The sequence below is a fragment of the Diabrotica undecimpunctata genome, chromosome 9 (assembly GCF_040954645.1).
Source record: "Diabrotica undecimpunctata isolate CICGRU chromosome 9, icDiaUnde3, whole genome shotgun sequence".
NCBI lineage: Eukaryota > Metazoa > Arthropoda > Insecta > Coleoptera > Chrysomelidae > Diabrotica > Diabrotica undecimpunctata.
In genome coordinates, this window is record NC_092811.1 from 34,147,327 (window position 1) to 34,435,684 (window position 288,358).

A 288,358-nucleotide genomic window follows, 5' to 3' on the forward strand; every position below is an offset into this window, starting at 1 on the left:
TCAGTAAAAAATGACCAAGTCACTTTTTTGACAAAAGAAAAGAACAATTACTATTTTTTACTTTATTTAATGGTTAAATTAAAAGATCAAATTATAAAACAAATAACAGTCTAAATTAAACTTGTATTAAACAAACATATTTGTGGTAATTATAATTTATTAATTTTCGGGTCAGCTTAAAAGTGCATTTACTGAAAATTGATATTTTAGACTTAGTCAGTTTTAGCTTTAAGCCCACGATATATTGTTTACAGTGTATACAGATAAGTTTTTGGTTATATTACAAATGTAAAATAAAAAAATTCACATAATTTCAACTATGACTAAATGACATGTTTTTCTCAATTTTCTCAAAACTATACATGTGCACGTGGACGGTTATTGCACCAAGCCCTTCAATTGGGTCTCATTCTTAGTTTGAAACAAATCAAAGAAGGTAGAAAATAACTGATTATCAGCTCGTATAAATGAATACATACTTTGATATATATTTTTTAATGACATCGAATAAGCATATTTTTATAATACAAAAACAAAATATTGGTATAATTTATTTTAAAAATATGTACAGTTGCATTACTTCAGTGGCTGGTATATAATAATTCACCACATTACGTCAAGATGGCTACCTAAAAGTAAAAATATTATGTAAGTCTCTGAATATTCCAGATGATTTAAAAGTTACAGTACTCATTTTGTACTCGAGAGTTGGATGTAGTGAAGTTGGATGGATAAGTATTAGACGAATATAGACTGAGAACACGTAATGAGAGGAAAAGCTAGTCCAGTTTTGCAAAAACTGGACACATGGTACAAACTAGCACTCCAAAGAATATACACGTGGAAACCCCATAGAGGTGACGGTGAGACCATAGTAAGGAACCAGATTGATTACATCATTATAAACCAGATTCCATAACGCCATAATATTGACTAAAGCTTACCCATGTGCAGATTTAGCAAGTGACCACAATCTAGTTTTACCAGATATGATACTCAAACTAAAGAAAATAAAAACAGCCACCACAACACCTAGAATTAATCTGAGAAGACTGAAAGAAGCTGATCTCTGCCAACAGATAAAAGAACAAATACACAAGGAAGTTCGAGAAATAGAAAAGACAAAGACAACTCAATGCAACAGAAAAATGGAGATAGAGGATACCCAGAGAAACATAATATCAAGAAACAAGAACTGCAGAGCGATACATCCCCTAAAATCAAACAATGGATAATACAAAAATTAAAGGCATTGATATCAAAAAGGAGGAAACATGTGTAGAAGACATATGCGGTAGAACCGAGGGCAAATGCAGTAGGAACAGATTACTTAGATCGTCAGAAATGAGGGCATTGAAACCAATTTCTGGTAAAGACACAGAATAATACTAAATAACAGTAAGACCTATTAAAAGATGGTGAGGTAGCTGACAGCTAACGTCACAAATACAACAGCCTAAAATCGGACAAGTACATGCCTAATATAGGAAAAAAAAAGATATATAATACCAATGTATGTACATTTACTTACCTTTTATTGTTGATCTTTACTTTTTTCTGGTTCCTTTTCAGATGAAACTAAGGATTTCACGGATTCCCAGGCCTCGTCTAAGCTAGTTGGCAGTTTAGGCAGAGAAGGAAGTTCTAATGGTGGATCTTCTTTTTTCACTGAAATTAAATGAAACAAATGTCATAATTTATCGAATAATAGCAAGATGTACAATATCACAGAGAATAGGTAAAAGTAATAAGAATAAGACTTATAATTTATTTATTCTACCACCAACGACCGGTTTTGCATACTATAATTTGCTATGCATCTTCAGGTCTAAGGTGGAATGGTAAACAAAATGATGCCAATACAAGGATTATTATTTAGTGATTTAGAAAACATAGTTCAAACTATCCTGGTCAATTGGTGATGGGTGATCACCATCTCTTTCCCTTCAAGAACTTTCCCTCTATTTGTTAAAATAGTTACAATAAAACACTGATGATCACCCATCACCAATTGACCGGGATAGTGTGAACTATGTATTCTAAATCACTAAATAATAATCCTTGTATCAGCATCATCTAGTTTACCATGTACCTTAGATCTGAAGATGCATAGCAAATTATAGTATGCGAAACCAGTCGTTGGTGGTAGAATAAGTAGATTGTGAGTAAGTCTTATTCTTACTTCTTTTACTTATTTGAAATCGACTCATATAGTCAACATATTCAAGATCACAGAGTAACTTTAAAATAATTAAAAGAGGAGCTAAAGTTTAGGTGTTGAAAGAGAACTAATAATCAACAAGCTTACCTCCATGAACAAAATTATATGCTACTACTGCATATTTTTTGCCTTCAGTTAGTGCCATTTGGGAATACTCGGATGCTTCTTTGGGATAACAGACAGCTGATATACCTAGAGCACCTACAGCAGCATAAACAGTTTTCTTGATAAAACCACCCCTGAGACCAAATATAAGACCCGTTAAACCACCAATCCCTATGGCACCTATTTTTGGCAGTGTGTTGTCTTCTTGTCTTAAGTAATTTACAACCCCTGTGAAAAGAATTCGCAATAATTAAGTAAATATTTGAATTATTTATATAAACAGTTTCACAATAAAAACTATCATTAACGACAATGAGCACAAAAACATTGTTTGTAAATCGACCACTCAAGAAGTCACCTATGCCAACAAAACAGCTGGTCAAGGGTAAGGTCAGATGCAAGCTTATATAAACAAATAACAGTTGACAAATAAAAATAAAAACAATGAAGAACCTAAGAGTACCTCTACACAAAATAGAATTAATTCCCAAGAAATAATATGTGCAATATACAATGCAGTTGCACACAATAAAATGGCTGAAATGCAATAACTTAGTGAACAGCTAAATAATACAGAGGAACATTGTTAGAAACCTGAATTGATACATAGAGGATTCAATGAACTTTTGAATATGCAAGAATTTCCAGATAAACTGAAGTTGGCGACACTCTTCCGGAACACACAAAACCGGAAAGAATTCAGACAAAACCAACTCATTCAGACCACTATGCTTACTAGATTGTACAGGAAAATTCTATGAGGGCCTTATAAATAAAGAAACGCATTGAAGAAGAACTTGAAGTACTGGGAATAATTTTAGATAGACAGTACAATTTTAGAAAAGCCAGATCAGCTATAGATGCAGTGAAGAAGATCTCTTACACTGTAAAAAGAACAAGAAAAAGATGGCCCATTGCTGTGTTATGTGATGTGAAGAATGCCTTTAATTCTGCAAATTGGCATCACATACTAACGAAGCTCGAAGTAGCAGGAGTGTCAGACTACATCATAAAAATCATATGTTAATTTAATTTTAAACCAATTCAAAACTAAGATCTATAAGAACTGGTAAAAATTTATTGGATATTATTAAATTATCAGTAATTTAAGATTATCCTCAACTGTTACTTGTTCTTACATTATTAATTGTACTATATAGTTCAGATATAATATTGTTATTATTATGCTGCAATACATAGAAAGCAAACACAGTTCTACTTTTGGTTTTGGTACAAGTATTGAGATAACTAAAGTATTACAAATTAAAGTACTTACAATCTAATTCATCTTTTCCTTTCTCAAACTGTTCAACTCCTACCCTCTTATAAGCTTCGACTTCTTTGTTAATCTCAACTAATTTCAACCTGGTAGCCCTTATTGCTTCTTCAAGTTGATTGGTCTCACTATTTTCAATTTGTTTAACATTATGAATAGGATCTGGAGTGTATAATGGTAGTTCACTTGGCCTACATAGATTTGATTCATTTTTATTGTGGGATCCATCTTTCTCTTTTGTATCTGTGGCTACTGCTGCCAGAACGGTGGGTACAAGACATCTTTTGAATATCTAGAATACATCTCAGCCAAAAATGAAGAAAATACTTACAAATTGATAATATATTGTTCAATATAGAGTTTAAGATTATAACAAAATATAGAAATTTATTCATGTAAAATAAATACAATAAAATTTAAGTACAGACCTGTTGCTTTAACATTTTTACTTCAAATTTTTTTTACAGAAAAAATGTATGACTTGAAGATTACATAAACAAGAAAACAACTGTATTCCAATATTCCCACTCACAGGATTGAAGATTGAAGTATTCAATGTGATTTGACAGTGACAATTCTTGAAATTAACCTAACATTTTAACTACTTGTTAAATGTCTTCTTTGCTATTTTATGAATTGCAATGACAGCTTTTTATTCATTTGAATCTAATTAATGTATAATAAATATCCAGCAATTATTTTTTTATATAAAATATTTCAGTTGTCCAGTCACTTTATAATGAAATCGAGTTTTAGACAGGATTATTTACAATTCCTCCTATATGTCATTTTAAGAAAGTAGTTCATTTGTCCCATCTTCAATAGCAATGTAAACTCTAGTTATTTTTCGGTTTTGAACCTACGGCTCCAATCCTATAACTAAACTATAATTTATTATAATTACATTGGACATCCATTCACATTTAATTTGGTTTACATATGTACATTCTCAAATTTTTCACAGATCTTTATGTATTAATAAAAGATAAGTTACTCAGATTGTCATCAGTCATCATCTGTGACTCTTCCAAACAATTTTGAAAGTCAAATGAAATAATTAATTCAATCCGACTCACCGAAACTCACCAAATCCGTTCCACCCATCACGAGAATTCAACTGACGACATGACCTTGCAAAATTGCAACTTGACACAGCTGCCATCTGTAAGACATTTTGGATAACAAATCGAAAATATCCTAACCCCAAATACTAAATTTATTTATTGAATGATATTTTGCAAACATCAAAATGGTTGTTGATAAAAGCCCAATATCTGGCACTGTCTTAGAGCAGTTTGTCCTATTAGCAAAAAGTGCGAAAGGTGCTGCATGTACAGAATTAGTGAAACAAGTTCTAGAAGCTCCTGGTGTATATGTTTTTGGTGAACTATTGGATATGCCCAACATTTCAGAATTAGCCACAACTGATAGAAAGTACTTTAACACGCTTGAATTATTCGCTTTCGGTACCTATAAAGATTATATAGCTAATAAAAATGAAGTTCTAGAATTGTCACCAGCTCAGACAAAAAAATTGCAACATCTTACCATAGTCACTCTAGCTACAAAATCTAAGTGTATACCATATAACACATTGTTAATTGAGCTGGATATCAAAAACGTTAGGGATTTAGAAGATCTTATTATTGAAGCAATATATGCGGATATCATACATGGAAAACTTGATCAGAAAAATAGTCAACTTGAAGTAGATTATGCTATTGGTAGAGATATTCGTAATGATGATATTAATATTATTGTTAATTGTTTGCAAGATTGGTGTTCAGCTTGTGAAGGTTTGTTTATTTATATTATTGTATTATGGCATGTGTAATGAGGTAAATGCAATTAGTTGTTATGTCAATGTCTTAAATTATCTAGATATCTTCTGTATAGCTTACGAAGTTTATGTGTCTTCTCCAAAAATCACATATTTTTAGACCAAGTTTAAAGTATTTTGTAGAGTCAAACTAAGGCTATCAATTGGGCTTTATAAAATAAATAAAGATTAACTGTAATTAAAATGTGGGTACTAATGTAATGTATATCAATGGATTTTGCTTCAGTTAGTGATTCATTATATGCGATTTCTCTGTTTATAGCCAATAGGAAAATTTGTGTTATTAGTGTTTATCGTTCGCTATTAGAAGCACATTTACACATTGAAAAAAATTTTTATCAAATAAGTTTCAACGGATTTATGCTTTTAGGTTAAACTTAAAGAACTAAATGTGATCTAGTTTTTCTCTATAAACTACTTGACCATACCACTGACTGTTTTATTAAGTCTTATCAACTTTAGATGTAGTACTAGAATTCTTATGAGACATGCCCTCATTTTCTATAAAACACTATCACGCTAACTATTCTCTCCTATTAACAGAATTCAGATACTGGGAAATGACTTTAGTCAATCTTATGATCTGGTGAATATAAAATCTATAAGATTTAAGCACTGTATGACTGAGTATGTTATAGATCGAGGATGAGTGACCTTTAACTTGAAGTATTTATTTCGTTTTAATAAGATTTTCAGGAAAATTTAATTCATTTTAATTTAATCATTTGTTTAACAATATTTAATAATTATTTAATCAATATTTAATATTTAGTTTTAGTATTTTTGTTATATGTATATAAACTTAACAAGTCTCTTTGCTTGCTTACTACTAATCACTTGGTTTCCTCAATGTTCAACCTGAGCCCCTCCCTCTATTCTTATTTGTAACGCAGTTTAGCAGTTCTTGCAAGGCTTCTAGTGTTTGCTAGAAGTACAGTATTATTTGTGTATCTAATATTTGTAATTGTAGTAATATATTGTCTTTCATCAGAGTACAAGTTGAACAAGAGAGCAATAGCACACAGCCTTGTTGAACTTCATACATAGTATTTCTTATAACATATCTCTGTCTACTGTTACTTTTGATTTCTAATGCCAGTAAAGATTTATTATTATTTATATGTATCATTCACTAAAATTTTGTTTCCTTATCAACTTTTCCGTGTTGGGCAGTATCAAAAGCCTTCTCATAACCTGTAAAACATGCAAACATATCTACAGTTACATCCAGCACTGTATACCAATACTTGCATGCTGAACAAAGTTTCACATGTACCCATCCCATTTCTGAAAATGTATTGCCTGTATGTATAGTATGTATTGCCTGTGTTTCTTTTGCATTTGCTTTAAATACTTGCATAATATATTGGGAACAATCCCTGAGACTGAAGTAACCAGTAACCCTCTAAAGTTGTCACTCCATCTTCTGCGCGGTCATCTGATACTTCTTTTGACTATTGGTGACTTATCTCTTGCTCTGCTTATGTGGATATTCCATTCTTTTTTTCTATTTTGTGTCCATTCATTTTGGACACAATCCAAGACATTACAAGAAAATGTAACTGTATGTCTTCACTTCTCTTTCAATCTCTCAGCATATTTCCTGTAATTCTTCTCAGTATACTCTCATTTCTACCGTTTCCAGTAGCCTTTGTGTTGCAGCTGTGTCGGATCTTGTTTCTGATGCATATGTCATTATTGGTCTTACACTGGCTTTATAAATAATTCTTGACTTCATCTCAGTGTTAATGTGTCTGTGTTAATGTGCCATATAGTGTTATTAAGGCATCCTGCCAGGCTATTTACTTTTTGTACTTGATCTCTCACTTCTTTGTCCAGGTCTCCATAGCTGGATAGTGTAATTCCCAGCGAAATTACTGTCACAAGGGTGATCAACCAATCTTTGGTAATTTTATCTTTTAAATCGATTGAATTAGAACAGCCACACCACAACATTGACAGGTTATTCTTCTAAAACTAGTTTTAGCAATACATAATGTATTTCTTCTAGTCCTGGTGCCTTATTAAGTTTTTGTATGGCATATTGCTTCTGCCTCTAATTGGGTTATATGAAATATTTCTCCTGAAAGTTTACCGGCTCATCCCTAATATCTCAAAAATGTCTTTAATATACTAATTACAAAGTTCAAATTCTATTGTCAATCTGCAGATTGTGAGCTTTGATATCCCATGCATCATATCTCATATTGTTTAGAAATATCTTCTAGCTTTTACATATTGAATGTTATCGCATTTTGTTTTATACCATGTATATTAATAAGTGTTTTGCTTTGAAGGTGTGCTAAGCTGTGTGGAGAACCAAATCCATAGAGCCAACACAGAGAAAAATCGCTGCATGCAACGCAAAACTGAGGTGGAAAACGAAATAGTCAATATAAAAAAGACATTGAAGACTCAGCTTCAAGAACGATCTGATGGAACCGACGAAGTAATGGCTACCGATAGTCGAGAATCGGGATCATCTGGGGAGAAAGGCAAGAAATCACAGAAAATGAAAGGTCTTAAGATTCTTCGTTAACATGAACTTTTCTCAAAGGTGATACATGAAAAATGGTCTAGGCGCGATTCGTAAAACTTGTTGCAGGTCTTTTAAGAATTATAAAAACCAAAGTATGTATAATTGGTTTTTAATAGATAATTAAAATACAGAACTTATGGTCAGAACAAATTGAAATGAGTTCAAAGTTAAATGATTAACTGGAAGATTTTTATAATTCTTGAAATTTGAGTGAATGGGGAAACATTTTCATGTATCATTTTTGAATTGTCTTAGGTTATCACTTAATAAAACTACAATTATAATTGCAAAAATGTATTAAATAATAAAAAAACATAGTATTTCTTTATTTACTCTAGAAAAAATTAAAAGGATAAAACTATCGAATTCTTTACAACCCATTCTATTACATATAATTGAGACACCTTGTCATTCTAGTACTATGAGCGCAAAAGTTAAGTGCCTAGCGCATACAGGGAGTGCTAGAACTAACATTACTGTACTATTACGATGTACTTGCTGTATAAATAAAAAACCATGTTTCTTCACGCCATTAGAGCTTTTATTTTCTGAATTAAATATTTATTTGAAGATAAAATAGGCAAAATGTGTATTTTTAATAGTGATGTTTTTATTAAAATTAATTGATTACAAACTGCCATGTATTACACTAATTTGACGGTGACATTGGAATAATACAAATAAGTAAAACGTGAAAAACCCTATTAATACTAAATTTGAACATTGTGTTTTTGCCAATCATCCTTGCCAATTGTCATGCTTGTCCCAGATTAGTTTATTACCTACGGTGACGCCTAGATGTTTGTTACCAAGATCTCGGTACTGATGAAAAGCAAATAATAGCATGCGGCAGTTTCCGTTCAAGGATACACATTGTAGAAAAATGCTCTGGCTTGTCCACATTTGAGATACGGGCAATTATTTTGCAGAAACGTCTACTTATGTACTTTTGTGCTAGCTGTCGTGATGCGTTTAAGAGTGTTCCTTTGTTTGTGCGAAGATTTGCCAAGTTAGAAGAAAAGATCACCAGTCTCAAAGAGAAGATCACATTAATGAAAAATACCAATTCAAAAATCTTATGATTTATAAAATTCCTGAATATAACCCTAATGTATTAGCTGATTGCATTAGCTATGATAAATCTCAGGTGTGCGAGGTCTTTCGTTTACTTGGCTTACAATAAGAGAAATCCACCATATCACATGTTATCCTAATTGGCAAAGTGTCCAGTTACAATCAATCGAGATCAGTCAAAGTTATATGTAATGCTAACACGGTGAAATTGGCTCTTAAGTTATAAGCTTTGAGATACTGTTTATAGAATCTCTAAGGATAAAACTAAGATGGAACAAGGCAGCTAAAAAGGAACTAGAGGAAAGAAAATCTGCTGGCGATGAAAATCTATGCATTAGATACCGTAGTGGTGTTCCTACAGTTTGTGAAGTTAAACAACAAAAAAACGGGTGTGGCAGTCCAGTGGGACTACCGGTAGAAGTTATACTTCTATACACGCGTTCGCCGTTAAAAAGGAACATTTTTATTCTCGAGAGAGGAAGAGAGAGAAAATATATCTTCTGTCTCTCTCTTACTCATTATCTTACATATGTAATGGTTTCACAGATTCACTCTCATGCAAATTTCCAACGCCGACCGTGCGTATAGAAGTATAACCAGAGAACAACCCAACACAGAGAAGCGACAGTCCTTTGAAGTTACGTGGCCAAGCCGCCAATGACAGCTAACAACCAGAAAATTAATAGTCAGTGGGCATATCACACAATATAAATTCTTAAGAACGTAGGCGCAAAATTTCGGGCCAATGTTTTTTAAATGCATTCATTTTTTTCGAATCCTGAAAAAACTAATAAGTATTTTTGAAAAATTTAAACGCAGAGTGGAAGACTACATTATTACTGAGGGCCGAAAGTCCCTGAAAACTTCTATAATGTTTATTTTAATAAGTTACAGGGGTGAAAAAAAAAGAGAAAATTTAGTGTGATTTTTAATTTGAAATATCTCATTCAAAAAAACTTTTTGTTTATTCTAAGGGACTTTCGGCCCTCGGTAATAATGTAATCTTTCATTCTGTATTTAAATTTTTCAAAAATATTTGTTAGTTTTCTCAGGATTCGAAAAAAAAATGATTGCATTTAAAAAGAATTGGCCCGAAATTTTGCGCCTGCGCTCTTAAGCGAAACAAAGAAATTACTAAAAATCTTAAAATTACAAAAGAACAAGACTTCAAAATTTCAAAAACATGGTTGCAAATAAACAAACACATTAAATTATAAAAAAACTAAATAGGTACTCATCTACTTTTTGCTATATACAAAAGTTGTCTGCCAATTTTTAATTCGTTAAATATAAATAACAAAGATCATTGAAGGTACTGCGTCATGCGCCAATGTTTTTCTTCTATTTCCTTTTACAATAACATTATCTTCAAAATGCAGTTCACAAATCCTATAATTATTATAAAGTGAATCCATTTTGAATAACAAATCTTCTCGTCTGCAAGCTTCTATCCACACTTTGGCACTACAAATTTTTAACAGAACAAATTTTAAACAAAGAACTTTTTCTGTATTTATAAATAATACTTTATTACTTACAATTATAAGAGTATTAGCACTGTTATTCTATGGTATTAGTATATTCTAAGTATATTGTAAGTAATGAAATATTTAACTTTTGTCAATATCTAATCTTAATAAATTTTCAGTTTTCTCCTGATGAAGTCACAAAAGTGTCACTAAATATTGAGATATACAACAAATAAAGTTTTAATATTTTTTATTTGTAATTCCCATCTAAAACTCCTAAATATTTTATGTATTTCGATCCATATATCTGATCTTTTTTATTTATATTTAACGAATAAAAAATTGGCAGACAACTTTTGTATATAGCAAAAAGTAGATGAGTACCTATTTAGTTTTTTCATAATTTAATGTAAGTTTGTTTATTTGCAACCATGTTTTTGCAATTTTGAAGTCTTCTTCTGTTGGAATTTTAAGATTTTCCCAATTATCGGTCTAATTATGTTTCCAACAATTTTTAGTTTGAGCATTTTAGTAATTTCTTTGTTTCGTTTAAGAGCGTAGACGCAAAATTTCGGGCCAATGCTTTTTAACATTTTTTTGGAATCCTGAGAAAACTAACAAATATTTTTGTAAAATTTAAACACAGAATGAAAGATTACATTATTACCGAGGGTCGAAAGTCCCTTAGAATAAACAAAAAGTTTTTTTGAATGAGATATTTGAAATTAAAAGTCACACTAAATTTTCTCTTTTTTTTTCACCCCTGTAACTTATTAAAATAAACATTATAAAAGTTTTCGGGGACTTTTGGCCCTCAGTAATAATGTGGTCTTTCATTCTGCGTTTAAATTTTTCAAAAATACTTATTAGTTTTTTCAGGATTCGAAAAAAATGAATACATTTAAAAAACATTTGCCCCAAATTTTGCGCCTACGCTCTTAAATCAAATATTCTCGTGTATAAAACCCTCTATATATTTTTATTTCTTAAAAATACTATATTCGTATTGTTGTCTTCGAGCGCGCCGACATTTGGCCACCATCTGTTGATTTTTTGACCTGAGCCTTCGGAGACTTGCGTCTTTCAATAAAAGAAATAGCACTGACACCAAATTTAATGTTTTCATTTTGAACTAGGTATCCCTTGGCAGACCAAAGTTTATTTTTTTATAGCTCGGACAGACACGTCGGCGTCGGCTTACTGTTCGAAAGTCAAACCAATACTATTATGTAATTAGTAATAACTAATAATAATTACAAAGCAATAGTAATTACCTGTTATTATTCTTAGGAAATCTAAATAAACTTATTCCTTTTCCTGTCACAGATGAACATCCGCGAATCGCACAAATATATCCAGACATTTTAAATATAAATTAAACTTTTAACTATAAACTATAACTATAAACTTATATATTTAACTATAAACTATAACTATAACCTTTTAACTATAAATAAATTATATAAATGGTCAAATGCACTTGTTGTGTCGAGTATTTACCATAGACGCCTACGGACTATCGAAAACAACCAGAATTAAAGAATAAGCACGTGTTTTTGACAGTTATACAACCAGAATCGGGCATGCGTATACAAAAATGGTACCCGCTTTTGGACCGCTATGTCGCTTCTATGTGTCTCTGTTATTCTAGGGTATAACTTCAAAAACTAGTATCCTTCCCATTAACAGTTTTTTATCAAATTGTTGGAGGCATTCGTACAAAGATTTCCGAGATCCTGAAAAGTATTTCCTGTTGGTTACAATATAATTGGTGGGTGTATGAGGACAGGGATATATGTCGAAAAATGCACAAAATGAGCTAAGTACACCATACCTTCCAAAAATGGATATTACACCTCGAGGTTTAAAACCAAACGAACCAGATCCCAACGACAATTATAGCGAGATTCATAACTTCTTAGAAGTCCCGACTTAACGATTAAAAACTTCACGCTTACCGAAATGAGAAATACAATTATGAAAAATATAAAACCAAAAAAAGCCCCAGGGTTTGATCTGATACCAGGCAAGTTATTGCAAGAATGAAAGGGTACAAATATCTGCAGCGCATTTTCAATGCCATCATCAGAACAGGCTACTTTCTGAGTCAATGAAAAGTTTTACAGATTATCCTGACACCAAAACCAGAAGACTTAAAATCATATAGACCTATAAGTTTTTTGCCGATTCTATCAAAGGTATTTAAAAAGCTTCTATTGATAAGATTGATTCCACTCTTAAACAAAAAATAAACTTACTCCGGACCACCAATTCGGCTTTAGGTTAAAGCGTGGGACAATCGAATAGGTCCACAGAATAGTAAAAAAATCTCCTACACGCTGGAAAGTAAATCCTACCTCTGAGCAGCCTTCCTAGACGTCAGTCAAGCCTTCGATAAGGTTTGCCATGAAGGCCTACTGTATTTATAAGATAAAGAAACAATTGCCATATCCTTTCTTTCCACTCCTAAAATCCTAACTATCAGATATATACTTACTGGTAAAGCAGACCTATTTTATTCCTGATGTTCACTGCAGACCTTCCATCTAGCACTACCACAGAAGTTGCTACTTTTGCAATAACACCGCAACACTGGCCATAAACTCTAATCCCACAAAAGCATCAGAAAATTTACAAAAAAAAAACTAAATAAAATAGAAACTTGGGTAAAAAAATGGCGAATTAGAGTAAATGAGACCAAGTCAACACATGTAACCTTCACAATGAAACAAGGTCAATGTTCTCTGGTCACACTCAATGGCAAGCAATTAAGTAAGGCGAACGACATAAAATACTTAGGTATCCATCTTGACAAACGACTAACCTGACAGAAGCACATCTTTACCAAAAGAAAACAACTGGGCATTCGATTTAGACATATGTACTGTTCATTGGTTCATTGGTCGAAACTCTAAATTAACATTGGATAACAAACTGCTTATATACAAGGCGATCCTCAAGCCCATATGGTATTCAGCTATGGGGCAGCGCTAGCAATTCTAATCTTGCAATCCTCCAACGCTTCCAGAATAAAGTGTTAAGGTCCATAGTAAATGCTCCATGGTATGTTACATCCTCCTCTATAGAAAAAGATCTGGATTTGCCTTCGGTAAAAGAAGTTGTAATAAGTTACAATGTCAAATATGGTGAACGGATAAAAGTGCACCCCAATGTACTCGCGAAGCGGTTATTCGATGAGAATAATGAAATGCTTAGGCTGAAACGTTTTAAACCAAATGATCTACCAAACAGATTTAATGTTTAAGCAAAACCAACTGCATTTTAAATTCTACCTTAGTTATGTGATATGTAGTTGTGATTGTGTTTTGCTTTTAACTTACATACTTTTTAATTAAACTATTCATAATAAATTAGTAACATTTATAGTTGCTAAATAAAGAAAAGAAACTCTCCACTGTAAGAGGCTCCTACACGCTATGCAAACAAATAAATTACTTATTATTCTTTATTTTTGGATAAATTGCAGTTTTAATTGGAGTTAATAAAAAAATTGTATTTAGAGAACGATTACCGAAGTGAAAATCGAAACGTCAAAATAAACATCTTCTTCTCATTGCGCCGTCTCCTTTCGAAGGTTGGCGATCCAAATGGCAATTGTAGTTCTGGAAACTGCTGCGCGAAAGATCTCTGCGGATGAGCGGTCGAACCATCTCCTCAGGTCTTTCAGCCACGAGTTCTGGCGTCTTCCTACTGATCTTTTGCCCTGTACTTTTCCTTCCAGTATAACTTGAAGTAATTCATATCTTTCGCCTCTCAGCACATGACCCAAGTATTGCATTTTCCTCTCTTTGATTATTCTTAGTAATTCTTTTTGTTTACACATGCGACGAAGTACCTTAACATTAGTAACTCTTTGTACCCATGGAATCCTCAACATTCGTCTGTATATATACATCTCAAAGGCATCTATTCTTTTTTCTACTTCGGAGTCCATTGTCCAACTTTCACAGCCATACAGTAAGACAGAAAAAACGTAACATCTGATCATTCGGATTCTAAGCTGTAGACTAAGGTCTGATCTTGTAAAAAATGTTTTAATGCTCATGAATGTTTTCCTTGCTTGTTCGATTCTTGACAGGATTTCTTTTTTTGGATTACACTGACTATTGATATTTGTTCCCAAATATTTTATGGAATTTAATAAACATATTTTAAATTAAAATTGTGGTTAATTGTCAGCAAAAATAATAAATTTTTAGGTAGTTTATCAATGCTACTCTTTTGACTAGAAGACTAAGACTTTTGACTTAAGAAACTAGAATGGAACAACAAGGGTATCAACGTCGACGGATCATACTTAAACCACTCGAGATTCGCACTAAGATGACATAGTTTTAATAGCCGATAATATCCAGGAACTAAATGAAAAGTTACAACAATTGAATGCAGTTTCAGGAGCGGTAGGCTTAAAAATGAACTCCAACAAAACAAAAATACTGAGCCGAGACCAGACAAATATAACAATACAAAATCATACCATAGAAAATGTTGAACATTATGTATATCTAGGTCATGTCATCAAACTGGGAAAACCAAATCAAGATGCTGAAATTAAAAGAAGAACACAACTGGCATGGAGCGCTTTTGGCAAACTAGCATATATCTTGAAAAACACCTCCATTCCTGTAAACTTAAAGAAAAAGGTGTATAACACATGCATACTACTAGTTTGTACCTAGAACCTAAAAAATTAGAAACAACGCAAAGAGCAATAGAACGAATCATGCTTGGAATATCACTGAGAGACAAGATTAGAAACACCGAGATAAGACGTAGAACGAAGATTAGGGATATTGTGGAAGAAATTACAAAAATAAAATGGCGCTGGGTAAGTCACGTAGCCCGATATAATGACAACAGGTGGATACGGAGAATTCTAGAATGGAGACCAAGAACGACAACAAGAAGGATGGGAAAACCTCAAAAAAGATGAATAGATGACATAAGAGCAGTGGCAGGCTAACAGTGGATTAAATTGGCGCAAGATAGAGAAAAATGGAAGCAATTGGGAGAGACCTACATTCAGGAGTGGATGGAAAATGATTGACAAAGAGAGAGAGACTCTTTTGACGGGTTCTAGTTCTATTTGCTGCTTCAGTAGCAATTCTTTAATTTTTCCTTATGAGTTGATCAGCTTACATTTTTCCTTTCTCTCGTCTCAATTTTTATTTTCTCCAATTTACTGAGATTTTAATTTTACTTCTCACTATTCTGTGATCGCTGCCTGTGGAGAATTGGTTCAGGACTTCAACTTCTTCAAATATATACTTTTGTTAGTTAGTAAAGAAGTCTATCTCATTTTTAGTTCGGCTATTTAGGACTGATGTCTATTTGAAGTCCGTTTGTTGCTAGGTTTTTTCTTATAAAATTTATAGTCCAAGATCCCAGAGCGATCAGACATAACTTATTTTCACACAGATGAAACCTTAGAGTCTCAGTAGCCTCTGGTGTGCTTTGAATACCTGCTTATTTATGAAACTTGCTGAGTGACACCTGGGCAGGTACCAGGTGAGAAAGGTAACTAAAAATAAGAGCTATTTAACTTAAATTTACATAACTGATTTTTATACATATTTTGTAGAATATTATTTTGAAAATACTGTAATACGTGTCAGACACTTGTCATGGACCAGAACTTTTGTCAGACGCTTTAAAGCTGCACTAAAATTAAATTAACTTTACTTACTTTTACATGTCTGATTTTTAAATATGTTATTAATGGTACTATAATAAAGTTATATTTAATCAGTCAGACAAATTAGAATGACCAAACATCCCTCAAGCACAAAAATTAGTTAACTAGAAGTATGAGCGCGAGAGTGCTGTGCGCATGAGCCTCAGAGTAAAAAATTCAAATTCATTAAGAATACTTACTGTTTTCGATCCGATTAAATATTTTTGCATCTCTATTTTAATATGATGAACTCTAGCCTTAAGATAAATAATAAAGTATATTAATGTATTGATATTTGGGATAATTAATTAATTCGGAGCAATTTGGTTTCATAAGAAATTATATTTACTTTATTGTAAAAAAGATACTAGTTGGGATAATTAAACAAAAATAATTTTTGTAAAAAATCTTAAACTGGGATTGATTGAAACAAACATTTTTCTATATTTTAATCATCATATTCATTGTCGCAATTATTACAATTTTCATCATTCAACTAATTATGATGCTGCTCATCCGAGTCATCATCTTCATCATTATCAGTTATGTTGTTGTTGGCTGGTTGTTCTGCAAAAAATAGTTTAAAGAATTAAAAAGCAATAAATCACAAACATAATAAATTCTAAACCTGAAATCAAAGTATAATACCTAAAGTTTGAAGGAATTCACTAACGTTTGCTGGTAATTGGTCACCATCAAACCAATGAAAGTGATATTGGTTTTCTTCTAATCTCTACCCATTGTGTTCAGGAGTTAAAATGGTTGGTTGTTTTGCATTTGCATTATTCCATATGCTAAAAATGTAATTAGCACGGCGGAATTGTTGGAATAACTCACTTTAGCATGGTGGTAAACTGCTAGCATCAAATTTTTTTAAATTTTTGCGATCGAATTCTTTGTTAATATTAGATACGCTGTAATTATTTAAAAACAATTGAAGCCGGGCAGCATTAATGTTGCACGTATCAGGAAAACTATAAATTTCGCAGATAAATTTTTGGATTATTTTGAAAATATTTTTTTGGATGCGCTCATCGATAAACAATTCTGATTCTCCAAACTGCATGAAAGCTCGCTGATATTCATGTTTCTTCTGTAATTATATTGAATGGTCTTTGTTTACCCTTTTTAAAAAAGGCGGGATTAAAGTCACATCCAGTTAGAGCGTGAAAACCTGGCAAACTTCTACATAAGGATGGTCCCAAGTACTCGAAAACCATTGTTAAATTAATGAATCTCTGGTTATTTCCGGTGCCTGCGTTTAACCATACATTAGAATCATCATTATTTAAATTATGCATATATCGTAACATAATTATCGCAATGTCTCACTCACTCTGAAATGCAAGCACAGCACTCTCGCGCTCATACTTCTGGTTAACTAATTTATGTGTTTGAGGGATGTTTGGTCATTCTAATTTGTCTGACTGATTAAATATAACTTTATTATAGTTCCATTAATAACATATTTAAAAATCAGACATGTAAAAGTAAGTAAAGTTCATTTAATTTTAGTGGAGCTTTAAAGCGTCTGACAAAAGTTCTGGTCCATGACAAGTGTCTGACACTTATTACAGTATTTTCAAAATAATATTCTACAAAATATGTATAAAAATCAGTTATGTAAATTTAAGTTAAATAGCTCTTATTTTTAGTTACCTTTCTCACCTGGTACCTGCCCAGGTGTCACTCAGCAAGTTTCATAAATACGCAGGTATTCAAAGCACGCGAGACGCTACTGAGATTCTAAGGTTTCATCTGTGTGAAAATAAGTTATGTCTGATTGCTCTGGGATCTTACTCTATTATTTATTATATACAGTCGTTTGCTATGAACTTCGTTTGCATATCAGCTCTTTCGTTTATGGTACATAATCTATACTTTCCTATATGTGATTTAACTTTTTTTCCTATAAATTGATTTAACCGGCTGTGATACTGCGAACACTCACCAACCCGTCTGGCAGGCGTGGTGTTTTAAATGCCAATATACCCTTAAAACCACGATGTCACATTTTAAAACAAATACAGATTTAACTCCAAAATATCACAGTGGTTTATCAGTCTGTCCCAAGGATTCTGGGGGGACAAAAAGCTGACTATACGGAAACCCAAAAACCCCATAACTCTTTACATTAGTACATACAATGCCAGAAGTATATTGTCCGAGGAGAGATTCACAGAAATGGAAACTGAAATGAATAAAATTAAATGGGACGTCATAGGTATCAGCAAAATTAGAAAGAGAGGTGAAACTTTAAAAACACTGAAATTAGGGCATATATTCTATCAGACTGGCCCTGACACTACGTCAGTTGGAGGCATCGATCTTTGTCCATAAAAACCACGCGAACAAGATAATACACATCCAAAGTATATCATCTAGAGTGGCATATCTTATTCTGAAGTTGAACAGTAGATATCAACTCAAAATTATTCAAGTATACGCTCCAACAACAGACCATACAGACGAAGAAATCGAAATATTTTATGACAATATATCTACTGTGCTTAATGATTCTCGTACTCAATTTACAATTTTGTGTAGTAATTTCAAAGCAAAAATAGGTGTAAAAGAAGCAGAGCTAGAAACATCCTTGGGAAAATTCGGTTCCCCAGGAAGAAATGACAGAGGAGAAACGCTACTAGGATTCCTACTCCAGAATAATTTATTCAACACGAACAGCTTCTATTACAAAAAAATGCGCAGAAGCAGGACCTGGGAAAGTCCAAACGGTAGAACAAGAAACGAAATCGACTACATCATAAGTGACAAAAAACAAATAATTAAAGATGTAACAGTACTCAACAAGTTCACTACAAGCAGTGACCACAGAATGATATGAGCGAAAGTCAAAATCAACACAAAAAGAGAAAGAAACCTCGTGATTAAAACTAAATCTCATGGTATCTGGACACCCCCAGATATCAGGCACATATCAATAATAAGCTACTACTTCATGAAACCTCCTAGAACGATTTTAACGACTTAAATAATTGCATCACAAACGCCTTACAAGAAAGTCACCGAGTGCACTGTCCCAAAAGAAAATCAGATAGTAAAATAAGTCCATATACTGAAACGCTGCTAGATCAAAGAAGACAAATAAGAAGCGATGAGAATGCAGACTGCCACACTACAAGAGAAACGAATAAAACTGTTTCGAAGGTAATCAGGAGAGATTTAAGAAAATTTAAAACCAATAATATTAAACGTACTATACCGGAAAATAACAGCTTCAAAGTTCTACGTAGAAAGCTAACGAATGGGAAATGCGAAATTCATAAATTAAGAAACAAGCAATATGAAATATCACGTAGAGACGAGTTAGTACAGGTCGTCGAAGAGTTCTACGAGGAATTATATGGAATTAGAAGCTATCGTAAATGGAGGAGATATGCTATTAAATCAATTAAAGAAATTGTTTAATCTATGTTTGCAGCAAAGAGAGGTGCCCAAAGAATGGAACAATGCTATAACCATCCTTTTACATAAAAAAGTAGATAGAACGGACCTAGAGAATTATAGACCTATTAGCCTGTTGAACCACATATATAAGCTCTTCACTAGGTTAGCGACATCAAGATTGGAGAGAAAATTAGATTTCTACCAACCGAGAGAGCAGGCAGGATTCCGATCAAATTATGGTAACAATGATCACCTCCATACAGTAAAGACGCTCATTGAAAAATCTATAGAATACAACAAACCTCTTGTCCCCACTTTCATAGATTTTCATAAAGCGTTCGACACGATCGAAATAGACAGCCTTATAGAAGCAATGAATGACAGCAGGATTAACCATAGGTATAGTGAACTTATTTACAATATTTACAAAAATGCCTCTATGACGGTTAAGATATACGATAAAACCCGACCAATAAAAATAAAACGTGGGATAAGGCAAGGAGATACATTGTCACCGAAATTATTCATAACGGCATTAGAGTATGCCTTTAAGATGGTCAATTGGGACCACAGAGGAGTAACAATAGACGAAGAAAAAGTTAACCATCTCCGTTTCGCAGGTGACATTGTCCTTATCACAGATGATTAAGGAGAAGCCACAGATATGTTAAAAAATTGGACTTTGCATGTTCGAAGGTGGGATTCAGAATGAACTTGTCCAAAACTAAGTTTATGACAAATATGGTCCCCAATAACCATTTAACTATTCAAATCAAAGTGCTAGAACTGGTGGAGAAATATACGTATTTGGGTCACGAAATAAGAATCAGCAGGGATAACCAAACATGCGAAATCCAAAGACGAATTATTTTAGCGTGGGCAGCCTTTGGAAAACTGCGAGACACACTTAGGGCCAACATACCACTACTACTATCGGTTTACAGCGTTCTCCGACGCCTTCCGACTCCTAACCGCCATTCTTCTCTAGTTAACCATAGGCCTGGAGGGATTTCTCTTTTTTCTAGTTCTTTTTCAATTCCCTCTCTCCAGCTTCTTCTCGGCCTTCCTCTTTTTCTTCTTCCTTGTGGTGTCCACGTCAAAATCTGTTTCGGAATCCTGTCATCTGGCATTCTTTGTACATGGCCGTACCATATTAACTGTTTTGTTTGCCAACATACCAATTAGCCTCAAAAGAAAAGTATTTGGAAAATGCGTATTACCGGTTATGAACTATCTCTCTATCTATCTAATTAGCCTTCTTCGGTCCATCTTTGGACATAGGCCTCCCCAATCCTTTTGAATTCTTCTCTGTCTGTCGCTGTAGTCATCCACTTAGAGCCCACGTGCTTCTTGATATCATCTGCCCATCTCATTTGGGGCCTTCCTCTGCTTCGTTTATATTCCCACGGTCTCCAACTTATAAGAATTTTGTTCCATCGGTCTTCTTTTTGTCTTATATTGTATCCGGCAAATCTCCATTTCAATTTTGCAACTTCTTGTCTAACATTCCTCACTTTTGTTTTCTCTCTTATCCACTCGTTTCTCTTTTTATCCATTAGTCTTATGTGCAACATTTGTCTTTCCATTGCTCTTTAGGTTTTTATCATTTTGTCCATGTTTGCTTTTGTAAATGTCCACGTTTGGGAACCATAAGTGAGAACAGGGAGTACGCATTGATTTTATACTTTGGTCTTAAGATGCTGTGGTCAGTCAGGTGTGTTTCCGCCCCATAGGTCATGACCTATGGGGCGGAAACTATGACTCTAACCAAGACTACGGCTTCGAAATTGAGAGTGACACAGAGACGAATGGAACGATCTATGTTGAGAGTGACCTTGCGGGACCGAATAAGAAATGAAAATCTGCGAAGAAGGATGAGTATTGCTGATGTGGAACGCATAGCGGAACTTAAATAGAATTGGAACATGTAGTCAGAATGCATGACTTACGATGGACGAGTAAAATTACACATTGGAGGCCAAGAGTAGACAAACGTAGTAGAAGAAGACCATCACACGTTGGGCTGACGACATCAGGCGTATCACGAAAAATTAGCAACGAAGAGCACAAAATCGCAAAAAATGGAGGAGTTTAAGGGAGGCCTATATCCAGCAGTGGACGTGATAAATGAAGGCTGGATATATAATAATAATGGTGAAACACTAGCATATGGTACGAATCGACGTTGGCCCCTCTGTGAGATCTGTTGTCATTTATCGATTCTTTTTGTGTCTTTTTAATCAGTACATGGTCTATGTTTTTGTGTTTATATCTCGTACTACTTATGTCCATGTTTAATGCCACTGCTAAATTACATAGTCTTTCTCCATTATTGTTTGTTGTATCATGTATTGAGTTTGCAACTGCAACCTCTCTGAAGCAATTTTCTTTGCTTATTTGGGCGTTGAAATCTTCTATAAGGATTAATATATCTTCTCCCGGGATTTTCTCCGCGTTTTCTTTTAGTGTTTCATAGAACTACTGTTTTGTCAAATCATTACTGTTTTCTGTGGGTGCATAAAAATTTATTATGGAAAACTTGTTCGGTTTGCTGTTTACTCTTCTGCATGATATTCTTTCACCTATGGGTTTAAATTCCATAACTTATGTCTAATTTCTCCTATCACCATTTGCCGTTCCTCCATATCCCTGTTTTTCTTCGCCTGCATACCATACTGTATAATTTTCTTTTTCGATTTTTCCATGCCCCCCCCCCCATCTGGTTTCCTGTAATATCTATCTTGTAGTGTTACTGTGTCGCTAGTACTTCCATTTTTCCTGTTTCCAACAGGGTCATCACGTTACAATGTTTTTTGTCATTTTCTTAATTATTTTTCTTTTTTGTATTTTTATTATTCTGAATATACCTTGACTCATTTTCCTCTTCGTTTGCATTGTCTGTTTCCTTTTCATCCGCTCATTCTTCTTTTCCTAGTTTTTTGAAGCATTTTCAATATCTGTGAGTTTATTTTCTTTTGCCTTCCATGTCAGCACCTTGTCATCTATTTCTAATTTCTGGTATCTGATTTTTAATTTTGCTCTTTTTCTTCTTTCTTGTTTTCCTATGTCTCTGATTTCTTTTTGTATCTTTGCTTCCGTGGACGTTAGCGCTGCACTAAGTTGTAATGCCTAGTTATAAATTCTTCAAATATCGTGGTTATCCAAACATTTCAAAGCCAGGTTAAGAATTATAGTTAATGCAGCATGGTAAAGGTCCCGTCATTTCGGAAGGCATCTAATTTGCATATTACGAGGCATGTCGAAATTGTATAAGAACCGCCTTTGAAGTTGGTGATTGGTTATTGAAATTTTAACTAAATGACAGTGGCGCACACTATTTAGTAGATATAGCTAAAACATCTTATACTAAATAAAGGCGATTTTTTAGTTTTCAATAATTTTGAACATATAGCCAACATTTGAAAAATTATCAGTAAGATATTTGATGGGACAAAAACAATAATACCTTCGTAATACGTTTTACCTGAACAAACAAACTATTTTTATTGTACAAAATAATTATTAAGTTATGAATATTGATAAAATATTAAAAAGTGAGGATAATTATATGCTAATGAATGGTCCCAATTACATGTACCTAGAACTTCTACCTGATTTAATTATTTTCTTGGAAGCCTTTTAGTGATATAATAAAGTCATGTAAACATAAATATTCCTGTCTTTGGGAAAGGCCTAATTTCATGGACCTACCCGATTTAAGACTGGGTAGGACGAAAGACGATCTTTAAATATATATTAACGATATAATAAAGACTACCGTCAATATTGCTGCCCTTCTAAAATATATGCACATCTAAATTTGTAAATGAAAACTTTAAAGATATAAAATTAACTCCATGTACATACTCTTTAAAAATTCATATAACTAATGTGAATGTTTCAAAGAAGAACAACAAAATAGGGGCACAGGACCGACAAACATGGAAGGCATTAGTAAACGCGGCAAATACTCACGACGAGTTGTAACGCCATTGATAATGATGATGATGACGTAAATAATAATTCAAAATGATTGGTATGTTGCAGGAATAATTCTTTAAATTTTAAACAGACAACATAAAGAAACAAAAAAGTACATTGAGAAGTAACTCAAAGCGATAGTAGAAAATTAAAAAATGAATAAATAAGAGCTTTCTACGAAAACAAGAGCCTATGAACTCTTTCTCCATATATGAAAAATGATGACGATCTATTACTAAATGAACTAGATAGGGGAATAATGATAATTTGGTAAAAATATTTTACAGTAAATGTGGTTATTATTTTAAAAAAAATATGGTAAATAAAAATGAAGTAGTAATGGAAACACACCATGGAATTGTAGATGATCACATAGTAATAGAACTATCTACAGACCAAGAAGTAGTAAACAAAGAACGAAGTAAACGTAATAATAGCTAAAAATAACGACTGTAACGAAAGTACAGAGAATACGATATTTAGGAAACATCGAAGGAATGAAAAAAGAAATATGTCGAAAATGGTATTCTCCACATACCCAATACAAAAGAGAAGCGAAGGTAGGCAAAATGGGGTACAAGAGGGTAGTATAAAATATTGACAAATAAGTAACATCGAGAACTAAAAGTAAAAAGTGTTGAAACATTGAATTTGAATATCAAAAATTAATACTAAATGCATTGAAACTCCTTACCTATTGCTTCAGCAGTCTTATTTTTTACCATAAGCAGAGTGTCCATTTCACTTTTCATATTATCAAAATAATTATACACATTAAATATTACTTGACGACCCTGCTCTAACTGCACTGCTGCGCTACTGAGTATTAAAATGATTTACTGCTAAGGCGTGGCTTAGGTAGAAATTTCAAATTTTGATCTATGCCCAGTGTGATAATATGCAAATTAGATGCCTTCCGAAATGACGGGACCTTTATATGCGTAACTATCATCTGCATCATCCGATTTATGTGTTCCAATGATAAAGGATAATATCCGAAGAATATCAAACCACTTGATTTATGGGCATATTCAATAGCATATCTTGTGAAAAGCATTCTAGCTTTCTTTGTTATCATAATAATCCATTATTGAGGTATAAAAATAATAACAAAAACTACGTGTAAGCGTACTCAAATAAATATATTTGTAACTAATCTAAAAGTTATAATAAACAATACATAGATGAAAGCGTTTTTGGCATACCTTTGATAAAAGTTTCTTTCAAATGATATAAAATAAATACACCTTAACAAAAAACAATAAATTACATATTATAAAGAAGTTGTTAATGGGTAAAATAAAAAAATGTCTTTTATTCGAAAGTTGAACAATTAATACACGTATTTATTTTTTGAATCTAAAATATTTCGGTTCGAAGTGCCACCAATAACCAAACACTACCAAATGCTTTGTATTTTATTATTAATCGGGAAATGGCATTTATTAAAAAATTTAAAAATAAACAAATTAAAGATAAGTTATCACAGAGTTATATTATCAATATAATTTTATTTTTTAAATGATATACAAAACGGTTCTGATTTTTTTAAATGTCATTTCAATCCAATATGCCATGTTTTGACATATTTGCCCTATACGCATGGAGCCTCTATTGATTAACAGCAAAACTACTAATTTCAAATTAATAATTAATGTCAAATAATGTATTTTATAACCATAAATTAAACATAATCGAAAATTCTAACTTAAAAATGTGAAAAAAGTACAATCTTACAACATGCATCTACTCGTTTAATTTTCTACCTAACTCCACTATGTAACTTACGTTGTCCATTGTATCGATAACCTATAAAATGTGTTTTTCCGATATTAAAATTCTTAGGCTTGGTTTGTTTTGAGCTTCTAATTGTTCATATGTGTGGCGCCCCGCGTACAGAGCAGTTACATGGCTACAAAATTTGAATGCATTTTTCTTACATTAAAAAAATTAATTAGGGGTATCTTTTCCGTAGAACTTTAGCTGTGATGACAATCAAATTACGCAGCGTATATCTCACTGTAAAACGGCAAATACAGCGATTTTTGTATCAGATTGTATTTGATTTTGTATCAAAATTTCATGACTTCAAAAAGCTCCATCATTAGGTAAAAAATACAATTTCTATTGATTACTTCAATTAAGTGCAAAAAAATTGACCATTTCCTGATTACTAACAATGACAAAGAATTGTATAGATATTCTATATTAATTTGCACGTCTAAAGCCGCCCCCAACTATTTTTTGAACCATAAAACTTAAATTATTACATTTTTAGATAACTGAAATAAGCTACCTGTACATTATCTTTATAATGTCCTCGTGACATAATCATTGATAATAACGGAAGTGAGCTATTTTGTCAAATTGTTTTAGTGAGATCATATGGCAAGCAATAGTACAGTTAAACCTTTTGTGTTACTCAATACGTTCTTAGATTCTGCTATGGCGATTGTTCAATATTGAATGTCGACTGTATAAAAAACCTATGTACAAACCCTAATAATTTGGTAGTCTTTAACTTTTATGGAAAACGCTCAAATAGGTCAATTTATTTTTCAAGTTTCACCCATTCTGATAGGATTACTTGTTTTTTTGCTTTTTTTTATTGACATCTGTCAAAAACATGACGTCATCGATATTTTTCTTAAACGATAATATGTGGCATGTCATACAAATCATATGAAAGCTTTTGTCTTACTCAGTGTTTTTCTAGAAACAAGAAAGGGTTATTATTTCACTGGAAGATTATTTTCACAATTTAATGGTCGCCATGGACTGCCGGAGTGATGACGTAGATTTTATTGACATCTGTCAGTTTCAATTTCCAAACAAACTTTGTTTAGTGTGGATAATTTGTATTTTTCGTTATTTTTTCATTTTTTTTACAGAATCTTTCCGCTTTTTGCAATACGTAAGTATTCTAATAGTTACTACAACAATTTTACAAGGTTGTATAAATATTAAAGCATGTTGTTTTATAAAAATAGCAATAAAATGCATGTATCAATAAAATAAGGTTAGAATTTGTTTAATTTAAACTTTTAAACTATATTTCATAGAAATAGAACACTGAATTATGATGGTATTATCGTAAAAAACACTATACTTAAAAGAAAAAACAGCAGAGGGAGCAAAATCTTAACTCTATTGAAATTAAAAAGTCTTGAGATTGGGCATTTCAACTTTTGTTTGGAAAGTGTAATAATAACAATATGGCCGCCGTGACGTCACACTCCGGCTGTCCATTTTGAACGGAGTGACAGATTATAAATTAGAAGTACTTTGACTAGTGACTTTCACATTATTGTAGCAACTGCCACATAAATTTGTTTGAGATGTCACAAAACATACATACATAAAGATATATTAAAAATGTGAGAAAATTCTTCTTCTTCTTCTGTTTATGTAGACAGGACTCTGTCTGTTTTTTAATGTGCCTCCAGTAAGTTGAGGTTGTAACCGTATCTTACCGTCTTCACTAATCTATTTGTTGTCATTCGGCTTATATGATAGTTCCATTCTACTCTTCTATTTCTTACCCAGTGCTTGTTGTTTTCCATCTTGCACCTACGTCGTATATCGTACTTCTTGTTCTGTCCCATAGTGTCTTACCATCAATTTTCATCTCTGCTGTTTCTAGACATCCTTTTGGTCCTCTCTGTGTCAGGTCGTGTTTCTGCCGCGTATGTCATTATTGGTTTGATGATTGTTTTGTAAATTCTGCCTTTCATTTCTTTCCCGATATTTTTATTTCTCCATATTGTTTCATTTAGGCAGCCTGCGGCTCTGTTTGCTCTATTCACTTGATCTTCCACTTCAGTTTTGAGCTTTCCGTAGCTAGATAATGTGATGCTTAGATACTTAAACTACATCACTTATTCTATTATCTGAGCCTCCAGGGTCTTAGTAAATTTGCCGTTGTAACCATGCATTTTGTCTTTTTTGGGGAAATTGCCATGTTGAATTTTCTGGCGGTTATATTAAATTGGTGAAGCATACGTTGTAACTCATCTTCACTTTGAGAGTGTTGTAGTATTGCGTCGTCTGCATAGCAGATTACTTTAATTTGTTTTTCTCCCATTTGGTATCCTTCTTTAGTTCTTACCTTTTTGATTATTTCATCCATAATAAGGTTGAACTATTGTTCTCAGAACTCAGGGAATCTCCCTGTCTTATCCCATTGCCAGCTTCAATAGGGTCGGTTAATTCTACTTGTACTTTTATTGTGTTGTTTTGGTAGATATTTTCGATCGTTTTGATTATTCCTAGAGGTATCTCTCTTGCGTACAATAAGTGGATAACGTCCTTTAATTTGACCCGGTCAAATGCCTTCTTAAGGTCGACGAATCATAGATATGCCGGTTTGTTGTATTCTAATGATTTATCTTGCACTTGCCTCATTATAAATATAGCGTTGGTACATGATCTTCCCGACCTAAAACCTTGTTGATCTTCTGCTTTTAATTTCCTTAATGCTTCCTTTACCTATTCCTCCTTAATATTTATTTCTTCGTTTGCTGTCACATCTGGTGTTGGTGGTTCATTATCGTCACCTCTGGTGTTGGTGGTTCATTATCGTCATCTTTAGCAAATAGGGATTGAAAGTAGTCTACCCATGTTTCCTTCTGAATGTGTTTCGTTTTTATTAGTTCGTTCATATATTTTCTCTGCCCTCTGATCATTCTCCATTTTTCTTTTTGTGTTCCGTAGTCATGTTCCATCTATTTTGAGAAGCTCTGCCAGTGTTCTCTTTTTATTTGGCTAACTAAAGTATTCGTTTCATTTCTGATTCGTTTATAGTGGTTGTATGCCTGTTGTGTTTATTGTGTTCTGTATTGTAAAAAGGCTTTCTTGTTTTCTTCAAATTTTGTCTTCACTTCCTCTCTAAACCATGGTGTTTTCTTTTTTGATATGTTGTGTTCGTTACTTTCCTCTCTCCAAGTGATTCTGTTGCTGCGTTAATTATGTTATTTTTGAGTTTTTCCCAGCTTTTCTCGATGTTATCGTTTTTTAATATTTCATTCTCAGCGATCTTCTCTGATATTCTTTTTATGTATAAGTATTTCTGTATAAGTGAGAAAATTAAATTATTAAATTGATTTGATCGAGAGTTTACCTTAAAAAGTGATAATTAAGGTTAGTTCATATTTTTCCCACACTGTCGTCAATGAAAATTGGACGATCTCCATTTTTAAACTTCGATACGAGATCGCAAAAAACTACAGATTATCAATACGATTGGAATGATCAAACGATTTCTATCAGAACGTGAGTATAGAGAAAAAATGGATTTATTTGTTCTCAGAGTGTTGAAGTTACCCTGCAAGTTGAAGACCACCAAATTCTTAGAAGTAGTACTGTCGCCTTTTTACATTGTACAAAAATTTAGTTATTATTTGGTATATGAATCCATTTACAATAATTTTACAATGTTTAAACTTAAGTCATTCAAATCACATAAATACAATGTAAAGACGCTTTAGTTGTTATCCAAAAATTCATTTTATATGGTTAAAAAAATCGATGAGAAGGGCGGATTTTAGATTTGCGCTGCATAATGTTGTTGTTGGCAGTTGCTCTTGCAGACTTTATGATTTATTCAATATAATCTAAGAGATTCTATTACAAGAGCAATCATATACTGTTAATTTCGTATCAAATGGTAACTGGACGATATATTTATCTCAATTTTAAACATTAGAACAATATTAGTATACACAAAGAGGGTAGTAAAAATTCTACTGTGAGAAAGTATCGTAATTCTAATAAATGTATCACCACACGAGTTGTGTACTACATTTTTTTTTTGAACAAATTTGAAAATATGTTGGCTAACATTTCATAATTTTTTCAGTACTTTAATAATTAGTTTATTTTTCTTTTTAAACCAAGCAGAAGCAACTAGTTTGCTTCTGCAAACTGCATTTGCTTATGCAAGAAATAAATACATAGCGTTTCATACTGTTTTTCATTGCGCAGTGTATAAAAAGTACTTCAGAGCGTACAGCTAAACATATTGGTCCTTCGAGCCGAATTTGAACCACGTGGTACGTTAACATTTCAAAATATTTCACTTTGTTGATTAAACTAATTTTTAACATTAAGTTTCTAGTTTTTGCAATAGTGTTTGCAAAACCGCAACACTTTTGGTATGAATTTTAACCAAACTTGGTCTATGATAGAAAATACTGTTAATATTATTTTTTTTTTAGATTTAGCAACATCAATTGTAACGAATAATCGCAGTAATTTTCGAAAGTGCTTTCGATACAACATGTAAGTCGGTTATCCTTAAAAAAAAACTGGTAGAAAATAATCTTACGGGCAACATATTATGCTTTATAAACAACTTTTTAAATACTAGAAATTTCAGAATCACAGTTAAAGGAATATTATTCGACAACTATATCACTGAAAATGGTGTTCACCAAGGTTCTACTTTGAGTTATACTCTTTTTCTACTAGCCATCAATGATATTTGCTCACATATACAATCTCCCGTTAAATTTGCCCTATACGCAGACGACCTCATTGTATACTGCCAAGGAAAATCAACAGCTGTAACCTCATCTTTATTACAAAATTCTGTCGAGTCCCTTACTACACGGTCCGAGAAAACTGGCTACAGGTTTTCTTCCAATAAATTCAAAATAATTAAATTCACCAGGAGATACAACAGCGCAGAAATACCCAAAATAACACTAAACGGAGGACTAACTGTCGATAACAAACTCACCTGGTGTCGTCATATCGATGAAATAAAAGGCAACTGTTTAAGCAGAATGCATTTGTTAAAGACATTGTCCCACCATCAATGGGGTGCCGATGAAACTGTACTACTCAAAATATATCGAGCTATAATCCGATCCAAATTAGACTATGGCTGTATAGTTTACTTGTCCGCTTCCAATAATTTATTACAATCGTTAAACTCTGTTCACAACACTGCTCTCCGAATATGCTTAGGAGCATTTCGATCCAATCCCGCTGAAAGTCTCTATTGCGAATCTCATGAACTCCCCTTTTACCTTCGGAGGCAGGAACTATTCCTATCTTATGCTAGCAGAATTTTATTGAATCCGACAATCCCACAGCTCCTACAACCCTTGTGCCAAGACACGAAATTATCTCAAACACTCGCATCTATAAAATCAGAATCCCCGCCTTGGTCTAGAATATCTTCTTTTATAAACACTACCCTCTGTAAATTTAATAAGCAACAAACAAATAATACTATCATTTTTCGACAATCTTTCAATGATTTTGTGAATACATCCCACTATTGTAAGGTGCTTTATACCGATGTATCCCGAAACTCAGATGGAGTTGGCTGTTCTGTCACTACAGTTAATACAGTATTAGAACAATTCAGAACTCTTCAGTATTTCAAAAGTTCTCGAGTTCCCTTTTGACGATCATCAAAGTGTATCTCTGCGCACCGATTCCTTACCTGTAATTCATTCGTTAGAAAATATTTTCAATCAACATCACCTAGTGCAAAAAATACTAGAATCGATCCATCTCCACACTTCCCGAGGGACTTCAATAACAATAATATGGGTGCCTTCTCATATCGGCATCTAAGGAAATGAGATGGCTGACAGCGCTGCAAAAGAAGCATCCACATCCAACTTATCCGTCTACAACATACAGCTCCAAGAAGATATAAAATCAAAATTCAAAAGGAATATCCAAGACAAGTGACAGGAACTTTGGATCACTAAAAACACAAGCTCAGAGAAATACAACCTAATGTTAACAGCTATTTATCCCTATTACCTCCTTCCTAGCTTATTCTTTACGTTGTTCTAGAACAACAAAAGTATTAACAGTTAATGCTGAATCCCCATTTTCATCATAGACAATCAAAAAATTATTAAAAATAATTTAAAAACAATTTACGGCACTTTTTCTTTTCTTTGTGTTCAATCACAAATTAATCCCTTAATTTGTAATCTCACATTATTCCTAACTTCTTAATATTTTATAGTTTCATTGTGTATAATTGAAACATTGTAAAAACATATCGTGTAATATTTTAATAATTAGTTCATTTGCCTATAACGTAATAAATTGCCGAATAATATATTTTCCAATTGAACTTCCTAAATGTTGCAATTACGGCCGAGATTAAATTGTATTGTAAGCTCATAGTTCAAAGTTTGTTAGTATGATAGAAGCATTAACCTCTGTGCTGAGGTATACATTATTTGTGAAATTATAAATTGGGGATTTGAGCTCATTTGACCGCAGTCTATTATAGAAAGTTATCTAACTAACAACTAGAGTGTAATTATTAGTAGCTGTCAATAAAACTATAATTTTTACTCCACGACTTCAACATTTTATTGTATTTACCATCGTCGATCGAGAAGAATCGGACAAAGGGCATTAGAAAACAATTCGATCCTGATATTTACATCGAATCTGTCCATTGGTCCTTCGACAAAATAACAACCAAAGGGCGTTAATTCGTTAATTCGATTGGAGCTTCGAAGAAGGCGACCCTTAGCGACCTGAATAGCTGTTTCCCGATCGACGATCGAATTCGAAGTGTGGAGAAAAAAAAAAAAATAAAACAAAGACCAGAAAGCATCGAAATTAGGAGTAAGAGCCTTACGAGAGCCTGTGAGCACCAGAGAACCTGAATAGCAGTCCTTAAGTGTTCCAGCAGTTTGGAGGTGAAAAATCTAGCTGCATCCAGAGATCCAGCTCACCAGTTCCAGTTGCAGTCTATTGTAGAAAGTTCTGACAAGAATCTGACAAAGGGGCGTTAGAAAACAATTCGAGCCTGATATTTATATAGAATCTGTCCACTTTGAATTAGAATTTTTTACTGCAGTATGGTAAATTATTTTAAATTTTGTTGTTCACATTTAGTTCATTTTTCCCTATATTTCCAACAGCATCTCTAAACAGAAAAGAGAAGATAACAATACTAAGATTGAGGATAGGACACATGGTCATCTTATGTTCTCTACAGACCAACAGTTATGCTCCCACCGCAAGGAAATTCCTATTACCGTCAAGCACATCCTCACAGAATGTCAACACTACCAGGCCACTGTCATCGCCAACAACCAACAATATAACCCACAGTCTAGAAGAACTTCTGAACTGTTCAAGCCGACTCAAGAGCCTAATAGACTTTTTAAAGACTATACAATTGTTTGTAACAATGGGACTACTGTTTGTAACAGGGAAACATAGTACTGGAAATAGAGCATAAAAGAGATATTTGGATTAAATACGTGGAAAAAACTTTTGAAGATATACGAAGTAACACTGGTATTACAACAAACACCAATTGCGAATCTGGACCACCATTTACAGTCGAAGAAGTAAAATATGCCATCAAAAGCACCAAAGATGGTAAAGCAGTAGGCCCTGATAATTTTCACTCAGAATTCTTAAAACTTATGGACTATGATGGCATAAAATGGTTGACAAATATATTTAACAGTATATATGATACGGGCGTGGTTCCCCAAGAGTGGTTAGTGTCAACTGTTATAAATCTTCCAAAAAAACCCAATGCGAGAAAGTGCGAAGACTATAGAATTATAAGCCTTATGAGCCATTTACTTAAAACATTTCTAAAGGTCATCCACAAAAGAATATATACAAAATGTGAGGAACAACTAACAAGAACAAAATTCGGATTTCGTGATGCTCTGGGAACACGGGAGGCCCTTTTTGCTGTACAGGTGCTATTTCAGGTAGGTCTTCTGACCATACCCTCTTCAATCTTCTTCGGCAAGTGGTTGGGTGAATAAGTTATTTATCAGTTCATTGTTGTGATCAGTGGTGCGATTTTTATATTTTATTGAGCGTTTCTTTATCCTAGATGCAGGGATGTGAATTGTGACATATACGTATGCTTTATAGATTACCAGAAGGCATTTGACAGAGTAAAACATGACAAATTAATGACTCTAATGCAAGAAATTGGAATTGACAACAAAGATCTTAGAATTATCAGAAACATTTACTACAATCAAACGGCCAAAATCAAAATAGAAGACCAGTTAACTGATAAAATTGCAATAGAACGTGGAGTACGACAGGGCTGTATTTTGTCTCCATTGTTGTTCAATATTTATTCTGAATGGGTATTTAAGGAAGCTTTAGACGGTTGTGCGAAAGGAATACTAATAAACGGTGAATGGTTGAATAACATTAGATATGCAGATGACACTATAGTTTTTGCCGATAATCTGAATGACTTACAGATATTAACAAATCGCATAACAGAAGTCAGCAACAGATACGGACTAGCTCTTAACATAAAGAAAACCAAATTTATGACAATTAGTAAAAAACCAATACTAAACGCTCAACTTACAATCAACCAACAGAATATCGAAAGAGTCGAGCAATATACATATCTAGGCACCAATTTAAATAGCCAAAGGGACCACTCAACAGAAATTAAACAGCGAATAATAAAAGCAAAAGCAGCATTCGTTAGAATGAGAACCATTTTCAACAGTCGAGACATATCATTACAAACAAAATGCCGTCTATTGAACTGCTACATATTCACAGTTCTGCTCTACGGAATGGAAGCATGGACACTGACTGTTGCATCTATGAATCGGCTCGAAGCTTTCGAAATGTGGTGTTATAGGCGCATCTTACGTATATCCTGCGTTGACAGAGTTACTAATGTGGAGGTCCTGCGTAGAATGGGGAAAGAATGTGAAATTCTCATGACCGTCAAAACTAAAAAGTTGGAATATCTAGGACATGTAATGAGAAATCAAGAACGTTACGGCCTTCTCCAGCTGATTCTCCAAGGGAAAGTAAATGGTAAGAGAGGACCGAGAAGAAGACGCATTTCCTGGCTTCAAAATTTACGAAAGTGGTATAACACGACTACCACTGAACTGTTCCGCGCTGCAATAAACAAAGTAAAGATAGCCGTGATGATCGCCAACATCCGGAACGGATAGGCACTTTAAGAAGAAGAAGAAGAAGAAGAAGATACAATTGTTTAACAAAATATAATTTACATAATAGTGATATTCTTTACTATTGTGAATTCTGTATCATAACTCTGTAGGTATTATTGTAAACATTTGCTCTTGTGTCAATGACCAAAGATGTCGAGACACGTTAATTCGAAATAAAAAAAAATACTAACGAAATTATTTAATTACAGAAATTGATTAAAAACCTGAATCTTTGTGTCAAAAAATATTTAAAAAATTAAGGTTAAGGTCAATTTACCATTTTATTCGAAATAAACAGTGCCTCAAAAACATATTCGCTTTTTTAAAACATGATCAATATATCCAACTTTCAAAAAACCGGTTAGTTCGATAAAAATTAAAAACTATTTGATTTGAAGACTTTGTTCTTGACCACGCCAGTTGAAATAAACGTTAGAGAGGTGGATAGAGAGGTAACGTGTGTTTTTAATGATATATACAACTATTAAAAATTAGTGGAGCTAAAACATCTTTTTATATTCTTAGGGTACAACTGCGTCAAATTAAAAACGTCTCATAAAAATGGATTATTCGAGTTCATACCGTTTGTTCCTCCAACCTGCAACATAAGAGTGAATTAATAATTTGTTTATTAAACCATTAATATTTATGATAACAAATTAACATTATTTTTGTATAAATAACCGCTAATGTTAAAATATGCGTTGTACAAAATGTCTCCTTGTTTGTCCTATATAAACTTGAATAAATATTTTGTGTTAATATCACCTTTGGCAATATAAAAAACATACCTTAAAAGGATTTTGGGTCCATCCGTTGGTTCCGTTAACGGCAAAAGGCACAGCTTGAGGCGGAAAGGCTCCTACTGGATGGAAATCCTGCATGTAGCCATTTGTTTTCATTATATCTCTAAATGGATTAACTAGTTTTTGTTGTAACGGTGGATTTAGGTTGGGCCAATTGATGTCACTTGTTAAATCGTTATTGTTAAATGGATTTGAGACTAAATTGGATGTATTGTCTTGGTGCAAAGGGAAAGTACCCATAAACTGACCTAAAAGAGAAAAACATTGTTATATTATATGTTCGGTGTGTAACGGGAAACCACCTGATTATCTTCCCAGAGAGCGTTATGAAATGACGACTAAAGCAAGAAAATTCTGTGCTCTGCAATCAGGCTAGCAATCGGCGCCATATCGATTCCGGGTCGAATGGTGTGAAATGGGCGACCGAGCAGATGATTATAGGCGACCGGGCAGATGATTGTGGACGACCGGGCAATATTTGCGAAATGGGATACTGGAAGATCAAACTTAACATTACGTAAAAAACACATCATCGCAACATGGAATGTAAGGTGTCTGTTACAGCCAGGTAAATTGTATACAGAGTGGTCCAACAGTCTGGAAACGGCCAATTATCTCGTAAATTGCTAGTCATAATTGTACAAAATTTGAAGTACACCTATTTTGGGATACGGAGATTCCATATTTGATATTTGCAATGTTGCCAGATTTGCCGTTTCTCTTATATTATTAGTAACATTGCAAATATCAAATATGGAATCTCCGTATTCCAAGATAGGTGTACCGCAAATTTTGTACAATTATGACTAGCAATTTACGGCCGTTTCCAGACTTTTAGGCTACTCTGTATATTATAAAATGAACTAATCAAGGAGAAGATAGATATCTGTGGGATATTTGAGACAGATTGCCAAGGACATTGGGAGGCCACTCACTTCAAAGTTTTCATGTCAGGAGCTAAAAAATCAGGACAAAAAGGCGTAGCAATATTAATTCGAAAACGTTGGGCAAAATATGTACATGAATACCTTTCAGTAAATGATCGAATAATCAAAATAACTCCAAACGCTAAACCAGCCAAAATGCATATTACACAGGTATACATGCCAACACCCGAAGTGGCAGAAGGTATAGTAGAAGAAACATACCACCTGATACATGAAACCATGTCTAACATTTCTAAAAAAAGAACCGATGATGATAATAGGAGATTCCAATGCAAAAATTGGAAAAACTAAAATAGATGACCATTTGAAAGGAACGATAGAGCATTGCTTAGGCGAGCGAAATGAATGATGTGAACGGCTCCTTCAATTTGCCACCGATATGGATCTTAGTATAGTAAACACAATGTTTAAATATTATCCGCAGAGATTATCAACATGGTCTTCGCCTGGAGGACGATACAAGAACCAAATAGATTATATTCTTGTCACTAAACGATGGAGGAGCTCAATAATCAACGTGAAGACAAAACCTGCTGCAGACTGTGGTTCCGACCACAAAATGTTACAAGCAGAATTTTGAATTAAGTTCTACAGTAAAACAATCACAACTCTGCCTACATTGCTCACTAGGTGGATCGAGTAGCTTGGTGGGTGATGTTGCCGGTCCCAAGCCCGGATAAAGGAGGAGGGTTGTAGGGTTAGGTTAGCAGCCTGCCAGATACAAAAATGAAAAAAAAAAGCTCAAAGAACCGGTGACGAGCCTCGGACTAGGATAGAAAATATGGTAACGACAAAGGCGAGAAAAAGGAAGACGAACTGGAAAACGAAAAATATAATGAGAGTGGCGACGAGGAACATAAAAGGCGTAAATAACCGAGATCAGGAAATAGAAAGAGAGTTGAGAGAATATCAAATAGATATCTGCGCCCTACAGGAAACAAAGAGGAAAGGTAAAGGACAGACGCGGCTTGGAGAATATTTACTAATATATAGTGGGGTTCCGAAACAAGAAAGAGCAAAGCAAGGTGTAGCAATAATGATCGAAAAAAAATATAAAGATCAAATTAAAGAGTGCCAGTACATATCTCAGAGTAAACTTTTAGTAAAAATTAGGGCGAACAGCAAAATTATTAACATAATAGGGATATATGCACCAGAAGACTGCAAACCTGACAGCGATAAAGAAGAATTCTATGATGAGCTACAAACATTAGTGGAAAGAGAAGTGAAGCAAAATGAATTACTTATATTATTGGGAGATTTCAATGCCAGAATAGGAGACGAAGTAATACCAGGAATAAAACAGAAAGAGTTATCAATGAAAACGGAAAGAATAGTGGAATTCTGCACATCAAACGAACTAAGGATAACCAACACATTTTTTGATCATAAAATTCAACACAAATACACATCAAGCTACGGAAAAGTGGAAGAAGAAGTACAAAAACAAGTGAACATGGCAAACAGAGTAGCAGGATATCTCAACAACACAATCTGGAGAAACAAATACCTCACAACGGAAACGAAAACCAGGATATATAAATCAACAATAAGACCGATAATGACTTATACAGCGGAAACAAGAGCAGATACGGTGAAAACACAAAGACTACTGGAAACAACAGAAATGAAAATCTTACGAAAAATAACAAATCAAACTCTAAGAGACAGAGTAAGAAGTGAGGAAATACGAGCGAGATGTGGTATAGAGGAAATAAACGCGTTTATCAAAAGAAGAAAAGTGGAATGAAATCAACACATCGAAAGAATGACAGAAAATAGAATAGTACGAATAGCAAGAGACAAATCGCCAAATGGAAGAAGATCATTGGGACGACCGAGGAAAAGATGGTCAGACAACGTCAATTGAGGCTAATAACCGAAGTAAAACAGGCATTTTGTCTATTTATAAAGTAGGAAGAAGAAGAAGAAGTAAAACAATCACAAATAAAAGACAAAACACCCGAAAAGGTTTAGAGAACCATTAGCAGAAGCTGACCTACCAGTGACTACCGGAGACCCTGCCAAACGTGGGAATACACAAAGAAATGGATCCCTGAAGCCATCAACAATACTAATTCCAAAGATAAAACAGCTAGGAAAAAAACATTGGATGATTGAAGAGATTCTCAATCTTATACAAGAAAGACGAAAACTTAGAAACGGCACATCAAATTAAAAACAAAAAGAAATAGAGATACGCAACATAAATACAACTATAAAACACTTGTGCAGAAGGGGCAAAAATAATTATACTCGTATTAAAAACATATGTGTACGACTAGAGGAACATGCTGACCGCCAAGAATCTAGAAAACTTTTCTCAAAAGTCAAGTATCTAGCGAGAGGATTCAAAATGCAAACACAGATCATCATAGATAATAGTGGAAATACCATAACAAATCCAGACGGTATCGCAGAGGTGTGTAAACAATATTGCGAAATACTATTCTCTAACAACGACCCAGACAATAATACAGAGAAAAGAAGTCACGAAAAAGAATCTCTAATATTCAAATCAGAAATTGAGGCGGCAATTAAAAAGGTGGAATTCAAAAAAGCAGAAGATGATATAACAGCTGAAACATTCCAAAAAATGGGAGAATTAGGGACGTAAGTAATGCTTAGAATTTTCAATGAGATCTGGAATACCGGAAAGTAGCCAAATGACTGGGGTAAACTCACGTTTATTCCCATATATAAAAAAAGTTCACCGACAGATTGCAGTAATTACCGTATAGTAGCATTGATATCACACGCGAGCAAAGTACTTCTAATCATCATCAATGAAAGACTAAAATCAATTCTCTTACCACAAATTCCCCAAGAACAACGCGGATTCGTCCCAGGTAGAGGAACAAGAAAACATATTCTTACTATTATAATTATCGAAAAATCTCGAGAGTTTAACATAGAAACATATTTATGCTTTGTTGACTATACCAAGGTCTTCGATACCGTAAAATGGGATAAAATGTGGCATATACTTAGAGAAATGGGTACGCCAGAAAATGTAATCTATTTATTACAAAAACTATATGTAAATAATACTGCTAATGTAAAAGTTAATAATGTCCAAATTAAAATCTGGTGTTCGACAGGGATGCATAATAACCCCTATTCTATTCAATATATATATATATATATATATATATATATATATATATATATATATATATATATATATATATATAGTGACCATATTATGCGACAAATTTTTGAGGAATGGCAAGGTGGAGCAACGATAGGAAGAAAAATCAAAAGTCTACGTTTTGCTGATGACACTGTTATATTGGCGTCATCACCAGAAGAACTGGAACAAATTATGAATAGGCTAGGTACGGGGAGTACGGAATATGGTTTGAAAATAAACATGCAGAAAACCAAAGTGATGATCATCGATAGAATCAGAAACAACCAAGCAGAGATAAGAAACATGGCAGGTTACGAAGAGGTCAGGCAATTTAATTACTTAGGCTCCATTATTACTAACAGTGGAGGATACGAAGACGAGATTCATCGACGCATCACAATGACCAGATCAACAAATAAGGGTACTGGATATGATGGAGAAAAAAGCCAGAACAAAATTCGCTGAGCTAGATCACCCAAATCAGGAACCCTTAAAAAAACACAAAGAACGGCTTCGGTCAATAAAAAAAATTAATAAAACACTAACAAAAGGCACAAGCCACAAAAAAGTACTAACAAAACCTAAAAAACGGACAAGAGGGACCCACCCAAGCAATAAAGGTCGATGAAGTCACTAGAGATAGCGGGAATAGAGCGCCTCACGCTGACCTGCATGGTTCGGGGTAGGATTTCGTGTGTGTGAGTCCTTGTATCCAGGACTGCCATATGATAAGCACTTTGGTGATAGAGCCAAGAAAGATAGAGGCCTTAGTAGAGCATCAGAATACTATCGGAGGGAAGTGGATGGTCTGTAGCATTGGGGCGGGTTGAAGTGATTCCTGTTTTCACGAGTTAATCCTCCTCGCCCCAATGAATTGTATCACCCGAATGTCATTCGTAAGAGGTGTGCAAGTATCTCAGGCTGATTAAATACTATTGCTTGCTTGCGTGAGAACTAAGTTCGAAAGTAGATCAACTAGAAATCACACATCCTGGAAAAGATTACCTTAAATATCACATAGAAGAGAGAAAATAATAATAAAAGAGATATTAAATATCAAAAAGGAAAAATTATGAGGAAACAAGATAGAATATGTAATGAACAAGGTATCAAAAACGAAGTATCTAAATATACAATAAACAAATGTAAACCTGTCCAGAAACTTCTTGATTTTGTTTGGATTCCTGTCAAATACTTCACATTTTGCCTTAGTTAAATTTTTGTATGTCAAATGTTTTGTACTTTTCGTTTTGTTTTTAATTCATTTTTAAATGATAAGAATTATGACGTATCGGAGATGGGCTATCGGAATGGTCCCAATTTTAATTGACATTCGTATTAAGGTAGGTGTATGTTCTCACTCTTTATATCGATTGACCATTCACGCTGATTCTTTCAATTTGCTGTTCCTTCTTAGAGATCATCATACATTTTGTATGATGAACAGACAAACTCACTAAAATTTGGAAGAACACTGACATCACAAAAACACAAAATTACGCCTTGTTCGAGCATTGATAGTTCCCATCGCCACCTATGCTTCAGAAACTTGGACAATAAAAAAACCCGATTCAAAGCGTATAATGGCATTTGAAATGTGGGTCTACCGTAGAATCTTACGCATACCATGGGCCGCCCATCGCACAAATAACTCAATTCTAGCAGAACTTGACATAAAAACTAGACTAATCACAACTATCAACCAAAATATACTGAGATATTTTGGACATATAACTAAAAGAAGAGAAAAAGTAAAAGATCCAGAGGAAGATCTCCAGTACGACAGTCGGACAAAGTAAACAATATATTGTAGCTTTTAAATTAAGTTTAATTGAAATCATAGACAAAAATTTGTATACAGGGTGAATTACAAAAAAATAACGATTCTTCAGATATGAAGTTTGAATATGTAACGGAGGCTACACCATAATTGGTAGAATATAGCAAAATTAATTTACAAACTTACCTGGGTTGTGGGATCCAAACACGGAAGGCTGAGGCGAAGGTGAACTGTTTACTGAGCCTGTAGGTATCGAAGACCCAGTCGAGCTGTTACTCCAATCCAAGCTACCGTTCTTTTGAGACTTAAATTCGTTATCTAAATCTTTGAGAGCGGCGTATCTGTCTTCTGATGGAACTGACAGTGTAGTGTTCAGAGAATTGTTCGGTGGGGCAACGGGGGTAGGCTGGTTCCAACTGTTATTCATGTAGTTGAATGGAGCTGGAGTTTGCAGATCTACGAAACCAAAAGAATTAATTGGAGCAGCTATTAGTAACACGAACATTGATCAGTTGTTTATTTTTTATTGTAATAACCCCACAAGGTAGCGAAATGTTGAAAATATTTTGTGGGTGTCGAACATTTTAAAAATTATGAACCTGAGAAGTTTTTTTATACACTGCGCATTTAAAGTCCCAACAAACTATTTTCTGATTCATAAAACTCGGATTAATATAATCCAAAATTCCACTTTCATCTTTTAACCCATCAGTAAAGATGTACTGATAATTTGTCCATTTTTCTTTTATCGCAAAATCAGTTCGGCTTTTTGTCTAATAAATGTACCAGTGATGCTATGTTTTCTGTATTCTATCAAGCACTAAACAATAATCTTTACACTGCCACTGTTTTCTGCGACTATTCCAAAGCCTTTGACTGCGTAAATCACGACATTCTATTAAAAAAATTAACTTTCTATGGAATTCGGGGTGTGTCTTTGAATTGGTTCAAAACTTACTTGGTAGGTAGGAAACAATTGGTTAGAATAAAAGACACCGACTCTAGTTGTAAAGACATTGAGTGTGGAGTACCGCAAGGTTCAGTATTAGGTCCCATTCTTTTTTTACTTTTCATTAATGACATCACTTACTTGAAAATTAAAGGGAAAATTTTTCTATTCGCTGATGATACCAGTATTACTTGGAGCAGCCATAATATTTCAACGCTTCATTCAATTATAACCGCTGATTTGCTTATAATCAAGGCTTGGTCAGACTCCAACTTACTTAGCTTTAACGTGGATAAGACAGTAGCATTATCTTATAAAGGAGTCATTCAACCCTTGCTTTTGAATGAGAGCCAAATCAGTATCGTTAATTCCGTGAAATTTCTAGGTATTCTTGTCGACAGCGATCTTAAATGGTCCTTGCATACTGACTCCTTAAGGAAGAAACTAGCCTCAGCTTGCTTTGCAATAAGATCTGTTTCGAAGGAACTAAATTTATCTTCTGTCAAAATGGCACATTTCTCATTGTTCGAGTCCTATCTTCGATATGGGCTTCCATTTTGGGGTTCTAGTACAGCGGCCCAATTTGATACTATTTTTAAGTTGCAAAAAGAGCAATTCGTTATCTATTTGGTCTCAAACAAACAACTCATTGCAAGACTTACTTCAAAAATCACGGAATTTTGACGCTTCCCTCTTTATTTATTTTGGAAACGGTTTGTTTGATTCGCAAGCATCTAAACATTTTTCCCGATAGACCTGATCATGGCTACTCCATTAGAAATTCGGATTGTAACGTTTATTTACCGATCCCGTCCACTCAGCTAGTAACGAACTCTATTCTATATAGTACAAAAAAACTTTATAATCACCTTCCAAGAGAAATCAAATCCGCAACATCTTTCATTAAGTTTCGTAAGATGACAAAAATCTATCTCTCTGAAAGACCATATTATTCAGTTGACGAGTTTCTTAATGTATAACAAAGAAACAAAATTAATATTGTTTATAATTACATTTGGGTGTCTCAAGCAGTGGCTACAATTTGTCTCATTTGTTGTTGTCTGTACAAATTATGTAAGTGATACAATAATTTTACTAATTTAATATTGTATTGTTCTGTTTTTTATTATATTTGTTTTTGTTTTATACTTTTTGACTGATTTTTTTTTAGCTTTGTCCATAAAATTGTTCAATAATTTTCAGTGACAATAAAGCATATTTCTATGTCTATGTCTAACATATTTGGGAGTAAATATGAGTTTAAGTAACATATTTTAACCGCTTTAGAAAATAAGTGTTTTTGCCATTTCACCGTAGTAGGGCGGAATTTGGCTTTTATAGAGAATATCGTTATATTTTACCGTACTTAGATGTACGGTACGGTATGTGTAAAAAATCCATACCTTCTACCAAAGGTATGGATTTTTTAGTTTTCCAGTACCTATGGGTGAAGTCTAACTGGTAACTTATTAGGATCTTGAAGGTATTTACAATTTTTGGACATAATTCGGATTGTAAATTTGTCGCTAAGGAATTGGCAGCGTAAATCCAATGGAGGTTCCATCGCTTCATTTTCCATTATTTGGACCGGAGTGGATTTTAAATAACCTAGGCATAATCTCAGGTATTTATTTTTTTGAACTTCAAGTTTGTTTAGATGTGTATTGGCCGCTGATCCAACCGTGGAATTTTGAATATTAAACTGGTCTTCAATGGTCCGAGAACTTATTCTAGGATTTTCTACAACTGCTGTTAATACATTTATTTCATTTTGATTTTCTAAATTTCTTGGTACCTCAGTAATATTGTTTGTACAGGTATAATTAGAAATCACGGTTCCAGTATTTTCAAAATATTTTGTAAAATCCTTTGAATTGTTGAATGACTTGGAATTGGTCTATTGGGATATTTTACGCTCAATAAAGAACTTACAATTCGCGCACTATTACCTGAATATAACATTTTTATTATTGCTACTTTCTCCTCAACCGAGTACATTTTTTAATCAACTGAATTGTTTTTTAAACAATAAATCACAAAATAAAAATTTTGGCAATTCAAATATTGTCAAATATCAGAAACATTAATATGACCAAACGCAACATGTCATACACATTCTTGCACTGCGTGTGATTGACTTTAAGGGGTAGCCTGAAAAGCGTATTATATTCTTGCAAAGTTTTGGAATACGTTTCATTCGTAGAACAATTTTAACATTTGTTTTCGACACAGATTTCACTCCTCTACAAATAGTTTTTCTTGACTTTGGGTGTAAAATAATTAGGGAAGCAGGAATTCAACAATTTAGATTCCGATTGAGTTTCCTATGACACGTTGACGATTCACCCTCCTATATATATATATATATATATATATATATATATATATATATATATATATATATATATATATATATATATATATATATATATATATATATATATATATATATATATATATATATATATATATATATATATATATATATATATATACAGGGTGTCCCGGAAAATAGTGCGTTCCCTAAAGGTATGGGCTGAGCGTAGCATTTAAAACAAAAAAGTCTTATAACATTTTTTTATAAAGTCAACCGTTTTCAAAAAAAATATATATTAAATTTAATCCATTTGATTAGTGTCCACAGAAAAGCAAATACATCCGGCAACGTTGCGCTCCAAAAGGTATGGGCAGAATGCGATAGTTTAATTTATTTTGATACAGAAAAGGTACATTATTTGTAAACAGTTGTAATTACCCGTAGCTCAAGAATAAATAGTATTGTCATGTTTTCGATTCGCGAGTATCACGATGTTAATTACGTACGGTGAAGCCCACTGTGACAGTAATAGGGCTGTTAGACTTTATGTTGAACGCTATCCCGAACGACGATATCCTAATGCCCGAAGTTTTGTGAACGTGTCCCAAAGGTTATTAGAGACGGGTTGTGTAATACCTAAAAAAACTAGCGGTAGAACACGAAGTAACCCTAGACTAAATGCAGAAGATGTGATTTTGGATATAGTCAGTAATAATCCAAGAGTAAGTACTCGATCTGTGGCTAGAATGGTTGGCATTTCAAAAAACATTGTTCACAAGACATTTACGGAACAACTGTTACATCCTTACCATTACCAACGAGTGCCAGATTTACACCAAGGCGATTTACCTCGAAGATTAAGATTTTGTAGATGGTTTCAAAACAAAATCGCCAGAGAACCCGAATTTCCGTACAAAGTGTTGTGTGCAGATGAAGCTTGTTTTACGAGAAATGGTGTGTTTAATTTTCACAATTGTCACGTGTGGAGTGATGAAAACCCGTATGCTATACGTAGGACAAATTTTCAAAAACAATTTAGTATAAATTTATGGGCTGGGATTATTGGTAATCGTCTGATTGGACCGTAAGAACTTCCCAGAAGATTGAATGGAGAATCCTATTTAAATTTTTTGCAGCATGTTCTACCGATACTTCTTGAAGACGTTCCGTTACAAATACGCTCTGAAATGTGGCTTCTTCATGACGGGGCTCCAGCACATTTTACGAGACATATTAAAGATTTCCTCGACATCACTTTTCCTCGTCGTTGGATCGGTAGAAATGGACACGTTCTGTGGCCACCCAGAACACCAGAATGCAATGTTATGGACTTTTATTTTTGGGGACATCTAAAATCATTAGTATACGACAACCAGGATGAAATTAAAACAGAAGCTCAATTGCGACAACGAATTTTTGATGCTGCTGAAATAATCAGACATAATTTACATACTTATAATATTAAGAATAATTCGATTTGTCGAATAAACGCGTGTATCTGTGCAAATGGTGGTCATTTCGAACATTTATTGTAATAATAATTTTCCATGTAAGTAAAAACAGTATTCAAACTTTAATTATTAAATATTTAATAAAAACAAATACATGCTTTTTCTCTATCACTGTTATCAGTATCAATACATATTATGCCTAACGATCGATGATTCATGATAGCTGATTTACAGTATTTAACGAAGAATAACAAGGAACGCAACGTTGCCGGCTGTATTTCCTTTTCTGCGAACAATAATCAAATGGATTAAAATTAATAATTTTTTTTTTGAAAACGGTTAACTTCATAAAAAAATGTTATAAGACTTTTTTGTTTTAAATGCTGCAATCTGCACATATCGTTAAGGAACGCACTATTTTCCGGGACACCCTATACAACATATATACAACCCTATATATATATATATATATATATATATATATATATATATATATATATATATATATATATTGTTCTGATAAATTTTCGCGGTCATGTAAATGAAAATTAAAACAACCGCGTTGAGAATATTGAAAACTCGACGTTTCGGCACCCATTTTCGAGCCATTATCACGAGGGGTACGGTTTCGTTCGAGTTCGGGGTCTCAATCTGCCTACTCCTCTCACTATATATATACTATGTCTACACCAATAATTTCAGACAAAAAATAAATAAATATTGAGAATACCGACGAATTAAATAACTAAGTAGTTAAACACCTAAAGTGGATTAGGGAGAATCGCTTTGTTTATAAAAAAAATCGTGGTAATATAATGAGTAATAATTCACAAAATACCAACAAACTATTTAAATTAAAGTGATATGTACTTCAATTATCCTTACTAGCTACTAGAGTGTGCTAATGTGATGTCGGTATTTTTTTAAAATTACATTTTTGTATATTATTTTTCTTCTTCATTTATTTAACGTTCGTCTAATGAGACTTATTCCACGGCACATGTATTTATAGCAAATTATAACAAATAAGGTAGTTTATTATTACATATTTTAATGTATCTATTGTCCCTAGTAAAACGAACAAAGCGTTACATTGTACTTTAAAACAAGGATAAAAATAAGTACAACTATTAAACCATATAAAAATAATCTAATTATAGATTATAATGGTTAGACGCAATGTCCAAACAATAATTTAATTCAGCCATATATGTGTGAATACTATTTAGATTCTAATGATGTAATATAAATTGTAGATGGGCGGGAAGAAGTAAAAACCGGATTAAACTGCTTATATCATTATATCACTATATGCTTACCTATATCGATACAACTTTTCATTCAATTCGTATTTTATTTATTCATTTTACAATTACGAGGGCAGCTAAATTGATGGCAACACCGGTGCATACTTGTCAGAGAAAACTATATTATATCTAAATTAATATGACTCTTTCCAATGTATTCCTGTCGTTACATCCGTTCAAACGTGAAGCATGTGTTCAAAATACTACAATAAATAATATTTCTTACCTGTTGACGAGTTTGCTAAAACATTTAGATTGTTAAACACTGGATTATTATCGAAATTGGCAAAACTGTTCTGTGGTGGCTGTAATCTGGTTGTAGGGCCATTTAAGCTAGTGGAACTACCATTTAATGTCGTGGTACTGCCGCCAATGAAGATGTCTGCTTTGTCGAAATCGGCTACAAATCCGTTCATATTGGAGCTATTATTATTATTAATGTTATTTATTAGATTATTGTTGTCCACTGAGCTGTTCCTGCTGATCTCTGAGCGTTGTTTCTGTTTAGGCTGAATTTGAATTCCGTTGACTTTTGGTGTTTTTGATTCTTCAGTTGGCTTGATATTTACAGATACGTTTACCGGATCTAGGTAATACCTGAAAACAAAAAAGAAGAAAATTGAATATACTACCTACTATTTACTGAACAATAAAATTTTAAAAAAGGTAAAAGAAATAATAAATTAGACTTACTCACAATCAATTTAATTTAACTATCCAGACGACCGGTTTCGCTTTCTACAATATGAAAAGCATCTTCAGGTCTCGATACAAAGTTAAATAAATGCTGAAATAATAAACCCATATTAGGGTGTTGTCTAATAAAGATAAACAAAGATAGAAGATATAAATTACAGTAATTATGCCAATATTACATGTCCGTGGTTTTTCAAAATGAATAAAATGTTTAAGCAGGCAAGGTAAGACCAACAAATTGGTAAAATATTCTATTAAACTGTAATAAATTAATAAATGAACAAATAAATAAAACATTACTTACATGCCGGTACTCTATTAATTGATGGTTGAAAGAACATGGTTCAAACTATCCTGTATTGTTGATAGGAGAACTTAAGTCTGCTATTGTAATTGTTTGACAGTAAACGGGGAAGTTCTTGAGAAGACAGATTTTATCCAATGAAGTAGAGATAGGTGTAATGTAATTGTTTGTTTGATGAAAATAATGTTCTATACCATTGAGTTATTTAAGATATTTATATTTATTCTAGAGATATATTTATGAAATGTGTGTTATTTATTGAGATTTTATTTTATGAAGATGACAGTTGTAAGACAATGAATGAGATTAGATGTACAAATTGTGTGGGCGTGCAATTCTTTCAACTTGTAATTATCAAATTTCTTTGATAAAGTTCTATTGCAATATATGGCAAATGATTGTAAAGTCAAGTATTTAAAGTTAAAAATTAAAAATTAAAGACAATTTAAGACACACAGAAATCACTTAAAAGTGGGACGAAACAGACATTAAATTTAAAAAGGGGGAGGACTTGAATGCACTACATCTCTTACTTGGAGACAATGAGTTTTTATGTTATCTATTAGATTTTAGAGGTAAATTTGACAAATGTAGAAATAACTCAATGGTATAGAACATTACTTTCATGAAACAAACAATTACATTACACCTATCTCTACTTCATTGGATAAAATCTGTCTCCTCAAGAACTTCCCCGTTTACTGTCAAACAATTACAATAACAGACTTAAGTTCTCCAATCAACAATACAGGATAGTTTGAACCATGTTCTTTCAACCATCAATTAATAGAATACCGGCATGTAAGTAATGTTTTATTTATTTGTTCATTTATTAATTCATTACAGTTTATTAGACTATTTTACCAATTTGTGGGTCTTACCTAGTCTGCTAAAACATTTTATTCATTTTGAAAAACCACAGACATGTAATATTGGCATAATTACTGTAATTTATATCTTCTATCTTTGTTTATCTTTATTAGACAACACCCTAATATGGGTTTATTATTTCAGCATTTATTTAACTTTGTATCGAGACCTGAAGATGCTTTGCATATTGTAGAAAGCGAAACCGGTCGTCTGGATAGTTAAATTAAATTGATTGTGAGTAAGTCTAATTTATTTCTTTTACCTTTTGAAATGGACTCACACAAGCAACACATTCATGATTTGAATAAAAATTTAATAACAGCCAAGTTGGCCAGACGGACGAATCGCACTCACTTCGCAATTTTTTCCAAAAAAATGTTTTTTCCCGTATTTTATTACCTTTTTTTGCATAACGGGATCTAGATGATCAAAAATTTACAAAAATACATTTTCCAATGTACAATTTTCCGCTGAACACGATCCCGCTATTAAAATTAACCTAACTGTCAAGTAAAATTCCGAAATTTCGAAAAACCCCCTTTCTCTTAAAAAATTAGTATCTCAAAAACACATCTTTTTTTTCTTTCAAAAATTTAGGAAAAGTTGTTAAAAAGTATTTAAGGTAAAAATAAACAGCTCTGGAAAAAGCTCTGTGTTACTTCAGAGATATTAAAATAAAAATAGTGGTACAGCAGATGGTACTGAAGACTAGCGTGAAGCTTTATCCTGTTTTCTAAATTTTTAAAATATAAATAATATTTTTAAAATTGTATAAAGTAATTTATTTATTTATTTATTATTATATTTTAACACTCTAAACGTTACGACTGTCTGTAGACGGTGTTCACTTTTTTCTAGTTAAATCCAGAATTAAATTACTGAGAACGCGCTTCGAAAGAAATGGAATATGGTAAAAGAAATAAAATTAGACTTACAATAAATTTAATTTTACTACCAAACGACCGGTTTCGCTTTCTACACTTTGCAAAGCATCTTCAGGTCAAACGGTACAAAGTAAATTAAACGCTGAAATTATAAAAAGCCCATATTAGGGTGCTGTCTTATAAAGATAAAGATCAAAAAAAGGTTATAGTAATTATGCCAATATTACATGTTGTCTGTATTTATTAATATGCATAAAACTGATTTAGCAGACAAAGTGAAAACCCACAAATTGGTAAGAGATAATCTATTGAATTGTAATAAATTAGAAACAAATAAAATACTACTTACATTCCGGTACAAGAATTTTTAAATAATGATTCGTAATACATAGTTCAAACTATCCTGTAATTGCTGATAATGGGTGATCTTCGGTTAATGTTGTAACTCTCTGGCAATTAACGAGAAAGTTTCTTGAGGGGAGAGATGTTAACAAATGAAATAGGAGTAAGGTATATGTGATTGTTTGTTAAATGAAAGTGATGTTTTATATTATTTAAATTATTAAAGTTATTTATATTTATTCAAGATATATTTTAGATAGAAATGTGTATTAATTTATTACAATTTTTTACAGTATTTTACAGTACTCCCATCTCTCCCCTCAAGAAACTTCCTTGTTAATTGTCAGACAGTTACAACATTAACCGAAGATCACCCATCATCAGCAATTACAGGATAGTTTGAACTATGTATCACGAATCATCGTTTAAAAATTCTTGTACCGGAATGTAAGTAGTATTTTGTTTGTTTCTAATTCATTACAATTCAATAGATTATCTCTTACCAATTTGTGGATTTTTACTTTGTCTGATAAATCAATTTTATGCATATTAATAAACACAGACAGGTAATATTGGCATAATTACTATAACCTTTTTTTGATCTTTATCTTTATAAGACAGCACCCTAATATGGGCTTTTTATAATTTCAGCGTTTAATTTACTTTGTACCGTTTGACCTGAAGATGCTTTGCAAAGTGTAGAAAGCGAAACCGGTCGTTTGGTAGTAAAATTAAATTGATTGTAAGTAAGTCTAATTTTATTTCTTTTACCTATTTGAAATGGACTCACACAAGCAACACTTTCATGAAACGCAATATGATTTTTATGGTCTGCAAAAGGAAATATGGCGCTTTATAAGAGGTCAAAGAACGGAGGTAAAGGATCTAATAGAACCAAAACACATAGAAAAGCACGCTTGGATTGTCTACCTAAAAAAGCTCTATGCAGAGGAAGGATAGACGACGCTAGAACCGGAAACACAAGAAATTACCACAAATGAAGAACTTAATATAAATGTACAGGAAGTTCGGAAAATACTTAAAAAAAAGCAGCAGGTAAAGATGGGATACCAAACGAATTACTGAAATATTGTGGAGCAGGAATGATAGAACAGTTAATAACATTAATTAATAAAATTATAAAACACAATAAAATACCAGATGAATAGAGAACGAGCGAACTAATTCTATTATTCAAAAAAGGAGATAAAAAATAGCCAGAAAACTATAGAAGTATAAACTTGTTAAATACTACCCTAAAACTTACAAGTTTTCCGAATACTAGACTCACCCTATCTTCTTCTAGCCGACGGGTCTGGAACCGCTTTTAGCGAGCATGTCTGACCCGTCGACCTTACTCATAGCTCCTCCTAACACCCCTAGCGTGAATTCCATGGATTGGTCAGCCTCACGGACGCCCCCCCCCTCACAGGCCCCGCACAGCGAATCGACCGAGGACGGAAAAGGAGACGGCCGGGAAGCTCCCCAACCCAACATGGAACCAACCATAAGATGTCAGTCGGCAGTTACGAATAACTCCAGTCGTTCATACCTTCATCTATTCACTCTTTCTCATCCACCCATTCATACTTCCTCTGATTCAACTCCAGTCATTCCTTACTTTCATCTAAACACACCTGCCCATCCACCCATTTATTCTAAAATTTAGATGGGACAGTCTGTGTACGTCGGATGTAAAAGGTCCTTCGCCACTGACTGTCCCAAGACGATACATAACATACAGAAAAGAAATAGACTAAAAAAAGAAATGATAAGAAATAGCAAAGATAGGATTACAGAAGAGAGAAAAGAGGAAGGATGAAATGAAAGATAGGAAAGAAGCCAAAGAAAGAAGAAAGAAAAGATAGAGAACATAAACAGGAAAAGGAAATTGAAAATAAAATTGTTCAACGAACAATAACAGACAAGTAAAATCAAATAAAAAATAAAACTACAATAAAGTAAATAAATAAATAAGACTATGATAAAATAAATAAATAAATAAGTAAAACCGTGTAAAAATAAAATAGGATAAATTAAATTAGGCAGTCAGTGTGGTTTGGGTGTAAAGGGTCCTCTTCCACTGGCTGCCTTTTACGACACAAGGCACGTTAAAAATAAATATACGGTCATCCTGTCTGCAGTCGCCTCTCTTTTTCTTCTTTATGCTTTATTGTCTGTGTGACAAAAGTAATGATCAGCTCGAAGTCATGCTTGCTGTCGATAGCTTTATCAATTAGCTCGCGAGGCTCGCCTAGAAGAGATCCCAGGCCCAGCTGCAGCTCGGTACGCCCCGCGTAATATGCGGGGCATACGAATACGACATGCCGCGCGTCATCAACCACCCCGCACTCAGGACATAGATCTTTCTCGGTTTTCCCTATATGATGGGTATATTTCCTGAATGATCCATGCCCTGTCAAAAACTGCGTGAAGTAATAGTTGACGCGCCGATGTCGACACCCGTACCACCTCACTACGTCCGGGATCAGGGATCTCGTCCAGTCAGCCTTCCCGACTTCGGCTGCCCATTCCCTCTGCCACGTCTCTAGTCTTTTCTGTGACCCGGAACCTATCGCTCCGTTGCCCCTTTGGTACATTCGGGCTCTCTCCCAAGATGTGCACCGGTACAGAACCAGCCACCACCTGTAAGGCAATGGTTGATACAGTCCTGTACGCACTGCACACCCTGATCAGGGGTTTCCTCTGAGCCCTAATAAGCATGTCTTTATATTTTTTCATCCGAAGGACCGAATACTAGACTAAAACTTTGCTAAAACATTCTGTAATTTATTGACTTCTATCATTTTATCCTTGTCAAAATAGGATTTTTAAAATTTTTCTTAACACGTTTAGACAATTTAAATTATTATCGCTAATAACATAAATTTTCAATTGAAATTAGATTAATTATACAAGTTTTTTTTTTATTTTTCCGACACAATATTTGCAAAAAATATTCATGAAATAATAAAAGGGAAAATCCCAGTGGTTGGCTGTATACCGTAGTTTAAAAAAACCTACAATGATGTAAAAACTTCTGACGTAACATGGTATTATATTTAGTATGAAAGTTAAATTATCCAAAAGTATCAACAATTTCTGAACTTTTCCAGTCTTATCTAAAATTTTACAAGAATGAATGAATCAAAAGCTAAGTTTAGCAGATGAACAACAGGGTTTTCGTAGTGGAAGGTCGTGTACAGATGCAATATTCGCCATAAAACAAAATACTAAGAAATCACTAGAGTATAATAAACCAGCATTTCTGTGTCTGACTGACTTCAAAAGAATTTAATATGACAATATCATCTCAGAAAACTAAAACAATAGTAATCAGCAAATAATCAACCAGATGTAAAATAGGAATTAATGGCATCAGTATTGAACAAGTAATGAAAATAAAATACCTTAGAATTACACTGTCCTGCTTTGGAGACCTGGACAAAGAAGTGAGAAATTAAGTACAAAACGCAAATATACTGGGAAATTGTTTAATTTTTCTAAGATAATCTAGTCTTAATTTTCGTATTTCATGTTTTTTCATTAAAATATGTCGATTATTTTTTGTTTTTCTCCAACGAAAAATCCTAAATTATGAATCTCTTTTCGAAGAGTTTCTCTGCTTCCGGTGTATTGCTATTCTTTCACAATTTTTTGATACAATCTTTAAATTGTCGGCAGCATTTTCTCCTGAATATGGAAGTTTATTATAAATCGACGTAACAAGCCTTCGTCAACTACATCCATTTTTAGTTTGGAAACTCTGTGCTTTTTTGTAGATGGAGAACTGAACAGATTTCTGCTCGTGCAAGCTTTATCTGTTATCCGACCTTCCCTGACTATTCCTTGAACTGATCTTAAGCTTATGCCTGAAAGAAAGCAATTTTTTATTGGATCAGAAACAAGCTGAAAATAATACAAATATATTCCGTTTATTTTAGTTTTTATAAAACTAAAATTTTTGTTGTTTAACTATATACCTTGTGGCAACTAAAAGATAAAAAATGCTCTATACAGCAAGTTATGAAATAAAAAATCTACTTTATGGAAGGGATATTTGTAATATAAGATCACGGTACTTTCATACATTAGTTACATTTTAACACGTAGTATATAAGTCTAATAAAAATGTACATGCAAGATTTGCATTTCATCTAGCCTCAAAAGCTTACAATTTATTACGCCTTACTATTAGGAAGGTTTGGGAACTCTCAAACCTCTAAGTATCGACGATCATAATAAATTAATTACAGACTCGGTTAGAAACGCACAACTCAAATTCTGCAAGAAAAATTACACCAAAAGTGAAAAGATTAGCAAAGACACAAAAGCTCTCATGGAAATACGACGAAACCTAAGCGAGAAAGAAAAGGGAAACAAAGAAGAATATAGAAAACTAAATAAAAGAATTTCAGCGGATATTAGAAGAGATATAAGAAGATATAATACTAATGTAATTACTCAAACAGTAGAAAAGAACAAAGGTTTAAAGATAATGAAAAGAGAACTCACACAAAGTAAAAAAGAAATATACAAGCTAGAAGATAAAGACGGAAAGGCAACAACAGATAAACAAAACATTCTGAAAATAACTAGAGAGTTTTATAAAGACCTCTATACCAGCCAAAGATCACAAGAAAATTTACCGACACGAGTAAAGACTCTCATAAATCAGGGATCGGAAATACTTTTACCCATTACTGTGTCAGAAGTAAGATCAGCTTTAAAGGAAATGAAGAACCATCGATCGCCTGGTGACGATGGACTCGTTATTGAGGCAATAAAAGCAGGAGGAGAAATTCTATTAAAATCAGTAAGCGAACTGTTTAATAAATGCTTACATGCGGGTACGATTCCTAAAGACTGGAACAATGCAGTGATAGTCTTGTTACACAAAGAAGGTGATATTACTAAATTAGAAAATTATAGACCCATCAGCCTCTTGACACATATGTATAAACTCTTTATGAAAATCTTAACAAAGAGACTAACACCTAAACTAGATTTCTATCAGCCCAAAGAACGGGCAGGCTTTAGGAGAGGATATGGCACAAATGACCATTTGCACACCATAAAGATCTTAATTGAAAAATGCATCGAGTACAACATACCACTGGTTCTTGCATTTGTCGATTACGAGAAGGCTTTTGATACTGTAGAGTTTGAAACCGTACTGGAAGCCCTAAATCAAAGCCGAATAGATTACAGGTACACGTCACTAATCAAAAACATCTACGAGAACGCTACATCAAGTATACGACTACACGAAGACACAGAAAAATTCAGCTTAGGTCGAGGAGTAAGACAAGGAGACAATATTTCACCAAAATTGTTCACGGCAGCTCTAGAGTCAATATTTAAGAACACCCAATGGCAAGATATGGGCATCAATATAGATGGAGAAAGATTAAATCATCTGAGGTTTGCAGATGATGTCGTATTAATCGCAGATAACTTACAGGATACGGTTTCTATGCTACATTCGCTTAAAAGTCTGTCTGAAAGGGCAGGATTAAAGATAAACTTTGAGAAAACTAAACTTATGACAAATCTCGTAATGAGTGGAAATATAACTATCGACAATAATACCATACAACAAACAGACACTTACAAATATCTGGGACACGAGATCAAAATAAACAGAGACAATCAAACAAATGAAATACAGAGGCGAATAGGCCTGACATGGGCAGCATTTGGCAAACTAAGCCATATTCTAAAAAGTTCAATTCCCATGTGTCTCAAGCGAAAAGTTTATAACCAATGTGTTTTGCCTGTACAAACTTATGGAGCAGAGACTTTAACACTCACGCAGAAATCTGCGAATAAACTAAGAGTTACACAACGAGCCATGGAACGTGCAATGCTGAATGTGAGCCTCCGAGACCACATAACAAACCGACAAATCAGGCAAAGATCAGGAGTTCAAGACGTCATCGAAAGAACCACGAGACTTAAGTGGAACTGGGCAGGACACTTAGCCAGAACACAAGATGGACGATGGACAAGACGAATTATGGAATGGAGGCCCAGAAATTATAAAAGAAGCCGAGGACGACCACCGACTAGATGGACCGACGACATAAAAAGAGTAGCGGGAAACTGGCTACAAGCGGCCCAGTGTAGAGAACACTGGAAAGAACTGAGGGAGGCCTATGTCCAGCAGTGGACGGGATTGGCTGATTGATGATGATGACTATTAGGAAGATTAAACACTATAAAATCTTTTCACTTCAATCTAAACTATTCATAAATGATAACTATAACTCGATTATAAAAATTTTGAATTGATGATTTGACTTTTATTTAAAACTAAAAAATCAATCATTTATGTATTAAAGTATAACCCAAAGGTTTGCCTTTTAATACACTTGCCATTTTAATAAATATAAATAATAGTTTATAATATAGGGCCACTCCAAATAAAAATGTAAATACTCGACAACACTGTCAGAAATCTAGCACTAATCCCACGATGTGAACTCGTAGCTGACAGCAATAGAAATGAGAAATCCCTTCCACTTTTCAATTTGTTCTACGCGCAACCCGCCAGGTCTCGCTTGTCGGATAGTATAGAAGGTGATAGAAGTAAATGTTTATTGATCATAGAAGTTCTCCGTGGTCTTGTAAAATCTCAGGAATTAACAAAGAAAATGTAATTATTATTTTGCATGAATCATTTGCATTCCTTGCAGAAAGTTCGTAAAACCTTCTCATTTCAGAGCAAAAGGAATTGGAAATGATTGAATTACCAACCGTATTCGGCCGAACAGGTCCCAAACGACTTTTTTATTTCCTAATGTAAAAGACCTACAAAAAGGACGAAGTATTAAGAAGAGCACACAAAATAAAGCTTAATAATTATTGAATGTGAAGTGAATACTATACTGTATAAATATCATAAAATTGTACAAACATTATCGAACGATTGCATTTCCCCCTTTTGAGATAATCATTTTGTACACTGTCACCGACATCACGCAGAAAATAAAAATAAGATTAGAATGTCAACATTCCGAATAAAAATATACACAGATTTTTATACCAAGTCGATTTATTTTTATCTCGGCGACTTCATTATGATAAAGATTTTTATATATTTATCTTTGTATATACAATTAAATACTATAAACAGTGATTCAATCAAAATAAATTATGATGCAAAATTCAGTTTTCCGAATACTAGACTAAAACATTCTGTAATTTATTGACTTCTATCATTTTATCCTTGTCAAAATAAGATTTTTAAAATTTTTCTTAACACGTTTAGACAATTTAAATTATTATCGCTAATAACATAAATTTTCAATTGAAATTAGATTAATTATACAAGTTTTTTTTTATTTTTCCGACATAATATGTGCAAAAAATATTCATGAAATAATAAAAGGGAAAATCCCAGTGGTTGGCTGTATCCCACAGTTTAAAAAAACTTAAATGATGTAAAAACTTCTGACGTCACATGGTTTTATATTTATTATGAAATTTAAATTATCCAAAAGGATCAACAATTTCTGAACTTTTTCAGTCTTATAAGACTATTATTAATGAAAAAATCTTAGAATGTAGAATAGAATAGAAATATGAAAAGAAAAAGCAGATTTGATTTCACGTACAGTGCGTTTGTGTATCCGCTTATACGTATTTTACCCTAAAAGGGATCTTCGGAGCGGCTATTCACAACCGCTCTGAACGTGAAAATAATCTTTCCTGTCATATTAGAAGCAACTATAAAATGGCTTCGATCTGGACGCAATAGCGATATCTGATAAATAAATCCATAAACTATAGTTTATGGATTATATTGATAGCACATTATGTATGCAAATCCCTAAACTGTTGATACGGGTGACTCAATGAAAAATTGATATTTGTCAACAAGTTACAGAAGTATATAGGAAAACAATTTTAAACTGAGTATGACCACAAGGTATAAAGGTTGAAGCAGAATAGAATACAATAGTTTTGAGGGTTACTAATCCCTAAATAAAGTTGCCAGTGTCGGAGTGATGGAGATTAACAAGTACTAATGAATTTGCAAGAAATGTAAGATGTTTATTTTATTGGTTATATATAAAATAATTTGTGGCCGTAACAGGGGCCGATTTGTAAAAAAATGAATATTATTTTAATCAAATTCCATTTCAGATTCACTGCTTTCTTCAGAATCTAAGGAATCTCCAATGTTAATTAGGTATTACCGGTTCCAGCATTGCGTCAGTCATATTATCCAAATTCCACATTTTATTTTCTTCCTTGTGAGCATGACTAACAGCATTTTTCTAATTTTCTGGAGTTACTCTTGATAAGGAATGTTCTAATAATTGTTGTAAGTCTTCTAATTTAAAAGTTTTGTTGTTGCGTCCGACTTCACCCTTTACTTGAGACCATATATTTTCTATCGGATTCAGATCACAGTGGTATGGGGGTAAACGTAAAATAATTACATCACGGTTTAATGCCATTTCATCAATTATATATTTTTTATAAGCTGCTTTATGTTGCCTTACAATAGGTAATAATTCCTTTTTTGTCGAATTCTCCTTGTACTCAATTGCGTGTTTATCTAACCATTCGATTATCTCTCCTTTTTTCCATGCCGTTGTTGGCAATTTTTCTGCTAGTCTTGAATGGTAACTAGCATTATCCATGACTATGACAGAATGACATATTGTTGCTTATGATTGGTAACTCTTCGTTTTTTTTCTAAAAAAAAAAAAAAAAAAAAAAAAAAAAAAAAAAAAAAAAAAAAATGAGTGGACGCTGCGTCTTATCATGTTTTTATGTATTTCTTCAATTTAAAAGGGTTTACTCCCTCCACTCTTCTTGGGAGATGAACCAGTTCCTCCTTTTCTTTCTTTTAGGAATCTATAAATTGTTGCTTCTCCAACCTCTGTCATATTTGAACACATGTTAACGATTTCACGAACATTACTTAAAGGGCGTTGATGTACAAGTGCATCGTGTACATTTAATATTATATTTTTCTCTTAGACTGAAGGCACCTTTAAAACTACACTTAACCGGGATAAAACCTGTTGTCGACGTCATTTTTAAATGCAAATAACAAAATATCGACACCAAAAACGTAGGTAGGTAAGACATGAACAATGTACATCTACAAACTAAAAAGAAGATGGAACAATTTCTAATTTATATTATTGGCATAAGCTGTAATGTGGCATAAAAACTACTTAAACTATCATTAGTGAAGCCTTATCAGTAATTCCAGGTAATCGTTCAAAGAAGGTATTCTTTTTGTGTCAGGCGATAACTTGTATAGAAAACAATAATCACCTTTAAATTACTGTTTACATTAATTTATTTCGTGAAACATTGAATTCTCTCGTTAATCACCCGTGTATAATTAACAATAATCGTGTGGCATATATACCGACGTTTTTTACGCACAAAAAAGGTATAGTGAGATTAGTGGACACTTATTTTACAGAAGATTTTTTAAAAGATAATGAATTGTTGACGGCATCTTAAAAAATTATTTTTTTTTTATTTATTTCAAAACAAGTATAGGGTGACGCCTATGGTTTTTTGACCTGTTGAGGATTTGCATACATAATGTGCTATCAATATGATGGAAAAGGACTATAATTTTCGAAACCAAGTTCAGATTTCTATATCTCCTCAACTAAGCAAAAGTCATTAGCGAATTGGTTTCTCGTACTCATAAAGAGCCAATCGGAATAAAAATAAAAGACAGTTAAGATTTGATTTCACGCACAGTGTGTTTGTGTATCCGCTTATACGTATTTTACCCTAAAAGGGAGTGAAATTTCCTGATCAGATAGTCCTGTATTAATAATTGTAGAGCGTACATCAAGGGATGAGAAATCTGAGACAATATAATCAATTATGTTGTTTTAGTAATTCTTGTAGGATCATTACCGTCCATTGTAAAACCATACGATTAGAATATATTCCAAGATAGATCAAGGATAATTGGGTAGCACAAGTAAGAGTGTAATTCATATTTAAGTAACCACATAGAATTTTTCTGCTTTTATTGGGCCGGCCGTCTAACAAGTTTAGCAGGTTCTGAAAAAATAGTTTCGTAGAAGAATCAGGTGATCTATAAATGCAAAGAATGTATAGATTAGGATTCTTGTTATAAACCAATGAAAACTCAAAAAAGGCTTCATTCAACAGAAAGTCATATTTTGTTACAGGAGAGAAATCATTAATTGTAGAAAGAATTAGGGTGCCACCATGAGCTGAACTTAGACGATCATAACTAGCAATTGTGGTATATTTTCCTACAAAAAAGGCTCGTTGCAGACGAGGCCGAGCGACCCTGAACGCAGATGTACATTGTGGCTTATCCCAATCATAGGAAATGGATTCATCTAACGTCAACTGATCTCTTTCGAAGTGCAGTGAATAAAATAAGACTGGTCAATGTGGACGTCAGCATACTAAGAAGATAGATACCTTTAGAAGATGTTCTCAAATTCTATTGTAAAAATTATTTTATTAATAGTCCTATGGTCGTAGACAAGATTTTTCTTAGTAGTTAGAGATTAAGCTCCGAAATTAGCTGCTTTTTAGAGTGTTGGATTACGTTTATAATAACGTATTTACAATTATTTTCTTAACTAGTTTCTTAATCCCATTATTTTTAGCCGACATGATAAGCAGAAACGCCCATGTTTAGTATAAATGTGCGAAAAAAAAAAACAAACAATAATAAATGAGAACGCCCTTTCAACATCATATTATTTTACGTAGATATTATTGAACGATATATGAGGTTTTTACACCATTGTTTTGTCTCATTGCCGTGTAAACAAGCCAATTGTTGGAACACAAACAAAAATTTGCAATTACGTCCAGGATATGATTGATGAAAATATTTTCGACTTCATTTTTGAACTCTTGGGTATTATTCACATGTCCCTGATGATCAATATAATTTTTTATATATGTACCAGATATAATACAAATATATCTATGACGGCGTCGAATACACACTAGTCTGGATATATTATAGTTTTGAGTTTCTTGAACCGTACTATATTTAATATAAAATTAGTTTTTCTTGGGTTTAGGTTCAATAATTATATTACATGTGGAACTAAATTTTATTTTCCATAGAAATCAACGTTTCGGCGGGAAACCCTTGCCTTTGTCAAGATTCTAAAATGTACAGGATTAAGAACAAACAGTTATTGTAAAATATAACTTTAAAAGTTTAAACTTTAAAAAGTACTAATATCGTACTTCAAATTTATAAAGTAGTCCCTATACCTAGAGTTATCAGTTTTCTAGATATTTTTATTTTCCCATCAAAGTATTAATTTGGTAGATATTTTAACGTTTACCAATAATTATTGTGAGTTGGCCATGATTGATTTGTCAGAAACTGACAGTTTGACATTATTGTTTATTAATTCAGTGTTTGGGTACACCGTAAATTAGCAACAATTATTATTTAGTAATTCAGTAATTAATTCAATTTAAATTAGCAATAATGAATTTTACTACTGATGAAATGGTAGATATGATCTGGATATTGGGGAAATGCAATAAAAATTCATTACTACCAGCTAGAATTTATCAAGAACGGTTTCCAGATAGGCGACAACCTAGGCAAGATACATTTGAAAAATTGAAAGATCGATTTAACCGCACTGGTTCAGTGAATTATGAAAAACATGAACGAACAAAAACTAGTGTGACAGAGGAAAACGAAATGAGTGTGTTGATGGCAGTTACAGAAAACCCACACACAAGTATAAGGAGTATTTCCAATGAACAAGAACTTAGTTACTACTCTGTTCAAAACATTCTATCTAAAAACAAGATGCACCCTTATCATATTCAAAAGCAACAAGAATAAAATAATGATGATTTTCAGAAACAAATAGTATTTTGTGAATGGGCCTTAGAAAAAATTAATGAGCAGAGAGATTTTTTTGATTATGTCCTATTTGGTGTTGAAGCTACATTCCATCGAAACGGTTCTGTTAATAGGCATACCTTTCACTACTATTCAACAAGTAATCCATACCACTTTGATACCACATAGTAACACATAGTCAAACAAGATGGTCTCTAAATGTGTGGGGAGGTATCGTCGGTAACCATGTAGTAGGACCATATTTTTTTGAAGATAACTTAAATGGTGAGATTTATTTAGATTTTATCGTAAATCAGTTACCGATATTATTAGAAGAGGTTTCACTTAATATACCTGAACAAATGTGGTTTATACATGATGATGCTCCTGCGCACCACAACGAATTAGTACGTGGTGAACTTAATGATCAGTGGGTTCGACTCGAGCAGCCGAACAGTACGGACGTGAGAGAGAAGCGTGCTTAGGTGGGGGCGACTGACCTATTGTCAACGGAGCTTTTCAGCTCCCGGTGGGTAAGACACCGAGTGTGGCATAGGCACTTGTCCTACATATTAGCGAAAAGCGGATGCGAGGTTGTTACTAGTTAAACCGTCGAGGAGCTGTTTTTATAGGCTCCTCGCGGAGGCTATAATAGCTTCGCGTTTGCGAAGAATTCGGGATCACCTCAGTGTGTCGTCAGGGATGACACTGTAAGGCCTTGACATTTGACAAGGTCGGACAGAAACGGCCCCTGCTCCTGAGGTGTGAGAAACAGGAAGAGGATCCCTCACTGTGAATACAGGGAGTGAACTACCGCGAGGTACCTGGGACGGCACCCAGTAAGCCGTACTGACAGCGGTCAGTCGGTGGAAAAAAAACAGAGTCGTCTAAGTAGAATTTTCTTATATCTTATGAACTATTTGTTCACTGCTTTACGGCAATATGAGTGATATTCCCCCCCCCAGAAAGTGTTGTCACGCAGGTGACAACACAAGAAGAAGAAGAGAATGATTTAGCCGAATCATCAAACCCCTCTGTTGACAGCTCGATCGAGCTATATAATAAATTTATTAAATCGACTAATCCCGCGATCGACGACATAGAAATCGTAATATCTGACGATGACTCCTATCTGCCCGAGTCGGAGGAAGAAAAAAGCGAAATCGACACCGATGACGATATCAATACGATGGACGCCATCGACGAAGAGCCGAGCCCAGCTGCGGAATCGCGCGAAGCCCCACCCCCAACTGTAGTAGAGACACAACCCGCCATGGACAACGTCTCCAAAAATGAAGCCGAGCCCGAAATCGGCAAGAAAATGAAAAGGCTAAGGCCCAAAGAAGACTCTTCGGAAGACGAAGAAGTAAAGAAAAAGGCCAGAGAAATGGCGGAAAGGGAAAAGGCCAATGAGCTTTTAAGGTCGGTCAATGTACTGACGGAACAGATCAAATCCCTTAAAGAAGAAAGCCGTATCCGCGAGGAAAAGGCAAATAAACAAATCCAAGACCTTCTCGCTCAGATGACTGAGCTGAGAAACGAAAACAAAGAAAAGGACAAGGAGATACAAAAACTTGTACAACATATAATGGCATTAACAGCAGCCAAGGAGAAAGAAGAGTCAATAATGGAAATCGACCCGTGGAAAGCCTCCCTCGATAATGACGTTGTAAAGCTAGTGGAACTAGGAATCGGTTCACCTCCCCCCGTAAAGCCATCCGGTAGCAAAGGCAAGCCTAAAGAGCCGGAAAGAATCATAACAACCAAAGAACCTGCAGGTTGGACACAAGTCCAAAACAAAAAAGGAAAAAAGACAGGCACCACTACTGAGAAATCAGACAGTAGTGTGAAAACAAAAATAAGCGTCGCCGAAAAGCAGACGCAGATAATAAATCAGCGGAAAGAAATCGAATTTAACAAGGCTGCGAAAGAGGCTCATGAAAGAAGCCAGAAAAAGAAAACTGCCCAAAATAACTTGAGCAAAAATAGCCAAGTTGAAAAAGAAAACGACGTACCAAAAGACTCACCGCAAACAAGCGAGGAGCCTATAGTAAAAGAGCCGAAACCACCGGCGATAATCCTAAAAACTGTAGGAGAACACCAAAAAATCCTGCAGAGAGCAGCCAACCAAGGCATAATATCAGTCAACAAGTTTGCACGATCAGGCAGATCGATAGTTATTAACACAAAAACCAGAAAAGATTACCTAGGAATGGTACACATCCTAGAAGAACACAGTCCAAAAGTAGAATTCATCGCATATCCCATAGATAGCGATAAACTAAAAAGAGTCATTATAAAAGGGCTATCTGCTACTACTAGCACAGTAGCAATTAAAGACGAACTATACAATAAAGGAATAGAAGCAACAAGGGTGATCAATATGATCTCCAAAAAAGCTGATAAAAAAGTACTGCCACATTTCATCGTCACCCTCAAAGAGGAAGACGTTGCAAAAATTAAAAAAATATCTGATATATGCTACATGCGCATCTATGTGGAGGATGAATTCAAAATCACAAAAGACACCCTACAGTGTTATAACTGTCAAGGGTTCTATCACAGCTCAAAGGCTTGCCATTGCGGATCCAGATGTGTAAAATGCGGAGAAAACCACATCAGTAACGACTGTGAGAAAAGCCGGGAAACCGACCCCAAATGTGCAAACTGTGGTGAAGCGCACACAGCAAATTATAGAGGATGCTCTAAGGCCCCCAAAAAGAAAACACCTGCCCCAACAAGACCGGTAGGAAGACCCATAAACAGCGCTCCAATCAACAAAGGAGTCAGCTACGCACAGGCAGCGAAAAAATCCGCTGAAACCACCTCAGAATCTCCAGCACAACCACAAGAAGTGTCGGTACAGGACGCAGCTACCCTCATCGCAAACTTCCATACAGAGTATAATAACAAAATGATGGAAATGATGTCCATGATGGACAAAGCAACAAAAATGATGACTGCATTTGGAGAAGCCGTCCGAAAATGTTAGCAAACCAAAACGAAGATCTACGCATTGGGTCATGGAATTCCGGCGGAATATTCAAAAAGATCAACCTTCTGGATGAAATAATAAACAGATTAGAGCTCGATATCGTAGCCCTTCAAGAAACTAAACTAGTGGAAAGGAAAAAAACAAAATTTCCAGGCTACGATATCTATAGAACGGATCATAGAGCATTATCAGGAGGAACAGCTATATTAGTCAAAAGGGGACTCGAACACGAGCACATCCCAACACCAGACGGACTGGTGACAATGGAAGCCACAATTATTCGACTTAAGGCCAACAACGAAACACTAAAAATAGTGTCAGCTTACGTTAGACCACATGATCCGATTTTCAACGAAGATTTGAGCCTAATACTGAACTCAGAAGAGCCAACTATAATTATTGGAGACCTAAATGCTAGATCTCCCAATTGGTTTGACAGGACGACCAACCGAAACGGAAGATATCTCTGCAACCATCTCGAGAACAGACCGAACACATATGTCATCGGACCAACAGAACCGACATGTTTCCACGGAGAACTCCCTACGTATCTCGACATTGCAATCCTACACAACGTGGGTCAACAATACGAGATACACTCTCTAAATGAAGGCGATTCGACACATAACCTAATCGTCCTGACCCTGGGCGCAACAGAATTGAACTATTTGCAGCCCCACAACAGAAAGAAAACAAGTTGGCCAAACTTTAGAAGAATTGTGAGCGAGAACATCGGTAACATCCCAACAATTAATAATACTACAGAACTAGAAGACAGTGTAATAAAACTAGAACAAGCAATAAACAATGCTATCGATGCCAGCTCCAAAACCGAAACAATCACAAGACAAAAAGGAAGATTCAGGGATATAAGTATAGAACTTCAAAACCTAATCAAAGAGAAAAACAGGAAAAGAAGAAGAGCCTACCGCACAAGAATGGTAGAAGACAAAAGGATTGCAAATGAGCTAGACAGGGAAGTGAAAAAACAACTTCAAAATCATAGAAATGAAAGCTGGGACTCCTATATCGATGAGCTAAATCCTAACAAATCCGCCTTCTGGAAGTTATCTAAAATCCTTCGAAAGGACAAGAAACCCATACCTCCCCTACACGGAGTAAACGGGATTGTCCATACGGAAATCGACAAAGCCGAAGTCATGAAGGACGAACTAGAAAGGGCGTGTAGAAACAACGAAGACCCCGACGATGACATAGACTTTGAAGAAGAGGTAGAAAGAACAGCGAGAAGACTTAGAAGGAAAAAGGGCAGAATAGGTATTACACATACATCTCCCGAAGAAATAAAGGAACTTATAAAAATGACAAATGCCAAAAAAGCCCCAGGACCCGACAACATCACAAATAGGGCGCTGAAAAATCTACCAACAAAAGCTATTGTTTATATCACTAACATAATAAACAACATGCTAAAACTACGATATTTCCCAGATAGGTGGAAAGAGGCACACGTAATAATGATTGCAAAACCTGGTAAAAACAGCACATTTCCGCAAAATTACAGACCTATCAGCTTATTATCATCTATAAGCAAGATAGCGGAAAGAGTTATACTAAAAAGACTCAATGAAGAATCACAAATGCTAGGAACCATACCAGAGGCTCAATTCGGGTTCAGAAGCGAACACTCCTGTGAATTACAGGTACTACGACTTACAGAATTCATCACCAAAGGATTTAATGAAAAAATGTACACAGCTACAGCTTTTCTGGACGTCAGCAAAGCCTTCGACAGAGTCTGGCACCATGGACTCATCTATAAAATGAATGAATTTGGTTACAGTGAGGCGATGACATGCCTCCTTGCGTCATATCTTGCCAACAGAAGGTTCAGAGTTCGAATAGGGGCAACCCTATCCGAAGTCGGGACCCTGGAGGCGGGTGTGCCTCAGGGAGCGGTGCTGTCTCCGTACCTGTACACCATCTATACGGCCGACACGCCAAAAGAGCCAGACTCTCTGTTGAGTCTTTACGCTGACGACACAGCAATAGCTGTTAGCTGGAGAAACCCGGATCATGCAGCTAATCATCTGCAAAGAGCACTAAACAGATTCCAAAGATGGTGCATAAAATGGAAAATAGCCCTAAATCCAGATAAAACACAGGCTGTAATGTTTAGTCACAGAAGAAGTGTACCAAATCGCGAAATTACAATCGAAAACACCCCAGTAGACTGGACCAACCAGGCTAAATATCTAGGGGTACATCTAGATAAGAAGCTAACGTTCACTGAGCACATCAATCAGCAAATACGCAAAGCCAAAGCGTTGAAAAGTCAGCTCTCAACACTTATTGGAAGGAAAAGTAAACTACGATTTAAAACCAAAATCAGGGTTGCGAATAGTATTATCCTGCCAGTCCTAACATATGCATCCGCTGCGTGGGGACACACCTGTAAAACAAACAGGAAAAAGATACAGACTACTCAAAATCAAATAGTCAGAGATGCCCTTAAGATACCAAGGTACGTACCCTTGAGATATGTATATAGAGACTCAGGACAAACAAGAATCCTACGCACGCTAGACGAGAGAGCATATGAAATTTTTAACGGACTAAGAAACCACCCCAGCAGAATGTTAAGAGAGCTGACTAACTACAATGAAAACACAAGGACGGTACACAGAAGACCAAAACAACAGATAGCTCGATATAGGGAGAACCCGAACGAATAAATAAAGAATGAGATGGTTGCAAGAAGAACGAACAAAGAAATGCAGTCAATCAGAAAACACACCAAAAAAAACTCTGGCGAGAGGGTACGCTTTTCTTTTAGGTTTTTAGGTAATTATAAGTCCAATATACACCGGGGTGTGTGAGAGCATTATACACTTGGGAATGCACACCCCAATACACGCACACAAATAGGATTAAGGAAAAAAGGAAAGAATTGTTGGCCAGGCATTTTATAGTCCCGACGCCACAAGGAAGTCCACAAAAAAAAAAAAAAAAAAAACAAAAAAAAAAAAAAAAAATGTGTTTTCTGATTAAATAACGTAAATTCATATTGATACATTCATACTTCTCATTAAACCGTTTAACGTAAATTTACCTTATATAGCAAATATAGAATTCTATATACCGCTCCGCGGACTAGGCCCTTAAGGCAGATCGAAATGAAAGATCTACTCGCGAAATCCGAGCACTGAGGTCATGTGCGGCATGCATGGGCTTGGTGGCCGGACCCCTCTCGGGTGCTCAGCCGGCGAGGAGAACAAAATTTATTTTGCCAAATCGGCGGCTGAGTGACCGAGCACACACTCTTTTCCGGACATAGAGTCATCAGCTCAGGCTGATGGCTCTATGGTCGGAACACACGCTCTTTTTTTCTTTTTTTAGGGACTCAAGTTCCGACGTAAAGCTAGAGTAAAATCAATTGAGTCAGTAAAGTAAATAGGGAGAAAAGCCTAGATGTGGCTACCCCTACAGTTAGGTGGCATAACCACATTCACTAAAAACCGAGGATGTCCTATTACCCAGGGCATCTTAAGTAAATTTCAGATCATAAGCCTCCTCACGTAAGTCACACGATGAGGAGGGGTGGTGGAAAAGCCTGGGGGTCAGATAGGTACCACTTCGACTAGCGAGGTGTGACCGGTTTGATCTTCGGACATGTGGATCCCATTCTTACATTGGTATACACATGTTCCTAGGGGCAGGGTTGATCACTGCGTGTGTGTGTGTGTGTGTTAATGATCAGTTTGGTAAAAGATGGATCGGAAGGGAGGGACCAGTAAGGTGGCCCCCAAGGTCACCAGAATTCAATAAAATGGACTTTTGGGTTACGTTAAGAACGAAGTATATAAAATACCTCTAACAACAAGGGAAGATATGAAAAATAGAATCTGAATTGCATTTCAAAATATTTCTTTACAAATGCTTAGTAATCTAAGCAACTCTTTGAATGACCGCTTTCAAGTATGCATAGATGTTTTGGGAGGTCATTTTGAACACCTTACTTAAGTAAGATAAGTTAAAATTACTTTTGTTTTTTATTTTTCTATGTGTTATTATTATTTTTTTAATTTTCCGTAGGTTATTTTTTACAAATTTTATTTGAAATAAATTGTTTTCTTTTATGTGTCGATATTTCGTTACTGAATTAACAAGCAATAATGTCAAACTGTCAGTTTCTGACAAATCAATCATGACCAACTCACAATAATTATTGGTAAACGTTAAAATATCTACCAAATTAATACTTTGATGGAAAAATAAAAATATCTAGAAAACTGATAACTTTAGGTATAGTACTTCATAAAATTTGAAGTACGATATTAGTACTTTTCGATAGTGATATAATATGCAGGGTGTTCTATTTAAAATTAGCAAGAAAATAATGTACTTGCATTTTGACTTACCCTGTATTCGATTTAACGAATATTATGAAAACGAATATGTTTTATAATTTTTAACAATTATTAAAAAACTATGGTTGCAATAGATCAATGTTCCTATACTCCTTTTTAATTATACAGGGAGTTAAACTTGATACGATTTTCAGGTAATATTGGTTATAACTTTTTAAATACCCGGTATAAAATAATAAAACTTTACATTGTTGTAATGTGGAAGTGAAGCAGATTTCAAATTTAAAATAAAATACAGGGTGTTCACTTTAAAAAAACATAAGTTTGGTCTGCCACCATCTTATGGAACACCCTGTAAGATTGTAACTAATTTTAAAATTTGGAGTTTATAGCTGCCTACAATTTTTGTTAATAACTTTTTTTGTAATTTTTATTATAACAGATCTACTTTCCTTCCTCACACTAATCAATCACCCTGTATATATATACAGTATACTCCCTCTATAACGAACACGGTTATTACGAGGTTTCGCTTATAAACGAGGTACATTAGATGTCCCGTGAAATTTCTATTGAACTATAACCCACTATAGCGAGGTAAATTTGCTTATAACGAGAGAAAATAAGATTGAAAAACGTGTTTTTTACGTTTTGGCCCGGCCGTAGCTATAAATAAATACCCTTTTTAACTGCGGGCCGCCCGCAATAAACTTCTTACAATTTATGATTCTTAGTCGGAAATGTAAAATTTATGATTCACAAGTGTCATTGTAGGGGATTGACCATTCACATCTAATAATATGGGTCCTAATAGACAAGATGTGAAAGTGTTTTAAAGGTTGTCAGAAACTTTATCCAAGGACAAAACGCAAATGAAGAAGCATAAAACTGTTTCACGTGTTTAGAAAATATGATAGATAGAATACTGGACAATTTAAAGCTTGAAAATACGCTTTATACATATTTACAGAATACAGATTTTTTGTTTTAACGTATATCATGGACAATAAAAGTAAACAACTCTTTTTTGTTTTAATACATTTCATTGACAATAAAAGTAAACAACTTTGTTTTAAAAACGCCATTCAAACAATATTTATTAGCATCTTATATTGCTCCGAATGGCTTCACTATAGAAAGTTAATGTTTTAGAAAACTACATATTCATTATGAATGCACAATATTATTGTTGTTGGATATAACGAGATCCGCTTATAACGAGGTAATTAGTCTGCCATTTCAGTTCTCGTTATAAAGGGAGTCTACTGTATATATATATATATATATATATATATATATATATATATAAACATTTGTCATAAAAAAGTATTTAATTCTGACCAGAAACTTCATTATTATGTATAAATAACTTTACTGTATCTATATATCTCTGGCTCTTGTCAATAAGCATATAAGTTATCAAATCTGAGATATTTATGTACTTGATAACAAAATGTAATTCCCCTGCCTTAGCAAATGATGAGCATGTGGATATTCAAATATCTCGAAAATTATGAATTATGAAATCTAACAGAATAAGTAGTTTTATATGTTTCAACCAATTTTTGTGATTTGGAAATAAGTAGATATGTACATTTATTTAGTTATTCACAACGCTATTTGTAGGACTGTTTTCACTTAAAACTTAAATTGTACTTATTTACTCATCTTACTACGTACTACGCCATAAATGATCATAGCGACATAAAACATATCGAATTTAATATTCGATGAGTAACATTTATAAAGGTGCGTCCAGACTACTCATGCTCCTGCTCGTACTTGTACTTCTACTTGGAACTCGTGAACTTGTTGTACTTGCCCTTACCTTCACTTGACCGTAAACAAAGACTTGTTTAGTTGGAAAAATACTTGTACTCCTGCGGTTCCAACGGAAGAGACGAGCTTGCTGCAGCCAGTGCGGCTTTTATTGTGATATATTCTCTGTTAAAAAAATCATATTCGCATTTTTAACTTTAATTAATTAAATTTAACTTTAAAACTCAAAAATTTACTTGTCTACTTTCGTCAGCCGAACCACACTTTTAAAACCAGATTTAAAATGTACATATCTCTGTATTTCTTGTTGCCTTAGGCTGATATTTCATGTGCAAAAAACTAAAATGTTTAAAGGCAAACCAGTTAGAATATAATTCATCAGTACCTATTCCCGATTTATTATTTTGGTCCACTTTTTGGCGAGCCTTTCTGTAAGTTGCCAGTAGTGAAGTCATTTTGCGTTTAATCTCTTACACATCAATATTTAGTTCCTGGAATATTTCCTTCCATGCACCTATCCCACAACACAGCGTGTTTTTTGTACATATTTATTAAATCAATCACACCATCATTATTCCACTCCATTTTAAACATAAACCTGCACGATATGCACGCCCCATTAATACAAGTCACATCAGTATACAAAACGCGAAGATTTCCGTCCAAATAAACTCGCAAACTTACACGAATTTCCTTTGATATACCGAAATCTGCACGAACCTTGCGAGTATCTTACTTGTGTGGCTTGCAGCCACAAATTTGATTATCGCTAAAATGTATGACCTTTATAAAGAAAATAGGTACTTAAATAAAAACTGTTTCATTGACAACTTACTCTGCAAATTTTCATGAACTAGGGTTAAAATTTAAAAAGCCCAAAAAGATACGTGTTCTACATGCCATAGCTTAAAAATTAAAATGTCATGGGCACAAGAAACCGAAAAGGAAAACTTAATCCTAGAGCAGAAAATCCATCACCTTTCAGCCCAAGAAGCATATAACAGTCAGGTAATAAAACTTCTAGACAAGATCCATCAATAGTATTTGGTTTTGAGTTGCAACAATATTTTTGCCAACTCCTTACTTGAAAACATCGATTTCATTTTACAAACGGTAACTCTGAATCTATAATCTAATTGTCATCAACTTAGCTACTGCTACATTTGGAATAAATCTGTTTCTGCCAGAGGAGGAAATCAAATTGCTTCATGTTTTTATCGACATTTTATGGATCTTCAATTAATCATTACAACAGAATGTTTACGTATATTGGGATACATGCCAAGGTCAGAATAAAAAGTCACGTTTCAATAATGTCTATGAGCGTTTTGCAAAACAAAAGTAAGTACAATAGAGTGTATTGATCACAAGTTTCTTATAAGTGGTCATACAAATATGACTATAAAACTACGATGAAAATTAGCCACCCGTAATGACTGGATACAACAAAAGAGGCTGTAAACAAACAACAATTTTGGCCCTTTTATCAAGAGTTGGTAGTGGCTGATGTTCCTGACTTCGATCCCGATTTGGTGGAGGTCGATCCTGACGAAATTTAGATATTTTTTGTTCTATTTTTGTTTATAATAAAAATATTGTGATCAAAATTTCGTGGTATTATTTTAGATACAGAAAAATAAGTCATCGGGAAATATGCCTAAAACACTAAAATATTTAAGATATCTTGAGTTATGTCAAATTCACACCTAAAGTACAACCGTGAATATCCAAATAGGTCATTCAATATCTTCTGAAGTTTAATTTAAGGTAAATACTTAATAATATTTCTGTATAATAATAATCTCCCGTTATTGTCAATCGTTATTTTTGACATTTGCTTCATGGTTATATCTTTACGATATCATGGTGGATATGTAGATTGTATATCAATAGTTTCCACGAACATCGAAACAACTGTATACCGCACGTCAAAAAAATTCGAATGTGTGGGACACTCATTGCAGTTTCCTGTTTGTGCGGTACCGTTAACTTGAAAATATTATCGAACTGATGATGGTGGCTCCATTCACGGTTACTTTCAATTGTGATACGCGGATAATTGCCTCGGTGATAACTCAAGTGAATGGCCCGATTATGGGTAGTGAAAGAGTTCATGTATAAAGCGATTAGTCTTTGAATAAATGTAATTTTATAAAAATTTTATTAAGCATTTTTTCTTGTTTCTTACCCAAACTATTTTTTTTATATATTAATGAAACAGTTTTGATATCACAAAATACACTCAATAGTCTCTCTAAGATCGACTTCTTTTTGTTATGCTACTAAAGTTAATTCTGTTATTAATCCAGAGAAATAAGGTAACAATGTACCCTGTTGGGGACTATGATACGGTCAGCTGACAAAACCCTTATGTTTTAAATTATTTTTTATTATCGTTCTAAAGCTATTTTCTTGTGGCATATTAATGCAATTACTATTTTTCTTGGGAATAAGCCACAATTTACCAATTTAGAGGTATTTTGTAAATTGCAATCGATTCTTTAAGGCTTTGTTTTTAAGGCATATTAAAAAAAATCTCAAGATTTTATTAAATTTGTTATTAAAATACAGTTTGAAAAAGGGATGACTTCTTAGCTCATAAACATTTATAACTTGACTTGTATATAGGTTTACTGAAAATCTAGCAAAAAAACACATTTTTCAATGACCAATAGGGAGTCAGATAGCATTTTTTTTCTTACAACCATATTTTCATTGTTTATTATCATTAAGAGCATAAACTTAAACAAATTGTAAAAGAAGATTTAAATTTTATGATCCAACTGAGAGAAGGCATATACTGTTCGCTGCAATATCTCAACTTGTTTCTTGTTATTAGTCATAGAAGGAACTGTTTTTTTTTGGAAAGAATTCCACTGAATTCTAGAAATATTCCTTAAACTGAGGCGACTATTTATAAGGGCAATTCGATTTTAGGTGTTAGTCTAATAAATATATTTGTACAGTTAAATAAAAAACGTTATAAAGTGTTTTAGTGTTACTGTTAGAAGATTTTAAATAAATTAAAAGAAACATAATATATGTAATTTGTGATTTTTTTGCAACAAGATATTTTGTCGTATGTCTTCTATATTGAGATATCTTTAACCCAGTTGTTCACGTGATCTTTTTTATTGCACGTTTTCCTATGATGGTATTTAGTTTTATTTGAATTTGATCTGGCAGCGTATTACTTACTAATTTGTAACGTTTTTACTTCAGCGTTTCTGTTCACTCTTCTAGATGTACCCCCTTATCATTTAGATGTACATACAGTAAAGTACAGACTCACACAATTCATGAATTTATTATTTTCCTTTACAATAATTCCAGAGGAGGTCTCTTAAACATCTTACCGATTTACTTGTACATCATATAACATTCATCCTACCAGTGCTGACATATGTTTCAGAGACATGGTCCATCTACAACACGCAAATCCTCTGCTCGTCTTCGAAAGGAAGATACTACGCAAAATAATGGGCACAATATGTGAGAATGGTATTTGGAGAAGTGATAATGGTAGATGTTTATTATAAAACTTAAGAGGTCGCTGGTTAAATGATCTTAAATAAATAATAATGAAGAAAAAATGCAATATTTTGTTTGTAAATAAATTAGCGAAAAATAGCAAATACAACTGAGAATAAATTACGAAATTAACTAGCCATACTCATTATTGTTGTCTGTACAAAGAACATAGACTTACCCTTTGAAATATTAAAGTCGTATTCTTAGCCAGTGGAATCTCGTTGGTACCACGTCGGGACGCCCGCCGACGCTCGATAGGACGAGAACCGATCACACTAGGTCCGTTTGGTTCGCTGTCTTGGGATGAAGTGATTTGAGACTTAAGACGGTCAGAAAAGAACCCTCTATATAAGAGGATACACCAATAAATCACTCTATTGTATTGTGATTTTGATTGGCGATAATTTAAGTTAATTGTCACGGCAATACGAAAGCGTATACTTGTTTCTATATTTGTGACCCAAAATACGAAAAAGAATCCAAATTCTCCGCACTTAAAACATAATAAATGAGATAGCCAGTTTAACAATTTTACGAAATAACAGGAAGCAATATATTTTAACAAGGTCGTTAGAATACAGCATTGAATTAGATTACATTATAGTACACTAAAAGAAAAATATTAATAGTAAAAATACGAAAAGAAATAGTACATACTTTCTAAAACAGTAGAGATGTAATATCTTTCATAAAAATAGGTAGGCTTAGATGGGTTGGACATGTGTCAAGATCTAATGAAAATTACCCACCTAGAAGAACTCTATTAGCGGCACCAATAGGAAATAGGAGTAGAGGTAGATCAAGATTGAGATGGAGGGATAGTGTGAACGAGGACGCGAGGAAGATCGGCGCAGCAAACTGGCAACGATTGGCGATGAACAGAAACGACCGAGGAAATAGACTAGGGAAGGTCGAGACTCAACTAGGCGTGTAGCACCACTGATAATGGCAATGGCTTGAATATCTTTGTTGATACTGCTACGTCGCATATTATTTTGTAACGAAACTTATAAAATATTACTATAATTAACAGCATTGTAATATTAATGTTCATCATCTTTGGCTCTACAACTGTGTGTGGGTCTTGGCCTGTTCAAGAATTAGTCTCCATTTCCCCCTATCTTTCGCCCTGGCTTTCCAATTTCCGACTTGAGTTTTAAATCTAGATCTTGGCCTGCCTCTCTTCCTGGTTCCTACTGGCTCTTGATATAATATCTGTCTTTGGGGGTCGCCAGTGTCCATTCTTTCAAGGTGTCCTAGCCACCTTAGTCTATTAATTTTAATAGACCGGACGATGTTGCATTTTTCATAGCATTGATACAATTCAAAATTGTAGCGCCTGTGCCATATCCCGCTTTCTTGTACTCCTCCGTATATGTGCCTAAGTATTCTTCTTTCAAAGCGGCCTAACAGTTCTTCGTCGCTTATTACGATAGTCTATGTCTCTGACGCGTATGTTAGGACATGTTTAATAAGAGTTTCATATATTGGTATCTTGGCTTTTCTGCTAATTATGTGTGATGTTAAGGGCTGCTTTAGTCCAAAGTAAGCTCTGTTCGCCAGGTATATATATATATATATATATATATATATATATATATATATATATATATATATATATATATATATATTTAGGGATTCTACAGTATTCACTGCCTTCCCTCGCTCAACCGTTTCCATCTCTCTCTGTTGTTCCATTCTCCATCGTTTAGGCCTCTCCTACTCATGGATCGTCCTCTTTTCCTCCTTCCTATGGGGCTCCATTCGGTTATTCTCTTTATCCATCTGCTGTCGCTAGTTCTTCTTACATGTCCATACCACTTTAGTCTTTTTTGTTCTATATATGTTAGTATGTCTGTTTCTATTGATGTTCTTTGCTTTATTTCGTCATTACTTCTCCTATCCATTCTTGTTACTCTGCAGCATCTTCGCAGGCATTCCATCTCTGTTGCTACTATCTTGCTGTTGTTTTTCTTGTTTATGATCCAATTTTCAGCCCCATATGTCATAATACTTCGCACTAATGTTTTATAAATCTGTGTTTTTGTCTTCATATTTAGGTGTCTATCCCACCATACTGAGTTAAGTTGTCGGATTGCTGCTCTTGTTTGTCCTAAGCTCTGTGTAATTTCTTCCTCTGTTGTTGCCTTTTTCGTGATTATAAACCCCAAGTATCTGAATTTATCCTTTCCTTTTATTGTTACGTTGTCATCAATCTGTAGATCTTCTATGTCTTCTTCACTTGTAGATAGGTGCTCTGTTTTCGCGAGATTAATATTTAGGCCAGCCTTGGTATATTCTTCTTGTAGTTTCTTCATCATGTAGCCGAGGTCGTCTTGGTCTTGTGCAATCACTACTTGATCGTCTGCAAAGCTTAACGTATATAGGTATTCGTTCCGTACCGGTACTCCCATGTCTTCGCATTTTCTTTTCTATGTAGTCAAGGCGTTCTCTAAGTATATTTTGAATAGAGTTGGAGATGTGGAACAAACCTGCAGGAGTCCTTTTGTTGTGGTGAAGATATCCTTCTCTTAATTTCTACGCTTACTAGGTTGCTATTATTTAGTTGTGTTCCAAGATATATAAACTACGAGACCCCTTCGAATGTGTGTGCTTCTGTCACCAGATCTTGTGGTGAAGCTATTTGTGTGCTGTTCGTGACCTTCATGTATTTTAATTTGGAATATAGGACCTGCAGTCCCATTGTTTTCACGGCTTTTTCTAATGTTTCAAAAGTCTGTATCAGGTCTCTTTTTGTCCGTGTTACTATGTCAATGTCATCTGCGTAGGCCAATATCTGTACACTTCCATTGATGATTGTACCTCTGGTTGTTATGCCCTATTTCTCTATGGCTCTTTTTTCTAGCGCGATGTTAAACAATAGGCACGATAGACTGTCTCCCCGGCGTAATCCAGTATGTGTTTGGAAAGACCTTGACACTCTCTTTTGTACCTTGACTTTGCACTCAACTTTCGAAAGACAAGATATTAATGTTAGTGATTCCTAATTTATTAAAAATTATATATTTTTTTCTTTCAATGGAAAAGCTTTTGTATACTTAATTTAAATTGAAAAACTAAAAACAACTTTCGGAATGACGTTTGGAATCATAAAATCGATTCTTCGTCGCTTAAATATTCCTTTATAAATATATTCAACTTCGTCAATCCTTGAAAATAAATACTTTGGAAATATGCCCACAACCTTCTAATGTATGCCAAACAAGGCATGTCTTACACGAGCCATATCGGAAAGGAAGCTTTGCGTGTGTAAAGATGATACTTGATGAATATAAATAAGGGAAGTGGATTTTTTAAAAGATTTATTTCATAAATGGACGTCTTACTCACGAAATGCTGAACGAAAGCATGCAAAATCTGGATTAAGTTAGTGGGTGTATTTAGACATTACGTCAAATATAAGAATAACGCCCTTATATATATGTATATATATATATATATATATATATATATATATATATATATATATATATATATATATATTTATTAGGATTGTAGGCCTTTAAGTGAAACTCCTTAAGGTTTACTGAGCTTTCGAGTTTATTTAACTATTTATTAAAACATACTACAAATTAAAAAAACTACAATCTACAATGAAGTTGTTGTATCTTTGCAGGCTTACCCTTGTGAGGATGTTGAGGAAGAATTAAATAAACTCCGAAGCTCAGCAAACCTTAAACAGTTTCACTTAAAGATCCATTTACAATTCATTTAAAAGTTAGTTTTCGTTTGGCATATAGTTCGTAGACATATTGACTCTACGCAGACTTTCATCTGTCATTTTCGTTACATACTTTATCGTTTTTTGCACTCTAAAGCTGGCTATGGACCGAAGTATTTTGTGTCTGCTCCTTTTGCAGTAAGCTCTTCAGCCCTTTCGTTACCAGATGTTATAGCAAACCTACCATCTAGTGTGCCAGTCTATTGAATAATTCTTGGCATTTCCACACTAACTTAGAGCCTGCATTAGGACTCCCGAGAGCCTCCACAGCTTCTTGACTATTTATCCATATATTGATCCGTTCAAAAGCTCTTAGTTAATTAATTTCCATTGCACAATGCAATATTGCATAAATATCTGCTTGGACTACAAAGATATATTTTTCAAGTGAAATAGAAACGTATATTTCAATTGATGCTTCCTGGCAATTATATTTGTAAGGGTTCTCTTATTATTCTTGTTCTGTACTGTAAAATGTTGGTGTGTGAATAAGGCTAATGAGACATACTTATTCCTTAGGTTGTATTATTCGTCTAATCTGGTAGAGGTTTGAGGTCTAGTTTGTTCTATATATTTTTGGTGGCAAGTTTCGCAGGATGTATTATAGAATCCTGAATTTTTGATTGCAAAAAGGAGCAAATATCTGTACTGTGCTCAATCGAGACCTCTCACAAAAGTTGCTAGCGTTGAAGAGAAATATTCCGCGGAAAATAAACTACAAACCGCAGTATTGTCACTCCAACCTAATACATCAATTATCGAATATTCCAATCATACTCGAGATGATCTCCTCTCCGAGCAGCAGTTATATCCTAAAAAACCATCTGTGGTCATAACATCCTAAAACTCCATGCTCATATTTCTATATTGTATACTTGAGACATCCTAAAAAGAAGCTACTTTTACCACCCACAAAACTGCTGACCTCTGCAAACGAATCCATTACGGGTACATCGATTCTCTGGAGCCATCACCTCTTTTTTACCCAAGCCCGTTCTCCTCCAAACGACACCCTTCTTAGCACGACACCAGACCGGCACCACCCACCACCAGTGATTTCCAACACCCAAAGAGAAACACGAAAACAACGAGGCGATCCAGTTTTTTCATACCATAATCTTAATATTCCCCAACATGAAATATCATCCTCTATTATAAATATTCGAAAGCTATTTAACAGAGTATAGGAAGATTGGAATTTAATGCTTGATTGGAAGATTATATACTGATGATAAAAAAAATGGCAACACCTAGAAGGACAAATATTTTTTATTGGAAGTATACATTATAATATTCTAATTATTTAATATCATTATTAACCAGATTTATTATTATTATCCAGATTTAGCCATACGGCGCACACTCCCTCTAAGGGGAAAATTCACTCATCCCAGATACCTACGGTATCAAAAGGATTGAGCTCTGGTGTGTGAGCTCTACATGGTTTTATAGAAATGTTCATTTAGACCCAGCTTTTTGATGTTTTCTAGGAGGTTCTTAGAAATAACTCCAGTAATAGAAAGAATAATGTGTATCGTCTGGGTACTTTCCATTCCCCATTGTCTCCTTATTTGTATTTCCAGATCTCTGTACTTGGCGATCTTTTCGCTGTATTTAACACGCAGATTATTGTTGTTAGGTATCGTGACATCGATTAGTGTTGTTTGTCTTGTTAGTTTATTAACTAGCACGAGATCTGGTCTATTATGTGCTACTGTTTGGTCTGTGAGCACAGTGCGATCCCAGTATAGCTTATAGCTGCATTCTCAAGGAATGTATTGGTAATATGTGAGATGGTTTGTTTGGAGTAATCCCAATTTAAAAGCTATTTCTTGATGAAGGATCTTCCCTATTGAATCATGCTGTTCCTTATATTCAGTTGCTGCAAATGCCTGACATTGCTGTGATGCCGAAAATTGTTCAAATATTGAAATAAATTTGTAAAATGGAAAGTGATTTTGGAAGACGCAACACTCAAGTCACGTCTTGAACTTTCATGGACTTGAAAAACAGCTACAAAATATTCAATCAGACTACGAATCCGATAAACATTTGAGGAAAAAAAAAGAGATATCTTTTAACATTATTCATGATTTATATAGATCTTTACTTAACTATTATTAATATACAGACAGAAAATTTATTTCTATTTATTTAGTTTTTTCCTCAAAACTCTAATGGTCTAAGCTCTTTAATTTTCTTATAATTTTGAATAAATTATCAAAAAAATCGCAAAAATTTAAATGAATAAAGTAATTTTTTGCGTTTTTTTTCCAATTTTATAGTATTTTTTTTTTAATTTCAGATATAATGAAAAAGTAGATGTTTCAACGAAGAAAATGTGCCCTAGAAGTAAAATAAAAAAATTTCACAATGGAATTTTTCTCGAAAAGAAGGGGTGTTTTTTTTTCTAAAAAACACAAATATCTCGGAAACTTTTGGATATTTTATGCTTAAGAAAATTGTGATAATTAAAAACATATTAAAGTATATTTTCACTCAGTTTCATTAAAATTGCATAAGTTTTACAGAAATCAAAAATAAAAACGAAAACATCAAAAAAAGACAATTTTCTTCAATTTTCTCGGTGATTTTGATGTTTTGTTAAAAATATTACAAACAAAAGTTGTAGATTTTTTTATTATCAACATCTTATTTATTTGAAATGTTTTGATACGTTGTCAAATTTCGCAGGAAATAAAAAAAGTTACCCCCTGTAACCCCCCCAAATCACCACCAATTTTCAGCTGTTTAATTTATTTTTATTTTGTTTATTCTACCCCCCTACCACTTTTCATCGTAGGGATGTTCACAAATTTTTAAATATAGTTAAATTGAATTAAATTCAATAGATTATAAACTATATACAAATATAGTAAACATGAAATTGCTTAAAAATATATATTTTTTAAGATAAATCAATTCTTAAGTTTAATTTTGATGGAGGCTAGAAAAATGGCTCCTCGCAGCGAGGCTACGGTGTGTGACGTCAGCAGTCGTATCGACAACTTGTTGTGTATACGTATTTACGAAGTGTAACCAGTTCTTTAAGTATTTATACAGTGATAATGAAGCCAAATAAGTGGTGTTTGCTACAAAGAGAGGGAAAAACTAGAAAAGGCAGTTATTATGCAAGTTAGAAAATTATCATTATATTAGCAAGTTATCTGTACCTCGGAAGGAATCAACACTATGTTCATTTTTAAAACTTTACAGGAGAGCAGCTTTAAACTTTTTTTCACCAAAAAGTATTATTGCTGCAGCTATTTATTGAGATATCGAAACAATATTTTACTAGAACATTCTGTTTATTGTTGTTTACATAATACATATTATATTACAATCAAATACAAATTTGTTCCTGTGGTTTTTAACCCTTTTAACGGACATGGTGTTGTATCCATCTAATAAAGTTATTGTACTGTAAGAGTTAGTGTGGGGTATTCAATAACAACTACAATCCTATTTGACTTTTACTGACAAAAATTATTTAACCATACAATTTTCCTTTACAAATACAAATATGTATGTAAAAATGGCATTTTAGGTACAAACCACTCAGTCATCCTCAAGTAAGTCTCCTTCTGGATAGTCACTATTAGTATTACTAATAGGTATGCTTTAAGTTTTGATAAAAATCATGGCAAAATGTAGGAACATTTGACAATAATGCCAATAGATCGTTATACTTTTGTTGTGATATAAGTATGGGACTTTGTGATACCAGTTGCAAATCTTTTGGCAATGTAAGGTGTCGCCTTCGAAACCTAACAAGGTCAATCTCCTGGTTTTCGTCATGAAAATTACTTTTTAAAAACAGAGTTCCAATGCTGTTTTGTTTAACTTGCAGTTAAACACAGTTTGACAGAAGAACTTGTTGTTTGTTAATGTCTCTTTTCTATTAATCAAAGGCGGATTTTAAGATGTTTTGACATCATACAAAAACCTTAAATTTTAAAATCTTCTAGTTCCATAGTATGTACGGCATATTTCATTGAGGTTTGTCTGACTAATTGCTGCCCCAGGGCGTGTAAATAGAAATGTTAAGTTTTTTCTCTTTCGCTCTATCAGCGCATGGACAGTGCCCGCCTCCATGTGGGTATTACTCTTTAGTAGAAACTTCTACATGATAATTTTTACTTTTTTAAACAAGTATTAATGCTACCATTTTTATTCTGGCCGTAACATTTGTAAGACCGTAGTATGATTTCTTCTATGTTACTGTCAGGAATGATGGTATCTGCCCATTTTAGTAATGCAGATCTTATTTCATTTCCACTACGAACTGAACTAGAACTTTTGTCTATATCAGACTGATCTTCATTATCAAAACTCAAGGCATCTCTAATAATATGCTCTTCATTTAAAACATCATTGCTTGGTGTATTATTTGATTCTGAAATTAAACAAGGCGTATAATATTGGTTGTAAAAGATTTAATAATATTGCTAGTCTAAGGTTGGTATCAAATCACTACATTACCCTTTTGAGGTTATGTTTTTTTAATAATTTAAAAATAATGAGCAAAAAGGTAGCTTACTTGTAAATGCAGTAGAAGAATTCGCAGAACTTTTTAGTAGGTACTTTACGAATCTTTCTCCTACGAGAATTATGGTTCATTGTTCTTATTATTAGTAACAAACCACTGTAAACACACCATAAATGGCAAAAGTATTATTATTAGATCACTAACAGTCTACCTCTCATTATAGAGATATGCGCGGCGGTAATTCACATGCGGAGAGGGACAAAACATTAAGTCCACATAGTGTTTTATCCCTCTAAGTAAAAACTGACTTGGTGTTCTTTTAAAGGTCACTTTCTTTATCAGCAAATGGTTTAGGACCTAGTGCTCTATTCCTTTAAATAAAGTTAAAAAAGTTAATTATTAGTCTGTAAAAGTGTCAAAATTGAAAAAATGGACATAGTGTTGTATCCCTCCGAGGTACAGATATAAAAACCTGTGGTTTGACAATTTTATGTGAATATGGTGTTAAATTGTTTGGAACTGTAATAAAAATCTTCTTAGAATTGTTTTTAGATGTATTTAGACACACAGGAACAAAACACCACTTATTTGGCTTCATTATCAGTTATTAAATACTTAAAGAACTGGTCACACTTCGTAAATACGTATACAAAACAAGTTGTCGATACGACTGCTGACGTCACACACCGTAGCCTCGCTGCGAGGAGCCGTTTTTCTAGCCTCCATCAGAATTGAAATTAAGAATTGATTTATCTTAGGAAATATATATTTTTAAACAATTTTATGTTTTCTATATTTTTATATATGTTATAACCTATTGAATTTAACAATATTTAAAAATTAGTGAACATCCCTATTGCCTGGTATATATTGTATGTATTGGCACTCGAGAACAATATCTAAATATTCATTGAAGGGTATACACTAAGACAATGTTATTTTGTGGATACGGTATCACATCTTGTGTTTTTATTTCCATAAACCAATCAAATCCTATTTTTAGACTTAATTTCTGCATTTTTTATTGTTCAGTCTAAAAATATCGTCCCAGAAAACTATATCCCCGTTAATTCAGTTTCAATTACACCTTCTAGCAAATCACGCGATACATTTACGGTACTTGTATAGATTTTTGTTAGATTAAACGAAACTCATCAACCATGACAAAGTAGTGTTGGCGGCACCAGAGAATTACAGACCATAAATATTCATATTATGCCTTTCGTTTAAAAAAATCTTTTAGCATCACTTGCTTCAAGGAGTTCTAAACATGTCGCCGTTATTATTATTCCGAGCATGTTTAACTGTTTGGGAAAGTTCACTTTCTATTGTTTACGTTAAACTGATTTACTTATAGGGAGCTATATATGGTTGCATTGTTACATTAATTCTTTATCATAAAAGACAATGCTGTTATATTTCAGTGAAAGTGATATTTTTACTTATTAAGAGTGTTATTAGATAAATATAGAGGATCCTGGCACTTTTCTTATGTAAAAGTGGTTTTGGTCATGTTGATCAGAAGGTCTCATTGCCCAAGACTCAGAAATCAATTTTTTCTGAGCTTCAAAGTGTCCGTTTTTAGTCTATTTTTCAAAATCATTAATTTGGAAACGTACCGTCCCACACATACCATATAAGGCATATGAATTTTAACACATTCAAGTCCGCCACCGCTTCTCCGACGTTCACCCGACTTAACGCCGCGACCGCCCTTATATTAGGTGCATACACCGAAAAATATTCTCAATCTTTTTGCGTCACTAGGATTGATAATATAAACATTTTTAGTTTGTTTATATAACACAGATGGATATTTCTTTTGATGCTGATTCCGACTATTAGAGATTTGCGCCTCAAATAAACAGGAAGTTTTCCATTTATACTTTGTTTATACCGGGTTGGTAGAATGATGTCACCCTACAATGGACCACGATAGGAGTCAGGTCAGGTCAGGTCGTTATTCGTTTTTTGTTAACGGGAATTCAGTAATGAAAAGTGAAGTCTAGTAACAGTAAGAGGACACGAAGAAAAACGGTTAAGGAGAGCAGAATTAGATTCGGAAGAGATAGCTTTCGGCGTGTAGTCTTCAAAGCCGGCAATTTTTGCCGGACAATCCCGACAAAAATGTTCTTTTGTTATTAACAGTACACTATGATGACACAATAGATCCATTTACGGGAAATGCCAGGAAGCCAGAAATAGTCACATTCTGCAATGTTACTAAGGGAGGGGTTTACACCGTTGACCAGTTATCAGGTATACTTCATTCACAATTATAAGAACTGACTTATGCAGAATTTAAAAGTATCCCGCTGATAAAGTCGAAGCCATAAATGGATTTGCCTCTTCATGTAAATAGTAAAAAGGGCCGGCTTAACGAATTTTATATTTTATTTGTCATTTACATTACATATTTAATTTAAATAAATATCTAGATAATTAAGGGAAAAAATATATAAACTGATGGAGTATTAGAATTAATTAATTATTATATTTTCTGTCTCGATTCTTTATTAAATATATCCAAATTTTGAAAGTCATAAACAATTTTTGTTTTGTTAAACAAATTGCAAGTGAAATAATAAAAAGGTGAAGTGAAAATTAAAATGAATTAATGTAGATATATACATATAGCTAAATATGATTATATTTTATACTTCATGTAAGGAAAGAAGTGTTTTAATTGTTAGTAAGGTATAAAGTATGTCTGAAAAAGTTGGCAACAAATGGGAAATTTCTTTATTATTAATTTCATGAAAAAAACTATTCTTCATAAACATTTCTGCATTTCATAGAAATCAATAATCAATAATCAAATTTATAAAAGTTTGAGTGGTATACACCGAAAATCAAAAATATTGATTTATGCTTAAAAGTGAAGTGCTTTTAAATTTAGGTGCAGCATAAAATGTTATTTTAATTTGGTTGTAGGATTTAAAAATTATTTTTAAATTTAGATTCATGGCCTTTTAATGATGTATCAGTAGGTGCATTAATTTTTAATTTTATTTCTAATTTACCTTATTCAATATACAAAATCAACAAATGCAAAAGTATTTTGTTATTTACTTTTTACTTTAAATGTATTATTTAAGTATTAGAAGGCCATGAATCTAAACTTGGACATAATTTTTAATAGCTACAAACATTTTAAAATTACATTTTCTTGCATATCTAAATTTAAAATCACTTTCCTCTTCAGTATTAATTAATAATTTTGATTTTTCCTATCTACCACTTAATATTTTATAAGATTATCTGTTAATGATTTCTATGTGATGCATAACCTTTAATGAAGAATAATTTTTTTTCGTAAAATTATTAATAAAGAATATTTCCCATTTTTTGCCAACTTTTTCAGACATGAAACGGAAAACTTAAACATAACAAGTCAACATAAATAAATATGAACCTTTTAAAACGAGTAAATCGGTACTCACCGAAGGGACCTCAGACGTTAAGATACAATTAGCGTCTCTTTGTAAAGACAATGAAGTCGACTTTACTAAAATAACAAGACATTTACTTAACATAGACACTACAAAGTACTCCCCTGAGTTGGTGATAAGTTATAGTCTAAAAAAATCATTATGAAATTGACTGGCCAGTGTGAAAACTAGTGCCAATAAAACACAAAACACACACAAAACATTTTCTTCGTTGAGAATAATGATTAATAACAATAATTATGGGAAATTTGTATGTTTATAAAAAGAGTTTTTTGACATTATGCTTGAATGATAATATTTGATCTGACTATATATACCTATATACAGTTGTGCTATGCTTGGCTATTATGCCGGTCCTGGCGGGTTTGGTAGCTGTGATAATTATACAACAATAGGGTATTTACAAGGGATTATTCAGTTTTACAGCTGTTATTAAAATAACTTTTATAATGAGACACTAAATTTCTGGATACAGTATACATACATTTTTTTTCTAAACATTTTTTTTAATTCAACCATTTGACCAAAAAACGAAAATACATTTTGGTATGCAAAAAGAAATCTGTCAACTACGTGCAGTACGAAAATCTAAATGTCGAAAGTCACAACTTTAGTAAACAGATATTTTGGAACATTCATGTTTAGTGCCACCGTGAAAATGTTTTAGATTCGCGAATACCATGATATGTTGATTATTTATGGAGAAGCGCAGAGTAACAGTAATTTAGCTGTCCAAATTTATGTCGGGAATTTATGTGTATTGGAATGTCAAAAAACGTTGTTCATAGAACATTTAGGGAACAATTTTTAAATCCATACCACTATCAAAGAGTACAAAATTTACAAGCCGATCTTATCTCGTCAGAGAATCCATCTGAAGTGTTATGTGCGGATGAAGCATGTTTCACGAGAAATGGTGTGTATTATTTTCATAATTACCACATATGGGGTAACGAGAACAGTTATTTAATACGTAGGACAAATTTTCAACGAAAATTTAGCACACATTTTAGGGCTGGAATAATTAACAATCGTTTGATAGGACCATTTGAATTACCCAAAATACTAAATGGAGAGGCTTACTATAATTCTTACACAATGTTTTCCGGTACTTCTTGAAGACGTGCCTTTGCAAACACACCGTCAAATGTGGTTTCTTTACGAATGAGCCCTAGCACATTTTACCTGAGCTGTTAAAAAGCTGAATGCAAAAAGATGACATTCCACAATAGTTATATTTTTATAATGGAGCATCTTATGTATATTTTCAGCAAGCTGAAGGTTATATCACTTTTGTTTTCAGTCAGTTTATTCCCAAATATTTCATGACTGACTTCTCAACATTTGAATACCCCTTTTCTGCCTTTTTTTATACAAATGTTTCAAAGCTGGTTTTAGATAAATCTTAAAGAGGGTATAATTGACATAACTTTCAGAATATATTGCGAAGATAGAGTCAATATCTATAATTGATATTGTGTTGATAACATTAATGATAACTAGACTTTGGCAAATATGCATATTGCATATTTTGCATATTGTGCATATTTTATGCAAATATTTCATATTTTGGCATATTTGTATAAAAGTTTGCATAAAGTGCATAAAAGTTCAGATTTTTATACTGTATTTGAAAATTTTTAAACATACCAATTTATTTCAATTCTTGTATAAAATTTTGTAGTCATTTTAATCAAGAAATGATCTAAGTACGTAATCTCTACAGGTACAAAACATTAACAATTTCAAAGAAGATCACTTTAAGTAGCCCTCAACATTCTTAGAAAGTCTCGGTCACTGAGGCATTCAGTTATTGGATAATCGCTAAGGGTTCGCTCATTTACATTTTATGATCTAATCCCCAAATCTATCTACAATTTATTGTATCTTAACAGCAGGTAAACGGCTAATAGTTTTGTTCCTAATTTAGGGATTTTCCAAAATCTCCCAGTTTATTGAATTAGGTACCTAAACATTTCTAATTTGATGCTCAGATTTGTAAATCATTTTTGTTTTGATATTCAAAGCGTAAACACTCGTTGTGCGTAACAAAAAGGAAGATTGTGATTTTATAATGCCTAAAACAACCAGTGCTTCAACTTGGATTAAACCTTATAAAGAGCTGTCTATGGATATGGGAAAAATCTACTGTTCAGTCTGTGGCAAAATTGTAAGTATCTAATATTTTCTATTAAATATCTAATATTTCATACATACAGGGTGTTTCCAAATGACACTTACAACGTTTGACTGTAGATACTTCTCGAAAAATTGAACAAAACGATATAGTTAATGAGGGGTCAAACTTATTTACTTTTCGAGATACAGGGTGTTAAAATTAAAAAAAAATTAAATTCTTTTAGTTAATAACAACAATAACTTTAAAACCAATAAACGTATTTACTTGAAATTTAGTACTCGTAGGTTGTTTTTAAATGAAAAATAGCTTCCTTTAGTGAGAAAAAATTGTCCATGGTACAATACAATGGTGTGTATTTAGAAAAATTTTTCACCTTTACTTTTTTTTATGAAGTCAGCTATTTTAAAACACAATTATTTTTATTGTAATTGAATTAACAAAAAAAAAACTTTTGTTGAATTTTAAAATAAGTGATATGATGTACTAATGGTTAGTAACAAAAACTAATTTGTGGATTAATACTGCATTTAAAACACTTAGCGAGTGTTTTTTTTCCAAACCAGCTTTTTGATTAACCAAAAACACCTTGTATATTTTTATATTTTAAAGGTTGGGTTAAAATAAAGGTTTTTATTTTTATTTATAGATAGCATGTGAGAAGAAATTTCAGATAGACCAACATATGAGAACTGCTTCACACATTGCAAAAAAAGGAAAAATAGGAGGAAAACATCAAACTTCAATGGCTAAATGTTTCCAATCTACTTCAAAAAAATTAGATGAGCAAGAAACTTTTAATGAAGACTTGTGTCGCGCATTAGTGTCTGCAAACATACCGCTTTCAAAATTAGCAAATGTAAATTTTAGTTCGTTTCTAGAAAAATATTGCAAACTTAATGTTCCAAGTGATCGGTCTCTAAGAAGAAATAATGTGAACGGGCTATACTCGTCGGTGTTAATTAATATTAAGGAAGAAATTGCAGATAATTATTTTTACATATCTGTAGACGAAACCACTGATTCCTCAGGAAAGTATATTGCTCATTTATTGATTGGTGTTCTTAAAGAAGATACCTTACCAAAATCTCATCTTATTTCATGCCAGCAACTTGAGAAAACAAATGCTTTAACAATTTCGCGTTTTATACAAGAAACATTAGCAACTTTTTTTCTTCCGACAACTATTCCTTCTAATAAATTACTGCTTAGTTTATCGGATGCTGCTCTTTATATGGTGAAAGCAGGACAAAATTTAAAATATTTTTCCCAGATTTAATACATGTTACTTGTGTAGCGCATGGATTAAACAGAGTTGCAGAGGAAATACGAAAAAAGTTTCCTCTTGTAAATACCATGATATCCAGTGTCAAACAAAGTATTCTTAAATCTCCTATAAGAATTCAACTTTATAAAGAAATGCTACCTAACATTCCTCTTCCACCACAACCTATTTTAACGCGATGGGGAACATGGTTAGAAGCAGCTAATTTTTATGCAGATCATTTTGTTAAAATAAAGAACATAATTGATACGCTAACAGATGAAAGTTCCCAATCTCTTTTGGATTCTAAACAAACTTTTCAGAGTAACTTGCTTCAACAAGAACTTTCATTTATAAAATCAAATTTTAGTTTTGTTCAAAAAACAATTACTCAGTTAGAATCACCAAAACTGTCATTGTTCGAAAGTACAGCATTAATAAAAGAATTTGCGTCATGTTGTCGGAACGTTAGAGGTAATATTGGAAAAGATATTTTAAAAAAATTTGAAGCTACTATGGAAAAAAAAAGGTTACCATATTCTTTCTGAAGTAGTCAGTGTTCTAGCTGGAAATATTTCGGAAACAATTAATTTAGAACCAAATGTTTGGTTAGTTTGAAAAATGCTCCCGTTACATCAGTTGATGTTGAACGAAGTTTTTCCATATATAAATATATGTACTCAGACAGAAGCCACAAGTTTTTGTTAGAAAATTTTGAACACCACTTGGTCATTTATTGTTACCATAATTCTAAATAAGTTTATTCATACTTAAAAATGATGTAGTTACTTAAAATAAATGTAAATCTTAATGAATAGTAGGAGATATTTAGTTATGTACACTTTTTTTTTAAATAAAATTGTTACTATTTTACGATTTTTTTATTTATTTGTATGCATATTTTGTAAAATATTTGCATATTTTCGGGTAAACACGTGCATATTTATGCGCATATTTTCTACATTTTTATTTGCATATTTGCCAAAGTCTAATGATAACTTTATAAAAGTTTTTCAATGCATTAACCCACTAAAATTAAACCCACCATAAGTTATGTAATACGCGAGACACTGTTACATATTTCGCCATCTACTAGTCAGAAAAAAAATATATAAATTAGCTGTTTTCCCAATATAGGTTACAGAGTAGATGATAGATGGTAACTGTTTATCATAACATTAGAAATTTATAACCGCTTGGCGGTAAAGGGTGATTAGTTTTGTACTAAGTTTTCTTAGATTATATTATACTGCCCTATTAAGAAAGAACCCCTTATCTCCACTATAGAGAGTTTTGAGAAAAACGCGATGAAAGATTTTTTATTATTTTATTCCTTATATTTTTATTCCTTAGAAAAAACCTCGCATATCGTTTTATCCTACGTTAAAAACCCGTATCTGCTGAGCATATACCAGGTTTTTACTACGAAGCGTTAAATGCCAGGTTTATACTAAGCATAATAGTCCCTTTTGGCGTTTACGGGGAAACTGTTTTCTTTCATAAAATATTTAGAAATGTAAGATACGGGTTTTTCTCTATGTGAATATGTTATATAAATCATAATTATTCATATGGTGCAAATATCCCCATTTTTAAAATTTTGGAGATACGGGGTTCTTTCTTAGTAGGGCAGTATAGTTCACCAGTTGCATTTTAAGAGAGTTTGTAGGACTTTTTCGACTTATTTCGAAAAATATTTTGTAGTGTTCAACTAGTAAGGCTTCTAAATATCAAATAGTGATATAAATAGTATTGAAATTTATACTGGTGAGTATTTTGAAGGTCTTTGATTCTTGCGTATGATATATAATACGCTGGACAATCGTGGCAACTTATCAATATTGTTTCTGTTTTAGGTAAAAATGGCGAAAAAATATGATCCTAATAATCCCAAAGATGCAGAGGAATTATTAAAAATATATGGAAGTTTAGAAGATGACGATACTTTGGCTCAGGAAATTGACCAGTTTAATTCACGTTGCGTTATCCAAATGACGGAAATGATTCTGGCAGATGATGCCGGAAAAGATGAGGAAGACCAGTTCAATTACACTATTCAAAGTACTGGCCAAGGCACACTATCTCAAAGCATGGATATTACAGCTTCTTCTCGAAAAAATACAGCAATTGAGAAAACAGTACTGTCAAATACAACTGTGACTAAAAACTAACGAACCAGTTAACAAAAAAAAAGGGAGGTTGCAGAAATTTCACAAGATTCTGAAAACAGAGAAAATCCGTGGAAAGAATCGATCGTAAGTGGGAAGAAAAAAAAACTGAAAAAAGCAGCCATAAATAATATTTTCAAAAACAATCTGAAACCCCATATACCAAATGAATGGAAACAACAAAATTTGAAGCCAATCGATGTGTTTAAATTATTTTTTTGATGAATAATTTATGAACTATCTTTGTAAAGAAACGGTAAAGTACACTTCACAAAAATTCAGTCCTTTCTCTTTGTCCGTTGATGATTTCTATAAATACTTTCCTTATTCTTTCTGGATACCACCCAATTGCCTGCTAGGAGAATGTATTGGGAATGTCGAGGGGACTTTTACTCACATCTAGTTAGTAATATGAGTCGAAACAGATTTGAACAGATTCATAGATTTTTACACTTTAACGATAATACGTTATAGCAACAAACCAATAAAACGTTTAAAGTTCAACCCCTAATTGACGATCTAAATGAACGTTTTTATCATTACCTCCAGCCAGGGAACGTAAGTTTCTCAGTGGACGAAGTCATGGAGCCGTATTATGGACATCATTCAATGAAGCAATTTATTCGAGGAAAACCCATCCATTACTGATATAAATTCTGGTACACTGCAACCAATAACAGTAACGTATGGTCCTAAAGTTTTGGAAACATTTAAAAGCATATAACTCTGACCACAATAATCTTATATTGTTATTAAATTATTCAACAATTTAACTTAAACTATCCTTATTATAAATCAAAATTCAAATGACAGACAAGGGACCATTATTTTCGATTTGCCTAATAATTCCCCTGACAGGTTGCATCATCCTTTCGACGACCTCGGCGTCAATTTCTCTAATTTTTGTATATATGCGGCGTCTTAACTGTTCCTGATTTTGTGCTTCCCATCCATTATTATAGACTTTCCGACTTAATATTGCCCAGAACTCTTCATTGGACGAGCCTGAGGTAGGATGGGGGGATTGTCTGCTTTCGGTACAAAGGTAATGTTGTTAGTTTCGTACCAGTCCCTTGTAATCCTCGCGTAATGACATGAAGCAAGATCTGGTCAAAAGACTATTTGATCATTTGCATGATGTGTGTTCACAAACTGAAGCAATTTAGAGAGACATCTTTGAATATAAATATTTGCGTTTAAGGCTTCGCCTCGAACAACACCAATGTAGGGCTGTGAGATAAAGCCAGCCCTCAGAAATTGCACACCATACCAAAATTTTGTGCTCAAATTTTTTCTTACTTTTGAATTTTATTTCATCAGGTACATTTTCGTAATCGTTCGTGTAAAACACATCGTTACCCTTCATCTCAGAGTTGGACAGTAAAATATTTTTCATCCTCCATCACGATCAACTTGTTGACGAAATGCACTCGCCTTAACGCGCGGCAACATCTCGGAATTCTCTCTAATTGATCATCTGTGTATTTGGAGCTTTCCTTCTTTTCCGGTAGATAATATTGTTACTCGGTAGGGTCCTGTATACTGTAGTCTTTCAACATGAAATTTTCTGGCCAGTTTTCGCTGTGAGACCCCAATTTTGTTCTTAGCTGCTTCAATCAGTCTTGCCTTTCTTATATGGTTCAAAATCAGCGGTCGGCCACTTTTACGCAAGTTAACACATGGTATCCCTTCTTCACATTCTCTGATTATGCGATAAATTGTCGATTTGCTTATGTTTTGATCTCGATAAATATTAACAATATCTCGTTTCGACATTCGCCCAACCATATTATAAACACCTCAACGAATATCAATTTTATAAGACATTTTGCAGAGCACAAACCAAAATATTCTGCTTTGTTTATTAAATGTCAATAACTGATGACATTTCAATTCCATGGCCTTCTTTGTTAAATGCATTTTGCTTCTCAATCAGACCAGGTGAAATTTTTCCCAAAACTTTAGGACCATACGTTACCTTGCAAAATTTCATCCCTATACTCGAAGTGGAAATACTTTACAGGGTAACTCGTTAGGAAGTTCCGTAACCGAAAAGCTGTGTACAGGGTTTTATTACAAGAATCTGTTATCTATATTGATATTTTTTTACATCTTTACCTTTACTGACATGGTTGAGAGATCAAAAGATCCACTGTATCGGCACAACTAGAAAAGACAGGATTGAAAGAGCCCCACTCAAAGAAATAAAAAAAGACATTCGTGGAACTTCCCACGCTCTACATAGATAAAAACATCAGCTCACTCTTGTTCGCTAGAATGACAATAATGAAGTTACTATGGCAACTAATATTTCAACTCAAGAAATATTTACTATAGGAAACTGTAACAGATGGTCCAGGAAAGACAGAAAAATTATAGCGGTCCCTCAACCAACCGTTGTGCAAATGTATAACAAGGGAATGGGTGGTGTAGACTTATTAGATATTTCGATTTTGCTTGAATGGGACAATAGTCAACATGTGGCTTCTTTACCGCAACATTTAGGCAATTTTTTATTAGAATTTTACAGGATAATTGTGGAGGCCTTGTTGACAGCTCCAGATATTCCAACGCCACGTGGAGTATGTCCAAACCCTTCAAAATATATTGCTGACGAAATTCGTTTGAATAATGCGGGTCAGGACTTCATCCCGATCAATTTTTTGTCAAATATCACAGGTTGTAAAAATTTTAAAATGAATAATCATCATCATCAGTGGCGTTACAGCTCTTTATGAGCCAAAGTCTTCTTCAGAACAATCCTCCATTCGCCCCTGTCTCTGGCAACTCTTCTCCATGCTCTAATTCCGATAGACTTCAAATCATTTTCTAGGTTGTCTTGGTACCTAAGTCTCGGTCTTCCTCTTCTTCGTTGTCCGATCGGCCATCTTCGGTCAAAAACTTTTCTGACTATGGCATCTTCCTCTCGTCTGATTACATGACCTATCCATCTGAGGCGTGCTACCTTAATGAATTTTACAACGTCAGGTTCTCCAAATCTTCTATACAACTCAAAATTGTAACACCTGCGCCACAAACCTTGTTCTTTTATGCCTCCATATATTCGTCTTAGTATTTTTCGCTCAAAACGTTTGAGCAATTCTTGGTCATTCTGTGTTAGTGTCCAAGTTTCTGAACCATATGTTAGCAATGGTCTTATTAGTGTTTTGTATACAGTCAGTTTAATTTTTCTAGGCATTTTTGAGGCCATCTGTCTTCTTAAGCCATAGTAACACTTATTGGCGAGCACTATTCTTCTTTTGATTTCTCCACTGACGTTGTTTTCTTTGGTTAGCAGCGACCCTAAGTATATGAAGGTGTCAACACCTTCCCGTTCTAGGTCATCAATTTTTATTCGTGTAGGTGTCGGGTTGCTTGACCTAGTGCAACACATATATTTGGTCTTTTGAACATTTATATTTAGTCCCATTCTGTGTGCAGATGCTCTTAACGACCGAAATGCTTCAGTCAGAGATTCTGTGGACCTACCTATGATGTCCATGTCATCTGCGTATCCGACAATTTGTACTGATTTGTTAAAGATAGTACCATTCGTAGTAATCTGCGACTCTCGAATTATTTTTTCTAATGCCAGGTTAAATAAGAGACACGATAGTCCATCACCCTGTCTTAGTCAAGAATGTCAAGAATGAAAGAAAAATGAATATTGTTTTATGAAATATTGTGTCCTTCATTGCCAACCGTATGATATATCATACGTCAAAAAAAAGACAGTTACAAAGAAAAAAAAACGCAATTTTTGCACATTACTAATAAAAACAACCTCTTTTTATATCATTCTGAAATTTCAATCTCGTTTTGATAAAAATTTAATTTTGGGCATTAATGGGTTAATCTGTTGATATATTCCGTTCTGCTTTAGGCTGATCCCAATTTTCTTGCTAGAATTATTATCATAACCCTTTCTGAGGTCTATATACCAGAAAAATATCTACTACGCGAGATTACTACTCTTCCGAGAATTACAGAACAGTAAAGAGATAAGTGACTAGAATGGTTTTCCCATTTATAAAAAAGAAACTATATACTTAAAATAAAATACTAATGTTAATTTTGCGGAATTTATACGTATATACTAATTATTACATAATGTTTTTCTCGAGATGATTTAATGATCATCATCGAAAACATTTAAGATCGAAGCGAAGTTTATCGAATATTCCAGGAAGCAATTTATCATTATTGAAATTGTATATTGTTTAATAATTAAAGTTTTTTAAATATAGGTAGTATGTTCAGAAAGTGTGAGCGAATTAAAACAACTTTTCTTAAATTGTTTTTAAATATAATATTTTAAATCAAATATGATTTAACATGATCAGAATCTTTGCAAAATGATCTACAAGCAGTATAGCCCAGTCTGGTTATACAAAAATCATCGATTTCACGGCAAAATGTTTCGCAGATATCTGAAGCTTTTAAGACAGGTGGGGGTTACTAGATGACGAATAGATAAAAAGATACTTCTATTTTTACCTTGCGTTTTTTTAAACAATAATTTATGGTCAGAATTTGATTTTTTATCTATAAGTTTTTTCCCTTATAATTTAAATAAACAATATTTATACCATTTTTTTTATATCAAGAATATCTTTATTTTCCCGTTTTTGCAATTAAAATTGATAAATAATTTACGGAGATATTTGCAAAAAAGCAGTTTTTTTGCACTAATTTATAAATTTAATTAATTTTTTTATTAACAAAATAAAATGTTATTAATACATTTAAACATTGAGGAATTACCGTCCTTTAAATTTGTGCGAAATTTCCCCCGATCGGTCAAATAGTTTAAAAGTTATTTAATTTGTTTATCCCTGGGACTAATTATTTAAACCATTGAACTTGCCCTATGAATGATGCTAGCCACATTTAACAAATTTCATAGGATTCTTTAAGACTTATACTATCTCAGAAGTTAAATGAATATTGAGTTTTCATCGAAATTATTTACAAAATAAACGTTTGAAAAAGGGGTATGTTTTTTACTTATAAACAATTGTAATAACTTCTATATTTTTCAAGCTACAGACTTGTACGTACAACCATTAGATAGCTGGTAAAAAAACTCAAATTTAACAAAAAAATAAACCTTCTATGAACAATAGGAACGAAGTTAGCGACAATTTTTTTGTTAATTATATCTCCGTTGTTTATAAACATTAAGAAGTAAAATTTGCACAAATTTTGAATGAAGATCTAAACTTTATATTGAATTTTATAGCTATAAAATTCATCCAATTTTTCGAAGCTTAAAACCTTTCGAAACGAAGTTACTTTCGAAAGATCGACATAGGAAAGTGGAGGGGAAACTGTTTTAGCTCCTCGCTGCAAAATTTAATTTTATGGTTACGGATTTATCATTCAAAAGCTTCAACAGTTCTGTAGGAATTTCATCAGGTCCATTTGCTTTTCCATTTTTAGCGTTTCTTATTGCGTATTCTACTTCTTCTTTCAATATGTCTGGCCCAGTTGCATTGATTATCTGAGTTAAGTTGTTTCTATCGTCTTCAAATAATTCATTCAGGTAGGTATTCTGTCCATCTTTTTATTTTATTCTCTAGATCTACAATAAGATTTCCATCTTTGTCTTTAAGTTTACCTATTTGGCATTTCTTAATGCTTCCTATTATCTCTTTTACTTTTTTATGCATATTGAACGCATCGTACTTTTTCTCATAGGTTTCCATTTCTTCACATTGTTCTTTAATCCACTCCTCTTTGGCTTCTTTTATTCTCTTTTTTATGTGTTTATTTATTTCTTTGTATTTGTTTGGGTAATTCTTCATCTTTCTTCTTTGTTCCATCAAGTCTAGTATATCTTGTGTCAATCACCCCTTATTCTTTGTTGTTGTTTTTGTAAGATATTTCTTTCCTGCTGTTTGTATAGTTGTATTTATGTACTTTAATTTTTGGTTAACGTTGTTTGTATCTGCAATTTGTTGCTGCACTGAACGGAGGTTTTCATTTATTTCTTCTCCTGTTTCTTGTCGTATATTTTTGTTTCTAAGTTTATTTAAATCTAGTGCCTTTCTGTGTGGTCTTCTAATCTTTTTTGGTCTCGCCTCTATCACAGTAACTACCGGGTTATGATCTGAGCCTATATCAGCTCCTGGGTACGTCTTAGTACATTTAACAGCATTATGATACCTCCTTGCTATCATAATGTAGTCTATTTGATTTCTCACTATTTTTCCTTTGGTATGTTGTGGAGATGTCCATGTATATAACCGTCGAGGATGTAATTTGAAAAAGGTATTTGTTATTACGAAGTCTTCACTTTGACAAAATTGAATCAATCGATCTCCTCTGTCATTTCTGTTTCCAAGCCCATATTTTCCTACTTGTTCTCCTACCTTACCTTGACCCACCTTGGCATTAAGATCGCCCATTAATATGTTAATGTATGGAAAGACTAATAAGTGAAGACCAACAACCTGCAACAAAAAGGTTCAGACCTGACAGTGAAGTTCGAATAAATGAACCAAATTTTAACTTTTAAACCAATGTATGTAAAGAAAATAAAAAAAGTAAAGTTCAATAAACATTGCAAAATTTAATAAGGCAAGTGATGAAAAAATCGACTTATTTTATCAAAGCAGTAAGGCAGATTAGATTAATATTGTATATCATATTTGTAAGAAAAATAGAATAAAAATCAATATTGTTAATTATAAAAATACAAACAATTATAATTAATATAAGGAATATAATAATATAATGTGTAAAAAATTACCTGAAATTTAATTTATAAAATATATAAGTATTATTACATCATTGATATAAAATGAAAAAACATATGTTGATTTTCCGAGATTTATGGGGGGTGAAAATTATGTCATCATTATTGATACTGCGACAGACTATTCGAGCAAATTAAAAAAAAGTAAGTATTTAGGGTGAATTTCAAATGGACTCAATTTTTCCGAGTTTTCCCATATTTTCCGGCCAGTGAAAACTATGTAGTTATTCATATTTCGACGAGCTATCCCAGAATAAAAAAAGAGGCTTGCAGCTGCAAAGGAAGCCGAGATAATGTAAATTTTTCCTACGTGTTGCAATTTGAAGGTCCGATGCCGAAAAAAAAAACGGAGCTGAAACAGATATCCTCTCCACTTTCCTATGTCGATCTTTCGAAAGTACCTTTGTTTCGAAGGGCTGTAAGTTTCGAAAAATTTGATAAATTTTATAGCTATAAGTTTCAATATAAAGTTTAGATTTTCATTCAAAATTTGTGGAAATTTTACTTCTTAATGTTTATAAACAATGAAGATATGATTTTTTTAAAAATAGTCACTAACTTCGTTCCTATTGGTCATAGAAGGTTTTTTATTTTTTAATGTGAGTTTTTTACCAGGTATCCAATGGTTGTACGTACAAGTCTGTAGCTTGAAAAATATAGAAGTTATTACAATTGTTTATAAGTAAAAAACATACCCTTTTTCAAACGTTTATTTTGTAAATAATTTCGATGAAAACTCAATATGCATTTAACTTCTGAGATAGTCTAAGTCTTAAAGAATCCTATGAAATTTGCTGAATGTGTCTAGCATCATGCATAGGGCAAGCTCAATAGTTTAAATAATTAGCCTCAGGGATAAACAAATTAAATAACTTATAAAACATTTGGCTGATCGGGGGGAAATTTCGCACAAATCTAAAAGATGGTAATTCCTTGATGTTTAAATGTAATAATACCATTTTATTTTGTTAATAAAAAAATTAATAAAATTTATAAATTAGTGCAAAAAAACTGCTTTTTTGCAAATATCTCTGTAAATTATTTATCAATTTTAATTAAAAAAACGGGAAAATTAAAATATTCTTGACATAAAAAAATGACATAAATATTGTTTATTTAAAATATAAGGGAAAAAATTTATAGACAAAAAATCAAATTGTGACCATAAATTATTGTTTAAAAAAAACGCAAGGTAAAACTAGGACGATCTTTTCATCTATTCATCATCTAGTATCCCCCACCTATGTCTTAAAAGCTTCAGATATCTGCGAAACATTTTTCCACCTTTTTTTTTTAACCAGACTGGGCTAGTATTGAAATATCTGAAGAAGAAGAAAGAGTGTAGTAGACTGGCTCTGGCTATTATTCTTAGGAGAGTCACAATCATAATGCTTCAACTTCAAAAACAACAAATACCCAGGAGTCGACTGCATCCCCGCAGAGTTCATCAAAGACGGATCGACGAAAGAAATATTTGCGACACTGGTACATATGTGCTCAGGAGATATTAGATAGGGCTTGCTCAGGCAGGACCATCTATATCTGATCTGACAGTCAAGCAGAGCTAAGGACTCTTAAAACGCCCAAAGTCAGTCCTAAGTTGGTTCGTGAGTGCAAGAGTGCACTTGCCGATATTGTGCTGACCAGTAGTGTTCACTTGGTATGGATACCGGGACACACAGGCGTGGAAGGGAACGAACGGGCTGAGCAAGACAGGGCTCATTCACTCTGCCTGTGGGACACGAACCTGTGATTTGGGTGCCCTTCAGTACTAGTCGTGGTAGTCTCAAGAAGCTTCTTCTGCGACAGTTCAAGAAATTCTGGGCCAGTTGTGGAGGTATAAGACAAGCTAGTTGGCGGCAAAATAAACGAAGATGTTGCATAACATCGTGACAACTAAAAAATATTCGGACAATTCAAGAAATTACTACTTTAATATAGGGTTACATCGCCACTTCTGCTTTATCTTATGCCACAATGTCTCTATAAAATTAAGATCTGGACTGTTCGAAGGCCATGAGACCACTTTAATGTTATTGCCCCGAGCCATTTTTTAGTTGTTTTACCTATATAGCATGCAGCACCGTAATGCTGGAATATAAAATTCAAGTCCGGGTAGAGATCGTGAGCACTTGGTACAAGACTATTTTTCGAAATTTCTTGATACTTGAATTGCTGCGCTAATTGTGCCTTCCACCACATCATACAATAAAAGTACGCAAGACTGCATACCTTGGACACATACTGAGGAATGATAAATATAGTCTTCTGCAGGTCATCATGCAGGGTAGAGTCGATGGCAAAAAGGGAATAGGTAGAAAGAGGAAGTCATGGCTGCGAAATATTCGAGACTGGATAAACATCACTGTAGACGAATTATTCCACGTTGCAAAAGACAGAGAAACTTTTAGAAATGTGGTCGCTAACTTCCGTTAATGGAGACGGCATAGACCAGCTGATGACACGCACCCCTAAATCATAATTCGTTTGGGAAACCTCACAGTTCTTTTGATGCAATCTTTACGGAATGCTTTATTTTTACTTCTGATAACCCGTTTTCGAAAGTCTCCCACGCAAGCATCAAATTTCGATTCGTCACTGAATATGACTCTGGACCAGTCATCAACGGTGCATGAAATCTTCGATCTTGCTCAATTGAGGCGTTTGCTTAAAGAAAGTTTGAAATAAATCTCGTTATTCGTACGTTTGAATTTTAAAGTGCTTCCTTGCGAAATTAGTGGAAGCTGTAAGATCGAGGTGCGCAGTTGCGGCATATATCTAGGCAAGTGGTATCCATGAATCCAGCAGATAAGGTAAGGGCATATGTCTTATGAGCTCATACAATATTTACCGGTAAAGGCCTGAAGAGAAAAAAGATCTGATTTTATTAGTGCGCGGAAAATTATTACACATAATTATAACATAATTACCCTTTCTCAGTGAACCAGCACCTATAGAATTTGAGATTATTTAATAATTTCACACACTTGGGGTCAGATTACAAGTCTCCTAACAATACCATAGCAAAGAACGGAGACGAAAAACATTTAAGAAGAAACGTAGATGTTGTCCACGTTGTAAGCGTTTTGTATACGTAAGAGAGGGAGAGTTTATAACTCTCCTTCTTTCTCTCCCTATCTCTCAATATAAAATAAGGTGTTCTTCTTCTTCTTCTTGTGCCACTCCTATCGGAGATTGGAAATCATCAAGGCTGTTCTGACCTTGTTTACAGCTGACCTAAAGAGTTCATTAATGGTACATTCAAACCACGGCCTGGATTCCGTTTTCCTTCTATTTTTCCTTGCATTATATTTTGAAGTAATGCGTATTTATGTCCTCTCATCAGGTGACCCAAATATTCGAGTTTTCTTCGTTTGATCGTTGACAAAATTTCTGGGTCTTTTCCTATCCTTCGCATTACTTCAAAGTTTGTAACTCTTTCAACCCAACTTATCTCCAGCATTCGACGGTAGCACCACATCTCGAAACTTTCAATATTTTTTATGTTGTTCTGTTTGAGAGTCCAGGCCTCTATACCGTATAATAGCGTGTTAAATACGTAGCCCCTTAGCATTCTTAATCGTAGAGGGATGCTTATATCTCTGTTGCAGAAGAATTTCCTCATCTTTATGAAGGTGGCCCTGGTTATTTCGATACGTCTTTTTATTTCATTGTTTTGGTCTCCAATTTCGTTTATTGAAGTCCCCAAGTAAGTGCTGGTTGTGTCATGTTCTTACTGAAGACCGTATACTCGGTTTTTTTTATTTGGTTTTAGAAATAAGGTGTAGAGACCAATAAAACTCCATCAAATATACTTTATAACGAAAGAAAGGTTGACAAAATTAAGGCAGATTTCCGATAAGATAACATTCAACACTATTTTTTTAGTGTTTTATTATATATGTACAAATATTTTACCGGAATTTATGCGGGACGGATGTATGCGAATAGTTATAAACTTGATAAACAAACTGAAACAACGCATTGGTTCAAGGATATTTGAAATTTTCAAAGGACGAGACATTATCATGAACGGAAGGGTTAAATATAATAATAAGGTTAAAACGTTAATACCGAGACCACGGCACAATATTTTTTTAAGAACGAAAGAAAACATTTTCCTACCTAGAAGTTTCCATAACTTTTTTTAAAAGTCAAAATACACTTGATTATTATTGTTATAATATTTGGTTCCAACAGAGAGCATAATTCTGACACGGCCGGCTTTTTCCTATGGTACTTTTGTAAACAATCAAATATTTGAAATAAATAATATAAATAAACTTATGAAGCACTCATTAACAGCAATAACTGATTAAAACTAGACAGATGCCATGGCCCATATGATTAAAAAAGAAGAAATAATGTGGGTTTTAGATAACCTCATAGACTAGACTATAGTGATTTCCCCAAACTTTTCTGATGACGCATGTTATTTCAGCGAAGATGGTATTATGCAGTGAATTTTCTATTTCCTATAAGCATGCAAGTTGATTTACATGGTAATATATACAAGGTGCTCCTTAAGTAATTGTACAAAAGGAAACAGTAGATTCTACACTTTTGACTTCAGGTAGTTGATATCAAAGTAATATTTTTTAATTGTCAAAGAAGAACACATCAGTGTTGATTTAACGAAAATAGCTCCCAGAATCCCAAAACGTGTTCAATGACCACCAAGAAAGAGAGCCAAAGCAATTATCCTTCGTAAAGAAATTTACTTGGCCAACTAGATCCAGCCGCTAAATGCCAACAAATCTGAGTTCTGGAAGCTATCAAAAATATTGAGAAAAGGCAAGAAATCAATATCGGCAATACGAAAGGCTCGTCAGGCCTTTCATACTGCCGCTAAGGCATAGGCCCATAAAGCAGGTTGAAGATATCTAAATCGCGGAAGCCGGCTGAGTACCCTTTCGGACGAGAACAAAATTATTTTGACAATTCGGAGGCTGAGTGGCCGAACACACACATATTTCGAACAGAGAGGCATCAACTCAGGTTGGTGGCTCTCTGTTCGAAACACACACTTTTTCAGGGAGTTAAGTCCCAAAGTCATGGTAAATTAAAGTAAATTAAGTCATTTCATAGGGAGAAACGATTAGTTCATAAGCCAGTCTTCAGTTTCCAAGATGGCGTCCGATAGTCAAATCACAGTTTTAACAGCGGAACTAAATACTAAACACTGTTTGCAGTGTATTGAAGCGCAGGTTCTCTTCGCTTTTAAACCCGGTGTCACATTTTTTGTTTAAGCCGTGCATGTTAAGTTAAATGAGCTAGCCAAAAATGGAAGATAGAGCCTACAGAATTCTTCAGATTGCGCTGAACAGTAAAGACAACGTGAATAATGGATCTTCATTAGTGGAAAATATTTCTAGTTAACGTAAGTATTTCCAATGGTAAATAAAAAGTTTAACTACATTTTAAAGACAAATATTTTGAATTTACGGTGACGATCTTTAACATTCGTACGCCATTTAATAGAAAATTAATGAATTTAAAATAAAAAAAGGATGAATTGTTTTGTTCTTGTAATATACGATACGCAGTCACTTATAACAACTGATATTATTGTTTTAGAAAAGTAAAAGAAATAAATCTCAAAGCTCTTGACAATGTATTTCTCTTTTTCGCCTGTACATCTTTATTTTTTATTGTTTTAGACTACCTTGAGATTCAGAATTCAGACGAGGCTATGGTTGTAAGGACCACATCACCGTCTTTGTTAGATATATTTTACAACTTTGTTAACCTTCAGGAGGATACAACTGAAATGCAGCTAAATGTAGCTGCTGCTGTTTTAGATTTACCTAAATACATCCCTTTTTCAAGTAGCAGCGTGCTTATTAACGAGATTAAGCAACTATCACTGGAGCTCAATCCGTCTACAAGTACCATACACCAAGACGAGGAAGATCCATTTGAATATTCGGAAAGTTCATTTGTTCCTAGTATTAACTCGAGTACTGACAATGATTTTGAAATCACAAATGAGGGTGAAGATGAAAATAAAAAAGAGTTCATGGTAGCCGATCATCAAAGCAAAGGAAAGAAACGTTTAAGGAACGAAACTACGTGGCAACGAAACGAACGAAAAAGAAGAGGATGGCAGGTCAACAATATAAATCTTCCAAGACTAAAAAGACTATAAAGAAACAGAAGATGCGAGAACATTGTAGAAACTGCCGTTTAAAATGCAATGAAAACATCGTAGTTCCTCAGAGAACACAGATTCACATTTTGGAATCATGAGACAACCAAAGATCAAAAAAGACAGTTTTATGTTCTTCGTGAGCATATAATGACCTACCCATGTAAATAATCACATTACAGTCGAAGAAGGACGGCGAAAAAATATTTAGGAGGTCACTTAAATATTTCTACAATGTTTAGGATGTTTAAGGAATAATGCGATTTGAAAAACATTCCTTCGGACGAAGTAGGCAAAGAATGGCTTTACAATCACATTTTAATACAGAATTTAATTTATCATTCGCCGTTCGTTCAAAAGACACTTGTGATAAATGCAATGAATTTCTAAGTCTAAGACAGTCAAAGACTGAAGCTGAGCGAGAAACATTAGAAGTGCAGTATAACGCTCATTTGTTACAGACTGATAGACGGTACAACTTGAAACATATAGACAAGGAGACGTCCATGAATAACTCTGGACAAAAAGTTTTAATGATAGATTTACAAAAATGTCTTCCTTGCCCAAAGCTAACTAATTCTTACAGTCTAAAACTCAGGTGTTTGAATTATACAATTTATGATTAATTTATGAGGGCTAGGAACGAGAGAGGCTCTGTTCGCTTTTAACGTTCCCGCGCAAAGACGACTAGATATGAACCAGGATCTCTATGTCTGCTTTATAGATTATCAAAAGGCTTTTGATAGAGTACATCAGAAACTCGTAAAACTGTTGAGAGAAAAGGATGTAGATAGTTGAGATATACCGGTTATTGTCAATCTGTATTGGAATCAAAAAGCAAAGGTTAGAATCGAAAATTTCGAAATAGAAACAATAGAAATCAAAAGAGGTGTTAGGCAGAGTTGCGTGCTGTCCCCATTGCTATTCAATCTGTACAGCGAAGCTATTTTTAAGGAAGCAATATCAGAGGAACAACGGTATATCAATAAACGGTAAAATCTTAAACAATATAAGATTTGCAGACGACACCGCTGTTTTTGCTGACAGTCTAGAAGCATTGCAACGCTTAGTAAATAGATTACATCAAGTCAGTATCAAATATGGACTACAAATGAACGTTAAGAAAACCAAGTTCATGATTATTTCTAAGCAACATACAGTAGGAAGGCTAGATATCGAGGGAAAACAAGTAGAAAGAGTGAATAGTTACAAATATCTGGGAACCTGGGTAAATGAAAACAATGACCAAGGTAGAGAAATAAGGACACGCATTGAAATTGCAAGACAAGCATTTATAAAAATGAAAACAATGTTCGTCAATCGAGATCTTCCTCTGGATCTGAGGATAAGAGCCTTAAGATGCTACGTGTTTTCGACTTTGTTGTATGGAATGGAAAGCTGGACACTAAAAGTGGATAATATAAAGAAGTTGGAATCATTTGAGATGTGGTGCTATTGAAGGATTTTGAAAATACTATGGACTTAACGAGTTAGAAACGCAGAAGTGAAGAAGACTACAAAAGGATTGCGAGGTCATAAAGCACATCAAAACAAGAAAGCTGGAATATTTAGGCCACATTACCAGAGGTGCGAAATATGAGATGTTAAGGCTCATGATGCAAGGTAAAATCAAGGTTAAAAGATCCATAGGAAGACGAAGAATTTCCTGGCTGAGAAACCTAAGACAGTGGTATAGTTGCAGCTCAGTAGATCTTTTTAGAGCAGCCGCCAATAAGGTACGGATAGCTGTGATGATAGCCAACCTCTGATAGGAGAAGGAACTACAAGAAGAAGATTTAACGGAAAAACAGGCGAACTGTCTAATGTGGAATGAATCGATTGCTGGCCCAGGTGAAAAGGAAATGGCCTCATATTTAGTCTAATATATTCATTCATTATCTCAAAGTACAACTTGGGTTGTTATTTGGACCGATAATTGCCCATCCCAAAACCAGAACTAACAAATGTTTATGTGCTACTTTTATCTACTTTCGAGATATCCACATATAAAAGAAAACCTCACCAATTCCTTTTGCAAGGGCATAGGCACATGGAGGTGGACAGTATACACTCAGTTATAGAACGAGAGGCTAAAAATGCCCAAATTTTCAAATTATTACTCTATGGGATTGGTTACAGTTGGCTAGAATTTCCGAAAAAAAAAAAACAACGATTGCAATGTGTATGACAACTTCTAATTTTAAAGACTTTAATAAATTGTACAATTCTTGCGATTTACCGTTTCAAAATAAAAAGTAAACTGAGAACAAGGAAATCCTGGGATTCTGTACTTTAAAACAGACTTCGATTTGGAATTTCAGAGTGTAAGCTTTTCTTTACCGAAGAATTGGTAGAAGAAATCATCAATCTGTAGAAGATTCTCTGGTTTATTTGAGAACCTTAAAACTAGAGATGCGCGATGTTCATCGATGATTGAAAAACATTGATGTTGAACGCTCGATGGTCGATGTTTTGCCATCGATATTTAGGTATTCTTTAACATCGATGTTAAATGGAAACATCGAACACCATTTAAGTATAGATTACTGCTTTCAATTAATTTAATTAATTCAATCATTCATTTCATTAATTCATTCAATTAATTTATACAATGACACGCTTATTAAAGTTACCCGGTAAATCCCAGCAATGAAACAGGATAAAAGCAAAGTTGCTATCAAAACTGTCATTTTTCGAGATATTCTTCTTCTTCTCGTAGCACTACAATCCGGGGTGGGTTTTGGCTGACTGCACAACTTGCTTCCATCTTGAACGGTCGTCCATAATAGTTGGGTCAGTGGGTAGCCCCATTGTTCTTAGATCTGACCATATATTATCTCTCCATCGCATTCGTGGACGACCTAAGGGTCTTCTTCCTGTGGGGGCATCCTCCCATATTAATTTGGCAATTCGGTTATTATGGAGTCTATGGACATGGCCAGCCCATCTAAGACGTTGGGATTTAATCTCTTGGACTATATCGCTCGCTCTATACATCTGCTTGACCTCAGCATTTGTTCTCATGCGGTATTAGTTGCTATTAATGTCGTGATAAGGCCCAAAGATTCTTCTGAGGATTTTTCTCTCAAAACATCTAAGTTTTCTTTCAGTTTCTTTGGTCAGGGTCCACGTTTCGAGATATTGTTAAGCATTATTGGGGCTTATAATTTCAATATATTACTTATTTGTTTTCTTTTAATAATTTGGTTGTGTTTAATATATATATATATATATATATATATATATATATATATATATATATATATATATATATATATATATATATATATATTGTTATGATATGTAAAATCGAGAAAAATATTGGTTTGTTTAAAAATATTTCAAAGTTCAAAAACATTAAAATAATTCAGATAAGTAGGATAATATCCAACAAACATTTCGGAGAAGGAAAGTTATTAAATCTTTGAATTACCTGTACCAAACAAAATGTAAGCTTTACATCAATCATTTCTTTGTTAAACTTGAGTGACCCGCATAAGTTTAAGTGAAACAAAAGACAAATTGAAACGGGTTTTTACAAATGCATTAGTGCAGTGATTAAAGACAATAGAAGATATTTTAGAAAGAGGTTTTTGTTAGTTTTAAGATTTATAGAAAAATATTATTTGTAAATAAGTTTTAGGAAATTTACAATTATAGGTAAAAATTTGTTTGTTATCGAAATGAAGAAATGGGGGAATTGTGACGAGTTGTGATTGGCGGAGATTGAAAAAGGTGGGATAAGTGTGTGGGAGAAAGTTTAGCGAGATTGAGGAGAGAAAAAAGGATAGCGGGCAGTTGGTTTTCCAAGTCGGTAAGAGGAACAGTGTTTGTTCTCTGGTGTGGTTCCCAAGAAGTAGCAAGCAGTAGTGTTGAATGTTAGTGAGTTTTTGTGGAGTTAGTGTATCCGACAGAAGCTTAAGCAGCAAAATATTGTAAGTCATATTTTCCTACTTATATTCCAAGAGTCACTGTTCAGGCCAACGAGAGATTCAGTTTATCGTAAAGAGAAGATATTCCAAGAGTCATTTTTCACTCGGGCCAACGAGAGATTCAGTTTATCGAGAGGAGAAAGGCTATCATAATTTGAATGATTGTTGTTTTTGAAGGAGATCATTAAGGACGATATACTTGCAACAATCTGTTGTAAGATTGCTGATTACATAGGGAGCGGTTGAGAGGAGATAATACAGTCTACAAGGAACAAGGATTTGGACCACTCATCATCAGAGAGAGATTTTTTTGTTGTTCGGAAGTTTTTTTTTTCTTTTATTGATAACACAATTTTTACACGTAATTTAGAAAGGATATAAATATTTTGATTAGGAGAGTTAGAATAGTTTGGATTTTGAGTTTTCAATTAATATTGTTTGTACCATTAATTTTGATTGTTCACGTACGGAGAACAAAATTTTGAGAATCCTTATATGAGATTTGTTTATTGAAAACTTTTGAGTGTGAATTATTTCATTATTTTTAATATATAGTGTTAGATCATATGTGTTTTTTGTTCTTCCGGTATTCTCTGGACCTTACCTTTCACATGTAATAGCATAGATATTGAAGCACGAATTTTAACCCTGAGATAAAAGAATTAAAAATTGTGATAGAGTCATAATCACATCATTGAAATAATTTTAATTAATTAAAAAAAAATTAATTAGCTAATTATTGCTTGGCGCACCAAGACTTTAAATATCACAATAACTGGCTTCCAAAACGTGGGGCTTGAAAATATCGCAGCTTTACATTTGAAGGAAGGGAAAGAGATCTGGAATAAGTACAGGTAATCCAGAGATAAAAACATATAACATTGAGGGAATTTGAATTTGAAAGTATTTTGACAATTTTTCCAGGGAATATAAATTTGGTTTATTGATTGATCGTAGTTAGTGGATATTTACTGCTATTGAATTATTTGATTTTATTTTCTTTACCAATCATACATTTGATATTTATTTTGAATTATTTGAATTTTACTGATTGCATATTTGATATTTGTCGTGAAAATTTAATACATTTGGGGAGAAATATTGTCGTGTTCTGAAACATATAGAGTGTTGTAAAATTTCACATTTGGCGGGGACAAAAACAATAACAAAAGTAACAACATGTCTGTCACAAGGAGACAAAGTAAAATGCAGGAAAGGAAGGAGGATAACAGAGAAGATGAAACAATTTTGGAAGAAGTATCGGATAATGAAGGAAATGTGACAATAGTTGAGGAGAGAAAAGAACTATCAGGAATAGATAAAATATTACAACTAATGCAACTCCAGTCACAAAAAATGGATGAAACATCAAAGAAAATGGATAAAATGGATAGAAATCAACAAGAAACATCACTAACAATGGAAGAAAACCAACGGGAAACAAGACAAGCAATAGAACTAAATAACAGGAATATAGAGCAGCGTTTGGAAAACTATGAACAAGAAATTAAAGGATGTGTTGAGGGGATAAAGAAAGAACTGATACAACAGATAGAAGAAATAACCATAAAGAATGCAAAACAAGAGACAGAGATAAAAGATATCCAAAATACGATGAAGGAAATAAAGATTGTCCAGAAAAAGGAATTAGAACAGTTAGAAACAAAATTTGAAATGGCTTTACAAGAAGACAAGAAAGAAATAGAAAAACAAATTGAGGATATCAGAAAACAACGAGATATGGGAGACAGGAGAGAAGTACTCATCCAAAGTCCGGGTGACATAAAAATACAGTTTGGCGGGGATATTCGGAAAACACACCCAGTACCGTTTGTTAAAAATTTGAAAACCAAATTACAACATATTAGATATTTTGACGATTGCAAAGAAACAATTAGAAACCATTTGAAAGAAGGAGCAGCGTTATGGTATGAAAGCAAGGAAGATGAGTTTGAAAATTGGACAGATTTTGAAAATAAATTTCTCAACTATTTCTGGGGGAAAAATAAACAGAGAGAAATCAACCAAGAGCTACAGAATGGAAAATATCACGAAAAAATGGGAATATCTGAAGAAAGATATGCTTTGCAGATATATAACAATTCAAAATATCTAGAATACAAATATTCTACCGAACAGCTGGTAGAAATGATCAGCAGACATTTTGAGGAAACGTTGGAAGATCACGTGATTTTGAGAAACTATCAAGATATTGATAGTTTGTGCCAATTCCTTCAATTAAAAGAAGCGAAAAGAAAAGAAATGAGAAATAGAAGACAACATGACCAATATAATGGAGCGGAAAGAAGGTATTCATCAAATTATGACCAGAGAAACCGACATCCCAGATCAACAAACGAATATAGGCCGAGAAATTACAATAATTACAATAGACAACAAAATTACGATAACCGGAATGATACACAAAATAGAACAAATGAAAATCACAACAGGAATAGAGATGCACAAAATCCTCCGAATAGGAATACGCACGAACAAAGGGACGATAGAAATAATCAGAGATTCCAACGACAAAACAGAAGAGAGATGAATCATGTGGCAATAGAAAAGGAGGAAGAAGAAGTATTCAATGAATCCAGACAGGATTTTCAATAAGGCATCCACTAAACAAAAGTAAAAAACTCTCCGGTATATTTTGTCACCCGAGAGAGTTTATACAGTTGGCGGGAAACGAAAAACAAAATTCTAATTCCAGTCTAATTTTTTTAGATGCATTTATAAAACATAAAGCGATTAAAATTCTGATTGATTCTGGATCGGAAATTTCGTTAATCAATAAAAAACTAGTAAAAGAATTAAATATGGACAGATTTGTGTATAAGATTCCGAGGGTTGCTTTAGTGGGTGCAAATAATAAAAAATTGACGACAGTAAACGAAGGTTTAGGAGTACGGATCAGAGTGGGAGACCAATTCTATATTATGCAATGTGTGGTGATCGAAGATCTAAATCATGATATGATAGCGGGAATTGATGAATTGAGTGAAAAACATATCACCATCAATTTTTCGGAAAATCAACTGGAAATCAGAGCAGAACCAGACAACATAGAAGAAGAAAAGGAAACAGACAGGAGAAAATTTTCTGAAAGGATAAATGGACAAGAAAAACATAAAGAAATCAATATGACGGTAGAGGATAAATCGAAAGCTCAAGAAAAAAATCAATCCGAAGAGGAAAAGAGAATAAAAAAAAAGAAGAAGAGTTCGAAAAGAAAGCAGGAAAAAAAGGAAGTTATAAGCAGAAAAATGGAAGGAGCCGAAAAATGGTGCTCGGAATACCAGATAGAAATTAAAGATAAAGAAAAAATAGAAGAAGAAATAACGGAAGAGGACAGAGAAGAAATGGCAATTATGGACGAGAATCCAGAATTTTGTGAAGAAGTAATACGGACAGTGAACACATGTGAACAAACTGAGGATGAAAGAAAAATAATATGTGGAGAAAACATGGAGAAGGAAATAGAGAAGATTTTAGAAAATTATGGAGATCTCATTAATGAAGAAAGCCGAGTGGCTAAAAATTATGAACATTCTTTTAAAGTTAAAAACTTAGAAAATTTTAAATCGAAAACATATCCAATCCCGTATAAATACAGGCAAAGCATCGGACAGGAAATTGAAAATATGATCAAAGACAAGGTGATCGAAAGATGTGACTCTCCATATATCAACCCGATAGTATGCGTAAAAAAATCAAATGGTGATTTGCGATTATGTTTAGATGCAAGAAACATTAATTCGCACACAATCGCGCAATACGAAGCGCCTTTGAACATAGAAGCCATTTTTGGACGAATCACAGGATCACACATTTTCTCCAAAATCGATTTGAAACACAGTTTTTGGTTAATACCTTTGGCAGAAAAGTGTCGAAATTATACCGCTTTTTCTATCGACGGAGTGGTGTACCGATTTAGGGTAGTACCATTTGGACTACAAAGTGCATGCGCTGCTTTGGTTCGCGCATTACACACAATTTTAAATAGGCATGGAGAATTTGTTGTACATTACATAGATGATTTATTAATTTTCTCACCGGATATAACAAGCCATCTACGACATATTCATACTGTTCTCGAAGAACTTGATCAAGCAGGATTAAAATTAAATATTCAAAAGTGTCAGTTTTTCCAAAAAGAGGTATTGTATTTAGGATTCAAATTAGACACAAAAGGGATTAGTCTTGCAGAAGATAGAATTGAAGTCATAAACAACTACCCTAGGCCAACCAATTTAAAAACTTTGCGGGGATTTTTAGGAATGGTAAACTATTTCAAAAAGCTGATACCAGACCTCAGTACAAAAGAAATACCGCTAATAGCATTACTTAAGAAAAATGTCAGATGGAAATGGGGAACGGAACAAGAAATCGCTTTCAAAAAATTAAAAGGAGCGTTTTCCACAGCTGTAAGAGTGCACCACCCAAGATATGAGCAACCTTTCATTCTCAGGACCGATGCTTCCATAAAAAAATTTGCAGGGGTGTTATCACAGATACAAGACGATATAGAGGTGCCAATATGTTTTGTTTCCCGTGTAACCAAAACGTATGAGAGAAAATACAGCGTTACTGAATTAGAGTTTGCCAGTGTGTTATTTTGTGTAAACAAATTACGTTTTTACCTACTTGGGGCAAGATTCACCATTGAAACGGACCACGCAGCGTTGATACACATAATGAAAAATAGGTTGGTAAATAATAGAATTCATAGGGGCATTCTTTTACTCCAAGAATATGATTTTGAATTTAAATATATCAAAGGAACGGACAATATTTTGGCTGATGCGTTGACGAGAGATGAACAATTCCGCAAAGAGGATCACAAAACTCTCCACGTAGGCATGAACATAATGAGAGAAGAAGCAGGCTTATTTTCGTTTGCCAAAATCAGGGAAAATCAGGAAGAATTGAATGAAAGAGAAAAGCAAAGGGCTGAACAAGAAAATAACCTATATTTTAAGAGGGTCGATGGTAAAGAACTCTATGTAATCACGGAGCAAATGGCAAAAGAAGTTTTTTTAAAGTTACACTGTGACAACGGACATATTGGAAGTAGAAAGGTGTGGCTTATGTTCAGGGAGAACTACATTTGTCGACAGGACTATACAATAGCCAAAGAGGTGACTCGAAATTGTGTGACATGCCAAAAGTGTAAAAGTAGGAACTTTAAAAATGAAAACGTCACAAAAAACGTCGTAGCTCGGAAGAAACTGGATATTGTTGCTATTGATATGTTGAGCGATTTGATACCAACAACTCAAAGGAATAAACACATATTAGTTATGGTGGACCTTTTCTCAAAATATGTTAAATTGTACGCATGCAGAACCACAAAAGGAATTGAAATACTTAGGAAGATAGACAATTTTATAGAAACGGTGGGAAGACCAGACCATATTTTATTGGACAATGCGACATATTTTAGGAACGAACGTTTTAAAAGGGAATTAAGAGAGAGGGGCATCGATACAAAATTTATAAGCATCCGTCATCCACAGAGCAACCCATCGGAGCGTTTTATACAAGAAGTCACAAAATTTCTACGAATTGCCGCGGAAGAACATCATCGACATTGGGACAGAAAAGTGTTTGAGATCGAGACCTATTTGAATTGTGCTCCAAATACGGTTACCAAAGAGACGCCTTTATATATAATGAAAGGAACAATGCCTACAAGACCGTGGGAAGACACCGCCCCCAGACAATACGAAGAAGTGATCGAGTTGGTTCAAAGAAGATTGAGACGAAGTGGAGAGAAATATCTCCAAAGACAAGAGAGAACCCGAAGAAGAAGGCCGATCAAATTCCAGAAAGGAGATAAAGTCTTAGTGAAGGCACTGAGGGTGTCGAATTTACAAAATGATATTTGTGCTAAATTGATGCCGATATTTGAAGGTCCATATAGGGTCAATACGGAAAATGGGGTAAATAGTTATGAATTAGCGCACATAGAGACAGGAAATATACGGGGTATTTTTAACATTCACGACATCTATCAATATCATGAATAGATTTTAATAACATAGTGAAATAATTTGATCCTAGAAAACTTTTGTCAATTTTAAAATTTAACAAAGAGTTTTCGGCAGATCAAATGGCGGGGATTTGTTATGATATGTAAAATCGAGAAAAATATTGGTTTGTTTAAAAATATTTCAAAGTTCAAAAACATTAAAATAATTCAGATAAGTAGGATAATATCCAACAAACATTTCGGAGAAGGAAAGTTATTAAATCTTTGAATTACCTGTACCAAACAAAATGTAAGCTTTACATCAATCATTTCTTTGTTAAACTTGAGTGACCCGCATAAGTTTAAGTGAAACAAAAGACAAATTGAAACGGGTTTTTACAAATGCATTAGTGCAGTGATTAAAGACAATAGAAGATATTTTAGAAAGAGGTTTTTGTTAGTTTTAAGATTTATAGAAAAATATTATTTGTAAATAAGTTTTAGGAAATTTACAATTATAGGTAAAAATTTGTTTGTTATCGAAATGAAGAAATGGGGGAATTGTGACGAGTTGTGATTGGCGGAGATTGAAAAAGGTGGGATAAGTGTGTGGGAGAAAGTTTAGCGAGATTGAGGAGAGAAAAAAGGATAGCGGGCAGTTGGTTTTCCAAGTCGGTAAGAGGAACAGTGTTTGTTCTCTGGTGTGGTTCCCAAGAAGTAGCAAGCAGTAGTGTTGAATGTTAGTGAGTTTTTGTGGAGTTAGTGTATCCGACAGAAGCTTAAGCAGCAAAATATTGTAAGTCATATTTTCCTACTTATATTCCAAGAGTCACTGTTCAGGCCAACGAGAGATTCAGTTTATCGTAAAGAGAAGATATTCCAAGAGTCATTTTTCACTCGGGCCAACGAGAGATTCAGTTTATCGAGAGGAGAAAGGCTATCATAATTTGAATGATTGTTGTTTTTGAAGGAGATCATTAAGGACGATATACTTGCAACAATCTGTTGTAAGATTGCTGATTACATAGGGAGCGGTTGAGAGGAGATAATACAGTCTACAAGGAACAAGGATTTGGACCACTCATCATCAGAGAGAGATTTTTTTGTTGTTCGGAAGTTTTTTTTTTCTTTTATTGATAACACAATTTTTACACGTAATTTAGAAAGGATATAAATATTTTGATTAGGAGAGTTAGAATAGTTTGGATTTTGAGTTTTCAATTAATATTGTTTGTACCATTAATTTTGATTGTTCACGTACGGAGAACAAAATTTTGAGAATCCTTATATGAGATTTGTTTATTGAAAACTTTTGAGTGTGAATTATTTCATTATTTTTAATATATAGTGTTAGATCATATGTGTTTTTTGTTCTTCCGGTATTCTCTGGACCTTACCTTTCACATGTAATAGCATAGATATTGAAGCACGAATTTTAACCCTGAGATAAAAGAATTAAAAATTGTGATAGAGTCATAATCACATCATTGAAATAATTTTAATTAATTAAAAAAAAATTTAATTAGCTAATTATTGCTTGGCGCACCAAGACTTTAAATATCACAATAATATATATATCAAGAAATCATTTTTAATTGTTTAATATGAGGTAAAAGTTACACAGTTACACCACGTTTTTCAGCAATTAAATCACGTTTATATAATACTTATTTAATTTAATATTTTCACATTATTCAACATTTGTAGGAACATCGATGTTACTATAACATCGATGTTTTCTTTTCGATATATCGTTACATCGATGCTCGACATCGATGTTTTGCTTCTATATGCTTCCCCAGTATGGCTCAATAGCAAACACACGAAGATTATTGACACCCAATTAAACCAGACAATGCGAATGATTTCAGGTACAATTAGACCAACACCCAACTATTGGCTTCCTATCCTGAGTCACATTCCACCGCCGAAACTACGAAGAAGTCACTCCCTTCTCAGAGAATATCGAAAAATCCAGTCTAACCATCAACTACCCATCCACCATGATAGGCGTGATATCGAAATGAACAGACTGCGCTCCAGATATCCTGTCATGTTAAGGGCTACCTCCTTACATCAGGAACATTTCGACCTCACCAACGCTTGGAGAAGACAATGGGAGCGCGACTCACCACAGGAAGCACAGCAAATGGCCTGTATCAAACAGAAACCGCCAGGCTTTGAACTGACCCGGAGTACATGGACAACGCTAAACAGAATAAGAACAAGAAGCGGTAGATGTGCTGACAGCTTACATAAATGGGGAAAAGCCCTTACTCCGGAGTGTGACTGTGGTGCGCAACGACAGACCGTCCGTCACATTGTTGAAGAATGCCCCCGAAGGCGGTTCCCTGGAGTTATTGACGAGTTCCTGAATGCGACCGAAAATGTTTTAGACTATATTAATGCATTAGATGTTCGTTTGTAATACTCCATGTAATGTTTTATATTGCTGTTTAAATATGTGTTCTTATTGTATGCCATACGATAAATAAATAAATCGATGTTTTTTACCGATGTCGTATCCCTACTTAAAACCGGTAAGTACTAAAAAATTTGATGATCTTCAAAAGTTGCTAAAGTGGGTTCCAGCGAGGTTTCACGATTTTTTTCAGACTCTAGTGCATAAAGACACAATTCAAATTACTGATAATTAGCGGCGGTATTGCGAATTGCCATGATGGTTGCCAACCTTCTTAGAGGAGATGGCACATGAAGAAGAAAAAGCGGCGGTATCTCTGCATTTGTTTAGTTTTTAATGATTATTTTTTTGTGTACTTCAAAAAGTTATTGTTATTTTTTTTTACTTAACAATAATACAGTTGCGTTACAACCATTTGTTTTTTTTTTTAATTCGTTTTTTAAGAAGTTTTTTTAGTACTTGTATTACTGGTTTTAACTGAATATATCACAAACTGGACATAGACGTTAATGATACACAATTTGGTTTTCGCAAAGGCCTAGGAACGCGTGAAGCTCTTTTTTCACTTAATATACTGATACAAAGATGCCTGGACGTCAATCAAGATATATACGTATGTTTTATTGACTATAATAAAGCATTCGATAAACTACGACATAAACAATTAATGAATGTCCTGAAATCAAAAAAGATTGACTACAACGACCCCAGGATCATACCAAATTCATACTAGAAACAGCGAGCAAAAGTACGTGTTAACGAACAGCTGTCAGAAGAAATTGAAATAAGATGTGGAGTGAGACAGGGATGCGTATTGTCGCCAATTATTTTTAATGCCTACTCCGAAGAGATCCTGAAAGACGCTCTTGAGGGTGAAACAGCTAGAATAAAGGTAAATGGAGTTCCCATTTAACAACATTAGATATGCGGACGACACTGTGATCTTAGTCGAAAATATTCAAGATCTTCAGAGACTGGTGACCAGAATAGCGGAGTATGGAAAAGAGTATGGTCTAACAATAAATGTCAAGAAGACGAAATTTATGAGAATATCGAAAACTCAAAGAAATAACGAGAATCTTCTAATAAACGGAACCAACGTCGAACAAGTGGACAAATATGCATATCTGGGAACAATGATTAACTCCACAAATGATTATACTCAGGAGATCAAAATCAGAATAGAAAAGGCTAGATCAAATTTCAACAAAAAGAGAAGAGTGCTATGTACAAGGGATTTAAAATTGGAACTAAGAGTTAGGTTGGCGAGGTGCTATGTTTTTTCGACTTTATTTTATGGAATGGAATCTTGGACCTTGAATGCGACATCAATGAAAATACTGGAATCATTCGAGCTGTGGGTGTATAGAAGAATTTTGAAAATATCGTGGACAGAACACATCACAAACAAAGAGGTTCTGTGAAGGATCAATAAAGAAATAGAAGTTTTAAATATAATTAAAACAAGAAAATTGGAATATCTCGGACATATTACACGTGGAGAGAAATACACCTTGCTCCAACTGATTATGCAGGGAAAGATCCAAGGAAAGAGAAGCATAGGGAGGCGTAGAATGTCATGGCTGCGCAACCTGAGAGAGTGGTACGGATGTACATCAAATGAACTTTTCAGAGCAGCCGTCTCAAAAGTCCGAATAGCTAAATGATTGCCAAACTCCGCCGCGGAGATGGTACTTGAAGAAGAAGATTAATGGTTTTGTTAGAAATAATATTTTTAATCCTTTATATCCAAATATTTATTTAATTCTGTAAAATAGGCATATTTTTCGTAATAGAGCTCCGTCTTTGCCATAAGTAGGTAACAAAATTTATATGTCAGTCAAAAAATTATTTTTCAGAGAAAAATGATCATATTCTCATTTATAAGAATTTTCTTAATAAAATTTAGGAGGTACGGATATTGTATTATGAGTTCAAACATGGGAGTATGTCAGAAAACACATTCATCTGTTTGTTATGGAATTAGAATTTCAGTAATCATTTGCAGAATTATGAAGATCACTCTGTAAGGAATAATTCTGCTTTTGAATATATAATGAGTGCACTTTGTTGTCAACCATCAAGAACTACAACATAAAATGTTAAAAAGTAAATATTTTTCAAATGTCTCGAACATTTTCTGACATATTCCAAGCTTATTTTATAGAAATATGACCAATACGGGAAAAATAATAACTCGAACGAGACGCACCAACTAGGTCTATTAAGATTGCCATTCTTATTTTTGGTTTAAGTATGCAAAAGGGTTATTATATGTGTTAACTTACCTTCGCCTTTCATATTTTTCTACCATAAATTCCCTAATTGAAGTTTCATCCCCTGAACTAATGGGCGGCGTTCCTTCGTATAATCCTAACCATACCTGACGACAGTAATCGTTGCCTCTACTTTTCAATAAGTCTATTTCTTCGTTGGTGAATGTAGCCATAGAAATAGATTTGACTCGGTGTGGAGGTGTGATGCCACGTCTGTAATAAAAAAAGCAAACTATGAGTTCCACTTTATCTATTAGGTATATTCTAAACACAGTACTTAAATGTTCTGTAATATTTGTGTCTATTCAACAAAAAGCAATACAAGATACACGCGACAACATGGCGGCGTTCCAAATTTTGTGTTAAGGTACGATCGTAAAAACTAAGAACAAAGATTCAAATATTTCTATTTGCTAAAAGTGTATTTTGAAAAACAAGCATTCAAATATTTAACATCCATGCCTAAGGAGAACCAACATTGGCATTGTTTAAGTGTTTTAGTTTTAAGAATTTTCGATCCATTGATAAAATAATAGAGAACACCTTTATAAAATATGTCCTTTTTTCTTTTCAAATGAAGATTATTAAAACAAGTTTACACAAGCCCTTCTTCTGGAGAACATATTTGACAGATAAAACGCCTTCTGCAGAAGAAAGGCCTATACCTTTTTACTGTTGTATAGTATACTACAGTTATATAAAGGTTTAAAATAATAATCAAAGTCTTTGTACAACAAGAAAACTTTTATTTTGTTTACACTACATTATATTTAATATAATTTTATGCTAAATTTCCTCACCATCTGAGCCATCAGCACTACTCTCATTGTTCTTTTCAGCTGGTGTGCTTTCTTGAAATAAAAGTTTGTAAAAGTTTTTACTTTTTTCTCTTAGGTACTGAAACACTTCTCTCACGTCTTTTATTAAGAGGTGCTGTATCCCAGTAATATATTATAGAGGAGTCATGTTTGGGGCAAAAAGGAGGAGTTTGTCTGCACTGTACGATTTTTTCTAGGTAGACTTTGCGTTCCTCGATATCTTGAACTATTTAAGGCCTGTCTTATAATCCCAAAATTTCTGTCGCACTGACTAAAGGAGTCTCCACGAAAAGGATAAATATGTGTCACTTTGACTCTGTATAGTTTTGATATCCAAGAACAAAACCGTAACAAAGTCTGATTTTTCTTTTGGCCTCCAGCTGCATCTGATAGAAGAACAATATGCTTGGTATTAGGATAATCTGATAATTTATTGTGAATACAGTCAAAGATAAATGAAGCCACACTACTTGCTCCCTTTTTACGTTCAGATTCTATGAAGGAATATACATATGATGATCCATCATTATGTACGTGTATATTGAATAAGTACATCCATAAAAATCTTTTATAGAACTGTTTTGTTATGCTGAGCTTTGGCAACGGTAGATTTTTTGCGTAATCAAATTCCAGGACAATACTGCCACATCACCTGTTGCCGTTCTCACGTAATCATTTTTTAGGTTGGAATATGACTCGAGTCTCTATTTATGGAGATTGTAATCAACACGGCATTCATCACTCCGGTTCTTTTCTAGTTTGATTTCACACTCACGACAATAATCGCATTTGCCAGTCTTCGGTTTGTTGAACGTAAAATTAGTTTCTTTGAAAATTTTTTGAAAAACTTGAAATAGGTCTTGTATTTCATGGTAAGATTATTCCCAGTAGTGTCTTTAAACAACTTTTGAAACTGCTCAAAAATATTTTTAATTGTTAGGTCTGGGTTGTCGAATGTGGAATATATTTTAAATGTTCTAAAGCCATAGAATAAACATCATCTGAAATTTTTATTTTTGTTTCCGTGTTTTTCACGTTTTTCATCAAGTGGAGTTTTCTCAACAATTTTTTTCTGTAATATTCTTACACTCTTGACTCCTACTCGATTTAAATCAACAAAAAAGGAACGGCATACGGGCACATCACAACCAGACGTTTTAAGCTTGTATTTCAGTGAAACAGTTTGCTAATTTTGTGATTATCTACCTTTCTATGCCTTTCTGGAGGCCACCTAATGCCAAACAACCTGCTAGAAGAGTGTCTTGTTCTTTTTTTGAACCATTATCATAAAAAGTGTCAAATAAACGCTTTTGATTTTGTAAAGTTATTTTTGCAAAACATTTTTCGACACAACTATGGACAACAGAAAATATCTTACTCTGTACAGTTTTTCCCGTAAATTTTCTCCTCTTCCTCTCTCTCTTAGATTTTACCACGTTTTCTTTCCAATGGCCTTTTTGAATAATTTTCCTTTTGGCACCTTTTGACACCGCGTTATCTAAAATAGCATTAATAGCCATTGCTTTAAAATACATTTAAATTTACAGTTTAAAATATAGCATAACCTCAATCGCATTGTCAGATATTCACCAAAACATAGTTGATTTACTTCACTTCACTAAAAAAGTGTTGTACCAACGTCAAAAAACCGCAATATCGTAGAAAAAATTGGTAGACTGACAGAGAACAATATAAAAAGTTCAATTCTGTGTTCTCCGGAAGGAGGGCCCATAGGTCTATAGGCCCTTATTCTAGTCACCGCCTTAATTGCTAATAACGAGTCTCCGTAGGAGTCTAACAATAAAAGTATTTCCAATGTGTAACAATTAGATTTTCTTAAATGTAAAACGTTTGACGGTACTGTACCAAAAATATTATGTAGACAGTTATATGGCCCTGACTTCGTCTTCTAATACAGTATTTTCAGCCTCCTCTATAATAAATTGTGTCTGGGTTAGAGTATTGATATTTCCCATGAAAACTTGCACATTCCCTTCTTAAACTACTCCAACTGAAAGCGATTTTACATAATCCATCTCAAAATTGAATTAGTTTTGGCATAATTAAGATAAAAATTCTAAAAGTACTAGAGAGTATCAAGAAATGCCTTTATGGTCTTGATATGAATGAAGGGAAACTCCCAATCTGCACCTCCACGCGGTAGAAGACGGGCAACACTAAAAAAAAAAATACCTTAGGTGGCTGACGCAGATGAGGATCGAGTGTTTGCCGGTATAAGCATTCAACGTTATTCTTAGGAATGACGCAAGAGCACCCTCTAGTCCTGGGGAGGAGAAATCATCCCCGAAGGCGGATGAACGACATCCTGTCGTCAACGGCATAGGATGTTAAAACTTTATATAGGGTAGGTAAACTAGCAAATGCTGAAAACGAGATGAGACGAATGAAGTGGGACATACATGGTATGTGCGAGGTGAGATGGAAAGGAGAAGGATATGTGGATACAGTAAATGGCAACCGTTTCTATTATGCAGGCAAAGATAATGATGCCCAGTCAGGTGTAGCAGTGTTGGTAACAGCATCCATGAAACAACACACGAAAAGTTTCCTACCAGTCAGCGAGAGATTAACGATTATCAAATTAAATGGACAACCATTCGACATCAATATAATACAAATGTACGCACCGACAGCCCAGACGAAGATCTTGAGATTTTCTATTCCGATATTGAAAAGATCAAAAAACACATGAAATCAGACGACATCAACATATTTATGGGAGATTGGAATGCCAAAGTAGGAGCAGAAAAAGTCGAATCGATCATCGGCCCATATGGTTTAGGAACCATGAACGAACGAGGCACACGCTTTGTTGAATTTTGCCAAGAGAAAAACTTGGTGGTTCTTGGTTTAAATTATCTAAAAGACGTCTATATACGCGGAGGTCTCCTCAAGATTGTGAAGGAAATATTGTGAGGAACCAAATCGACTACATTACAATTAACAAAAGCTTCCGTAATGGTATTCTAAATGTAAAAATGTACCCAAGCTGTGACATAAAATCAGACCACAATCCTGTAGTCGCAACTATCCGATTAAAACTTAAAAGAGTAGACAAGGCTAAACCCCGTCAGAGAATAGCATGGACTAGTGCTGACCAAGGACAGCAACAGAAGTATAAAGACATGATAGACAAGCAATTAGAGTCTAAGATAATAGCTCCCACTAAAAAGAAGACAATAAAAGAAAGCATTGAAGACATGTGGGGGAAAATTAAAAATACTGTCTTGGAGGCAACAGACCAAAGTATATAGAAAGAAAACCGTAAACATAGAAAACCATGGATGACACGAAATATTACAAATTATGGAGAGGAGACGGATGGTAAAAAACAAAAACCTAACAAGATACAAAGAACTCAACAGAGAAATTGAGAAAAAAATAAATGTAGCTAAGCAAGAGTGGATGAAAGAAAAATGTAAAGAGATAAAAGATTTGCAAATGAAGCATAAAGATAGAGAACTATACAGAAAGTTTAAAGAAGTAGCTGGAATATGGAAACCCAAACACTTATCGATTGTAACAAACAAGAAAAACCAAATGGAATTAGACCCTGAAAAACAGAAAGACATATGGGAGCAATATCTTACAGATTTGTTAGGTGATCAGAGAACAGAAGAGCCCCCACAAATAGATATATACGAAAAATTAAACATTCTCACCGAAGAAGTTTTGTAGGCAATAAAAGACGTAAAGAACAACAAGGCACCCGGCGAAGACCTAATAACAGCCGAACATTTTAAACACCTAAGTGAGTTTTTCCTTAAAGAATTATTGCACAGACAAGACTGATCGACTAACACGATTCCAAGGACATGTCGGATTCTTAATTACGTATTAAAATTACTGAATTAATTTGTCCCGATTCTTTCGATATTCCGATTGCGGGAATTCTTTAAGTTATAGAATATAACTGCCATTACAAATTTAAACGTTTTAAAACCCATTAGCCACAATCACAACTGTTGTAAATACCACAAAATAAATTTAAATAAATATCGTTAAAAGTTGAGTCATTTCCTTATCAACCATACCTCCGAATGCAGGAATTTCCCAAACTGTGTTAAATAATTTTAACCTACGAAACAATATATTCTTATCTAATATTCTCCGATTTCTGGTTAATAAGTTAAATATTTTATATGAATTTAGCCTTATCGCCATGATTATGTCTGTTACTAGGAAAAAAACAACAAAAGTTGTGCAGATACAATTCGTGTTATTTGTAGAAATTGTGCGGGTGGTGGGAAGCTGTAGATTCGATAATAAAAAATATAATTTTCGTTAGAAATGAAAGGCGATATATATCTTTCTTTATTATTTATGGACTCCAACCCACTCAAACTTAGTTTTGTTTTTTCCAAACGAGTCTTTTCTTATATACAGAGTGGCCCAAAAGTCTGGAAACGACCAATTATCTCGTAAATTGTTAAGCATAATTTTACAAAATTTGAGCTACACCTACTTTGGGATACGGAGATTCCATATTTGATATTTGTAATGTTGCCAGATTTCCCGTTTCTCTTATATTATTAGTAACTTTGGTTTTTCAAATTCATCACCCTGTATATTCAGTCATTATTGGAATCTGTTATTCAATACGAGTTCAACCATATGTAACACTTATGATTTTATGTAGTCTTTAAGGTCTGAAATACATAAAACAGTGCAAAGTATGTAGATTTTAATAAATTTAAACATTTAAATGTATAATGCTGTGATTATGACATTTGTTCACCATTTACATTATTAACTAAAATTGACAGTAGTTGTGTTTCGAACACTTAATAGACAACACGAATACAGAAAATTTTACAAACAGGTTAACACAAAAAGAAAAGTTTTCAAGCCACAAGTGAACCAAGTCAAGGCCCTTAACGGAATTCTTTTAAACGAGAGAGTGGAAGTACTAGAAAGATGGCAGGAACATTTTAGTACGCTACTTAATGGAGAAAGTAGAGCTGAAGGTAGATATGATATAGAAATAGAACAGGAGGATACTGAACTACCAACTTTGGAAGAAATAAACAAAGCAATTCGGTCTCTAGCCAGAAACAAGTCACCCGGAGCAGACAACCTACCCGCAGAAATATTTAAATGTGGTGGTCAAACATTTGTAACCCTCCTTCACAAACTACTAATACAGGTATGGCAAGAACGTGCGTTATCAGAAGATTGGAATACTGGAATTATATGCCCCATACACAAGAAAGGAGACGTTCTTGAATGTTCCAACTTTAGAGAGATTTACCTTCTTAATACAGCGTACAAAATTGTGTCCCTGATACTTAACGAACGACTGGCACGGTATACTGACAATATAATAGGATCCAAAGAGGCTTCTTGAAAAATAAATCTACCATTGATCACATATCATCCATCAGACAAATATTAGAAAAAACGACGGAGTACGACATAGACTGCCATTACATCTTCGTAGACTTTAAGGCAGCGTACGATACTATTGACAGGTCCCAATTATATTCGGCGATGATTGAATTAGGAATACCAAAAGGATTGGTAAAATTAATTAAAATGACAATGATGAAAGTCGAATGTAAAGTGCGCGTACAAGGGGATGTTTCAAAACCATTTAAAACCAACAGAGGACTGCGCCAGGGAGATGCGCTATCATGCACGCTGTTCAACCCAGCGTTAGAAAAAGTTATGAGAGATTCGGGAATAAACTTAAAAGGTACGATATATACCCGTACTATACAAATAATGGCATACGCTGATGATATCGTCATAATTGGAAGAACCCAAAATGAAGCAGTGGAGGCTTTCACACGTATCAGAAATGCCGCAGAAAACATCGGACTTCTGATTAACATCCAGAAAACTAAATATATGCCGGCCATATCAAGAATTCAACAAAATAACTTAGAGGTGCAACACGAAACGATAGAAATAGTAGAAGAATTCTGCTACTTAGGATCACTGGTAGACTACAAAAATAACACATCCAACGAGATAAAAAAAGAATATGCGTGGCTAACCGCTGTTATTTTGGCCTGGGCCCTCAACTAAGAGCGAGAAGTATGTCAATAGCAACAAAGTGCAAACTTTATAAAACAGTAATACGCCCAGTGCTCACATACGGATCGGAACATGGGCAATGACGACCCAAGATAAAGAGCTACTGCGAGTCTTTGAAAGAAAAATATTGAGGACCATATATGACGGAGTAAACGAACAGGGTCTGTGGAGAAGGCGATATAACTTTGAACTCTATAGACTTTTTGGTGATGCAGATATTGTGAAGACCATCAAAATAAACCGCCTAAGGTGGGTGGGCCACGTTATGCGGATGGATGAGAGTGATCCCACTAAAATAACTATGCTAAACAGGCCGGTCGGAAGAAGAAGAAGGGGGCGACCTAAACTCAGATATCTGGACGATGTACAGGAAGATCTGAAGGAGATTGGAGTGAGGGGCTGGAGAAGACAGACACTCGATAGGGAAGGATGGAAGAATGTTTTGAAACAGGCCAAGGCTCACGAAGGGCTGTAGCGCCAACTGATGATGATGTGTTTCGAAAAGTTCTGCAAGACAAATTGCTTCTCTAAAATGGCTCTTAACGAAAAAGAACGAATTACTATTCTAATGATGAGGGGGTACGGTGACAGAAAAAGATCTTATTGTGAAGTAGGCAACTTGTTCAATGATATTTTCCCAAACCGTTCTCCTATTCATAAGCCTATTCATACAAAAAACTGTAAAGCGATTTGAGGAATCTGGAGAAGTAAAAGATAGATACCGATCAGGTAGACCGAAAAGAGTTATGAATGACAACAAAACTTTAGATATAATGCAACGTTTTGGTGAAGATCCACATACATCCTCACGCAGGGTTGCACAAATACATGATTTAGGTCGTCCTTCAGTCTTACGTGTATTACGTAAGAATAAATTTGAACCATACAAAATTAACTTATTGCAAGAATTAAGTGAAGAAGACTTCGATCGTAGATTTGAGTTTACTGAGGTAATGATGGATAAAACTTCAAATGATGAAAATTTCGTTAACAGAATATGTTTTTCCGATGAAGCAACCTCTACACTGTGTGGAAGTGTAAATCCGATACAATTTAAGGTACTGGAGTGACCTAAATCCACACTGGATGCGTGAAAACCATACTCAAAGACTACAAAAATTAAATTTATGGTCAGGTACTCAGTTAATTGGGCTATTTTTTATCGAAGGAAATTTAACGTCAGATAGTTACAAAATTTTACGTAGAAATAAAATTGTACCTACACTGAGAAACTTGTTTGGGTCCAATTTTAATCAGATATGGCTTTAGCAAGATGAAGCTCCAACTCATTTTGGTGTAAATGTTTGGCGTTACTTAGATGAGATATTTTCCGGACGATGGATTGGTAGACGAGGTAGAATTGAATGGCGTCCACGTTCACCTGATTTCAATCCTAAACATTATTTTTATTGGGGATACTTGAAAAATTCAGTTGCCAAAACTAAACCAGCAAGTCTTGCAGAGCTAAGGCAACGAATTATCGATGAATCTCGAATAATTTCTAGACAATCATGGAGAAATGTGGTAGACACATTCTACCATCGATTAGGGTACTGTCAACTCACAAATGAAGCACATTTTGAACACTTGATAAAGTAACCATTATGTACAAAAATGTTGTAATCAATCAATTGTTAGGTTTTAATGTAGTTGAAAATAGTTAGTATTAAAAAATTTATTAAGACAATTAGGCGTTGCCAGACTTTTGTTTTATGTATTTAAGACCTTCCAGACTACATAAGTGTTACACATGGTTGAACTCATATTGAATAGGAAATTCCAATAATGGCTGAATATACAGGCTGATGCATTTGAAAAACCAAAGTTACTAATAATATAAAAGAAACGACAAATCTGGCAACATTGCAAATATCAAATATGGAATCTCCGTATCCCAAAATAGCTGTACCTCAAATTTTGTACAATTATGACTAGCAATTTACGAGATAATTGGCCGTTTCTAGACTCTTGGGTCACTCTGTATATATACAGATAACGACATTGTTTTGTTGATCATAGGAATTAAGATTTATTGTAATCCCATCTCTAAAGTATATTTATTATAATGCTCTAAAACTAACTTTTTGGTTATTTTTTAGACAATAGCAATACAAATAAATAAGTACGTAAATAAGTAATATGCTTTATTGTCACTGAAAATTGTACAAATTTTATGGAAAAAGCTTATAACAATAAGACAAGAAAGAAGAAAAAAAATCAGAATAAGAATCGTTTGTACTTAAAAAAAAACAATAAAATTCTTCCAAACTTAAACATAAAAAATACTACCTAATTAAGAACCTACAAACTTCGTAAAATGTACCTAACAAAAAATAAAAATTAGGAAAGCAGATTAATGAATTAAGGGCTCAAATATTCCACCTCCTTGTGCTAAACAGTAACCAAATGTGTTATACAGATTTCACATATTTTGGAGTAGGGCTGGTGTAATGCTTGCAGAGAAATGAAGTTTTTTTGCCCTTAACTCGACTAGGTTTGTGGCCCTTTCAAACTGATGCCTATAAATGTTTCTTTTAAGAAAACCCCAAAAAAATAAATCGTTAGGCGCTAAGCCACAGGATCTAGCGGGCCATTTAATTGTACCACGTGTACTTATCAGTCGATCAGGAAACGTTTGATTAAGGAAGTCAATAGTTGCTCTAGAGTTGCGAGCCGAACACCCATCCTGTAGGTAATAAATCTCCTGAAAATTAACGGGAAGGCGTCGAACTACCGGAATGATCTCATTCCGGTAGTTCGACGGAAACAGTTCTTGTGCTGGTTGTATTTTAAAACAGTGATCCCCATTCCTTTTGAAAACTCGCTGGACAGTTAACTTCAATAGCAATTTGTACACTATTGCAGGGTTCACTAGCTTCCACAAAAGCACAAATATCAATATCCCTGTTTTGACGCTCCTCATCGACAGGTCTAAGATGTGGTTCATTACCTTCATGACACTTTTTACAACTGTTTACCCATCCCGAAGTTTGAATGTGTTTAATGGTATTTTTAACTGTTGTAAAACTTGGTGAGGGTCTATTTTCGAAGGCAACAATAAATAAATCAATTACTTCGCGTATCGAATGACCTATTATCGAATGAACTATTAGAACACAGCATAAGTAAAACACATTTCGGTTTTAGATGCGGTTTTGGAACTCTAGAGCCGTTCTTTGCAATACAAGTCTTGATTCAAAAATGTCTGGATCAACAGAAATATGTTTACGCCTGTTTTATCGACTATGAGAAAGCATTCGATACTATCAAACATGACAAACTCATAGAACTAAAACATCTTACAGGACTTGACACTAAGGACATCCAGATTATAAAAAATCTATATTGGAATCAAACAGCCCACATGAAGAATGGACATATGGTGAGTAAAAACGTAACCATTTCGATCTGTTCTAACGAGGGGTTAGACAGGGCTGTATTCTTTCGCCACTGCTTTTCAACCTGTACACGGAACAAATATTTCTAGAGGCACTGGAAGAGTACAACGAGGACATCAAGATTAATGGCATACCAATAAGTAATTTTCAATATGCAGATGATACTGTTATACTGGCCGATAACATCGAAGATTTACAGATGATGCTAAATAGAGTAAATACAACTGGCAACCAATTTGGACTGAAGATCAATAGAAAGAAAACTAAATTTATGGTGATCAGTAAAAAGAACATTCAACATATCGACCTGAATATTGAAGCCGAACATATTGAAAGAGTACACCGATTTAAATATCTGGGATATACAGTAAATGATAAGTGGGACCCAGACGTAGAGATTAAGATCCGAATTGAAATAGGAAGATCCAAATTCATCAAAATGAGAAAGCTCTTAAGCAACCTAAGCGTTAACCTCCGATGACGCGCCACGAAATGCTACGTACTCTATACGCTACTTTACGGAGTTGAAGGGTGGACCTTAACAGCAGCAACTTTAAAGAAGTTAGCAGCTCTAGAAATGTGGCTGTATCGACGCATACTGAGAATACCTTGGACAGACAGAGTGACCAACACAGAGGTATTAAGACGAATGGGTAAAGAGGTGGAATTGTTAACAACTGTTAAAAAGACGCTGTATAGAGCTTATACTCACTGAAGATTTGCATCTCCTTGCTTACAAAATTCAATTGGCACAAAAGTTGAAGCCCAATAACCATGCACAGCGAAGAGAGTTCGTTGAATGTATTATTGAACATCAACTGGTCAAGTGGATACTGATTTTTCAGGCAAAATCATCCTAAGCAATAAAGTACATTTTCACCTTGATGGCTTTGTTATTCTGTTAATTTTCGGATCGGAAATCAAAACAAACGTAAAATATAATTATTCTCATTACCATCGATTGTGGTATAATCCCATATAAATTAATGTTTTCTTCATTCTTGTATCCATATTTTTAAAAATACTCGCTCAAACCAGTGGAAACCTTCGGTTTTTATTTGAATATTTACCAATGTCTACTATTATCTAGAAAAGCCATTTAATCAATCAATAAAGTAATGTCCAATTAGCATGCACCGTTTAATACTTTCACATATATTATTCAAATAGCAACGTACATCTAATATTAAAATGTTTTTAATACATTCACTTTCGTATATAGAGCTGAGATCCTTCAGTGGATATGTGTGTCAATAATGGCTTAATATTTTTAATACCAGTATCCAGTAGTTGTTTCATGAGAAAGTATTCTTAATCGTAGTTTAGATAAAATGTTGTTGGCTGCCAACTTTAGGTAAAATAATCCAGTCGTCCGAGATGAAAATACCACTAAGCCTCTAAAAATCATACGAACAAGCTGAATTTGCCGAAAATGTCAATTTTAGAATGCTAAAAAGATGTAAAAATGTTTACCACTTTTACCCTCGGGCTTTTCTCTAAAATCCCCCACGTAGAGGGAAGAAAACAGAAAAAATCGAATTACCAAGAATCTGTACGCCATAGAAAAAAATGTTTCAAATAAATAATGTAGATAAGATAATTTTGAACAAAAAGGTTTATTTGTATTTTTTTGTGCAGAATGAACCGTTCTCTACATCGCGCGAAATCAATGTTCAATAAAATTTGTATCAGCTCGACGGTAAAAATTCAATATCTTTTGATCCGAGTATACTATCGATAAAAATCAAGATGCGTTTTAAATGTAAAGAGTGCAGCTTTCGTAAGCTATTTTTTTATTTTTTTCACTCAGTTTTTATAAAGATGTTAAATAAATAATCGTGGCGCGATTTTTGCTATTTTTTTATGATTCTCGTCAGATCAACATAATGTATCCCTTTCATTGACTGGTCACTAAGGAGTTTCCATAACCAGAACCTAATCTTCAAAACCTATAGCATGAAATTTTAGTTTTGAGTTTTGGTAACAAATGTGAGGTATTTAAAATAGGTTTAAAAAACGCAGAATTTAAACTTTCACATTACAAACAATCTAAAACGTTTAAAACTGCTCTTTTTTAATTACACTAGTACGTTTATCAAAAGTACTTAACTTCTGCTATAAATTACACCAAAAACCGTCTTCTTGGAGGCATTTCCCGTGACGTGCGATCATTTGTAATTTACATTATTACAGAATTTAAACTTTTTTTTTGCGTTTTTAGTCATACTTCTAATACCTCATATTTGTTGCCAAATGTGTTGCCCCATGTTGTTATAATGTTACCAAAAATCAACATCGAATTTTCAGGTGATAGGTATTGAAGACTGGTCTCTAACAATGGAAATTTCACTACGACCGGTCAATAAAAGTAATAAATTTTGTTGACCTCAAGAGAATCGTACAAAATGGCAAAATTCGCGCAGTTTATTTATTGAACAGCTTTATAGAAACTGACTTTATTTGCAACGAAATAAAGAAACTGCACTCTTCACCTTTAAAACGCATTATAATTTTTGTCGATAGGACACTGATCAGAAGATACCGATTTTTTACTGTCGAGTTTAAAATTTTTATTTAACATTGATTTCGCGCGCGGAACTGACCTTCAAAATCGCCAGTTGCTTCAAGCGTTGTTTCTAAGAGAACGGTTCATTCTACGCAAAAAGTAGGAATAAACATTTTTGTTCAAAATTATCTGAGTTACATTTTTTATTTTTTTCAACATTTTTTTCTACGGCGTAGATTACTCCTACTACTAAATATGGTATGCTCGTTTTACTTTTTTTAATAGCTTGTCTTTTATATGAAGCTCTTCCACCATTGACAGATTGGTTCTATGTTCTTCCAGGACACGCAATTCTTCTATAGACCCACTGTTGGAAAACAATAATCTCCAACCAAATAATTCTATTTCAAAACAAATAAAAATATTTCCGCCGCATCGGTTACGTAAATAAATCCCTTGTCTGCATTGACTTATTTCTTAGAATGTTAATCTCCGCCCATATTGACCTTAAACCGGTAGATCCTTCAAAATGCATAGACAAGTATTTCGGAGGGGCTAGGGGAAGCCAGTGAATTAGCGATCGTCGTAGGGCTTAGACCTACTTTTCAAGTTTCGGAGAGTTTTTCTTCACGTTCGCAAGTTACGCAATATATCGGGAACCGATTTTTCTAATTAGGTTCCTTACGATTAGTTATTTACTCACAGTTTATAAGTTTCTGTTTCTTGTCCTTTTTCAATTACAGTTCTAGCTAAACAAGTTATTGTTTTATTTCACTCTTTCAATCTATTCAACAGGCCAGACTAAATCACATTTAAGAGTCCATTTAAGTTTCTATTACTGAGCATTCGAAGGCTAGCGGAACAATTGGACTTACAGCAAGTACAAACCGCTGAAAGAGACACTGTTAGCAAACAAGACTCTCCCTGAAAGGATGTTGAAAACCGGCATCCCTCCACCCACATTTCGAAGGCTTCGATCTTATTCCTATCGATTTTTTTGAGTGCCAATGTTTCAGCTACGTAAGTAGCAATGGGAAAAATAAGGCCATTGACCAACCTGAGGTTAGTAATCCTTTATCTATTGTTAATCTATAGTTTGGTCTTTCCATATTTTAATCAGTTTAGCTGTTGCGGTTCGGGCCATTACTAGTCTACGCTCGATTTCTGAGGAGTAATCGCCATTGTTGATTATCAGGGAGCCCAACTATACAAATCTGTCTATCTATCTATACAGCCCTTGCTGTCCAATTTTGGGCATAAGCCTCCTCTTCCTTCTTCCACGTCACTCTATTGTAGGCAGTTTGTATCCACTTTGGGCCTGCGTGTTTCTTCAAGTCATCTGACCATCTCGTTTGTGGCCTTCCTCTTTTTCGTTTGTAACTATATGGTCTCCAGTGTATAATCATCTTATTCCATCTGTCGTCTTTCTGTCTTATGGTATGTCCAGCGAACTTCCACTTAAGTTTGCTATCTGCGTTAATACATCGGTCACTTTTTTGTTGTTGCGGATCCAAGTATTTCTTTTCTTGTCTGATAGCCTGATGTTCAGCATTTGTCTTTCCATGGCTCTTTGGGTCTTTGCTATTTTTTCCATATTTTCCTTTGTAAACGTCCCGGTTTGAGAACCGTAGGTGAGAACAGGAAGTATACATTTGTTGAAGACTCTTGTTTTTAAATATTGAGGTTATTTCCTATTTTTTAGCACCTATATAGGAAAGTTTTCCGAAGGATACTCAAGCCAACCGTATCCTTCTCTTTATTTCTCCGGTCTGATTTTCTTTATTTAATTTAACTAGTTGTCCCAAATATACATATTCTTTTACTTGTTCTATAGTTGTTTGTGCAATTGTAATTATTAATCCTTGTGGTTGGTAGGTCATAATTTTCGTTTTATTATAATTTATTTGTAGACCTATTTTTGTTGATCCGCTAAATTTAATTCATCCATCATATTTTGCAATTCTTCCCTTTTATCTGTTATTAATACAATGTCGTCTGTATATCTCAAGTGATTCAAATATTGGCCATTTATGTTATTACCCCGTTTTTCCCATTGTAATTTCCTCATAACGTCTTCCAAAGCTTGATTGAATAGTTTGGGTGATATAGTGTCACCCTGTCTGACTCCACGCCGTATCTTAATGGGCTCCGTTTGTTCAACTATTTTGATGGATGTTGTTGCTTGATCATATATATTGGAAATTAAGTCCGTATATCTATAGTCTATTCTCCCATTTTGTAAAGACTTCTTTACTGCCCAATGTTTCACCTTATCGAATGGTTTTTCAAAGTCTACAAATGCCATCTACATTGGAATTTGATATTCGTTGACCTTTTCAATAAATATTTTTATCGTAAGCAGATGATCGCTTGTACTGAATCCTTTTCTAAAACCGCCTTGCTCTCTTGACTGGTAATTATCTAACTTAGTTGTTAATCTGTTTGTTAGTAGTTTAGTTAACAGTTTGTATATTACATTTAGTAGCGTTATGGGCCTACAGTTTTCCAGATCTTTTCTATCGCCTTTCTTAAATAGTAATAATGTTACTGCCTCGTTCCATATGGTGGGTACTTGTTTTGTGTTCAATATTTTATTCATTAGTACATAAAGGACTTCCACTGTAGTTTTCCCCCCATTTTTTAGCATTTTCACAGTTATTCCATCTTTCCCAGGAGATTTGTTATTCTTCATTTCTTTGGGTGCCTTTTTTATTTCATTTTTACTGATTTCTGGGTGTAGGTCAGAGTTAACATTCTTTATTTTCAGTTGTAACTGATTACGGATTTCTTGGGTTGGTTTTGTTCTGTTTTATAGAGATTTGTATTGTATCTGTCTACCACTTCGAAATTCGGAACTTGGTGTATGTGCCGTAGATTATTATTTTCTGTCTTTGTTTTTCCGGTGTTGATCTGAAGTCCGAATTCTTCGCTTATCCGGCTTAGCCGTTCAATAATGGTAATCATTTCGACTTCATTCGCTGCTAGTATAAGTGTATCATCTGTGTATCGCAGGTTGCTGATTTTTTTAACTTCTATAGTGATTCATAGGTATGTTTTAATCACGATTAAAATTCAATTACTAGTAAAGATCTTCAAATGCATGATTTTGTTTTGCGTAACTCAAGGGATCTATCCATTAATTCGACAAAGATAGTGTACTTTGCATGGGTTAGGAAAAGTTTACAGTACGCCTCTAATGAACGGTCTCCATTCTACGATTTTTTTCTCACGTCTATATTTTGCTTACAGAACTTCTACAAATAGGCGGCGGAATAAGACAAGGGGACTCATTGAGCCACATGCTCCTTAATTTAATCATGGATGAAATCATCAAAAGCGTTAACAAAGGAAGAGGATGCAGAATGGGAAACGAAGAAATAAAAATACTCTGTTACGCAGACGACGCAATAATGATAGCCCAAGATAAAGATAGTCTGCAAAGACTGGTCCACAGAACATAAGATCATAAGAATTGTGTTCTGAAGCTATTTTCTTGTGGCATGTTCAGGTAATTACTATTTAAATGGGAATAAGCCACAATTAAAGATTAAAGTACGTTTATTGACGTTTCAATTTCCACTTCGGAAATCGTTCTCAAAATACAAACATTAGTAAATTAAACAAATTTGTGAACAAATAAATGAACAAGCAAGATTGCTTATAAAGAGGAAGAAAAAGTCCTAGATTTTCTCTAATTAATTTTTTTTACATTAACACTATAAACGGTGTTTATACATATAAGATTAGTTTTAGCGAAGAGTAAAATAAAGATATATAGAGTAGTAAGTGAGTTTTATAATAGTCTATATGCGCATACGCAGTTTTTGCTCAGCTACCTTATTTCACTGAACAGCAGCTAGTTAAAAACTTCTCGTATGATACGATAGAGGTAACAGTGAAAAGAAGACATAAGTAATTAGACAAGCAATGTGGGAAAGAAACTGATAGATACGAAGAAATAAAAAAAAATAAGAAATTATAAGAAAATAACACAAGAGAAAACTTAGTATAGGCTAATCCCCAACATAAAAATGGTTTCCAATGATTTATACAGCTTCCATGTTAGCGTAAAACGTATTGAATGATTAGTTTATTCTTAAAATAAACGTAATTAATTTTCGTCCCATTTCATTTATTCGCGAGATTTGAAATAATAACTCAAAGTCAAGACGCCTAAATCTATTCTACTCATAATAATAATTACTTTCAAAATACGAACACGTCATGTTTTGTAAACTTTGGCCTATCACGAATCGCTGCATTTGAAGTGTGAACTATCAAACATCGACTATTATAATAGAATGAACTACACTTTGTGTTAAAAATATTACCTTTATGCATTGAATATAAGATAAAACTTTATAAGAAATTATTAAAAGAAAATTAAATTATTAAATTAAAATTATTAAAAGAAATTTATCTTTTTAAAAGATACCACGGAATTTGAAAATCTAAATATTAAATAAAGAAGTTTATGTAACTACACATTCTACCATGTTATGACTGGTTTTTCTGTTATAGATCAACTGTACTATATACTACACTAAAACACAAAAAATGTAGGTCACTTTGAAATTGTGATGCGTTTATATTTGCAGCCGTCAGTTGCAAAAGTTTTTAATCGATAAAAAAATCATAATTCACTTTTTTTCGCTTAACAAGTTTTCAATAAGGAACCTATTACTATCGTTAAAATCTTTCGTAACTGCCTCTTTACCATATAAAAACAGGTACAAAGTTGCTGATTATTTGCAAAACTCTTTCTTTGTATTCACAATTTATTTGCAAAACTCTTGTTTGCCGGCAACCAATAAGAACGCTATACGTGAAACTTAATGCATTGTTTACATACAGTGAATCGAATGTTTTTTAGTTCCAATAACACTTTCGTTTAATATTGATGTGTAATATCATTTGTTTTTGGTGTGATTTGCTGACATGAATGATGAATGAATGAGTTAAAAAATAGTAATTCTAAAATTTTACTCTCTTCAAGAGGAAGAGAAGAAGAAGAAGGACAACCAGAAAATTATGATAGGAATGTTAAAAAAACGGACAGGTATGACTCCTATGAGGGGAGACCCTGTATACTGTTAAATCTGCCTCTGGAAAAAGTAATATGTATGTCACAAATCACAACCACTGGCTCAATATATCAGTATAAATCCTTCTTTCGCCACTGCTTTTCAACCTGTACACGGAGAACAAATATTTCTAGAGGCACTGGAAGAGTACAACGAGGGCATCAAGATTAATGACGTACCAATAAGTAATTTTCGATATGCAGATGATACTCTTATACTGGCCAATAACATCGAAGATTTACAGATGATGCTAAATAGAGTAAATACAACTGGCAACCAATTTAGACTGAAGATCAATAGAAAGAAAACTAAATTTATGGTGATCAGTAAAAAGAACATTCAACATATCGACCGGAATATTGAAGCCGAATGTATTTAAAGAGTACACCGATTTAAATATCTGGGATATACAGTAAATGATAAGTGGGACCCAGACGTAGAGATTAAGATCCGAATTGAAATAGCAAGATCCAAATTCATCAAAATGAGAAAGCTCTTAAGCAACCGCCACCTAAGCGTTAACCTCCGATGGTGCGCCACGAACTGCTACGTACTCTCTACGCTACTTTACGGAGTTGAAGGGTGGACGTTAACAGCAGCAACTATAAAGAAGTTAGCGGCTCTAGAAATGTGGCTGTATCGACGCATACTAAGAATACCTTGGACAGACAGAGTGACCAACACAGAGGTATTAAGACGAATGGGTAAAGAGGTGGAATTGTAAACAACTGTTAAAAGGAGGAAAGCGTCATATCTGGGCCATGTGTTCCGTAATGATAAGTACAGTCTGCTACAGCTTATCGTGGAAGGCAAGATTAAAGGTAGAAGAGGTTTGGACAGAAAGAAGAAATCCTGACTGAGAAACTTGAGAGAATGGTTTCAAATACCAGAAGCTGCGAACATAATACATGCAGCACAAAACAGAGAAACCTATCGCTTGATGGTCGCCAACCTTCGGTAGAAGACGGCACATAAAGAAGAAGTGTAAATCCTGGTCCATGCTGATGATATCAATATTGTTGGGAGAACGGAAAACGCTGTACGAGAGGTGTATGTAGCATTAGAAGAATCAGCTGCAAAAATGGGTTTATTAATAAACAACAACAAAACGAAGTATGTATATAAAAATAAGCATGCAACCACAAATCTTACGACCACTTGTTATAGAAAACGACGTCATCGTAGCAGTGAACGAATTTGTATACCTGGGAGCGCTCCTGAACACTGAAAATAATACTACTGCAGAGATAAACCGCAGAATTTGCACGGCAAATAAGGAGCAATAAACATAAAAAACTATGCATAAAAAACAACAAAAGTTACATAAAAATATCTCTTTTAATACCCTTAAGGTACACATAGATTTTTGTTGAAAGATATAATTTATTTATTTAAAAGTTATTCCAATTGTTTATTAGAAAGTTGTTTATTTGATAATGAAAATCCCGGATGTTTTCGTCACCTTAGAACTCTCTATAAATCTCATTTTATTCGTTTTTATCTATATTTTCAAGATCTGTAAGTTGATTTTCCCCTTAATTCACATGTCTCCACTATGTGTTGGATGGTTTGATCTGGAGCTCCACGGTCGCAGCTGGAGGTAGGCTGTTTTCCCCATTTATGTAGGTTGTGTGCGCATACTGCATGTCCGGTTCTAATTCGGTTTAGGCTCTTCCATATATTTCGTGGCTGGTCGAAGCCATCAGGCTTTTGGACTGGGTCAATAAGGTTGGATACTTCAGGTGGGGCTTCCTCAGTCCACAGCGTGCGCCATCTGGAGGTAACATTGAAATCATCTGCTGTTAGCTTTGGGCTGTCTTTATGGGTGGTTTTCTGGATGGGAGTCGGTTTGCTGCTAAGCTCGGGATGTCTTCATGGATTGGTAGTTTCAAGTTGCTATTTACTTTTGAATACTCCGTTATCAAGGCCTTTTGTCTTCGTAGAATAGGCGGAGGAATATGGCTAAGGATCGGAAACCAATATAGTGGAGTAGTCTTGATGCAGCCGCTAATCATTCTCATTGCTATATTAAGCTGCGTATCAACTATTTTCACATGACGACTATTTAGCCAGACCGGCGCACAGTACTCTGCCACAGAATAAACCAAACTTAGCACAGATGTTCGTGGTGTGTCCGCAGATGCGCCCCAGATGGTACCACAAAGATTCTGGATAAGGATATTTCTACTACTTATTTTTTGTGCAGTTATTTGTAGATGTTTTTTAAACGAGAGAGTCCTGTCCAAGGTAACCCCCAGATATATTGAGTAGGGTTGGTAGGGCCGTGCTACATTTCTCATTTTGACCTCTAATTTTATTATCAACAAAATTATATTAAAATCGGTAAGATAGTTTCGAAACAAATTCAGATTTCTGCTTTAATCTGGAGCCTTCTAAAAATTGCAAGGCATAGCCAGACGTTGATAAAGATGTTAATAGAGACATGGGGAATCTAAAATTTGCATTCCACGACATGTCTCGTCAACTAAGCAGAAATCCTTAACGAATTTGTTTCTTGTACTCATACAGAGTAGATCCGAATAAAATGAAAAAGACAGAAAAGATTTGATTTCACGTTCAAAGCGTCTATGTATCTGTTGATACGTATTTTGACTTAATAAAAGTCTCATCAGAACAGTTATTCATAGCCGTTCTGAATAACTGTTCTGATGAGACTTATTAAGTCGAAATACGTATCAACAGATACATAGACGCTTTGAACGTGAAATCAAATCTTTTCTGTCTTTTTCATTTTATTCGGATCTACTCTGTATGAGTACAAGAAACAAATTCGTTAAGGATTTCTGCTTAGTTGACGAGACATGTCGTGGAATGCAAATTTTAGATTCCCCATGTCTCTATTAACATCTTTATCAACGTCTGGCTATGCCTTGCAATTTTTAGAAGGCTCCAGATTAAAGCAGAAATCTGAATTTGTTTCGAAACTATCTTACCGATTTTTCTATCAGATGTCGCTATTGCGTCCATAACGAAGCCATTTTATTGTTGCTTCCTAATAAGACAGAGAAGATTATTTTTCACGTTAAGAACGGCTATGAATAACTGTTCTGATGAGACTTATTAAGTCGAAATACGTATCAACAGATACATAGACGGTTTGAACGTGAAATCAAATCTTTTCTGTCTTTTTCATTTTATTCGGATCTACTCTGTATGAGTACAAGAAACAAATTCGTTCAGGATTTCTGCTTAGTTGACGAGACATGTCGTGGAATGCAAATTTTAGATTCCCCATGTCTCTATTAACATCTTTATCAACGTCTGGCTATGCCTTGCAATTTTTAGAAGGCTCCAGATTAAAGCAGAAATCTGAATTTGTTTCGAAACTATCTTACCGATTTTTCTATCAGATGTCGCTATCGCGTCCATTACGAAGCCATTTTATTGTTGCTTCCTAATAAGACAGAGAAGATTATTTTTCACGTTAAGAACGGCTATGAATAACTGTTCTGATGAGACTTATTAAGTCGAAATACGTATCAACAGATACATAGACGCTTTGAACGTGAAATCAAATCTTTTCTATCTTTTTCAAAATTATATTACTACCCTATTGATATGAACTGCATTCCTCAATTAACAATAATGTGTACTAAGTTCTTTTTATTTTAATTTTTTGTAAAAAGTTTTAACCACTGTTTTTACTTCAACAATTTTTCATTTAAATATTATAAGAAATTTCTAATTTTAAACGTTATAAATCGATTTTATATAGTTATTTTTTATGCAGTTATTTACTATGGATGCTGCTGAACGTGGGAGCTGTAGCTCATTTGACGAATGTAGAGAGGGAATCTGCCTGATTTGTGAGAAAGAACTCACTGCGACATCACGCATCGTTGGTGAAGCAGCAGCTTCGAGATTTATTGCTATAAGTATAAAATTATGAATGCACTAATACAATAATATAGACACATTTTCTTTCTGCTCAAAATTGGCTGCAGTCATGCACGAATGTCATATCAGAATTAATCAGATCCTTCTTGTCTTCTGATCACAAGACATAACTATAAAACTATTAAAAAACTATTTGTTGCTTGCACTGCTTCCCGTTTTTCCACTGTCAAAAAGTAGTTGCAGTTGTTGACCACAACTTTTTTTCCTACCACTGATACACAGTGAATACATAATCTGTTCGTTCCTATTTATCATTCGTCGTTGAAGTGAACAAAAGAAACTATTTGCTAATCTTTTAAATAAATTAAGTAATGGGTGACTTAATTAACAAATCAGAGATAAAGTTTTTATAGGTACTTACAAAAACAGAACTTAAACACATTAATAATACACTAAAATATCTGAATATGTTTAGACTGTAAGCTAGGTCATACTGAAATAAATATTAACATTAGACGGCATACAAGCAATTAGAATCTATACGTGATAATTTGTAAATAAAATCGTGGGGTAACGATTATGACATTGAATATTTCGTTTTACTTGAATGTATAAAAAATAAACAAATATTTGGAAAAGCACTGATAGCAGATACATACATGGATATTAATTTATTATTTTTTCATGGACACGGTATTGAAATAAGCTCCACGTTCAAGCGAAAATAAAAATTAACTGATAAAAATTACATACTGTTTTAGAAAACAAAAATTAGAATTACTGCATGCACGACGAATGGATGCAAGTTTTAAAATATATAAACCATTCCATTTTGGGTTAATGAATTATCTTAAATGTCTTTCCCTGGGATATTTTATTAGACTTTTGCGAAGTTTATAATCGGTTCACAATTTGTCGATAGCTCACTACAAGTTTAACCCTAATTAGAGAACTGAAATACAGACAGGATAGGTAATACGATATAATAGTAAAAACCATCCTGAAACTGACGGTTTAAGATGTTTTCGACTAACCCACCTTGTATCTGAAGGAATACAATACAGCAGTAAACCTTATAATCCGATTACGAAGGTATTTTGCTTACAGATGACCGACCAGTGTCGTAGAGTATGATTGAAACATTTATTTGAACTAAATAAATATATTTTTTTAATTGTACTTATGTAAATTGTATTTTTGTTTTAATAAAACTTCTTTATTTTATTCACAAATAAAAAGTTTCTTGCCATTTGTAAAAGATACATTTATTTAATTAAGGGGAAAGGCGCCAAATGTCGCCTGGCAAAATTTCCAATATGTTTTAAATGTATCCATTATTTTCGAATCCGGAGAAAATTAACAAATATTTTTAAAAAATTTAAACGCAGAATGAAAGATTACATTATTACTGAGGGCAGAAAGTCCCTGAAAACTTCTAAAATGTTTATTTTAATATGTTATGTAACAGGGGTAAAAATAAAAGAGAAAATATTGTAATTTTTTAATTGAAAATTGCATGCAAAAGAAACTTTTTATTTATTCTAATAAATATTTCATTCTGCCTTTAAATTTTTCAAAAATGCTTTTTAGTTTTCTCAGGATTTGAAAAAAAAAAATGGATACATTTAAAACACATTGAACATTTTGACAGGCGACATTTTGCGCCTTTCCCCTTTAATACCTTACGATTACAACTACTATTACTTACTTTATATAATTACGATTAGAAAACTATTCAAATTCAAAATAAATAGGATCAACTTCGGAATCCGAGTAGTCTTGAGGGTTAACAATTAGCGGTTGTGTCTCTACGGTCGCATCAATTATGTTATCAAGATCCCACATTTTTTGTTCTTCTTCTATTACATGTCTTACTGCACCTTTCCAGTTTTGTTCTGTAATATGTTTTAAAGACTGGTATAACAATTCACGTACAGCTTGTATTTTATATGACGTATTTTTTCTAGCCACATAACTTTTCATTTGTGTCCAAATGAGTTCAATTGGATTTATTTCGCAGTGGTAGGGTGGAAGTCTAAGGACTGTGATGTTTCGCCTTTCCGCCATTTTGTCAACTACGTATTTCTTGAACTTAGATTTGTGTTGCCGGGCAATTTTTAAAAGTTCTGCTTTTACCATTCCATCTTCGTAAGGCAGTTACTTATTCCGCAGCCAGTCAAAAATATCCTGTTTCTTCCACGCAGTCGTTGAAAGTCTTTCTACTAGTCGTGAATGATAAGGTGCATTATCTAATACTATAATTGAATTTGGTGGTATGTGTTCAATCATCTGCTCAAAATACTTTTCGAAAACATCAGCTTTCATCCTGGTAGAAGATTGGCCTTCCTTCAGCCCGGAATTTTCGTATGGATCTTAGATAATTTCTTCTCCAACATATTATCTCCTGGTCAATCAATAAATAATTTTCGGTCTGATTTCTCCCACCGGAAATTTAATTCTTTTAAAACTTGCCACAATTTAGTTCGTCCGATATGAGGCAAATCCGGGTCGTCTCTAACTTCTTGTAAAATTTTGTTTAGGTTTGGTATTTCTTTTAAAAAAAAAAAATCCATGAATTTTCCTTCGAATACCATTTTTGGCAAATTCATCAATTTCAATAGGCTCTTTCCCTCTCTTTAAGTGTTCGTTTGTGTTTGGGTTAGCTATACCGTGTTTTTTTCTTTCTGATAGGAACCTATATATTTATATAGTTAACTCTCCTACGCCAGTCATGTCAGCACAACTTTCGACTATGTTGCGAACAGTGTTTGTGGGATTTTGAGAAACCAGAGCATCGTGAACATTCAGGACAATAGTCTTCTCTCTTGGTGAATAGACAGACTTACTGACTGTACGCAACAGTACCGGTGTAAAACTTGATGATGTTAATGATGAAGCCATCACAAACAATCCAACAAAACGAGCACGAGCGAAAGGTACGTATATGTTTGTAGGTATATGGAATAAAAAATCACTCACGCACTGCATATAATTCGCAAAAGAAATATTCGAGACGCTAATTACTGCCGTAGACGCGGAAACACCGACGAGCCATAAATTACATGCGATCAAAAACGTACTAAACAAAAAAATTGTTTTCGTTTGTAATAACTTCACCCTTTCAAGTTAAGTTTCGAATATAAACTGAACAGACGAGGCACGTGGCCAAAGCCGGCATCTTTATACCCATTATATTATTAAAAATCTGGGGAATTCCATCCTAATTATCTTGCAACGAATAGTACCTTCGGATATGAATTCCAGGTTTTCTAGTAAAGTGATTAAACGCGAAGATTAGTATTGAAATATCCAAAGAGATAATGCATTCTTATTTACAAAATTGTTAATGGTTAAATTCTTATTTTTATTAATATAATATTATAACCAACATTAGCCGTGAAAGTTTTAATTGTTTTTTTGCTAAATATATTAGTATTAAAATATTATTAATATTATATATAACAGTATTAAAACATTATATTATTATTTAATGAATAAACACCTTAGGAACGCCTATGATTTACGACCATTTTATGAGTTTGAGGCACATTTCGTGCTATCAACAATTTGTGAACGGAGAATAGTTGAAGTATTTTGAAAATAATTTATACAATTCAGTATCTCCAGGCCTACGCTCTTATTTCTTCGTTTATGCCACTCAAGCAATAATTTGTTTTATTATTCTTATATTTCCGGTTTTTGTATATGACTCAATCATATAATAATAATCAAGGTCTTCATTTCAATACACACATGATACAAATATATGCATTAACTATTAATATGACAAAAAGAAAAACGCCGAAGATCAGTTGGACCGACTTCAAGAAATCAGTACCTTTACTTTTCGTTTAAACGAGATTTTCTTGCAAGTTCTGAATCACAATAGTAACAATATATTAAAAAATCGCAAAAAATAAATACAAAAGGCACAAATTGTAGATAACAATTCTCCAAAAACTATCACTACAGTACAGGAAAATAAGTTTTTCCCAGGACATCGCAACAACCAGGTATTTGACAAGTTTTTCTGTTAGTATATATCTACAGTAAGCAAACCTACAGTTGAGTTCATGGTTCTTTACCCAAGCGTCATCATTTATAGCATACGAAATAAGTCGGAAATTTACTCCATGCAACAGCAAGTGACGGAAAGTGGCTACTGCTCCGATCACGGATTATATTATAAAATTTGACATTATCAAATAAATATAATGTAAAATGTTATTTTTGCTTTAAAATTTTGGTGCAGAATTTTTTTTTTAATAATTTGAAATTATGCAGAGATCGTTTTGCTTTGAATCACTAAACATTTATGTCACTCGTTACTAGTATTAGAAGTGTTTAAAGTTAAACATAAATATCTTATTGAAAAAACAGTATCGTCGTACTTTCGAAAATAAAGTAAAAATTCTTCAAAATTAAAAGAACGTTTAAAGAATGTTTAAATAAGTAAAAATTCTACAAAAATAAACTGTACAGAGGACAGAGAACTGTAAATCTACCTGTACAGAGGAATTGATATTAACACTGAGAATTTAGTGATGGATTTGACATTAAACAGTCTTCACCGGATTATTTTGCATTCACAACTGAAGGCTGTAAAACTGGAATTGAATTATTTTGTATTTCTATTTTATACCATTGGAATAAGAATAAATTGTAAATAATGAGTTTTTCGAAAACTTGTTACCTAATATGTATCATATTTTCTATTATTTTTTGATTGAGTAAAACAAAAATTTTATCCTTGGTGTGAATGGAACCCCAATCTTCTTGTCAATAGACCACGTCTCTAACTATTACACCAATTCCACATACAATATTTGTTTTCGGACAGAACATACCTACCTTTAGTTTAGTCAAATATTTCAGTTGAGTTAGTTTCATTATTAAATAAACTTAAAGATTTATAATTTAAAATCGCTACTAATTAATGTTTTTTACTATAATATATCTTAATTTATTCAATCATTTATTCTGACATAAAAAATTATTAAAATAAAATATTTTCGAGGTCATCCGTATAATTATGACTGAAGTCAAATAAGCCACGTCTAAGAATTAGCTTTACCTCGTACTATCTCACAACTTAATCTGTCTTCTATCCTTTCCGATATTTTGCCGGGTGGTAAGACACGCATCACTGTATAATAGGTAACAGTGAAATTATTTATAGAATGAAACATTATTTAACTCAAACAATATTGTTGCAAACTTTTGAACGTATGTTTTTCGTTTCGCATATTTCATTTTTATCACCTTCAGGTTCCGAACTGTTTTCTCCAATGTAAATTATTATCTTCTTCTTCTTAAAGTGCCTATCCGTTCCGGATGTTGGCGATCATCACGGCTATCTTTACTTTGTTTATTGCAGCGCGGAAAAGTTCAGTGGTAGTCGTGTTATACCACTTTCGTAAATTTTGAAGCCAGGAAATGCGTCTTCTTCCCGGCCCTCTCTTACCATTTACTTTCCCTTGGAGAATCAGCTGGAGAAGGCCGTAACGTTCTGGATTTCTCATTACATGTCCTAGATATTCCAACTTTTTAGTTTTGACGGTCATGAGAATTTCACATTCTTTCCCCATTCTACGCAGGACCTCCACATTAGTAACTCTGTCAACCCAGGATATACGTAAGATGCGCCTATAACACCACATTTCGAAAGCTTCGAGCCGATTCATAGATGCAACAGTCAGTGTCCATGCTTCCATTCCGTAGAGCAGAACTGTGAATATGTAGCAGTTCAATAGACGGCATTTTGTTTTTAATGATATGTCTCGACTGTTGAAAATGGTTCTCATTCTAACGAATGCTGCTTTTGCTTTTATTATTCGCTGTTTAATTTCTGTTGAGTGGTCCCATTGGCTATTTAAATTGCTGCCTAGATATGTATATTGCTCGACTCTTTCGATATTCTGTTGGTTGATTGTAAGTTAAGCGTTTAGTATTGGTTTTTTACTAATTGTCATAAATTTGGTTATCTTTATGTTAAGAGCTAGTCCGTATCTATTGCTGACTTCTGTTATGCGATTTGTTAATATCTGTAAGTCATTCAGATTATCGGCAAAAACTATAGTGTCATCTGCATATCTAATGTTATTCAACCATTCACCGTTTATTAGTATTCCTTTCGCACAACCGTCTAAAGCTTCCTTAAATACCCATTCAGAATAAATGTTGAACAACAATGGAGACAAAATACAGCCCTGTCGTACTCCACGTTCTATTGCAATTTTATCAGTTAACTGGTCTTCTATTTTGATTTTGGCCGTTTGATTGTAGTAAATGTTTCTGATAATTCTAAGATCTTTGTTGTCAATTCCAATTTCTTGCATTAGAGTCATTAATTATTATAGTTTCGATAATATTCGATTTTTTTCTCTAATAAACCACTGTTCAATTAATTTGTTAGTATGTTCTACACACTTTGCCCAGGCGACGTCGTTACAACTTTAGAACTGCTTCCTTTCACGTACTTAAAACATGTTCATCTTTATATCCATCTCTGCCAATATACAGTGTGTTACTCAGCATTTTTCACATTACAGGAAATTACGACCAAAGTTCAGTAGTTGTATTATAAATATCATTACGGTATAAATGTTGCGTCCCAAACCGTTGGATTGGCTTTTGCGGTAATTATCTTATCAGTGTGGTATTTTATTTTTAGTAATTTCTTTTAGTAGGTTTAATTAAATCCTATTACATTCTGATGATGCATGCTAATGTGTTTATTTTAATAGAATACATGTATTCTTCGTAGTTTTTATTTTTTATGCTCGGTTTCAAAGAAATCCGTGAGATATTTAGGAGTAACTCTCATTCAAAAGGAAGATAGGAGGGAGCATGTACAAGCGATGGCTCGCAGAACTGCGGTGAGATCCGTCGTGCTTTAGATTAGAGGAGGAAGGCCCTTCATTCTGTTGTGTAATCAATCGTTCTCTACCCGGCACCAGCATTTTTAACAAAGTCGTACAAGAAAGGCACGTCACTTGAGTAGATAGGAAGAGTCTATTGAGAGTGGCATGTGCGCACAGATCGGTGTCTGCCGAGGCGCTGGGAGTTATCACCAGCTGTATTTCTAAACGAGCCCCTTCCCATATCAGTTAGCCCAACGTTAGATTGATAAGAAAATTAAATTTTAGAGAACAAAAATAAAAGCACAGCGTAAATTTTAGAAGTTTTAATGCATCAAACATTTTTGAATTTCCCAATTACAGAGAATATTTTATAACGTAATGAAAACTATTGAAATATTAACAAAAAAAATGTGAAAGTTTACCACTGAATTACATCCCCTTTATTTTTAATGACATCCACAATTCTTCAAGGCATAGTTTTTACCAAGTTTTGAGAAAACTCTAATGTAAACGAATCCCATATTCCTTGCCATTTTTCCTTCAATTCGTTGACGGACCTGGCAGGATGTTTTCTCAAAGCTTTTTCATTTTGCGCCACAGAGTTTCTATCGGGACAAGTCGGGACTGTTAGAAACCCATTCCAGAAGTGATATGCTATGGTATTCAATCCATTTTAAACTCTTTTTTGATGTATGACAACCTGCGCCGTCCTGTTGGAAGACAAAATCTTCCGCTGATATTAAACGATGTTCCATAATCGGTAAAAGAGATTGTTTGGAAAAGTATCAAGACTGATTTAAATATTTTATTTTTAATATTCAGAATATGACCTTATTTAGTTTTAAATCTTTTATTCAATCATAGTATATTAGCTAAGTATAATATGGCTTTAGTTCATCCTTTAAATTCTCGAACTCAAATTGGCTGATTAATTATTGTCAAGTTCTGAGAATTCACTTGTCTGAAAACAACATGTTTTTGGGAAACATTTATCAACCCAAACACGTCAGAGTCCTTAAGAAAACGTACCCATTCTGTGTGTAGAAAATTTAAAATGCCACTTTAAGCTTAATTTACGGCTATTCACGGAGGTCCTAAGAACAGAAGAACCACCCCAATGGATTCGCGTACATACATATTTTGTTTCGTATGATCGGCCACTTGACAACAACCTCTCATCGTGGACAGACGCAAGCAAGCCAGCATCGGGTGTGCATCCCATTTTTACCCTCAGACCTTAGACTCCGAGCGAGGCCCAACCGCAGACAAAAGGTAAGTGAATCTCATATAGAATTGACAATAAGATATTAAATCTGCCAATTGATATTTGAATTGCATTTTATTTTACATATCTATTTACGAACATTTGCTATTTTTCGCTAATTTACTTACAAACAAATTATTTCATTTTTTCGTTATTATTATTTATCGATTATCATTTAACCAGCGACCTCATTAAGTTTTATACAAAACAGAGATTCTTCTATAATATTTAAATATTTGTCCATGTTTACAATCTCATTGACAAAATGTAACTTTCCCACACCTTTAGACGACATGCTGCCCCAGATGAGAGAGTTGTTTGGCTGTATGTGTTTTGGTTATATTATATAAAACATCACTTTTTCTTTCAACAAACAATAACATATACCTTACTCCTATATCATCTGTTAACATCCCTCCCCTCGAGAAACTTCCTCCTAAATTGCCAGACAGTTACAACATTGACCGAAGATCACCCATTATCAGCAATACGGGATAGTTTGAACTATGTATCACCAATCACTATATAAAAACTCTTGTACCGGAATGTAAGTAGTATTTTATATATATATATATATATATATATATATATATATATATATATATATATATATATATATCAATTAGAACAACTGTATTCAAAAAATTCCTCTATACTATAGTAACATTTAGATAATAAAAACTTCTTGATTGTTCTTCGGAATACAAAAATATTGCTTGAGGATCTTACATCGAGTGGTAGGTGATTAAGCACTTTCTTACCAGTGTAAACCAATGATTTTTTAATTATTGTAGAAGAGGGAATTGGAAGTGGAATAACATAATTAAGACGAGTGTTATAAGGAGAATCTGTCCGAATATCCTCTCTGTTTTTTAAAAATTAAGTACCCTAATTCAAGGGTATACATGCAAGGAAGTGTCAAGATACCATGTTTCCGGAACAGAGGCCCGCATGATGTACCAAACTTGACCTTGCATAAATATCTGAGCGATCTCTTTTGTAGCATAAAATTTCTACTGAAATGATGAAGAGAACAGCTACCCCAAAAGGCAATACCGTATCTCAAATTAAACTCAATCAGGGCCACATAAACACTTTTTGCAATTTTGAAATCTATAATCTATTTCTAATGAGTGTAGAGTAATAAAATCTCATGAAGTATTCAAAAGCGCTACAGGGTAATCCGTCAATAATCCGTCAATAAATTCCGTCCGCATTGCAAAATTCTGTCGTTTCATAAAGAGCAGGTAGGTATCACCCTGTTTTAAGGGATTAGTCCATTGTTATCGACAGATAAACACTGAGCCAGAGGCGCGCTAGTGGGTTAATTGACAAAAGAATATGCATTCTTAAAAATCATATTAAAGGAAATAAAAATGTAATACAGCAGAACAGTGTTATTAAAAAAATATAAAATGTAACAATAAAATATATACGAACCGAAATCGGGAAATACTCACAAACACACACGAATGAACTTTACGTATTGAAACACTTGTGGGGAGTTTAAATCAATTTATTCACAAAAACTACAAAAACTTTACTGGATACGTTATTACAATTCTACAACACTATAGTCTTCATCCGAAGAACTGTCATCATCCCCTGGTGTTATAATTATAGGGTCAACCACCTGATCGACCAAGTTGTCCAGTTCCCACATTTTATCTTCCTCTTTTAAAACATGCTGGATTGCTTTTTGCCAGTTTTCTGATGTGATTTCCATAATGGCTTGATCAAACAATACCTTGACATCTTTCATTTTAAATGTGGTATTGTGCCTTGCAACATATCCTTTAACTTGTGCCCATATAAGTTCTATGGAATTCGCAATGATATGGCGGTAGGCGTAGCACAGTTACTTTATACTTTTCTGCTACATCTTCTACGGCATATTTTATGAAGCGAGATTTATGTTGTTTTACTACGGCTAGTAGTTCCTTCTTGATTGAATTCGTCTCAAACTGAATACCTTTATTTGACAGCCAGTTAATAATTTCTTGCTTTCTCCAAGCTGAAGTTGGTACCTTCTCTATGCGCCTTGAATGGTAGCTTGCATTATCCATAACCACGACCGAATCAGCTGGAAGAAATTTTAACATTTCCCCGAAGTAGTCTTCGAAGACATCCGAATTCATGTCCTCATGATAATCTCCCGTCCAACACGACTCAAAGCTTAACAAACCTTCTTTTAAAAATCCTTCTTCGCTTCCAATGTGAGCAATTATAAGCCTCTTCCCTTTTCCCGAAGGCACTTTAATACCCGTCGAAAGGCCTTCTATGAAAGCTTGGCGAGCACTTGTTACATTTTTATCTTGCCACATTTTTTGGACTATATAACCTTCGTTTATCCACGTCTCATCAAGATAAAAAATTTTCTTGTGCTCTCTGCGGTACTGTTTTATAGTTCTCAAATATTTTCGTCTCCAGCAAATGATTTCATCACTTTCCAGTAATAGTGCCTTTCCCAGGAAAAATTCATACTTTTTAAAGTTTTCCATAAAAGTTTTCTGGATATCAAAGGAATATCGTTATCTTGGCTTATCTCCATTAGTATTTTGTCAAGGGTGGGTATTTCCTTTTTAAAATAAAACGAATGAACTTTTCTTCGAATGTCACGTTTGGTGTCTTCACCTAAGATTTTTATTGGTCTTCCTGATTTTCTCTTGCATGGACTTAACTGGCCTGATATCTTTCTTTCTCGCAATAATTTAAAAATCGTGGACTGTCCAATTCCAGTCATTCGGGCACATCGCTCAACACTTTCTTGCACAGACAAACTAGGGTGATCGTGTTTTATGCAATCATATACATTTAAAATTATAACTTTTTCACTAACAGATAGCGGAGAATTTTTTACACCTCTTTTCTTTGGAGTAAATGTCGCCATTTTATAACTTTTTCACTATTTCTATATCACAATATTACTGTACGTTTAATTGGTGTAGTAACAATTACTAACTCGAATGTCGAATGTCGAATGATAATAATAAAATAAAAGAGGGATTATAATGAAAGTGTAAGTAAAACCTCATTACGCGTTATTAGTCTTCATGTTGATTTATTTTAGTTCTTAGTAATATTAGGAGGTGCGTCATACCCTTATCAGTTTCTTCTAATGCTTTTATTCGTTCAGTAAGGAAGTGAATTTGTTTTTATAAATAAAAATGTAATTAGCTTTAATGACCATATAATGGAATACGAGTTTGAAGAATAAGTTAATCGAAAAATTAAATAAAATTGGTTATCACAAAATATCCAAAATATGATATTTTGAGGTACATCAATTTTTGACGACGAAGTTGACATCCGTCCATTTGCCTACGCCCATGACGACACCGAAATTCAGGCAAATTTTATGACACTTCATGATTTATTACTCTACACTCATTTGAAACCAATTATAAATGGTGAGCAACTGATTTGACTGCAAAGCAACCCGATATCTTTTTGCTTAAACATACAGTGTGTTGCTCAAATTTAAGTTTGTTATCAATAGAGAGACCTAAAAATTTGTTTACGGTGTCAGAACAAATGACTTCATTGCCCAGAGTAATGTTGTTTAGATCATTCTTAAAAGAAATTAATTTGGTTTTTGAAAAATTAAATGTCAAATGATTAACTTTGCATCACTCTAATTAGGTTTAATTAGGCCCATTCTTTTTGACTTACTAACCTATAATCGTACAAATTTTGTTAGTTCTACATAAGATGATAATTTCCATGTGAAATGCCAGGTCTAAATACTTTTATGCAGTATGGTACTTCCTCATCAGATTTATTTATTTTTATTGTAAAAAAAAAAGAGAATTATTCCTTACCGCGAACAAGTTTTAAACAATGAATAGCTTAATAATAATAATGAAAGTACAACAATGACGCAGTATTGTTCGGTAATTTAATGTTTTGTTACCAAGGTTTCTAATAAGGAACACGGTAAACGTTTTATATTTTATTGCTATAAATCATGAAATAATCTGGAGACAATAAATTGTTTATGATTTTTGTCGCGTTTCTTGTTTTTTATTGAATTGCAACAATCACGCAGCTTATTCATCGTAATATTATTGATTCCTGATTTAATTTTTAATTTCAGTGAACAAAAACCAAATTTAAATTATGTTTTATTATAATTTTAAGACCGCAGATTATCTCGCCATCAACAATTATTTATGTGGAATTAACTGGGATTTGGGATTTTTTGATATTAATGAATTTTATCTTCTTCTTCAGGTTCCTTCTCCTATCGGAGGTTGGAAATCATCATCGCTATTTTAATTTTATTCACCGCGCTTCTTCCCTCGCATCTTCCATTGCATAATTAACCTAAGTAATACGTACTTCTCGCCCCTCATTATATGACCCAGATATTGAATCTTTCTAATTTTAACAGTTTTTATGACTTCACATTCTTTTCATTCTTTGTAACACCTCTATATTAGTTACTTTTGCAGTCCACGATATTCTGTGGATTCTCTTGTAGCACATCTCAAAGGAGTTTAATTTTTTAATTTCAGACTGTTTTATTGTCCACGAATTTTATCACAATTTTATCTTATGAATGGCTAATCAGACAGTCATCAGACCAATAATGACATACGCGGCAGAAACAAGACCTGACACAGAAAGGACAAAAAGGATGTTAGAAACAGCAGAGATGAAAACACTTACACAAATTGATGGTAAGACAGAGCTAGAAGTACAGATATACGACGTAGGTGGAGAAGATCAAGAACTGGGTAAGAAATAGAAGAGTAGAATGGAACGATCATAAGAGACGGTTCCCCAATAGGAAGACTATCAGTACGAAGACGATGTAACGACAACTTACTGGAAGCACATTGAAAAACAGACAGTCATGTCTATATAAAAAGAAGAAGTAGAAGAATGGCTAATTTAATTCCAAATATTATGTACGTGTCCACTAGATGCAAAACTCTGTATTTGCAAAAATTGAGTTTCAGCTGACAGTTATTTCTCACTTCTTCCTCTCTTCTTTCTTCGTCTTATACGACGGTGCTCGTCAGGAGGGTGGTCCATATTATCTAGGCATTAGTATTAAGGCAGTGGCGAAACGGGCTTGTCAACATCTCTACAGATCTAAGAGAAATAATACCACCGTCCATTGGTACACCAGCGTTGATCTTGTTGTAAGCTTGAAGGAAATGGTTTAACTCTCTTGGGAACAAAAAAAGTAAATAGAAGATAAATTCCTGGTTATTTCTCTAACAATCAAAGACGACCTATTAGCTCTGATACATTTGGGTTTAGTTCAAGAGGAACACTAGTGTCATATATAAAAAAAAACGTTCTGTTATATTCCAATATGCACCGTGAGGACGACGTTGATCATGTAACTGGAAAACCGGAAATCATATTAGCATATAACAGCACAAAAAGCGGTGTTGATACCGTAGATAAATTATGTGCACAATATGATGTGGCACGTTGTAGTAGATGACCTATGAATGTTTTGTACAGCATTTTAAATGTTACAGCAATAAATTCCTTTATTATTTACAATTGTAACATTCCAAATTCCACAAAGACCCGACGAGAAGTTTTGACAAATTTAGCATTTAGCCTTATGTACAACCACCATAAGAATCGAAGCCTAAATGTCTATATACCTAAGAGAATAAGGATTCGACTAAAGGAGATCTGTCATTTGGATGAAGGTGTCGTGCCAGTTCAAAGAATTCCGGGAGCAATTGGAAGGTATGATGACTGGATGAAAAAAGAATCGAAAAACGAAATATTTTTGTTCGATTTGTAAAAAGTATCTTTATTTGGAACATGTAAATCCAATTGGCAATGACTGTAACAATATTCCGGCTTAATTTTATTATGTTTTTTGCCATCTCTTATATTTTTTTATGATAAGTTTTAGTGAAATAATGTTTAATTTTTGTTTAAGATAGTTCTTGAAGACTGATATGTTCTAATTTAAAATTAATTATAATTTGTTTAGTAAAAAAGGGAATAAATCAAACAATTACTAAAATTGTGGACTATTTTTTGTGCTACGTAAATAAACATTTTAAATAAACAAAATCAATAATAATAAATGTGTTCACGCCTCTATCCAATTCGAGTTTATTTTATGCATTTTTACAATCCGGCAACATAGTGGCGTAGGGAGATATATTATGCCATATGTGAAGATAAGGCGAGTCCCTTAAGGCACCCCAAAGACGACAGACGGCACTCAAGTACGAGACGGGATACGGTGATACAGCATTCAGAGCGAGCGGACATAATACTTAATAAGCGTTTATATATTGTATTGTGTAATTCAAAATAAAATCAGTTTTGTTTTCGCACGGAGTTTGATTATTAACCAGCGGCACAAGCGAAGTGCATATCAAGCAAATCCATGGTCTATTCGAGCCGAATCATCAAATTCTTGTGTTGAAACAGTGTAAATTCACCGAATTCCGAACTCATATTTGTGTCATCACATTAGCGGGCGAAATAGTGCATTCATAGTGGCCCGAGCGCGTTATAGACTGTCGAACGTTGTTCTTAAGACAGTTACATAATTGGACAACTGTGGGTTTAAAATCTGTGAATACGAGTTGAGGCAGATCCTTGGCGCCAGGAGGCTAGGGCTGTTACAATAAACATACAAATATTTTGGTGAGCATATCCATTTCACATTTCCTTTTATTTATCAGTCTTTGTACCTTTATTCTGCACATGTGATAATTCTGAGAACGTTAGGGTCGAATATCAAGCGATTTATATTCTGTTTCTGTTTACTGTTTAATTCATTATAAAATTATGGAGAATTTAAAGCGAAAAAGGGGCGGTTTTAAATGCAAACTCACAATATTTTCGAAATTTATATTAGCGTTAAATGATAAAATAACTAAGGGTGAAACGATTTCAGATTTAGAAGTATTACAGGCTATTGAAATGGTAAATAATATAGAACATTTACAGGGCGAATTCGATGAAGTTCAGGGGCAAATAGAAACTACGGTTCAATTTGAATTATTAGAGGATGAATATACGGAGCGCGAAGAATTCTATAACAAATATTATTCACAATTAGCTTAAACCTATCGAGTTACCAAAATTTGATGGTAATTATAATAATTGGTTAGATTTTGCAGATCTTTTTGAATCTTTAGTTAACAGAAATGAGTACTTAGACAATATAAGGCGTTTTCATTATTTACGAAGTTCATTACAGGGCGGTGCGACGCAGGTCATACGAACATTAGAGTTTACCGCCGAAAACTATGCAGTTGCGTGGAAATTAATTAGGGAAAGGTACGATAATAAGAGATTATTAATTTCCAATCATATTAATGCCTTATTTAATATAGAGCCAATACATAAAGAGTCATCTAATAGATTGCGGCAATTAGTTGACATTTTTTCGAAGCATTTATACGCGTTAAAGCAGCTAGGGATACCTACTGATTCGTGGGACATACTCCTTATTCATATTATTTCTTATAAGTTCGATACATCGACTTTACGCGCATGGGAGAATAGCAAAACCCATAATGAAATTTCTAGTTTTGATGATTTTAAAACGTTTTTAAAATCAAGGGCGGACCTCTTAGAATCTCTTGAGGTAAATCAAGCTGAAAAACAAAATACACGGAATATTTCTCAGGCGGGCGCATATTCACGGAATACGAAATATTCACATAACATTCGCGGTCCATATTCATCACAGGGAACTTTAAATAAATCGGATAATACACAGTGTTGCCCTATTTGCAAAAGGGAACACACCATTTATCAATGCGGCGAATTTTCAAAACTTTCATCTAGGGACAGGTTTGATAAAGTAAGACAGGTCAATCTTTGCACGAATTGTCTTAAACCTGGACATTTCTATAAGCGGTGTAGACAATCAACATGCAAGAAATGCGCGTCAAAACACCATACGTTATTGCATCCAGATAGATCAAGCGAACAGAACGCAGCTTTAGTTCATCAACCGGTAGAAAACGCGAGCGATATACGATCTGCAGATAATATACAAGGTAGTTTAAACACTACCAATTTGTCAGTTTCGGCAGTTAGCGCTGCAGATCAAACTATACTGTCCACAGTATTAGTTAATATTTTTGACGGCCAAGGTAAGGCATACATAGTGCGAGCTTTGTTAGATTGCGGTTCACAAAGCTCATTCATAACCGAAAATTTATGCGATAAACTTAGATTAAAAACGACAAGCGCGAACATATCAGTCATGGGCATAAATAGCATTGCATCTCCCGTTCGATTCAAATGCGAAATAAATATACAGTCGCGTAGCGATATAACTTTTCATAAAACTTTAAATTGTTTCGTAATACCAGAAATTACGGGGTGCGTGCCGGCATCTGAAATAAACATTAGCGATTTGCAGATACCTAAACATTTAAAATTAGCGGATAATCATTTTCATAAACCACAAAAGGTCGAATTGTTGATAGGAAGTGATCTATTTTGGCAAATACTGGGCGCAAACAGAATTAGTTTAGGTAAAAATAAACCATTCATGCAAGAAACAATGTTTGGCTGGATCATAGCAGGGCCGTATATCAGCCAAAACAAAGCATCAGAAAAGCGAATAACTAAGTGTAATTTCACAAACACAATCGAAGTTACAGAACAGCTAAGTAAGTTCTGGGAACTTGAAGAGGTTTTCAATGGAAAACCTGCACTCTCGGGCGAAGAAATTGCATGCGAAAAACATTTCGAAGATACGGTGAAACGCGACGCGACAGGCAAATTCATAGTATCATTGCCATTCAAAGAACCGATAAGTTCACTCGGTGATTCATTTCGTCAAGCAAAAAATAGATTCTTAAATCTCGAGCGTAAGTTGAATAAAGATGCCAATCTTAAAACTCTTTATAGCGAATTCATCCAGGAATATAAAGAGTTAGGACATATGAAAGGTTTATGCAGAATTACGGAAGCGGCAACAGACTTTAGGGTAAATACTACATTCTATTTTATGCCACATCATCCAGTATTAAAAGAAAATTCTTTGACGACACGTTTGCGCGTTGTGTTCGATTGTAGTGCGCCAACTACAAACGGCATTTCATTAAATAGTATTCAAATGGCCGGACCAACCTTACAAAATGATTTACTCTCCATTTTATTGCGTTTTAGAACACACTTATATGTAGTTAGTGCGGATATAGAAAAAATGTACCGTCAGGTATTGGTTGCAGATGATCAAAAATCCTTACAATGTATTTTATGGCGAAATAATCCGGAAGAACCGATTGAAATATTTCAGTTACAGACAGTTACATACGGTATGAAATGCTCTTCTTACTTAGCGATTAAATGTCTAATGACATTGGCAGAGGAGCAAGAAGCTAAAAATCCTAACATTGCTAGCATTATTAAATCCGATTTTTATGTGGACGACCTTTTGACAGGTTTTGATTCAAAACAGAAAGCGCGCGAAGCATGTAAACAACTTTTTGAGGTCCTTAAAGGCGGAGGATTTACATTGCGTAAATTCTATTCAAATGATCCTGAAATATTAAGGGATATACCGGATAATTCAACTACGGGTTCCGTTATTCAATTCGGTGAAAACGAGAAGGCGAAAACTTTGGGATTATTGTACTCACCGCAATCAGATACTATGTTTTATAGCATTAGTTCATCTCTAGGCCATATAATCACAAAGCGAACTTTACTATCGGACATAGCTCAAATTTTTGATCCCTTGGGTCTATTAAGTGCGTGTACCATAATAGCGAAAATTATGTTACAACAACTATGGCTCGAGCGTCTTTCATGGGATGATCCCATACCGGAGCATTTAGCAAATAATTATTTACAATTTAGGAATAAATTAGGAATCTTAAACAATTTAAAAATACCTCGGCATGTTATATGTTCTAGTAAGGTCAAACTAGAACTTCATGGATTTTGCGACTCCTCAGAAAAGGCATACGGTGCTTGCATATTCATTAAATCTACCGATTCGTTAGGCAGGTCGTATTCATTCTTATTATGTGCAAAAAGCAAGGTTGCGCCCTTAAAGCCAGTTACTTTGCCGCGTTTAGAGCTCTGTGGAGCAGTAATTTTATCGCGTTTGACCAATAAGGTCAAAAATTCATTAAATGTGCAATTTGATACGTGTTACCTCTGGACAGATTCATCGATAGTACTTAGTTGGTTGAAAACAGCAGCCAATGCATTGAAGACGTTTGTTAGTAACCGCGTAGCAGAGATCCAGGAAACCACTTCGTTTGCGCAGTGGCGTCATGTGCCAGGCAAGGATAATCCTGCAGATCTAGTGTCCAGAGGCGTGGAACCAGATAAAATAATGGAGTGCAACTTATGGTGGCATGGACCGGAGTGGATCGTGCAAGATTCAGATAAATGGCCAAATTTACAAGTTGTCCCTACTGAAACAAGCGAAACAAGGAAAAACATAAAGGTTTTTACGAACAAACTTGATGAAACACAGAATACGGAAGTATTTTCATTTGAGCGCTTCTCTAATATTTTACGTTTAAAAAGAACCGCTGCATATGTGTTCAGATTCATCCGCATGTGTAAAAATAAGGAAAGAACTTCTGAACCCCTTTCTTTGGATGAAATACATTCTGCATTTAATCGTATTCTAAAACTGTGTCAATCACAGTCATTTTCTAATGAAATAAAGCATTTGAACCAAAAGGGATCTTTAGATAAAAACAGCAAACTCATCAATTTATCTCCATTTCTTGATGATCAGGGCATCATGAGAGTAGGCGGGCGTTTAAAGCATTCCGAGTTTACGTATGACAAAAAACATCCCATCATTTTAGCGGCAGATCATATAGTTACATCGTTAATATTTAATCATTTTCATAAGGATCTTATGCATGCTGGTCCTCAGCTTTTACTTGCAACTATAAGAGAAACTTTCTGGCCGTTATCAGGAAGAAATTTAGCGCGACGTACCGTACACAAATGTGTAAAATGTTTTAGATTAAAATCTAAATCCATTCAGCCAATAATGGGTGACCTACCTGTCCAGCGTCTCGCAGGTGGCCCACCATTTATTGTAACAGGTGTAGATTACGCGGGCCCTTTCTTAATTCGCGATAGAAAGGGTCGAGGTTGTAAACTAATAAAGAGTTACATGTGTCTTTTTATTTGTTTTTGTACGAAGGCCATACATTTAGAATTAGTTACAGAACTGTCTAAGGAATCATTTCTGTTGGCCTTTAAAAGATTTATTGCGCGAAGAGGCAAGCCTCAAAAGATGGTCTCCGACAATGGAACCAATTTTATAGCAGCTAGTTCGGAGTTAAAATTGTTAAGCAAATTTTTAGAGCAGCACACTCCCGCGATAAGAGAATCCTTGCTAAAGAATAATATTTCGTGGTCCTTCATACCTCCCTATTCTCCACATTTTGGCGGACTGTGGGAAAGCGGAGTAAGAACAGTTAAGCATCATTTGCATAGAGTTTTGGGAAACGCGCACTTAACGTTCGAGGAATTTTATTCGTTGCTTGTGCAGATTGAAGCTATAATAAATTCCCGACCGATTCATCCTTTATCCTGTGATCCAAATGATCTCTCCCCATTAACTCCTGCACATTTTCTCATCGGAAGACCACTTATTACCAATCCAGATCCAGATTTGCATCATGTTCCAGTTAATCGGCTCTCAAAATTCCAGCATATTCAGCAGCTTTCTCAGCATATATGGGAACGATGGAACAAAGAATACATCTCCGAACTACAAAAACGCACGAAATGGACTACTACTAACGGTGAAGTTGCGGAAAACACGTTAGTGCTCATAAAAGAGGACAATTTACCTCCATTAAGGTGGAAGTTAGGTCGCGTGATCGAACTTTTACGCGGCAGTGATGGTGTAGCCAGAGTTTTTAGGATAAAGACAGACAATGGTATCATAACTCGTTCTTTTTCCAAGGTGTGTCCGCTACCCGTTTCGGACTAAGTGTAGTTTAAACATTTGAACATTTAGCATTAGCAGACGATTTTGTTGGCAGTGTTTGCCAAGGCGGGGGCCATGTTCACGCCTCTATCCAATTCGAGTTTATTTTATGCATTTTTACAATCCGGCAACATAGTGGCGTAGGGAGATATATTATGCCATATGTGAAGATAAGGCGAGTCCCTTAAGGCACCCCAAAGACGACAGACGGCACTCAAGTACGAGACGGGATACGGTGATACAGCATTCAGAGCGAGCGGACATAATACTTAATAAGCGTTTATATATTGTATTGTGTAATTCAAAATAAAATCAGTTTTGTTTTCGCACGGAGTTTGATTATTAACCAGCGGCACAAGCGAAGTGCATATCAAGCAAATCCAAAATGTTAAACAAACTGCAAACAATAGGTTATTTTATTGAAATTTAAACAAAATTCATCCAGAGGACTATTTTATGACCGGTGTAGTAGACCGCGTGCGACTACTGATACATAAAAGTAAACTGCGTCTACTGATAGGTTAAAAGAAAAAGTATAAATATGGGGGGTGTGGCGAGATTTTCAGCATTGATGCGACGCCTATGACCCAAAATGCATAATATATGAAGCCGATTCCGCTTCGATAAATGCAAAGAGAATAATTTGTATTTTCAATAACAAAACATCTGTCACTATAAATCCCTCCGTAGCGAAAAGACCTTGTTGGAATATTAGTCAAGTCCATTTATGCCGACTGTCAACTGATAAAATTTATTATATCTCAAAAGCAAGAGAAACGGATATTCTTTATTCTAGAAATTCTAACACGATTCTAGAAATAAAACTGTACATTTTCGTATATTTACAAAACCCTTTCGAGACCAAAACATTGCGCAGACGTCTGTTGTAACTGTAGATTAAAAATTATTACACCTTGGACTTTTATTATTGTTCGTTGGTGTTAATAGGTGAGATATGAGTAATATTGATAGGTCCTTGTACCCAACACTGAGTCATTCAATAACAAGGTCGTCTCTTAATAGTTATGCCACAAAATGTTCCTAATCTCGTTTAAGATGGATTTCCACACAAATTATAGAAATTTCTACCGATCTGGGCAATTCCACTTAGTTGTTTTCGAGATATTAATAGTTAATTAATATTACAGTCATTATTAAATTATATATTTTAATTGTTTTAATTTTAAAACAGTGGTGACACATTAACTTCACGACAATAACGTTGATAGTTTTTTACTGTTTTATATTGAAACAAACGCTTTATATGAGGATTGTTAAGTTGAAATTCATCTTTGGTCTAGAAAATAGATATTGGTAAATATATGTACAAATAATTACCACTACAATTAAGGCATATATTCCATTATTACACTAACCGATGTATACCCTTCTTAAAGAATTCTGGTGGATGTTTACCCGAATAATTCTTTTACGGCATTTTGTACTTTTTCGTCCGACTGAAAACGTGTAACGTTATAAACGTCACATCTTTATTAATTTATATTTAACTAATTACTTTATTAATTCATTAATTCCTTTACATTTAGTTTCTTTTTTACTATTTTTTTTTCAAAAAGTTGAGTTGGCGCCATTTGTCTTTCTTTTCTTTCTCTTTCTCTCCGGTAAAATAAATATTTGCCTTCTCTCTCTCTCTCTCTCTGTCCGGTAGACTAAGTAGTCTGTTCTATGTTGACAGAAAAGCTAATTCCGTCATATAGGAACATCCTATGACATCTGTGCTAACTTCAGTTTAGTCTCCCTATTTTCTGTCAATCAACTTTTGTAATGTAGTGGGAATATAATTTTTTGCCTGTTTTTGAAATTTATAAAAAAAGGCAAAAATTATTATAAGCTTCATTTTATGGTGTGATACATTATCTTGGGTTTATTGGCCGAATTCCAAATTTTATTTGCTGAATTAATTGGCCGTATTCCAGACTTTATTGGCCGTATTACGAAAATTTATTGACCATTGGAGGACCTAACCACTTAATTGGGAGTCACTCCCATGGTATAATTGCAGCTCACAGGAGGACCTAACGGTCTAATTGGGAGGACACACAAGCAGCCCATCGATGCCATCTTGCCCTAAGTATCACCCTCACTATATTCATTGCTAAGTATTGGCAGGGTTAATTGTTTCTTGTTTTTAATAAATATGATTAGTTAAAATTTGTTTTATTTGCTATCAACTCACACTTGAGATACTGATCTAGGCGAAGCATAGACGATAAGCTCCCATGGTTGATTGAGGTATTATTTTTATAATAGTATTTCAATTCTCTTTGGTAGTGTTATCGTTACAAACGATTACCTTTTAACGCCTTTTCAGTGGCCCAAAGATTTGAAAATCGCAAGGCGATAAATCAGCGCTATAGGGTAGAGCTCTAATATCATTACTTTCTTTCGTTGTAGATTTTCTTTCATTACTTTGGCACCATAAAGCATTGCCGTGCAGAAGAATGACACCACATAAGGGCTTCCCTTGACGTTTTTGTTTTATTGATTGATGGAGCTATGAACAAGTTTCTTTCATGGTGGAAAAAAATGTTAGCATGACCTTGCCTGCAGACGGTTAAACTTTAAATTTCTTTGGTGACGGAGAATTTTCCAAGAAATGGTTCACAATAATGATACCAAGATTCATTGCCAGCAATTATTGAAGAAAGAAAGTCATTAGCGTTTTTATTGCAAGCTTTTTTGGTTCTCTGACAAAAGGCGAGGAAGTCATTGCGTATAAACTTTGCTGTATTCCAGTTCTTATACGATATTATGGACATATATTAAATATTTCTTCTACACCTAATAGTGTTTTGTCTTGTTGTCAGCCAAACAAGCAACTCTTCTAGGGTTGTATTTCCGCACATTGTTCTATTAGCCGTTCGATTTTAGCTATACTAATTGCTTTTTTGATCTCATTATCTTTATCATCAACTTTATTATACTCTTACTTTATACTTGATCATGTCTACCTAGTAGAGGAATCTTTTCTTAATCATAATGTAATCTATTGTACTTCTTACTATGTGGTCTAGAGTATCCTGAGGTGCTCTTCAGATTATCTGCGTGATATTTTAAAATAGGTATTACATCATAAACTCTTGTTCTTCTGCAAACCAGTATTCTCGCTTATTTCTCTTTCCAAGCCCAAATCGACTTATTAATTCTTTAGACTGATTCCTAGCCATTTTAACATTTAAGTCACTTAGATTTGTTAATGTATTGGATAATTCGCTATAGAATGCTTCACTTATCTAGTTTAACAACTGTAGTTTTATTCGCGCTAAATTTGCAAGGATTTCGCCCATTGAAAAGGTATAACGTCTTGTGATTGTCTTTCTATGCCGGATCTTGATATCCGATTTTCAATTATTTCTCCTAGTCATATTAATTGTACTAAGGGTACTCTTCGAGTATTTAATGCAGTGAGACCGATTTCTCAGTCTCAAGACAAAAGAGTGCTCTTACACTTATCAGCTCGTCACATTCGAGCCACTAGCCAGTAAGTGCATGGATTGCTTAAATCGGTAATCGCTCCGTGAAAAGTTAGCCTGCTGCTACCACCTTCCTGTTTTACCCGGGCTTGGTAGCGGCAGCAGTATCATCGATCTACTCAAATCTAGTTGTCAAAGTTTTATATTTTATGTCGTTAATATCCACATTATGTTTAAATGCAGACTACTTTTAATATATCATTAGGCTACAGTATAATATACTTGTCGATAAAGTGTATAAACTCCTCAGGAACAAATAATTCCAGATCTAGATCTGTAAAATTCTTTCGAGTTTTTTTCTTGATATTTTGCTATATACTCGATATATTGATATCAGTACTAAACACATTGTCTGAGAGCTTTAACTTTATACTCCATTTTAGAATTTTCCTAGGTTCTCTAATGTCTGCTAGTCTTTTCACATATAAAGGCCATCTTATTTTTTACTAAAACTATGAGAGTAACAAAAGCATAATTTAACATTACTTAATAGTACTAGTTAAACTAGTAAAACTAGAAAACTACATTAAAATTCGTTTTCACGACATACGAGAAGAACCAAGATTGGAAAATAACAACGAAGGGCCAACAATTCTGAAATCTGAAATCATAAATGCAATTAATCATCTTAAAACAAATAAAAGCCCAGGTCCAGACGGAATATACCCAGAAACGTTAAAATTAATCAGCGAAGAAAATATCGAAATATTTTGTCCTTTTATTCAATCGCATTTATGATACAGGTAAAATACCCCAAGATTGGCTGGAGTCAATATTCATCCCACTACCAAAAAAGCCAAACCCACAACACTGCAATGAGTTCCGTCTGATAAGCCTTATGAGTCATGCAGTAAAAGTCCTACTAAAAATCGTACATAATCGTATCTATAGAAAGTGCGAAACAATCATCGGAGACGATCAGTTTGGATTCAGAGCCGGCATGGGAACGAGAGAAGCCCTGTTCAGTTTACTAGTTCTCGCCCAAAAATGCTACGACCAACAGAAAGATATATTTATATGCTTTATAGACTTCGAAAAAGCATTTGATAGAGTAAGACACGACCTATTATTAGAACGTTTGCAAGAAGTCGGTAGATGGAAAAGACATCAAATTATTAAAAAACTTGTACTGGAACCAAAACGCCAGAGTTAGGAACGAAGGTTCCACATCCGCAGAAGTAGAAATTAGGAGGGGAGTTAGAGAAGGATGTGTTCTGTCGCCTCTGCTGTTTAATCTTTACTCCGAGTTTCTATTTAAAGAAGCATTGGAGGATTCCAAGGATGGAGTCAATGTGAATGGCGTAAATATCAACAGTATCAGATACGCCGATGATACAGTGTTAATTGCGGATTCCGACTTAGGTCTACAACGACTCATCGACAAGACCAACTCGACCTGTGAGCAATTTGGTATGAAAATAAACATTAAAAAAACCAAAGTGATGTCAATCCAAAAAAACCAAAACGTACCTCAACCTTGCACAATAAATGAGCACATTTTAGAACAGGTCAATAGATTTAAGTACCTGGGATGTTGGATCGATAGCAGGCTAAATCCTGATCTAGAAATAAGATCGAGAACAGAACAGGCCAGAAAATCTTTCGAAAAAATAAAAAAACTGCTTTGTGATTCTCGAATAAAACTCGAAATTCGACTACGTTTATCAAAATGCTACGTCTGGTCGACTCTTCTATATGCAGTTGAAACGTGGACCCTTAAAACATCAACCGTAAATAAATTGGAGGCCTTTGAAATGTGGATCTACCGGAGAATACTCAAAATTTCATGGACATCGCATACCTCAAACGAAGAAGTGCTGCATAGAATAGGTAAGGAAAGAGAACTTTTTAACACAGTAAAAGTTAGAAAAACATCATACCTAGGCCACATACTGAGAAATAATAAGTACCAATATACCCAACTTATTATAGTGAAAGGAAAAATCGAGGGAAAGAGAAGCCTAGGAAGGAAAAGACTATCGTGGCTCAGAAACATCCGACAATGGACAGGGCTAAATTTTGAACAGCTAATAAGAACAGCTGAAGATAGAGAAGAGTTTAAAATTGTAGTAGCCAACCTCCATTGAGGAGAGGGCACTTTAAGAAGAAGAATAGTACTAGTACTAATATGGAATATAATATACTAAGAAGATAATTGACGTATTTTAAACCATTTTCATGAAGTACTTATCGATGTTTTTTGTGAATGCACATATGTAAATATTTGACACTGACTATTGTTTGTATTTCATGTTAACATTTTAAGTCGGCCTTTACGCTTTCTGATTTCAGTAATACCCATGTTACTTTTCACCAGAACAGCCATTTTTGCCTAATTGATGGTAAAATAGATACAAATTTTTTTATTCGATTGTGAAATCGACATGCGTTAATTGGGATTAGATAAAACGTTGGTAATATACAATGGAATCCGAAACTTAGAACGAATACATCGATTTCGTTATCTAAATACATAAGCTTAGCTTTTTTAGCACACACTTTATTATATTCAGAGACAAGTTTTGTATTTTGAAATATGCCTATCTTGAGGGAACTTGATTTTTATTCAATTTTTATATATCATCATATCTTTCCTTACAAATAAATCGTTTTCGAAGAAAATTAAAAAAATGTAAAAAAAAAACGTTTTATTCAAAGGATTTACTAATATCAAAATAATTCATCACCTCCACTGAATTTCAAAAACGACCTGTATAGTCTTATAAATGTTCTTTTTTATAAATGACCCCGTCATTTCTAAAATTTAATTCTTTCTCATGTTTCATCATTATTAAAGGGTGTGCTCAAGCCTAACAAGTTAAACCCATGTGTTACTCATATTAGATATAAGACACCTATATGGGTTCAGTATCAAATAACTAAAAGAAGGAGTGTGCCCTATACTAGGCAAAAAGGGCTAAAGGAAAAGTCTTTGGAATTTGTGTCTATACATACGAGGATGTCATGAATGTGTTGCTTGTGTTTTTAAAAAATTTAAAAAGGGAAGGATTTTAAAAGAGATGTAGTTCTTTTAAAATCCTCCCTTAGATTTAATGTCTGTTTTGTCCCCCCGTTTTTTAAGTGTTTTCTGTGTGTTTTCTGTGTGTCTTAAAGTGTCTCAATTTTAATTTTTAACTTTATATATTGGACTTTACAACAATTTGCCACATATTGTAACATAACTTTATCAAAGAAATTTGATAATTACAAGCTGATATAATTGCACACCCACACAATTTGTACATCTATTCTTATTCATTGTCTCACAACTGTCACCTTCCAAAACAAAAATAAAAATCTCAATAAATAACACACATTTCATAAATATATCTCCAGAATAAATATAAATAACTTTAAAGAACTTAATGGTATAGAACATTACTTTCATCAAACAAACAATTACATTTACCTATCTCTACTTCATTGGATAAAATCTGTCTCCTCAAGAACTTCCCCGTTTACTGTTAAACAATTACAATAGTTGACTTGAGTTCTCCAATCAACAATACAAGATAGTTTGAACCATGTTCTTTCAACCATCAATTAATAGAGTACCGGCATGTAAGTAATGTTTTATTTATTTGTTTATTTATTAATTCATTACAGTTTAATAGACTATTTTACCAATTTGTGGGTCTTACCTTGTCTGCTTAAACATTTTATTCATTTTTAAAAACCACAGACATGTAATATTGGCATAATTACTGTAATTTATATAATTTATATCACCTATCTTTGTTTTACCTTTATTAGACAACACCCTAATATGGGCTTATTATTTTCAGCATTTATTTAACTTTGTATCGTGACCTGAAGATGCTTTGCATATTGTAGAAGGCGAAACCGGTCGTCTGATAGTTAAATTAAATTGATTGTGAGTGAGTCTAATTTATTATTTCTTTTACCTTTTTATACGAGGATGTATTAAAAAATTCGACTATAAAAGGAAACAAAATTTCACACAAAGTCACATCATGTCATTCTTCAACATACTCTCCTCTTAATTATGTCTGAAAGTTAGCATATCTATTTTATTAGGCCGAATTTAGACCAACATTATAATTTACTGGGTTTTTCCAAGACTATAAAGCATGCTTAGACTTGGCAATTTACGTCTCGAGCTCTTTGTATCAATACTTGTATGAAAAATAGGGCCTCTCGCGTTCACAGTCCGCTTCTAAACCCAAACTGAACACTGCTAATGTTTTCTTCAAGTTTTCTATATATGCGAGAGTGAATAACAGAAAGAAGGATTTTGACATTCTGGTGGCGTTTGCCTTTTTGGGGAGAGGGATGAAGGTAGAAACTAGCCAATCTGTAGGAAATTCTGCAGTTTCATAGATTTTGTTCAGTAGACTCGTTAGGAGTTTGAGTTTGTTGTTTTCAAATAGTTTCAATATTTCAGCTTATATGTTATCAGGTCCAGGTGCTTTGTTGGTTTTTAGTCTTTTTATTGCATATGTTACTTCACTGAGCGTTATTTCTGGTCCTGGACATCCAGAAACACTGATTTCTGTCTCTTGCTCTTCCTTGAATAATTCTTCCATGTATTGCTTCCATCTCTCAAGTATTTTCTCCATTTTCGTAGAGCAGATTGTTGTGCTCGTCTTGTATTAAGTTATGACTTCGTGATCCGTTTCCTCCCGTTAGGTTTTTGATCTTTTTACGTAGGTTAAAAGTGTCATACTTTTGTTCTAGGAATTCTATTTCTATGCATTGATCTTGTAGCCATGATCCTTTTGCTTCTTTAATCTTTTTCTTAATGATTTTGTTTTTACCTTTCCTTATTCTTATTTCTGTGTTTTCTTCTTTCTTCCATTAGCTCTAATATTTCTTGTCCCATCCATGACTGTTTCTTTATATTGTTTTCTGGTTTAAGTTTATTATCTACCACTGAATTGCATAAATTTTTGAATTTATTCCACATATCATTGTTTTTTGGTTTAAGTTTATTATCTACCACTGAATTACAGATATTTTTGAATTTATTCCTCATAATATCATCCACACTTGTTTTCTTGATTAATATCTGAGATTACCATACTGTTTATTTTGTTGTTGATCTCCTCTTTGACTTCTTCTCTTGTGGTTTTATCTTTCAACTTCTGGATGTCCGGACGTTTTTGTGCTTTTCTTTTATGGACTTTTTTCATGTGGAGTTTCAAAAGTCCTATAGTTTATTTTTATGAACGAGAGAGTAATTAGCATAATTTTAACTGGTAGCTCCGACCACTCCATGGGCGTGCTCAAGATTAATTGAAAAATTACTTTGAATAATTGTAAAAAATAAATGAATTATTTCAGTGTTATAAAGTGTTATGTGTATGTAAACAAAAGTGACCTCTTTTATCACACACTATATTAGAACTGACTGGCCTACATTAAAAAGGGTTTTAAAAAATTCACATTTTTTTTAATTTTTAAAAATTACAAAAGAGAAGAGTTTTTAAAACCGTCTAAGGTATGTTAAATAGATGAATAAAAATATTAATATAAAACTTACAACTACTTGTTACAAATCCAAATCAGATTCAGAAGATGAACTTTCAGAACCAAGATTTATAATAACTGGCTCGATCATTTTATCAGTAATATTGTCCAGCTTCCACATTTTTTCCTCTTCTTTAATAGTGTGATTTACTGCCTTTTCCCAGTTTTCAGGTTTTACATTATTTACGGCCTCCAAAAACAACTGTTTAACATCATGAATTTTAAAAGTGGTATTTTTTCTTGAAACTTCACTCTTTATCTGTGCCCATACCAGTTCAATCGGGTTTAATTCACAATGATATGGTGGGGATCTAAGTACTGTCATTCCACGATTTTTGGCAATTTCATCAATTTCGTATTTTTTAAATTTTTCTTTATGAAGGGCACACAACGAATAAAGTTCCTTTCTTATAGATCCGGGATGGTACGTAATATTTTTTGAACTCAGCCAATTCTGCAAGTCTTTTTTTAACCACTTGGTTGTGGGCAGTCCTTCTATAAGTCTGGAGTGATAACTTGCATTATCCATTACTATTACACAGTTCTTAGGAAGAAGATCTATCATTTGTTCGAACCATTCTTGAAAGACATCAGCGTTCATGTCTTCATGGTAGTCACCGGTACGAGTTGATTCAAAAGTTAATAAACCACCTTCAACAAAACCGTCTGAACTGCCAATGTGTACTATTATCAGCCTGCGTCGCTTTCCTGATGGTGGGTTTAAACCAGTAGATAAGTTATTTACAAAAGCGTGCCTTTGACATGTAACAGTTTCATCCTGCCAAAATTTATTTGGTGTATGACCCTCGTTGATCCATGTTTCATCAAGATAAAATATTTTTCTTTTTTGGTTTCTCATTTCCTTTATGGTTCTTAGAAAATGTCTTCTCCATATGACAATATCGCTTCTTTCTAATAAAATAGACTTTCTGGGATTCTTTTTCCAGCGGAAGCCTATTTCTTTTAAAAGTTTCCATAACGTACTTCGACTCATTTCTGGGTAATCCTTATCATCTCGAACTGAGACAAGAACTTTATCCAATGTTGGAAATTCTTGTCTAAAGAAGAATTCATGCACTTTCCGTCGAAGTCCTTCTTTAAAATGATATTCTATTTGAAATTTTGGTTTCCCTGGAGCATTACGTGGCATTTGAAAACTACCACATTTCTCTTCTTTAATAACTCTGTAAATCGTAGATTTCCCAACACCAAGTGTACTGCTAACTAACTCAACGGTCTCATCAACACTTTCACATAAACGTTTGTCTGTAAATGATTTAAAACAATTAAATATTAATGTTTTTTCATTAACTGTTAGAGGTCCAATTTTTCGGCGTTTACACGGCACTTTCAAATTTTCCATAACACTAGTATACACAATAAACTGCACCTTGCAACTGAAGTACCTACTTTTAGTGAACTGTTAAGAATTTTGAATACGCCACTTGGACCTTCCTATATACAAAATGGAAAAACCCACTATCACATTTTCTGTGAAATAAGTTTAGAAGGTAATTATCTAGTCAATTACTGTCGTAGATTCCTGGAATTAAAGAATTAAATGTTTGATTGTTGAAACCCTTACTTCGTGGAATGCACTCATTTCAGATAAAATAAAACGTTTTATTTTATCTAAAGAATTAAACTTTATTTTGCAAATAGGCAAAGAATTAAACTTTATTTTGCAAATAGGTAGGTACTTATTAAACTTTTATTGGTTATATATAACCAATAAAATAAACATCTTACATTTCTTGCAAATTCATTAGTACCTGTTAACCTCCATCAATCCGACACTGGCAACCTTATTTAGGGATTAGTAAGCCTCACAACTATTGTATTCTATTCTGCTCCAACCTTTATACCTGGTGGTCATACTCAATTTAAAATTGTTTTCCTATATACTTCTGTAAACTTGTTGACAAATATCTGTTTTTCATTGAGTCACCCGTATCAACAGTTTAGGGATTTGCATACATAATTTATTGTTTTATTACTCTCTCATACATAAAAATACACTATAGCAAAAGATTATATATTTCAACAGGAGAGGATATTATTTTGAGTGATTTCAGTTTGACCACTTTAGCTGCTGTTTGTAGATTAGTAAAGATTTGTATTTGTAATGAGCTACCAGTTACAAACGAATAAAGTATAAGTATAAAAATTTTGTTTCTCTCTCTCTCTCTCAATTATGTAAATATTTTGATGAAACTTTTGTTATGAAAGCTGCATTTTTGTTAACCTATATAAATATACAGATGGCGCATTTTTAATAATAAAATATAATTTCGGCATCCCAAAAAAATTTATTTTTATTAATTTTAGGATATTATAAAAATATCCCTAGTCTTTTCTGATATGTACACGTTTTTGTACCGTCTAGTTTGTTGAACATTAAATAACTAAAGCATTAATAATTTCAATCAACTTTTATATCACTATAAAAAATAAACAATTTTAAATTTAGAATTTTAAAAATTTGTTTAAAACAATTAAATTTTATGAGACTATTTTATGTCAAGGTCAAGTGATATCAAATATTTGTGTAAAGCAAACAATAATAATTTGTTTCTCATGATTACACAGAACATTTCCTGTTTTTATTTTGTCTATGAATTAAAAAACTTATCAAAAAGGGCTTTACAATTAACAATAAATAATTACAGAATGTCTACACCTGGATATTATTATACAATTTCTGTGACCGTCTATATCCTTCATTCTTTTGTTAGGGTAAGTTTATTATCTTAGTTTACAGGTCATGTATGGAATTGTTCCCGACGTTTCTTCTGTAACTGCGACATACATTATCAAAGTCGATGCGGGGGTAGAATGTACCTATATAGTTGTGATCTTCTATCGATTCCGTCAATAACTGAAGTTCTTATAAATAAAAATAAAATAAAATTAAAAACGTTTAATGTCTTAATAACATCTAACATATAACATGTAAAAAATAATATTTTAGCCTTCATTCTTCATCCGAGGTTCCGTTTCTGCACTGTCTTTGTATGGGACCGCAATCTCTTCGGGTACCTGATTCTTTATGTTCTTGAACTCCTGGATATATTTTTCTGTAGGTACTATTTTTGATACCGTACCTACTTTCCTGACCGGTTACCTTCAGCAACCACCTGGCTAGTCCCTGATTAGATGGTAAATATGCGCTATTTATTAGGTTTGTTTCTGCAGTAGTTGGAAACGGTTTTACAACGCGCGAGTTTGCGCAGTAAAATAATTGTGTTCGTGCAGGTTTAATTTCAAACTCCAACTGTTTGGTCAGATGTTCTTGCAGATTTGTCGACCGTTTTCAAATAGTCATTCGGGTTTGAAGATTATGTTCCAACTAATAGTTTGACGCAGGCGTACTAAGTATAAATAAATAAAATAAGGTTTCTTATTCTTAACCTGTAAATATATATATTATATTGTAAATATTTTTCACTAAGTTATATTGAACTGACTATTTATTGGTTATTGTTCAATTCCAACGTTTGGTGTATTTACATTGATTATTCTTTATTGAATAAATTTTTGGATTAAATATCCAACATGGTAATTATACGTGATATAACTATGATTAAATAACTTATGAAGTGAAAAAAATATATTTTAGGAATCTTCTGAAAGTTCTTCTTCTGATGAAGAGGTTTTTGACATTGAAGAATTGTCGTCAGATGAAGATTTGTTACAAATTCTAGATGAACGTATAAGGCCTAAAAATAAGAATTATATTGAAGAAACGGTGTCAAGTTACAACGATTGTGAATTTATTGAACACTTTCGTGTTAGTCGTGCTGTTGCAGAAGATATTGCGAACCACTTCAGATATTCACAATATTTTCATTATCAAGCGGGAGGCAATGGAAAGCTTGGAGAATATGAACAAACATTAATATATTTATGGTTCGTTGGTCACCAGACTGCATCTTTCAGAGATGTAACTGATAGATTCGACATTGCTATCAGCACTCTTTAAATTAATTAGAAAGTTAACATATTTCCTGAGCAATATGGCCCCTCAAGTAATTAAATGGCCATCAGGTGAAGAGAAAATAGAAATTGAGAGAAACTTTAGGCAAAACAATTTTCCAGGTGTTATTGGAGTAATTGATGGAAGTCACATTAAAATAGACAAACCAACAAATGATCCAGACTCATACTTAAATAGAAAACATTATTATTCTATTCAGGTAATCACATACTAATACATATCTTATAACCTTAAAAACTGACTAGAATTTTTATATATATTTTTAGTTGCAAGTAGTTTGTGACCACCAAAGAAGAATAAGGGATCTCTTTGTCGGTTATCCAGGATCAGTACATGACAGCAGAGTTTTCAGAACTTCACCGTTAGCTGAGACTATAGTTGTCAAGTGTGCAGATTATTTTATTTTAGGGGATAGTGGTTATCCATGTTTGCCCAATCTCCTAACTCCTTTTAAAGATAGAGGTAACTTAACAAGAAGACAGCTAAATTACAATATGAAATTAAGCAAAAATAGATATGTAGTTGAACACTGTTTTGGTCTACTTAAGCAGAAATTCCGGCAGTTGTACCATGTAAAATTAAGAGCTATACCAGATATAATACATTTTATAAGAGCATGTTGTGTTCTTCATAATATGACAATCGAAGACCAATTTGAATATGAGGCAGAAAATATTGATGAAAATATTTTACCAGTTAATTTGGACATCGAAGAGAATCATGCAGACAGAAATGGAATGGAAAGAAGAAATGAAGTCATGAATTTGTTACCTATGTAAATGAATAATGACTACAATTTTTTTTAATTGTCTGAAATCTTTTAATCTCTTGGCTACAGACTGGAAAACAACGATTACTTAAAGTGTGAACTATTTTTAAGTTTTAGAGTTAATATATGTATATTCATTTTATTTGTTACACATTCAATTTGTAGGAAATAAAAATATAACTCTGATGCTTTTTTATTAAAAAAACCTGTGACAAACTTGACCTTAAATGTACTTTCCTAAAAGTTAAAGTATTTGAGTAGGTAAAGATTCTTGTACTACTAAATATTTGCTAAGCAATTCGTTTGTCTTCTCTCTCAGTTTATTTTGTTTCCTTATTTCTAAAAGTCTTTCTGCTTCAAACAGTTTCTTTGTTTTGTTTTTTTCTTTCATCACTTCTAATTTCTCTTTGTGAATTTTTAGCATTTCTGTATAATATTCCTTTTTATCTTCACACATCTTTTGGAGAATATTGTTTCTGCTAACTGGTTTCTCTCTCTTTCTTTTAAGTGATTGTGGTGTAGAACTAAGAACACTGGCTTTAGATGTTGTTACATCTTCAGGCTTTTTATCTATGTGATGTGCAACTGTTTCATTAGATAACAGCAATTCAGGATTGACATTTCTTTTTTGCCCAAATATCTCATCTAGTTCATCACTATATTCAAATGTTTTGCGGCCTCTTCCTGTTTTTTTACTCTCATCTATATATTTCTTATAATTTCTTTCAATTACTCTCCATCTATTTTCGCAGTGACATGCATTCAAATTAACATTATGTAAGTCATTTAGTTGTTCTGCTATCTTTGCCCACATTACTTTCATGGATTTCATTTGGAAACTCCCTACCCTATCTCTGTATTTTTTATAAAAGTCTATTAATGACAGTGTCTGGTTGTGGGTCCAAGATATACTGACTGAAACACTTGTCGATGGGCTTTGGTTTACAATTATAAACTGTTGTAAATCTAAAACAAATGTAATCTTTAAATGCGGTTTAGAAAAATGTGTTTCATTATTATTTTGTTAAACTTTCACTTTAGACGAAGTTATTGTTTTGAAAAAAAGTAAGTAGTACTTACCTTCCATATTAGAAATATATTTGTTTGATTAAAAAAATTATTAATCTCGATAACCAAAAATGTTAGGTTACGTTAGATTAATTTAATTTCAACAATCAGCAAATCGTTCGTGCAGCATAAATTTTGACAACGGTCAGAAAACAGTCTAATTTCACGTCTGCGCAGAGTGCATAGTTTACAAACGGTAAGCAAACCACTGCAGAAACAAACCTATAGTTGTCATATACCCTCCAGCTGCGTACGTACGATGTCGAGAGTTTGCAGAGGGGTAAGGGCCATTTCCTTGTAAAGTCAAACGTTTTTGCCATTAGAAACATATCCAGAGAATATAGTAGATGCACATTATCGAAAAATATGTGAGAAAAGATTTAATACAAATAGTCTAAAATATGAGTCGACAACATTTCTCCACCGAATGAGATTAAATTCTTAAAGCTTAATAATGTGGCGGATTCGTCTGCCCTAAATACATTGTCAAAAGTAAAGCGGCTAGAAGCCTTGGGAGAATAAATACTATATCGAAGGAATACAATTGAAGCGTTTATTTGAAAAACAACACATGTCCATTTTTTGCAAATTTGACTTTATATGGTGTTCGCATAGAATAGTAGTTTCTTTCAGGTGTGTAAAAATCCCAGGTCCTCCAATGGATTTTAGATCATCCTCTATGTTATCTTGATACCTAAGTTTTGGTCTTCCTCTGGCTCGTCTTCCCACTGGTTCTCTTCGGTCGAAAATTTTTCTGATCGTTGCATCTTCATCTCGCCTAATTACATGTCTTATCCATCGAAGGCGTGCTAATTTAATACATTTTAGAACGTCAGGTTCCCCAAAACTTCTTTATAACTCAAAGTTGTAGCGCCTACGCCGCAAACCCTGTTCTTGGATTCCTCCATATATTTTCCTTAGAATTTTTCTCTCGAAACGTTTAAGCAATTCTTGGTCGTTTTGTGTAAGTGACTACGTTTCAGACCCGTATGTTAACACTGGCCTTATTAGTGTTTTATATATGGTAACTTTAATTTTTCTGGGTAGTTTTGGGGCCATATGTTTCCTCAAGCCATAATAGCACTTATTGGCAAGCACTATTCTTCTTTTAATTTCTTCGCTGACATTGTTGTCTTTGGTCAGCAGCGAGCCCAGGTAGACGAAGGTGTCCACACCTTCCAGTTCCAGATCATCAATTAATAGTCTAGGTATCTGGTTGCCTGATCTAGTACAATACATATACTTGGTTTTCTGTGCGTTTATTTTTAATCCCATTCTAAGTGCAGACGGCCTTAGTGATCGAAATGCTTCGATCAGAGATTCTGTGGACCTAGCAATAATGTCTATGTCATCTGCATATCCGACCAGTTGTACAGATTTATTAAAGATGGTGCCATTCGTATTAATATGGCACTCTCGAAATACTTTTTCTAGTGTAAGGTTGTCTCAGTCCATTTTTACAATGGAAGGGTCTAGAAAAGTCGTTTTGGATTCTGACTACACTCTCTACACCTGTGAGTGTAAGTTCCGTTAGTTGAACAAGATAAAAATCCCAGGTGTCCGGAGTAAACTACAAAGAAAATTCGGATAGTTTTAGAAAAACAACAGATGTCCATGCGGTTTGTTGAAAAAGCAACACTTTTCCCATCTTAATCAACGGTCATATGGTCATTCTTATGGACGAAAGTTTTAAGGATTTATTTTTAAATAATCCAAAACCAAAAATTTTATTGAAACCAGCAAGAATGTCCCGAATCTCTGAGAAGTATCCTGCACATGGATGTTCTACACCATTACTGGAGAAACAACACCAAAACAAATAACTCTGATACCAAATAAAGCAAAAAATAAAATAAGTCAACCAAAGTTTCGCGATCTAATGGAGTTAACTTAATATCTCAAGAATCCTCTTAATAAAGAATTTTATCTTAATCTAGAACCAGAATCCGGTTAAACCAAGGACCATACTCCAGTAGTAGAACTATTTAGCGATGATAATAGCAGTGGTGGCGAATAGACATTATAAATTTTTTTGTTATTTCTACGAGAATATTAAGTACCTATATACGTATAAGTAGTTTCTACCGATTTTAAAATATCAATAAGTAAAAATATGAAATCAACTTGTATAATTATTTTGATATCCACATTCTTTCCAATGAATATCTTAGTCAAAGTAAGATTTGAAATAATTTGAAGCTAGGCAGTTTTTCTTGATTTGCCAAAATTTTAATTTTTGAACAAGTGTTGTTTTTCAAATAAACGGATACAAAAGAAACGGTTCATATCAGTCTAATACTTATAAAGGATTGGAAAAATTATTATCAAAATCTATTGACCGAAGATCGTGCACAATTTCTTTCAGAAAATAATGACCAGGCTTTCCAGTCAGAGACATCTTTTATAGAGGAAAACTCAATAACACTAACTGAAGTGAAGAAAATTCTAATGACAATGAAAAACGGACGACATTCTAGACCTACAGGTCTTCCCATTGAAATTTTAAAGTATGGACCGGACTAGCTGTTACAACTACTCGCTTTTGTGTTTAGTGCTTTTTGGGAGGCGAAGAACTGAAACCCTAATGGAAAACAGCCTTCGTATGAAAATCCATAAATAAGGTGACAGAAATTAGTGCTGAAACTATAGTGCTCTAATTGTAACAAACTCTGTTTATAGATTTTACGGCAGGATTATAAAAGAACCAAGCAAAGTGGTTCCTGTGAGGAAGATCTTGTTTTTGACCGATGAACGACCTAAACAATAGGAGTTAAACAGAACAGATAGTGTTGTATCATTAACCAGCTGATTCCCATGATTCTTAGGTTCTCATAGACAAAATTTACAGGATATGGGCCAACAAAATAAATATTTCTTATCACCTGCAAAAAAAACTAGTCGACTAAGAAGAATACCCTGTTAGTGGAAGTGTCTCAGTGTACCTACTTCTTGCCAAAAGTCCAACCATATTTGCGCAATAAAATTTGAAAAAAGATGTCGACAGAAATTGTAAAAATTGAAAAATTGCAGTATGGAGCAATCATCAAATAAGTACCTGCTTTTTAAGAAGTTAAGAGGTAAGACGATTTACAAACATATGCTTAATAATTTATACAATCATTGTCTTTGCTATTGCACCATGAAAAATTTGATTTCAAGCTTCAAAATGTAAATTTTCCATTGAAGAAGAAGGCCTATCAGGAATTAGTAAAGGTTTTAGTGTCACCTCTGAAATATCGATGCAGTTCATTACATATACATATAAACAAGGTATCTTAAATAAATAAGGTAAAAGACTGGGTAGTCAATAAATAGTTTCTCATAGGAATAGGAAAATATTAGTAAAAACTTTCAAAAAAATACTCTAAGGCAAGTTACAGCTGAATGGAATCATGAAACTGAATTAAATTTGCCAAGGGAATGCATATATCTGGATTAAAGTTTCATAAGGTTGAAGTAAAGGTAACAATTTAGAAGTGTAGTGTATTTTCTTATAGGCAAAGTAAAAGCCACCGTTAACAGCAAAGCAAAAGAAAGCCAAGTTTATATGGGCAAAATCTAACCTTTCTTAGTTGTTAGAAGATTGGTTCCGAGTAATTTTTAGTGACGTATCAAAATTCGATGTATATCTTGGTGATTACTGCACTAAGCATGGAGTTTTTCACAAGGACTATTTGAAACAAACCATAAAATTTCCTAAAGAAGTGATTATTTGGGATTGTATGGCAGTACAGTAAGGTACATGTGTTTTGAATTTATTTAGAGTGCCGTAATGTCTTTTCTGTGGCTTCTAACAGTCCTCACCTAAATTTAATTGAAATGTTATGACCCACAATGGACAGTAGGCTAACTTAAAGCCAACATAGAGCAGATATGGAATAAATTTATTCCTGAAAAATGCAGATCCTCAGTCAGGCCAATTCCCAACTGTATTTAAGCGACCGTCAAATCTAACGGTGATTCTGCTCCGTTTTAAAAATAAATATTGGTTCTACGTCCCAATATTTAGTTGTCCAGAAAATAAAAGTTTTTTTATTATTAATTACTATTGTTAGAGTAAGTATATTTTGTTTTGTGTTGCTGATTGAACCTCAACTGAACTGAACTGAACTGTCAACTATAATGAATTTATCTTGCCATTTTTGTTGTTTACTTCAAAAAATATTAATTGAAAATACTTATCACAATTTGCTCTATTTAAAACAGACACAAAACTACCTCAGAAAATATTTGTCCCTTGACTGAAAGATAATATAGAGTTTTTTCGAAAATTGCATAAAAGTCTTATAACATCAGATTTGCAGTGCCACATATCTACAAAAGTTCAATTTCTTATTTTTCTTATATAAATAAATACAAGTTACTTTACCTTCAAACAAACAATAGTTTGTTTTCATTAGTTGTTTATAGTAAGTATCACAATTTCTGGAAATTAATGTTTAATTTAGATTTGTTGCACCGAGACAATGTATTTACTATGTGTACCATTGTTTACGTAGAAAGTGACTCATTTATCCCAAGAATAGAAAATAATAATTATTCAGAGGATTAAAGCACTTTACTTTTGTGATATACACAGAAAATGGGGACAAAATTCGAATAATCAAAAATTTCTTTAAAGATTGAACTTTTTCCAAAATTAAATTGGAAAAACATGTATACAGTACTTGGCCAAATTATTAGGCCAAACATTAAAAATTTTCATTTTTTTAAAACAAGAATGTTATTATTTTGTCGCATAGCAACATTTAATATAGTATGGTAACATTATTGTACTATTTTAACGTTGGCGACACCGCCCTATCCGCCATTTCTAGAAAGCATTGCGTCCTGTCAACTGTCAACTAGTGTGAATTTTATAACCTCAAATACTGTTTGTGCACGGTTGAATTCTAAACGGTTTTGACCTGAAATTTTATTGCAGAGGTGAGTGATTTATCCTTTTTTTATTATTTTTTAGATTATAAACATATGCAGTGAAGTTATTGGTATAATTGAGGGTATTAGACATCTTTAGATGTGGAAAAACGCTGATCTGTCACCAAAACGAGTAGGCCCGGTATTTGGACTCCTAAAAGCTGGAGAAAGGTCTCAAAATGAAATAGCAGCAATGGTAGGAGTATCAAGAAGTTCTGTAAGGAATATAAAACAGAAAATTGCGTTGACGTCAGTTTGGATCCAAAGCGTACGGGTCACAGCGGAAGACATCGTGTGACTACTCCTAGGACTGATCGCAAAAGAAGAGATATTTGCCTAGTAAACATAAAGAAACCACAGCGAATGCTTACCCAGGAGATAAGAGATGAAGAAATTTGTATTTCAGAAATAACAGTTCGTCGGAAACTTGTCAAAAATAAACTGCTAGCTAGGACATCAGTTCGAAAGATAAAGCTTACTCCGACTATGATAAAGAAACGTTTCAAATGGGTACAAAAATACAAAAACTGGACAGTGGAAGATTGGAAAAAGGTATATTTGTGTTGTTTTGCTTGAATATCAATATTAAAAACTAAAAAAACATGCGTTTCTAAAAATTTTGTTGATTTCAGGTCTGCTTCTCGAACGAATCTGTTTTTCAAGTTTTGACAGAAAAAACGAAGTTTGTTCGGAAACGTCCCAATGAGAAATACAAGCCTGACTGCATTGTGCCCACCACCAAGCACCCACTGTCACTCATGGTCTGGTCTGTGGTATCCGGCACAGGTACAGGCCGTCTCTACATGGTGGAAAACACGAAGAGACAAGACCAGTACCGGAAAGTACTCGAGACGAGACTTTTGCCACAGCTGCAGGAATGGTTTCTGGAGAAGAGGAACCCATATTTATGCACGATGGTGCTTCTTGCCACAAGGCTAAGAGTATTTCAACTTATTTAAAACAAAAAATTAAAGTTCTTGACTGACCAGGCAACTCGCCTGATATGAACGCTACTGAGAATGGGTGGGAACTACTGAAAAGGGTAGCGAAAATAAGATACAACTGAAAACAGGTAGCTGACTGACTGTGTTTTATTCACACCAACCCGGCAGTCCGGTCCATTCAAGACCAAGTCACAGTCTTGATAGCTGGCTGAACAACTGGACGGGCAGTGATTTTAACTATACCATGATTGTTTTTCTGAATCAACCTCAATTCTGCAAAAAGGTATTTTACTACAATTTTATTCACATAAATATACAATGGATAAGTACTTTAGACCAGATAAACCAGATGTTGTAATTTTAAAGCAGTTATTCAGAAAAAAATAAAAATGACTACTTAAGTATATTTGTAACGCTTTTATTAATGGTCTCATTCAATCTAATATATGTTAAAGATTATTTGAGTTTAGTTATTCGTCTTTGGATGACGCATTATCTAAATCTAGATCTTTAGAAGATTCTCAAAAATGCAGCATTAAATAATATAGCATCTTGTAGTCATCAAAATTCAGAACAAGAACAAACTACTTGAGCTTCTGTTCAAATGAAACCTGGTCAGGATTGTTGTTATTGTGGACGTCCAAGACATCCTCGATCTTATGTCCAGCAAAGGCTGCAACTTGCCAAACCTGTCATAAAATTGGAAATTGGGCTAAAATGTGCATGTAATTACAGAAAATTAAAACGAAATCAACTTCTGCTTATACTTTCAATAATTGTATTCGCTTCTTCAATGGAAACACCTCAATAGCTTTCAAAATGTATAGCGAAAGTAACAGTTAATCAAATTAGTGTTAAAGTCTTAATAGACACTGCAAGCTCGGATATGTTTTAGATCATGAATTCGCTACAGAAAATAAGCTTAAATTTTTTTCAACCCAAGGGGAAGTTTCTATGAAATCTATGTCATACTCAACAAATATTCAAGGCTATTGTTTAACAAACATTCAGATTGATAAAGAAAAATATGATCAAACAAAAGCTTTAGTTTTGGAGGACTGATGTTTTAAATTTACAGAATTTTAATGCAGTTAAAAAATGTGGGTTAACTTTAAATCAAAATAAATGTTACTGCAATCAAAACATTATAAATATTGTGGGATATACAATAGAAAACTCTACAATGAAACCTGATTCAGACAAATTGAAGCCTCTACTAAATATATCAGTTCCTAATGATTCTAAAAGTCTTCAGAGGGTACTTGGAATGTTTTCACATTACTTAACATGGATTAATAATTTTTCAGCAAAAATTAAAGCTCATATAAAGTGTAAAAAATTTCCATTAGGTCCAGACTTGGTATTTGCTTTTGAAGAGTTGAGAACTGATATAACTAATACACTTCTATGGACAATTGATCAAAAAGAAATTCTCATTGTTGAAACATATGCATCTGAATTTGTGTATGAAGACCAGTTACTTTTTTCTCACATACCCTCACAGATTCTGAATGAAAACATTCTGCAATTGAAAAAGAAGCATAGGCTTGTGTTGAAGTATTAAAAAATGGAGACATTAGCTGATAGGAAAGCAATTCAAACTAATCACAGACCAAAAATCAGTTTCATTCATGTTTAATACAAACCATAAAAGTAAATCAAAAATGAAAAAATTATGCATTTGGAGCTAATTTGTTTTTAATATATTATTTATCGTCCAGAAAAGGATAATGGTGCAGCTGATGCATTATCAAGAATATACAATAATATAAATAATACAAACAAGTTATATCAATTATATTCAGATTTATTGCATCTTATGATTACTCGTATGTACTATTTTATAAAAATTCGAAATTTACCTTATACTCTAGATAAAATTAAACAAGTAATTACCTATTGTCCAGTCTGTGCAGAAATTAAACCCATATTTTATAAGAAAGAAGATGATAAGCATTTAATCAAATCAACAGCTTTATTTGAAAGATTGAAATGGATGGACATTGACTTTAAAGATCCAATATCCAGTTCTTCTAGAAATTCCTATATGCTTACAATATCTAGTACCTGTATCTTACAATACATCTAGTCAGATAGTAATTGAATGTTTGAATCAACTATTTTCCTTATATGGAATGCTGGCACATATACATTCTGATAGGGGAACTAGATTTACTTCACAAGAATTTATTAATTATTTGCACTCTAAAGGAATATCTTCAAGTAGAACAACACCATATAAACCTGAAGGAAATGGTCAAGTCAAAAGATACAATGGAGTTATATGGAAAGAGGTAAATCTAGCATTGAAAACCAAAAATTTAAACATCACCAAATGGGAGACTGTTCTACCAGATGCTCTGCACTCTATACGAAGTTTACTGTGTGCAGCAACCAATGTACAGCCCATGAACATTTGTTTACTTATCAACGAAGATCAACTAACGGAACTTCTATTCCTTCATGGCTTAAAGATTCAAACAAAGTCTTACCTACTAAGAAAATTTGTAGGAAGAAGTAAGTTTAATCCCCTAGTTGAAGAGGTTGATCTTTTAGAAACCAATTCAGATGACGACTTAATACAGTATCTGAATGGAAAGAAAAGTACAGTTGCAACGAAGCATTTAGCTCCTAAAATTATTGAATCCCGATAACAATGAAGATGAAAATAAAAATCCAAATACACTAGAGAATTCCACTAGTGAATCAATACCAGATGAGACAGAAAATTTACCTATTCAAGAACCAAATCAAGTGGAAAATTCAGATTTTCAATCTAGCCATAAATCAACTAGAATTAATAAACCTAGATATTTAACCTAGAAACCATGTTTCCCTTATGTATTACCATTATTTAATTTCTGCTTAAGTATTGCTATTTAGTATTGACTGAAGTTGGAAGTTTGCTGTAATAAAAATGAGCAATATTTAATATTACATAAAAAAGCTTGCGAATTCTCCTACTTCATTATGATTGATGTTTGTTTTCCTCTTATAAATAGCTCACTAATATTTTAATATTCTAGCATTTCAAGTAGAGTATTACAATTTTTTTTAATATAGGCTTGGTAATTACCAGATTCCTGCAAAATCTAGAATGGGAAAAACACATATAATGGTCATGCAATAAATATGATAAAAAAAACGAATTATATTTGAAATAAAAAACAAAGGACAAGCTAAAGAAAAACTTTAAAGCTAGCTGAAAGATGACTTCAAACAAAACACTGTACATTTCAATTTTTAAGATAACATACACAAACCAAAATGGATAAAATTCAATAACCAATGCTGAAGTGACACTGAAAAGTACAAATAAATAATTTAAAGATAAATATTTTTTTGTTTGAACTGTAATATTGGCAATTTTTGAATTTTTAAAACAAGAAAATGGATATTTTACATATTGTTGCTTTACACATTAAAAAATGGTTAATTTTATGATTCAAATAAAAAAGTTACTTCATCTTGAATACATTTATTGTGTTCCTGGTTAACTTTATGAAGCACCTGTGCAGACTTTCCTATTTATATCTATCTAGGTTATAGATTAAATTTGATATTTAGTGTTGAAAGTAATCTAAATACAAAGTCATTTGCATCTGGAAATATCAGTCATAAATGAATAGTATTGTTTTAATTATGTAAAGTTAATCAAATGAGATAATCTAAAAACCCATACACATAAAAATTTCCACTTATTCTACCCAAATAAATGTACATAGGAACCCTGAATTTTTTTCAATAACATAATTTAAAGAACATTTTTTCGATTTATAAAACAAATGCAAAAACAAAAAAGACTGGGACATTTAAATAGTTTTAAAGCAGTTTTTAAAAATCAAAATCCAATAACCCAGGCTGAAAAGACACTAGAAGTACAATAAATAAAGTTGAATCCTTCTTTTTGTTTAAATTCTAATATTGACGATTTTTGAATTTTTAAAATAACAGAAACATAACCTTTTGTTATGTTCCAATTCCTGATTTGACTTTTTGAACCACCTGTGCATACTTTCCTATGGTTTTTACTTATATCCATCTAGATTGTAGATTAAATTTAATTTTAGGTTTGAAAGTAAAATTCATTTTGATCTAGAATTATCAGTCATCAACGGAATACTTTTTATATTATGTAAAATTAATGATAGGTATATGATCTAATCCAAAAAATCCGATAAACAAATTTATTTCAACTAATATCCCATGTAAACAAATGTGCATTATCATTTTTAAAATAGTTACACATAGGTATAGGAACAAAAGAAATGGTTTCAACAATATAAATAGAACATTTTTGCACATCGCTCATCTTTGTTGATAATTACGTTGCTTAAAAAGCAGGATTGAAATATAAGAAAGTTTAGAAACGGTACTTACAGCATTCCTGAACATTTCGTACAAACAAAGGATCCAATGGTAACGTTCACGTATGTAGGGCCGCGTTGGTTACAATCAAAACAATATTTATTGCCAAGTAGGACTCCTAATTCACGCAAAGTTTTTAGATTTTTTTCGTCTTGCTTTCTTCGCGAAGCAGCCATCGTTTTAACACTTCACTACCCTAACTAGAAACTGTGCGGTTGAGTTACAGAGAACCCAAATGATTTAGTAGTCCAACCTGCAATTTAAAAGTGCTGGAATTCCGTTTTCACCAAACCCAGTAACAATGAAGTGCACTTCTAAATAGAGAACTTTCTTAATTTGTCGAGTTATTTATAAGTTAAGGCAATTTGTATAAATGGATCGGATTAACATGAGATTTTTTACGGAACGCGACAATTTTGTTGAACGGTAATTTTTAAGGCACTAAAGTGAATTGCGAGGGTACGTTTTAACTCGCAACAAAGATGACAACTGAAACTGAGGAGAACTCTGACGTATGACGTATTTCGGCGAGACTTCTATTTGGTGGTTATCGGTGCCAGGATCGCGATTAGAGGCGGACGCTGTCGTTTTAGTCTAAAGATGAATATGTTATTTTCTTCGCTCCACATATTTATTCCCAATTGCACGTTAATTTAAACCTAATATTTTAGACAGTAATTTTTTTAAATAACTGTCTTTTACTATTATCTTTTGGGTTCAAAACACGTTAATTTTGAGGTTTCGATTTACATTTCATAATTTTGATTTTTTCGAAAATTTTTCTTCTTCCTCTTTATAAGCAATTCTGCTTGTTCATTGGCGGATTAATACCTCCATGGAAGGTTGTCACTCAATCTTTTGCGCGGTCGTGCGATACTTCTTCTGCCGATTGGTGCTTATCCCTTGATATTTTGACTACACGGGTCTCCTCCATTCTGCTTATGTGGTTATTCCATTCTTTTTCTATTTTGTGTCCATTCATTTATACACTGTACGTTCCATTTTCTTCTAATGTCTTTACTTCTCTTTCGATCTCTCAGCTTACAGTATTTCCTGTAATTCTTCTCAGTACTCTCATCTCTGCAGCTTCCAGTAGCCTTTGCGTTGTGGCTGTGTCGGGTCTTGTTTCCAAGACATGTCATTAGGGGTCTTACACTGGCTTTATAAATTCTTACTTAGTGTTAATGTGTCTGTAGTTTTATGGCTGTTTCCTTTTTGAATAGTATAGTTAGTAATTAGTTCGCTCGTTCTCCATTCTCCCGGTATTTTATTGTGTTTTATAATTTTATTAATTAATGTTTTCAATTGTTCTGTCATTGCTGTTTCACGATATTTCAGTAATTCGTTTGGTATCCCGTCGTTACCTGCTGCTTTTCTGTTGTAACATTTTTTTTTATAATTAGATTAGTATATTTATTTATATTGTTACGATAAATATCCTGGCCTAAAAATAACTGTAAAATATATGATGACTGATTCTAATATGTTTTAGATTATACGAGAACTTTCGACCATAAACCCCAAGTAATAAAAAACTGGTTCCATTCGAATCTTCCGGAATTAGGCCTGTCCATTCGAGGCGAAACCAGGTCAATTGAGGTCAACATCCATGCAGTTCTAGAGCAGCTGTTTTCGTATAAATATGAGGGAACTTTTATTTTGAAGACAGTTAATAAAGAAGATTCGCGCTCGCGGTATTATTGTTACGCTCGCCTACTAATAAATTATTGTATATGTAGTGATAAATAAACTTATATAAATTATCGTGCCTTTTAATAAATTAAAGTAGGAACAATATAATAAATTAGTAAAGACATTATAAATTAAAGACATAACAATTAATAAATTCACAACAAATGGTGCCAGAAGTGAGATCGAACATAAATTAGACTTATAATAATAATACAAGTGAATATAAAATAAATTGTGAAAATGACGACGATTTATGAGCTGACAGTGACTAATTTAAGAAGACATCTCGAAGACAGAGAATTAGCTTCTACCGGAAAAAAGGCTGAGTTAGTCCAACGACTAAAGAACGCTTTGCTAGAAGAAGGACTAGATCCAGAGACTTATATATTTGAAGATGCTGTTATCTCGTCGATTTCGAAATTAGAGAACAAAGTTTCTGACGATATTTCGAAGGTATCTTCTGATGTAGCCAAAGTTTCTGGTGATGTAGCCAAAGTTTCCGGCGACATCGCATCATTGGAGAACAAAGTATCCGGCGACATCGCTTCTTTAGAAAGCAAAGTTTCTAACGAGATTTCTTCGCTGGAAAGCAAAGTCTCTGCTAACATCTCTTCGGAAATCTCTAAAGTCACTTCTGAGATGTCTGCCCTGGACGATAGAATATCTTCATTAAAAAACCAAGTTGCTGCCGATATGTTAGCCTTCGAAGAAAAGATATGGAAAGAGATGGAAAAGAAGATGGAGGAAACAGGGACAGCAGAGAGAGGTAACAATCCGATTACAGTGGAGATAAAAGAAGACGAGACGAAATTTAAGTTGGAGACACGGCCGAAATTTGAAGGAAGTGGAGGTTCTATTCATGTTAAAGTCCCAACTTTCGACGGAAAATCATCATGGAACAACTACATGAAACAGTTCGAATCAGCCGCAAGAGCAAATGGATGGTCTGAAAAAGAAAAGGCTGTAAACCTGACTATCGCCCTTCGAGGAGATGCCTTAGATGTGCTTCAGACCATAGCCGTAGAGGAGACCGATGATTTCGAACAACTGAAGAAGAGGTTAAATATGCGATATGGCCACGAACATTTGGAACATGTATATCAGTCGCAGCTTAAAAATCGTAGACAGAAGAAAGATGAGGCTCTTCAAGAATATGAGGTAGATATTGCCAGATTAGTACGATATGCTTATCCAACAGCTCCCGAAGACATGATGGAAAAATTGGCCGCTCAAACGTTTATTGATGGTCTTCGTGATCATGAAATGCAGAGAACACTACGATTAGCTCGTCACAAGACGCTGGTTGATGTTTTATCCGCCGCCCTCGAATACGAGTCAGCTACGCAGGCCTCTGGCGGTTACAGTAAAGTTAGGACTGTAAAAGAGGAAGGAGATGAAGATAAACTTGACCAGCTCTTTAATTTGATGAAAAGCATGACATGCAAGAAAAAGAAGACCATAAAATCAAGAAACTCACCATCGGAAAAACCAGAACGAGTCGGCTTTAGGGGAGCAGCTTCGACCCGGAACTTTTCCAAAGACCCTCTCATACTAATAGCTTCTTTGAAATGTCGTGAAGATAGTGTATATGTAGATGGAGAAATAAATGGTAAAAGACATACGTTGTTGGTGGATACCGGAGCGACCAGAACCATTATACGTCCAACAGTTATAAACAGCCGTAAGAAACTGTTACCAACGAGGTTGCGACTTCGGACCGCTACAGGTGAAAATGCCAACATTCATGGAGAAATCCAGGTACAATTGGGAATTGGAGCAGAAAAGTTCGTCCATACTGTTATAGTTGCTGACATCGAAGAGGATGTTATATTAGGAATGGACGTAATGAATATGCATGGATTCCAATTGGATTTTAAGAATAAGGTAATCAAAGTTGGCAACGAGGAGGTATTTCTTCATCCACATAATGACAACACTGTGCAAGCAGCCATTACAGAAGATACAGTCGTGCCTGCGAGAAGCGAAACGATCATAGTAGCGCGGCTACAGGGAATTGTGGACGAAGGGAGACCTGTTATGATGGAGCCTTGGAACCATGACGATGAGGTTGGCCGTGGAATCATAATTGGAAAGGAATTGGTGACTTCGGCTAAAGAAATTCCTGTGAGACTTATCAATGTCAACGACTACCCAGTGACCATCAAGAAAGAGACAAAGGTAGGAACTTGTGTACCTGTGACATCCATAATCCGTCAGGCGACAACATCTGATAATTCCAATGACAAATTCGACCAAATGGTTGCAGTTGCAGGACAGTCTCTAAATCAGATGGAGAAAAGGAAATTAAGGGAATTTCTTCGGCAGTATCGTGATATTTTCGTACCGAAAGGAGGAAAGACGGGAAGAACTACCGTTGTTAAGCATAAAATTGATACTGGTAATGCTAAGCCAATTCGTCAAACAGCTCGACGATTACCACAGGCGAAGAGAGAGGAAGCTAAAACGATTGTTCAGGAAATGAAGAAAGACGGGGTGATAGAACCTTCTACGAGCCCATGGGTCTCTCCGGTGGTCCTGGTTAAGAAGAAAGACGGAACGACGAGGTTCTGTGTGGATTACCGTTTGCTGAACAACGTTACCAAGAAAGATAGTTATCCTCTGCCTCGGATCGATGACACATTGGACACATTGGCTGGAAGTAAATTGTTTTCTACTTTGGATTTGAAGTCTGGATACTGGCAGGTAGAAATGGACCCAGTAGATAAAGAAAAGACAGCCTTCACCACAGGATCTGGATTGTGGCAATTCAACGTTATGCCATTTGGACTCTGTAATGCTCCTGCGACATTTGAGAGGCTTATGGAAAATGTGTTGAGAGGGTTATCTTGGAAAACATGCCTGGTTTATTTAGATGACATAATCGTCTTGGGGGAGACATTCGAAGAACATCTGAAGAATTTAGAAAACGTTTTTAATCGACTTAAAGCTGCCCAATTGATGTTAAACCCCAAGAAGTGCCAGCTATTTCAAGGTAAAGTCAATTATCTGGGTCATATAGTCAGTAAAGAAGGAGTGGCCGTGGATAAGGGAAAAATCGATTCCATTAAGGAATGGCCAAAACCAACTGACAAACATCAAGTGAGAAGTTTTCTTGGACTATGTACTTACTACCGGAGGTTTATTAAGAAGTTTGCAGATATCGCTAAGCCATTAACGCGACTTACGGAGGAAGCAAGAGATTACCGCTGGGATACAGACTGCCAAAATGCCTTTGAGACCTTGAAAAAGCATTTAATAACAGCACCAATTTTAGGGTATCCACTGCCAGAAGGAGAGTTCATCTTAGATACAGATGCAAGTAATGTGGGAATTGGAGGAGTGCTGTCTCAGATTCAAGGAGGACAGGAACGAGTCCTCGGATATTTTAGTAAAGTTCTTTCAAAACCTGAGCGGAATTATTGCGTCACGAGAAGAGAACTTCTAGCAGTAGTTAAATCAGTAGAGCACTTCTATCAATACCTCTATGGAAGGAAGTTTTTAATCCGAACCGACCATGCCGCCCTTAAGTGGTTGATGCAGTTTAAGAATCCAGAGGGTCAGATAGCCAGGTGGATCGAACGACTCCAAGAATACGATTTTAAGATTGAGCACCGGGCCGGAGTTAGCCATAGAAACGCTGATTCTCTTTCCAGAAGGCCATGCCCAGCAGAGTGTTCCCACTGCAACAAAACGGAATCCAAGGAAGCAGCAGTGCTAAGAACGACGATTGTCAACGACGACTGGACGCCTACTAAGATAAGGGAAGAACAAGAGAGAGATCCAGTTATACAGAAAATCCGAAAATGGAAAGAGGAAAACCGTCGACCACCTTGGCAGGAAATATCAAACCTATGCTCAGTAGTTAAGACGTATTGGGCCCAGTGGGACTCATTTATCATCGAAGATGGCTTGCTCAAACGAGTCCTGGAAAATGATGACGGTTCAGAGAAGAGAAGACAGTTGGTGATCCCAAAGAGCAGAATAGCCGAAGTACTTCGTCAGTTACACGACAGTCCATCGGGAGGGCATTTTGGTGTAAGGAAAACCCTTCAGCGAATTCGGGAACGTTTTTATTGGATGAACAGTTCCGACGATGTAAAAGACTGGTGTAAGAAATGTACTATTTGTGCCACGAGTAACGGGCCTTACCGAAAAAGGAGAGCTCCTATGAGACAATATAATGTTGGAAGCCCGTTTGAAAGAATAGCTTTGGACATCGCTGGGCCATTTCCAGAAAGTGAAAATGGAGGCAAGTACATGCTGGTAGTAATGGATTACTTCACTAAGTGGGTCGAGATTTACGCACTTCCAAACCAGAAGGCCGCCACCGTTGCAGATAAGTTGATCCAAGAATATATCAGCCGATTTGGAGTGCCTTTGGAGATCCATAGTGACCAAGGCAGGAACTTCGAAAGCGATCTATTCCAAGGAATATGTGATAGACTAGGCATGAAGAAAACAAGAACTACCGCGTATCATCCGCAATCGGATGGTATGGTAGAACGAATGAATAGGACAGTTGGCAAGTATTTGACAAAGATGGTGTCCGATCATCAGCGAGACTGGGACCAATACCTTCCGTTCTTCACAATGGCCTACAGATCTGCTGTTAACGAATCAACAGGCCAGACACCAGCCAAAGTCCTATTCGGACGCGAAATGCGACTACCTTGTGATCTAGAGTTTGGGTGTCGACCTGGAGAAGATGTAGCGGGTGAAGATTATGTGATCGAATTACGAAAAAGAATGGACGATGTACATGAGTTGGTCCGTTCCCACCTTCAGATCGCTAGCGACCGAATGAAGAAACGGTACGATACACAAGCCGAAAAGGGTTGCTTTAAGAAGAACGACAAAGTCTGGCTGTATAATCCCAAGAAGCGAAAAGGTTGTTCTCCCAAATTGCAGCATTTTTGGGAAGGTCCATACCTCGTCATGGAGAAAATCAACGATGTCATCTATCGAATAAGCAAGATTCCGAGGGGAAAGCCGATGATAGTACACCATAACCGTAGTGACCACGACGTAGATGAAGAAGTGGAAGTAAACCAAGTCCAAGATGTGTCTGACCTCACGTTTGAGGAATTCATGGGTGCCTATGGAGGTACCGGTAAAGCGAGACATGGTGTTACCACTGAAGAAAAGCAAGATCTACTCGCGCTCCCCGATGACTACTCGCTGGCCCTTACCATCCCGGCCAGTATCAAAGACGCACCAGGGTTGGCATCCGTCTTTCGAAGGAAGTTTGGTCGAGTTGCAGAACTTCAATGCCAAGTGCCAGCTCCCGGTAAAACCTTGAAGCTCCAAGATGCATCACGTTACCTTTTCTACCTGGTGACAAAAGACACTGCCCGTGACCAACCTACCTACCGAGATGTATGGGAAGCCTTACTTCAATTGAGAGAGCACGTACTAGAGTCCGACGTGCAAAAGTTAGCCATACCAAAGTTGGAGTGCCGCCAATTAGATTGGAGGGTTATCCGAAATATGATGGAGGAGATCTTCAAAGACAGCGAAGTCCAGGTGTTAGTCTGTTGCAATCCGCATAGTTACTGGTGCGGAGAGAAAACCGTCCCTTGTCATTTTTATATAACTGGAAGTTGTAAAAGAGGGTCCAGTTGCCGATACCAGCATACAGTTCCGGTTCCAGTCCCGACAAGGTTCCAGGAGGAACCATCTTTTAAGAGGGGGCAATGTTACGATAAATATCCTGGCCTAAAAATAACTGTAAAATATATGATGACTGATTCTAATATGTTTTAGATTATACGAGAACTTTCGACCATAAACCCCAAGTAATAAAAAACTGGTTCCATTCGAATCTTCCGGAATTAGGCCTGTCCATTCGAGGCGAAACCAGGTCAATTGAGGTCAACATCCATGCAGTTCTAGAGCAGCTGTTTTCGTATAAATATGAGGGAACTTTTATTTTGAAGACAGTTAATAAAGAAGATTCGCGCTCGCGGTATTATTGTTACGCTCGCCTACTAATAAATTATTGTATATGTAGTGATAAATAAACTTATATAAATTATCGTGCCTTTTAATAAATTAAAGTAGGAACAATATAATAAATTAGTAAAGACATTATAAATTAAAGACATAACAATTAATAAATTCACAACAATATATTACTTTAAGCTTATTTTAAAAACCTTTTTCAATTACCGCAGCTACGCCAATGGCCGTATCTAAAAATCTCCCTTTTGCACCTCACCGAAACGAATGATAGGTCCCGATATAGTCCTTTATGAGAATGTAACGGTTCTTTGGATTTTATATCTTAATAGACCTAATCCTTCGATATCTTTTAGCTTTTTTATTTCTTAAAAGAAGTACCGAAACATGCAGATTACTTGATGGCTGCTTTGTTAGAAATTTGAGAGCAATCGTCATTTTTTTGGGAACAAAGAACATTTAGGCTCTTTTTTATAGCGCTAGGAAGAGAGTAATAAAATTTGTTAAACTTCTTACAAATAGCTTTAATTCAAAGACAACCTTTTTCCTCAATATGATAATAAAAAATACGTGTTTACGCCGAAAATAAAAATAAGTCGGTTCTTGTTAAGAGGGAATTCTTTAAGTAAGGATGAGTCTGTTCTGGGGGATAATTTGTCCACTTTGAAAAGAGCGGATCACTTTTCGTTGGGTAGTCTAAGAGGTTATACTGACTTTTGGTTGAGTCGTCTAAGAGTTTAACTAACTAATGTCCACTAACCATCTAGCTGCCGTTCGCATCTTCAGATTTTCAAGTATTTTCCCAACTTCCTATACATTTATATTAAGTTCTCCTTTTGTGGTAATTTCTGGTATTTCCGGTTCTAGCGTCCTTTTTTCTTTTGCATAGAGCTTTTTTAGGTAGTCAATCCACGTATCCGTTTCTATGAGTTATGGTTCTATTAGTTCCTTTACCTCCGTTTTGTGACCTCTTATGAAGCACCATATTTCCTTTTACAGACCGTATAAATCATGTTCCATTTCTTTCTAGAAGCGATCTCCTAGTCATCATTTTTTATTTTTCTTACAAGTGCATGTGTTTCTTTTCTAATTGTCTTGTAATTATGGTATGCCTCTTGTGTTTTGGTTGACATGTATTTCAGATCAGCTTTTTTCTGTTTTTTACATTTTTCCTTCACTTCTGTGCAAAACCATGGAGTTCTTTGCTTTGGGATCAATTTATTTTTATTTATAATAGTTTCACCAAGAACTTCCTTGGCTGAGCCTAAGATATTAGACTTAATTTTTGCCCACCTTTCTTCGACTCCATCACTTTCTATGATATATGTGTTTCTGCTTTTTTTTCGATTCCGCTTTCGACTTTTATCTTTGTGGTGTATGCTGGTGTTTTGTTATCACATATGTGTTTTCATTCGGATTTTGCACAATACCAATAATTTATAATTACTTCCTATTTCTGCTGGTGTTAGTGCTCTTACATCCAAGATTTAAGAGGGCTATAACTCTCTATTTGACATAATATAGTCTATCATAGATCTTTGTCCTCTACTGTTTTCAAAAGTGTATTTGTATTGTTCTTTGTGAGGGAAAAATGTATAATTAATACGTATCACGTTTATGCTGCAGAGGTCCGTCAGAAGGTCTTAGTTTTCGGAGAAAACGGAAACGGAAAAATTTCCAAAGTAGAAATGGAACGTCTGAATAAACTTATTTCTCAAGAATTCTTAAAATTCCTCAAGAAAATAGCTTCAGAACAATACTGTCTTTTGTATTGTGAAGCATTTATTCTAAATGAAGATTCGTACGGATATTCGTCAGCCATTTATTTTTCTTCCAATTCCCATCCTCTTTTGATGACTTTTACTCCTGCAGTGCAGATACTCGGTATGCATCTGTACTATCTCGTGCTGCTTATACTACTTCCTCGTTAGTAATTTTAACTCTGCATAGAATTTTCAATATGAATCTGTAGATTAAAAATTAGATTTTTATGATCCTTTAATTTTATTGCCAACGATTTTATTTCAGACAGTAGTTGAGACTTATTGTCACTAGAACATTAAAAAAATAAAAAAAAATAAAATATGTCTATCGCGGATTCGATATCACTCATATAGCCGTATATTAAGTTCCACGTTCAAATTCTGCAGCCACTTTTCAGCCAGTGGAATTGCCTTTAAAAGGCAGTCATCGGTATCAGTGAAAGCCCTAAGCGAACACTCCTTAACGATGTAGTGGATAGTTTGTTCCTGGGCTCCAAAGTCGCAGCTAGGGTTGGGCCTCATGTTCCATCTAAACATGGAGGATCCGCAACGACCGCGGCCTGTGCGTATTCTGTGTAATGCTGTTTATGTTTTATTTTGGGAGGATTAAATATGGTATACTACCTGGAATTGGCTCTATGTATAGTATCTAGTATATTCGTAAAATTTCGATGCCGTTGTCATTTTGACTTAAAAGTTAATGTGCGATCCTCGCTGAATGATTTGCTGAGGATTTGAGTCTTCTGAAATCAATTAGGTCCTAGTGGATGGGTAATCCTGAGTTTTGACAATCTTCTTGAACTGTCTTATAAGTATGTTATATCTTAGTACTTTGGGCGGATTTCAGTATGTCTTCACCTGTTGTCATCTATCTCAGAGCTTCTAGACTCCCAGACTCTTCATACAGATTTTTATTTGTTCATAATATGTTTGTTTTAGGGTGTCATATTTGAATTATTATTTCTGAATAGCTTTTTGTCGAGCCTTCTTTTATATATGTATTTGATCGATCCCTAGTACAATATATTTAATCTGAGTTTCTGCTCATGTAATATAGTCTCAGTTGTATCTCCCAATGTTTATATTGATTGTTTCCAAACATTCTTTTCTAATCTTGGGTATTTTATTGTTATTGAGCTTTCTTGATATACTATAACGATGAATCTTAGTTTTGTTTGGATGGAAGTTTGTATCCAAAATGTACTTAGGTCCAAAACAAATTTTTTTCAAAATTTATTAAGTCCTCTGGGCATGTGCCATTATTGCAACTGCGCTTGAATTGATAGCAAATTATAACATCTCTTTTAAAAGGAACTGTTGTGGCATTTGGGAAGAGTTATTGTGCCTTAAATATGTAATCATGAGTGAAAATTAAAAAGAGACTATTTCACTAGCATCGGCTATTCATAATTTTCAAATCAAAATATTTCGAAAAGAGTACACAGTATCAATTTTACCAAGAGCACCTTTTTGGTGTAAAATTGTATATTTAAGTTTACTTGAAATTTTAAATATTAATTCTACCCTTAAAAAACTTAAATTGAATAATATTTGAAACGAACCTTGTTACTAGCGCTCTCTATGACAGTCAGATATAAAAACAAATTCATGGGATGTGTCAGCTTCCAAAATATATTCGTATAAAATTTTATCACAATGTCGCTCCAGTACACAGCACTGAGTGAGGTGGCTGAGAACAAGACAAGATACTTCTTCCACCAAGCTACAAAAAGATTCCTGAAAACAAGAGACACCCTCGACAGCAATCGTATCCAGAGGATGTACAGAACCAAACATAGACTGATCGACCATCTGATCAGTAAATAGCCAAGTGGTTGCATTAGGAAAGTAGTTACGATACCAAAAGAAGTAACTAAGGACAGAAAAAGATGCCAAGGAGTCAACGACAGGAACTCTTGTTTTTCAGAAAGTGCTTTTCTGAAAATTCTTTCGGAGTAGGGGAGTTGAAAAGCAGGGGTGACAAGAGGCATCCCTGTCGTACTCCTCTTTTAATATTAAGCGCCTGTGATTCCATACCATCTACTAAAACTGATGTTGTTTGATTCCAATATAAATTTGCAATTATTCGAATATCTCTGCCGTCCAAGCCAATGTCTTTTAGAGCTTCGATCAATATAGAGTGCTTAATACGATAAATGCTTTTTGGAAGTCAATAAAACAACAGTATATGTCTACAGATATATCTCGACATGTTTGAGCAAGTACGTTCATTCCAAACAGTGCCTCTCTCGTTCCAAACCCGTTACGGAAACCAAACTGTGTGTCATCCAGGTATTCCTCGCATTTATTGTAGATACGACCATGTATTACCTTCAAAAAAATTTAGTGGTTTAACAAACTGATGGTTCTATAATCAGCACAGGTTTTTGCTGTTATCTTCTTAGGTAGAGCTATAAACAGTGAATTAGACCAACCATTAGGTAGTTGTCCGCTGGTATAAATGGTATTAAAAAACGAAGTTATAGCCCCTAAAACATTGCTATCATTCATAAGCTTGTATATTTCAGTTGAAATTTCATCAGGACCAGTCACTTTGCCATCTTTTAATGATTTTGTGGCTTTTATAACCTCAGAGCGTGTTATTAGGGGCCCGTCGCAGTTAGTAATATCGGGAGGTGAACTACTCCTATCGTCTTCGGATAGGTTCCTGACGTAATTTTCCCATTCTTTAAGTTTTTCCTCTACTTCAAATATTACTTTACCATGTTCATCCTGTAGCAATGCAGTTTGTTTCTTATTGAAGATACCAGCCGCTTCTTTCACTTTTTTATACATGTTAAACGTGTCGTATCTGTTTTCAAGTTCTTCAATGTCATGACACTGTTTGGCTAGATGTTTACTCTTTGCTTCTCGTAATTTACGTCGAAATTCTTTTTGTATGCTGTTATAAAGTGTTTCGTTGTTTTTCGCTAGTCGCCGTTGTTCCATCAAATCCAATATGTCATCTGTCATCCAAGCCTGCTTTTTTAGCTTTGACCTGCCTTGTAAATTTCTAACACAGATTTCTTTTACTGTTGTTACGATTTTATTTAGGCACTCATCGACATTTTCACCAATATTTTCTCAAATTAAATTTTCCTTCAGTTGTCTTTGAACTGATTCCTTAACTTTCTCGTCTTGTAATTGGGCTGTATCAATATTTTTGCGAGACTTCTTTTTGATCACCTTTTTTACTTTTAATTGGGTTACTCAAATAGAGTAGAGTCGATGGTAAAAAGGGAATAGGTAGAAAGAGGAAGTCATGGCTGCGAAATATTCGAGACTGGACAAACATGACTGTAGACGAATTATTCCACGTTGCAAAAGACAGAGAAGCTTTTAAAAATGTGGTCGCCAACCTCCGTTAATGGGGACGGCATAGGAAGAAGAAGACTCAAATAGATTATAAAATACCTCAGCAAACAGAGACTATTACAAAAAAAAAATGGTCCCAGGGACCAACAATTTTCATTGTATGGTGGCGCTTAAGGTGTTAAAGGACAAAGAATTATTACCAGAATAAATTTTCTAGGTAAATATAACATGTTATAATTTTTTTAAACGTTATTTCGTATATGACTACTCCACTGAACTTAATAATATATCCTCGAATTTTTCATTTGATAACAATAAACAAATGTTTTATATGGTTTCCGTTACTTATCGCATCGTAAAATGTTAAAATATCTGAAAAATTCGATAACAGGCCAGACCACTGAAATTGCACAAGTATTGTTATGTTTTATTTACGCAAATTGTCACAAAAACTACGTTGTTATTTAGAATTAATAAAATGAGATAAACTAATTATATCTTTACAGGAATTAAGTGTTTGTGGAATAACCACGTTAAATTATATCGAAATTTGGACTGCTCTGTTTATTGAGGTTACTATTGCATATAGGTACTTTTATTATTAACACGTTCAGCCCCGGTGTTATAATTTTTTTTTCTTGTCCATTGGTCAGCAATTTATTTTTTGTTAATAAGACGGGAGTCGTGATTTCTGATTCATTTAAAAAAAAAATATTTGACAATCGAGTTATTGCACAACATTTTTGAGGCATCACATTGATGCCTTGCTGTCCGAGAACTATAAATTTGTTTGTCTGGACAGCGTGGCATTTACATGATGCCTCAAACTGGTTCATTCTTATATGAAGCGATGGATGTATTTGACGCTATATTCTGAGTCATTCTTTGTTCGGTGCTCTTTGCGTACGGTTATTGTATGAGTGTACTATAAAATATTAGATTACACGAATTTTTTCGATGGATTCGATGGATACGAAGTGCTTATATCAGATCAAGACGTAGGGGTGGATGACCATTATGCAAATTCTGGATCATCAGATGATTATATACCCAGTGACACAGAAACCTCGGATTCTTCCGAAGAAATTCCTAGGAAACTGAGAAAATTACATAGCATCAGTCAAGTACCGGACGAACACAATCTTGCAGTGCCAGGGCCTAGCGGTATACCGAAAATAGCGTTACAGGCTGTTGAAAATGAGTTAAGCCTTACTAAACTTTTATGTTCATTCTGGAAAGTCATACCTAATTTCTGTTTAGGATGATCTGATACAACAGACAATAGAAACTGTAATTTCTGCATTTGCTGTTGTCGCAGAAGAAGATGAAGGGGAGAGTTCAGATTGAATTTTTCAAGTTGAAAAATTTTCCGCAGACTATTCAGAATGCTGGGGTAAGACTGGAATATTACAACAATTTTACAGAAACTCCTTATTTCTTTTATAAACTAGTTGTGACTGATGACTTGATCGAATATATAGTTGATCAAACGAATTTATACGCAGATCAACAGATAAATGGCCGACCTGTTGTAGCCAAATCTAAATGTAAACGTGGGATACCAACTACAAGAAAAGAAATGGAAATATTCTTTGGGGTAACTATATGGATGGTATTGCTAAAAGCACCACGATTACACGACTATTGTAGCATAAATTACTTATTTGTTACCAATATAAGACACACAATGTCTAGAAATTGTTTTGAGCAATTACTTTCAAATATTCACTTCAACAATAATGAAACAGCGCCACAACCAAACTCAGCGGATTTTGATCGGCTTCACAAAATATCTCCGTTGGTTCAAAAACTTATTTCTAGATTTCAGCAAATTGTTACTCCAGGAGAAAATGTCTGTATTGACGAGACGATGGTACCTTATCGTGGTCGCTTGAAATTCAAGTAATATATCAAAAATAAAAAACACAAATTTGGTGTCAAATTATGCTTTGCTTAGAAAACGGCTACACTTATGACCTCAAAATTTACTGTGGAAAAGATAGTCAGGGTGATCAAAATGCTTCTTTATCTGTTCTATCACTTATGGAAGGGTTGTTAGATAGTGGTCGTACTCTCTTCACAGATAATTATTATACGAGTGTCACTCTTGCTCATACACTGCTCAGCCGTACAACTTACCTTGTAGGCACTGTTCGGTCAAACAGAAAAATGAATTGTCCCGAGGCTGTGAAGAAAAAACTTAAAAAAAATGAAAAAATTGCCCTATAAAGTAATTCCGGAGTGGTAATGTTAAAATAGTATGACAAAAGGGATGTCTTGATGATTAGTACAAAGCATGGGGATGAAATGTTGAAACGTCTACACTAAGGCAAAGAAATTGAAAAGTCCAAAATGATTGTTGATTACAATGATTTAAAATCCTTTATTGATCTCTCAGATCAGAAAAAAGCGTATTCACATTGCTTGAGACGAGGGAATAAATGGTACAGGAAATTAGCTATAAAATTATTGTTTGGTAGTGCCTTGGTGAATGCTCATATTGTATATAAACAGGTTACACAAACTAAATTGAATATAACAAAGTTCAAAACAGAAGTCGCTATAGAACTACTGGGTGAAATGTCCGCTATTGAAACTAATATCAACGATAACACCGATGTCAGTCATGAGCTTGTAGAAGGAAGAAAAAACAGATGTGTGGTTTGCTACGTCAGAATAAAGAATGAATTGGGGCGGAAGGAAGCTCAAAACAAGTGTTCTCGTTTTAAATTTTTGTACAACCAATGCAAAAAGCATTATTGTATTTCTTGTTTTTTCTCAACACATAATGCTGTTTTAAAATAATAAGGTGTTATATTATTATAATTATTTTTGCACATTCTGAATAAAATCTTTTATTTTTTTCATAAAGTTTTATAATTTCCATATCTTTCGTAAAAACAGTCTCACATCCGATCAGGAAACATTATTTTGCTCCTTGGACCACCCTGTCCAACTTACAATGTAATTTATATAGCTGTGGGGGCACAGTTGATGCCACGGTGTCCCGAATACAAAACTGTAGTGTGACATTAGAGTGATGGCTCATTGTCCCAAGAGTACTATTTAGTGAGGCATCATATTTATGCCACCCGGGACTGAACGTGTTAAGTATACGTTATTATAGTTTAATTGATTTTATGTGTATTCTTCAATAACAAAAAAGTAGAAGAAATAGCCAAGAACGACTAATATTGGCCTACCTCAAGGTTCTCCTTTGAAGCCACTATTATTCAACATTGTCATTAACATAATTCCATTGTGTGACTGAGGATGTTCTAATGACTCAATATGCAGATGGTGTTGCTCTCTATTGTTCCGGCTACAGTTGGGTGGAGGTACTGGAAAAATTAAATAGCACAGTAGGGAATATATCTAGAAAACTTCATGACATGGGAATGTGTTTGTCATCTAGCAAAAGTCAAGCGATTTTTTATAGAAATATGAATACTAATCCGAACACACAAATCTTAGTAAATAACACGCTGCTAGATTGAAAACAGGAAGTTTCTCAACTAGGAGTTATTTTAGAAAGTTCCCTTTCTTGAAAAAGCCAAATCGAAAAGCTGAGGTTGAGGACTTCCAGTGGAGTCAATATTATTCGATGCCTGTATCGAATATGGTGGAAAGCACATCCTGCTACTTTACTCATCTCATATAGATCACACCTTAATTATGGATCGATTTTTCTTAGAGGTAGTGCCCGTTCCTTACTTATAAATCTAGAAAAAGTACAATATAGAGCTCTCAAAGTGATAAGGGGATTTATGAGTTCTTCTCCAGTTCAGAGTATATGGATGGTGCTAGAAAGGTCACCAATGGAGACACTGCGGACGGCAGCCAGATGGTTGGTGGAGAGCGAGTCGTGGGTTCGAAACTAGCTTTTGGAACCAGGAATGGGCCCAACGGACGAAATAATTAAAGATAGGATAGGAGATATTAGAAAAGATACAGAAATAAACAAAAAGATAGATGGGTTAAATTATCACAGATTAGATAAGATAGGAACAGGGCGCCACTTAATTTTTAGGGGTTTAAGGAGAAAATTAAGAAACCTTAGAAAAGAAAAGAGACAAGGAAAGATATTTAGGTCCAGAGATCAAACCCAAGAAAAGATATCAACAGGTAATTATTAAATAAATTTGGTTAACACTCTGCATAAACAAATAATAAGTATATTAGGTATTATACCTACTTACCTACGAAACTTAATCAGCCTGATCTTTCTTCTGGTCGAAAGTATAATAATAATTTAATATAATAAGTAAATATTCAGAGTTATGGTTATATCAGGAAACTTGTTAGGAGTCGACAAATAAAATTCATTCATAAAACAAAAACAATATATTCAACGACAAAATGATATCGGTAGCTGAATGTACACACAAGATAAAAATACACCAACAACTATGAAATGGTGGTATACATATAAAAATAAGCAGAAATATCATTCGAAAATACCTTTACAAAGATATATAATACAATCATGCACAAATAAAGTTTTGGCGTATCTCGAGATATTACAGCAAAAAAAAATGAATAAAAATTATAACAAACACAAAAGATAACAAAAATTAACCAAATCTAAATTTACAAAAATACAAAGAGGTTACTGAAATGAAAACATAAAAATTTAACCAAACCGCACTTGGTTAAATCGATTATCTATCTCGCACTATTATTTAATGATAAACTGAGACTTAAATGTTCATAATTATTACTAATTGAAATTTCTTAGTAGCTGAGGGAATTTGGTTCGTAACAAAAAAATATAGAATATTCTTTAAATTGAATGCAAAATTGAGTAGCTACTCTCAACTACAGGTGAAGACATGAATGAACTTTGATTCGCCCAGATGATTGCAGATAATATGATACCATACCATATTACTCGCTCAGATAAGTGGAGATACTAAGATTATGGTAACTTACAGTAATTCCTGACGACTGCTGCATTAATTCACCGAAGTTAATACTAAACTTGTATTAAACACTGAATTTAATTAACATTAAAGGTATATTTAATCTAATATAGTATAAAATAAAAAACCTCAAATAAACAAGTGTATACACACTTATAAAGAAAATGCACAGATACGGTAAGGTAGCAGATACGATAATATGAGCGAAGCGGCTCACGAGAAAAAAATCATTTCTTAACGAGTGCCCACTCAGAAGTAACTTGGTTCCTCTAAAATTTTACCAAACTACCTCCAAAAAAGAAGAAGGGATATCTCCCACTCAGAAATCATGGGACAGTATCCATTTCTTAGAAGATAAAATTCTAACGACATCGGAAAGTTCGAGATAATTAACGGTAATAGTAATTGGACGTGATAAAATATAAATCTTCTAGATTGGGTCTTTACAGAAAAATTACTATACGAGCCTTCGGAATATTTACAAATCTATCATAAAGGACCCGCCTTCACCGAAAAGCATTAGTTCCTTTCATACTCCGGATTAAGACGGAAAGGATTAAAAACCTTTCGGACGCAGGGAAATTCCGTGCATTCAATAAAATTTTGAAGATGGTAAACCGAACATGAGCGTATCACCACGGGGGTAAAAGGAATAAAAATAATTAATATTTTAATTATATAAAAAAATGTTACAAATGTACTTTATAAGATTTTATCTTGCTTGCTTGGATTACATGTGCTTAGTGCGATTTGGTGCTGTAGTACTGGACTATACTGATAGAACTTATAGAACTTATCTGAAAGAACTTTTAAACAATTAATTTTTTAATTTGTTTTTTTTTTCAACTATTGTTGCAGGTTCAGGAGCTATGAGCTTAAGACCAGATGTACCTTAGGTACAGCTCTTGAACAATCACCATAAATACACAGGTCTTGGCTGGACAGCCCTGATAGATAAGGAATGAAAGAAGAAGGATCTCCTGACTGAACGAAAGTCTTTGGAGTTTGTGTTCTCTGCTAAGTTCTGTGTGTTAATTCACTTTTTTCTTTGAGAAGCTCATAGATGAATTTGAAAATGTAAAAAGTTTTAAATGAATTGTTGTTAAAGGTAACAAAATAAATGAATATAATTCAAAATATGAATGTCGTTCAAAAGTTTAATTTTCTTAGTGTACTCTTCACACTCCCGTTTTTATCGCTTTTGTTATTTGACTTTCACGATGAAAAACATAAAAACCTTAAAACAAACCCAAATTTGTCTGTGTTATATAAAAACATCAATAATGAAAGATTTGTAAATAATAAATAATATTTTGCTGGTTTACTGATTACGGATATTAGTCTGTACCAGTTGACACTGAACAGATATAAGTTCATTTAGTGGGGAAATCAATGAAGATAGTATTACTAGATAAATGTTTAATATTGCGGAGATTAGTAGGAAGCTTAGATTAACAGAAACCCATCAATCAAACAATTACAGGAAGGCAAAGACCGTTATCATGTATAGAGTAAAAACTATGTTATCTCATATTAATAATTATGAAAAGCAACTAATAACAGATGAGATTATAAATTGCAAAGGTATTTAAATGTCATGAAATTAAAAAAAAAACTCTGGAACCGGGCAGATAAGCACAAAAAACGACAAATGCAATGTAAAAGGACTATGAATATCGAAACTTGGAATGTCCAGAGTTGGTACAGACCTGGAGCTGCTATAAATGCTGTGGAGCAACTGAAAAACATAGGAATAGATATATAACAGCAGTCCAAGAAATAAGATGGCCAGACGATGGAAATATAAAAATAAGTAAATCCACCATCTTCTTCAGCGGTAACAAAAACGGAAGACATGAATTTGGAACGGGCTTTGTGATTAGAGACAGCCTAGTACAGAATATACTAAATTTCAAACCTATAAACGAAAGGATATGCTACATACGAATGAAGGGAGAACGATACAACATTTTGATTATTTCAGGGCATGCACCAACGGAAGAGAAGGATGAAGATATCAAGGATGACTTCTACGATGCCCTAGAATGAGAGATAGATACGGTGCCCAAACAAGATATGCGCATACTCTGCGGGGACTTTAATGCTAAAATAGGCAAAGAGCCAAGCCTATACCCCACAATAGGTAAACACAGCCTCTACAATATATCCAACGACAATGGCTTCAGACTCACAAAAACTGCAGCAGCTAATAATCTGCTAATAAAGTTAATCATGTTTCCGCATAAAGACATCCATAAGCAAACCTGGGTCTCAAACGACCATATTACGCGCAACCAAATTGACCACATAATTGTAGATGCCCGTCATAGGAACAATATTATAGACGTAAGAAGCCTGAGAGGAATAAACGGAGACACAGATAATTACTTAGTCAGAGCAAAAGTCAAATCCAGAATATTTAGCCACAAATACAATAAAACAGCAATAAACCCACAATGGAACATGGACGAAATGCACAATACAGAGAAACAACAAAACTATAGAGAACAACTTGAACAAACCTTGAACTCTGAAAGAGAATACAATGATATAGAACAGCTATGGGAAACGACGCCAAAGTAATAACCAAGACAGCGGACAAGATCTTTGGAAGGAGTAGGCAGAAGAGGGCAAAAACATGGTATGACCAGGAATGTCGGAAACAGCTGGAAAAAAGACAAACAGTAAGGAAGACTTGGATACAACTGCAAACAGACCAAAGTAAAAAGGAATATGACGACTGCCGAAAAGAAACAAGAAAAATAATAGGCACAAAGAAAAGAAACTATGAACAACAAAAATATGAAGCTATGGAGAGAGACCGGCCCAAACCAGGCTCCAGAGAATTCTATAAAGCAATTTCATCTGAGAAAAGAGAACATAAAACCAATTCCATCCATACACTGAGGGACAATCAAGGCCGTATGATAATCGACGGTAAAGAAGTAACTGAAGAATGGAAAGAGTATTTTAGGGACTTTCTAAACATCATACAGGAAGAACAGCACAAAGAAGAGATCTAGTGAAGAAGAGATAACATAATAGTGCCCATCCATAAAAAAGGGGACAAAACAAAATGCGCGAATTATAGAGGAATTTCACTCCTAAACACGGCATATAAAACCCTTTCAAACACCATTCTTAGTAGACTAATCCCTTATGCTGAAAATGTTCTAGGCGAATATTAAGCCGGTTTTAGGGCAAAAAGATCAACAATAGATCAACTATTCACGCTGAGACAACTTCTAGAAAAGGGATGGGAGTATAACAGACCCATACACAATCTTTTCATAGACTTTCGACAGGCATATGATAGCGTAGAAAGAAGCCAAGTATGGAATGCCATAGCGGAGTTCTCAATACCAAAGAAACTCATTCGGATGACCAAAGTCTGTATGGAGGGTGGAATATCTAAAGTACGTGTAAATAATAAACTGTCTGGCAGCTTTGAAATGAACAGTGGACTCAAACAAGGTGATGCGTTATCTCCACTACTTTTTAACCTTGTATTAGAGAAAGCCATGAGGTCGGCCGAAATCAATACAGAATTGCTATCGGTTCAAGGTCCCAAGCTATTACTCGCATATGCAGATGACATAGATCTCGTTGGAGACTCCATCCTATCCACGAAAGACATCTTCAACAAGGTAGAAGAAGCAACAAGTGAAGTAGGGCTGAAGATGAATGGAGAGAAGACGAAATATATGTGTATAAATATAACGACACGAAGAGACCGAATAGGACAAAATGTGACGGTCAACACCTTCAATTTCTAAAGAGTACAACGTTTTAAGTATCTGGGGGCCATAATCACAGCTGACAACGATGTTACTAAAGAAATAAAAGACAGAATCCAATCTGCAAACCGCTGTCTATTCGCACTGGATAAGCTCATAAAATCAAAAAATCTTACAAGAAGTTCAAAGATAAAAATCTATAAATCCATCGTCAGACCTGTAATAACATACGGATGCGAAACATGGACCATGACCAAAGCAAACGAAGAAAAGCTCAGATACTTTGAACGAAAAATACTTAGAAAAATTTTCGGACCTCACCATGACATCATCACAAGCCAGTATAAGATCAGAACCAATATCGAATTAAAAGCAATCTACAATGACGCCGATATTGTCCAAGAAATTAAATCACAGCGACTAAGATGGGCAGCCCACGTGCACAGACTGCATAACGAGAGACTTGTAAAACTGGTATGGGAGGAGATTCCCACAGGCAAAAGCCCACTCGGACGTCCCAGAATGCGATGGAGAGATAACATCCAAGCAGATCTCCGGAAAATAAACATTCCATTTGACCCTAGGTTGATGGAATACCGAACAAATTGAAAAAAAGTTGTACAGTCAGCCAAGACCCACCCAGGGTTGTAGCGCTAAATCTCCCCAACGCATTGGCCCAACCTTTAATGAGACGTTCTGGTTAAGACGGCATCTTCGTGTTATGTAGTAGTTTAGTTTCCCAAACCCAACCTTCTGTAAGTTAAAAGAAACTGTCACTGGTAAGTTTTCCTAATGTTTTGTTACTGTCCTTAATATTTTAGAAAGAACTTTTAAACAATTAATTTTTTAATTTGTTTTTTTTTTCAACTATTGTTGCAGGTTCAGGAGCTATGAGCTTAAGACCAGATGTACCTTAGGTACAGCTCTTGAACAATCACCATAAATACACAGGTCTTGGCTGGACAGCCCTGATAGATAAGGAATGAAAGAAGAAGGATCTCCTGACTGAACGAAAGTCTTTGGAGTTTGTGTTCTCTGCTAAGTTCTGTGTGTTAATTCACTTTTTTCTTTGAGAAGCTCATAGATGAATTTGAAAATGTAAAAAGTTTTAAATGAATTGTTGTTAAAGGTAACAAAATAAATGAATATAATTCAAAATATGAATGTCGTTCAAAAGTTTAATTTTCTTAGTGTACTCTTCACACTCCCGTTTTTATCGCTTTTGTTATTTGACTTTCACGATGAAAAACATAAAAACCTTAAAACAAACCCAAATTTGTCTGTGTTATATAAAAACATCAATAATGAAAGATTTGTAAATAATAAATAATATTTTGCTGGTTTACTGATTACGGATATTAGTCTGTACCAGTTGACACTGAACAGATATAAGTTCATTTAGTGGGGAAATCAATGAAGATAGTATTACTAGATAAATGTTTAATATTGCGGAGATTAGTAGGAAGCTTAGATTAACAGAAACCCATCAATCAAACAATTACAGGAAGGCAAAGACCGTTATCATGTATAGAGTAAAAACTATGTTATCTCATATTAATAATTATGAAAAGCAACTAATAACAGATGAGATTATAAATTGCAAAGGTATTTAAATGTCATGAAATTAAAAAAAAAACTCTGGAACCGGGCAGATAAGCACAAAAAACGACAAATGCAATGTAAAAGGACTATGAATATCGAAACTTGGAATGTCCAGAGTTGGTACAGACCTGGAGCTGCTATAAATGCTGTGGAGCAACTGAAAAACATAGGAATAGATATATAACAGCAGTCCAAGAAATAAGATGGCCAGACGATGGAAATATAAAAATAAGTAAATCCACCATCTTCTTCAGCGGTAACAAAAACGGAAGACATGAATTTGGAACGGGCTTTGTGATTAGAGACAGCCTAGTACAGAATATACTAAATTTCAAACCTATAAACGAAAGGATATGCTACATACGAATGAAGGGAGAACGATACAACATTTTGATTATTTCAGGGCATGCACCAACGGAAGAGAAGGATGAAGATATCAAGGATGACTTCTACGATGCCCTAGAATGAGAGATAGATACGGTGCCCAAACAAGATATGCGCATACTCTGCGGGGACTTTAATGCTAAAATAGGCAAAGAGCCAAGCCTATACCCCACAATAGGTAAACACAGCCTCTACAATATATCCAACGACAATGGCTTCAGACTCACAAAAACTGCAGCAGCTAATAATCTGCTAATAAAGTTAATCATGTTTCCGCATAAAGACATCCATAAGCAAACCTGGGTCTCAAACGACCATATTACGCGCAACCAAATTGACCACATAATTGTAGATGCCCGTCATAGGAACAATATTATAGACGTAAGAAGCCTGAGAGGAATAAACGGAGACACAGATAATTACTTAGTCAGAGCAAAAGTCAAATCCAGAATATTTAGCCACAAATACAATAAAACAGCAATAAACCCACAATGGAACATGGACGAAATGCACAATACAGAGAAACAACAAAACTATAGAGAACAACTTGAACAAACCTTGAACTCTGAAAGAGAATACAATGATATAGAACAGCTATGGGAAACGACGCCAAAGTAATAACCAAGACAGCGGACAAGATCTTTGGAAGGAGTAGGCAGAAGAGGGCAAAAACATGGTATGACCAGGAATGTCGGAAACAGCTGGAAAAAAGACAAACAGTAAGGAAGACTTGGATACAACTGCAAACAGACCAAAGTAAAAAGGAATATGACGACTGCCGAAAAGAAACAAGAAAAATAATAGGCACAAAGAAAAGAAACTATGAACAACAAAAATATGAAGCTATGGAGAGAGACCGGCCCAAACCAGGCTCCAGAGAATTCTATAAAGCAATTTCATCTGAGAAAAGAGAACATAAAACCAATTCCATCCATACACTGAGGGACAATCAAGGCCGTATGATAATCGACGGTAAAGAAGTAACTGAAGAATGGAAAGAGTATTTTAGGGACTTTCTAAACATCATACAGGAAGAACAGCACAAAGAAGAGATCTAGTGAAGAAGAGATAACATAATAGTGCCCATCCATAAAAAAGGGGACAAAACAAAATGCGCGAATTATAGAGGAATTTCACTCCTAAACACGGCATATAAAACCCTTTCAAACACCATTCTTAGTAGACTAATCCCTTATGCTGAAAATGTTCTAGGCGAATATTAAGCCGGTTTTAGGGCAAAAAGATCAACAATAGATCAACTATTCACGCTGAGACAACTTCTAGAAAAGGGATGGGAGTATAACAGACCCATACACAATCTTTTCATAGACTTTCGACAGGCATATGATAGCGTAGAAAGAAGCCAAGTATGGAATGCCATAGCGGAGTTCTCAATACCAAAGAAACTCATTCGGATGACCAAAGTCTGTATGGAGGGTGGAATATCTAAAGTACGTGTAAATAATAAACTGTCTGGCAGCTTTGAAATGAACAGTGGACTCAAACAAGGTGATGCGTTATCTCCACTACTTTTTAACCTTGTATTAGAGAAAGCCATGAGGTCGGCCGAAATCAATACAGAATTGCTATCGGTTCAAGGTCCCAAGCTATTACTCGCATATGCAGATGACATAGATCTCGTTGGAGACTCCATCCTATCCACGAAAGACATCTTCAACAAGGTAGAAGAAGCAACAAGTGAAGTAGGGCTGAAGATGAATGGAGAGAAGACGAAATATATGTGTATAAATATAACGACACGAAGAGACCGAATAGGACAAAATGTGACGGTCAACACCTTCAATTTCTAAAGAGTACAACGTTTTAAGTATCTGGGGGCCATAATCACAGCTGACAACGATGTTACTAAAGAAATAAAAGACAGAATCCAATCTGCAAACCGCTGTCTATTCGCACTGGATAAGCTCATAAAATCAAAAAATCTTACAAGAAGTTCAAAGATAAAAATCTATAAATCCATCGTCAGACCTGTAATAACATACGGATGCGAAACATGGACCATGACCAAAGCAAACGAAGAAAAGCTCAGATACTTTGAACGAAAAATACTTAGAAAAATTTTCGGACCTCACCATGACATCATCACAAGCCAGTATAAGATCAGAACCAATATCGAATTAAAAGCAATCTACAATGACGCCGATATTGTCCAAGAAATTAAATCACAGCGACTAAGATGGGCAGCCCACGTGCACAGACTGCATAACGAGAGACTTGTAAAACTGGTATGGGAGGAGATTCCCACAGGCAAAAGCCCACTCGGACGTCCCAGAATGCGATGGAGAGATAACATCCAAGCAGATCTCCGGAAAATAAACATTCCATTTGACCCTAGGTTGATGGAATACCGAACAAATTGAAAAAAAGTTGTACAGTCAGCCAAGACCCACCCAGGGTTGTAGCGCTAAATCTCCCCAACGCATTGGCCCAACCTTTAATGAGACGTTCTGGTTAAGACGGCATCTTCGTGTTATGTAGTAGTTTAGTTTCCCAAACCCAACCTTCTGTAAGTTAAAAGAAACTGTCACTGGTAAGTTTTCCTAATGTTTTGTTACTGTCCTTAATATTTGCCTATTGTAAAATTATACATATTGCAAATTAAATGGGATGTTTATTAAAAAAAAGTCTAAGCGACCTAACTTCTTTTTTAATACGGACTCGATTCCTTTAGTCATCTTGAGGTCTTCTTTAAAACAATGTGCCATGGAGACGTTTTCCGAAGCATTAAAAAGATCCTGTTAAACTTCTATTGTCATGCCGAATCTAGCATTCTTTCTTTTTGCGTAATTTGACATACATACGATGTTTTTTTCTTCGCATTACACGTATTAAAAGATGACTGGACACATTATCTCTTGTTAAAATTTTTTTATCCCCGCATCTTCGAAGATATGGAAAAAGAAACATTCTCGAACCAGTCTTATACACAGGACCCTCAAACCAACCACTTTTGCTACGATTATAAACAATATCAGTGGGACCATTTTGGGATCAATATTGGGTACAGGTGTTGTGCTCTATAAACAATGTACGGCGGTAACATTTTTCCTGATCCAATGACCGCAACCTTTATTGATGTGCTCGATTTACTAGAAACCAATATTCCTATTGGGGTTCAAAGGAGTAGTGAGGTGTAATACAAGATGTTCCTTCCAGATAACATCTCTAGCCTCTCCTACTCAATTCCTATCCTCACCTCCAAGAAGTGTGATCTTGATCACACGGGTGAACCCCGGTAAACCTAAGCAACCCTATTGGAGATTGGGTAACCAACCCAAATGGAAGGTAGGGTCAGGTCAGACGAGGAAGGGAGAAAGCATAGCTTGTTCAGAAGCTATAGCCAGCAGCCCTGGCACTGGACTCGGGTGCAATAGGCCGATAACCTGTTCACCTTAAACTCAGCTATCACGAATGTTACGAACAATGAACTAACCGGACGGACCAACGGACAACGACCAAAGCTACGGAATAAGGACTTAATGATGGATTTGCGACTGGGAACCTGGAATGTCCAAACCATGCTGCAGACAGGCAAAATGCAAAGTATTACACAGGAACTATTGAAGTACGAAGTAGACATAGCAGCTCTCCAAGAAATCAGGGGGAAATCAAGGGGAAAATTTCATAATATTACAATTATTAATATCCATGCCACAACAGAAGCAGCAGATGAACTAGTAACCGATCAATTCTATGACCAACTACAAGTAGAATATGAAAACGCACAGAAGAGAGATGCAGTTATAGTCCTGGGTTATATGAACGCGAAGCCGGGAAAAGAGCCAATATATACAGAATCCTTTGGTAAGCATAGTTTACATGATATTACCAGCAACAACGGTATAAGAGTGGCACAGTTGGCAATGGTAAACAAACTAAGAGTTGATAGTACGTGTTTCCCTCATAAAACTATTCATAAGGGAACCTGGATGATACCTGGTACTAATGAATTTAATCAAATTGATCACATATTAATATCTAAACGGTGGGCAACCTCCGTAACGGATGTTAGAACTTATAGAGGCGCAAATTGCGACTCGGACCATTTCTTGGTTATATCGAAGATAAAACAAAGAATATCAATGATAAGAAAAGAGAAAGGTGCCAAACAAAGAAAATGGAATACATATATGTTTAAATATCCTAAAAAGAAGAATGAGTACCAGCAGAAAATAAAAGTAATATTAAATGAAAGAGGAGAACAAAACAACATTGAAGAAGAATGGAATGTCATCCAAACGGCAATTACAAATATGGCAAAGGAAACATTAGGTGAAAGCTCAAGCAAAAGAAACGAGGAATGGTTTGACCAAGATTGCCAACAAGTAATAAATAGCAAAAATATAGCTAGACAGAAATGTCTACAAAGGGATTCCCGATTGAATAGAAGGGCACATGAAGAACTCAGAAAAGATGCAAAGAAAATATGTAGAAGGAAAAAGAGAGAAATGTTGAATAGAAAAATACAACAAACTACAGATTATAATAACAAAAGAGAGAATAGAAAATTTTACAAGGAAACCAAGCAATGCACCCAAGGATACATGACAAGATCAACAGTTTGCAAGGACAAAAATGGGGCAATTATCAGCGAGAAAGAGGAAATAATGGAAAGGTGGAAGGAGCATTTTTAAGAGATGTTAAACCCAGAAAAAGAACAAAACGAAGATGAAGAAATAATTCACCACACAGCAGAACAATTAGTTGAGTAACCAACATTGAAAGAAACAATAAACGTCATAAAACATCTTAAAAATAACAAAGCACCTGGCACAGATGGAAAAACTGCAGAACTGATGAAGAATGGTGGAAATGCGCTATGGAGGCGTATGCATAAACTAATCGACCGCATATGGACACTAGAAGTCATCCCAGAAGATTGGAAAGTGGGAATCATACTTCCTATGTACAAAGGGGAAGACAAACGACCCTGCAAAAATTATAGGGGCATAACAGTTTTAAATGTCGTCTACAAGATATTATCAGGAATTATATACAGCCGCCTGGAATCGTTTTCGGAGGAGATTATTGGTGAATACCAATGTGGCTTCAGACCAAAGAGGTCAACTATAGACCAAATACATATGTTAAGAGGTATACATGAAAAATGTGTTGAATATAACATATCTATTTACAACTTATATATCGATTTTAAACAGGCGTTTGATGAAATAGATCGACAAAAGATGTTAAAGCAACTATCTATGTTAGGGATACCCAATAAATTGGTTAAACTTATACGAATGACTCTGGAGGGTTTCAAAGCTATGGTGAGAATAGATGGACATATGACGCAGGCCTTTGATATTAAAAATGGAGTTAGACAAGGTAATGCTTTATCAACAACACTTTTTAATCTAACTTTAGAAGCTGTTGTTAGAAAACTGGATATAAACGGCTGTATTAATACAAGATCAATGCAAATATGCGCATATGCGGATCATGTTGGTATTAAGCGAAAAAGTTATAGAACTGAAACAAGAAGCTGCTACGTTTGGTCTATATATAAATGAAAGCAAAACAAAATATATGGAGTGCACAAAATCGAATGAACATAAGAATCTGAAGGTAGACAACCATACCTACAAAAATACCTCCACTTTTCCCTACCTAGACTCAATAATAAATGACAACATCAGTCAAGAAAGACAAGCACGGATTCTTAGCGGTAATAAGTGCTTTTATGCATACAAAGACTTAATGAAAAGTAAGTTACTGAATCCTGAGTCTAAGCTTAGAATCTACAAAATAGTAATTAGACCAGTGGTCACATATGGATGTGAAACGTGGACCCTCTCAACCACTGATGAAAATCAACTGAGAATATTTGAGCGCAAAATACTAAGGAAGATATTTGGACCAACCCAATGCAGCGATGGTTCGTGGAGAATTAAAATGAACCACGAGCTGGATGAACTAATGCAGAGCGCAGATATTGTCAGATTTGTAAAGTCACAAAGACTAAACTGGCTTGGTCACCTAGAAAGAATGCCAGATAATCGAGCTGTAAAAGTAGTCCAAAGATGGAAGCCCCAAGGAAACAGAACAAGAGGAAGGCCCCGTAAAAGATGGATAGACGACGTAGAGAGCTTAAAATCATGAACATCAGGCAGTGGCGAAGGAAAGTATCCGACAGGGCAGAATGGAAGAACATTGTTAAGCAGACCAAGACCCACAAAGGGTTGTAGCGCCATTAGAAGAAGAAGCAGAATATTCCTATTGATATATTTCGTGCTTCTTTTGCAAACTACTTTGGCTTTACCGGGGTCATCAGCCAGGTTTGTTTTGCCATAGTTTCGTGTATTTTAAAAATGTATAGTACCAGTCAAGCGTTTACCTATAAGCGTTTGATAGTTTTTCCTTTAGTATCCACGAACTGCTTGACCAACATAAGGATATTAAATCTGGTAAGGGGAAATCCCCACTCAGCAGCTTTTTCAATTACCACAGAAAGACTAATTTCTTCGTCTTTAGTTAAAGCTGTTCTACCTAAAGCAGGCAAGGGCTGTTTTTGTTTTACTTTATTGTAGAGTGTTTGTATGGGAATATTGTATACCTCTGAAGCTCACCTATACGTCATTTTTTTTGTGTAATCGCTTTTAGTGCCCTTTCCAATGATGACTGCATAATTACCATAATGCGTGTCACCTAGCTGCTTTTTGTACGTCCTTACCATGTTCGAATTTTTAGTCCTTACCCCACTGAAATGAAATAAGGTAATTGACCCTATAATTGACACCTTAAGACATAAAACCGTTTAGAACTAGGTTATAATAGTGACCCCAAATTTGACAGCAAAATTTTGATTTTGTTCATAAATTTGACATGAAATTCTACCCAATTTTGACAGTGTCCCAAAAGTTGACAGTGGGTTGTATCTATATTTGACATACATTTACAATTTTCAAAATTAATTGTCAGAAGTCTCAGTACTTACTTACTTAGGGAATATAAAATTGATAATAATAATTGTGTCAGGTGATAAGTATATACACTTTTTTTACTGAAAATAAAATTTTTATTCTCAATAACAACGTACAAATAATACCTACATACTTAGGTATCTACATATTTTAGGTAAGTATAGGTACCTAAGTAGAGAAAAGCCATCTTTTTATGTCACGAAACTACAATATTTTCCGATTTCTGGTATGGAATAAATACCTCTATTATTTATTGGTGTTGGAATATTTATTTTTTCTACAATGTCTTCTGCAGAATACCAAAGTTCGTCTGGCTCTGATGGCCACTTCCAATAATTCAGTCCACTTTCCACCATAGCACTAACAAAAAAACCATTGTAATTTGAAATTTTCTTGACCTTTCCCGGGAATTTTTCACCCTCATAGCGAACTATAACGTAGTCGGTCACATTAATTTCAGATTTTGGAGTAGTTTCCTTCTTTTCGACACCGACTGAATTATCTTCAGTATTTTTTCCATTTAAAAAAATATTCTTCTTCACAAATTCAACTGCACTAGGTCTATAAAGTTTCTTTACTGATCTTTTCTCCTTTTCTTCTTGAAGTTGAAGTTTTTTCTCCTCTCGCTTTCTTTTTCTATCTAGAATTGCATTCTCTTTCTCAGTCTTCTCGTTTTCCTTTTTCAAATAATATTCTTTCCACTGTTCTGAGGAACATACACTTGGAACTTTTTCTTTGACAACTCTTCCTGATTTTTTGTTTGTACTTCCATCTGGCCAAAACAAAATAGATTTAAAAGGGGAGGGTATCAATAGAGCATCCTTATTATTCTTTAAAATCATGTTCTTATTTTCCTTTGCTTCGTCTATCTCTTCTTTATCGTTATTTTTGACGATTTCTTTCTCTATTGTTTCAACTCCCTTAACTGTTATTTCATCGCTTGCTTGCTCGCTACATTTCTCACTATTATCCAAAGTTATATTTGTCTTTTCTTTTTCTTTCCAATTTGTTTCTCTTACTTTAGTTGTCTCATCACTTAGTTGCTCGCTACATTTAATTTTCCCATCAGCCTCGAAAATCGTTTCTTCTTCTCTTTTGTTTCCTACTATTTCTATTATTTTGGTTACATTCTCATTATCCGTTTGCTCCACATATTTGCTACCGTTTTCCAAAACTACATCTTCTCCCTCTATCACTCTATCTATACTAACGATAGTCTCATAGTGTGGTGCTTGTTCTTCACCTTTCTTACTAGGATCTAAAATAATAGTATCTTCTTCATCTAATGTTGTTAGATTTGCCTCTCCACTTTCCTTGATGACTGCTTCATTTTCTCCGTTATCTAAAATTTCTTGTTCCTCTGTTTCAATATCTACATCTTCCCAATTTATGTCCTCCAACAAAACATCATGTGCAACCTCTATTATTATATCCTTCGAGACCTCTCCTTCAGGGTGCTTGTTTGCTTGTACCTTTTCATTCAGATTCTTCCAAAGAAAAAATAAGTTTGTATCTTCTACTTTTCCATTCCATTTAGCCAATTTCACCTTAGCTCGAAAACTCTCAAGTAGATTTTTGTCTAGAAAAGATTCTATGACCCTTAAAGCACCTATTAAATCATCTTTAACAACTTTATTTGATTTCAAGTGGCATGTATCTTGTACATCTGAGAGAGTTGATGCAATTTCATTTCTCAACACTTTTGAGAAATCGACACTATTAACGTCGAATGGATATAATCCACATTTCCTAAACGCATTTTTCAGTATTTTCTCTTGTCCAGAACCAAGAACTTTCTGCAAAACTTTATTAAGCATTGGCGCAAAATCTTCTTTTTTAAGGGTTTGTTTTTTATTTTCTAGTCTCCAAGCATGAACTTCATTTTGCCACCCACTTTTTAATGGATGAAAAACGCCCACATCCATAGGTTGTAAAATGTGAGTGGCGTTAGACAGAAGACTTATCAGTATGATATTCTTTTCGGAACAAAAGGCACTTAAATTGTAGGTTAAGTGGGACTTATGCCCATCAACAAATAGAACAACTGGAAATGGGACGTCATTTTTTAACAACCAGTTGTAAAAATTATTGGAAATGAATTCAAAGAAACTCTCAGCTGTCATCCAGCCAGAGTCCGAGCGTCCTATTGCCCAGTCGGGTTGTGGGCACTTTAATATTATATTCTTAGGGATCCGTTCATAGCTAAGCATTATCATCGGCGGAGCTACTTCACCTGCAGCATTGCCTAAAAAACATGAAAATTTAGTAGAGAAAAGTGTTACCTATTATTTAAGATACTTTACCTGTTATTAGTGTAGTGATACATTCCTTGTCATTTGCATTTGAATAGCTGTATACTATTTTTGATCCTTTTTTAGTAAGAACTTTTTTGCCCTTTGGCGACAAGAAAAAGGCTGTTTCATCAGCGTTAAATATTTGTCTGGGATTGGTGATTTCAATGTTATTTGCAACAAAATATTCATTGATTTCCTCAAACCACTTTCGGATATTTGTTTCCGAGACAGCAGACCTAGAGCTTGTTAGGTTTTGGGTCATTCGTTGACTTAATTCCGGATGTCGCTGCAAAAATCCTTCAAACCAATGTCTACTAGGTCTACTATTTGTAAAATTATTAGGCCTCTTCAACCTTTTCACAAGCAAGGCAACACTGTCTAATAGTTGGTCTTTTGTTACGGGAAAACCGGTTTTAGCAACATTTATTATCCAATCCTTTAATAGACTTTCTTCGCCTTCAGTTAATACAGTGCTTACTCCACTTTTGCATCCCATAGGAAATTTTCCTGACACTTTGTACATCAAAGTGATACGTGGCACATTAAATTGTTTAGCTGCTGAAGCACAAGACATTTCATTTTTACAGGCTTCTACAGCTCTACTCAGATCCTCCTGAGAATATTTTCTATAAATATTTCCCTTGTTAGGCATCTAAAAATAAGAGTTATCTTAGTTATCCTTACTTATTAACAAAATAATGCTAAATTAATTCAATTTTTCATAAAGCAACTTTCGTGTACCTATTTTTGACACCCCTTGATCTTAAAGTTGACTGGGGTGTCAGATTTAGGTTTTTAAAACATTGGTAATGAAATATACCAAAAAAGGATAACTATACGCAATTTCTGTGAGATGGATACAGAAAACGAACATATGATATTAATAGTTGGGTGTCCCTAAATTTGACACCTACATGTCAAATTTATAGCACTTTACCAGAAGATGTCCTAAAATTTGACACCCTAAAAAATAGCTGACATATTGGAAATTTTAGAGCATTTTTAATGAAAAATTGATTTTTAGACTCTATAAATGTTATATCAAGCAACAAAACCTTCCTTGCAACAGTAGCAACATTGTAGAACACATTTGAAAAGTAACTTGATTTTCACTCACCTTAATTTATTCACCACATCAAAACACAAGAGACGCTATTGCACCGTGTGCATGCACATTACAACTGTTGTTTTGGCGCGTTTTTTACCAACTGAGTAAGAAAGTCGGGGTGATTGATTTCAGAACAAATGAAAGATGGCGTTACTACCACAAATCTACTGAATTGCGGATCCATTTTCTTAATTTTTAGCTTTATTGATAAAACCTGTCAAATATACGGACAGTGTCAATTATAGGGTCAGTTACCTTATATTCTATAAAAATCTCTCTAAATTACATGTTATTATTTTATAATAGAACTTATAAAATGTCTTCAAGATACACAAAAGAATGTATATACAAATCTTCAACCTAATTAAACCTGAGAAACCGAAGCTAGAATTGTTTGTTTGCGGCGCATGGATAAATAAATAATATATCGCATACGATAATAAAATTAACCAAATGTTTACCGGTATTTTAATTTTAATTTAATTTAAAAATATTACGGTAAGTGTTTTTGTTTACTAATTCTTCAAATCTTTTGTTATAGGAAAAGCCTGAAAAATAACTGTGTAGGTATATCAATTTATGGAGTAAGATAAAAAATTGTGGAAGCCCCAAATCACATCCTGAGCAATTTGTAGAAGAGAGTAGCCAAAATATGGGATATTTTCGCCAAGACGGTGAAACGTATTGTTGGTGAAGCTGATAAAAAAATCTCTGGTGAATGCTATAAATTTCACCAAAAAAGTATTAAGAAACCTTTAAAATTTCCAAATAAATTTTTAAAGGTTCCAATTGTGAGTTTAAGGAAGAAGATATTCGAAGAATTTTATTTATTCGTATACCTACTGCCATACACAAGAGGGCATACTATGGCAAGACTTTTTGAAGCAGTAAAAACGAAGTAGGGACAAACTTTAATGACAGAACGTATTCATAAAAAAATCGTTAAAATAATGGTAAGAATGGTTGGAGAAAATCTGACGAAAACAAGAAAGTTTTAATGGAGAAATAAGAAGTTTGCAAAAATAATGGAATATTTAAGAAAGTTAAAAACTACAAAAGAAGAGGAAAATCCGATTATATATTGTTACAAAATATATATTTAAAGGTCACATAGCGTACCAAAACCATGGAACGATAGAGAAACCACTAAATAATCATATTCAACCAAAACAAACCGATCACATGCTTATTTTGCTTTTATTCTTTATAAATCGAATGTTAAATTCTTAAATAGCATCAAAAAGTTATAATCATGTGAGCGAAATTTACACTTGACGCACACTTAATTGTTTCTATATATTGGTGTTCTTTTCTTTCTTCCTATAATTTATTATTATAGCTTATATTTATAATTTCGTTTTCGTTCTGTATTCGTGTGCAAAGTTGGTTGCATACTTTTGCACCATTTAAGTTGGTATCCAATTAATGAAATTAGTGAGGTTAGAATCGGTAAACATGTGTTTTGAAAATATTTCCCAAATCTCACTTACTTTTAATTCTAATGGTTTATAAAAGGAAAAAGTACCACTACGGTGATACCCACCTGAAGAAAAAGTGGAGAACCAAACGAAGGACTAAGGATTTAGATGAGGTAATAGTTTATATTAAGGCTTGTAACATTTTTATGTAGTAGTTTCATTAGTTTTTGAGAAATTCATTATATTTTCTCAAAAAATTATACATAATGCAGCAAGTTTTTTGATTATATAACTATAAAGGTTTAATAACTCTTATTGCTCTTTCTGCTCTACTAACATTTGTATTCAGGTCCTTTAAACAATCCCTTATCATGTTCATAAAATGTAGACATTGTCTATAACGATAAAATCTGAACTAACAATGATGCTTGTGATACAGCATGGTTTAATAAAGAGTTGGTAATGTACCTGATAGTTATTTTGAGTCATCTTTACAAAATTGTTAAAACCCTATGACTTGATATGTGATCTCTCAAATGATAATATATCTATTGTTATAGGTGATGTCTTGTTCCAAGCCATATTTGCGCATTTGGTAATGAGAAATTTGAACTCATATGATACAACAATATTTGCTGACTGTTGCAGCATTCACTTAAGATTTTCTTAGAAAAATTATAATCTTGGTGTAGATGCTATGCCATCCGTCTTCAATCTGCTACAGATTTCAAAGATTATAATTCTTTCTACAGCTCTACACATTGTTCTTGCAAAATGATTATGAAATGTCCTTTTTAAACTATCATAATGACATTTTTTATTTATTTCTAGATTGATGAAGACATCAAACCAGAGAACTCAGAAAAATTGCTTAACCAAGAAGTAGATTTCGATAAACCAGGTTCAGCTCAGCACTACTGTATTCATTGTGCCAGGTATTTTATTAGTGACAGTGCCCTACAGGACCATTTTAAAACAAAAGTTCATAAAAGAAGACTTAAAGCACTGGAAACTGAACCCTACACTATTGAAGATTCAGAACGGGCAGCAGGATTGGGAAACTGGAAGACACCAAGCAAAAGGAAGATAGAAACACAACCTGCAACTAACAAAGAAGATTCAGAAGTTTCTAGTAAGAAAATGAAAATTGACGATGATGAATAACTGTAGGTTTTCTTTTTTTAAATTAAGTATTTTACTAGCAGATATTACTCATCTGCTCTATACATAACTGGTGAGAAAGCTCAAAAAACATTTGTAGTTTTAACTCCAGTTATAGATTTTGAGAAACATTTGATTAACAAAAGTAAATTAGTTAAGAATATTAAAGTTAGGGGTTTAAAAATCGACTTTGATGATGTTGTGAAACAATGGACATTTTTCCAGGAAGTTTCAAAGCGAAAGCATCTTTTAGAGCTTACTAGACAAGACATTGCTCAAAATATAACTAATTTGTTAAAAAAATCAGATACTGATCCATCAGAAGTTGAAAAATATAAAGTGCATGCTAAGATCGTAAAGGATGATCTCAAAAACCTTAAGATCTCTTTTTATGATATAGAGGAAGCAACTATGTTAAAAGTTCTTAGTTTACCTAATGACCTACACAGTCAAACACCACATAATAAAGAAACTGTTTTGCATACACACCTCAATCAACCTAAAAATGATTCTTTAGACCATATTACAATAGGAACAGACAATAATTTTGTCAAGTATTTGAACCCATACACTTGTTATTTAAAATCAGATGCTGCTTTGCTAGAGCTTAATCTTTTGGGATATTTTAGAAAGATGCTTTTAGAATTTGGCCATTTCCAATTCTCTAATCCTAACTTTTGTAGAACAGTGATATATGATGGCTGTGTAGAAGTAGATCAAAGCAACAAACAAGTTTTTGATGTCTTAGAACATGATCATGATGAAGATAATCTTAATAGACTGCATTTATGTGGATCAGGGTCATTGATGTCTTTCATGGCATATTTTGCAAGACATGCTCTACACCAGGTTGCCTTACCTTTGAGGTATTTTTCATTTGGTAAAGTGTACCAACCTATAAAAGATGAAGAGCCACCTTCTTTTTTTAATCTCAGTCAACAGAGTGTGATTAGTATTTTCAATGCTGATTTAGAAGATACAGTCAGAAATGTGGATAAAGTAGTTTCTGAAATTTGTCGCATTTATAATTCGTTAGGTTTTCATTATAGAATTGTCATATTACCTGCATGTAAAATAGAAAACTCAGAAAGTCTACATATATCAATACAGATGTATTCTAATTTTAAAAAGGAATATGTAGAAGTTGGAAATGTTTGTTTTTATGACTCTTATGTCAGCAAGAGGTTGTTGTTTACTTATAGTTTAAATAAAGATAAAAAATACCCCAAGATTATTTCAGGATCTTTAATAAACTTTCACAAGTTTTTAGCATGTATGTTAGAGAATATTGCTAGTGAAAATAATATAAACTTAAAAGCAAGTTTAAAAAAGAAATTTGATGAAATAAATAATGTTTGTTAGTATGTGTTTTTGTTTTATTTCCTTAAATTGTATATCATTACCTCCATAAATCATAGGTGCAGCATATCTCACAAATGCGAAAATGGAAAATTGTAGTAAATGTAATATTCATAAGTTAGATACAGGGTAAGTCAAAATGGATCAGATGAAGCCTGGTTAAACGAAGGACACATTGTTTCAAAATTTTGGGTTGATAAAAATATTACCAATTCGTGACAGGCTTTTATGGAGGTTATTCCTATGGTTTAAACTGACCTCTTCAAACCCAAAAGTTCATAGACTAATTACTCATACTGGATTTGTAAATAGTGGCTTATTAGAATTTACTTCAAGAACGACCAAAGATTATCATGAGGCAATGACTGCAGACATATTTGAAGACTGCAAACTTCTTTTAGATGGTTAGTAACATACCATAAAATTCTGTCAGTAATAAATAATGTCACATTATCATTCTCGTTTAATTGAAAAATTACCAACAAGCAGAAACAAAAGTTCCCAAACATTTTGCAAATTTTCTAATTTTACACTCTGGTAGTTGCAAAAAATATTGAAGCATGTTTAGAATCTTCAATTTTTTGCTGTTGGGTAATGTTATTGTCAAATTATTGGAATCAAAAGTAAATAAATATGTGCACACATTTGTAGGAGTAATGTTGCTTTTAGTCTGATTAATTAATAAAACCTAAATGTGTTAGTATTTATACAGTTAATTTTACATTATGTTCACACTCTTTGTATGTTTTCCCTAGAATCAGAAAATCATCCAAATATACTGTTAAAAGAACCCCCTTTCTCTTAAAATCATTCAATTTACTTATGAAAATCTATCTGGTAAGTCCAAATGTTTGTGTCTTTTAAGCAGTGGCGGATCCAAGGAAAGGGGGGCCACGGGGGTCATGAACCCCTCTAAACAAAAATAAATATCAATCAAATAATCCTAAAAAAAATTTATTTAAAACCCATCAACCCTATAATCAGGAAGTTAAGAGTTGAAATGATTCAAGAAAATAGGAAGAATTTGAATCCAATAATAAAAACTTTTATTCTTTGTGGTAGACAAAATATTTCTTTGAGAGGGCATAGGAATGATAAAAATATTAAAAGTATTGTAAACATCGATGATACAAAAAAAATGATGGCAATTTTAGAGCATTGCTTCGGTTTAGGATAGATGCTGACGATAATGATTTATTGATGCTAAAACATTTGGAAACTGCTCCGGCTAATGCTACATTAATTAGTAAGACTATTCAAAATGATATCATTTCTTGCTGTAAAGAAGAATGTATCTGCGATATCTACATTTAAATGAGATTAGAGAAGATTTTATTACATTTGTGATCGTCTACGATTCGATTCGAGAAGATGTCCCGCTTAACTGGAGTTGCTTTAGGCCACAGTGTTGAAGATTCCGTAAAGAATTTTAATTTAGATTTAAATTATTGCGTAGGTTTTGGTGTCAGCAGTTGCTCAGTAATGGCATCCAAAACGAAAGGTGCCGTTAACGAATTAAACAAATCGGCCAATCATGCTGTGCGTTGTCCATGTAGCAATCATATTTTTAACAATTCCTTAGCAAGCTTTTCAAATGCTTGCCAAGGAAAAGTATTTTGGTTTTAATAACTTCTCATTGGTTTAATATATCGCTTAAAATAGTTATTAAAAAAATGGTTCCCTTACATCAGGCACAAATCATATCAATCTTAAAGGTGCAAAAATCTAAATCCTATGTCAAAATCACCCTCAAGACCCATGACCCCTACCGAGAAAAATTTCTGGATCCGCCACTGCTTTTAAGTCTTCTCACTTCCCTGCTGTTGTCTAGTAGGTTTACCGCACTAGAATTTGGTTGAATTTCTAACCGTTTTAAATGTCTATCACTACACTTTTTTTTATTTCTTCGCGCAAAACACTCACTGAGATATCACGATGTATGACTTCATTAGGGACATAGTATGGTGCATTAACAATCTGCCTACGGACCTTCGATTGGAACCTCTGCAGGATTTAAATATTTATTGGATTTGCTTGCACACCCCACAGTTGAATGTATAATGATGTTGTATATTTTCTTATAACGTTTATGGGATTGCTGCCATCAAGAGTTCCATATAGTGGAACTCTAGAGGTAGTTTACCCCTTGCTTGTGGTTAATTACTTGAACTCACTAGATACTCGTAATACCTTTATTAGTTCTCTTCTTCTTCTTCTTCTTCGGCTTTTCCCATTATGAGTTCGCCGTTTTCGTCCTCCACAGCACTCTATTCTCCCAGTCACCTTCTCTGAGGTCTTTATCTATCATAGCATTGCCGACATTTTAAAATATATTATTAGTTCTCTAAGTACAATAATAGAGAGTACCCAGTTGACGAATGAACACTAACTTCGACCGTTCTCTTATTTCTTCATTCTTAATAATAATCCTACTCCCGTGATTTCCAGCTATTTAACTCACGTGCGTTTATTGATATAATATTTTTTGTACTTGTTTAATTGTACACATTATTTAATAAGATTTTGATTACATTGCAAATTTCACTAGGTCAGCGTGCGTCCTCGTTACACCGATATTTTCAATGTCATAAACAAACAATCGCGTTTCGCAATAATAGTGTACTTTTATTAAAAGGATTTTAAATATTTAAACTGAATTGGGTTACTTAGATCTGATGCTTAATTAAATCCCGTTACACCATGTCCGGATAGGCTTTGGAATTACTTTGTACGATACTAATTTATTTTCTAGTAATAGTTCAGATCTTCTGCCAAGTAGCCAGTAAAGTGGTCTTAATTTGAATCCAAGTTGTTATCGTTTATTGAAGATGTGATTTGTTCAAGTAAGTCGCTTATCAAGATGAATACCAAGGTATTTGGCACGATCCGATTGCGGTATATTTTGATTGTTAAGTTGTACAGGTGGACATATCAGACATTTAGTTGTAAAAGTTACTGTAATAATGTTTAATACGGACAATACATTCATGAGCTATTCAGTCTCATGACAGTTACATGGTTTGATTTACTTTCATTAACCTTGATTCACCATTTTATTTAAATTTAAATCAACACACAATTTTAGTTTGCTACAGATCTCCTAAAGGTAAATTTGATGTATTTTATGAAAAACTTAATCTTATTTTAAATTCAAATTTTAAACCAAATCAATTCTTATTTTTAACAGGCGATTTTAATGTAAATTCCATGACACTAAATAATTCACACAGATTTTCTGGTCTTCTAGCATCTTATGGTTTGTCACCCAGAAACTTTACACCTACAAGGTCGACTTCCACATGCGGAAATATTTTGGATCAGGTATATACAAATTGTGATGATTGTATAGGTACTGTAAATGTAAATACTGAATCGGATCACGATATATTCCTATTGAGGTTGAATTTTATTAATCTAACTATGACATCAGTTCTAAATACTTTCAGAGTAACACATGAAGGCGCTATAGATGCATTCAACAATCTCTTGAGTAAAGAAACATGGCAAGATGTTTATCATGCAACTGATGTTGAGAGTAAATATAATGCCTTTCATGATAAATTACAGTTCTATTTCAATATTAGTTGTCCTATTAGAAAAACCAAACATTACCAAAACCAAATAAAAAAAACATGGGTCACACAAGAAGTAAAATCTTCTTCAGAAAGTCTGAAGAATTTGTATATTTTGAGTAAGGCATACCCTGACCTAAAAACTCTATACAGGCAAAAAAAATATCAGCACAAAGTTCTTGTTGAGGCCACAAAGGGTCAGTTTTATTTTAACAAAATCTCTGAATCCTCTAACAAAAACAAAACCACATGGGCTGTTATAAATGAACTTAATGGAAAACAAAAAAATCACAAAAATATCTGTCTAAAAATAGATGATACTAGGATTACAGATTCAGATATAATATGTAACAAATTTAATGATTACTTTATAGATGCACCAATAGATATAATTAGTAAAATAATTCAATCAGATTTAAATTTTCAGCATTCCAACGATTTTAATCAAAATAGTTTGTTCATATCCTATGTAACAGAGGAAGATATCTTAGACATAATAAAATATAAAATTAAAAACAAACCATCGTGTGGTTTTGATGAAATATCAGGTATAGTAATTAAGAAAATTGCGTCTCAGATTTTGACACCACTTGCTCACATTATAAATGCTTCTTTTAATGCTGGTGTTTTTCCCAGTTTGCTGAAAACTTCTATCATTTCACCGGTATTAAAACAAGGTGATCCTGAATTAATGTCAAATTTTCGACCATTGTCTGTTCCATCTGTGATATCTAAGATTATTGAATATGCAATGCTAAAACAACTTTTATTATTTTTAGATATCAACCAAATTATCACAAAGCATCAACATGAATTTCGAAATAAATTTTCTACTTCCACAGCCATTAACAGTTTCTATGAGGAAGTCTTAATCTCTATTGAAAACAGTGAAAATCCAACTGCCATTTTTTGTGACCTCAGTCGTGCTTTTGATTGTGTGCAACACGATGTACTCCTCGATAGACTGTACAGATATGGTGTTAGGGGAGTTGCCCATAGTTGGTTTGGTTCCTATCTGAAAGACCGGCATCAAATAGTTAGAGTGAAAAATATCTTCAAGATTTCAATGTCTGATCCGATTGTTAATAAAAATGGGGTACCACAAGGCTCCATATTGGGCCCGATATTATTTATTTTGTATATTAATGAACTACCAAATGTAATGTCTGATGCATTTGTATCAGTTTATGCTGATGACTCAACAATGCTATATCGCGATAAAGACATAAATTTTTTACAAGATAAAATATCAAACTCACTGAAGACCTTCTCTGATTGGTCCAGTAATCAGTCGCTCCTGTTTAATGTTCACAAAACTAAATTTTTATCATTTACATCTCGTTCAAATTCTACTAAACCAAATTTAAGTATTTCCATTAATGGTGAGGGTATTTTGAGTTGTAGTGATGTGAAGTTTTTAGGAGTGACTTTCGACTCTCATTTATCTTTTAAGACTCATTGTTGGAATGTATGTAAAAAACTCAATTCTAAATGTTATCAATTGAGAAATTTGGGTAGAATACTTAGTCTGCAACACCTTCGTCTTTTTTATTTTGCTGAGGTACAATCGACAATGAGTTACGGTATAACTGTCTGGGGTGGCTCTTCTAGTATAAAGGACGTTTTCAAGGCCCAAAAGCGTATTGTCAGATGCATTGCAGGTGTTCCGTATGGTTGGTCTTGTAAAAATCTATTTAGAGATTTAAATATATTAACAGTGTATGGAATTTACATTTTGGAATTATTGATACTAATTCATAAAAATAAAAGAACTTTTTTATGTAACAGTGATATTCACTCACACAACACAAGAAATAAGAGACAGTTTGTAGTACCCTATCGACATTTAGAAATAAGTAGGAAGTCATCTACTGTCTCTGGTTTACTACTGTATAATCAACTTCCTCAAAAATTTAAAAACATTCATTCAACTACAGCTTTTAAAAACCAAGTCAAAGAGTACCTAGTGACCATGTGTCCTTATACATTAGGTGAATATTACCAGAGTGTATCTGTGAATGCCCAAGCTGCAACATAACCAAATTTAATATTATTTTAATTATATTATGATGTCCATATTGTACGTTTTATATGTATTTTAATGTTTTAAATATTTTTAGTGTATTGTTTTCATTTTTTTGTAATGACTTTATAGTGATTTATATTATACTTTGTAATTATTTAAAATTTATATTTATAATTTTAGTTTTGACTTGCTGTAAACCTTGTTGTAACTTACAGTCAAATAAACTATCTATCTATCTATTTTGTCAATCACATCTGACTGGTGTTTAAGTGGACTTATAACCTGCTAGATGCTTCGATTAAATTTGTGTCGACGAGAGGATGATGGTGTCATCAGCCAATGTTGCTAAGGAACACTGATCAGAAGTGGGTAGGACGGCCGTGTATAATAGATATAAGAGTGAACCAAGCACACTACCTTGAGGTACACCAGTATTGTCGAGTAAATACTTAATGTTTATTTAAAAAATTCCCTAATCAGCGTATCGTTTTTCCGGCTGAGGGCTGGTGTTAGCCAATTTATTTTACGACTTTTTCGTCTGAGAATGTAGAGAGTATCGAATATCATATTATAAGAATATATACAATTGCGTAGATATAGTTGGAGTTCGAGTTAGGAAAGGCAGCACCAATTGAGATTTTGTTTGGAGCTGATATTGTAGGTAAATTGTATACAATATTGTAATAAATTGTATACAATATTGTAAATATCAGTTAAAGTGTGGTCTTGTAGCAGTTAAAACATTGTTAGGTGCTCTTATGAGCAAGGTGCCGGCAGTTGCTTCTAATTTTAGTACAAGTATGAGTACATTTTAGTTGTTTGTTGTTAATTTTTCTGTAGCGAAACTTTGAGAGCTTGATGTTATTGGGATAACCGACCCGAACCGAGAGGTGGCGGCCAAAGAGGCTAAAAATTTTTTCTATGAAACTTTACGATGTGACAGCGAAGGCAGGTATGAAGTTATGTTACCTTGGTTGAACGAGCATCCTTTAACTTCAGATAATTTAGTTGTCGCTAGGAGAAGGTTAGATGATACTTTAAATAAGTTAAAAAGATTTAATTTGTTTGAATCGTATACCTTTATATTCAATAAGTGGTTGAACGAGGGTGTAATTGAAATAGTGAATAATCCCGAAGAGAATAATTGCGTGCATTATTTACCTCACAGTCCCGTTATTAAAAATAATAGTGAAACCACAAAAATTAGACCAGTCTTTGACGCATTATCTCATGAACAGGGTTGTCCTTCTTTAAATCAGTATTTGGAGGTAGGACTTAATCTTATTGAGCTTATTCCTTCTGTTCTATTACGATTCAGACAACAAAAGGTAGCAGTTGTGTCGGATATTCGGAAGGCTTTTCTTCATATTTCTATAAATTCAAAGGACAGAGATTTTTTGAGGTTCCTATGGGTGAACGATGAAGGAAAGGAATTTGTATTTCGACGCAAGAGGGTTGTTTTTGGAGTCAATTGTAGTCCATTTCTTCTGGGTGCCACTATAGAGTTTCATTTAACAAAGGCGCTGGAGAAATGTTTTAATGATAATCCGTATTCTAAAAACACAATTGAAAAGCTTATGACTGGGTTTTATGTGGATAATTGTGTGACCAGTGTTACTGATGAAAATCAGTTCAGAGTGTTTGTATCAGAAGAAACCGCCCTTATGGAGGAAGCTAAGATGGACTTTAAGAGGGTGGTAAGCCTCTGGTATTACAAAAACAGTTGTCCCTGTTCTTGGTCTTCTCTGGGATTCTAAAAGAAACACTCTGAAAATCAATAGTGCAACTTTTCAAGAAACGGAATTGAAATGTCCCATAACTAAGAGACTGATGCTTTCCATAACTCAGAGTATATTTGACCCTGTTGGTTTTACCTGTCCAGTATCCCTATTCCCCAAACTGTTGCTACAGAAACTTTGGTTGAAGCGAAAGGGATGGGATGCTCCAGTCGAGAATGATATGGCTAAAGAATTTTGTAATTATGTTACTTATCTTCCTCAACTGTCTAGTATTGAGATTCCACGCTGGATTCAGGCTGGACCCATGGAAGCTGATTATTGGAGCTTGCACACATTTTTAGATGCAAGTAAGAAAGCTTATGCGGCTGTAGTATTTTTCGGAATGATGTCTCAATTTTCCTTGTAGCAGCGACGAGTCGTGTGGTTTGAAGAAGATTTCTATACCCAGGTTGGAACTGCTGTCAGTCACTATTGGTGTTAGACTTTATCAGTCAGTAAAAAGACAATTTTCTCAATATGTTGAGTCTTAGTTTTATGTGGTATACTTGAGTGGTATGTTTTTGTTTTTCATAGAGTTCAGGAGATTAGAAATTTAGCCAATCCTGAGTGTTGGAAATATGTACCTGGTTCTCTCAATCCTGCCGATCTTCCATCAAGAGGCTGTGGTGTTCGGCAATTATTCGACTCTCGATGGTGGGAGGGCCCGGAATGGCTTTACAGAAACGAAAATGATTGGCCCCAACAAAAATTAGAAGTTGATGAAGAAGAAGTCTGTACCGAGAAAAAAAAGCCGGTTCGTCACTATTGAATTACGACATCTGACGATTGGCATCTGCATTTATTTTTTCAGTACATAAAACTTTTAAGAATAATAGCTTGGACTCTATGATTTTGATATAATGCAATAAATTCAAACAAAAAACGTACTGTGAATTGGTTGCTGGGGAAATCGATAAAGCCGAAATATTTGTATTGAAGCTAGTGCAGAATGGATAACGCAAGAGATCATTGACCTCATGGACGTAAGACGAAAACATAAAACAAGCCCAATAGAATACAAACGAATCAACAAAATCATAAGAAAACAGTGCAGGGAGGCGAAAGAAAGAAGAGTACTTAAACTAATTGCAGATAACGAAAGTAAAAGCCTAGATTTAATAACAGCACTATTCAATAAGATATATGACACAGGTAAAATACCAACAGACTGGCTAAAATCAACATTCGTAGCATTACCAAAAAAATCGAATTCCTCACAATGGGAAATATCGAATATTAAGCTTGATGTCTCATGTTCTTAAAACTTTTCTCAGAATTATCCATACACGAATTTACAAGAAGTGCGAGTTCCAGATGAGTGACACTCAATTCGGATTTCGAAACGCATTGGGAACACGAGAGGCTCTTTTTGCTTTAAATGTGTTAACGCAACGATGCAGAGACATGAATGTAGATGTATATGCATGTTTTATTGACTATCGAAAAGCATTTGACTGCGTTAACCATCAAAAGATGATCGAAATTCTGAGAACAACTGGAGTTGACGAACAAGACTTGCGAATTATCTCAGAACTATACTGGCACTAAACGGCAACAATTGAAATGGAGCACACAACATCCGAAGACATACAAATCCGATGAGGAGTGAGACAGGGTTGCGTCTTATCACCGCTACTATTTAATTTGTATGTCGGAGTCTATATTCAGAGAAGCATTAGACGAGGTCCAAGGTGGAATTAAGATTAACGGAATCAGCATAGACAACTTTAGATATGCTGATGATACCGTCGTAATAGCAAGCAACGCACAAGAACTACAAAATATAATAAATGCGGTAGTTCACTACAGCGAAATGTTCGGTTTACATCTAAACGTTTCCAAAACTAAAACTTTGGTATTTTCAAAGACACCAATAAACGTACAGGTGTACGCCAAGGGTCAAATAATAGAACAGGTAAATTCCATAAAATATTTGGAACAAATATCAATAGTCAGTGTAATCCAAAAAATGAAATTCTATCAAGAATCGAACAAGCAAGGAAAACATTCATAAGCATGAAAACATTTTTTACAAGATCAGACCTTAGTCTACAGCTTAAAATCCGAATGATCAGATGTTACGTTTTTTCTGTCTTACTGTATGGCTGTGAAAGTTGGACAATGGACTCTGAAATAGAAAAAAGAATAGATGCCTTTGAGATATATATGTATATATATATATATATATATATATATATATATATATTTATATATATACAGACGAATATTGAGGATTCCATGGGTACAAAGAGTTACTAATGTTGAGGTACTTCGTCGCATGTGTAAACAAAAAGAATTACTAAGAATAATCAAAGAGAGGAAAATGTAATACTTAGGTCATGTGTTGAGAGGCGGGAGATATGAATTACTTCAAGTTATACTGGAAGGAAAAGTACAGGGCAAAAGATCAGTAGGAAGACGAGAGAACTCGTGGCTGAAAGACCTAAGGAGATGGTTCAACCGCTCATCCGCAGAGATTTTTCGCGCAGCAGTTTCCAAAACTACAATTGCCATTTGGATCGCCAGCCTTCGAAAGGAGACGGCGCAATGAGAAGAAGATACAATTGCGTAGATATAGTTAGAGTTAGTTAGTCGAATTGTACCACCGGAGCAAACTGAATTAAATAAAACTTTAAAGTCACATTTGTGTATTTTAATACAAATGTAACCGTAGGAAATTCCTAACGTAACACGTATTTTATCTGGAAATATCTGTCTGTTAGTAGGTATTTGTTGTTTAATTCTATACAGCAAGCCTGTATGCCACACTTTATAAAAGCATGTGTGATGCCGAAGAAGACTGCAGAACAATAGCGCGTTTCTTCCAAATTCTTGTTTATGATATTAACAACTCTGTGCCATTGGTCAACTGCAGCGTATTTTTGTCGAAAACTAAATTGGTAGTCAGGAACTAAGTAGTTTTCTTCTAGGATAGAACTTTATTTCTTTATTATTAGTTTCTTAGGAATTTTAGCAAGAATTGGTAATGAACTAATGGGTCTATATAAGGTTACGGATTCTAAAGATTTTTTTATTTTATGGATTAAAATCACTTGGGCCACTTTCCATTGTTCAGAAAAACATCCTAATCTGAATACCGCGTTGTAAATTTGTGTTAATAAGAGGATCGCATTTTGTGGTCATTGCCATAAGACGAATTCATTAATCAGCACATAACCTTTTCTTTCGGAGCTTTCTTTTTTATTAGTATTAAGTATTACGTCAATAATTTCGGTTTTTCTAAAAGGTTGAATAGACAGAGACATTTGGTATTGGCAGTCCAAATATCTATGAATATTTTCCTCTTCTAGCACCAAATAATCACAAAAATTCAAAAAGGCAAACAGCTTAGAAAAAAAAGGAAAATAAGGATTAAAAAAGTGGTGTGAAATGACTTATTTTTGCATATTTCGTTCATATTTAAAAAGAAAATATTCCTGCTTTTATAATCTACCATAAGCATTATTCTTAGAAATCTAGACTCTAATTATTAGTTAATAAGTACATTTTTAATTATTGTTTAATTAAATACTGAAGCACATTTTTTTGTTTTATTTATATGAAAATCAGAATTTCCAAAAAAGCCCAGGCGGCAGTTGATATGTTTATTAATTTTGAATAAATGTCAAATATGTCTAATTAATTATTTAGTCAGATGAATAAATCAAAATGACTGAGTCTCTAAGTAAAAGAAAGAAAAGCCTCAAACTTGCACTTCCCACCCGCGGATATTATGCAGAGCTCATCGCAGATTTAAACTACGAAAACAGGATCAAAACTTTGACTGAGCTGCCAGGTGCCACAAAAGCCACGAAACTAATATGGCAGATGAGAACAGAGAAACACACTCCTATTATAAGATCTTTAGATCCTCCAGTCAAGAGAGCTGCTTTAGCACCAGCAGAAAGATGGATGACATTTGAAGAAGACAAAACTATTGTAAGTACATCATTGCATTATTAATTTATTATAATATACATAGATTTATAAATAGTACATAAAAAAAATATTATTTTGAATGAATAATAGTAGAGAAACTGCAGTTAATTCGGACTCCTGCTGAGAATTCGGACCCCTAGTGCAGTTTTTCTTTTTGCTGATGATACCAGTATTACCTGAAGCAACTCTAATATTACAACTCTTCATGCAACTATAAATTCTGATTTACTTTAAATAAAAACTTGATCTGACTCTAATTTACTTTTTTTTAACGTGAATAAAACAGTAGCATTATCCTATAAAGGAGCTCTTCAAACCTTGCTTCTTAACTTTCGCTACCGAAGGGTCAAGTTGTTTTGTAGTTGCCGGAGGGGGTACATTATGTACCCCATGCATTTTTATAGATTAAATATTAACATAATGCAATAATTTTAGTTAAAACATAATTAAAACAAATGCAAGTATTTTTTATTGAATATAAGTAACAATAAAAAAATATATGGTGTCTTGAAAAAATTAATTATCGTTTTTTTGATTAGCTTTACATTTTGTACATATTATTGTTTGAATTGTTGTGGTTGTTTGATGTTCAGCACAAACAAAGAATTTACAAGAATTGCACGTTTTTCTGCTTTTGCGGTCCTTCTTGCGTGGACAAAGTAAACATCGCCCTGAGGATTTCAAGATGGTGGCGTCGTTTTCGCGATTCTCCCTTGGAGGCGCTGGGCATAATTCGTACATCGCGTTTATAATTCGCTTATGGAATTTTTGTGGACTTTGTAGTGGCCTATCGACATGGGGCTTTATAAGTTCTTGACCCAGGTTTAGTAAAAATTTTCTGCGTCTGTGAGAAGCTTCATACGCACGAATGGAATTCTTTGTCGTCCACAGTACGTATGCATTCAGACCTGCAATGTCTAGAAGATTTTGAAACAAAACAAATGGCCATCTCTTAGAGGCTCTTTTACAAGAATATTCATTTACCAACTTATCCATAGTATCTACGGCACCTTTTGTAGAATTGTAATGCAAGATTATGTCTGGCTTATAGTCCGTCTCTTCTCCGCTAATTTTATCGTCGTTACGTTCTGTACTCAATAAAATTACTGCCTTATTCTTTTTAGGAACGTAAGACGCCAGTGTTATTTCCTCAGTGAAGGCAAAAACTGAGGACTTTTCTTGTCTAGAAATATTGGGTAGTAGGGCTGAAGGAATATCCTGCTTGTTTTTTCGAAGTGTTCCACATAATGTTATTTGTCGATCTAGGAGTTGTTTTGCCAAGGGAATACTGGTAAAGAAATTATCAGTAGTGATGCCATAACCAGTTTTTAGAAATGAGACCAAATCAAGTACTACTCTTTTGCCCTGGTCTTTCTCTGGTTTGTTACCATCTTTTCCAGTATAAATCTGAAGGTTAGCAGCATAGGTGATTGTTGCATCAACTAGAGCCCATATTTTAATGCCATACTTGGCTGGTTTTGATTTATCTAAATGGACACTTACCTCTAAAACTTACAAGTTGTTCATCAACAGTTAGATGAGAGTGGCACTTAAAACTTTCTTTACAGTGTTCTACAAACTTTGTAAACACTTCCCTAAAAGCTGCTAGTTTGTCAGAACTTCTACGTTCTTCTCTAGTGTTCAAATCATCGAATCGCATAAGTGAAATTAAATCTAGAAATCGGTCGCGTGACATGGCAGCCGGAAAAATAGATCGACTGTACAAAGGGTTTCGACACCACAAAAAGTGCACTGGTTCCCTATTGGCTTTTAGCGCACCCGCCGTAATCAAGAGTCCCAAGACCGCATAAATTTCCACTGAATCAGTGGGCAACCAGGTTCTTGTTTTATTAGGATTTTTCCCATTCCAATCCTGAAAGTATTTCTCCGCTTTCTGGTTTGTACATTTGACGATGATCTCTACAATTTTCTTATCTACAAATAATTTGAAGCAATCACTAATTTTAGCGACATTTTTAGATTTTTCCGTAAGCCCTGGTTTTTCGAGCAAGTTTTTTGTGCGACATCTAGTTTGTCGTAAAGGACGATTTTTCCAAACTGTACCGTTCTTGGAAATAAATGTGGAATCTACTGCCCCCAAAACTGGTCTATCAGAATCATTACTGTCGCTCTCAGATGGCTAAAATATAATAAACTCAAGATAGAAATATCGTACATAAAACAAAAATAAAAATTACCTGCAGAATTTCAGGCTCATATTCCGCTACTTCTAAATTATCATCTAATTCTGAATTATCCGATAAACTATCCCTTTCAGAAAGGTAATCATCATCACTTTCCTCTAACCACTGCACTGCAGTTTCACGATCCTGTTCTTTTCGAAGGTCTTAACTTTATTTTTTTCGACATCGGTAAATCGTGTAATCACAAATGGATAAACTAAAACGGTATGTTAGCACTAAGTCACCCACAGAACTGATTTGTGTGTTATTGCAAACAACAGGTTTGGTGCCGTGCGCAAAACGTCTGGTTTAGTCAGTGGCGTCGACCGCAATGAACTGTACCGCGGTTGACGGAGGGGGTACAACTTGTACCCCAAGCACAGTGCTGCACTTTTCATAGGTAAAAATATGTCAAATTGAAAACAAATGGTTGGATATGCTTTTACACATCCCAATGAAGAAGTAACTAGAACAGTTCAACAAAATTCCAACATTTTTAAAAATTATTCATGAAAAATCGAATTTGGGGTACCATCTGTACCCCCCCACCGGTAGCGGAAGGTTAATAATAGCCAGATCAGTATCGTTGATTCTGTAAAATTTCTTGGTATTTTTATAGACAGCAACCTTAAACGATCCCTTCATATTGATTTGTTAAGTAAAAAACTAGTCTCAGCCTGCTATACAATAGGATCTTTTTCGAAGGAAATCAATTTAGCATCTCTCAAAATAACATTTTTCTTTGCTCGAGTCTCATCTTCAATATGGTCTTCCTTTTTGGGGTTCTAGTACAGCTGCCCAATCTGATGTTATTTTTAATTTACAAAAAAGAGCAATACGGTATCTTTTGGTCTTCTTATCTTAACGGTATCTTAACTCTTTTCTCTTTATATATTTTAAAAACTGTTTGCCTAATTCGTAAACACCTACATGTTTTTCCAGTAGGACCTAATCATAACTACTCCACCAGAAATTCAACCTTTTTTGTGTATTTACGGATCCTGTCCACTGAGTTAGTAAAGAAATGTCAGCAAAACAATTATACAACCATCTCCCTTTACAACTTAAATATGCAACATCTTTCCTTAAGTTTCGCAAAATGACAAAATCTATCTGAAAGACCATATTATTCACTAGAAGCGTTGATTGAAATATGTTCGTAAAGTTTTATTATGCAATTTGCAGTTTATTTAAATTTTGCAATGGTTTGTTTATTTTATTGTCTTTTATTTTGTGATATTGACGATTTATGTAATTTCAGTAAATTTTAAATCGTTATTGTTATTTTTCTGACTTTTGTAAGCCAAATATTTTGGCTTACAAAATTGTCCATAAAATTGTACAATTTTCAGCGACAATAAAGCATATTTCTATTCAATTCTATTCTATCAGATACACGCTTATATTATTAAATAAAATAATATTAAATAAATTTTTTTTAATCGAACCTAATCAAAACTTTTCGTTTTTTTTACTTCTCAGATAACATTTTTATAAATCCCTTTTATTAAATTTTTGTAGAGCTTTCCTGTCGACACGTTCAAACCAAAAGTTCAGCTGCAGCACAAAGTTGAACCCAAAACTCTTCCTAGGAGTGTAGCAATTGAAAGATGTCGTAGAGAATATCAGGTAACTAACTTATCTCTTACGAAGTAAGTTTTATTTTTAATACTATTTCCGAAATTTTTTCAAAAGTTTCTAAAAGGTTCATTACTTTGTACTGAAGTTAATTTGACCAAAGTATCTATTTATAAAAATGTTTTATTTATTTATTTATTTATTTTTCCGTCGACCGTCCATTTATGATCAATTTTAAAACCCTCAAAATCATTGATTAATGACCCCTATTAATGAATGATTTTCTCTTAATGAACGATTTCATTATAGGCAAAACAACATACATTGCTTGCATAAATTAAATAAACGCTCTGTGATTGGCAGTGACCTGTGGTGCAGGCAACCAAACATATACCTATTTATATTCCTACTAAAAAATTAATTTAAAATGAAGTAGCCGCTGTTAGTACTATCTGTCATTATATGTCATTATTTACTTTATTGTTTAAAATTCTGTGTATTTTAAAAACAAAGGATGGATGTTGACGAAGAGTTTAATTACACTCCACCAGAATTTAACTTCTTCTATCACAGAATTTACAGAGGTCCAAGAAGACTTAAATATAAATTTGTCAAAATGCTATACAGCAGATAATCATTTATCAATATGTTCCTTTAATTTCAGTAATTGTACTATTTTAAATATTAATGTTTACTATAATAAAACTACCACTAAGGAAACTTTAAATAAAGTCGATGAAAGCTGAAAAAATTGTTGTTTATCGTTAAGTAAATAAATATTTAAACTAAGATATCTTTATTTCTGAAAAGTACGGTCGACGGAACAGTTTTGTAACGAGTTCGTGAATTAAAATGGCGATTAACAATCTCGAACATTAACGCGCTCGCTTCGCTCACGCGTTAAAATATCTTAATTGTTAATCGCCCTTATTAATATACTTGTTGGTTAAATAACTATTAATGCCAGATAATAATAAAAGGTGAAATACAACAAATAAAAAAAAATCAATATATCTAATATAGATACCTAGCAGAAAGATACTAAAAGTTTAAACAAGTCAATTTACACAATAGGCTAACACAAACATTCTCTAATGATAGGAGGGAGGGAAATATGTTTTTCTGAAGAAGAACGTGACAAGTTATGCGCAAGTTTCTGAAAGTTACAGTACCAAAGGCAAAATGACTTAATTTTATCTTGTGTTTAGTAAAGTAAGCCAAAATATTAAAGGGTCCCTATTCGCTCCGTGCGTGACCATGGTAGGGGTACTTTGAAATGATGCCAGCGTGCGTAGCGGCGAAATATGACAAAATTGGACCTACTTTTTTACGCATAAATTTTATCAAAAAATGTGTGCAAATACATATTGCGTATTTAATTGTGCAAATAATAATAAAAATAGTAAGTGTAGTTTTTATAGGTTCCCAAAGATTACATATAAATTAGAGAAAAGAAAAAGATGGATCCGTGCTATTAATATGAAAAAGTAAATATCACATAACTTCATTTTTATGCAATTTAAATAGAAAAAATTTAAATAATTTACCTTAAATGATATTTTATAAGACTTCAAGCTAACTGCAGAGTGCAGAGTGCCTGATGACTTTAGCTTTTATATCATAACTTTTACTATTACTGTTTTTAAATATATATGCTCTTTCACGTTAAAAACTTGATTTGCCAGTACTTGATTTTTCCCTTTCTTTTCCGTTTGTGGTTGAAAAGATATATTATGATGAATTTTGAGAAACCCAGTTTTGAATACTACATTTATTTTGTACATAAACTAAAAAAATATAATTAAAAAGTTAATTATTAATAGCGCGAAGCGATGCCGCTCATGTCGGCACAGTGGTAGGTGTGTGGTAGTTTGGCGATAGACTGAGAAATCAGAACCGTACGCGCTTCGTTTAAAAAATCTTTACCCGTTAATTTACCTGCATTAAATAAGAAAATAAACAAAAAAAAACAAATTAATTCTATAAACAATGCCTGTATACATAAAATATATTTTTTTAACCTATTCTCTATCCTTCCATTGTTGGATGTAGGTCTCCCCCAGTTCTCTTGATCCTTCCCTATCTTGAGCTGTTCTCTGCCATGTGAGACCTCCTTGTTTCCTGATGTCATCTTTCCACCTCATCTGTGGTCTGCCTCTTGATCTCTTTGCATTGTATGGATGCCACTTTCCGATGGCATTGTTCCATCGTCCGTCTTGGAGACGTTCATTGTGTCCAGCCCATTTCCATTTCAGTTTTGCTGCTTGTTCTATCGCGTCTACTGTCTTTGTTCTGGTTCTGATCCACTGGTTACGTTATCTATCTTTAAGTGATATACCCAACATTTGTCTCTCCATCGCTCTTTGTGCCTTCCTTATCCTATAAAATATCCTATAAAATATCTAATACCTCGTAAATTATTTTATACATATATACAAAAAAATTGCAAGTAGTTTACCAAGTGGTACCAAGCTTGGGTTTCGTAGAGGGAAAGGAACTATGGATTGCATTTCACACTTGGCAACCGATATACAGTTAACTTATTCTAAAAACCAATACACAACTGCTTTATTTGTGGACATTTCTGGTGCATATGATAACGTTATTCTCGATCTTCTGCTTCATCAACTTGTTAAATTAGGAGTACCTAGTAAATGTGTTTATGTCCTAGTCAATCTATTTACAAATAGACAAGTCCATATTCGTTTAAATAATTCACTGATTGGTCCAAGGATAGTTAATAAAGGGTTACCTCAGGGCTCAGTTCTTAGTCCCTTATTATTTAACTTGTATTCATTAAACTTACATACTATGGGAATGCAGTGTAACAGTTTACAATATGCTGATGACTTCTGTTTCTATGTTGAGAAAAAAACTTTTCAACAATGTGTTAATGCCCTTAAAGTAAATATGTCTTATTGCAAAAAGTATTTTGAGTCATGGGCTTGACATCTCACCTAAGAAGTCAGGTGTACTATTTTTTTCGAGACACAGGTTACCAAAAGTTAGTACGTTAAAATTCTCCCAGCTAGAAATTCCTGTATATAACAGTTTTACATACCTAGGTGTCACCTTGGATTCTAAATTAATCTGGAACGATCATATTAATAATTGCATTACCAAATGTTAAGAAAATAAACTTATTATTTTACAGAGCATATACCAGATCAATTTTGGACCATGGAAGCTTTTTCTATGGATCAGCGACAAAATCTCGGTTGACTAAATTGGATCGAATACAATAGTCCTAGGAGCTTTTAAATCTACTCCCACACCAGCCCTTTTGGCATAATGTAACGAGCCACCTTTACATTTAAGACGTCTATTTTTGGCAGAAAAATTTATTCTTAAATGCCAGTTTAATAAACAAAACAGCTTATTACAAAAAATATCGTGTCCTTCTCTTCAAAATCTAACAAACAAATGGTGGGCAAATAAAAACTCTCCCACTCTAGCTGTTGCTTTTCCCAATTTATCACAATATTCATTCAATGGAGAACGGATTCCATTATTTGGCTCCAATTATGACATACTATATGAAGATAAACCTGCTGTAGTAATTCCTTCATCTATTTCAATTGTTTACGAAGATTTAATAGTACAGAACAAGCTGGAAGACTGTAACCATTCTTGTAAAATTTATACCGATGGCTCAAAATCGCCGGCTGGTGTTGGCTGTGCCATTTACATAGACAATATTCAAGATTATTTTCAGTACAAATTAAAATCAGATTGCTCAATATTCACAGCTGAATATTGTAGATATTGTCAAGATATTAGCCAAGGCGTTACTAAAAGACGCTACTTTAGTGGGTATAGAGTACAACGAGTTGCCCAAATGGGATATAGTTTCAGCTAGGAAGAAACATTTTAGACTTAATTGGGAAATTGAGTGTCAATCCTTAACCTAAACAGTAGCAAAAATACATACTGCAGTATATATCCAACTCTTCCATATACTCCCCCAAATGACAGAAGCCCCATCTCTCGGAAAATTTATACATATTTTTGGACATGCTACAGTAAATGCTTTCCTATATAAAATAAAACTTTCCGAAACTGATATATGTGAATGTAATGGCAATTATGACGACCTTCACCACTGGATGTTTCAATGTCGGTATAATCAAGAAGCCATAAAATTTTTATTTCAAGCCATCTCCCAACAAAAATTATACTGCCGCAGAACGTTGCTTCTATTCTCTATTTAAGTAGTCGAAATTCAACTATCAGATCAATTTTATGGGAATTTTTCAAACGTACTAAACGGAAAATTTAAACTGTCTTTTTCAGTGTTGTGTGAATCCGAAATGGTAGGACTTTAGTTGTTGTATTTCCCATTGCCTTTCCTTTTATGTCATTTACCTTTAACCGTTGCCTGTATTGTTTGTGTTAAAAAAAGTCGCTATGAAGGGCACCTTAGCGTGAAGCGTGTGTTCCTGTTCAATCCTTTTTGTATAGTCACCCAATAGACATCTGATGACAAGGGATCCCCAACCGGAATGTTATGCTTACGAGACCCCGCTAACAATAAAACACCTTCTAGTGGAGTGCCCGTTACACAGGGAGATGTAAATTCGGAATCCCGGAGAATTTGAGAGAACTGTTCTTAAAGTGCGGTGCCAAAGTGATTATCCAATATCTAAAAGCAATAAACTATTTATACAAAATTTAATATATATATATATATATATATATATATATATATATATATATATATATATATATATATTTAGGGATTCTACAGTATTCACTGCCTTCCCTCGCTTAACCGTTTCCATCTCTCTCTGTTGTTCCATTCTCCATCGTTTAGGCCTCACTTACTCATGGCGTCGTCTACTTCGTTCCTCCAGGATTTTCGGGGTCGTCCTCTTTTCCTCCTTCCTATGGGGCTCCATTCGGTTATTCTCTTTATCCATCTGCTGTCGCTAGTTCTTCTTACATGTCGATACCACTTTAATCTTTTTTGTTCTATATATGTTAGTATGTCTGTTTCTATTGATGTTCTTTGCTTTATTTCGTCATTACTTCTCCTATCCATTCTTGTTACTCTGCAGCATCTTCGCAGGCATTCCATCTCTGTTGCTACTATCTTACTGCTGTTTTTCTTGTTTATGATCCAATTTTCAGCCCCATATGTCATAATACTTCGCACTAATGTTTTATAAATCTGCGTTTTTGTCTTCATATTTAGGTGTCTATCCCACCATACTGAGTTAAGTTGTCGGATTGCTGTTCTTGTTTGTCCTAATCTTTGTGTAATTTCTTCCTCTGTTGTTGTCTTTTTCGTGATTATAAACCCCAGGTATTTGAATTTATCCTTTCCTTTGATTGTTACGTTGTCATCAATCTGTAGATCTTCTATGTCTTCTTCACTTGTAGATAGGTACTCTGTTTTCGCGAGGTTAATATCTAGGCCAGCCTTGGTATATTCTTCTTGTAGTTTCTTCATCATGTAGCTGAGGTCGTCTTGGTCTTGTGCAATCACTACCTGATCGTCTGCAAAGCTTAACGTATATAGGTATTCGTTCCGTACCGGTACTCCCATGCCTTCGCATTTTCTTTTCCATGTAGTCAAGGCTTTTTCTAAGTATATTTTGAATAGGGTTGGAGATGTGGAACAACCCTGCAGGAGCCCTTTTGTTGTGGTGAAGTCTCCTATGATTCTTGTTCCCATTTTAATGGACACTTTATTTTCTTTATACAGAGCTTTTGTAGCTTCTATGAGCTCCGTCTGTATTTCTAATTTGTACATTGCCTCCCATAGTTCTGACCTTGGTACAGAGTCATACGCCTTTCTCAGGTCCACAAATGCCAAGTGTATATCTCTATTTTTTGCTTTTTCTTTTCCAACAGTTGTTCCAGTGTGTATATGTGGTCTATGCACGATCTTCCTGCCGTGAAGCCTGCCTGATCCTCCCCGATTTTGCCTTTTATCGCTTGCTCTATCTTTTCTCGCAGTATCTTCCCATATAATCTTTCTATTGATGATATTACGCTTATTCCTCTGTAGTTTTCGCATGGTTTTCTATCTCCTTTCTTAAATATAGATGTCATATATGCCTCCGTCCATTCCTTTGGGAGCTGTTCTCCATTTAATTGTTACGTTATTCAATTATTGTTAATACTTTTTGTTTTTTCGCTAATAGCCTTACAGGCTGATGCGAGTTTGTAAATAAAAAAAACTAACTACCTAACAATATAAAAGCAGTCTAAAGCTATGGTTTGTTAGAACAGTGAGCGACGCGCATAACTCACAGGCAGTCGAACGCCGCGCACGTTCATCAAAATCAAAGAAATGGTTCTCTATGAGAACGGTTTGTTAGGTTCTGCTGAGCTGCGCGCACTGCAGACCGATAGCCGTGTACGTCGACGGTGTGAGCTGGAATCAACTGCGATTTTATTTGGACGTAAACGTTCAGCTGAGCTCACAGTGTACACATCTATACCGAAATTATAATTGTATTTTTATATATACTAAATTCATTTAACAGAAAAGTAGCCGTCAACAAATTACAGAACACGCGAAACTTGATATTTATATAATTGTACAGGGTTGTATTAAGATTCTAGCAGTCTATAACATCTAAATTTGAAATGAATTAATTTATAATTTTTAGGATTACTGTTAAAATAATAGTAATCAATGATTAATCTTCCAAAGAAGTATACTTTAATATTAGTTTTTGTAAACTGTCATTCACACATCATTAGATAATTGTGGTATTAATCAAAAGGCAAAAAATAGAAAGTTGTTTTTATACATTTTACGCTTTAAGACCAATATTTGGAAATAAGTAATAATATTATCATTAATGATATAAAAAAGAGACCTCTTCTTGTGTAAAAGTTAGGGAAAATACTTATACATATATTATTGGGTAGATAGACTTATACATTTAACATTACATTAACATTAAAAAATAAAATTTATTAAGTCGACGTTTCGATTTCGATTTAACATTTATTTGTGTCAGCAGAAACGAATGTATATTTAGAAGAATTGTGACGTCACTATTTTTGACTTTGATGCCGGTTATGTCGAAGATGGTTCGACATATCAAAATGCCGTTTTCAGATTTTGATTCAGGAGACAAAACTATATATGAATCCATTAATAGATCGTCCCCAATATTGCATAGGCGACAACGCACAAAGGAACATACTTTGCGGATGTAAAACGAAAGGTTTTCTTTGAAAATGATGAAAAAAACTTTTTACTATTACATATAAGTAATATCCAATTACGAAAAATAAGTACTGGAAAACTACATAGGTACAATGAGTAAAATGGGTTACAGTTTTTCATTTTTAAAATATTCCATTTTGTTTATGTCATTTCGAATAATTTCGTATCTTTTATTTATCATTGCTACTCATTTCCACATCAAAAGCTAGATCCATCTTCAACCGGATGGGGGCCTTCTTCAAGAGCCACAACCTCTCTCTAGCTATAAAAGTAAGAATGCTGCGATGCTACGTCTAATCTGTTCTTTTTTATGGCGTTGAATCGTGGACCTTGAACGAAGATATATGCAGAAAATTGGAAGCATTTGAGATGTGGCTGTATCGGAGAATACTTAAAATCTCGTGGACTGACCGAGTCACCAATGAGGAGGTCCTCAGAAGAATGAAGAAGAACCGAGAGGTACTGACCACCATAAAATCTCGAAAGTTACAGTACTTTGGACACATTATGCGAAATGAATCCAGATATGCCCTTCTATAAGCCATCCTGCTAGGAAAAATATTTGGACAACGGGGTCCAGTAATTATATGATGGATTTTTCAGACCTGTCGAGAGTCCATTCAAAAATGCTTGTCTTGATGAGGTGACTGACTTATCAATCCATGTTTTTCATTTAGTATGACCGGCGTTAATCCAAGTCTCATCTAAATAATATATTTTACGATTGCCATTCCTATAATCTTTTATCTGCCTTAAAAATTCTCTTCTCCAGATTACAAGGTCATCTCTGTCTGTAAGCATACTGTTCCTGCCACGTTTTTCAAATTTGAATTGAAGTTTTTTCAAAAGCTTGTAAAAAGTAGTACGTTTGAAATCAGGTAGATTGGGTCGTCGTTGACCTGTTGTAGAACTTTATCTATCGTGGGAATTTCATTTCTTAAAAAGAATTGATGCACTATTCCTCTTATCGCTCTAATAACTTTAAACACAGAACTATCCGATACTCCAACTTTATCGGCTACTCTTTTCTCAACAGCGGACAATATTAACGCCAGATTTTCTTGTAACTCGTGTTTATACACGTTTACAATTATTTCTTTAACGTTTACGCTTAAATGGAATTTTTTCAATCTCTTTTTGGGGGGAGTTAAAGGTATGTTTACGAGTTCATCGGCAGAATCCGTGTCCGACATATTAATTTGTTTTAGTGACTGTGTATACAAACCTGCAAAATATTATTTACAGGCTAATATTCTAATAAAATAATAGATAATAGATAATTGAACAGATATATTAAAAAGGTCAATACTCAAAATCTTTATTTTCAAGGTGTTACAGAAGCGACCGATTTCGAGGCTTACAATATTTGCCTAAGATGTTTTCCGCTTACATCCAGGGTACTGTCTGTCTTCATCTTTTCCTTTATGATTCTATCTATTGTAGTGAGCTGATATGTTGATCTTTATATATGTTGTTGTTGTCAAAGTTTTTTTATTATTAAAAAGGTAGGATTATCTTCTGGTTTGTAATAAAATTAAAAGTAGTTAAAGACAAATACACATACAGTATAAGCTGCCACATCCGGACTTTATATAGTTTAAAAACTTATGGAAGATGGAAAATCACATATTATGCAGCATGATGTCCTTTTTTTGTTGTTTTTGTCACAGGTTCTTACAAGGTAAAGACCTAAAGCTCTTTACTTAGTAAGACCTTTTATTTACATACGTATATAATGATCAACATATCACCTCACTACAATGATAGTGTCATCAGGAAAAGATGAAGACAGACAGTACCCTGGATGTAAGCGGAAAACTTCTTATTGGCGATATCTATATTATTGGTTTTCAACAAAACAATCTCTTTGCTGGGCCTGAGGATGAGGCAAATATTGAAAGCCTCGAAACCGATCGCTTCTGTAAAACTTTGAAAGTAAATATTAGATTGTGAGTATTGACCTTTTTAATATATCTTTTCAATTATGGACTGACACTTGCAACCCTTTTATCATCATAACAATTATTATAATAGAGTCAAAATAATATTAATTTTACTTACTTCAGTTGAGAGAAAACAGCAAACACCTTAAAAATGTTCACAGTTCTAAGTTTATTTAAATAACACTATAATTATAAACCAACACTATAATTATACTAACACACACATACATAGAGCTATTAAAAGTAATAATTATATTTATATAATTAAATTCAACATACATGTGATTCGTAAGGATTACTGAATCCATATCTGTTAAAACTGCAAATTAAGCGTCTTTGTTTAGAGGTATAGATTGTCGTTACTTGTGAGTTTCTACTTGTTACTTTTGATACGCTTTTGTATATAATCAGTTACAGTATAAGTGATTTTGTAACAAGGAGATACCTCTTCAGCATCTCTAGATTTTGGGAATGAATTGATCACGCTTCCGTAGTGTTGATATTCTACTTTTCTGTCAGGCGAATATAATATAGTTATTATTATTGTAATAATTAAGTGATGTCTACTTAATTTTCTTTCGAGGAAGATGAAAGACTACTGGATCTAGTACAAATTGTAAGACAGTTCCAAATAAATCCCTGGAAAGTCTAAAATATTCTCGAAATTTTTCCTCGTTTTGAAACAATCTTTATTCGACTGTTAATTTAAAAGCACCTTCTGTATTAAGACATGAAAAAATTTCGTTTACATTTTTATTTTTTTTTATTTAGATTTAACGTTATCAACTCTTCTTCTTCTTCCTCTTCTTGGAGTATTAAAATTATTGCGTTAAGTTTGCAAGAATTCATTTTTTTAAACGTACAACCTGTGAGAGAATAAACGTGAAACTAATTTCTAAACTTGTTTTCAGGAGCACATTGTAAATTTACAAATATATTTAATTACTTGAGAGATATCAATGTTTTAAACAAACGGCAACTATTAATGTTTTGTAAACGCTGTTTGCAAATATAAAATATGATATTCTTACCTAATTGTGAACCAAATAATTAATCAAAAATGCTGTTTAGATTTAGTATCTATGTATTAGATTTAGATTAGATTAAGAGAGGTGGTCTTTCGGCCTATTCCACTGCGACCTTTTCAGATCTATTGTGGTCCTCTAGTCCTAGATAACATTCTCTAGCCTGACCCTTTTTATAAAGTCTAGTAGCTTCGAGACTGTACCTTCCATGTAGCTATTTGCCGGTGGATTTTTTTCTCCTAATGCAAAGAACCGCACATTTGCCAGACTGTCACACTGACATAAAATGTGCTCTGCTGTTTCTTCTTCGAGGTGACAGAATCTACACAGGTCATCATCTGATAATCCCATCAGCTTCAAGTGCCTATTCAGCTTACAGTGCCCTGTTAGAAGACCTACTATGACCTTGACTGTTTTCCTGTCTTTGCTTATTAGGTCTGCCGTAAATTTTGGCGAATGTTCTGTAATGAACTGTTTCGCCTGTCTTTGTCCTGGTGAATTCCTCCACCATTCCAGAGATTTGCGAGCTACCCACTTCCTTGTAGCCGTTCTTGTTACTGATTTAGCAACTCCGCAGAAGGGTTCCGGTCCAATGAATGGCAATGATGAGCCTTGTTTGGCCATTTCATCTGCTTTTTCATTGCCCTTATGACCCTCGTGCCCCGGTACCCAAGCTACCGTAACCTTGCTACGGTCTCCTAGTTTATTTAGGGCACACACGCAATCCCATACTAGCTTAGAATTTACCTCTACAGAATTGAGTACCTTAAGCGCTGCCTGACTATCTGTGAAGATGGCAACTGAACAGAACGTTCTTTCCTGCCTTTCTATTTCTTTTACGCAGTGATAGATTGCAGTTATTTCCGCCTGGAAAACTGTCACATCCTTAGATAGACTTACCGGGAAATCTATCCCTTGATTTGTCCCTACTATGCCGGCTCCCACACCCTCCGATGTTTTTGAGCCATCCGTGTACCAGGTAGCGGCAGCTTGTATGGGTACACCTTTATTCCAGTCTTCCCTGCCTGGTATCTTAATTGTGAACTTATTGTTAAAGCTATATCTCGTAACTGTTGCATCGATAGGTTTCCCCATCACAATATCGGCTTTTAGCTCCTCGATTAGCTTTCTGTTGTCAGTACCATGCATCTGGCTTATATGTCGCTGACTATGGATTAATCTGTGCATCACGGATCTGGCTTCGCCCTGTATAAAGATATAAAGTGGTGGTAGATTCAACAGGACTTCCAGCGATGCAGTAGGAGTTGTTTTTAAGGCCCCCGTAATACACAGGCATGCTAGCCTTTGTGTATTACCTAGCAGCCTTATTGCTCCCACTTGCTGCGTCTTTGTCCACCACGTCACCGAGCCATAGGTTATCATGGGTTTAATAACCCTTGTATATAACCATAGAGTCATTTTGGGGTTAAGTCCCCAATTCTTACCGCACATTCTTCTACATCTGCCCAAGGACATAGTAGCTTTCTGTGTGGTTTTTAGAATGTGAGTATTCCATGTAAGCCTATGATCAAAATATACCCCAAGGTATTTTGTTTCTTTGGCAAATAAAATCTCTGTTCTTCCCAGCACCGGTGGTTTTAGGCCTTGTAGTGCTGTTTTTTTGGTGAAGTTGACAATTTGTGTTTTCTGAGCATTGACTATCAGTCTCTCTTGTTTACACCAGTCGTCAACTATAGTTAGGGCTGCTTGCATTCTCTCAGAAACTACCTGAGCAAACCTGCCCCTGACAACGATTGCTATATCGTCAGCATATCCTAGACAATAAAAGCCTTCTGTGGACAGATTTCTGAGGAGATCATCTACCAAGGTTGCCCAAAGTAGAGGGGACAGAACTCCTCCTTGTGGACAGCCTCCACCTACTTTTGCTTTGATGGTTGCTTTACCCAGAGTGGACATTACTGTCCTATTCTCCAGGGATGCCCTTATCCATCTGCATATTACCGCAGGTGCGCCTCGTCTACTCATAGCCCCTATCAAAGAGTTGATGGTAACATTATTAAATGCCCCTTCTATATCTAAAAAAAAATCTATGTATTATATATGTATTAACTACAGCTACAACTGTACAAGCTAACTACAATGTACAGCTAATAACCCAAAGTGGTTGATGCTGTTATCAATAAAATAAAAAAAGCATGTTAAAATATTGATAATTATTTTTAGAGTCAAGATCTAAAAGAACTTTTGTTAATAAGAGACATAGAAAACACAGATTTAATGCCTATAGATCTAATAAGAGAACATCTTCCTGATAAAACATGGATTGGATTTTTGCCATTGGAACTATTTGACAACGAAGAGTTTGACATCAGGTAAATGAGTCTTTAACGATGCAACAAAATCATAATTTACTAGATGGGTAGATATTTTGAAACTACTATCATTGTATTGAGTATTTGATCAGAATAATCTAAGTTTTTCTATTCCAAGTTGCCATATTTGTTTAGTCTGGCATATAAGGTCTAATAAGCCACTTTTTATAAAAAAGCATTTTATAAAATACCAAAATATTTTATAAAATACACTAATTTTATGAAATATAGAAGCACTGTCTTCTCTCTGAAACTGCAAAACTTCGGTTTGTCCATGCCAGTGGCGCACCAAGAATTTGTCTGAGGGGGCGGTTTTGAAATTTATGCTACCTCCATTTTGAGTCCCTAAAATTTGGGTTTTAGTTTAATTTAAAGTACTAAAGATAGCAGTGCCAAAGATTCAGGTATCTATTATCCTGCCTACCAACTAAAACCACACTCTCTTACTTGTGTGCAGTTGACTGTCGCACGTACCGTACTCCGAAAGTGGGGTGGCCACTGTAAGGCTGACGACATTTTTGGAACACTCCCTTCTGTTATCTAGATCTTATCTATTGTTCTGAAGCTATTTTCTTGTTGCATTTTAAAGTAATTACTATTTTAATGGGAATTAGCCACAATTGAAGGTTAAAATAAGTTTATTGACGTTTGACATTAATCCAACTTGTAAATACAATACATTTTGGAGACGGCTTCTCAGTATTCTCGTTCTCCCCCGCCAATCTTCCCGGTCTAAGGCATGGTCCTCCTCCAAACCTCTTGATTCCATCGCTCTTCTAATTCCTTCATTCCATGAACGTCCAGTTCTACATGTTTTCCTTCTTCCAGGGGGCTTCCATTTGTGAAGTTTTTGAGGCCAACATTCGTCAGGCATTCTCAATGTGTCCAAACCATTTTGAACCACCTCTTCTTTCTATTCTGTCAATGACCGTTTCTGTAGCATTCATATTATTTCTTATAGAGCCGTTGGTTTTCCTTTCCTGCCTTGATGTTCTAGCACTTCTTCTCAAATAATCCATTCCAACTGCCAACAATCATCTCTTTAGGTCTGCATTAATTGTCCATACTTCAGAGCCATAACAAAGAACTAATTCAACAATGGTTTGCCCTATTCTTTTTTTGTTCCTTTGGGAAATGTTGCGATCCGACCATAAGGAGTTCAAACATACTGATTAATTCGGTGTTTAATTTCGGTTTCTCCCAAGCCGTTCTTAGCAATGAGTGCACCTAAATATTTAAATTTTTCCACTTGTTTGATTTCCACGTCCTCGTCTATCAACACTTCAAACCTTGCATCTGAATTGATAACTTAATATTTTGTTTTTTTCATGCTGACTTGTGACCCCCATTTTACATATTCTCTGTATAGACGCTTTATCATCAATTCTAGATCATAAGAATCTTGAGCTAGGACGACTTGGTCATCTGCAAAGTTCAGGGAGAACAGTGCGTCATTTCCTATGGGGATCCCCATTTCCTGGCAGTGGTTTTTCCAATTTTGGAGGGCTGCCTCAATATATAAATTAAACAGTAAGGGTGACATACTGCATCCTTGTTTTAGTTCTTTAGTTACTTTTATTGGCTCTGATAGTCTATTTCCGATTTTTAGTTAAGTAGTATTATCCCTGTATATTTCTGTGATTATTACTAAAAGGTATGGACTAATGTCGAGTTGTTGCAAAGCTAGCCACAATTAAAATCTTGGAACTGTATCATACGCCTTTTCTAGGTCCACTGTTCCACTCTTCTTGCCATCTTTCCATTGATCTTTTCCTTTCTTCTTTTTTTTATAGCTGTTGTCAAATGCTCTCTTCTCTCATAGAAATGTTTATTTTCTACTGCTAAAACATGCAGAGTAACACAACCCGTGATAGTCCACAAGGCCAGATACAGTCCTGTAGGCGCATGCTACTCGCAACAGACTCGTTCTGTCTACTTTTGTCATAAGCCTAATATTAGGTATTTATATCTAAATATAATGAAAAATATTATTAATTATTGTGTATTTATACAATAATTATTGTTTTTTTTTTAATTTAAAAAAAATAAATGTCATAACAAACAATACTTATCACTTTTTTTACATAATAATCATAATAAAAAAATAATTATTGTGTTCTACATATTCAAAAATGGTAATTTAATTATTCAATTAGCGTTTTGGATTTTTTGTATTGTGTGTGAAAGGCAAGTTACATTTTCCTACTATTCTTTATATAATTTTTACTTTATATGCCCTGGGAGGGTTTTACCCCCAAAACCCCATTGGGTGCTCCACAGGTCCATACGGAAATCAGTACAGCCAAAACTGCAAAAGAATTATAAAAACTGTGACACAACTCATCTAAATAATATGTAATATTACTTACAAATATTAAAATTATTAAGAATCTCTTCGTATTCTTCAAGTTTTATCTTCTATCGAAGATAAGAAATCATCATGGCTATGTGGACCTTGTTGACCGCTCTAAATAGTTCTACACTACTGCATTCACCATTCGCTGAATATTTTAAGCTAGGATCTTCGTCTTTCCACATTTCGCTTTTTGCACGAATTTTGCCTTACATAATAAGTTGTAATAATGAGGATTTTTGCCCTCTTATCACATATCCCACGTACTCAAGTTTTCTTCTTTTGATAGTTAATATTATTAGAACAGGGAAATAAGCAAAAAAAGTACCCTATTTGTGATATTCGTCCGGCCAGGCAACCGGCCGAGTTGTTTTGAGTAGTATGGACCTCTATAACAAGAACCTATATGCTTCCTGCAGTCGATCTTTTGGACTTAATTAATTATTAACAAATTAAGGTCAAAAAACGGTACATTTTCGCTTTTTTCGTCGATCAGCAAACAGTAAAGCGTTTACAGAAACAAATTGAAATACCGTTGCGACCGTTGCGTTTTGGAATACATAGACTTGATGATCGTCCAAACTTTAACGTTTGAAACACATTGTTTACTTCTTACCACAATCTTAATCTTATTTTAATCGGAAGAATATGATGCTGTTCATGATGAATAAATAGTTCAAACACAAATGAAATCTTTTATTTGTTGAAAAATTGTTATAAATAAACAGCTTCCCGTGGTAAACTTTGGGTTAACTTTTTACTGTAATGTTGTAGCATAATATTTATTCTTTTATATAAAATAAGAATCAGCTTATGGGTAAAAAATAAACAATGTGTTTTAAACGTTAAAGTATATTGATTTGTTCATTAATATTTTAAACTGACTTTTTTTTTTAAATTCGATGTATAACCTATTAAAAAATGGACTCGAAAAACGTTAAAATCGGCATTTTTCAGCATTTTTAATTGTTTAAAATAAGTATTTTACGAAAAAAAAAAAAAAAATAAATAAATAAAAGAATACATTCTTAGAATAATTCAAATTATTAAAAGAAAGTAATTTTGAAGCAAAATATATTTTTTTATAATTTGTTTAAAAAGTGGAAAATAAATTAATAATAATAAATAAATAAGTTGCCATGAAAATTTTTTCATTCATTTTTCATTTTCATTTCTTTGAGATTTTTTGTTTTTAAAGAAATATTAGTAACTACCTACTTTAAAGTAGAAAAAATTGAATAGGATAATTTTTTTTGTTTCATAAAATCTATTAGTCCAAGATCCCAGAGCGATCAGACATAACTTACTTTCACACAGATAAAACCTTATAGTCTCGCGTGCTTTGAATACCTGCGTATTTATGAAACTTGCTGAGTGACACCTGGGCAGGTACCAGGTGAGAAAGGCAACTAAAAATAAGAGCTATTTAACTTAAATTTATATAACTGATTTTTATACATATTTTGTAGAATATTATTTTGAAAATACTGTAATAAGTGTCAGACACTTGTTATGGACCAGAACTTTTGTCAGACGCTTTAAAGCTCCACTAAAATTAAATGAACTTTACTTACTCTTACATGTCTGATTTTTAAACATGTTATTAATGGAACTATAATAAAGTTACATTTAATCAGTCAGACAAATTAGAATGACCAAACATCCCTTAAACACAAAAATTAGTTACCCAGAAGTATGAGCGCGAGAGTGCTGTGCGCATGAGCCTCAGAGTAAAAAATTCAAATACATTAAGAATACTTACTGTTTTCGATCCTATTCCGATTAGATATTTTTGCATTTCTATTTTAATATGATGAACTCTAGCATTAAGATAAATATTAAAGTAAATGAATGTATTGAATATATTTGGGATAATTAATTAATTCGGAGCAATTTGGTTTCATAAGAAATTATATTTGCTTTATTGTAGAAAAGATACCAGTTAGGATATCTTTGGGTATAGCTTTTAAGTACGACATCATGATATGGAATGGTCCCAAATGAATAAATAGGTTGTCAAATTTAAGTGCTTCAGTAGCTTGAATTTGTAAGGCTATTTTGGCAATTGCAAGATCATAAGTAACTTGAATGCAAGATTGTTCAACTTCTTCGCAAATTTGTAAGCTTTGCTCCATTGTTTCCAAAATAACCGATGAATTTGTAGGCGATGAATTTATCGGAGATAGATAAGAAACAACTGGCTTTTCATTATTTTCATTATTACTGATCAAGGTATTGTAGCCAACCCACATCGGAAGATTTGGTAAATGGCAAGCATAGCTGATCATCCAAATTATATCAATCTTTTTGTATAATTCATATATACCAATAAATCAATTTACAGGCAGTGTTTCTTCAACTTCATAAATAGAAATTTGTCTATCGAACTATCAGTCATCTTGGGTTTTTTCATGTATGGTCTGCTATCTATCTCAGTAACCTCTAGCGTTCTGCGTCGTCTTTTTCCCGATATTCCAGGTTCTTCGCTGGTGGCAGAAGACAAATTTGAAGTTTCTAATTTATGTAAAGCATTTGAGTCTACGTTTTGATAAATTATACCAACATATGGTGGATTTTTGCATGGCGTAATAAGTAGCTTCAGTTTCCAGTTCTTCTACACCTGGATAGCTAATGCAATGACCATATCTGTGAATTATGTTTATTATATTACGACTACTTGTTAAGCTTTTTAAAGATATTACGAGCTTAATATGCTTTGACGTTTTACATTTACCATTAAAGACAGCATATACAGCATCCTGGCTCAAAGATTAAACTAATCGAATACATTTCTTATTATTTTTCCTTTGGTTGTTACTTCCTGCAATCAGAGTAAAATAAAATTGAGATAAGCTTTCCGGCACTGAAACTTCACCGTCTTCAAGATTCTGTACAGATACTTTAATAGGTAATTTTTTTTCTCAGCTTGTAGTACTGATTTCCTTAATATTAAAGCAGCTTTATTCAAAATGTCCTGATCCTTTAAATCATCCAATAACTCCTCATCAATAACAGAAACGTGTTTTGGAGCAAGTATCTTCTTATTTTGACACATTAGGAACTTGATCTCCTTCATAAATATTTTGTTTATTTTTGTCTCTAAGTTATGAGGAGTGAAATTACCTATAATTTCTTTAGAATTTTCTGCTTTGTCGTTAAATAATTCCATGTACAGTCTGTCCCAAACCCTTCTTTCAGTGCGTCACTAATTTTGACGTCATATAGGATTTTAAGAATGTCGAGAATTATTGCATGACATTTTAGTTAAATTTGACAGTTGTAGGATCGTAATCTCTCTTTTTCTAATTGAAAATAATTTAATAATTTTAATATTAGTCTTTGTTCTTTCTCGATATATTTAAAATATTTTTATGACAATAAATACAAAATTAAATTTTCACTGTAAAATGTCTGATAATACTAACCTGGAATGACAATTATCATTTTATCAGTTGACATTGTGAAAGTACTGTCACGATCTAGACAATCTGCGTCAAATTATATTTATGCGCATCGTTGATTGGATATCTATTTAGCGTATTCTAAACTCCAACCAATTATACATCCGTAAGCAGAATTAGCTTTACGATAAATAATTTTCTAAGTTCTATGTATAATAATCACAGATACACGTTTTTTCTGTCACTTCTAGCTTAATGTGTTAGAGAGAATTCGATCAACTATGACGCACTGAAAGAAGGGTTTGGGACGAACTATAGTGTCTGTGGAGATAAGTAAGAAAATAACGTCGTTCTTTTTCTATAACATTTTTTTGTATAAAACTACAAACTTCATCAAAAACAGCTTGATGACGCTGACGAAGAGTATGCCAAGGCGTTTTAATTGTATTTTTCTTTATCGATATGTTGTATAAATATTCCAAAATGATATTTTTTGTGGTAATATATTGTTGAATCCGTTACAGCTTGCACTTTCTCAATTAATTGCTCTGAGTCTTTCTCGTCATCTTTTAATTTCTTTAAGAAATCGTTTCTATCACACGCATGCAAAGGTAGTTTATTCAGTTTATGTCTTTTAGTTTTTTGGTCACAATAAATACATGTCTGGTTTCTGTCAGTATTCATATCACTTTCAAATGAAATATGAGAAGAGGACTCAAGATCACATTAAAATGCAACACTAAGATCTTCCAAATTACATAACACCGGTTCAACTGATTCTAATTCAACACTCGACTCCACACTTGGCTCAGGTATTATAATAAATTCAAGTATAGTACTAGCTGAACTTGAATTTGACACTACATCTAAATCAGTAACTGTAGAATTATTTTGTTGACTTGAGGTTGATGCTGTACATAAATCATTATTAATATTAGAATTACTTGGTAAGCTTGATGTCGACGCAGCTGATATATTTTCAACAATACTTGATACATCTGTTTTTTAGCATTTTTTGGTTTTTCTGGAATGGCGGAATAATACTTCTTTGGCAAAGCAGTAAAATTTTTGTAACATTCTCGATGATCACCATTATCACACATATCATCCGGTAAAACTAAGTCTTTGAATTTTAGGTTATGGATTATTCGCAGTTTTAATACAATTTCGATTTTTTTAAATTGCTCTTTAGTAAATAACTTTAATGCATTACTGGATTGTTTACAAAATATACATTTTGAATTGTTTTCTTCCATGACTTTCACTATTGCAAATAACTTAATATTACTCACAAACTGCACGATATAAACAACAAAAATAGGTGCTCTGACAGATTCGAACTAGACTAGATATTATAGGTTAGGCCCAAAGGGCACATACACAGTAGAGTAAAAGCACAGCACTCTCGCGCTCATACTTCTGGTTAACTAATTTATGTGTTTAAGGGATGTTTGGTCATTCTAATTTATCTGACTGATTAAATGTAACTTTATTATAGTTCCATTAATAACATATTTAAAAATCAGACATGTAAAAGTAAGTAAAGTTCATTTAATTTTAGTGGAGCTTTAAAGCGTCTGACAAAAAGTTCTGGTCTATGACAAGTGTCTGACACTTATTACAGTATTTTCAAAATAATATTCTACAAAATATGTATAAAAATCAGTTATATAAATTTAAGTTAAATAGCTCTTATTGTTAGTTGCCTTTTCCACCTGGTACCTGCCCAGGTGTCACTCAGCAAGTTTCATAAATACGCAGGTATTCAAAGCACACGAGACGCTACTGAGACTCTAAGGTTTCATCTGTGTGAAAATAAGTTATGTCTGATCGTTCTGGGATCTTACTCTATATTATAAATAAAATATTTACGAAGTTTATTGAAGAAGTATATATTAGAGGAAATGGGAGCCCATTGATACGGTTTTTTTATACTTCTAATTTTTCCGGATTTTAATGAATAAAATGAATAGAATTTAATAATAAAATGCAATTTTTCGTAGAATGCAGTAATAACTAACCTATTTTTAATAAAACATCTCTAAAATAGAGAAATATTAACAAAAAAAAAAAAGATATTTGTGTAATTTTTAAACGCAGTCAATACATCAAAGTGCCCCACATACGGGGTACAATGATTCAACTCATGAGGCAGTTTTGTACAGCTAGGGGTACATTAATACACTGTTATAAATAAATAAAAAAATAATATTTTAATGCAATTTATTTGCAAATCAAATATGCGCCTTTGAAATGTAGACCTATAGAAGAATTATGAGGATTTCCTGGGTAGATAGAGTTAAGACCAATGAAGTACTGAGAAGAATAGATAAAGAGAAGAAAGTTGAACTTACAATTAAAGAAAGAAAGTTACAGTATCTCGGACATGTGATGCGGGGTGAGAAGTATGGCATCCTGCGAGGAAAGATAGATCGCAGAAGAAGCATCGAAAGAAGACGAATTTCATGACTTAAGAACGTGAGAGAATGGTTTGGATGCAGCTCAAAACAACTATTTAGAGCTACTGCCTCAAAAATTAAAATAGCTATGATGATTGCCAACCTACGTAGCGGAGATGACACCTGAAGAAGAAGCAAATCAAATATAAACAAATGTTAATAAAGTAGTAACATACTATTTTACTGAATGTTATAAGAAGCGAGAGTTATGGGAAATCTGCAGAGTGAAGCTGTTTGATTCGTCCCTGCAGTAACATTCTTCTTCTTCAAGTGCCATCTTCGCGGCGGAGGTCGGCAATCATCATAGCTATTCGGACTTTTGAGACAGCTGCTCTGAAAAGTTCATTTGATGTACATCCGTACCACTCTCTCAGGTTGCGCAGCCATGCCATTCTACGCCTCCCTATGCTTCTCTTTTCTTTTATCTTTCCCTGCATAATCAGTTGGAGCAAGGTGTATTTCGCTCCACGTGTAATATGTCCGAGATATTCTAATTTTCTTGTTTTTATTGTATTTAAAATTTCCATTTCTTTGTTCATCCTTCCCAGAACCTCTTTGTTTGTAACGTGTTCTGTCCATAATTTTTTTCAGAATTCTTTTGTACACCCACAGTTTGAATGATTCCAGTTTTTTCATTGATGTCGCATTCAAGGTCCAAGATTCCATTCCATAAAATAAAGTCGAAAAAACATAGCACCTCGCCAACCTAACTCTTAGTTCCAGTTTTAAATCCACTAACATTAGGCATCGGTAATTTTAGACAAACGTCTGAAAAATTGACTGAAGCTTCATCTTTCACATCAGGAAAAATAAAAGTCCGCGGTTTCTTCCTTAGATAAGATATAATACGGTAGTCCAAGCTATCATGTTTGGCCAAGACTTTGCCCACATAGTGCACAACTGATTTCTTTTTTTCAAATATTATTACTAAAAAGTCACCTTCATATATATTTTCTGGGAATGGTTGGAGCAAATCAGCAGGGCTATCATCATTTAATAACTCTGACAAATCCGATGATAAATCCATCGCCTCGAATTCTTCAGAACAACTTGTAGAACTATCACTTTAAATTTTTTTTATTTTAGCAATTTTCTTTGGGATGTTACTAGAATCAGCAAGAGATACAATATTCCTAGCAGTTCTTAATTCTTTGGCATGGCGTCTTTGTTCTTTAATCTGCATCTGTCTTTATTTGGTATTGTGTAGTTCTAAAAGTCGTTCCTTCTCGGGAGTGTGAGTGTAAATACGTGATTTACCACGTTCCTTTCCTTTTCGTTGTTTTGCGATTTTGTTTATTTTTGGGTAAGGTCTTACACTCTCAGGACTTTTAAGGGATAATTAAAGAAGCAGGTGTTGACGGTCGAAGTTGAACAGCGCCAAATGACGATGGATTATCTTATGAATGTGATTGCGTTGCTGTGCTAGGCCCAGGTTGAGCAACTGAGAACTCTGTAGAAACAGAAGGATTTTAAAAAACGTTTGGGTCTGTTGAGATTACATCGGAAGCATAAATGTCGCAAGAAGCAAAATCCTCATCAGAAAAAACAAGTTTTTTGAATGGGCGAATGCCTGGTTTTATAAATCCACTAGTAATGTTCTTTCCCGTGAATGCTTTAAATCATGCTACTTTAGCAAGAATTGGTATCTCATAAATGGTTAAGGCTTTACCTGGGTGGCCAGTATGCCAATCGTTAAAGGAAACTTTTAACTTGCGTTTAAAGGGACCAAATACAACCACATCAAGTGGTTGTAACTTGTGCGAGGTATTTGGAGGAAACGATAAATAAAGTATGCCATTCGCCCTGGAGTAATCGACAGCTTCAATTGATATATGTGATTCGTGGTTATCTCATAGCAGCAATATCGGATTTTCTCTTGAGGAGCAAGTATGTTTTTGGATATGTCGTAGTGCTTCTAGGTATAACTCACAATTCATCCAACCAGTTTTCGTAGCGAGGCCTAAGCTTCCCTCAGGAGCATCATTTATGAAGTGAGGTTTATATTGAACTCGTGAAAAAATAAATATAGGGGGTACAGTATTTCCAATAGCTGATACTATACCACAGAAAGTAACCAGTTCACCCCTATCAGCAGAAACGATTTGTCCGACTTGTTTTTGTGTTCTCTCGGCTAAAATTTTGGGCGTCGTCATTACGGTGGTAATACCTGTTTCGTCAATATTAATTATCCGATTTAGTGTGAATGAGTATTTAGTAAGGACACACTCATAATTTTTAAAGAATTCTGCAACTGAGGTTTGGTTGAATCCTACTGACCGTGCGAGACTGGTGTTTTTATGTTTCCTTAACGTTATGTTTACATTTCTTTTACGGAAACCTGAAATCCAGTCCTGCCCTGCTACTTTTGTTTTGTCCCATTTAGAAGGATATTTGCATTTCACTTGTTTGGCATACTCGTAAGCTAAACTTCTAAGTTGGTAGAGAGTGAGACCATAATATATCTTACTACAGGTAACTATATATTCATTTAATTTCTGTTCTTGATCTACGGTAAAAACTTGCTTTGAATAATATATAAAAAAACTGCTGAAATTTTCTTGGTCGTTATAGTATCAGTAGCACCACATACGGTAACAAGTAAGCAATAATTTGTATTATGATGTTTGAGTTAGAATCACTGTATAAATGTTCCCAGTGTATCAAGGGGCCCCCAGTTCCCCTAATCATAAATATTTATTTTTTACAATAAAAATTACCTCAAATATTCAAAAAAAAAATAAAATTAAAACTGAAAAAAATTGTTTAAACAAATTAGATGGTTTATTTAACAACCTAATTATTTAAATAATACATATTCGTAATGTACGCAAAAAAGTACATACGAATTAAAAAAAGAAACGTCGAAATCTATAAACAAGAAACAGAGATACAGTTGACAGCTCCTTCTCCCTCCAGCGCTCTCAATAGTTTCAAAGCCGACCAACTTTGATCACCACAATTTTGAAGCTTTGTGAACGATTCCATTAAAACGCAATCTTTTTAAAATTTTCCACGTTACAATCTTAAAGTATGTTCTTTCAGATGACCCTAATTAGGTTTCTTAATTGTTATAAACAAAGCTGCTATCAATTTATAAAAAAGGCACTAACTTTGTCCCAAAGTGTCCTAGGTCAATTTTTTTCCTTTAAATTTTTAAAAAGAACAGGTTGTCAAAATATGAAAAAATCAGTTTTTTGCAGTCAATGGTTAAAAAGTTATTCTAATTGTTTATAAGCAAAAAATTGATGTTTTTGCCAAATTATTTTGCAATATTTAAAATCATTTTCTCATTTTTTTAAACAATAATAATAGAATAAATATTTTTCTTTTAGAAACTATTCGTATATTTAATGTACCTATTTAATTTTCTGACTTATATTGTAATATAAAGGCTATAGGTTTATTTAAAAAAAAAGTTAATAAAATTTAAAAAAAGTTAATAACATTTAAAAAAAACGGAAATTTTTGACTTATTTTGCAACTTTCTAAACAACAAATAAGGATAGGAACGTTTAGAAAACGCCATTTTGAAGGTGTTTATATGACTTATAAGTTTTATTTCTTCTCAAATTTGTTTCAAACGCTTTACTTTTTGATGATAGACGAAAAAAGCGAAAATTTACCGTTTTTGACCTTAATTTGTTAATAATTAATTAAGTCCAAAAAATCGACTGCAGGAAACATATACAGTCGGTTCACAATTTGTTGATAGCTCACTACAAGTTTAACCCTAATTAGAAAACTGAAATACAGAGAGGATAGGTAATACGATATAATAGTAAAAACCAACCTAAAACTGACGGTTTAAGACGTTTTCGACTAACCCACCTTATATATGAAGGAATACAATACCTTATAATCCTATTACGGGGGTATTTTGAATGGTTAGAGATGAACGACCAGTGTCGTAGAGTATATGATTGAAACATTTATTTGAACTAAATAAATATATTTTTTAAATTGTACTTTTGTAAATTGTATTTTTTAATAAAACTTATTTATTTTATTCAAAAATAAAAAGTCTCTTGCCATTTGTAAAAGATACATTTATTTAATTGAGGAAAAAGGCGCCAAATGTCGCCTGGCAAAATTTCCAATGTGTTTTAAATGTATCCATTATTTTCGAATCCGGAGAAAACTAATAAATATTTTTGAAAAATTTAAACGCAGAATGAAAGATTACATTATTACTCAGGGCACAAAGTCCCTAAAAACTTCTACAATGTTTATTTTAATATGTTATTTAACAGGGGTGAAAATAAAAGAGAAAATATAGTATAATTTTTAATTGAAAATATTGCATGCAAAAGAAACTTTTTATTTATTCTAAAAAATATTTCATTCTGCCTTTAAATTTTTCAAAAATGCTGTTTAGTTTTCTCAGGATTTGAAAAAAAATGGATACATTTAAAACACATTGAACATTTTGACAGGCGACATTTTGCGCCTTTCCCCTTTAATACCTTACGATTACAACTATTATTACTTACCTTATATAATTACGATTATAATCCGAGTTATCTTGAGGGTTAATAATTAGCGGTTGTGTCTCTACGGTCGCATCAATTATGTTATCAAGATCCCACATTTTTTGTTCTTCTTCTATTACATGCCTTACTGCATCTTTCCAGTTTTGTTCTGTAATATGTTGTAAAGACTCGTATAACAATTCACGTACAGCTTGTATTTTATATAACGTATTTTTTCTAGCCACATAACTTTTCATTTGTGCCCAAATGAGTTCAATTGGATTTATTTCGCAGTGGTAGGGTGGAAGTCTAAGGACTGTAATGTTTCACCTTTCCGCCATTTTGTCAACTACGTATTCCTTGAACTTAGATTTGTGTTGCCGATCAATTTTTAGAAGTTCTGCTTTTACCATTCCATCTTCGTAAGGCAGATACTTATTCCGCAGCCAGTCCAGAATATCCTGTTTCTTCCACGCAGTCGTTGGAAGTCTTTCTACTAGTCGTGCATGATAAGGTGCATTATTTAATACTATAATTGAATTTGGTGGTATGTTTGTTCAATCATCTGCTCAAAATACTCTTCGAAAACATCAGCTGTCATCTCCTCGTGATAGTCTTTTGTGCTTTTGGACTGAAATTCCAACAAACCATGCTTAACAAATCCTTTTTCACTGCCAATGTGAGAAATTATTAATCTACTGCCTTTACCAGAAGATGGGGAGATACCAGTAGACCAACCTTCCATAAAGGCTTGCCTGGAGCTTAATATATTTTTATCTGACCAAATTTTTTTTAGAGTATGACCTGAGTTTACCCACGTTTCATCCTGGTAGAAGATGGGCCTTCCTTCAGCCCGGAATTTTCGTATGGATCTTAGATAATTTCTTCTCTAACATATTATCTCCTCCCGATAAATCAAAAGTCATTTTCGGTCTGATTTCTCCCACCGTAAATTTAATTCTTTTAAAACTTGCCACAATTTAGTTCGTCCGATATGAGGCAAATCCGGGTCGTCTCTAACTTCTTGTAAAATTTTGTTTAGGTTTGGTATTTCTTTTTTGAAAAAAAATCCATGAATTTTCCTTCGATTACCATTTTTGGCAAATTCATCAATTTCAATAGGCTTTTTCCCTCTCTTTAAGTGTTCGTTTGTGTTTGGGTTAGCTATACTGTGTTTTTTTCTTTCTGATAGGAACCTATATATAGTTGACTCTCCTACGCCAGTCATGTTGACACAACTTTCGACTATGTTGCGAACAGTGTTTGTGGGATTCTGAGAAACCAGAGCATCGTGAACATTCAGGACAATAGTCTTCTCTCTTGGTGAATAGACAGACTTACTGACTGTACGCAACAGTACCGGTGTAAAACTTGATGATATTGATGATGAGGCCATCACAAACAATCCAACAAAACGAGCACGAGCGAAAGGTACGTATATGTTCGTAGGTATATGGAATAAAAAATCACTCACGCACTGTATATAATTCGCAAAAGAAATATTCGAGACGCTAATTACTGCCGTAGACGCGGACACACCGACGAGCCGTAAATTACATGCGATCAAAAACGTATTAAACAAAAAAATTGTTTTCGTTCGTAATAACTTCACCCTTTTGAGTTAAGTTTCGAATATAAACTGAACAAACGAGGCACATGGTCAAAGCATACCCATTATATTATTAAAAATCTGGGGAATTTCATCCTAATTATCTTGCAACGAATAGTACCTTCGGATATGAATTCCAGGTTTTCCAGTAAAGTGATTAAACGCGAAGATTAGTATTGAAATATCCAAAGAGATAAGGTATTCTTATTTACAAAATTGTTAATGGTTAAATTCTTATTTTTATTAATATAATATAATTACTAACATTAGCCGTGAAAGTTTTAATTGTTTTTTTGCTAAATATATTAGTATTAAAATATTATTAATATTATATATATAACAGTATTAAAAAATATTATATTATTATTTAATGAATAAACACCTCAGAAACGCCTATGGTTTACGACCGTTTTATGAGTTTGAGGCACATTTCGTGCTCTCAACAATTTATGAACGGAGAATAGGTTCTTGTTATAGAGGTCCATACTACTCAAAACAACTGTCGGTTGCCTGGCTAAATGAGTGTCACGAAAAAAAGCTTATTTCCCTGGGCTATATATAATATGAACCGCTTCATGTCTCGGCTTATTTTTCCTGATACCATAAAATTCATCCTTAGGTATCTATTTGGCCCGCCACTTTTAAAAATAGTACCTTTTCCAACGTTAACTATCTCACTTCCCAGCTGCTTGGTTTCTTGTAAGGCCATTATTTCGTTTCTATATTTCTCACGTATTTCATCTAAATTTCTTAATGTTTCTTCCTCGTAAGTCCCTCTTATGTTTCATGTTCCTACTTTTAATCTATTTTGAATTTGTTTGTTTTTTTTTCTTCTCATCTTATTTTCCTTCCTTTAAATTCATCGTCTTTATCGTAGCCATATCGTTACCATTTTTCGTTACCCATCGATTGTGCAGTTTTCCCTTTTTTATTTCGTATAGCTGCTTATTTTCTTTATCCCATCTCCATTCCCTACCATCTACTGTTAATTTTTCATATCCTATTCTTGCTATTTTTCCTTCTTCTCTTTCTTCTTTCGCCATTTATTATTTTTTCTATTTTTTTTCTTTCATTGTTAGGTCATTGTTTATGTAAATGCGGTCTTTGTGTTTTTTTCTTGTTCTTGTTTTTCAACATCTTTGTCATTGTTTCTGTTTCTATAACGCAGAGATTCTCTTCAATCTTTGTGACATTCCTTAATTTCACTTTTACTTGCAGTTCTCTGCCTAAAAAATATTCCATTCCTTCACTTATGTTTCTATCGTCCATTTTTAATCCTGATATCATAAGGATTTTCTTCTTATTGCATTTCTTTATGTGTTCGATTCTTTCCTGTAGTTGTTTTACTTCTCTGTTCAAGTTCTGATTCTCTTGCCTTATTTCCATTAATTTCTTCTACTTTCTACTTTCCACTACTACTTCCACTTTCTACTTTGCACTAATACTTAATATATTGGTTTCGGCTTATTCCTTCCTCATTTGCTTTATTTCGTTCATCATTTCTTCATTTTTCTTCATCAGTTCTTTCATCATTCTGATCATAACTGCATTTGTATCTTCGTCTTTTTCTTCTTAATTTTTCTGTAGTGATCTCTTTTTTTTACTTCTAAATCTATATTCTCCTATCTTTCGTTTATTTTCTTCGTCGGTTTCTACCTCGCTTATTGTTTGGTTTCTATATGTATTCATTATATTTTAACTACCTATTTCTTAATAGTATGCACCCAAAATTTTTGATAAATCCTTATATTTTTCACAAATAAAATTCTATTTTTACCTTGCTTGAACTTCGTTAGTGTTGTATATTTTATCAATCTCTTAAATTAATTTATTCAAATATTTTAAGAACCCCTGAAAATTGGCTGCAACATGGTGTCATAGACAATGTCCACCATGCTCTGCCTGCTATAGCATTTGTACCAAGCACTCCACCTAACAACGAGTCCGTAGAATTCTTGGCCTCTAGAAGCAGATTAGATTTGGTGTTAAGTGATCTGTACGACTGGATTAACGTAGCTGTGAGCGATTACAATCCAGGAATCAGACGTTGGACTGTGATGACTTTAGATGGACATCAAAGAGTCTTCAATTTGCACAGACTTTATATTATGTTCTACGCTGAAGATCCAGTTAATTTTGCTAACAGACTGAAAGCGGCATTGACGCTAAAGGCTGAAACAGAAAATTTAATAAGGTAAACCACTTGAATATAATTAATGTAAATATATAAACTACAAGTATATTGTAATGTTTATTATTCAAAAAATTTATTTAAAAATCCTTTATAAAAGGTATATACAGGGTGTCCCATAATTAATTGGACATTAGCTAATGGGTGATAGCTGACATCAAAATAAAGCGTTTGAGCTCAAATTGCTTACGCAAAATGTTGCTAGTTTTCGTTCTACAGGGCGATTTATTAATATTTTTTTATATTATTTTTAGGAATATATTGAAAACTATTCAACCCATTTAAGTAAAATTTGGTATCTTGCTATTATTTAGTATGCTTAATATGAAAATGATATTAGTTTTACCGATGAAACTAGGTGGCGCCACCTACTATAACATTGGTTCATTAATGGGGCCATAATTTTTTTTCCGCCCTGTATAAACATTCTAGGAAAAAACAGGAAATAACATTGAATTCTACACAAAAAAGGTATTCTTGTTTCAAATCAAAAAAGTACACCGTTTTCGAAATAAACGTATTTTTTAGAGACGTGCATAAAATAAAAAAATTTTACAAAAACTTATGTAAATTCAAACATTATTCAAAAGGTCTTAAATAAAAGTGAATATTAAATGTATTAGTAGTAGATAATTTTTGCAAACAAAATGCATATGATTGAAACAATTATTTTTATTAAACCTTTGACTCAGTAACAAATTTAAAAAAAATCAGAAATTAAATTAAACAATGAAGTGAATATAAAACAATTAACAAAGTGAATAATTCGAACCGAAAAAAAATTACAATAAGTGTTCAAAATGTGCACCATTAGACAAACTACATAATCTAAATCTTTTGTGTAAGTTTTGTCTTATTTTAAATAATGAGTTTCTTTGGGCCCTAATTACGTTAACTCTCTCTACAATATTTTGCCATAACTCTTATCGGTTATTTATTTTTTTTTTATAAACAAGTGACTTCAGGTAGCCCCACAAGTGAAAGTCTAGGGGATTTAGTTTGGGACTGCGTGCTGGCCATGGGTATACACTACCTCTACCAATCCACCTTTGAGGATAAATTTCATCTAGATAATTTCTAACTTCTAGGCTATAATGTGGTGGTGCACCATCATGCATGTACCAAAAGTTCCGTCTCAAATTTAGAGGTATGTCATCTAAAAGAGTTGGTAAATCTTTTCTCAAAAAATTTAGATATGTTACTCCGTCAAGCCTAGTTGGTAATTCGAATGGTCCTACAATACAATCCCCAAATATGTTACACCAGATATATATGGAAAACTCGTGTTGAAAATGATGTTCTTGAAATGCATGAGGATTTTCTGTCGCGTAGGTATGGCTATTGCGCCAGTTAAATACACCCCTTCTAGTAAATGTGGCTTCATCGGTAAATAAAATTTTATTATAAAACATTGGATCGTCTAAATGCCGCCCCATCATAAACTGACTAAATCGGAGCCTTGCTGGAAAATCCTGTGGTAAAAGATTCTGTACTGGAATAAAACGATAGGGATACAAATTTTCTGTCCGTATTATTCTTGACACCGTAGATTTGCTTATACCAGTGGCCGCAGAAACAAGCCTTGTACTGGTTTCTGGATCTTCTGCAACACGCACAACAATTTCATCCTCCATATCCGCATCAATTACTCTCGGTCTTCCAGCATTCCTGTTTTTGGGATGAAATGACCCTGTTTCGCCTAATCTGTCGAACAATGATCTAATAGTTTTATGGTTTGGTTGCCTTCTATTGGGATAAAGTTCCAAATAGAGTTCAGCTGCTTTACGAGAACAAAAATTTTCCTGGGCATACAAACAGATCATATCGCGCATTTCTACATTAGAAAATTCACTATGACGTGGCATTTTTCCTTTATCTTAGGTGGTTTATAAAAAACTTAATAGTACTTTGGCAAATAATGACTCGCACTGCACTTTGACAACTAATAATAAATAAATTCGTAGTTACCTTTGAGAACTAATAATAATAAATTCGTAGTTACGTCTTGACGTTGTCATGAAGTTCAAAGCATACTTGTTTTGCAAAAAATTAAATAGAGACATGCATCATTAACAAAATACGTTTATTTCGAAAACGGTGTACTTTTTTTATGTGAAAGAAGGCTAGGTACCTTTTTTGTGTAGAATTGAATGTTAGTTCATGTTTTTGAAGTTATACTTCTTTAGGTGCAATTGGGAAAAATGTTAAGAGTAAATTTTTATAAAAATGTGCTAGTTGCTAAATCTTTGAATTTACGTATGTATCAGTGCAAATAAAGTGTGAAAAAAATATATTTTATAATTTTTGTATCTTTGAATTTGTCTTCGTCGGATATAGGATAATAGATATTAAAATATGATGACAAGAAGATTAAAAGGCAATCTTAATATTATTTGTAGATATAACCTGTCAAAATAATTCACTTTAGTATGAATTTTACGGCCATAGCACACTGGCTACACCAGTTGTCGCTCGAAAACGGGAGTCAAGCAGTGTCTACCGGGGTCAAACTTTGGATGGGAGACCGCTTAGGAACATAACATGTCATGTTATTGCCTTGCTTACTTTTTTTTTATTTTCGGTATTATTTAAGAAAATTTTTAGGAAACTTGTAAGTATTAATTAGTTTAATATTTAAATAAAACACAAATAAACTGTTTAAAATATAGTAATTTCGTTGAAGTCATATAATAGAAGTATAACTTCTTACCTGCGTACAAAGTACACACATATTATTTTTTAATAATACACTCGCACTGCATTTTGACAACAAATAGTAAACAAATTCGTACTTACGCCTTGACTTTGCCATTAAGTTCACAGCATACCTAGGTACCTGCTTGTTTTGCGAAAAACAAAATACGTTTATTTCGAAAACGGTGTACTTTTTTGATTTGGAACAAGAATACCTTTTTTGTGTAGAATTGAATGTTATTTCATGTTTTTTTTCCTAGAATGTTTATACAGGGCGGACAAAAAAATTATGGCCCATTACTGAACCAATGTTACAGTAGGTGGCGCCACCTAGTGTCAATGGTAAATCCAATATCCTTTTCTTATTAAGCATACTAAATAATAGCAAGATACCAAATTTCACTTAAATCGGTTAAATAGTTTTCAATATACCCATAAAAATAATATAAAAAAATATTAATGAATCTCCCTGTAGAACGAAAACTAGCAACATTTGTCCTAATCAATTTGAGCTCAAACGCTTTATTTTGATGTCAGCTATCACTCATTAGCTAATGTCCAATTAATTATGGGACACCCTATATATATATATATATATATATATATATATATATATATATATATATATATATATATATATATATATATATATATATATATATATATATATATATATATATTCAGATGATATTAAATATAGGAGAAACAAAGGTAGTGTTTAAAGAAATAAATTATAAGTTATATACTAGAGAATATTATGAAGGGTATTTATATCAGGGCATTCTTAAGGAATTAACATAATAATAAGTTTAAAAAGTGTTTAAGTTGCAATGTATTTGGTTATTTTAATAATTATGATATTGTAAATATATTTGACTGCACCATCTTTGTAGGCAACCAAGTATACACTCAAGTTAATTCAGTTGTAGGAACTTTGATAAATAATTATTATGTATTAAAAAATAAGATTAAATAATAATCTTGGTGGGAAAAGTAGTAGTAGTTACTTTTGGGATACCCGAGTCACAACTAGTCTTCACCCAGTTTTGAACACTCCATTCACCCAATCCTAATGTATAGAAAAACATTTTCTTGCAAACGGTATTATCTATTTTTAAATGATAAAATAAATTTAAATTACGCCGTAATTTATTTTGTGTTCTTTTTTGCGTTGTTGGATGTTTATTAACTAGCGTACACACAAATGTCTTTCGTTGATGCCAATCCATCTCAGACCAAAACCCCTCAAAAATCTTCCTTCGTTTCTCATCATTGAACATTTCCTTTTTTGTTCTGCTGTCAAACACTGCCGGGAGTTTCTCTTTATGGTAACTATAGATCCATCTTTTTCCTTCTTTTTTGCTGTATATACTTTACCACGCATTCTTAAACATTTTTGTTTATTCCTCTCCCAAGTAGAAGAATCTGCTTTGCCTGTTTTGCTACGCCTTTTCTTCTCATTTTTTATTTCTCGGACAGCGTTTACTTTTTTAGGCGTCGCTTTAAATTTTTTGCGTCCGGCGACATTTACAGCTTCATCTTCAGAATCCTTCGAAAGGTTCTTCAAATTCAATGTCGGTATTGTAGTATCGATTTTCCGCAGCTTCACTGAGATTTTCTGTATTCAAAGTTAGATCCCTACTGACATTCTCCACCTGAGTACTTTCCTTCACATTAACATTCATACCATTATCTTCTATATTAATACTAGCCAGGCATCTGCTTTGGGTGTCATTTTTTAAATGAGATCCCGTTTGAATAGCAGTTTTCTTTGGGTTCAAAATAATACAGGAATGTACTTGAATGTTTTGTGAAGAGCCTGATAGAGAAGCAATATGCTGGAAAATGGAGGATTCTTCTTGAAAGGTCTCATAAACTTGTTCAAAGCCTGTATTTGTTTCTTTCCAATCTTCTCCATGACGGCTCTTAAGTCCTGAGATTTCCTCTTTAGAATGTGAATTTAGATTGGTAGTACTTTTATTCTGGTCAATATTAGGATTCGCTTCTAGACTTTCTAGTGCTGATTTGGCCATTCTCGAAGCCCGGCTTGCCTAAAAATAAAACAAAAAAACACTTTTTTTTTTTAAAGAAACCTCGTAAATCGTTATTGTGAATACTTGATTATATTTTGGTAGGTAACAAAACCTCGTATCACAATTATTTTCACTTAAAAATTTACTGAAATATATTATTTTAAAAATTCTTGTAGCAACTAACAAGTTTCCGCTTTTCCTTAATTGATTTATATAATTTGTTTCAGTTGATCAACTGAAATATAATAATTGAGTCATCATAACCTCAATTTTTTTTGAATAATATTAGTTATGTTTCTTTTTAACGTAAAACAACGCGTCTACGTATATATATATATATATATATATATATATATATATATATATATATATTGTTATGATGTATTTGTTTGTTTGAATGATGAGCAATGAGTATTTTTAATAATATAGGGTTTTTATCGCGGTTCTCAAAGAATTAGTTTGTAAGTACTTTTTTAAATTATCTTTATTATAACTATTATGAAACACACATATATATATATATCTAACCTAGCCAATGTAAATTTAAAATAAACTATCTTTAAATTGATATTCTTATAAAACTAATTAAATTCTATAGACAATGTAAAATTTAAACAAACTATCTTCAGAATTGAAACTGTTATGACACTAACTAAATTATATTAACAAAATTTTGTACCTTTCTTTCACTGAATGCCTAAATGAACTGTTTTCCACTATATATATTCTAATCACCACTGAATGTCTTCGTACTTCGGTTATCCTTGTTTTTGTGAAATTACTTTTTCCAATTATCAGCTTCTACCAATTTAAGATATATTTTTCTTCACCAGCATTTATACACCACCAAGCAAACCAGCAAACAGCATTTATATTTATTCTTCTAATATACTTTTTTAATCTTCAATAATTATTTGTGTATAATTATAAATGTGCATTAAAATATATGCATAATTTTTAATCTTCATTTAACTCACTATATTAAACAATTGGACTATTTGTAACTGATTGACTAATTGAATGGACTGGACGGACTTTCTTACTAAACTGCTTGACTTCTGACTAAAAACTGCCATCTTGAATCCAAATCACGGGTATTTATATCTTTTCAATCTTCCAGAACCATCTGGTAAGAAATCATGTTCGATTTAGTTCTATTTCTTCTATATGGATGTTCTCGAAAAAAGTATCTGTTCGATCCACCGACATAATCATTATTCCAGAATGTTCCAACATAAACAAAGGTCAAATTCTGCATTCTGGAGAATTCGTTAATGTTCTATTGATAATTTTGTTTACATTTAGGCTTTTCAGATCAGAATATATAATTAAATTAGTAACTTAACATTCTAATTTAATAAACTACACATTTTAAACAACTATAACCCCACTTATATTCGTAAAAATTCTTAAACGTCACTTCAGAGTATGTGTATCTGGTTGCCTAGTCACATGGCTCACTTAAATATATCTACAACATCATAATTACTAAAAAAATACTTTTTATATGCTAATTTCTTAAAAATGCCCTCGCATAAATATATTTTTATTAAATTCTCTAGTATATAACTTCTTAAAATAACCAAATACTTGTTATACCTAAAATTATCTAGTATATAACTTATAAACTATTTTCTATAAACCCCAATCGTATCAATATATATATATATATATATATATATATATATATATATATATATATATATATATATATATATATATATATATATATATATATATATTATATATATACTCAGATGCAAAAAAAGCAACGGAGAAAATCAATTCAATTTTTTTAGCCTTATTTTGATGATTTTTTTTTAGCACACTGTGTATAAATTTATAAATTTTAATTCATTATAGTCAGTATTTTGATATAATTGTATATTTGGCTTATTGTACGGGGTTAATTAAAATGTGCTTTTATTATCCTAACTTTGAAACATCCTGCGGAATAATTCCGTTTGCGAATTTTTGTAAAACTTTATTTTTAAGTTGGAACCATTTCTCATATGGCTTGAATCATTTTTTAGAGCCAAATGAATTTAGGACTTTTTTAATTATGAATATTTTGGAGTTATTTTGTGATACGATGAGGTGGCTTGGGTGACTGTTATCATTATGTCATATTGACACTTACATTTTGTTTATCTATAATTGATCATTGTTCTTAGTGTCAAAGATGATACGAAAGCCGTTGCTTTGGTTGATGATGGGCGAAATTATGAATATGTGGCTAGAGTAATACACACTCATCGCTCTACCATCCAAAGGGTAGTGGAACATTTTATACGAACTGGAACAAACAAGCGTAAAGCCTGAAGTGGCAGAAAGCGCAAAACTACCACTTTAGATGATCGTTTTATACGAGTCAAAGCTTTCTTCTTCTTCTCTTCTTAGAGTGCCGTCTCCCTACGGAGGTTGGCAATCATAATGGCTATTTTTATTTTTGAACTTGTTGCTCTAAACACGCAAACACTATTCTGGACCACGCGAATATCCTCCAAACAACAGGCGCCCTAAATCAATTCGAGAAAGTAGACGAGTTCACGTATCTAGGATCTTCCTTAAGCAATGCAGCCTCCTCCCATACGGAAATTCGCAGAAGAATAGGGATGGCCAAGAACGCGATGAGTGGACTGTCAAAAATATGGAAGGACCGCTCTTTATCCAAAAAACTCAAAATGAGACTGGTACGGACACTCATTTTTCCAATCTTCAGTTACGGTGCCGAAACATGGACAATAAAATCAGAGGATAGGAAAAGGATTGACGCATTCGAAATGTGGTGCTGGAGACGAATGCTACGCGTCTCGTGGACGGAACACAGATCCAATCAGTCGATTCTCGAAGAGCTAAACATTCAGACCAGACTCTCCTCTCAGTGTCTTGCAAATGTTTTAAAGTTTTTTGGCCACATTGCGAGAAGAGACAATGACAACTTAGAAAGACTAATTGTGTGCGGAAACGTAGAAGGACGTAGAGGCAGAGGACGCTCACCTATCCGATGGTCAGATCAAGTACAGAAAGCCACTGGAGAGACGTTTTCCGAGTCCATGAGAGCAGCCCAAAATCGCAAGAGATGGAGAGAATTGACAGCCCGCATTGTAGGAAATCACGATCCTCAGCAATGAGGAAACGACAAGAGAGAGAGAGCTCTAAACAAATCAATCGATCTGCATTGATACCAATCACGTAGATTCTTCAACCATGAGTTCTGCCTTCGGCCAACAGATCTTCTTCCTTGAATCTTTCAAATCTTTTCAAAGATTTGCGGGATCGTTATTTAACAGCGGTGCAAACAAGAAATCAGCTTCAAGAAGTTCGAGGCAATAATGTAAGTGTATTTACAGTTCGTCAAAGATTACATGAATTTGGTTTGCAAAGTTGCAGACCAGCAGCTGGGCCCAAATTACTTCCACGGCACAGAGTGGCTAGACCACAATTTTCCAGGTAGCATTTACATTGGAATTTATCACAATGGCGTAATGTTCTTTTTACGGATGAGTCGAGATACTGTCTTCACTCATCAGATGGGAGAGAACGAGTATGGCGTCGAACTGGAGAGAGATTTGTGGAGTGCTCTTTCAGTGGGTTCGTTGACTGCACACTAGTATATTGAGAAAATTTTAGCGAATCATGTAGTAGTTTATCTGGTCTGTTCTTCTATACGGAGTCGAAACATGGACTTTAAAAATAAAGAGCCTGAATAGAATCGAGGCATTTGAAATGTGGGTGTACCGTAGAATTTTAAAAATTCCTTGGACAGCACGAAAAACAAATGAAGAAGTACTAGCGAGACTCAATTTAGAAAAAGAACTATTGAGAACAGTCAAAAGAAGAAAAACCAGTTATTTAGGGCATTTGTTGCGCAACGAGAAATACTACATCCCTCAGTTGATAATAAAAGGCAAAATAGAAGGAAAGCGAGGAATTGGAAGAAAAAAATTGTCCTGGTTACGTAATATCAGAAACTGGACAGGACTTGGATTTGAGGAACTCTTAAGAACAGCTGAAGATAGACAAACGTTTGCCACCATAACCGCTAACCTCCATTGATAACGACGGCACTTAAAGAAGAAGAAGATGTAGTACCATTTTCTCGGTTGGTATCATTGGTATTAATAAAATGAACTGGCCAGCGTGTTCGCCAGATCTGAACCCAATAGAGCACGTTTGGGACATGCTTGGTAGCAATATTAGAGGTCTCGAAGTCGCACCAGCCTCGCCTCAATGAACGAACTTCGCTTGGCTCTGTAATAGGAATGGCAAAACATCCAGCAAGATGATATTTGCAACCTCGTAGACAGCATGGGCCGACGTGGCACAGGCAGTTATAGAGGCTGAGGGAGGCAATACAAAGTATTTATTTTTTAGTAGTTTTTCTTTGTTATTTGCGTACTTAGGTTAAGTTACATTAAAGTTGTTTTTTGTGTTTTGTTATTATCATTGTTCATTAAAACTAAAATCATGTCGTTGCTTTTAATCATTGTTTAAATACAGTACTTCTGGGATGTCGATATGACATTACTTCGATATCAGTCACCAAAGCCCCCATCGTCTTATTACAAATTAATACAAAAGATAATGGTACTAATAGGAAAAGTCGTAAATTGTGGGTGGCAAAGTCATTTCTCTCCTAAAAATGAAGCATTCCATATTTTCACATGAAACAAAAAACATATAAACTTAAAAGACATGGTTGCAACCGAAAAACAACACGGTTTTACGAAACGAAATTGTTCCACAGAATGTTTCAAAGTTAGGATAAACCTTTCGATTAACCCAGTAAGTCAAATCAATATTATATTTACTTATTACAATAACTATTTTAAGGTATGAGTTTTTTCTCGACTGCATATCTTTGGAAGGTGTAGATGGCTTTGATGAAGCTTCATTGAAAAAAATTGTTCATTTAGCATGCAGAGGGATGGGTAAGAAAATAAGCAATACAGAGAATTTTCAAACGGTGAGTAAAACTGTTCATTATGCTGTCTTTTTCGAGAATACGCAAAGAGATAAAAAAAGGCTACAACAAAATGAAAGGATTTTCAATACATATATTAATTGAACTGTCAAATTAATTAATATAATTACAATTATTGGAAATAAATATAGGCCTAATACGGTTCTGAAACTATTTTTTGTAGAATTTATGTTGTCTACTAAATTTCGTCCTCGATTTTATTTAAATCTCTTTCTCTATTTTTATCTTTCTATATTCTAATTGTCGAATAAATGCTTCTCTCCTTTCTCGTCATTCATCCCTGTAGTGAGTAGGGTGTTTCCACATTAGTTCTGCGACTCTTTTGATATTGTCGCTCCAGCGCATCTGAGGTCTTCCTCTTGGTCTCTTCGCTTCGCACGGTCTGCAGTTTCCACCTTCTTTGTTCCATCTTCCATCTTCGAGACGTTCGTAGTGTCTAGCTCATTACCGCTTTAATTTATCTGCTCGCGGCGTCCCTTACTTTTGTTTTGTTTCGGATTGCTTAGTTTGCTTGTCGATCCATGAGTGAGATATCAAGCATCTGTCATTCCATGGCTCGCTACGTTTTTCGAATCTTGTCCGTCTTCATTTTTTTGAATATCCAGGTTTTTTTATTGGCATAGACTAGGTGTCAATCAGCCAGTTACAACGTGACTAATACCTCAAACATAACAATTTAATGACCGTCCGTAAAGTCCATAAAATATCAATAACGAAACGTGGAATATGATTTAAGTACTAAAATTAAAATAAGATACAAGTTAAATATAGCTAATTTCCAATATCACCACTGTGTTCAAAAAACAGTAATGATATTGGAAAACTTTTTTATATACAAGCAAGATAATGAGGTTCTCAGAGTTCCACAGCAAACTCTTGAGCAGCTATATACTCAATCCGACACTTGCTTTGCTGTATATACAGGGTGGTCCTTAAGTAATTGTACAAACAGAAACCGTAGATTCTACACTTTAAAATATTACGATTTGAGCCAACTTGCTTTAATAAAATGTTAATATTAAGGAAGATACAGGGTGTTAAAGTGGAAATTTAAAATTTTATTTTTCACTATAACTTTTACGTTTGTAAATGTTTTTGGACAAAAATTTACAATTGGATGCTTTCGAGTAGGATAAATTATAATTTTATACATACTTTAATGTAACTAATAGAGGGCGCCACATATGCCACATGTGTGGCATAAATTTGCCCTTAACTTTTTTGTTCTTTAAGATAGCTCTATTTGTGTAAAAAAATATTAAAGATACATTATTTTTACAAAGAAAAGTTATACTTGTTAGTAACCTCAAAATTCAACCATTTTCGAGATAATCGCATTTTATAAGTCAGCTGCATAATAATTCTTAGTTTGATATTTGTGCGGTAAAGCACTGAATACCTCTAGATAAGCATAATTCATAGTTTATTCTTATTAAAACAACTCAAAGATGATAATGTAACATCACAAAATGCTTTGTTATACATCTTCTTCTTTAGGTGCCGTGTCCGTATTCAGACGTTGGCCGTCATCATGTTTACAATTTTCCTTTTCTATCACTTCTTAAGTTTCTATACTGACGTTGTATTAGTTTTTCTCTATTGTAAAATGCTGAAAACCCAAAATATGTGGTTTATGCAAAATGGTACACCACCACATTCTAGAGAGAAGGCAGTTGGAACATACTCAAATACAACTTTTCTAAACGTTGGATTGGTCGTGGTAGTCATATTACTTGGCAATGTGGTGAGATATTGATATAATTATTTAATTCATAAAAAATCCGAAAAGAATATTTATTATTCATTAGGTAAATTGTTCACCCATTTTTATTAGGACAAATAATAGAAACTACAGCACAGGTATTGAATAACACATATGTGTCTTGTTTCATAATACTTTTGCTACAAATTTAGTCTTAAAGACTCAGCATTTTTACAAAAACATCATCGTTGGCCTAATAACCGATATTTTTATAAATATAGTAAACACACGGGCAATTTAGTTTAGTATAATATTAGTTGGTTAGTAAATAATAATAGTCCATTTGTTCGAGATGTAATTATAGTTACTCGTAAGCTGTAACATAATCATATAAATAAGTAATTTCATCGATAGGTTATTCCGTGTGTATATAAGTAACCAAAACCAATGGACGAGATACATCACAGTTTAATACATTATTTAACCTCTGCGACAAATAAGATGTAGTTCCATAATATACCATAAGATTTGGATATGTATCCAAAAGAAAATATTCATACATTGAGTATATGAGCCGCATTAAAACAACGTGTCTATAAGAATCCCATAAATAATTGCAACCAACTATGGGAAGAAATAAATACTGCAGCAGTTTCTTTAGAACCAATGATGCTATTTAATATGAGAGGATATTTTATGGAAAATATAGACAAATAAATTAAATAAAATGGTGGACATATCAAACACTTACTTTGACAAACAGTTATGTTATTTAGTTTAACTATTTCTTAATTTGGTTTGTAAATAAAATGTTTTGATTATGACTTTAATTTAACATAAAACGAAAAATGTTTGATGTCAAATTCTATTATTCTGTTATTTTGTCAAATCCTATTATTAATTATCCTGCTGATATATTTATTTTATTTAATATTTCGTTAACTATTAACTTTAGTTTAAGGTATTTTATACCAAAATTCAGAAGTATTAATGTTTTTGTCTAATTTTCCTTCCTTGCCTGGAGTAATTGCCTTAAATCATAATTATGCAGCTGATTTATAAAATGCGATTATCTCGAAAACTGTTGAGTTTTAAAGTTATTAACAGGTATACCTTATTTTTGTTAAAATAATGTGTCTTTAATATTTTTTGTCACAAATACAGGTAACTTAAAGAGCAAAAAAGTTAAGGGCAAATCTATGCAACATATGCGGCATATGTGGCGCCCTCTATTAGCTACATTAAAGTGTACATCAAATTATAATTTCTCATATCTAAAAGTACCCAGTTGTGAATTTTTATACATAAATGTTTACAAACATGAAAGTTATAGCGATAGATAAAATTTTCAATTTGCACTTTAACACCATGTATCTTTCTTTTTATTAAAGCAATTTGGCGTAAATCGTAATATTTTAAAGTGTAGAATCTACTGTTTCTTTTTGTACAATTACTTAAGGATCACCCTGTATATAATATTCAGGATGAGTCATAACTATTGGGACATAGACTAAGGACAGGTTATTTGGACCAAAATATGGCTATTGGGCCAAATATGCCTTAATAAAATGTTGCTGAGAAAAAAGATATAGGGTGTTAAAGTTAATTTTTTGTTTTTCGTTTTTTGCTAATAGTTTCCCTGTATATTTATAAATTGCTATCAAACTTGGCACAGAGGCATAATCTTAGACAAGAAATAGTATTTTATTTACAATTCCACTATCAAATACCAAACTAATAAACAAAGTTGCAACTAACGTAAGGTTTCCGTTTTGACGATAAATCAAAACTAAACACCCTTTAACTTAACAGAACTCACAAAAACTCAAACAAAATGTTCTACCGATTTCTATGCCTTTTCTAATTCTTTTTATAAAGGATTTTCGGACGTTAAAAAAAATATTACTCTGTCCCCTTATAAGATTAGCTGCATTTTGAATGTATCTCCAAAGTTCGTCTCGTGTATTAATTTCATTGGCATAAACTAAGAACTTCATATGTCCCCAAAAATAAAAATCTAGCGGGTTGTACTCAGGACTTCTTGGTGGCCATTGAAAATCACTGCCTCTGCCAATCCATCGTTAAAGAAATACGTCTTTAAGATGATTTCTAACAGCTAATGAAAAATGAGGTGGCGCTCCATCCTGCATAAACCACATTTTTCTTCTTACATCCAGTGACAGATCATCTAAAATATCACTAAGAGTATTTTCCAAAGAATAAATAAGAATCTCCATTTAAATTCGGAGGAAGAACATAAGGCCCTAGTAGTTGGTCGCCTATCATGCCACACCAAATATCCAATTCAAACTCATGCTGAAAATGTCTAGCTTTAATAGCATGCGGGTTTTCTTCTTCCCAATAATGATTTATTTCGCCAATTAAAAACTCTCGTCTGATAAAAGTTGCTTCGTCGGTGAACATAATATTCTTAATAAAGTGTCTGTAATTGCGATGTTTATTCAGAATACGTTGGCAAAACTGTAACCGTCGTGGAAGATCTGTTGGAAGTAAATTTTGAACAAGAGTGAAGTGATAAGGACCCAGTTTCACCTAAACTACGATATAATCTTGCAAAAGTTTTGTGATTTGTTTGCATTCTGTTTGCGTATAACATGCCATACCTGCTGGCTGCCGAACGACCGCAAAAATTTTCTTGCGCGTATACGCAAATCATATCTCGCATTTCTTCATTAGTAAAATGATTGTGACGAGGAATTTCAATCAAAAAAAGTAATGATTACTTTTAAAAAATGCAACATTACACTACACTGTCACATCAAAAATAATTTACTCTGAACAAATGACATTTACCAACAACAATTATCTGACAGTCCAAAGCATACTTTTCATAAATGAAATAATATTTGAAATCCTTTTTAAGACTCTAAGCAGTTCGACTGCGTTTTTATCGAAAACGGTTGAAATTATCATGTTTAAACAAGAGTACCAATTTTACGTAAAAATTATGTTTACGTCATATTTTCTAATAAAAATTACTAAAAAGTTTCATCAGAAAAAGTTTAGATTTAATTTGATCATTAGGAATGATCCACGTGGCGCCCTCTATGACAAAACTTAAAATTGTAAATAAAATACTATTTCTTGTCTAAGATTATGCCTCTGTGCCAATTTTTGATAGCAATTTATAAATATACAGGGAAACTATTAGCAAAAAACGAAAAAAAAAAAAATTAACTTTAACACCCTGTATCTTTTTTCTCAGCAACATTTTATTAAGGCATATTTGGCCCAATAGCCATATTTTGGTCCAAATAACCTGTCCTTAGTCTATGTCCCAATAGTTATGACTCACCCTGTATAAATTTTGTTAGCTTACACTATAAGACTATTTTGGTACTTGACAGAAATTTTACTAATGCATTATAAATTCTCTCATTTCCATTAGCTAAGAGACTAAGGATATTAAACGGGACCTGTATATTAAGATCATATAATTGTTGAATAAAGTGATATGCGTCATCCTTATATTTTTGGCATTCGAAAAAAATATGACCTAAATCACCTTTTTTGTCACAATTTTGAAAATTATCATTTTCGAGAACATAAATTTGATGTAGATGTGTAGGATAACAGGCGTGGCCAAATTGAAGACGTGTTACAGTTGTGATATATTTTCTTGAATATGGCTATATGGCTGAAACCACGTTCTATTCGGTATTTGATTTTGTATACTACAGTATCTAGAAGAGTTGGTATAAGTGTGTTGTGACCAACATTCGCTTCAAATTTTGAGATATTTCATTTTAATATAAACGACTGTATCACAAAAACTCACAGACAAAATACTCATACAAAATTAATGTTTTTGTTAACTTTTTGCAGTTCTAAAATCCGTTTTCTATTTGTATATATAATTGGAAGAGTTACTTGGGTACTTAGCTAAAACCAAGAAATTTAAAAGAGACAGAGAGTCCGATATAATTATTGTAAAATCAATTGTAGAGTGTGTTAAAATTGTCAAAGCTTCGTAGATTGCAATAGTTTCAGCAATAAATATACAACATATGTTATCCAGTTTGTAGGAATAATTAATACTCTTGGAGGGAATATAAAAAGCACATCCCCCACCATCCTTGGACTTCGAAGCATCGGTATATATTGCCACAGATCCTTTGAAGCTTGCAAGTATTGAGTACATGTTAATATTAATGTGAAAATTATCGCTATATGAAGGTTTTACAATCTTTATATTCAGAAACAATGAATTTTAATCTTAAATATTTGACAAAGTTGAGCTGGGATAATATAAATCACTGAGGATATCTTAATTAGATTAAAGTGCGATGGGCAGTAGTGGAAAATTTTTCTTCGACTAATATTTAATTGTAAGATCTTGTTCATTTAATACTACTATATTTAAATGACACTTTATAGTCTTTTGTAAGGTTGTTGATAAGATCTTTGTACTTCTAATTTTGATTTGGTGAGAATAGAGTAATAATTATCTATATAAATGTTAATTCTCTATGCTTTGGCGTCTTTATTCAGGATTTCATTAATGCAGGTCACTAAAGCAAAAACTTCAATATGGAATGTAGTTGTAGATTGACCTAGGCTGCACGATTTGTTATAATTACATGTTTATCCAAAGACTTCCGATTCGGTACTATGGACAGTTTTAGATCCATCAGTGAACCATATTAAGTCACCATTAATGTTTAAAACTTTTTGTTTTCTAAATGGTATAATTGTGTTAATCTTCTCAATTTTACATATATTTTTGATATTGTTTTTTATATTTGATTGATTTGTTGTTAGAATCATGGACGGGACCATCATAGAAATTAGTGCTGTAAATCAGTTTTTTTTAAATTTGTTTAGGATATCCGTTGTTACGAAAAATTTTGTATATTATGTCCAGATTTTTTTGTAAAAAAATATTTATATTTTTGAATATCACAATAATTATAATTCTAAGGACACATTTACCTTTGTCAATGCTGGTAGGGGAATGCAGTTACCAAATGATTATGTTTTAATTTCTTTAGATGTGGTCTCGCTATTTACAAACATTCCACTAAATATGGTCACGGACATTATAGAATCAAATTGGAACCTTATAAAAGACTACACGACATTATCAAAAGACAATTTTCTACAAATTCTTAGGTTCATTTTTAACAACACTTACTTTAGTTTCAATGGTAAATTTTATTCTCAAATTTTTGGAACACCGATGGGTTCCCCGATTAGTCCAATCCTTGCAACTATTGTCACTGATCATCTCTTAGATAATGTGATTACACAATTACCTTTTGAATTACCGTTTATATATAAATATGTCGATGACATCATATGTGCAGTTCCATCTTATCACATCAATACCACACTAAACATTTTTAATTCATTTAATAAACGTCACAATCTTCAGTTTACAATTGAAACTGAGACAGATTTTAGTATACCATTTTTAGACACAAAAGTAATAAGAACAAATGACAATATTTTGACATTGGATTGGTACCAAAAGCCGACAGCATCAGGCAGGTATATAAATTACTATTCAAACCATACCACCCGTCAAAAATATAATACCGTACTAGGTATGAAAAACAGGATAATGTCCATTTTTGATGAAAACTTTTTACAAAAAAATCTGGACATAATATACAAAATTTTTCGTAACAACGGATATCCTAAACAAATTTAAAAAAAACTGATTTACAGCACTAATTTCTATGATGGTCCCGTCCATGATTCTAACAACAAATCAATCAAATATAAAAAACTTCCCTTTATTAATGGTCTAACTCATTCTGTCATATCCATATTCAAAAATGTTCCTAATATTAGTATAGCTAAATATAATACCATGAACAGCAAACAACTATTTTAAAAAATCAAAGACCCAGTACCAACCTTATATAAAAGTAATGTCGTTTATGAAATACCGTGTTTAGGATGTCAAAATAGCTATATTGGTCAAACATCACAATGGCTAAAACAACGCATCACACAACATAAAAGTGATTGCTGCTTGAGAAAAAATACTTGTGCAGTGGTTGAGCACTATGAAAACACTGGTCATATGCTAGACTATAACAAAGCTCACATTTTGGCACAGACTGATAACTACAAAAGTAGATTATTTCTTGAGATGTATTACATTAACAAAAATAAAAATACTTTAAATTATAAAACGGACACTGGACAGTTAAGTAACATATATTGTAACATATTGAACAAAATTTATAAGTATTCAAAATAGCCAACATTCATCTTAATAACAACTAACCTTAATAATTCATCAAAGAAATATTATTCTTCTGACTTTTCTTTTATTGTTATTTTTATTTTTACATTTGAAATAATTTTAATTTTTTATCGTATAGCTGTAACGAACGTGCTTAAGACAATTTAATCTTGACATTCAATATTTCAAATACTTCAATGTCATTTTTTATTTGCGAAATCTTTTAAATTCTGTAAGTGTTTTAAAATGTATTTGTACGCCATTTTTTGTAATGTTCAAATTGTTTTAGTTTGCTCCTGAAGAAGCTGTTAAATAAATAGCGAAATATTGAGTAATTTAGAAAAATGAAAGATTTTCATTTTATACAGACCACATTACCCGATAATTCGAACTTATTTATATATATATATATATATATATATATATATATATATATATATATATATATATATATATATATATATAATGGAAAATGATAATGCGAGTGAATAATAAAAGTAAAAAGTAATGGCATGTCTCGCAAAACTGAAAACCAAAAATGGTATATCGATGGAAGGCAACCGTATGTACGTATTTTTGACTATTGGTCGTCTTCAGTACGGTGATACCACGGAGGAAGCTACAGCTACCTGGGGAAAGGAATGCGAAACGTTGAAACGTTTAAAACAAATGGAAAAGGACAATCTAACTTGGCTGCACCGTACTGAAGACGACCAATAGTCAGAAATACGTATATACGGTTGCCTTCCATCGATATACCATTTTTGGTTTTCTGTTTTGCGAGACATGCCATTACTTTTTACTTTTATTATTCACTCGCATTATCCTTTTCCATTTGTTTTAAACGTTTCAACGTTTGGCATTCCTTTCCCCAGGTAGCTGTAGCTTCCTCCGTGGTTGGTGTTAGTTGTTGCCCTGGAAACCATCAGGGTCTTCTAACTCTAATGCCACAAATTGGTTGCATTGCTTCTGTAGTAATCCTTTCCTAAGTTAATATGCTCCTTTTCTAACTTGGCTGCACCGTACTGAAGACGACCAATAGTCAGAAATACGTATATACGGTTGCCTTCCATCGATATACCATTTTTGGTTTTCTGTTTTGCGAGACATGCCATTACTTTGTACTTATATATATATATATATATATATATATATATATATATATATATATATATATATATATATATATATATATATTACATATTTAATTTAAATATTTGTTTTTACAGTTATTATCCAATGTAGAACTATATCACAAGAGAACAATAGGTGGTTTAGAATTTGAAAAGAACTTCAAAGAGCAACATGATATTAAAAATCTGTGGGTTCCTGAGAAAGAAAAAGAAAAAGTAGCCCGTAAGTATGCAGACATTAAGAATTTTACTCTTATGAAAACTTTGGAAAATTATTTTTTTTTCTGGTTTTCTTTATGGACATAACTGGATAGTTTCTTGCAAGTCTTCTGTGTAAATTCTCCGTGTTTTACCTTTTATAATTAGTATCCAATTTCGTGTTGAAGGAGAGTGTGGCGTATGCATGTGCCTCTTCCATATCGGGAACAAGGAATTTTTATAATTCCCTTGTTATAAAATAATTGTTTACGTAAATTATTTATTAACCCATTTACGACACAAACACAGTCACAAGCTTACCTATCTACATGATAATGCAGCTAAACTATGTGTCTAAAACAGAGTTTGGTAGATATAAGTTAAACATTTTGCGTTTAAGGAAGCCACTGCTACATTTAGATTTTATCGGTGCCAGGTCTATCTTCTTCTTCAAGTGCCATCTCCGCGGCGGAGGTCGGCAATCATCATAGCTATTCGGACTTTTGAGACGGCTGTTCTGAAAAGTTCATTTGATGTACATCCGTACCACTCTCTCAGGTTGTGCAGCCATGACATTCTACGCCTCCATATGCTTCTCTTTCCTTGGATCTTTCCCTGCATAATCAGTTGGAGCAAGGTGTCTTTCTCTCCACGTGTAATATGTCCGAGATATTCCAATTTTCTTGTTTTAATTATATTTAAAACTTCTATTTCTTTATTCATCCTTCTCAGAACCTCTTTGTTTGTGATGTGTTCTGTCCACGATAGTTTTAGAATTCTTCTATACACCCTCAGCTCGAATGATTTTAGTTTTTTCACTGATGTCGCATTTAAGGTCCAAGATTCCATTCCATAAAATAAAGTCGAAAAAACATAGTACCTCGCCAACCTAACTCTTAGTTCCAATTTTAAATCTTTTGTACATAGCACTCTTCTCATTTTGTTGAACTTTGCTCTAGCATTTTCTATTCTGATTTTGATCTCCTGAGTATAATCATTTGTGGAGTTAATCATTGTTCCCAGATATGCATATTTGTTTACTTGTTCCGTTTATTAGAAGATTCTCGTTATTTCTTTGAGTTTTCGATATTCTCATAAATTTCGTCTTCTTGACATTCATTGTTAGACCATATTCTTTTCCATACTCCGCTATTCTGGTCAACAGTCTCTGAAGATCTTCAATATTTTCGGCTAAGATCACAGTGTCGTTCGCATATCTAATGTTGTTAATGGGAACTCCATTT

General features: G+C 33.7%; 8 protein-coding genes across 9 annotated transcripts in view; 4 read left to right on the forward strand and 4 right to left on the reverse strand.

Annotated features, from left to right (window-relative positions):
* Window positions 1–459: 459 nt before the first annotated feature.
* On the reverse strand, window positions 460–4,323 carry LOC140449807 (MICOS complex subunit Mic27-like). Its single transcript, XM_072543162.1, has 5 exons — window positions 4,031–4,323; window positions 3,603–3,894; window positions 2,309–2,554; window positions 1,532–1,668; window positions 460–629 (listed from the first exon to the last, which is right to left on the reverse strand). Exons 1-4 carry the CDS (start codon window positions 4,043–4,045, stop codon window positions 1,535–1,537), a joined length of 687 nt encoding a protein of 228 aa, XP_072399263.1. The 5' UTR covers window positions 4,046–4,323; the 3' UTR covers window positions 460–629; window positions 1,532–1,534.
* A 432-nt stretch (window positions 4,324–4,755) lies between these two features.
* Window positions 4,756–8,296, forward strand: CSN7 (COP9 signalosome subunit 7). Its single transcript, XM_072543159.1, has 2 exons — window positions 4,756–5,398; window positions 7,740–8,296. Exons 1-2 carry the CDS (start codon window positions 4,852–4,854, stop codon window positions 7,979–7,981), a joined length of 789 nt encoding a protein of 262 aa, XP_072399260.1. The 5' UTR covers window positions 4,756–4,851; the 3' UTR covers window positions 7,982–8,296.
* Window positions 8,297–24,731: 16,435 nt separating this feature from the next.
* On the reverse strand, window positions 24,732–186,951 carry drongo (Arf GTPase activating protein drongo). Its single transcript, XM_072543163.1, has 6 exons — window positions 186,458–186,951; window positions 119,625–119,825; window positions 47,483–47,853; window positions 41,419–41,688; window positions 35,358–35,620; window positions 24,732–35,164 (listed from the first exon to the last, which is right to left on the reverse strand). The coding sequence occupies exons 1-6, from the start codon at window positions 186,619–186,621 to the stop codon at window positions 35,120–35,122; spliced, it is 1,314 nt and encodes a 437-aa protein (XP_072399264.1). The 5' UTR covers window positions 186,622–186,951; the 3' UTR covers window positions 24,732–35,119.
* Window positions 186,952–216,936: 29,985 nt separating this feature from the next.
* Window positions 216,937–219,330, reverse strand: LOC140449362 (uncharacterized). The gene is made up of 2 exons (XM_072542506.1): window positions 219,066–219,330; window positions 216,937–219,007 (listed from the first exon to the last, which is right to left on the reverse strand). The coding sequence occupies exons 1-2, from the start codon at window positions 219,316–219,318 to the stop codon at window positions 216,954–216,956; spliced, it is 2,307 nt and encodes a 768-aa protein (XP_072398607.1). The 5' UTR covers window positions 219,319–219,330; the 3' UTR covers window positions 216,937–216,953.
* A 2,248-nt stretch (window positions 219,331–221,578) lies between these two features.
* LOC140449810 (zinc finger protein 593 homolog) lies at window positions 221,579–222,786 on the forward strand. Its single transcript, XM_072543165.1, has 2 exons — window positions 221,579–221,755; window positions 222,414–222,786. The coding sequence occupies exons 1-2, from the start codon at window positions 221,666–221,668 to the stop codon at window positions 222,744–222,746; spliced, it is 423 nt and encodes a 140-aa protein (XP_072399266.1). The 5' UTR covers window positions 221,579–221,665; the 3' UTR covers window positions 222,747–222,786.
* Window positions 222,774–224,107, forward strand: Slimp (Seryl-tRNA synthetase-like insect mitochondrial protein; the record flags this gene model as incomplete). The annotated part of the gene is made up of 1 exon (XM_072543164.1): window positions 222,774–224,107. A coding segment is annotated over one exon (1,332 nt), but the record flags the coding sequence as incomplete, so codon positions are not given.
* Window positions 224,108–235,092: 10,985 nt separating this feature from the next.
* The window catches only part of LOC140449818 (dynein axonemal heavy chain 1-like), a 1,063,244-nt gene continuing 1,009,978 nt past the window's right edge, over window positions 235,093–288,358 (forward strand). For both annotated transcript variants that reach the window (XR_011951893.1, XM_072543176.1), the window contains exons 1-6: window positions 235,093–235,417; window positions 239,122–239,229; window positions 251,520–251,668; window positions 267,806–268,153; window positions 277,714–277,846; window positions 287,013–287,139. Coding sequence is in view for 1 of the 2 variants with exons in the window: in XM_072543176.1 (XP_072399277.1) it covers window positions 235,148–235,417; window positions 239,122–239,229; window positions 251,520–251,668; window positions 267,806–268,153; window positions 277,714–277,846; window positions 287,013–287,139 (1,135 nt within the window). In the remaining variant the exon portion in view is untranslated. The remainder of the gene's footprint in view (window positions 235,418–239,121; window positions 239,230–251,519; window positions 251,669–267,805; window positions 268,154–277,713; window positions 277,847–287,012; window positions 287,140–288,358) is intronic.
* Window positions 236,829–238,725, reverse strand: LOC140449925 (uncharacterized). Its single transcript, XM_072543340.1, has 3 exons — window positions 238,662–238,725; window positions 237,616–237,764; window positions 236,829–237,557 (listed from the first exon to the last, which is right to left on the reverse strand). Exons 1-3 carry the CDS (start codon window positions 238,723–238,725, stop codon window positions 236,901–236,903), a joined length of 870 nt encoding a protein of 289 aa, XP_072399441.1. The 3' UTR covers window positions 236,829–236,900.

Bases quoted from the DNA above. Each gene is read 5' to 3' on its own strand.
- LOC140449807 (XM_072543162.1), bottom strand. The intron at 2,555-3,602 runs GTAAGTACTTTA...TTCTTTTCACAG, and splicing joins AGGAAAAGATGAATTAGATT to GGGTTGTAAATTACTTAAGA. The intron at 1,669-2,308 runs GTAAGCTTGTTG...ATTTAATTTCAG, and splicing joins ATATAATTTTGTTCATGGAG to TGAAAAAAGAAGATCCACCA.
- CSN7 (XM_072543159.1), top strand. From the start codon at position 4,852: ATGGTTGTTGATAAAAGCCCAATATCTGGCACTGTCTTAGAGCAGTTT. The intron at 5,399-7,739 runs GTTTGTTTATTT...TTTGCTTTGAAG, and splicing joins TTGGTGTTCAGCTTGTGAAG to GTGTGCTAAGCTGTGTGGAG.
- drongo (XM_072543163.1), bottom strand. From the start codon at position 186,621: ATGGCTGCTTCGCGAAGAAAGCAAGACGAAAAAAATCTAAAAACTTTG. The intron at 41,689-47,482 runs GTAAGAAATATT...TTGGTTTCGTAG, and splicing joins TTTAGCAAACTCGTCAACAG to ATCTGCAAACTCCAGCTCCA. The intron at 35,165-35,357 runs GTATGTTTTTTA...CTTATGTTGCAG, and splicing joins GGACCCAAAATCCTTTTAAG to GTTGGAGGAACAAACGGTAT.
- LOC140449362 (XM_072542506.1), bottom strand. From the start codon at position 219,318: ATGACCCAAAACCTAACAAGCTCTAGGTCTGCTGTCTCGGAAACAAAT. The intron at 219,008-219,065 runs GTAAAGTATCTT...CATGTTTTTTAG, and splicing joins TATCACTACACTAATAACAG to GCAATGCTGCAGGTGAAGTA.
- LOC140449810 (XM_072543165.1), top strand. From the start codon at position 221,666: ATGGTTTATAAAAGGAAAAAGTACCACTACGGTGATACCCACCTGAAG. The intron at 221,756-222,413 runs GTAATAGTTTAT...ATTTATTTCTAG, and splicing joins GGACTAAGGATTTAGATGAG to ATTGATGAAGACATCAAACC.
- LOC140449925 (XM_072543340.1), bottom strand. From the start codon at position 238,725: ATGGTCTTTCAGATAGATTTTGTCATTTTGCGAAACTTAAGGAAAGAT. The intron at 237,765-238,661 runs GTAAAGGGAGAT...AATAAAGTTAAG, and splicing joins AGATGTTGCATATTTAAGTT to ACCTTCGAAAAGAACAGGAT. The intron at 237,558-237,615 runs GTAATTTTTATT...ATTATATTTTAG, and splicing joins ATGAGCCTGAAATTCTGCAG to CCATCTGAGAGCGACAGTAA.